The sequence below is a fragment of the Pituophis catenifer genome, unplaced genomic scaffold (genome assembly GCF_029215685.1).
Source record: "Pituophis catenifer annectens isolate HBS135680 unplaced genomic scaffold, rPitCat1.0.hap2 SCAF_11, whole genome shotgun sequence".
In the NCBI taxonomy this organism is placed as follows: domain Eukaryota; kingdom Metazoa; phylum Chordata; class Lepidosauria; order Squamata; family Colubridae; genus Pituophis; species Pituophis catenifer.
The window spans coordinates 5,330,344-5,618,701 of NW_027256891.1; the positions used below are offsets into that span (position 1 = coordinate 5,330,344).

Below are 288,358 nucleotides of genomic sequence, written 5' to 3' on the forward strand. Positions count from 1 at the left end.
CAAACACACATCCATCAGCCAGTGCAAATGCAGGTATTTCACAGTAAATAAATGCAACTTATGTCGCTCAGACAGTGAAATACATTTTAATGCAGGTAGTCCTTGACTTATGACCACGCACTGTGAGCCGCCCTGAGTCTCCGGAGAAGGGCGGCATATAAATCAAATTTAAAAAAAATTGACCCCAGAATTTATGTTGCTAAGTGAGAAACTTTTCTTGCCACATTCATTAAGTGAATCACTGCAATTGTTAAATTAGTAACACAGTTTGTTAAGTGAATCTGACTTCCCCGTGGACTTTGCTTGCCAGAAAGTCGCAAAAGGGAATCACGTGATCCCAGGACACTGTAACCATCATATATATGAACCAATTGTCAAGTGTCTGAATGTAAATCATGTGACCTTGTGGATGCTGCAACAGTATGAAAAATTGTCATAAGTCACTTTTTTCAGTGCCATTGTAACTTCGAACGGTCATTAAATAAACTGTTGTAAATCGAGGACTACCTGTAATGTGTTTCTTACGTGACTGGCTTTTTAATATGACCTTACCAGAAATTTCACATTTCTTCCAAAAAAAGAGTAAAAGAACTTAAGGGTTTTAAAAAAAATATGTGGGAGAAATTATATCTGGTATATCTCTGTGCATTAATTTCAGTGTATGTGTTTTGTATGAGTTATATTTGTGTGTATGTGTGTGCATGCATGGAGGAGTCACATGCAAGACAGTGATCAAGCTTTGATCATCGGTGTGTTGGGAAGGGCTTAAGAAGGATTTATTTACTTATTTAATACAATTTAAGGGCTGCCATAAAAACAAGAACAATTAAAGAAAGAAGCAGATCATAAACATCCCAAAGATAAATAAACAAAACGTTCTGCTGGAGCTCAACCATCATTCTGACTGGGTAGGTACAGGCGGGTTGTCCGAGGTGTGTCTTGAGACTGTTATCTGGGATGAGTTTGACCCTGTGACCCCCGAGGATGTGGACAGGATGCTGGGGAGGTTGAACGCAACCACAAGTTTATTGGACCCGTGTCCCTCCTGGTTGGTGCTGGCTACCCGGGAGGTTACACGAGGCTGGCTCCAGAGGATTATAAACGCTTCCTTGAGTGAGGGTTTCTTGCCTCCTGCCTTGAAAGAGGCAATGGTGAGGCCCCTCCTCAAGAAGCCCTCTCTGGACCCAGCTGTTTTGGCAAACTATCGTCCAGTTTCCAACCTTCGCTTCTTGGCGAAGGTTGTTGAGAGTGTGGTTGCACAACAGCTTCCGCAGTACCTGGATGAAGCTGTCTATCTAGATCCGTTCCAGTCCGGCTTCAGGCCCAGGTACAGCATGGAAACGGCATTGGTCGCGTTGGTTGATGATCTCTGGAGGGCTCGGGACAGAGGTTGCTTCTCTGTTCTGGTCCTATTAGACCTCTCAGCGGCTTTTGATACCATCAACCATGGTATCATGCTGCGCCGGTTGGAAGGGTTGGGAGTGGGAGGCACTGTCTTACGGTGGTTCTCCTCCTATCTCTCCGACTGGTCGCAGTCTGTGTTGGCTGGAGGGCAGAGGTCGACCTCAAGGCACTTGGTTTGTGGGGTGCACAAGGGTTGGTCCTCTCGCCTCTCCTGTTCAACATTTATGTGAAGCCGCTGGGCGAGATCATCCGTGGTTTTGGGGTGCAGTGTCATCTGTATGCTGATGACACCCAGCTGTACATCTCCACCCCGGACCACCCCAACGATGCCCTTGAAGTGATGTCCCAGTGCCTGGAGGCCGTGTGGGTCTGGATGGGGAGGAACAGGCTCCAACTCAACCCCTCCAAGACTGAGTGGCTGTGGCTGCTGGCGTCCCGATATAGTCAGCTGGTGCCATCGCTGACTACTGGGGGTGAGACATTGGCCCCCACGGAGAGGGCGCGTAACTTGGGTGTCCTCCTGGATGCACGGCTGTCTTTATGACGGCCGTGGCCAGGGAGGCTTTCTATCAGGTTCGCCTGATATGCCAGTTGCGCCCCTTTCTGGATCGGGACTTCTTATGCACGGTCACTCATGCCCTCGTTACTTCCCGCCTGGACTACTACAACGCTCTCTACATGGGGCTCCCCTTGAGGAGCACTCGGAGGCTCCAACTGGTGCAGAATGCGGCCGCACGGGTACTTATGGGGGTGACATGGCGCTCCCACGTGACACCTCTCCTGTGTGAGCTGCATTGGCTTCCAGTGGTCTTCCAAGTGCGCTTCAAGGTGTTGGTTCTCATCTTCAAAGCGCTCCATGGCTTAGGACCCGGTTACTTATGAGACCACCTTCTGCCTCCGATAACCTCCCACCGGCCAACACGCTCCCACAGAGAGGGCCTCCTCAGGGTGCCGTCTGTCAGGCAATGACGGCTAGCGACCCCCCCGGGGAAGAGCCTTCTCTGTGGGGGCACCCGCCCTCTGGAATGAGCTACCCCCAGGGATACGACTGATCCCGGACCTCCGGACCTTCCGCCGGGCTCTGAAGACTTTTTTATTTCAGCAAGCCGGGCTGGGTTAAAAATCTTTTAATTGCTGAATTTTATGGGCAAGGGGTTTTAAATTGGAGAAGCCAAAGATAATTTAATTTCGTTTTAATGTATTTTCATATTTGTATTGTGTGTTTTTAATTTTGGCTGTTCACCGCCCCGAGTCCTTCGGGAGAGGGGGCGGTATAAAAATTCAATAAATAAATAAATAAATAAATAAATAAATAAATAAATAAATAAATAAATAAATAAATAAATTCTGCTCCAAAACCTGGAAGAACAGTCATGTTTTCGTGACTTTTTGAAGATTATTCAAGAGGGCAGACAATCTAACAGCACATTCCTAAAATCTTGGAAGGTCCAACTCAGTGTTTCTTGACCTCAAGCACTTTAAGATGTTGCAGGATCCAATCTGGGTCGGTCACCAGGACCAGTTTAGTCTTCCAGATTTGTGCTGGAGCCCATCCTCAGGGAGCTACTTTCTCACCAGAATGGGCTTTGGGCTGTTCTGTGGGTGATATTTATGTGGTGCCTGGCAGTGGTAGGTTTCACATATTCTTACCACGGGTTCGCCGCACATGCACATGCTCGCTTCACATGTGCACCTCCGGCACATGCGGCTGGCCTGCGCATGTGCTTTGCTCATGCATGTGCCTTCCGCGCATGCACTTGGCCTCGAAAACATGGCTAAATTGGACGGCATTACGCCAGGGCATGGGGCAGGGGCAGGCCCACCTGCAGTGACAGCTACCGGTTCGCCTGAATCAGTACGAACCATCTCAATACCAGCTCTGGTGCCTGGTGGAGTGTAGCTTTTCAGTTGTTGGTTGGGGTGTTGATGGCTGGCCATTAAGTCATTGGCTGTTGTATCCCTGTGCTGCCATGTCCAAAGAAACAGAATAGCCCAAAGCACTCATTCTGCTAGAGCAAGGATGGAGAACCATGGCCCTTTTATGATTTGTGAACTTCAACTCCCAGAATTCCTAAGCCAGCTAACTCTGGCTCAGGAACTCTGGCAGTTGACATCCACAAGTCATAAAAGGGCCATGGTTCCCCACCTCTGTGCTAGAGGCTCCAGCATGAGTCTAAAAGCTCAGAAGACTAAACCTCTGGTCCTGGTGACCGGCCCAGATTGGATCCAGCAACATTATTATTTATTTATTTATTTATTTATTGGTTCGATTTATATGCCGCCCTTTTCCGGAGACTCAAGGCGGCTTACAATGCGTTAAACAATAGCCTTCATACTTTTGTTATCCTGGGACATCTATATTTGTCTTCACTTTAAGAAGTGTGGACTTCAATTCCCAGAATTCCCTAGGCAGCATGTTCACACATGTTTACACATCTTAAAAGAGCTGAGGTTGAGAAACACTGGTCTAGATAAATAATTTTTGCTCTGGGTGACAATGGACTTTTGTCTCTGCTGTGCTGTGCTTCCTAGCTTGGCAATGCTGTTGATAATCCATATGTTGCAAGCTTATGCTCTGTAGAAAATTTGTTATTTATAGTTTGGTGCCTTCAAATCTGAATAAGTCCTTGTCATTTTCTTGACAAGCTTTTGGAAGTGGTATGACATCCTTGGGCTGAGAGAGGGGGACTGGCTCAAGGTCGCCCAGCTGGCTCTCTTCCCTAAGGCAGGACTAGATCTCATGGTCTCCCATTTTCTAACCTGGTGCTCTAACCACTACACCAAACAGGCTCTCAGAAGCTTCTTTACTCCCAGGCAAATAATGTTTAGGACCAGACCCCTCAGATTCAAATTCAGAATAAAGCTGGAAGGGAAGTCTTTTAATCCAATTCCTGCTCAAGCAGGAGACCCTATACCCGTGATGGCGAACTATGGCACGTTTGCCAGAGGTGGCCCGCAGAGCCTTCTTTGTGGGCACGCGTGCCATTGCCAGCTGCTCTTCGGCTTTCTGGTGCTCTGGTACATGCGCATGTTCCAGTTTGGGCACTCGGTGCTGAAAAGGTTTGCCATCACTGCCCTAGACCATTTCAGACAAGTGGCTGTCCAGTCTCTTCTTAAAAACCTCCAGTGATAAAGCACCCACAACTTCTGAAGGCAACTTCTGTTCCACTGGTTAATTGTCCTCACTCTTAGGACGTTTGTCCTTAATTCCAGATTGCTTCTCTCCTTGATCAGTTTCCATCCGTTGTTTCTTGTCCTGCCCTCTGGTGCCTTGGAAAATAAGTTGACCCCTCTTCTTTGTGGCAATCCCTCAAATACTGGAATACTGCTATCATGTCACCCTATTACTTCTTTTCTCCAGACTAGCTATACTCAGTTCCTGCAACTGTTCGATGTCAACCTCCTTCCTTCTGCAATTGTTCAGGGTAGCTATCTCCAAACCCCACTAATCAAATGATCTATCCATGCTGACATGGGAAGAAAGGATCAGTTCATCTTGTGCTACTATATTTAATAGTTTTTTAAGCCCCTAAAGGGAATATGCTTAACCTTGCTGTATCCTACATAGGAAGACTGGGCAATTACTCATCCATACTTACTGTACTTCTCATCCATATGGAAGCTAAATTTTGTCATCATGAAAATGAGACAATAGCTGTTGCAAATCTGAACACTGTTGTTTTCTTTGTTAATTATGTTGTGATGTAAAATTGGAATAAAATGGGTTAATGAGATTGCAGGAATTGGGTATGTCTAGTCTAGTGAAAAGAAGGACTAGGGGTAATATGATAGCAGTGTTCCAATATTTGAGGGGCTGCCACAAAGATGAGGGGGTCAACCTACTCTCCAAAGCACCTGAAGGCAGGACAAGAAGCAATGGATGGAAACTAACCAAGGAAGCAACCTAGAACTAAGGAGAAACCTTCTAACAGTGAGAACAATTAACCAATGGAATGCCTTGGTTTCAGAAGTTGTGGGTACTTCATCACTGGAGGCTTTCAAAAAGAGACTGGACAGCCACATGCCTGAAATGTTATAGGTCTTTTGCTTGAGCAGGGGGTTGGACTAGAAGATCTAAGGTCTCTTCCAGCTCTATTCTATTCTTATTCTTCTTAGATTATCACAGGCACATCCAGCAGGACATCTACTGCACATCTCTGCTATAGCATCAGGGAAGGAACTGTTAGCTCTGCCTACATTGTAGATGCAAGAAGATGGTTTTCTGACCTATCAAAAAGTATCATTCTGCTGAACAGATAGACCTATACAGTATTATCTGGCATTTTATCTCTTTTACTGGACACCAAGACACTCGTAGGAAATCCACACAAGAAGTACCTGGGAATGAATAGCTCATTCTTATTAATACACTCACTTATCAGCAATGGCTTGCACATCTTTTAAATTTCTCTCTCTCTTCCTTGATTTTGTCTTAAGCTTTATAACAGAAAAAAAGAACAAAATGAATTGTTCAAGGGGCAGGCTATAATTGGTGAACGATCTCTGTTGCTTTGAGATCCAGTTGCAACTATGGCATCTAGTTAGCTCTTTCGGCCAGGTAATCTTTGTTGTGCATAAGAATCTCCAAGCCCAATTATGCTGAGGACTTCATTGTCTCTTGTCTCTTGTCCTTGTCAAGAGCAGCCAGGGCTCTTGGCTGTGGAGTGGAGATAAGGTGGAACTTGGCGAGGTGAATAGGAGGGAACCTTCCTTGGGAACAGGGAAGAAGCAGCACTGTGGAAGGGTTCACAGGAGGTCTCAATAGAATGGCAGTGAGTAGACGGAGATGTGACAGAAGGAAGTGGGTAGCAGTTTTCAGTGAAGAGGTTTGGACATTTGAGACTAACTCCCACTTCTTGTTCTTTGCTCTCAACTCAAAGACCAGGTTAAGTGACCAGATTCTTGGAACCTCTATCTTTCTGTGGTTCCCGAATGCCAGGTCTTCCAATCATAAATTTTGTGACATTCACAAGCTTACTGAGGATGAAACCTGGTTTGTTTTACTGAAACCTGGTTGAGGTAGAAGTCTTCCTTTCTCGGAAGTGTGACCTTCGTCTAGATTCTGGGTCTTACATCAGTGACAAGATAGTAGAGTGAGTCAGAGGGCCAGTTCTCATCCAGGAGACTCTTGGCATCAAGGGGCACTTCATTTGCAGATGTGAGGCTGTAGCAGTGGTGGGATTCTACCAGTTCTACCTGGTTTGGGTGAACTGGTAGTGGTGGTGGGAGGCTCCCCCCACCCACACGGACATCATACGGATGCTCTGTCCATGCGCAGAAGGCTCTGCACATGCACAGAGCTGGCACGCGCACTTACATTTCCGGACCAGTAGTGAAAGTAAGTGAATACCACTACTGGGCTGTAGGTGACAAAACAGGGCTTTGGGGATATGGGGACATGGTGAGAATGTTCTCATGTATCATCTTCCTTGAGACAGGACAGCTGGACTCACTGTGGGGCTGGCAGTGGTTTCCAATTGTTCTTAGAGACTTCAACTGCCTTCTCTAAGAGAAGGGCAGAAGCAACTGAGAAATTCTTGGCAATCATGACAAATCATAGGCATGCTGGAGACCACACATCAGACCCATTTTTTATCTTAGAGTAGCCGGATTGTATTCTAAGTCTAATGTTATGGACATTAGTATCCCTCCCTTGTTGTGGTTCTCATTCACTGAGGGCTGTCTGGTCATTTGTAGAGAGGAGGAACCCACCCTCTTGGTGGTGAACATCTCAAATGAGCTGGTGGGAGCTGGATGGCCCCATAAGGTGCCACTGCAGGGCTCAGTACTATCCCCACTGTTATTCCACACATATGAAACTGTGGAGCAAGATCAACCATCGGCATGGGATACCTACCGTATTTTTCGGTGTATAAGATGCACCTTTTTACCCCCAAAAAGGGGGTGAAAATCTGGGTGCGTCTTATACGCCGAATGTAGCCCCGCCCACCCGCCGGCCCCCACCCTTCGGCCATTTTTGGGCAGTTCCAGGCAGCAGGGATCTGGGTTGGGGCACAGCCTGAGGAACAACCCTCTTTGGGATGGTCTGGTGGGGGGAATCTGCCCGGCAGTTTTGGGGAACAAGGCGGGTGCCACGATTTGCGGCTGGTCACTCCTCTGGCCGCCCAGCAGGCAGCTTAGGGAAGGCAATGGCCGCAATGACTTCACTCCCCTGCAATGTAGGAGCTGCCGCCTAAGCCTTCTGTGCCCAGGAGCCGAGTGAGCCGCATGAGAGCTCCTAAAGAAAAACACCCCTCCTTTCCAGCCACCAACGCAATAATCAGAGCCACGTTTCAGGCGGCGGGCGGCCAGTTACCCTGCAATGTGCAGTGGGGAACTGGGAACCATTTTGGATTCAGGGAGGGAATTGCAGTGCTTCTTCCTGAAAGTGCTTTTCTTCCCGTTGAGAATGTCCAAATATGGTACTTGCCTATTTCAACCTATGGCTGCATAAGTGATGTTCTCAAATAACTGTCAAGGTTTCTGTAGGCTATTTGCATCTGGATGGGGAGAAATAGCTTGAAGCTCAACCCCAGCAAGACAGAAAGGCTCAAGATTGAAAGTCTGCCAATTGCAGTAAAACCCATCATTAACTCTGGATGAGTTGCACCCTATTGGGTAGAGTTGGGGTTGCTCATGGATTCACAGCTCCTGCTGAAGGGGCAGATGGCAACTGTGGCTTTTATACAGCTCCATCATGTGCATCAATTGCAACTTTTCTTGGAATGGCAGCAATTACTCACTGTCACTCACCCCTTACTAACTCTTGATTCAACCATCACATCATGTTTTATGTAGGGCTGCTCTGAATTTGGAAGCTACAGTTGGTCCAATGGTTCAGGGATTCCTCAGTGCATCCCAAGGCACCCACATAAGACCTCTGCTCCAAGAACTGTACTGATTGCCAGTTGATTTCCAGGTGTAATTTGAGGTGCTAATTGTCACCTTTAAGCCTTTCATGTTTTGGAACCTGAACACCTGCAGAACCACCTTCTCCCTATACCAATGGTCCCCAATCTTGCCTCTTGCCCAAAGGGAGCTTCATGTGTGAGAAACTGGGTATAAATTACAATACAATAGATTTCAGGTGGACATCAGGAAACATGTCATAATGAGAAGGGCTGTTTAGGCACCATAGAGATTGTCTTGGGAGGTACTAGATTCTCTTATGTTGGAGATACTTAACAGAGGCAGGATGTCCAACTCTGTCAGGACTTCTACTAATGGATTGCTGTACTGGGCCAAGGTTGGAATAGAAGTTCATCCAGCCCTTCTGTGATTCTCCATTAATTTTCTGCAGCTTCTTATGAGGGAGGAGATCTTTTGATGTGTTGGCGAAAGAGGAGTTGAGGAGGAGAACAATTTTCCTCTTGCTTTAGCATGAAATTGCCTTTGTGTCTGTGGACAAAGAAAACCAATTTGTATGTTCCAGTGCCATCTGGTGCCATTGGCTATAATTACACTATTTACTTAAGGACAGCAATTAACTAAGGGTGGGAGACACCTAGGAAATTCACCAACCCAATTCTAGTTCCTGACAGGGTTTCAAAGTTAGCCAAGGCCACTTCATTCTTTTCCCTAGCTACCTCATCAGATGTGGACTTTTTAAGATCTGAGGGTGGCCTCTAGAGCAGTTTTAATCATTATAATTCTTCATACGACATGCTGGAAAAAAATATAAAATTTATGATCACATTAACTGCAATAATTTAACTTAAATTCAGTTATCGGGGAAAAAATCCAACTTTATTTTTATACCGGCCTTCCAACTTTTAGGGAAAAAGTCCCAGTACATTTCTCAAGGTCCACATGTGTGTGTATGTATATGTGTGTATGTGTGTGTGTGTACAGACACACACACATATATAATAAACAAACAAACTGCAGATATGTATAAATGAAGAATGTGGCCAACCAGTGATTCTGTGGAAGGTGAAGGACAACAGAACTAGAAGACATCACATTGGAGAACTAGTCAAGTAGATAATGTCATCAACAGTTGCTTTCCAAGGACTTTGGCCAAAGCAAGACAATATTGTAGTAATTTGGCAAGAAAATGGCTGCCAGGAGGGGTTTACAAAATGGCTGCCTTAGAAATACTTTTATAAAGACAAACAGACGTGAATATTTATTGCCATCTCTATAATACCACCTCCAGATATTGACACAATCAGCTAAGTCCTTCCTTCCTTCCTTCCTTCCTTCCTTCCTTCCTTCCTTCCTTCCTTCCTTCCTTCCTTCCGTCCCTCCCTCCTAACTGAATGAGTCATCCTTTTTAGCTTCAAAGAGAGCTTACGTTCAGTCCAGAGGCAGCTTTGTAAATAAAGCTTATGTTAGATGCTGACGTTTGGCTTTGCTGCCTGCCAGCCTCAATTAATTCATCGTGAAAGGTGGGGCAGAGAATGTGGCAGGATCAAGAGGAAATGACTCTTAGCACTGTGGTAGCCAGTTTAGGTGAAAATCATTTTTATCTTTCCAGCTCAATGATGGCCTATTCTTTTAATTGGGCACGAGAAGTCCTTCTAGATATTGAGAACTAAATATAATTTATCACCAGATGGGATTGCCAAGAGTTATAGCTGAGCAACATCTGCAGTTTTTGGGCCAAGTCTTCCACCCTTGATTTAACTGAAGGTACCAGAGATTGAACCCATAACTTTCTATGTTTGGAGAAGGTGTCATGATGATAACCAAGCCACCCCCTCATGAAAAGAACATTTCACCCCAGTTTTCCAAGGAGGGTGGAATGGCAAATCATAAAAGTCATGATGCCCAAACCAGCCTGTATCACTTTTAGGAAGAGAGGGCTACTCTCATTAAGGGGTTCAGCAGGGTTGTTGTTTTCTCTCCCAGGAACTGGCTATCAGGCTACTTAACATGGTATTTAATTGGGTGAACTCAAAGAAACAGCATTTCATCTGGCGTGTACGCTTTTAAATAAAGTCAAGAAAAAAAATAAACCTCCAATTTTGTTTTCTAGAAGAAGCTTCTAGATTTGCCTTCTGTAGCCTAAGGCCTTCAGTGGTGTCATATTGTACTGTAAATCCCATCATCTCTCATCATCTGGATGGAAATCATAGTCCTACACCAGCAATGGCCCCTTATGTCTTGTGGACTTCAACTTCTAGGAGTTGAAGTCCACAAATCATAAAAGGACCATAGTTCCCCATACCTGTCCTACACCAATCAGATAAATCTCAATACCATGGACAGCACAGACATAGTACCACAGACTTAGGGCTGATCCCTCTTTTGACTCTGCCTCAGGTTCTGCTATCATTTCCCTCAATCAGCTTCTCCCATGAGGTACCCAATCAACTCCAACCACCACCTGAGCTCAAGTATTGCAAGACAACCCCACTTCTGAATGATTGCATTGAGGAAACCTCCCTAGGACTCAAAGTAAATTTCCCAAAGTCCTGGCAACATCTGGCTATTAAGTTTGTTAAGTGTATATTTGTATTCTCATGATGTTTTTATTATATTGTTGGGTTCCCCCCCTCCCCCCTAGTTTTCATTGGTTGTTGTAAACCACCAAAGCTCTCCAGCGTCGAGGCAGGGTATGTTAATATCTGTTAATTATAATTTTTCTCAGTTGTGTTATATATTTATTTTTAGACTATTATGTTTTTAATTGGTTTTAATTGATTTTATGATTACTCATTGCCCAGAGTCACTTATTTGAGATGGACAACTATATAAATTGAATAAAAATAATTAAAAAAAATAAAGGTTCTGGATTTTCAGATCCCTTGGTGATCCTTTCAGATACATTGCAAACTTCAAAGCTTGATTATAGACCTCTAAATAGTGGAGAGTAAAATAGCTACACGATCCACCCTTTATGTATTCAGATAGTTTTGGATTTTGGTTTGGTCTCCTAGGTTTTAGTTAAGGATCGTCTCTTTGCTTTCAAGGGTTCTCTGATTGAGCCTCCAAGTGCCTCTTTGAGGATCTGAGCAGCCTATTAGTTCTTCCACACAATTCAGCCTACATATTGGATAAGCATTTTCCATTCTTTGCAATCCAGTCTGTTAAAGAAATCATTTATGCACTGGTGCCACCAACAATGGGCTTTGATGTTGTTGCATGGGGCTGGACATATTCTCTGCAAAGGAGGCCAGATTCAACCCTATAAGAGTGGAGAGTGAAGAGGAATGGAATGGAATGGAATTCTTTATTGGCCAAGTTGATTGGATACACAAAGAATTTGTCTCTGGTGCATAAGAGTATACACACATACAACAACAAAGTGGAAAAAATACCAATATAAATTGAATGGTAAAATACCCATGTGGGTAGTACCCAGACATGCGATAGAAAATATAAGCATAGAACAAAGACAGGATGTAATTACTTATAAAGAATTTCTGTTCACAGAAAGAAATGTACTACAACAAAGTGATAGGTCATAGATCATAAATCATAGTTACAATCATTAATCATAAGATACAAACAAATGATAAATTATAAGATACCAATAGGAGAAGATAGTAGGAAAGATGAGAAGATGAGAAAAGTTGAGAAATGAGAAGATGAGAAAGATAATAGTAATACAGCCTACTACAAGGGTAAGTATCTTTAGGCCTAAAACAGTGCTGTGGGAGTTACGTGTTAGCAGAGTGATGGCCTGGAGGAAGAAACCATCTTTGTGTCTAGTTGTTTTGGCATTGCAATGCCCTATAGTGGCATCCTGAGGGGAGAAGTTGAAACAGTTTATGCCCAGGATGTGAGGGGCTTGTAGATACTTTCTCAGCCCTCTTATATTTTAAATATTAAATACAAGCAAGTCCTAATCTTGTATCCCAAGGATTTCACCGCAGGTGGAGTCTGACATCTCTTCTTTAGAGGAGATTTAAGGAGGGCAGGTTGCAAGGGCAGGGCTGTTTATGTTATGGCCCTTAGACTTTAGACTAGCCAGTGAAGAATTAATTATTTTTTTACTTAGACAAGGAAACCAGTTTTATTCCAAATCCACTTGCCCAGATTTTTTTAAATTAATTACTTGGCATTTATTTCCATGAGTTGTGCGGAATATCACAAATTAACTTGTCATATTGAGTGCAGCTGATTCCATTTTCTCAATATTGTCATATACAAATATTTTACTTAGTTCCTTATTTCTAAAGCCTCTGGTAGCTTCTAAGATTATATAATCAATAATAAACCCACCCATAAAGTGGTGGAAATTCATCATTAGATTTACGCAAAAAGAGATAATATAGGGGGAAAAATATATGTTTGCCACATTGAAACTTTGAATCATAGGGCGTCCTTCTCCTGTGTGGATGCAACAATAAGTCACCTCTCCTGAAACCAATAAGGAAAGGAGGACACTAGATATTTTTGGGTTGAAATGTCCACCTCTGAAGTTTAATCAAACTTCTCCCATGAATGGAATCTGGAGAGAATTAAGTGTAGTTGATCTGATTGGTCAGACGGATGATTATGGGAGAAGGTGATCCTACAAATAACCAACTCCTGATATATATATGACCAGACTCTGTACATCTAGGAGGACAGCCAAATTGGAGACCATCTTTATCCTAAACAATTTAAGTATATTCGGAGTTGCTCTTCTACCATATCATCTCCCTTGTTTTACAACAATCCTTCTTTTCCCTCTCCTCTTTTTCCTTTCCTTCCCTTCTTCCATCTACTCTTCTACTTTCTTCTTTCTTCCTCTCCTTCCCCTTCCTTTCCTCCACACCTCCCTTCTTCCTCCCTTCCAACCTTCTCATTGGAAAGATTCATTTTGAGGTTCTCTTCATCCAGACCCAACAACCACCAGGAACTGCATGAACACTGCTTTGTCTTACCTGTTTGATCCATGGCTGAGATGTATACCTGGGTGACCTCAGTAAACTGATGATACTTGGCCTCATGACTTCCCTAGTGGTTTTATATAAAGCAGTGGTCACCAACTGGTGATCCGTGGACCACTGGTTGTTCACGAGAAAATTTTGGTGGTCCGCCGAAAAATTATTTGCATTTTTTATATTGCACTAAATCAGGAGTCTTCAAACTACGGCTCCTGGGCTGGATATGTTCAATGAATGCTTGTGTTACTGCAGAGAGTCTCCCCCTTTGGGGTCTTTTTGTGTGGGTCAGAGGGGGGCAGAAATTCCAACTTGGGGTCTGCTTCGGCCTCCTGGTGCGGGGCTTTGGGCGAAGTCTGGAGGGGAGCGCCGCTGGTGGCGAAGAGTCGGAGGACCTTGTTCCAGTGGGACTGCCTCATGGCCTGGAACTGACTGATCATCTCAGCCCACTGAGCCTCCAGGTGCCGGTACCTGGCCTTGCACTCCCACAGGTCTTCCCTCTGCTTGGAAAGCCTATGCTCGTAGTCCTCAGTGAGGTGCTTCTGCTGAGCCTCCTTCTCGGCCAGATCCAATTTGAACTGAGCCAGCTGTTTTGCCAACTCTTTCTCATGGTGGCTGCTTAGCTCCAACAACTGCTTCCTGTTGGGGCCCTAGACGGGTAGGGCGAGTAGAGGCTGGTGAGGCGCCCCTCGATGTGAGTGACATCAAATTGGCCACATCCACCCAGTCACATGACCATCAAGCCACGCCCACCCAGCCGGTCATTAGGCAGATCATATTAGTGGTCCACGGGATTTAAAATTATGAATTTAGTGGTTCCTGAGGTGTGAAAGGTTGGTGACTCCTGATATAAAGGCTGAGAGCCCTGAGCCATGCTGTCAGCCTGGCCATCTTTGCTTTCCTTCAAGTTTGCTGCCAGCTGCCATGGAAACAGGGGAGGGGATATTTGGGAGGGGAAATATGCAGGAAGTGAAAGTGGAATTTCTGAGAAGCTATGGGGAGGCCTGGACTCTGAAGAGGCAGCTTCGGTTGTTTAACATCTTCAAGGCTAACTGTCCTGGGATCACGAAGGAGGAGCAATGCACCTGGACCAGAGACGTTCCCAAAACATCTTCCTGGCTGATGATTGAACTCTGGTTACCTGGCTACTGGGGGATGGACTCTTCACATACGTTTTGCTTCAAACCTTGCCTAACTTTTGTTGCAATCAGTTCTTTCCTAGTAAAAGTACCTTTTCTCTGAATCTATGGAGTCAAGAGTTTTCTTTCCTAGGGATTGATCAGAGGCAGGCCCTGACACATGCCACAAAGTAGAGATTATGTGGGAAGCTCTTCCCCCATTGATGACTGGAATCTGCCCCCTAGGAAGGAGAACAACTGTGGTCTTCACTGAAATTCCATGGAGCTGGACCAGAAAGATACCATAATGCAAAAAGCTGTGAGAGATCAAGGAAGACCAGGAGGATGGCATCAGGGGTGAAATCCAATTTTTTCCCCTACCGGTTCTGTGGGTGTGGCTTGGTGGGCATGGCAGGGGAAGGATACTGCAAAATCTCCATTCCCACCCCACTCTGGGGCCGGCCAGAGATGATATTTGCCGGTTCTCTGAACTACTCAAAATTTCCGCTACCGGTTCTCCAGAACCTGTTAGAACCTGCTGGATTTCACCCCTGGATGGCATTCTCCTGAACAAAGTCTCACCAAAGTGCAATCAAGGCAGCTTCATGCTGTAGATTTTCTTTATAAAAAACAGAAGAGAGATAAAATTTATCTGAGAGTAATGGTGGCAGCATCGAAACCTGACAAATGGAACATCATTGTCCAGGTTGGTAGTTCAGAGAAGCAAGACAGGAACAGATCTAATGATTTTCATAGATGGGAGACAAAGCTACCCTTTCTTCAAATAAATCTTGATCAGCCATCCCAACCCAGGAGCTTCCTTTTATTTGGACATAATTCCCGCCAAGTGATGTCGAAAGGAATTCAGATGAATTGCTTAACGCATCGTATTGCTTAACACATTGTAAACCGCCCTGAGTCTCCGGAGAAGGGCGGCATATAAATCAAATTTTTTAAAAAAACCAAAACACAGCAGAGTGGGAGAACTTCTGGTTGGGGAAAACTGGCATTTATGATTTAATCGATAGCCATGGTTGACATGACATTGTGTGTGTGCGTGTGTGTACAGATACCACTACGCAATTGAAGCTCTGTTCATGTACAAAGTTATTATACACACATTACATGCAAACCTCTTTTGTATATCTATTGCCATCATACGCATATACAAAGGGTTAATTTTTTTTCACTAACCCCCCTCTACCGATGCTCTTCTCTGCCCACTTTGTAGTCCCAAAGGTTTGAAAGACCTGTCAAATATTCTTGAGGAGCACCTGATATTTTCTGACAGCCTAGGGAAGTCTGGAAATTGAGAGAATATTAAAGTCACTCCATGGAGGGAGAAGGGTGGTTCCTAAATATGAAGAAAAATAAATAAAAAGAATTGGAGGTACCTGCATACAGGTACTTATCCTTGTAAACTTATGTAATAGTTTTTTTTTTCTTGTCTCTTCTAGCCTGTGTTTTCTTAAAATATTAACAGCAATGTTAAAGAAAAAATTATCTATTAATAATATGCATTATTAATAACAAGTCCTTTTATACTCAACCAAGCTGGTTTATAAATTATGTGACTGAGTCGCTGATGTTATTTTATTACAGGCAGTCCTGAACTTATGATCACAATCGGGACTGGAACGTCTGTTACTAAGTCATGCAGTCATTAACTGAGTCATGACTGATTTTATGAACTTTTGGCCATGGCCATTAAGTAAATCCAGCTCCTATCATTGAGTTTGCTTGTCAGACCCCCACTGGCAAGGTTGCAAATGTAACCCTGGGATGCTGCAACCATCGCACCTATATGCCAAGTGCTCAAATTTTGATCACATGACCAAAGGGATCCTGTGATGGTCGTAAGTGTGAAGACTATTCATAAACACAGGTAATCCTTGACTTACAAAAATAGAGTCCAAAATTTTTGCTAAGTGAGACATTTGAGTTTCCTGCCACAGTTGTTAAGTGAATTACTGTAGTTGTTAAGTTAGTGATACGGTTGTTAAGTGAATCTGGCTTCCCCATTGACTTTGCTTGTCAGAAAGTTGCAAAAGGAGATCCCGAGACCATCATAAATATGAGCCAGTTGTCAAGCGGCAGAATTTTAATCACGTGACCATCTAAGTGTGAAAAATGGTTATAACTCCTTTTTCAATGTTGTTGTAATTTTGGTCACTAAACAAACTGCTGTAAATTAAGGATTACTTGTATCTTTTTTCAGCTGTGTTAAATGTAGCAAGTTGAGAACTCCTATAATAGTCATGCTCACAGAACCCCCCCGAAAGTCTGATAACAGGAACAGGTGGGGATCAGTTCCATCCGGATAAATTCATGGAGAACCTTGGGATCATCATGAAAGAAGAGATAGATGTGGAAAAAGTGAAAGTGAGTAAGATCATCCACACAACAGCTCTTTCATGCTTCAGTCATGAAGAGGCTCAGACCATCTAGAACCGTGTTTCTCAACCCTGGCAACTTTTAAGATGCGTGGACTTCAATTCCCAGAATTCCCCAGCCAGCTTTGCTGGGAGTTGAAGTCCACACATCTTAAAAATTGCCAAGGTTGAGAAACACTGATTTAGAATGAATAATGTATAAAAAGGAGTTTGTGTCATGTTCTGTTGTTATTTCACAAATAAAAAGGTAAATGTTTCCCCTGCTCAGTTGTGCCCGACTCTAATGGTGGTGCTCATCTCTCTTTCCTAGCCGAGGAAGCCAGCGTTGTCTGAAGATGCGTCTGTAGTCATGTGGCCAGCATGACTATATGCTGAGGTGCACAGAACACTGTTACCTTCCAACCGAAGTGGTACCTATTTATCTACTCACATTTGCATGCTTTTGAACTGCTAGCTGGCTGGAGGTGGAGCAAGGAACAGGAGCTCATCCTGTTGCATGGCACTCGGGTCTCAAACTGTCAACCTTGTGGCTGACAAGCCCAGCCTCTTAACTGCTAGGCCACCATGCCACCTGCATTTCACAGATACCCTGCCTTTTTTGGAGAGCTCAAGGCAACAGTGGGATCTTTCCATTCAATGGATCGATCGATCGAACCCTAGTACAGAAGGTCACCTTCACCCTCAGCCTACAATGTTTATGCAGAGAAATGGAAGAAATTCATCTGGGCGATAAACTTCAAAGCAACTGGATTAGGATAACGAATTGAGGAACCCACCTTTGCTGATGTAGTATTTGACAAGCATATCCATCCTCTGCAAAAATACATCTGAAAAGCGTGCTGGCAATTTTTTTTTAAAAAAGAGGATACTGTTGAATTGTTTTAAAGAGTGTGAACCTGGGGACAGGAATTGTCTTGTTATTATTCCATGAGCTTCTCTGGCAGTTTTCAAGCTGATAAATGGGCTGTGAATGTTGTAGCTAAATCAATACATTCTAATCTTCACGCCAGCCTCCAATTTTGTATCCCTGCTGCAACCTAACAATACAGAAATGGACTTTGGTCAATATTTGTGATGATCTGTGTTTTGTGACACCTTTCACTTTTTGTTTTCTTTCGTCTGCTGCTTCTCTTTCCTTGACATCAAGGCCTTCTCATTTAATCTCCCCATTGTCTGGGACACCCCATTTTCTTCACATCAATGTGACAATGCCACAAATATCATCATGATGCCTTCAGAAATAACCCCCTAATGATGTGGGCCATTTTTGATCCCAGAGTGATGAAGAGGAACGATATGCAGAGTATAAAAGGTGAAAAGAGAAAAAGGAGAGAACATAGGCAGCAGATACAGCACCAAAGCCAGGCAAAGGTGACCCACTCAAAAGGGAGACACTCATAAAAGAAAAATCTCTGGAAATGTTCATAATAAACCAGAACTCTGCTTAGATCTCCCACCCAAGGAGAGCCATCAATGCAGGATTTCCCAGAATTCCTCAGCCAGCCCTGAATTGAAGTCCCCACATCTTAAAATTGCCAAAGTTGAGAAATCCTGCTATAATATATCATCTCAATGGGGGTCCAACCAGAGAGGGATGGATAGATGTAGCATCAATGCACTATATATGTAGTCCTTGATTTATGATCACAATTGAACCCAACGCTTCTATTGTTAAGTGGGACATTTGTTAAGTGAGTTTTACCCCATTTTATGACCTTTCTTGTCACAATTGTTAAGTGAATCACTGCAGCTGTTAAGTGAATCAGGCTTCCCCATTGACTTTGTTTGTCAGGAGGTTGCAAAAGGTGGTCACATGACCCCGGGACACTGCAACCGTCATAATACGAGTCAGTTGCCAAGGCTCTGAATTTTGATTACATGACCATGGGAATGCTGCAACAGTCATAACTGTGAAAAACAGTCATAAGTCACTTTTTTCAGTGCTGTTGTAACTTCAAACAGTCAGTAACTGAAAGGTTGTAAGTCAAGGACTACCTGTAGTACAGTTAGTCCTCGACATATGACAATTGAGCCAAAACATTTTATTGATAAGTGAGACATTTATTAAGTGAATTTTGCAGTGGCGCAGTGGTTAGAGTGCAGTACTGCAGGCTACTTCTGCTGACTGCCGGCTGCCAGCAGATCAGCAGATCAAATCTCACCGGCTCAAGTTGACTCAGCCTTCCATCCTTCCGAGGTGGGTAAAATGAGGACCCAGATTGTTGGGGTAAATATGCTGACTCTGTAAACTGCTGTAAAGACTGTGAAGCGGTATATAAGTCTAAGAGCTATTGCTATTGCTATTTTACGACCTTTGTTGCCACCGTTGCTAACTGAATCAATGCAGTTGTTAGTCACACGGTTGTTAAGTGAATCTGGCTTTCCCACTGACTTTGCTTGTTAGAAGGTCACAAAAGGGGATCACATGACCCTGGGACACTGCAACTGTCATAAATATGAGTCAGTTTCCAAGTATCTGAATTTTGATCACATGGCCATGGAGATGTTGTAAATGTGAAAAACGGTCATAAATCATGTTTTTCAGTGCTGTTGTTAACTTCCAAAGGTCACTAAATGAATCATTGTAAGTCGAGGACTACCTGTATTACATCAATGCAACATACATATAAATGCACAAATGTCATTTCATCCCCACCCTCTGAAATGACTCAACCTAGGAAATTCAGCCCCACCCTTTAGCCTCCATCCGATTCATAAAAACGCACACGTCTGGGCCGCTGTATTAATTTTAGGAAGAAACGCTCGAGATGTCTTTTCAGGTCTTTTTATTTAACTCCATAAATATTTTTTCATAAGGCTCAGTGTCTTTACAACACTTTTTTTTTTTAAAACACTGTTTTGATTTGTTTTTTTTGTTTTTTTTTTAATACACACAACTCCGACATTTGTTTGACAGGGTCAAACAATCCAATAAAAACAAAAGAATAGAACTGGCAACTGAGAATTAGCTGGGTTACCAAAATCCTTTGGACAGGTAGAGCCTCCCCTGTAGAAAACGTCCAGCCCCAAATGAAGCATTTCCTCCCCTCCCCCACTTGCATTCCCTGGCATATGTTCCTCCATTCCAAGTGCAACGACTGTTATGTCCCCAAAAGCTCATTCTTTATTCTTCTCCAGGAAAAAGAAAATAGCCTGGTGGTGCCATGCAAAACTTACAATAGCTACTAAATATACATGTTCCCTGAAATGTAGCCGCAATGAAAAAGTAAGCATCAAAAGAGAACAAAATCAGAATCCGAAAGGATCACAAATGTACTATCAATAACACTGAAAAGGACAGCTACTGTCCATCCAAAAACTGAAACAAATTTCAAATATATGCTTTTTCTCTTTGTTTTTTTCTCTCTCTCCTATATTTATTGTCTATTTACAACTGTTAGATGCACCTAGTTTTGGATTCTTGCTTTGTTTTTGTTTGCCTTAAATATTCAAGGAGAACGGGGGAAGCGGAGATCTTGAAAAGAAAATCTTGGTATCTGCAGTCAAGGGAAAACATTTCATCAGTCTACAGATGGAGGGTCACCTCCCTGTCTCTGTATCTAAAGTGTCAACATTCTTCCTTTCTGCTTAGACTCAGGCACGACCAACGTCCTTCTTCAACAGATGCCTCCAGCTTCCTTTGGGCTTGGCACAGAAGTCAATGTTCAAGCAACCTGCCCAGGTGTCTGTCTGTCTGTCTCTTTCTCTCCCCCCCCACTCCGGTGTTCCCTCCCCAAGTCCAATCAGATGTAGGCCTTCAAAGAAACAAGACGCTTCCGGTCCCAACAGGTCTCCTGGTCCAGAATGCTGGGTCGTGGGGGACTCCAACCCACCATTGTTTGTGGGAAGTTAAGCTTCGGTCCTCATAGCACCTTGTACAGGAAGGAGGTGTGTTTCTGCCGGATGAGTTAGGGGAGCGGAGTGCACAGACTCTCTTGCTCAGGAACAAATGCCAGCATCTCTCTTACCTTGCCCATGTCTCAGTCCAGCCCTTTCCCCTTCCTTGTCATTCACTTCCCCCCTCCCTGTATTTAGAAAGAAGCTGCCGGTCCAACAAGGGGGTTCTTATCAGACCATATTAGTCTTGATTTATGATGGAACTAAGAAGGTGATCAATGGTGGTTTCCTTGTTTTTCCTAAGTTTGAATTTTTTAGGAAGCATCTTCAGATAAAAATAATGGAGGTTTCACTTGCACTCTCTGAGGCATAAAACAGCAAATGAAAAGGCTTAACTAACACTCTTGGTACCTTCCCCCTCCCAATAAATAAGCAGGCAAGAGCCTTGGTAGTACAGTGGTTTAATGCACCCTGTAATTAACACAGCTGCCTGCAATTTCTGCAGGTTCGAATCTTACCAGGCTCAAGGTTGACTCAGCCTTCCATCCTTTCAAAGGTAGGTTAAATGAGGACCCAGTTTGTGGGGGCAATAAGATGACTTTGTATAAATATACAAAAGTATGAAGGCTATTGCTTAACGCATTGTAAGCCACCCTGAGTCTCCGGAGAAGGGCGGCATATAAATCAAATTAAAAAAAAAAAAAGGTGTCCATTGCAATGTTCCCAATTCCCTGGCATTTTCCCTCTTCTACTTCTTCTTTTCTCTCTTTCCCTCTCTTTTTTTTTCCATTTGTAGCATGGTGCAAGTGCCACTCTACAAAGCCTTGGCAAGACCATACTTGGAAAACTGCATCCAGTTCTGGTCACCCCAATACAAAAAATTAGTTGAGACTTTGGAAAGTGTGCAGAGAAGAATGGAAAAAATGATTAAGGGCCTGGAGGCTAAAACATATGATGAACGGTTACAGGATTGGGGTATGCCTAGTCTAGTGAAAAGAAGCACTAGGGGTGATGTGATAGCAGCCTTCCAATACTTGAAGGGCTGCTACAAGGAAGAGGGGGGCCCAACTTATTTTCCAAAGCACCTGAGGGCAGGACAAGAAACAAAGGATGGAAATTAACCAAGGAGGGAAGCAACTTACAACTAAGGAGAAAATTCCTGACGGTGAGAACAATTAACTGGGGGAACAAATTGCTTTCAGAAATTGTGGGTGCCCCAACACTGGAGGCTTTTAAGAAGAGACTGGACAGCCATCTATCAGAAATAGTATAGATCTCGTGCAAGAGCAGCGGCTTGGATTAGATAACCTCCAAAGTTCTTTTCCAATGCTGTTATTGTTACTATTTACAGTAATGGAGGCTATTCCATTCTTAAAGCGTCTACCCATCTCAACAGGTCAATGCATAAAGCAAAGGCAACTCATAAAATGGAGTTGTGGAAAACTCAAGTGTGGGTATTCTAAAAGCAGGACACAAAACGTTTGCCCCTTTATCATTTATCTGGGTAAGAAATCTGTCCAAAATGTTGCTCCTGTTGGCATAAACATGAAATCAGCAGGAACCAGGGAATTCCTCCTGTTTAAAGAGGCAGCCAGGTTTTCCTGCTGTGCCTGAATATCCACAAAAGGAACTGTAACCACTCAGGAATGAAAAGAAGTGTGGTTGCTTTGCTTTCATTTTTCAAAGGGTTTCTTTAACAAAGTCAATTCAAGCTAAGCAAGGGAGACAAGAGCTTTACTTAATGCAACCTCTGAGCATCTTCCTTCTCATTCTGTTTCCCCTGGTAACATTTGGAAGCTAAAATATATGATGGAATATTCTCTTAGCTGACAGCAAGCAAGGAACAAACTCCAGAATAATACGACTGGCATCTTGTCATCCATGTTGGTTTACAAAAGGGACATAAAAGGCAAATTCCATCTTAGCTCATTTAAAAATTTGGCAACTTGTTTTGATACATATCTAGGGAATTTAGGGGGGTGTTTTAATACACACAAACCATATTTTCAATGCCCAGGATGCAGAAGGCAGCAAGGGAGTGATGCAAAAGTGACATAAATTGTTCCTTTATGTATGGTGAGCCCCTTATTTCCCTAGAAAACCATGAGAAATCACACCACAAATTCTACTGGTGGGGTTCAAGGGGGTCTCAAAGCAGGGAGTGACCTGATGCTCCCTGTCTAATTAAATGTGTTTAATAGAGATTAAACACCAGAAAGCAAAACAAGAACCAATGGATGGAAACAACCTAGAACTAAAGAGGAATTTCCTGACAATTAGAAAAATTAACCAGTGGAATGGTTTGCCTTCAGAAGTTGCAGGTTCTCCATCACTGGAGATTTTTAAGATGAGACTGGACCGCCATTGGTCTGGAATAGTATAGGGTCTCCTGCTTGTGCAGGGGGTTGGACTAGAAGACCTCTCAGGTCCCTTCCAGCCCTATGATTCTATGCATAAATATATTTTCTAAAAAAAAATAAAGTACATTCCATAGGGCACAAAAATGGGACTGCTGGCAACTCCTTCCCCAATATATATTTTAGGATCCTGGAGTGGGTGGGGTTAAATATTTGGGTAATTTTATCCATTTGGGCCACAGCAGGTGAGTTAAGAGGCAAAACTCTCAAGACTGGGGATTTCTTGGCAGTGTTTCCTGTTTGCTGAGCAATGGCTACAACAACTCGTCATGACCGACTTGCCATGGGGCAAGAGTTACACTAACATGGAAGAAATAGTTGAACAAATCGTTAAAAAAAGGATGCCAAAGGAGGGACAAAATAAATGTGAATGACAAAATTTAAATGATAAAAATGACAAAAAAAATGACAAAAATTAAAATATTTTTGTAATTATTTTAAATAATTAAATTGAATTGTTGAGTTGGCCTGGTGAGTTGGCCGTGGCAAGTTGTCCCATTTTGAACTCCACCAAGTCTCTCTGACTACTAGTTCCTGACATTTTGTGATCCAAAGGATGTTTATGAAATGCATCCTTTGCAAATGAGTTGGCTTTTTTGGACATGCAGCATTAAACCTTATTCCGTAATACTGCATACCTTTCTGATAAGGACAAGGTTTGAGATTATGGAGCCAATGATCCCCAGACTAAGAGCTCATTATTACTGGCCTATGGTGTGCTTGGATGTTGACCATAATTTTAGGACCCGACTCCTTGGGCCAACTGACCAGAATTCTGAGAATCAGTTTAGCGCTTAAGCTGGGATATGTGGACTATCCATACATTTTTTGAAACTATGCAGGAAAGGTTTAGGCTTTTGCAATGAGCTCTACCAAAAATAAAATATAAAAACGAAATGGATCAAATCCCCAAAGAACGTGTAACTGAAATGGGGATAACTTAATTGGTTTTGCTGGGGAATGGAGGAGTCCCACAGAGGAAAGGGAAGTGATTGCAATTAAAATGACCACATCAGCAGCAGCCAAAGGCATACTTTCTTGCATAATAAAAATTCATATACTATCTCTTCCCACCCGCACTCGGATACAGTTGCCTGGGCGCTTCTGAGCTGCAATCCCTGTTTTCCAGATAATTTGCAGAGCTGAAGAACCACAGAGCTGGTGTGCCTCTACCAACTGCATTCAAAGCAACACAAGTATCATTTGCACAGTACAAAGGAGCATTGGATCAGAACCAAAGAATATGGGGCACAAATTGCAGCTCATTCCAAACAACCAAATTGAGCCGACCCTGAACATTCATTGCTGGCGAGGTAGTTGCTCCAGCCAAGCTCTTTCCAGAGGAACAAATGAGAATTCAATCCTTCTCTCCCTGGGTCTCTGACAGGCTCCATCCATGGCGCTCTGAGAGAAAGGGATATAGGAGAGGAGGGGGTTTAAACAGCTCTCCCTGCACCCAGATGCTTTTAGAAGACAGTTTTTGTAAATGAAATCTCAAAACAAATATGCACCTCGCTGGCCCTGGATGGAACCTGTCAAAGGCAGAGCACAAGGCAAATATGAATCATTCTGGAACACCATTTCTGTAGCAAAAAAACTTCAAGAACAAATTTTAACAACATTTCCAAAGATGTCAAAATAAAGAAAGTTACATGGTTCGAAATACTTGGTGCTTCCTAAAATAATGCAGCAGATACTATTTTTTCCCTAAAACAAGTATAACAAAAAATGTTTTTGGTCCTTCAAAATTTCATTCATATATATCTATATCTATATCTATATATATATATATGAAATTTCATTCATATATATATATAATGTTAAGTTTCAACAGTGCTTCTCCAAAAAAGGTCCATCTATAAATATATTTTTTATTCATTTTTAATTTTTTTTTAAACTTTATTTTAAAACTCTTCCCCTCACTCTATATATTATTTTTTGAATGGCGTTAATCTGCTGAAGTTTTGCCAGAACGGTGACTGGCTACGTTTCGGTTCGGTGAACTCATAGACCTGCGGTTGGACTATGCCGTCGGTTACCAAGTATTGTCCCTGATTTAGTGGCTCCTGGGGTGGTGGGTATGTCGGAGGAACGGATCGGGAGTAGCTGACGCCTGGATGGGAGGTGGAGAAGAAAAGAGAGGGAGGAGAAATGAGGAAGGAGAAGAAAAAGAAGTCCATCTTAATGCAAGGATTAAACGGAAACACAAATTTATCTTTCTCAATTTCCCAAAATTGGACATTAAGGTATGCAGTAGGACCTGGCACTGTTACTTTCTCTCTTCCTGGTGGCAGTTCCTTGAAGAAGCCATGACCTTTCCCTGAATCTGAATGTTGCTTTTTCAAAGAAATGCCAACCCAACAACCCTGCCAGATGCAAAGCCTGCTTTTGGACCCCAATATCCCACTAAAACTTAATGATGACCCACGGCCCCTCCAAAAGTTGCCAATCTAATGTGACCAAAGTGGGGAATTAGTCAAGCAAATATGAGATACAGGTAGTCCTCGACTTATGACCACAATCAAACCCATTTTTTTGTTTCTAAGCAAGACATTTCTTAAGTGAGTTTTGCCCCATTTTACGACCTTTCTTGCAACAGTGAATCACTGCAGCTGTTAAGTTAGTAACAAGGTTGTTAAGTGAATCTGGCTTCCCCATTGATTTTCCTTGTCAGGTCACAAAAGGTGACACATGACCTCGGGACACTGCAGCCATCGTAAATGTGAACCAGTTGCCAAACTTTTTGATCATGTGACCATGGGGATCCTGCAATGGTCATAAGTGTGAAAAATAGTCATAAGTCACTTTTTTCAGTGCCGTTGTAACTTTGAATGGTCCACTAAATGAACTGTTATAAGTCAAGAACTGTCTGTACTATCAAGGGAAATATTTGCAAATGCCAATTATTATAAGTTGAAATTAAATCAAGTCTTGTTTCTGTCCTGACCACACCGACCTCTTGGATTCTGGTCTCATACATCTCTGGGACTGTTGCCCCAAGCCCTCTGCTCAAGTGGTGCTTATACTTTGGTCCTAAGAGAGTATGACATTCTCCTCTTCTACGTTCAAGAAATCTGGGCACCATTACAGAGAATGCAAAAGCCAGAATGGTTCTGAGAGATTCCTGCTGAATTATAACCTACATTAGCTGCCTTATAGCAAAACAGATCATTAGACCAATAGCGATGATTGTCTCAGGAGCCCTGGGAAACCTTTTGAGGGCCTGAGACTGAACTAACATGGTTTCATGTCAACTCTGTGCTCCCTGAGCTGTTGTCCTGCCAGGACTAAATGAAGAAGCAGAAAGCGTGGAAGATAATAAAGGAGGTTGAACGAAATGAGAGAAAGCAGCCAAGTCACTCCGCTATGAAGGCAGACACACCAAGCGCAGTTATGGGTAAGAGATAAACCCCATAAAACCATTCACGCTATAGCTCCAAAGGGAGCCATGTTCCCATGAAATGTGTATAAACAGATGCATAAATAAGTTAATGGGCATAAACAGATTTACAGTACTGATAGAAGAAAACATTGCTAGCTCAGGGTTGAACTTTGGGGTCCTTGGTGCTTTTTAAATTATTATTATATTTTTGCAGATGTTTCATTACCCAAACAGGTGACATCATCAGTGCTAGAAGAGAGTGGGGTTTGCCCTGCCAGTGTTTGCTGGAATGTTCCTGGTGGTTTCTTGATTAGGCTATTGTTTAAGTATGCAAACAGAGTATAAACTTCACTTCCTTCTAGCCATGATGATGTTACCTGGTTGGGTAATGAAATGTCTGAAAAACAACCAAGTTTAGAGAGCTCCATGGACCCCACAGATTTACAGTATGAAAGTCTTTACATGTTAAAGATTATTAATTTCAAAGCTTTGGAATTTTATTGCATCAGAAATTATGGTTGTATCGAATATGGGAGGTGGCTAAAAGAATATAGAGGAATATTAGTGTATTCATTAATCAATGACTGACAGTTGATAAATATAAAATATAAGGTCTATCCCCCCAATCTTCTTCCTGCTCTTCTCTTTTAGGTAGTATTTTTAGTTTGTTGGGAGTCATCTTTTTTCTTTTTTAAAGTTTAAAGATTTTTGTCATTTGTGTAAATAAATAGAACATAGAATCATGGGGCTGGGACCTATATCCTGTTGAATCAGGCTAAAAATAAAACTCCACATGTTTTCATTATGTCCCCAGAGTGGTTTGCCAGACACATTTGGAAAACAAAAAGTCCGTTTCCCTGCGACTGCATTGATAGACTTTCTGCCTCCATTAGGAAGATCATACATGGTAGCCAGTTTGACAAATTGCCACTAATAACCTTAATCCCTGGGATTTTTTCTAATCCCCATGAAAGCCACCCAAGATGTTGGCCACTACATCCGGTGGTAGCAAATTCCATATATTATCTATGCACTGAACCCCAGTTGATCTGGTTAATAAATCATAGGGGAATCTATCCATCCTACCAGATCAGACAGGGTGGGCACCCTTCCCCTAAATATTGCCATCTGATGGGATCTAGGAAGTGTGGCTTTTCTGTGGCAGCCGCTGCCTTATGGGACCTTCTACAGCCTGAAGCTCAGCAGACCTCCACTCTCCTAGCCTTCTGTAAGGCTTTGGTTGAAAACCTGGTTTCCCTCCATGTGCTGGGTTTGGATAATTGTACATTAAAAGGTCGACTTGACACTAAATGTCCCAAAGTTCAGCTGTCAGCTGGACTGCCAGTCAGCTGGACTTTCTTGGTTTTTTCCTGAACTGGGGTGAACTGGTAGAAACCCAGCCCTGCTCCAAGGCCCCTTCCAACTCTGCTCTGCTATTCTATGAACTAGATCAAGACCCAGCGTTATTCTAAGCCAGAAGTCTTCAAACTTGGCAGCTTGAAGACTTGTGGACTTCAACTCCCAGAATTCTCCAGACAGCTATGAGTTGAAATCCACAAGTCTTCAAGCTGCCAAGTTTGAAGACTTCTGTTCTAAGCTTTGGCCATGAAACATAGAAAACTGACTGCAGAAAAAGACCCTGTGGTCCATCATAACTGCCCTTTGAGTTTTTTGGTTGGTTGTATTTTCTTTTTAATTTATTTATTTTAATTTATTTATCTTATTATTTTTATATTTGTGTTGTTTATGTAGAGGCGCAGGCTTCGAATATTGAGAAAGCCTGACCTAGAATGACAGCTCTTTCTCCTTTGAGAGAATGCAGAGGTGGGACTGGTAAAGTTAAGCTCTTGTGCAGCTGGTCTGGCTTACCAACCAGAGTTTACCACTCTGGTTGGTAAACAATTTCCTGACCATGAGAACAATTAATCAATGAGGAACAGCTTTGCCTCCCAGAATTGTGGGTGCTCAAGAAAAGATTGGGCAAGATTTGTCTGGGATGGTTTGAGGGCTCCTGCCTTGGGCAAAGGATTGGACTAAAAGACCTCAACAGTTCCCTCCAAGCCTATGATTCTATGAAACAGAGATTTACCCAAAATTCAGTTACAGAATCTGCCTGGCCATGCAACTCAAGAATAGGAAGCATTTCTTGTTTCATTGCAATTTTTATGGGGATCTGCTATGAAGATTGTACAGTATAAAAAGGTAGTCCTTGACTTATGACCACAAAGCCCAAAGTGTTGATTGCTAAGTGAGACATTTGTTAAGTGAGTTTTCTCCATTTTATGACATTTCTTGCCACAGTTGTTAAGTGAATCACTGCAGGTGTTAAGTTAGTAACACAGTTGCTAAGTGAATCTGGCTTCCTCATTGACTTCGCTTGTCAGGTCACAAAAGGGGATCACGTGATCCTAGGACACTGCAACCGTCATAAATAGGAGTCAGTTGCCAAGCGTCTGGATTGTGATCACATGACCATGGGGATGCTGAAATGGTTGTAACTGTGAAAAATGGTCATAAGTCACTCTTTTCAGTTATGCTGTAACTTTGAACCATCACTAAATGAACTGTTGTAAGTCGAGGACCACCTGTATTACCCCTGCTGTGAAGTCTCCCAAGGTGGAAAGAACAGCACAGACATCCTTAAGTTACTAATTTTTTTATGGCTGCAATGAAAACACATCAACAGTTAGTGCAAATATGATAAATTGGCCATTCTGGACTAATGTGATTAATTGATTATTTTTTTCTTTCTGGCTTTATTTTCTTTGATATGCTGATCTTTGCTCATCATCATATATTTGATTTGTCTTTAATCACTTCCATATTCATGACTTCAATTCCAAAAAAAGCTACTTGACTTTACACCATTGAATTCACCAAAATTGAAAAGACAAGAATGGCTTTTCTGAAAGGCAATTTCCAATTCTTCAAAAACAGCAAAGGCTGCACAAGGAAGGGATGGGAAGATGGTGGTGATAGAAATCAATTTATATTCAAAGAAGTCTAGTTCAATAAGACACCACCGTTTTCCAAAGGGTCCACAGAGATACTGATATAATCAGAGAGTAATTGCTAAGTTAAGCAGATAAATGCAATTAAGTACTCAATATTTCTCTGGATGAAGGTGTAAAACAGCCTTACTTATCTGATGCCCTTGAGAAGACAGGAACTCTACCTCCCATCAATCTCAGCTAGCCTATCATTTGCAAGACTTACAAAGATCAAGAGGATTGTTGTCCATTGTGTCTGGAGAACAGTGTATTGTAGAAAACTGGTTTGAAGTCAACTGGCAACCTGAATTGTGTTGGGCCATTTAAGTTATGTTAGGCAAAATCTGAACGTTTTTCTGAATGTGAACTGTCTTCTCATACACGAGATTCTTTTGTGCCTTCTTAATCCATTTCTTTAATCTTACACCACTGCAGAAATGTGTTCATTTGAAGGCCATGCAAGGTTTCTGTGGTACTTTGAAGACAGCAATCCAAAACTGGAAAGTTTCAAGGGGTTTAATACTGGGGATCTTAAGGTACCAATATTGCCCTTCAACCTCCACTCCCCAAATAAACCAAGGGCTAAACATGTTGGTGCCATTTGACTTGCTCCATTTATCCAGAGCGCCAACTGATTCTAAGCATCAGGAAACCATATCGTAGCCATATCACCAGGGGTGGGATTCAGCCAGTTCTGACCGGTTCAGGTGTATCGGTAGCTCTGGCGATCAGCTGAGAGCAAACTGGTTTGCTCTGGCCATCAGATGGGCCCGCCCGCCTGCCCCTGCGCTATAACCTACCTATATTTCTTTTGTTTTAAGCCCAGCTGATAGGTGTGGCAGAGTGGATTGCTGCGACTCAGCTGTTTTGCTCACTCTGGATTCAGTAGAAGGTAACTTTCTATTGTAATGTGCATGCATGGAATAACAAGTTTGGCAGCGAACCAGTTGTTACAACTGGTGAATCCCATCACTGCGTATCACAAGTAAGAGTAGCCAAGCTATGGCACAATTGGATCCATTGTTGACCAGACCAGAAAGAATTTAGTCCCAATTTGCTAGCCCAACTATCTAGAGTGACAAAGACAAAAAGACAATTAGATGGTATATGGCTGATGGAAACCTTGCCAGATCTTAGAACTGGAGGGTTATTTAATGGAGGCAGCTTTGTTTGCCTGTCAGAGATTGTAGATTCTTCCATTACAATGGATCAAGGGGCTGCCTGCTCTCTTGCTGGGAGCTCGGGGGAGACATAGCAATTGTCCAATTCTCACAAATGCTGGGCTTGGCGGTCCGTCATCTGCTCTGCTGTAAGGCAGCTTCTGGTAGCTTCACCTGCCCTACAGGAGGTGACCAACCCTTGTCTGGCAGCTCTTCTCCTGTGTTTCTCACGAAATAATCAATTGTCCAATAGACAGTTCAGTCTATTTATTTACTTCTGGATTTACTCCTGCCTTTGGGACTGGAAGGTGGGCACAGGACTCCCTCCTCCCATTTCCCCCCACAATATCTAGGTCTAGGAAGTAGGCTGGGCTGGGCTGAGAGAGGGTCTCCATGGCTGAGGGGAGCTTAGTTTGTCCCTCTCTTAGTCCAACACTTTCACCACTACACCAAGCTGGCTCTCGGGCTACATGAGGGGAACTGGCCCAAAGTCACTCCGGGGGTTTCCATGGTGTGGGGACCAGAACTTGGGTCTCCTTACTCCTAGTCCAACATCTTCACACAACATCATTGAGGATACATGTTTTCCTATGCAGGGGTCCTTGGTGCTCTCTGAGCTTGGTTGTTTTTTTGCAGATGGTTCATCACCCAAACTAGGCAACCTCATCAGTTCTAGAAGGGAGGGGGTTTGCTGAGAGGTGGGAGGAGGAAGAGGAAGAGAAGGGGTCCTTGGTGCTCTCTGAGCTTGGTTGTTTTCTTGCAGATGGTTCATTACCCAAACTAGGCAACCTCATCAGAACTAGGGTTGAGTAACTGACTAGTGCTGATGATGTTATCTAATTTAGGTAATGAAACATCTGCAAGACAAGCACCGAGCTCAGAGAGCACCAAGGACCTCTCATTTCAACCCTATGCTACAAATATTCTTCTTTATTGGCTTTCCTATGCATTTATGCATACTGTAATATGCAACCAGCAACAGCTCCCCATCGTCTGGTGCGTTCTCACAGGGAGGGCCTACTCAGGGTATCGTAGGCTAGACAATGTCGGCTGGCGACCCCCAGAGGTAGAGCTTCCTCTGTGGGTACACCCACCCTTTGGAATCAACTCCCCCGGGGGCTCTGGTTGGCCCCTGACCTTCGCACTTTCCGCCACGAACTAAAAACATGGCTGTTTAAATTGCCCAGCTGGACTGATGGGGTTTTGATTTTAATGTATTTTAATATGCGTTTAATATGTATTTTAACATATTTCATACTTGGATTGAGATTGTGTATCTTAATTGTTGTGAGCCGCCCTGAGTCCTATGGAGATAGGGCGGCATATAAATCTAAATCTAACAATGATCTGGGACAGCCTTCTCCAACCTGACCTTCTCCAGATGCAGCAGCTCTACAATTCCTAAAACATCCGCCCAACAACTTGGGAACTGAAGTCTCACCTACATATTGGGTTAAGCCAGGGGTGAAATCCAAATTTTTTCCCTACTGGTTCTGTGGGCCTGGCTTGGTGGGCGTGGCAGGAGAAGGATATTGCAAAATCTCCATTCCCACCCCACTCTGGGCCAGCCAGAGGTGGCATTTGCCAGTTCTCCAAACTACTCAAAATTTCCGCTACCGGTTCTCCAGAACCTGTTAGAACCTGCTGGATTTCACCCCCGGGTTAAGCCATGACTGAGGAACACACCCAGCCCCCACTGGCCCATCCCCCACAGTTTCCCCCCCACCCCACCCCAGCTGGCCTGCTTCTCTGGGACTTTGATCACATGAGGTCCACTCTTAATACCTCACACGGTCTCTTCGTTACCATAGTGACTGGGACTGCCATCCCTAAGCAATGAGGTTACAGGACTTCGTGTTTGACAACCATGTTACTTAGTGATGGAAATTCTGGGCTCAACTGCCATCATAACCTGTAGGCAGTAAAAGGTGCACAGAAGAAAGGACAGGACAGGAAAAGGGAGGCAGCACTGAGAGGGAGGAACAGAAGGGCAAAGAGGTGGCTGTTGGCCAGCTGCCATCCACTCACTGCGCACAACACACGGAGGGCATTACCTTTCTGCTTACTGACTTTTCTTACGGTCATGGCTGCTTGTCGTTTCTGGTTCTCAGAAATTTCAAAGCCTGGAGTGGGAAGAGGAGAGGGGGGAGAGTGAACACTCTTCTCACCTGGATTTCCTGAAGGCTTGAAGAGAAGGATTAATCAAACAGGCCTGATTATGCCCTCATTTTTTCTCTCCTTCCTTCCTTCCTTCCTTCTTTCCTTCCTTCCTTTTTCCTCTGCTGCCATTTTCTCCCTCCCTCTCTCCGTTCCTCTCTCCCTCCCTTCTTCCCTCCCCCTCCATTTTCATTCCTCATGCTAGTTCCCACCCCCACCGTGCATTTTGTACGCACATAGTTTTTTATGCACTCTTCCCCTGTACCAACATGCACATTTGTAGATAGCCACGTTGTTTGCAAGTCAACCTTTTTCGTAGAAAACTTTTTGTTCCACAGTTTTGGTGTGGTTTCTCTCCCCCCCACCTTTTCTGGGCACTGCTTTGTAGTACCTATATGCTTCCTAGGGCTGCTTTGGCTTTGTGTGCTGTCGTGCATAAATGAATTTTGCCATTAGTGCATAAGTGCAAGAATACCCCCTTCTGTTCCTAGAGTCATTTCACCAACTCGCTCTTCTCCATAATTTATAGAGCACATTCTCCTTCGTCAAATGACCTGAGATATCACAAGTTTATGTCCTGGTTTGGAAATTGCAAAGTGGATGCATTTTTATGCAAATGCAAACTAATGGAATTGTTCTTTCATCCAGTCAGTCAGTTTGATGTGTAAACCCTCCTTGAAGAGACAATCAGTTCCATTTTCTGAAATGCTTGCCAGCCACATGACTGCTGCGTCCAACCCCTGGCTCCTTTAGACAAGTTGGGGCTAAACTCTTAAGATTTCCCATCAGTGTAGCGGGATGGCTGGGAATTTGGGGAGCCCTGTCATACCTTGAAGATCTACATTGGGAAATTAAAGAAACAATACCTTCCTATCCTTTGAAGGGCATCAAGCAAAAGTTTGATACTCTCTTCAAAGCCTCTTTGCTCCACTCTGTCTTACAGTCAGCCATGTTGCTCCTTTGAAGGCAGCACAAGCATTTTCTTTGACTGAAGAAAGACAGATTTGGGAACAAAAGTAGGCTTTTCTATATGAGGAGCCATGGTGGTTAGAATGCAGTATTGCAGGCTCATTCTGCCCACTACCAGGAGTTCGATCCTGACCGGCTCAAGGTTGACTTAGCCTTCCATCTTTCCGAGGTCAGTAAAATGAGGACCCAGATTGCTGGGGGCAAAAGGCTGACTCTGCAAACCGCTTAGAGAGGGCTGTCAAGCACTGTGAAACAGTTTATAAGTGCTATTGCAGGTTAACTCTGCTCAGAGCCTGGAGTTTGATCCTGACAAGCTGAAGGTTGACTCAGCCTTTCACCCTTCTGAGGTCAGTAAAATGAGGACCTACTTTACTGAGATAATACACTGACATTGTAAAGCACTATGGGGTAGTATATACATCTATATGCTATTGCAATCATGCAAGGAAAAACACATGGTTGCAGTTCCACATTGCAAGAATGGATAATAAGGAAGGGCTAGTGCAACCTGTTGGTTCTTCTTTTTCCAGATGGATTTGAAAGCCAATGGACAAATGGGGCAACAGGAGGCCAACACTCAATATCTGACCAGGAAGGAAGAAGGATTCCTGGTCTCTATTTATTTACATATCATGCATGGACTGGCAATGCATGTTAACATTTCACTTAGTTTAGTAAAATACAATAAAATATAAATGTTAAAAAGATCTATTTTCAAATACCAATGTCTAGGCTATCTAACTACTGAAATGCAGCATCATTTATATTTTTAAAAACTCAGCTATTGGGTCCGATATATGCCCTCATCTTACAACCGGTCATGATCTGATCTACCATTTGACATGGGACCCCCAGTCACACCGAGGGGAGGATGCTAGGCCCTGTTTATACAGAGAGTCCTGGCAGATGTTGTGTGAGGTGCAAATCCTATTCCTGAGCTCTAAGCCCCACCTGCTTAGAACCTCATGTCTTACCTATCTTCTCATCTTCTTGCACCATCTTTCGCTCCTCGCGGAAAGCTCTGAGCCACCTCAATTTCTCTTCCAGCTTCTTGGCAAAAAACAAATGCATTTCCTCAGTCTCCTTATTATGCAGCTTGAAAGCATTCTTCATGCTCACATTGAAGTCATCGTCCCGTCCATCTTCAATATCCAAAACTTCATAGCGGTCCATATCAATCCGTCCTTTGTAGTACAAGATGTCTCTTCTTATCAGATCCTGCAGGAAAACAAACATTACCGAGACAGCCATTCAAACCTGTGTCATGTTTAAAACTCTGATTTCATCTTCTCAGGAGAAGTGAACACAATCACTGGAATGCAAAGGCTATTCATTAAGATGGCTAGAAAGAACCAACCCTGGATGGAACCAACAGAGGAGATGGCACCTGGGTTAGACGAAAGCTGGGAAGAATGGAAATTGTTGAATAGAGAGACACTCTGAACAAATGGGGATATCCAGTGGCTTCTGCCCTTTGTGATTGTGGTGACATGCAGACAACAACACATATGTATACCTGCCCTTTGTGTCCCAATCAGAGTACACTTGAGGGCCTCATGACAGTAAGACAGAATGTAATTAATGTTGTTCATTTCTGGGGAAGATCTGTTTAATTATACATACTCCAATCTTGTGTTTTATATTTTAAATTTTATCTTGTAAAGTATTTTAATTGTGATGCTTCTGACACAAATAAACCATTGTTGTGGCCCATATGTGGCCTCTGCAGCTAGTAGCTGATTCAGACAACGAGGAGGCTGGTGTGATGCTGCGCCAGCAGCCTGTGCAGCTGGCACTCGAGTCAGACAATGAGGAGGCTGGAGAAGATGTGGTGCCAGAGGTGGGGGATTCAGCCAGGGCCTTCAGAACCTCCAGAAGCTCCCATAAGTGAAGAGGATGAAGAGGAGGAGCCTCTTCTCGATGCACGGGCACACAGAGCTGCCAAAAGGCAGGAGCTCCTCAGGAGGAGGTCTCTTCGAGAGTAAGGCTTGGGACTAATTGGCCACTCCCTTAGCCTATTTAAGAAGGAACGCCTACTGAAGCAATTTGCAGGGAACAATTTCGTTCACATACCTTCGTGTCTTGTCTTGCTTATCTTATCAGCTTCCTGCAAATTGTTTCTGGCCATTCTGCCAACCACAGTAAACTTTCAGTATTATTCTTTGAATTCTTGGCGGCTGTTAATGCAGTTAATTAACAGCCGTTGTTGTAAAAAACTGGTTTATTTAGTAAACTAAGGTTTGAACGGACTTTGTGTGTGCTGCGTTCTCTGGGGTCCGTAGCTGGGGCAGAACAACCATTAAGATGGCTAGAATTTCAACTTTTCTTGAGCATCATTGAAACTTCTTGACTTTTATGCTGAAGTCTGTGGAATGAGATGGAACTCTAGCAGCACCTAAGATCTCTTGCGGATGAATACCGACTGGTAGACTTTCTCTGAAATCCAGCAAGAAGTTTAGAAATCCATTTGCCAGGGCTAAGTTCTCCCAAACAATTAGCAAACAGGTTACTACAGAGGCCCAGACAGCATTTCCATTGCAGTTTTAAGCAGGAGAAGAGGGTTTCAGTCTTTTTACCTCCCTACTCCATAGATCTACTAAAAATAGAAATATGTCAAATAAATAAGAGAAATATCTCAGGTCTTCTGTGTATGCTAGACGATGTGGGCAAAGAGAATGATGGAGACCACCAGTCAAGGAGAATGTCATGACTGCATCTGTCCTATCCAAGCTTCAGGAGCTGGCAGCCTGACATTAGCAATGGGGTGGGGTGGAGGGAGGGAGAGATTGGAAAGCAAGGAAGAAGTGGGGAGTGGCGGAAGCCAGTGCTGAAATCCGAATCGGTTTACTACCAGTTTGCTGGCCGCGCATGCGTGCCATGCACCAAATGCACACTGGGCGTGCACATGCACAGTGCACACCAAACGGGAGCTGCATGTGCATACCTGCAGTGTGCGCCAAAAGGAGGCTTGGGAAGATAAGTAGAACAGGGGGGAGGGTGATCAGCTGTGGCACGCATGGGAACCTTTTAAAAAACTTTTTAAAAGCATTTTTTACTACTTGCTCGGGCAAATAGGTAGTAAAAAATGCATTAAAAAAGTAAAAAAAAAAAGGTTCTGACGATCGCGCGGCACAGCTGTAATCGTTGGAGCCTTTTTTTTTTTTTACTTTTTAAAAGCATTTTTTTACTACCTATTCGCCAGAACCGGTAGTAAAAAAATGCTTTTAAAAGGCTAAAAAAAGAGGCTCCAACAATCACAGCTGTGCCGCGCGATCGTCGGAACCTATTTTTTACCTTTTAAAGGCATTTTTTACTACTGGCTCGGGCAAATGGGTAGTAAAAAATGCTTTTAAAAAGTTTTTTAAAAGGTTCCCATGCGTGCCACAGCTGATCACCCTCCCCTCTGTTCTACTTATCTTCCCAAGCCTCCTTTTGGCGCACACTGCAGGTGCGCACATGCAGCTCCCGTTTGGTGTGCACTGTGTATGTGCACGCCCAGTGTGCGTTTGGCGCATGGCACGCATGCGCGGCCAGCAAACTGGTAGTAAACCGATTCAGATTTCAGCATTGGCTTCCACGCACGGCACAACTGTGATTGTCAGAGCCTTTTTTTACTTTTTTAAAGCATTTTTTACTACCTATTCGCCAGAACCAGTAGTAAAAAAATGCCTAAAAAGTTAAAAAAAAAAAAAAAAGTTTCGACGATCTGCTGAGTAACACGTGATTGTCGGAACTTTTTTTTTTTTTTTTTTTTTTACTTTTTAAAGCATTTTTAACTACCGGTTCTGGAAAAGTTGTAGTAAAAATATGCTAAAAAACTAAAAAAAAAAAAAAGTTTCAACAATTGCGCGTTGCTCAGCTGATTGTCAGAACTTTTTTTTTTTTTTTTTACATCTTTTACTACTGTTTCGGGCGAACTAGCCGGAACTGGTAGCATTTCACCTCTGGTGGAAGCCCGACTACACCTTCAGCCAGCCAAGGTCAACTATTGATATGCAGAGCTGGGAACCATGAACCTGTTTCCTAAACAATATACAAGCACCTAGCTGGGCATTTACAGATAACTGAGGGATGGCTGGGCTGGGGGTGGAGAGGAAAATTTACTTTGTATTGTTTGCACGCAAAAACCTCAGATTCAGCTTACGCTAATTCTCTACCCACTTAAGCTTCAATAAAGTTATACTTTTGGCAAAAACCAGTGGCCAGGTGTCTTTCTTTGCTAGATGACAGAGTAGGACAGTCAACAGACAGACAGCTTGTCGATGGCATGAGCCGAGGTGGTGCAGTGGTTAGAGTGCAGTACTACAGCTACTTCAGCTGACTGCTAGTTCAGCAGATCAGCGGATCAAATCACCAGCTCAAGGTTGACTCGGCCTTCCATCCTTCTGAGGTGGGTAAAATGAGGACCCAGATTGTTGGGGTCAATATGCTATTCAGTATACTGTCTTTGGTGTAAGCCGCCCAGAGTCCTCGGAGAGTAGGTGGCATAGAAATATGACTAATAAAATAATAAATAAATAAAATAAAATTAGCAAGCAAAGCCTTTCAACTTTCCTTAGCCTTAGCTAACACACGTTTCTTCTACGTTCATTTTATTTTTTTCCTCTAAGAATTCTTCTTCTGCTTGCCACTCTTGAGGGCCTTCACTTCCTGCTCTTATATGTACCTGCACCACCAGGTTGCACAAACCTGTGAGCTGACTCTCTACGCCTTACTCAACCTAGCACTCTCCACATTTGTTGGACTACAATTCTTATCAAACCCAATGGCTAACGGTGAATCAGAAAAGGATGCACAGGAATTGCAACTGCCTCTGATTCAGTGAGTGCAGAGGGAGAATTCCACTTCAAACAAATGTTCCTGAGACTTTTGCTGAAATGTGCAAATCTAGTCCTCCTACAAGGGATGTTTTCTCCTCGTTCCACATTAGGGGTGTAGAAGGAAAGTAAGTCTCAAAGGTGCTTTTTCAAAAGGCAAAGTAATTTCTGAATAGCTTCAGTGGCACAACAAAAAGGTTGCATGCTATAAATCAGACACATGGCCCAGAAGACAGCTCATCGCTAGTATAAACCCTAGTACATCATTGTTCTTTGAAATTTAAATAGCCAATTTAATGAGAAATGAACCAAAGTAGTGTTTTACGAAAGAAGTCATAAAGTCATGAATAAATCTTTGGCTTCCTGGTGCTGAACTCAGAATTCCTCAAGCAGGACAGAGTTGAAGTTTCTGGTCATATTTTTTTGTCACATTTGAAAAAAAAGGACACTGTTAAGAGAAGTGTCAGATTGAAATATGAAATGTTTGCAGTAGAAATTAGAAATAAAAACTGAGCAAACATCACCACAATTTAATAGCCAGTTGCACAGTGGAGGCTTCAGCCAAGACTAATTTTAGATAAGTTTACTTAAACATTTGGAACAGCTGGTGCTAGACCTATTTTTAAAAGAATTTTAAAAGGTAAAGTTATTTGAACAGCTGACATAGGGGTACAGCAGATGGTCCCCTGATCTAGGTGAGTCCCAGTTGGCTGAACATGCAGTCAACTGACTTAATCATGTCTTTAAGAAATGAGTCAGGAGAGAAAAGGAACAGAGAGAAGAAGGGGAAAGAAAAAGAAGAAAAAGGAGGAGGAGGAGCAGAAGGAAGGAAGGAAGGAAGGAAGGAAGGAAGGAAGGAAGGAAGGAAGGAAGGAAGGAAGGAAGGAAGGAGAAGCAGTGGGAGAAGGAGGGGGAAGAGAGAGAGTTTTATGATCAAGGTGTAGGAAGTTAGCACCCACCCCTTTTCTAAAGAATGAAATATTTTGGGAAATATTAAAAAGGCAGAATATTATGTTTCCTTGTATGACAAATGGAGAAACATGTTTTAAAAGACAAGCAGCTTCCTGTCTTCCCTCCTCCCACACCTTTGTTAATGGGCCATAATCTGCAACCCAATAGGGCCCATCTAGGACAGAAACTCACCACATGGGACTTGGGAAGATTACATCAGCCAGCAAGGCTAGCTAAGACCCCCACCCCTTGAGAGTCTGACAACCAATCAGGATACTCTTTCGGGGCCCCAGGAAGTTCAAAGCCAGAGAGAGCATAAAACCTGGGGACTCACTGTATCTCGTCCCTTTTTCTGTTCAGGAACTCAAGCCATGTGATCCTGTCCACCATTAAACCATTTTTCCAAGCAGTCTCCATGTTTCCAGTGTCTTTTTCCCCACTTGGAACTGAACCCAGAAAGATATTTCTTCCAACAAAGGCAAGGAGAGCATGAACTGAAGCAAGATTCTGTGGCGTTTTTAATGCAATGATAGTGGAGACCAAAGGAGCCGGGTAGGGAGCTTCTAGACCAACTGCGGTTGCTGACTCTTGACCATGTCTGGTGGAGCTTCAGGGGAAATCCAATTGTTCTCACCATTAGGAAATTTCTCCTTAGTTCTAGGTTGCTTCTCTCCTTGATTAGTTTCCATCTATTGTTTCTTGTCTTGCCTTCTCATGCTTTGGAAAATAGGTAGACCCCCTTGTCTTTGCAGGAGCCCCTCAAATATTGGAAGACTGCCATGTCTCTCCTGGTCCTTCTTTTCACTAGACTAGGCATACTAAATTTCTGCCACCGTTCTTTGTATGCTTTAGCCACAAGGCCCCTAATCATCTTTGTTGCTCTTCTCTGCACCTCTTTACATGTTATTGTTTTACAAATATTTCCAATATTGCACACCTAAATGCTATTTAAATAATACCCACAGTAGAAGATTGAATTGTAAACTTGATGAAACACACAGAAATGGCAAAGCTCACCATTTTGTGGCAAAGTTGATTAAGCTCAGATAGATAAAGATATAAAAGTTATAGACATTTTTGAAAGACTAGAAAACTTACATAATTTTTTTGTTGAAAGAAGAAAAGACAGAACTAATTATTTATGGGCTGGAGAATTAGAAAGGGTTAAAGAGGGAGGGAAAGGTAGAAATCAAAATTCTATGTTTAAAATTACTATTTAAATACTATTTAAATAATACCTGTAACTTTATTTTTGATCAGTCAATAGGCCATAATCAAAATACAGAACGTAAAATACAAACATTAATAAAACCATATATAAAAATGGAACAAAATAGATTACATTAAAAAGAGAATGCAAATCATATTTATGTGTCATTTCTACAGTTTATCCCATTCAGACTGACATATGTGCTATTAAATAATACATTTCTGAATCAATTTAGAATTCAAAACTTTGGGGTGCACTTTTCTTTCCTGTTCTGATACTTTTAATGCCAAGGGCTGCACCAGACCTCTCAAAAACCAGCTGCAACTGATAATACCTCAGTTCCAACCCAAGTTTCATTTGAGATGAGCATATCTGCTAGCATCTTAATCAACAGTGGCAGGACCAATGACACATATCAGCACATTAGAGGATCTGGCTTAAAATGGAGTGGCAAGGAAGAAAGGGTGTAGCTGCTGCTTCAGCTTTATGAACTGCTTAGGGGATAGGCTGTGATTGCTGCTGAAAGCAATTTTTAGCAAGCCAGACTTATATTTTATATTTTAGCAAGTCACAATATAAAAAAGATGTAGAGACTCTGGAAAGAGTGTAGAGAAGAGTAACAAAGATGATTAGAGAGCTAGAGGCTAAAACAATGAACAACGTTTGCAGGAATTGGGTATGTTTGTAAGCTCTTTATTGTTTGTAAACTGCCTAGAGTTTCTGTGAGTGAGTAGGTGGTTGTATAAATTTTCTAAATAAAATTAAAATTAAAAATGTCTAGTCTAGTGTAAATAAGGATTCAGCGTGACATGATAGCAGTGTTCCAATATTTGAGGGGCTGCTACAAAGAAGAGGGGAGGGTCAAGCTATTTTCAAAAGCACCAGAAGGCTAAACAAGAAACAATAAATGGAAATGAATAAAGGAGAGAACAACATAGAACTAAGGAGAAATTTCCTAACGATGATAGCAATCAACCAATGGAACAGCTTGCCTTCAGAAATTGTAGATGCGCCATCACTGGAGAAGAGATTGAACAGCTGTTTGTCTGAAATGGTATAGGATTTCCTGCTTGAGCAGGGGGTTGGACTAGAAGATCTCTAAGGTCCCTTCCAACTCTGTTATTCTGTTATTTGTCTTGGATCAAGTGGTGGAACTCTCCAAGGTGCTGAAGCATGAAGGACCATCAAGAAATGCCTTAAATTGTATTCCTGTTGAGTATCTATCCTTCTGCATCTATCAACCCATAACTGATATTCTAACATTCTTCATTTCTTGTTTAAACTGTTCTGCAAAGTTACTGTCCCTACTTATTGGTGCCAGATTTTGCTGTTATTAAAAATGGAAACTGTTCTCCTACAAGGACAATTTCAGAAAGGAGATATTCTCTAAGAATATTATTATAGGCTGGCATCCCTGACCTTTTTTGTTCTGCTTTTTTCCCTTTCCCTTTATTTCAGGTCAAAGGTCCTGGAAATAATTTGGAGAAAGAGGACTGTTGGGATGATTAACCAGAAATCATATCCTGCTTTGCATTAAAAACTGAGTTACTTTAGAAAAATGACTCTGAGCTGCCATCTGCAGAGTGGGACCTCAGCCTTGATTGTTTAAATCGAGTTCTACTTCATTCCAATTTCTCTCCCTAATAATGAAAATTTAATCTGAAGCTTAATCAACTTTGCCACATGCTCTTGAAAGATATTACCTGATCAAAGCTTGCCTGCAGACTTTAAAAAAGGAAAAAAAGAAAAGTGAGTGTGTTTTGTGGTTATAGTCTGAAAATAGGATTAATCTTACACAACTGCATGTATCATATCTCAGCAAGAAAAAGTTAAAATATCCTAGAACTGAAAGGGGCCCTTCAGGACACACAATCCAACGCTTGCTCAGTGCAGAAATCGAAATAAAATTTTCCTGATCAATGGCTGTCCACGTTCTTGTGAACACATCCAACAACATAGGTGTCAACCACTTGGCAAGGAAATTGCTTTTGCCATGAAGCTATCGTTTGCATTCCATTTTGGGGTGACTGCATTTCGCTTAGAGCAGAGGAACCAAAGAATTAGAAGTAGACACAGCAATGATTTAAGAGCAGAACAAGCGGTATTACAAATTAAAAACAATTTTAACTCAACTAAGTGTACTCAAATATAGTGCGAGAGAAACCTGAACAAGAGTTCAGACAGTAAGGTGGAAGGGTGACAGCATTGGATCCACAGCTGGGGGAGACAACTTCTTCAGTTACAGAGGCTGACCTCTGTAATTTTGAGGCCAGCCAATATTTATTATTATCTCTTTTATTCATTAAACATGAAACTCAGTCAACTGGTCATTTTAAAATGTGTCATATTGACTGATATGGTTGCTAATGGTTGATACGGGTTGCTGCCAGTGTCTTAGGTATCAACCAAGTAACTTCTTAAAATATATGATGTTCCAAGTAGCACAGTTTTTTGCAGTGCCGCTGGTGTTATTGCAGGAAGCTGCAATTTCTTGATGTGTTTTGTAAAATTCTTGGACATGGTACCAAGTGCCCCAATGACAATGGGTATCACTGTTACATGTTTCATCATAGCCGTGTAGTTTCGATGGCCAGGTTGCAATATTTCGTGATTTTTTTCCAGTTCTTTTTCTTTGACTCTGGCATCTCCTGGTACAGCGATATTAATAAACTGTATGCTTCGGCCCTCAACAACCGTGATATCTGGCGTGTTATGTTCCAAATGACGATCCGTCTGTATTCAAAAGTCCCACAAGATCTTCACTGTCTCATTTTCGGTAACTTTTTCTACTTTGTGCTCCCATGACTTTTGGGATACAGGTAGGGCATATTTTTTACATAATGACCAGTGGACAAATTTAGCAACCCAATCATCTCTAGCTTTGCAATCAGTTTGCGTGATTTTGCTGCACTCACATATTAAGTGTGAAACAGCAAAATCGTGCAAACTGATTACAAAGTTAGACATGATCAAGTTGCTAAATTAGTCCACTGGTCATTATGTAAAAAATACGACATACCTGTATCCCAAAAGTCATGGGAGCACAAAATGGAAAAAGTTATCAAAAAGTTGTTGTTGTTGTTGTTGTTGTTGTTGTTGTTGTTGTTGTTATTATTATTATTATTATTATTATTATTATTATTATTATTATTATTATTATATTTTTATCCCACCTTTGTTACTTTTTAAGTAACTCAAGGTAGCGAACATACTAATACTTCATTCACCAAAAACCCTGTGAGGAGGATTGGGCTGAGAAAGTGTTAATGGCCCAAAATCACCCACCTGGCTTTCATGCCTAAAATGGGACTAGAACTCCATCTCCTGGCTTCTAGCCTAGACCAAAATGACTCTCTTAGTCCCATTTAGCTTACAGGGCTTGTGGTAAGGAAAAATAGGAAGAAAGAGCACTATGTCTACCATCTTGAACTTCTCAAGGAAGGACAGATATAAATCTAAATTTATAACAAAATAAACACTATAATTTACAAGGGAGAAAAAGCTTCCAGGGTGAAAGCAAGAGAGTGAGCTATGCCTGTCATGGTGTATCTATCTAGTCAAAATCCTTATCAACTTCCTGTTAGATTCCAAGCCTATCAATAACTCCAGTCTTTAAGCCTAGAAAGCAAAGTGGTTACTGAAATCTGGATTGTCTTCACTGAGCAACAGTTACTATACTGTAGAATACATCCTGCTGTGGTTGGATTTTGGCTTCACAGTTTGACCCACTTCATGGGATTCTTCTTTTAGCAGGATCTAAATCAGATCTGAAGCCTTACACCTAGCAGCATTTTCCACTCCATGTGAGATGCAAAAGGATCTGACATAGTTTTTCAAGGATCTTGGTGTTGGAATGAAGATTAAAAGAAACCAACAACAATGGGAAAATCCAGTTGCATCCTCTTATCAAAATCAGATGTTTGAGAGAGTGGAATTGCTATATTGCTATTTATTACTAGAAGGGAAAACATTAAAGGACTTAGGTTTCCTCTCAACAGATCTAATAAGGAGATAATAATGGGGTAAGTGGTCTACCAGCATTTATGCTCAGTTTGCTGTGAGCAAAGCGGTACAAAGGAAGCTGCTGTTATCTTCGGCAGTTTGAATAAAAACAAGCAATACATAAGGAAGGAGCACACTACCAGCAGAAGAAAATCTCTGTAGCTCAGGGATGAACTGTGAGATGCTTGGTGCAACTGATGATGTTACCTAGTTGGGTAATGAAATGCCTGCAAGAAAACAAGCTCAGAGAGCCCCAGGACACCACAATCTCCTCCTCTTCCACATGAACCACACAGGAACAGACTACTCGCATCTGAAGGCTGGCCAACTATGTTTGGGGCTGGTGAGTGCAACTAGCAGTCCCAAGGCTGCAGAAGCTCTGCAAACTTCCCCAAACTTGCATGAAATTTCTAACAAAACAGAAAAATAATTAAGAACATACCAATAAAGGAGAATATTTGTAGTTGAGGGTTGAAATGAGGGGTTTTTGGTGCTCTTTGAGTATTTTTTTTTAATTTGATTTATATGCCGCCCTTCTCCGGAGACTCAGGGCGGCTTACAATGCGTTAAGCAATAGCCTTCATACTTTTGTATATTTATACAAAGTCAGCTTATTGCCCCCACAAACTGGGTCCTCATTTAACCTACCTTAGAAAGGATGGAAGGCTGAGTCAACCTTGAGCCTGGTAAGATTCGAACCTGCAGAAATTGCAGGCAGCTGTGTTAATAACAGGGTGCATTAAACCACTGTACTACCAAGGCTCCAGAGTCTAGTATGAACTAGACTCTGTACGCATTGCATTTATATGCTTCCTGGTTGTGTGTAGCTCTTTTAGTTATTAGTTAGGGTGTTGATGGCTGGCTATTAAGCGATTGTTTCCTTCTGCTGTCACACCCTTGGCTCCTAAGTACCTGTTAGGCAGATGTTAAGTATCTGTTAAGTACCTAAGTACCTGTTAGGCAGATTAATCAGCACTCCTATTGACTGACAAAGAGTCTGTTTCCCAGGCTTCAATCATCTCTTTGGCTATTTTTGTCCCTGCTCCGCCAACAATCATAGTAGCTGTGAAATTGAATGCATATCCTTGTTCATTGCAATTTGAGGCTACCAATGAGTTCTGGATGAATTACAGTAGCTTTGTCCCAATGAGGACTAATTTGTGCATTATCTCCAACACCCCAGCTAGTGGGTTACAAAATGACATCAAGAAAGGTCAGAGGAGTTAGCATCTCTACTACAAGTTGGCTTCCTAACCTTAAACCTCCACAGAAGGGTCCTTCAAGTATCTTCCCCAATTTTTTCTGTAATACAGTAGCGTGACTAAATGTGCATTTATGTCAAAGTAGCACTGTAGCGTATTTCTAATACTGTTAGAAATATTAGAAATATAATACCTGTATGTAATATAACGGTGCAACATTTCTAATACTCAGCTCCACACCAAATTATATTGCACAATATGTACCTGCAAATATTTTTTTTATTTTATTGATATTATTATTTAATTTATGCCCAGCTTTTCTGTTCACACTCTGTAAAGGCTTCAAGGGGTGTTTTTTTAAAGATGTTTCTTCTCCTCCTTGCAGAATTCTGTGGAGGAATTCACTGGAGGGAAGACTCACAAAGGTGCCAATTTCTCCTTCTGAACAACGCAGACAAGAAAGCCCTTTAATTTCACATGAAGAAGTCTGCAGAAAAGGAGCTAAAGAGTAAGGAGAAAAGAGCAGCAAAGATTTTTTTCAGCTGCCCTTTCTCCTTTCCAAAAGCGATGAGAGACTCCATTGTGTTCTCCCTTTCTTATCCCAACTTCTAAAAATTGCAAACTCACCCAGAAAGCAGGCCCCTGAAGGCAACTGGGAAAGCTACATTTTCTTCTCTGAGTGATCACAGGTACTACTGAGAACCACGTTCACAGATTAACACAGTTTCCCTTCCTTTCTCAAGTAAGTCAGGAGCAGCTATGGAACAACTGGGGGCCTCTTTTAGTCCTGACACCCCCACTCAATCAGATGGGAGCCTTATGTTCCAAAACCATTTTCAGAGACAAAATCTGCTCTTGCAAAATCTGCTTTATTGTCTGCTCTCCAACTTCTTGGCATCAATGAAAGCCGTCAACCAGCTAGTCAAGCAATGTGATGCACTTAAGAGATTTGCTTAATACTCCTTCCTCCTCCTATTTTCCCCACAACAATCTTGTGAGGTGGGTTGGGCTGAGAGAGAGTGAATGGCCCAAAGCATGGAGCTGGCTTTCATGTTTAAGCCAGGACTAGAACTCACTGTCTCCTGGTGATTAGTCCAAAGTCACCCAGCCAGCTTTCATGTCTAAGGCGGGACTAGAACTCACCATTTTCTGGTAATTGACTCAAACTCCTGCTTAAGGTGGGATTAGAATTTAGTTTTCTGGTGAGTGGCCCAAAGTCTCTTAGCTGGCTTACATGCCTAAGGCTGTACTAGAATTTACCATCTCCTGGTGATTGGCCTAAAGTCACACAACCTACTTTCATGGCTAAGGCAGGACTAGAACTCATAGTCTCCTGGTTTCTGAGCCAGCACCTTAAACCACTAAACGAGACTGGCTCTTATATTCCAAGTAGAGTAATGCAGAAGGACCCTTTCCTCGGGGGCTTTTTCAAAATTGCTGATGGTGAATTCTGGAATTTCTCCTTCTTCTATTTTTCTAGCTGGAAATGAGTCTTTTGAAAGGCTTTTTGTGCCCTGTTTTAAAAGAATGCAGAAGATCTGAGAAGATTTTTCAAAGCTGTGAAAAGAATAAGTATGATGGTACTTTGAGATGCCAATGTGACTTCTTTATTAAAAAAGGAATAACTGGCCTCTGTCATCTGTTTTATTTCTAAGAATGATTTCAGTCCCTGGACAGATATTTTCCTTAGAGACCTCATGATGTACCACCAGCCTGGAGCCAACTGACTTTTGCCAGGCTCAGTTATGCAAGGAATGATTTAAAAAGCTCGAGCCACTCTGACTTCAATCGGGAGTTTGAATACAACAATAAGGAATCTTGGAAATTTGAATAGGAACCTCAGTTCTCTTCTATTAGTGAATTTACTGAGATAGGATTTCTTTCAACACCTCAAATGTCCTCTTCTTGACCTTTCTGCAGCTCAGGCTGAGCTTCAATTTATGAGATAAGCTAGTAATAAATTCCTTTCTTCTGTTGGTTATAGCCTTCCTTCCTTCCTTCCTTCCTTCCTTCCTTCCTTCCTTCCTTTCCTCGCTCCCCATCTCTTTTTATCTTTTCCTTCCTTCTTTCCATCTCTTTATCCTTCCTTCCTTCCTTCCTTCCTCCCTCCCTCCCTCCCTCCCTCCCTCTTCAAATCACTCATGGCTTCTGGTGACTGCCTGGATTAGTCCCTGCAATTTTCTCAGCAAATGGTCTCCCAGTTTTTAGCCCCGTGCCTTTAACCACTGTTTCAAATTGGCTCTTGGATTTCTTGTTTTCTCTCATAATCTCTCAAACCTACCACTGCTTTATGAGATCATTTGATTCTCTGATTAATGCTGATCTGTGATATTATTGTGTCAAGGTATCATAGTACAACACCTGACCAACGTAACAGCTGAGTTGAAAATTGAAATAGGGACAGATGCTTCTACATCACCCTTATCTTTACTTTAGCTATAAGTTCACTCTATCACACAACCCACTGTTGGTCTAAACAAGAGGACATCTTTAATGATTTCTAAAATTTCAAGTTGTGCAATTTGTCACAATCTGCATTTCCTCTGCATCTTTATTCCCCTTTAAGCTGCAATCATATTGATGTATAGACCCAGCTCTAGAGATTCATAGCAACACTACATAAAATAGATTTTACCAAGTCTGATTTTATTCTGTTTTATCGATGCTCCCTTGAAAGTTGAAATGGAGAGACGGCAAAAAATGTAAATACATTTCAGGAATGAAAAGCCCAAGTCTAACTGCATGATGCCATGTGAAGATTTAAATCCAAAACACTGGGGAAGTGGCCGAATTCAAAAGCACCCACTTTAGCATTTTGGAATGCTAAAAATCAAATACCTAGCCAAAAGGAATTTTTTTACTGATAAACCAGTAAAAATGCCACATCTATTAAAATCACACAAGCTGTTATTATAATGGCTTGCAACAAATAGCCCTCGACTTACGACCACAATTGAGCCAAATATTTATGTTGCTAAGTGAGACATTTTTTAATGAGCTTGGCCCCATTTTCCGACCTTGCTTGTCACTGTTAAGTGAATCATGGCAGCTCTTAAAAGTTAGTAACATGGTTATTAAGCAAATCTGGCTTCCTCATTGACTTTGCTTGTCAGAAGGTTGCAATCACTGAATCTTGTGACACTGCGGGCATCATAAATAGGAGTCAGTTGCCAAGCATCTGAATTTTGATCACGTGACCATGCAATGGTTGTAAGTGTGAAAAGCGGTCATAAGTCACTTCTTTCAGTGCTGTTGTCACTTCGAATGGTCACTGAATGAACTGTTGTAAGTCGAGGACTACCTGTATTCAGCTTTTCTCTTTGTGTCACACAGACAGCATGTACACCAGGGTGAATGAGTCATTTGAATACACAGATATGGTATCAGATATTAGTTAGATATGGGGACTAGAGGCAGAGTGAAACCCAAGGCAATTAACATCAGAGTTAATTGAATAATCAGAAAGGACCAACTTTGGCTTTGTAAACAGACTACCCAGCTCAGGCCAAGACACTTAGCTTCTGATATATGACACAGGTTCTTATTCACCACATTACAAAAAAGATTTTGAGACTTTGAAAAAAGTGCAGATGATTGAAGGCCTGGAGACTAAAACATACGAAGAATGGCTGCAGGAATTGGGTTTGGCTAGTCTAGAGAAAAAGAAGGATTAGGGCTGACATGATAGCAGTGTTTCAGTATTTGAGGGGCTGCCACAGAGACGAGGGGGGTCAACCTATTCTCCAAAGCACCTGAAAGCAGAACAAAAAGTAATGGATGGAAACTAATCAAGGAAAGAAGCAACCTAGAACCAAGCAGAAATTTCCTGACAGAAAGAACAATTAACCAGTGGAACAGTTGGCCTTCAGAAGCAGTGGTTACTCCATCACTGGAGGCTTTTAAGAAGAGACCAGAAAGCCATTTGTCTGAAATGGTACAGGGTCTCCTGCCTGAGCAGGGGGTTGGACTAGAAGATCTCAAGGTCCCTTCCAGCTTTATTCTGATTAATTAGCTTGAGCCTCAAAGATGGAATCACCAAAGAACAGGGTTTCAAGGCTGATCCACAAAAGGCATTATTTCTTTCGGCCTCATTTGGATTACCTGATGAGGTGAGGGATAGACTTAATGTATCCTCATATGACCTGCTGCCAATGAAATCACAGTTCCTTCCTCCACTGCTAAAGAACAAATCCAGAAATGAATCACCTAGATTTGATTTCATCTATACAAATTTGAAAGCCCTTCAAGAAAAAACAACTCAAGTGCAATGGAAAATTACTCATGGGGGAGACAGATTTCAAGACTAGCTCATCTAAACACCCCTTCTTCCTTTTAAGGAATCTTTTAAGTTACATATTTATAATAATTTACCTGGAAATAAATCTAACACTAGACAGAGTGACATAAATTGAGGCACTTTCAATGTCAAAATTGGAAAGATATTCTTGACCACCGAGGATTTGAGGGTTTTTCTTTTTAAAAAATAGTCTACATATTCTAGCTTTTGAGTACAATTTTTCTTGATGATAATTTTTGCTGTATATTTCCCAATACTACTATTGCAACTTTTTACTGTAAATTTCCGAATGCTCTCGTTATACCCAGGGGTGAGATTCAGCCGGTTCAGGCAAACTGGTAATTGTGACCTGCGGGTGGGCCGACCCCCACCCCCACCCCCACCCGCCCAGGTGCTATGCTGTCCTATTTAGCTGCGTTTTTTAAGCCGTGTACATGCATGCAAGTGCATGTGCAAGCAAAACGAATGCGCAGAAGGCCACGCGCATGCACGAAAGGTGTGTGCATGAGCAAAATGAGCATGTGCTACATTTTCGGTGCTGGGGCGAACCGGTTGTTAAATTATGTGAAGCCCACCTCTGATTATACCTTTACAGGACATATATTTCAGGACATGTTCTGTCACAATCATGCAATGACAGAGCAATGGAGAGAGAAGACGCTGTTATTTACCTGCTAAAATTTTCAGACAAGCAAGAGTCTAACCAAACGTTTCCTAATTGTTGAACATTTTAGCTTGTATTTGACACTCATGCATTCCATCTCTTCCTTCCTTTCTTTTTTTGCTGGAGAAAGTGACTTATGAGAGTAAATAAGCAGCCAGTGTGTAGTGGCCTACTTTCCTTTATAAATTACAATGAATGTGTGCTTCAAATGTATCTCAAAGAAAGACTGGACACGTTTGTCGATCGCTGCCTTGCTGTGGCGAAGGGGCATGCACAGCTCAAAGAAGCTATGAGCTAAGCTATGCAGAGCCACGCAAGATGGACAGGTCATAGTGGAGAGTTCTGACAAAATGTTTCCTTCCTAGAGAAGGAAATGGAAACCCACTCCAGCATCCTTGCCAAGAAAACCCCATGGCCAGTACTAAAAGGCTAAAAGACATGATGCTCGAAGATGAGCCCATCAAGTCAGAAGGTGTCCAGTAACTCTAGGAGACAGTGGAGGTCCGGGGGGAGCATGGCATGCAATGGTCCATGGGGTTGTGAAGAGTCAGAAATGACTTAGCAACTGAACAACAAGAAGGAAGGCTGGTCTTCGATCTAAGATGGATGAGCATCTTTTTGAAGAAGGAAACCACTTTATTAAAAAAAAATCCCAAAATCACAGAAGGTGGTATAAGGCCACCACAACATCACCCCACTAATTCAGATCATGTTTGGAGAAGGGGAATTAGCCTGCGAGGGATTGACTACTTTGGCAAGGACCATTTGTAATAGTATGTGAGAATGACAGTAGGAGACAAGGCCATGGCTCAGAGCTGCATAACAGGCAAAGAAAGCAACTCAGAAAAAAACCTCAGTAACTTCTCAGACTGTAAAAGAGACGGGGGAAGATTTATACTTTCAGACTTGCAAGATTCTCTTAATGTAGCCTTACAATAAATTAGAATCAGCTGGTCATGTTTCCTGTCTGCTCCACCTGGGGAGGCTGAACCATTTCAGTGGCTCAAGATGTTATATATTGCCACAATATAAGAAAATATCTTGAGACTTTGCAGAGAAGAGCAACGGAGATCACTGGAGCTTTTCAAGAAGAGACTGGACAGCCATTTGTCTAAAATAGTATAGGGTCTCCTGCTTGAGCAGGGAGCCAGACTAGAAGATCTCCAAGGTCCCTTCCAATTCTGATGTTCTGTTAAAGCAGCTGAAAATGGGTGTTGCAGGACCCAGTACAATTTAGGGATACAGGTTGACTTTCCCTGCCTTAAACCCAAATTCACTGTTCATCTGGAGGAGACTCAAAAATGCCCTTACCTTTTTGCAAAGGACCATCTGGTGATCAAAAAGGAAGAAGACCCGCTGCTGGCTTCGTCCGTAAGGCTGATAGATCCACGACATCTCTCCCGTGTAGATCAACTCAGAGCTGCGATCCAAAATGTCCTCTCCCTGAAATGAAAGGAGAACTAATCACCCCACAGCGGATATGACTGTCCCCATTCGATTTTGATTTTCTTTTTGTAGAAAGTAAGAAATCAGATTGGCTGAAAACCTAACACCAGAGCAAAGAGATTTGAAGGTTCCTACGTTTAGGTTAGCTTTATTCAGAACTGGCCTCTCTTTCTTAGCTACGTACACAACGTTTTCTATAATAGATTAGAAAGTTAAAGAGACTCAGCAATTAAGCTCAATTCTTGATGATGGCATCCATGCAATTGACTCATTTTATTTTGTTACCTGTATGATGCTCTAATCATAGCTGACTTTATGTAGCATTAAATACTATAAATTGAGGTTTATTCTTCATTCAATTTCTCACTACCTAACAGGCCTAGAATTCCCATGTGTTTCCCCCACCCAAAGCCTAACCAGGTTTGGCTTATGAGATCAGCCAAGGTTAGCAAGGTGCTGCTGCTTGCTAAGCATATTTTCACCTCTACAAAGGCTTTCTCGTTTGAGATTCTGAACTGAGCAATTGTTCTCCTCTGTAAAGATGTAACTGTATCTGTGAACATATCACTTCGTGGTTTTCTTTTACTCACCCCTACTTTTCTTCCTATCTTACATTTCCTTCCCCTAAAAGAAGCCATGTAAATACTAGCTGTCTTCTTTCTCAAGTTTTGCTATCCATAATCACAAATCTGCAAGTGTTGTAGCTTCTGGGTCTTTTTCCAGAGTTATTTTGCAATGCAGCAACATTCTGAGTGTATCCTGCAAATGAGCCTTTGCAGCCCCTATTTGTCCAATACAGGTAGTCCTCGAGTTACAACAGTTCATTTAGTGACTGTTTAAAGTTACAACAGCACTGGAAAAAGTGACTTATTTATTTTTATTTATTTTTTATTTTTATTTCTTTTTATATGCCGCCCTTCTCCGGAGACTCAGGGCAGCTTACAATGCGTTAAGCAATAGCCTTCATACTTTTGTATATTTTATACAAAGTCAGCTTATTGCCCCCAGAAACCGGGTCCTCATTTTACCCACCTTAAAAAGGATGGAAGGCTGAGTTGACCTTGAGCCTGGTGAGAATTGAACTTGCAGTAATTGCAGGCAGCTGGATGTTAAATGCTGCCTTAGTAGGAGGCATTAGCCTCCTATGCCACAAAGGCTCCTTATGACTTATGACCTTTTTCACACTTACAACTGTTGCAGTGTCCTCCTGGTCACATGATCAAAATTGAGATGCTTGGCAACTGGTTCATATTTATGATGGTTGTTGTGTACCGGGCCACGTAATCTCCTTTTGTGACTTTATGACAAGCAAAGTCAATTGGGAAGCCAGATTCACTTAACAACCGAGTTACTAATGGTAGTTAGTACCATTACTACTACTTCAGTGGTTCACTTAACAAATGTGATAAGAAAGGTCATAAAATGGAGCAAAATTCACTTAACAAATGTCTTGCTTATCAACAGAAATGTTGGGTTCAATTGGGGTCATAAATCAAGGACTACCTGTAATGCACATCAAAACTTCCTCATTTGCCCTGGTACCATTCAGAAGATACCTTGCATAGCATCTTGAGATCTTTGGAAAAAGATGCCGTCTGCATTTTCATATTGAAGTGAGAATGGGGGTGGATGTTAAAGATTGCAGCAGGCTCCGTTTCTATGGGAGATTCTTGATTCTGAACCTCTAAATAGTCTGTAATTTTTCTACAATCTTCCATCAATAAGCTACCTTTTCATTTTTCCATTTTCACTCTATGAAAAAGTTCCCTTGAAAAGTTCACAGCAGAATTTGGTTTAAGAATTTTAAGCTGTAATTTTTACAAAAAAACAAAAACAAAAAACTTCTAGTTTCAAAAGAGAGGCTCTTCCAGGGAGCAGGGGTCTAATGCATTCATGGGTCATTGAGGTTGTGTTGTTGTTGAAAATAAATGGAAAAAAGTGCTAAAAATAGAATATTGGCTGTGATGCTCTAGGAACAATAAGCAACAAAGAAAGCTTTAGGTTATAAAAATTCCCCTTAAATATGTCTACTGGATTAAGAGCAATCAGCATTTGGTAAAAGCCATTGTAGCATAATGCATGTCATGAGAAATTATGTCATATTGTATTATTTCTGCAATGACACAATGCACATGATGTCACCTGCCTCCCACAGATGCCCGTAATTAAAGACTTTATAAGAGGAATGTAACAACATATTCATACATACTGCACATGCATGCATGCTTACATATACAGGTAGTCCTCGACTTATGACCACAGCTGAACCCAACATTTCTGTTGTGAGACATTTGTTAAGTGTGTTTTGCCCCATATTATGACATTTCTTGCTACAGTTGTTAAGTGAATCATTGCAGTTGACAAATTAGTAATCCAGTTGTTAAGTGAATCGGGCTATCCCATTGACTTTGCTTGTCAAAAAGTGGCAAAAGGTGACATGACCTTAGGACACAGCAACGGTCATAAATATGTACCAGTTGCCAAGCATCTGAATTTTGATCACATGATCATGGAGATGCTAAAAAGGTCATAACTGTGAAAATGTGAATAAGTCACATTTTTCAGTGCCGTTGTAAGTTTAAACAGTCACTAAATGAACTGTTGAAAGATGAGGACTGTCTGTATACATACATACATACATACACTGTATATATATTATGTGTGTGTTCGTGTAGAGAGAGAGAAAAACAGAGACAGAGAGTACAGTGAACTATGTAACTTTTAAGGTATGCTGTCAAGCTTACACACACACAAACACTTCTAGTATTTGATTACAAATAAATACACTGCCAACTGATGTATAAAATCCCTTTTCACTACTATGGTGGTCCGTGTCTTTCTCCATGTCAAGATCTCTACCAGAAGTTTGTGGGTTCAGTGCAGGATCTTCGCTGTTCCTAGCACTGAACTCTTCTGGACAGAGAGTTCTGATGTTGTTCCTGGGATCTGTTGGAGCCCTTCTTCCAGCTTAGGAGCCACAGCCTCAAGTGCTCCACCTACTGCTTTGACCTTTACTTTCCATATCACCTCCAAGTTCTTCCTGCATGCCCTGGTACTTTTCCAGTTTCTCATACTTCTTCCTGATGTTGCTGCCACTTGGCACTGCTATCACCACTGCTGACTTCGGGTCTTTGTCTACTACCATGATGTTCTTTGTGATTGACAGTACCTGCCTGTCCATTTAGATCTGGAAATCCTACAAGATCATAGCCCTCTTATTCTTCACCACCTTCTGTGAAGTCTCCCATCCAGATCCAGAGAGAGTCTAGCCCATACATTGTGTAGATATTCCCATCCACAATACTAGCTACTAGATTGTGCTGTCCAATGTATGCCTGCATCTTACATCTGCCACTATGCGTTGGACTGTCTCTTTGCAAAGTACGCCCCTCAGGTCCCATCTAGTGCAGTAGATCCCTGGTTCAACACACAGTCACACACAGACACACATGCACATACACACACACACATACACTGTAAATAGGTACCATGTGTATGATACTCACAGAAACATTCCCCAAATGAAGCAGGTACAAGACACTGATGTCATTATCATGCAAATAATGACATCTGCATTCACTGTAATGAATTTTTACACCAGACATTTCCTTTACCCAAAACATGCAGAATGATTGGATTGATGCCATTTACTAAACTAGGTTAAAATCGGTTTGTGTTGCAGTGTTTGGGGCAGGGGGACTGTACTTATTGTTTTAAATTGTTTAAATCAAGCCACCATAATAAGCTATAATAATATTTATGTCTGGGGTATAACCTATTATATGAATATAGCAATTATGCATGCATAATCCCAATTTAGGATTTAGCAAGCCATAGGAACTCAGCCATCAATGAAACCAAACCTGTTTATAGCAATAGCACTTAGATTTATATACCGCTTCATAGTGTTTTAGTGTCTTCTCTAAGTTGTTTACAGAGACAGCATTTCCTAGGACCTCAGAAGGATGGAAGGCTAAGGTCAGAATTGAATTGCGGACAGTGGAATACAGAGTTAGCCTGCAATATAATATTCTAACACAGCACCACCATGACTCCTTTTATGGTCCAATTATGGTCATTGTCCAGATGTAACCTGACTACCACATTGTCTAACCTTGACCCTATTTATGACCCTGAGGACATTAGGGGGGAAAGTAACAGAGTTGCTATTAGTCAGACGGGCAGCATTTAAATTTAATAAAGAAAAATAAAATCACCTAGTGAACCGATGTCTAGTAAGGATCATTCAAGCCATGGACCTGACTCTTACATATTTATCAAATTTAGAAAGCATCTAAAGATCGTCTTCTACTTTATGAGTGGTCATAGACATAGTTAAATCTTCAGAGAGTGGAATAAGGGAACCTTCATAAGGCAAATTATGTTGCTGACACAACTGTATCAAAATGATCTGTCCAAGGTGCTGAAAAGCTCTGTCATAACTCTGTAGTCTCTTATAATTGGATCTCACTTTGTCTTTTAGTTCCATCATATCCTTTCAGCTGACTTAATATAGGAACCAAATTCACACCAGAGGTGATTTATTTGACTTTCAAGACAATTTTAATTCACAATTGTGTGAATTAAAGGCAGCTCTGCTGAGCCCCTAAAAGGAGACAATCCGGTCGTCACTGCTTGTTTTTCAGTATCTTTTAAATAAGGACTCTTATGCAGTGTTTCAGAAGCTAGAGATAACCAGAGTTCATTTAAGGACAAACAGAAGGCAGAAGAACCTGGATTGTCCATTTGTTTAAGAGACTTAGAGAACTGCTCATCTTATGTGCCATAACTCTGGGCAGCTCACAGCAGCAGTGATAAGAACATTAAAAAACAAAGCTAATACAAAACAACATTCCTAAATAAATAAAAACAAAAAACCAATTCTTAGGCTCTAAATTAACACTCCCCAATAGCTAAAAAAAATATTACAGTCACTGAGCTCCAGCCTTACCTAATTCCAATGCCTATGGGTTGGACTGGCAGCCAGTACAATTCAACAGCAGCAAGCTGCTGCATTCTGGACCAATTGTAATTTCTGGATGGTCTTCAAGGCCAGCCCCAGGCAGAGCATATTTCAGTAATGCAACCAGGAAGTCATCAAGGCATGAGTGACAATGAACAAGGCCTTCTTATCCAGAAATGGGCACAACTGGTGCACAATCTGTGATCTGTGTAAAGGTCCACCTAGCTAGGATAGCTACCTGTTTCTTCAGCAAGAGTAGTGAATCCATGGGGACTCTAAATTGCATACCAGGTTCAGGGGAGCACTCTCCCATTGAGAGTCAGAGATGAATCTCTCAGGATCAAGGGAGACCAAAGACCCCAAGTCAATCCATCAAGCTAGCATTGAGTTGGAGACAGTTCCTCCCATCTTGATTCCCACATCTTCTAGACCAGCAGTTCCCAACCTTTCCACCTTGGTGACCCAGCGCGGTGCAAGGGGGGGCATGTGAGTAGTAGGCGCATGTGTGTGCACACAGCTCCATTGGAATTATCAACGGGCACTTGTGGAGGTTGCCTGCGCTCATGTGCGAAGCTCCATTTGCTCGAATGGAGTTTTGCACGCACTTGCCTGCCACTTGTGCAATTGGAGCTTTGCACACATGCTTGCCCATGGCTCATGTGGCCAGTAGTAGGCCATGGCCTGGAGCTCCCTGCTCTAGATACTAATCAACATCTGAAGAGCAATGCCTGCCTGGCCAGGGGTGGAGATGTGCTAGTGTGCATCATGCAGATGATAATAGTGCTGCATCCCATCCTGCCAAATGATCTCACCCAAAACTTTCTGGTAGATGTTAAAGAAGAGCAATGAGAGACCCAAATACTCAGGTACCACACAGAAGAAGGTCTAAGGCTAGACCTCTCATCTTCTCTCACACTAACATTTACTGGAATTAGCCATGAAGGAAGGAGAAAAAAACACTGCAAAACAGAGTCCTCTCCTCTCTGTCAGCTTATTGCCCCCACAAACTGGGTCCTCATTTAACCTACCTTAGAAAGGATGGAAGGCTGAGTCAACCTTGAGCCTGGTAAGATTCGAACCTGCAGAAATTGCAGGCAGCTGTGTTAATAACAGGGTGCATTAAACCACTGTACTACCAAGGCTCCAGAGTCTAGTATGAACTAGACTCTGTACGCATTGCATTTATATGCTTCCTGGTTGTGTGTAGCTCTTTTAGTTATTAGTTAGGGTGTTGATGGCTGGCTATTAAGCGATTGTTTCCTTCTGCTGTCACACCCTTGGCTCCTAAGTACCTGTTAGGCAGATGTTAAGTATCTGTTAAGTACCTAAGTACCTGTTAGGCAGATTAATCAGCACTCCTATTGACTGACAAAGAGTCTGTTTCCCAGGCTTCAATCATCTCTTTGGCTATTTTTGTCCCTGCTCCGCCAACAATCATAGTAGCTGTGAAATTGAATGCATATCCTTGTTCATTGCAATTTGAGGCTACCAATGAGTTCTGGATGAATTACAGTAGCTTTGTCCCAATGAGGACTAATTTGTGCATTATCTCCAACACCCCAGCTAGTGGGTTACAAAATGACATCAAGAAAGGTCAGAGGAGTTAGCATCTCTACTACAAGTTGGCTTCCTAACCTTAAACCTCCACAGAAGGGTCCTTCAAGTATCTTCCCCAATTTTTTCTGTAATACAGTAGCGTGACTAAATGTGCATTTATGTCAAAGTAGCACTGTAGCGTATTTCTAATACTGTTAGAAATATTAGAAATATAATACCTGTATGTAATATAACGGTGCAACATTTCTAATACTCAGCTCCACACCAAATTATATTGCACAATATGTACCTGCAAATATTTTTTTTATTTTATTGATATTATTATTTAATTTATGCCCAGCTTTTCTGTTCACACTCTGTAAAGGCTTCAAGGGGTGTTTTTTTAAAGATGTTTCTTCTCCTCCTTGCAGAATTCTGTGGAGGAATTCACTGGAGGGAAGACTCACAAAGGTGCCAATTTCTCCTTCTGAACAACGCAGACAAGAAAGCCCTTTAATTTCACATGAAGAAGTCTGCAGAAAAGGAGCTAAAGAGTAAGGAGAAAAGAGCAGCAAAGATTTTTTTCAGCTGCCCTTTCTCCTTTCCAAAAGCGATGAGAGACTCCATTGTGTTCTCCCTTTCTTATCCCAACTTCTAAAAATTGCAAACTCACCCAGAAAGCAGGCCCCTGAAGGCAACTGGGAAAGCTACATTTTCTTCTCTGAGTGATCACAGGTACTACTGAGAACCACGTTCACAGATTAACACAGTTTCCCTTCCTTTCTCAAGTAAGTCAGGAGCAGCTATGGAACAACTGGGGGCCTCTTTTAGTCCTGACACCCCCACTCAATCAGATGGGAGCCTTATGTTCCAAAACCATTTTCAGAGACAAAATCTGCTCTTGCAAAATCTGCTTTATTGTCTGCTCTCCAACTTCTTGGCATCAATGAAAGCCGTCAACCAGCTAGTCAAGCAATGTGATGCACTTAAGAGATTTGCTTAATACTCCTTCCTCCTCCTATTTTCCCCACAACAATCTTGTGAGGTGGGTTGGGCTGAGAGAGAGTGAATGGCCCAAAGCATGGAGCTGGCTTTCATGTTTAAGCCAGGACTAGAACTCACTGTCTCCTGGTGATTAGTCCAAAGTCACCCAGCCAGCTTTCATGTCTAAGGCGGGACTAGAACTCACCATTTTCTGGTAATTGACTCAAACTCCTGCTTAAGGTGGGATTAGAATTTAGTTTTCTGGTGAGTGGCCCAAAGTCTCTTAGCTGGCTTACATGCCTAAGGCTGTACTAGAATTTACCATCTCCTGGTGATTGGCCTAAAGTCACACAACCTACTTTCATGGCTAAGGCAGGACTAGAACTCATAGTCTCCTGGTTTCTGAGCCAGCACCTTAAACCACTAAACGAGACTGGCTCTTATATTCCAAGTAGAGTAATGCAGAAGGACCCTTTCCTCGGGGGCTTTTTCAAAATTGCTGATGGTGAATTCTGGAATTTCTCCTTCTTCTATTTTTCTAGCTGGAAATGAGTCTTTTGAAAGGCTTTTTGTGCCCTGTTTTAAAAGAATGCAGAAGATCTGAGAAGATTTTTCAAAGCTGTGAAAAGAATAAGTATGATGGTACTTTGAGATGCCAATGTGACTTCTTTATTAAAAAAGGAATAACTGGCCTCTGTCATCTGTTTTATTTCTAAGAATGATTTCAGTCCCTGGACAGATATTTCAGAGACAGAGTCCTCTCCTCTCTGTCTCTGAAGTTGCTCCAGAAGAATCCATGGTCCTTGGAATCAAAAGCTGCCAAAAGATTCAGTCCATCCCCATCCAGAGTTCATCTCCAAGAACAACCAATTTAGAAGCAAGCTGCTAAAATACCCAGTACTTTCTCTCTTTGACCCAGATATCAGATGCTATGTGAAATCTCCTTATTTCCCTAGGGAAGCAGTCCTGGATTCTTTCAATGCCACCATAAAGGAATGCTACTGTGATGGTGACGCAGTTAAAGATTATTATTAGTGGTAGTGAATGGCAAAATCCCACTGACTCCACAGCAGTGATGAATATGCAAATGTATACATCTAAGAATAACTTTCCCCAATGCAGTGCCAAGTAGATGTGTGTGGCCCTCGGGGATAACTGCTAGAAAAAAACAAGAATACACAGAAGAAAATGATATAATATTGACTTTGGGCATTTCATTGTGACGGAGGAAGAAATTGGCATGTCTGCAATGGCTGGTAAACAACACTCCAATGCTGTGGGGTCCTTGGTGCCTTCTGAGCTTGGTTGTTTTCTTGCAGACATTTCATTACCAAACTAGGTAACATCATCAGTGTTAGAAGGGAGTGGTGTTAGCTCTCATTTTATACACTAGTGGTTAGCCTTGTTAAAATAACAAGTTATTTCAGGGGCAATGAATCACCACAGCCTTGATAGTACAGTGGTCTAAGCACCCTGTTATTAACACAGCTGCCTGCAATTTCTGCTGGTTCGAATCTCGCCAAGGCTCAAGGTTGACTCAGCCTTCCATCCTTTCTAAGGTAGGTAAAATGAGGACCCAGTTTGTGGGGGCAATAAGCTGACTTTGTATAAATATACAAAAGGATGAAGGCTATTGCTTAACGCATTGTAAGCCGCCCTGAGTCTCCGGAGAAGGGCGGCATATAAATCGAATTAAAAAAAAAACAAAAAAACAAACAAACCAGTAGCCCTTAAACAGATGCATCTAAATCTTGCACAGTTTCAGATGGATCATCTGTGTCTGAAGAGCAATGCTCATCCTCCTTGAAGCAATATCTTCCTTGGACATCAAAGGAGAGACTCAAAGGAGAAATCAAGTTCAAAGAGGCTCTGAAGATCAACAACTTTGCTGAGGGCAACTGTCCAGCTTCAAGCCTCCTAGTGATCACAAACCATCCACTCAAGACAGACACCATAGTGGTGTTAATCTAATTTAATTATGGTACCCTGCTGATAATAAATTCTTATTTGCGCCCAATGAGACAGAAAGCCCAGATCACTGAACTGAATGGGAAACATCTGCTACTGATGTAATGTTGATGAATCCAAATGCTTCTGTAGTCCTGGGAGGGGGCCTCAATGCTAGATTGAGCCCTAACAACTACATCCTCTACGCAAAGCCTAAAGGTCCCTCCCCCACAACCTGAAGATAATGGATGTCTTCCAGTGGTGAAATCCAAATTTTTTTACTACCGGTTCTGTGGGCGCGGCTTGGTGGATGTGGTGGGGCTTGGTGGGCATGGCTTGGTTAGTGTGGCAGGGGAAGGATACTGCAAAATCCCCATTCCCACTCCACTCCAGGAGAAGGATACTGCAAAATCCCCATTCCCTCCCCACTTCTGGGGGAAGGATATTGCAAAATCTCCATTCCCACCCCATTCTGGGGCCAGCCAGAGGTGGTATTTGCTGGTTCTCCAAACTACTCAAAATTTCCACTACCAGTTGTCCAGAACCTGTCAGAACCTGCTGAATTTCACCCCTGATGTCTTCTCACTTGTTGCTCAGAAGATCAAAATTAAACTTTGCAGGCTTCTGTCTGGCTCAGCCTTTAGGCTAAACCTCCACCTTCTAAATGGGCCTCTTGAAAGTGACTCTCCAACCAAACTCACCTAGCTTGCTCCAGAATGAGTGCAAATGACTATGTAATCATTGACAGCAACAATGATTACTCAATGGAACAACTTGATTCCTGCAATTGTGGATACTCCATCAGTGGTGGTTTTCAAGATTGTCCATGTCAGATGCAAAAGACCAGGTCCACATGTGAATTAAACTGGTTTATTGCTAAAAACCTATCCACAGGAATAATCTTCTCATCCTGTGGTCAGCACCTGCTTGGAGCTAGATAAGGGTGAGTGGAATTCAAGGGGTGGGGGTGGTCTAAGTCCACTTGTAACAATGTAGGGATTCTAGGATAATCCAATTTTAACTCTGCCCCAGGCTCTTCCACTACTTCCCTTATTGTCTGGGACAGTTTAAGGACTTCTGCCTTGGAGAGGAGATTGGAATAGAAGCCCTCCAAGGTCTTCTAATTATAATTATAATCTTATAATTCAATGACTATACAATCATCTCTAGGCGCCTTTCTATTGATCACGAGCCCCTAATTTTTCTTCCAGGATCTAAGCAATGGAAATAAGTCTTCCTCACCTCTACAGCCTCAGATAATGATCCAGATGAGGGGAAAAAGAACTCCACAAGAGTGAATTCTCCAAATCAGTGTCATGGATTACCAAGTTTCTTGTGCAAAAAACACCTGCAAAGCTGCTGTTCCCCCTCCTCAGAGGGACCAGGTTGCTTGGAACGAGGCAGCCTTGCTTTGGGTTGTATTATTCTGCAAAGGCAAATGTTTTCCATCACTGGAGCTCTTGTGAGCTAATGAATGGTTGATTACTTGATTAACGTTCCAGGTGACAGAAAGAGCAGAATGAAAAGAAGAGGGATGGAGCAACAACCCCTCTTTTTCATTCTGCTTCTGGCAGTAGGTTGGGGAGGGGTAGCAAGGCTGTTTTCCCCCTCCCCTCCTTTCCCCACCACTCCGGGGGTCCTATCTCATCACGCTGCTTGAGCGTTGAAAAACAGGATGTTGGCTGCGTGTATCACATTTTTATTCACTCTGACCTCTGGATTTAATGATGCGGCGTTGCTCTCCCGTATGTTACATAATTAACAGCACAGAGGTTTTCATTAGAGGCGTCACAAATAACTGAAAGAAGTGGGAGACAAAAGCAATTTAAAGGGACAGCACCAATTACATTTCTGTACAGTTAGTCATTTTCCTAGAATCTGATAATATCAGGATGTGCCAAAAAACCACTTATAGAATGAGAATATAGAAGTGAATTAGGATGTAATACAGAGAGGGCATGTCATACTAATTAGATGTGCTAATCAGAAGAAAGGAACAATGGCCAGTGGAAAAATATCTCAGTGGCTTTCTTACCAAGAAGACTCAACAATGAAAATGAGCATAAGAAGTGGCTAGGAAAATAAGCTTGTAATGTATCTTTGTGTTTCTTTCAGACAAGCCAATTCATCAAGGGAAGTGTCAACATTGGCAACTTTAAGATATGTGGAGCTGGACTTCTAGAATGCTGGGAGGGGAGCACATAGAAATTGCCAACAATGAGAAATGCTACTCTAGATGAGAAGACACACATCTGCATTAACAGAGGGATAGAATCAAGAGCAAGAATGAAATTTTAGAATCGCTTCATAATGCCTTGGTAAGACCACACTTATTTCTACTGCAGAAGTTGGCTAGGCTCAACTTCACTTCCACTCTGGCAATGGACCAACTTAGGGGGGAGCACCCCAAACCACTTGGGGCACACAGCACTGGGCATCATTGTTGCTTGCTGTTTTCCAGCCTTAGGACCAAGAGCCAAACATTCTGCTCTGCCCTATGGTGGAACTGACCCTCTGCACGCAGGTTATGTTTGTAGCTTTGGTATTATTTTAAATTTCTAGCTTGTGAGAACTGACACATTTTTGTGGATGGGAAGAACAAATAAATGAATGAATGAATGAATGAATAAATAAATACATACAGTCTGTACATACACACATACTTATTCTGTTCTTTTTTCGTAAGTCTATATGTGCATTATTGTTTCAGCCAGGGTTTTTCCTACGTAAATCAAGATGTTTATATAGCCATAGTTTAGTGAAATCCCAATTCACTATTTTCTAGGCTTTATCAGACATTAACCAGCATTTTGCTGTCTGTTGTAAGACTTAAGGGAGACTAAAATAGATCTATTTCTGACTTATTTGTCTTCATCAGTTAGCCACACCCTCATCTTATGACTCCTCCCTGTAACGGTCAAATACTTATTCTGTTCTTTTTTTGAATTGGGATTTCACTGAACTATGGCTATATAAACATCTTGATTTACGTAGGAAAAACCCTGGCAGAAACAATAATGCATACATACTTATGTATATACAGTACATACATGCATATATACATGGCACTGGTCTTGCTGATAACAGAATAACAGAGTACTGTTCTGTTATTCCACTGCCCTTGTTGGGAGAGTTCCAACCAAACCTACCAGCAACTTTTTTGTTTTGTTTTGTTATGAACCTGAAGGTCTTTCTTTTAGGCCTCTTCTCCCTTTTGCCACCTCGGTCACTGTTAAAAACTCAAAAAGGCTAAGGGAAGATAAGCTGGGTTCCCATTCCTGTTTTAGGAAATAGACCCTATCTGGATATCCCAGCAGAAAATTTAATTTTCAAATCCTCAGATTAATGGGACCGTCTTGAACTCCAAGGCCTCTCTTCATACTGGAGTTGACACAAAGAGGTTACATGTCTTGTTCTGACTTCAGATTTTGAACATATTCACAGCCAAAAAGATGTGAGTTTAGATGGGCATAATAGGATTATGGTAATCCCAGAATTTGTCCAGATGTGGAGCGTCAGCAACACAATGGTCTGGAATGGAAGTCAGAGATAAAAATAGGGAAAACTACCTTCTCAACAAGGGGGCAGGGGAGAGGGGAACGGCTTCAATTCCAGTTTTCTTTCAATTTGCTCTATGAAAAGTCTGCCTTTGCCCAGAAGGTTTAGGGTCATCCTGCTACCAAGCAAACAGGATACAGATGGACTATAAAAAGATAACTCTTAAGGAGATTATGGACATATATTTTATGTAGGAAGGTGTAATAGGACAGTAGATGCTTTCATATGGAAACTCAACACGATAGAATGTAGTATGGAAGTGGATCCCCACCAGGGAGGGCATTTATTCCAGAGGAGGAAGAGGCAACTCAGCCCAGAGATCACATGTGTGAGAGAAAGAGGGTGAAGACAGTCCCTCCCATTAGTTCCCAGAGTATTTCTGGCAAGATTTGGTCTACAGGTGTGAAAACAATAAATAACTCATCTTGGAAAGATGGTTCCTGGTTTGGGACGTGACAGATGGCGACTGTGGAATTCTGGGAGTTGAAGCCCACAGCTGGTGGCTGAGGGAGGTGAAGTCATAAGTGTTGTGATGGAATGTAGTGAGGAGGTGGATTCCCAGGAGGAAGGGGATTTATTCCAAAGGAATAAGAGGCAACTCAGTCCAGTGATCATATGTGAGAGAAAGAGGGTAAAGACAGTCCCTGCATAATAGCCCATACAGTATATTGCACTTGCAGATAGTGGACTCCACTGTTTGGCAAGATTTTGTCTGTGTCTGAAACAATAAAGAACTGAGCTTGGAAGAACTGCCATGTGCCATTCTTGGTTTGGGGCCCAACACACAATTCCCTAAAAAGGAGGCAACTTCCCTGACTGGGTTGCCCCAATCCATTTCCAAGGCAGCTGCTGTCAGTTGATTCATCCCAACCGAAAATTACTTATTTCTACTAGCAACTGAACATTTCTTGGAAGCTACAACTGTACAGCCAACTATGCCCTAAAATTCCAGAGCCAAAATTATATTGAACTATTCCTGTTTCAATGGAGAATTCTGGTTAATCTCATCTCCACTCATTTCCATAATGCAGCTGCTTCTTTTTCTCCCAGAGGTGGCTTCGATTGGTAGCTTTGAATTGTTAAATAAGGCAGGAGAAAGGAGGGTGGGGACACCTCTGCATAGTTGGATGGGTGCCATAGCTCTAAAAACCAACCTCTCACAGTATTAATGATGACGGGACTAAAATAGTTATTGATCCAGCTCAAAGGTCAACTTGCAACTTTCCATCTTCTCATGAATACTAAGTATCTCGGTGCTATTCTTTTCTTAACCTAAGATGATATACAATTGAGAGGTTTTTCTATTGTATTATAAAAAAAAAGACATTGAGACTCTGGAGAGAATGTAGAGAAGAGCAAGAAGGATGGTTAGGGGCCTGGAAGCTAAAACATATGAAGAACGGTTGCAGGAATTGGGTATGTCTAGTTTAGTGAAAAGAAGGACTAGGGGTGACATGATAGCAGTTTTCCAATATTTGAGGGGCTGCCACAAAGAAGAGGGGGACAACCTATTCTCCAAAGCACTCAGAAGGCAAGACAAGAAGCAATGGGTGGAAACTAATCAAGGAGAGAAGCAACCTAGAACTAAGGAGAAATTTCCTGACAGTGAGAACAATTAATCAGTGGAACAGCTTGTCTCCAGAAGTAGTGGGTGCTTCCCTCCATCACTTGGAGGCTTTTAAAAAGAGACTGGACAACCATTTATCTAAAACCATTTGTCTGTTCAGGGGGTTGGACTGGAGAGCCTGCAAGACCCCTTCCAACTATTATTCTCTGTTCTATTTTAGGTTAGCCTATTTTCCAAAGCACCAGAAGGCAAGATAATGGGCAATGGATGGAAAATAATCAAGGAGAGAAGCAACATAGAGCTAAGGAGAAATTTCCTAACAGTGAGAACAATTAACCAGTAGAACAGCTTGCCTCCAAGGTAAGATCTCCATGGTCCTTCCAACTCTGTTGATTTGTTCTGTTTTGTTCTTAAGTAGTATCTTACATTAGTTCCCTGCAAACAGCAGAAGGAAGCTAACGTATGCCTGACTAACTTGTCTCTAGTGCTGCTCCTTTAGTATTTAGTATAACTAGTCCTGTCCTTCTCCATTTGTTCTCAAGTTATATATCCATATATCATGCTCTGGTGAATATTAAAGAATTAACAAGGCTCAACAACCAAGACACTTAGCTAATCTCCATTAAGAAAAGAATTCCTTATTTGCATTAAAACATGCAAAGGAGTAAGGAAAGAACAGAAAGAAAAGATAATTAATCATGTGTGCCCCACCTAAACTCCCCCTCCCACCAATTTCAGTTCCTCCCACCAATCCCCATCAATCACATCTCTTAATTTAATTAGGTGGCCATGCACAACTAACAAATATCCAAATAAAATATTTATTTCACATTAGTTTTAATTCTGTGTAGAACTTGAACAACAAAGCCACTACGCTTTTGAAATAAGGAATATCTGAAAGAAAATATTAGGGAATAAGGTTTTACCTTAAAAAAAAAACTATTTCAAGAATGCATACATTGGAAAAGATGTTTAGCATAAGAATATTCTACAATTTGCGAGAGAAGTTGTATTATCTTAGGTTCCTGGCTGATTGAACCCTGATAAACATGTGATATTATTTACATATTAGAAGTGCAACAAGAAATAAAACAAGGGCCATTTCATCTCTCTGGAAATGAGACAGCTAATTTTGCCTGACTATAGCATAGCTCTGATATATTCATTAAACCATTTACTACACTAGACTTAAGTAAAAATGTGTTGGGGATTGGATTGTGAGAATAAGATGTGATTTAACTCAGCAATTCTTTAATAAGGGTTTTCCCTCTTTGATTTGTGGATTTGTGTTTAAATCACAAAAAGACAGACAGTCCAGTCTGGACTAAAATAAGATAAGATAGATAAGATAACGCTTATTGTAATTTTTTCTGTGTACACATAAACATATATTAAAAATGAAATTCTGATGCCTATTCTCAATACACACCTACACATATAAATATGCTGTGTATATTCATACACACACACACACACACACACACATATTAATCATAGTCCATTTTGAATACACAGCAGAAAAAAGAGACTTGAGAGTTAACAGGGTCGATACTCTATGGTACAAAGCTATTCCAGACTCTTGTAGTTGCTCTGCTTTGGATATCCTGAAGCCCCCTCCCAGAAGGTAACAAAGGAAACCAATCACGGCTTAGGACCGGGGTATCTACGAGACCGCCTTCTGCCACCAGTAGCCTCTCACCGACCAGTATGCTCCCATAGAGAGGGGTTCCTCAGGGTGCCGTCGGCCAAACAGTGTTGACTGGCGGCCCCCAGGGGGAGAGCCTTCTCTGTGGGGGCACCCGCCATCTGGAACGAGCTCCCCCCAGAGATACGGAGGATCCCGGACCTGCGCGCTTTCCGCCGTACCATCAAAACATTTCTTTTCCAGCAGGCCGGCCTGGCCTAACCTCTCTTTTAAACTGTTTTTTAAAATGTTAAAAATTTTAAATTTTAAATTTGTCTTATGAATTTGGGGTGTTTTAAATTTCGTTTTCCGGGCTAATTATTTAATTGTATTTTAATGGTTTTTTAACATTTGTATTATATGTATTTTATTTGGCTGTTCACCGCCCTGAGTCCTTCGGGAGTAGGGCGGTATACAAATTCAATAAATAATAATAATAATAATAATAATAATAATAATAATAATAATAATAATAATAATAATAATGATGTGTAGCATCCCAGACGGGGTCTATGACAATTTGCCAAGGCCAACCTGCCATGGACAAATCACCGCAGTCAACTTGCTGTGAACAACTCGCCATAATGGTTAACTCACTGCGGGACAAGAGTTACACTAATATCGAAGAAATAGTGGAATAGAATAATTAAAGAAAGGATGCTGAAGGAGGGACAAAATGAAAAGTGAATGACAAAAATTAAAACATATAAAATATATTGGGTTGTATTGCAGCAAGTTGGCCGTGGCGATTTGTCCCGTTCTGTCCCAGACAACCCTGCGGACTCTGGTCAAACGGGGTTATATGCCACGTCCTGGATAGAAGGAAGTGAACTTCCAATAATCTTTGGAATAAATACTTCGTGTACAGCTCACAAGAGACAAGTATATTTCAAAAACTAGAAACATGCCTGCAAATATTTCAGCTAATGACTTGGCTAAAACAGAATCACATTAGGAGATTTTTTTTTTTTAATATAGAGAAATTGCCCAAATTTGGTGTATCCAGAGGAGAGCGTGGAGATTACATCTCAGCATTTTATTTTAAATACTTTTTTTATTGAAAAAGTTTTTCAAATACAGATTTTTCCCTCTTTCCCCCCCTCCTCCCTAACCCCCCTCCCCCTCCCCTCCCCCTGTGGGTTCTCCAGAGTAAAACCCAAATTAATAACAGATTATATAATACTTTACCATCCTTTTTGCTCCACCCCCATATGCTGACCCTTTCTTTCTAACAATATTATTATATCCCCCTTATACTATACATTTCAAAGCAACATTCAACTGTAAAATTATATAATAAATCCTAATTTAGCAATTTCATCTATTCAGCTCATAATCTATCCATTTCCTCCTCTCCCATGCATATATCTCTTAATTTAAATCTTTTATATATATATTAATATAGCATAGCATCCTTTTTCCAAAACTAAACAATCAGTTCTCCACCCTTCTGACAATATTATTATATCCCCCTTATACTATACATTTCAAAGCAACATTCAGCTGTAAAATTATATAATAAATCCTAATTTAGCAATTTCAACTCATCCTCCCCCATACATATATCTCTTAATTCAAATCTTTTACATATATTGATATAACATAACATCCCTTTTCCTAAACTAAACAATCAATAAACTAACCTATCTCCACCCACTTTCCTACAGGTCTACCATACATAATATTTTCAATATCTTTATTCTTCTGCCCACACCACTAAAAAAAAAAAAATTACATATATATATAAAATCCTCAAATGACTTTAAATTTATAATCCATATAATATCTTCTGTAATGTCTCTCAACTGGACTGTTAATTCCATTACCCATGTTAGGGTAACATCACATCCTAATTCCAACAGTATGTTCGGTATCTTCAATTACCATCTGCCCCTATCAATAGTAAATGTTTTCATATATAAAAAACCACCCGAGTGACTTTATATTTATATTCCATATAGTGTCGTCTATAATATCTTCCATCTAGATTATTAATTCCAACCACCGTGTTGGGGTAACAGCCAGATCTTCTGCATGCCCCAATCCCATAGTTCTCTTGCCTTATAGCTCAACATAAATGTAATCCATTTGTCAAAGAGTCCAAAATAGAAAGTTCCAATCCACTCAGTTTAAGGCCATCTCACATCCCAAGAGTACAGCACTGCAGAGATCTGTCACTCTCCTCAGGATAATATAAACCAATACTTTGCCTCAACTATATTTTCATATATTCAATCGTCTCTTAAGTAACTGGCATTACACTGTTGTTTAGTCTAAAAAATTTTGTTTTTGTAGGACCTGCTTCTTCTTTTCTTAACTTTTTGTGGCTTAGATCTCCATCCTGGTTTCCTTTCTATGAGTTGTATATCAACTGTTTGATTTCCTTGCTTGATTAGTCATCACATTAGAATCCAAAGCCGCCTCTCCTGTATTTATAGGTAATCCAACTATAACCTCTGAAGAAGAATCCAGAAGCGGCTCGTCCAAAGGAACCTCTGTGACTTGTTGTTTTTCCATTGTCTCCATCTCCATCTGCTTGGCCTGAATTTCAGTCTCTTGTTCATTTTGCATTTCTTTATTCCCCTCCTGTGTTCCTAACGATGTCATACGTGGAGATGTTAAATCCATTTTAAGAACCTTGTAGTAAAATTCTTCCACTTTTTCAACAGTTTTTAATTGATATCTTTCTCCTTGATATCTCAATATTACACCCACTGGGACATCCCAGTGGGATGTTTTGTTTCTTTAGCTCAGTCACCAAAAATCCAAATTGCTTTCTATCTTTTAACATCTTAGGCGGCAACTCTTTATATATCCAAATCTTTCTTCTGTTCAGTTCTAAAGTAGAGTTGAAAGCTTTTTGCACAATATCATTTCTTATTCCTTTATCTCTAAAGTAAATCACCACATCTCTAGGCAACTGCCTTTGCTTTGCAATCCAAGAATTTACTCTGTAGGCCTTGTCAATCTTACAGAATACCTCTTCAGGATGAACCTTTAAAATCCCAGCTAGAACTTCAGCAGACATCTTTCTCAAATCATCTCTATAATTTTCCTGTAGTCCCCTCATTCTGACCGCAAATTCCATGGACCTATATTGCATTATTGTAACTTCTTTTTCAATCCTTTGTTTTATATTATCAGCATTGTAAGTCTCGTGATCAGCTTTCTTTTTAGACTTTACTTCTGAGCTATTGTCTTGAGTATTTATCAAATCATTTTCAATTCTTTGTATTTTATTGTCCAGATTATAAATCTTGTGATCAACTTCCTTCATTTTAGACTCTAGTTCTGAATTAGTATGTTTATCCATCTTTATAACTATTTCTGAAAAAGTTTTCAAAGCTGTTACAAACTGTTGTTTCAGATTGGCATATTTTTGTTGTATCAACTCTTTAATTTCCTGCCTGAATTTTTCAAGATTCTGGTTCACAATCTCATCATGTCTTGCCATCTCCTCCAAAACAAATTCTTTTAGGTTAAAACCAATCTTCTGAGTCTGCAAATTCAAAACTTGTTCATGTGGTTTGTAAATGGGGGAACCCCCCCCCCGCTGCTTGTTTGTCTGGCTTTGTTAGTTTTAACGCCATCCTGCCACACAGACAAACTCTTTTTTAAAGAAAAGGACTTCTCTCCAGACAATATCAATATCAAATCTCCAAGAGGAAAGAAACATAAAGTAGAAATTTTTCTTTTCAATTCTAGCCAGCACTATTATTTCTGTTACTTTGTAGCTTGTTAAACTATTCAGGCGGAAGGACTTTCACTTTCAGCTTTCTTCTTCTCAAGCCTCAGCTAGTCGCCATTTTAAACTTTTTTTCCTTTGCTTTTAAAATCACTTATAAAATTGTTAAAAATACTTGCGATTTAGGGTCCAGAGTCCAGATCTCATCCTCTTTGTTTAAACAATCTGTTAGTTCTCAGTAAATGGCTTGGTCCTGTCGCCTAGCTCTGCAAAAAGCAGAGTTCTCCCAAAGCCCAGAGCAGCGGCGAGGAAAAGAGGGAGCCTCATCCTGCTTCGTCCCCAAGAGTAAAACAAAAACTCTGGAGACTTCGCAGAGGGCTCTACCTGCCCTCGCCTGCTCTATCTCACATTTCCTTAAGGAAATGGAGTTTTTCGAGCCACCTTTCAAATGTAAAGGCGGCTCTTTACAAGCGATGGGGCTGGCGGTCTCAAAGGACCGTTTGATGGCGATGGAAGCCAAACCAGAAGCCTCTACATCTCAGCATTTTAGTAGATCATGATAAGATTTGTGTCCTAACTTATAAATGGCTAATTGTCTTTACTGCAACAAGAGAATAGTAATATAGAAATCAAGTTAATTAATCACTATGAAGATCAATACATCAGTGGTTCAAGTCACATGTCCACAAATGTAGCTTCCGTTAAGCACAGTTTAGGTTACATTAAATGCTATCAGCAGAGAGACACAAACCCCACGAAAGACGAATGGACAGAAAAAGGAGCAGAAAGAGCAAAATTAACTGCTTTAATTAGCGAAAAGAAACTATCCAGTTTTGTCTCTACTTGGAAGCCCTTTCTGGATTTTGTGCTTAAGATAAAAAAAAAAATGAAATATTGACTTTGGTTTTGCTGATTAAACTAGCTTGTTAAAAAAATAGCTAGTAGTTATTAAGTTAAGTAAAAAAATTATTTTTATTTTACTGCACTGAAACATATTGGAAGTCAATGCTTTTTTGTCTCCTCTCTTACCCATTTTTTCCTTTTTTCCTTTTTTTCCCCTCTTCTCTTTTTCCACTTTCTCACTATTTTTATTTTCATTTTACATTAATATTATTATTATTATTATTATTATTATTATTATTATTATTAATAATAATAATAATAATAATAGTCCCAATAGTCATAGATGCCGGGTGCAATCTCAAAATATCTGCAACATCATTTGAATACCATCGGTATTGACAAAATCGCCAGCCAACAATTGCAAAAGGCAGCTTGAGTCAGAACAGCTTACATCCTGTGATGATGAGACCTTTGACATCATGAAACAAGAACATCTGCCTATCCTAAGTCCTTGGGAAGGACTCGATAGGTAGACCAAAAATGCCAAATCCAGTCTAAACATCTGGCTGATTGTGCAGTGTACAGGTAGACCTCGACCTATGACCACAACTGGGCCCAAAATTTCTGTTGCTAAATGAGACTTTTGTTGTGAGTTTTGCCTCATTTTATGACCTTTCATGCCATGGTTGTTAAATGAATCATTGCAGTAACATGTTTGTTAAGTGTATCTGGCTTCCCCATTGACTTTGCTTGTCAGAAAGTCATGAAAGGGGATCACGTGACCCCAGGACACTGAAACCACATCATAAATGTGAGTCAATTGCCAAGCATCTGAATTTTGATCACGTGACTCTGGGGATGCTGCAACGGACGTAAGTGTGAAAAATGGTTATAAGTCCTTTTTTCAGTGATGTAACTTTGACCGGTCACTAAATGAACTGTTGTAATTCAAGAACTACCTATAATAATAATAAAAAACCATGGTACACAAGCCACAAAGACAGGCTTCTGAAAAGTTGCTCTCAACTAAAACCAAATAAAAATCAAATAAATCACTGAAGTCCAATTCTTAGCCTCTCCCCCTGAGAAAGAGTTATTAATAGTGTTATGACTAAGACAGCTGACCAGATACAGCTTCTCAGTTCATCTGTCTTCGTGGGAGTGTTGTAGGAATAAAACGAGGAGGAGATCTCTCCTGTACAGCATTTAATTCCCGGGAAAAGAGAGGCTCTAAATGCAACGACAATTTAGATAAATATGTGTGAAAGTTCAAGGAAGGAAATAGGAAAAGAACCCTAAGTGTTTTAACTGTAGTAGCTGTAACTAACCAAAGATGAGGCTCATCCAACATCAGCGCATTGCAGGAGTTTCACACGCATCTGCCCAAGTTAACTTAATCACAGTGGACTCAACGGGGAAGGGAGGCCTTGAGCTAAAGAAACCCCTGAGTTTCCTAATGAGCAATGGCCCTCCCTAAAAATGTCTACAATGCAGATATCAAAGCAACACGACTTGGAGAGGGTGGGAAAGCCATTCCCTAATGAAAATGCAGGGCATAAATTACCTATGCAAATAACTACATAAATCCCCAGAGGTCAGCTGTCAGGAAAGGAAAACCTGATCTGCTCTGAAGTCTTGCACTGAGCCACAGGCAGAAGCGAAATATTGGAAGGAGGGCCGCCTACCTCCCAATCGAGGACGGATGCCTGCCACTGAGCGATCTTGTCTATGTTCTCCAGTCTCCTCTTCCGCTCGTTGATCTGCTGGGTCACGTTTCTCATGACAGCAAGCGCAGCGGCCACGTACCGGTAATCACTGGGAAGAAAAAAGGGGTGGGGGAAGAGCTTGTAAAATCACAGAAGCAATGGAACAATGGAGATGTCACCTGGAAACATGACGAAATGCACATGGAAAATTGGAACAAACCATCTAAGTCTAAGGGAGCCATACTGGTAGGCAGTGGTTTTTTGGTGTCCCCCAAAGAAGTTTAGCTACCTAGCCCTTCAAGGCTTCAACTACAAAATTAAACCTGATACATCAAGAATGATTAGGGGACCGGAGGCTAAAATGTATGAAGAATGGTTACAGGAATTGGGTATGTCTAGTCTAATGAAAAGAAGAACTAGGGCTGACATGATAGCACTGTTGTAATATTTGAGGGGCTCCTACAAAGACAAGGGGATCAAACTATTTTCCAAAGCACTAAAAGGCAAGACAAGAAACAAGGATGAAAACTAACCAAGGAGGGAAGCAACCTAGAACTAAAGAGAAATATCCTAATGGTGGCAGCAATCAACCAATGGAACAGCTTGACTTCGGAAGATGTGGGTGCTCCATCACTAAAGGCTAAGGTAGCAATTTAGCCAGACAGATCCCAAACTCAATTCAGATGGGCTACAACAAGCTCTTTTATGGTTGGAGTATTATGTTATTCTCATTGAGAACTGAGGCAATGAGCACCAATAGCCAGAGAAATGATTGAGGTCCCTTGTCAGTCAATAGGAGTGCTGATTTATCACCAGGTTATCAGATACTTAGGAGCCACAAAGAAACAATAACTAAGGACTTAATAGCGGGCCATCAACACCCTAATTAACAACTAAAAGCCACCCACAACTAGGCCCATGTAAATACAAAGTGTAGAACAGCCCAGTGCACACATTCTGGAGAGAAAGAACTTCCCTGAGGATGGGTTCTAGCACGAGTCCAAAAGTTTAGAAGAATAATCTTTTGGTCCTGGTGACCAATTCAGATTGGATCCAACACAAAAAATCTCTTTCATAAGGGAAGACGTATTTTAAGAAAGTGCAAAGAAGTTAACATAACATATATTAACCTACTTTCTTTCGACTGGATCCCACAACAGATGTTTGTTCTCATAGCAGAATCTTATGCAGGTAATTAAATGCTATAACGTGTTTATGAATACTTATTCAATGGCCTGGGTGTCTTTGTGTGGGCACAAGTGTGAGTGCAAGTCCTGCCAGGAACAGCAAGGATCAATCTTTTGCAAAATAAAAATAAAAATTTTTTTGGAGTCAATGGTATTGATTTCTACCTTGTGCTATATTTTCCATTCCAAGACCATACCATTGATTTCACAGAGGGAGGGAGGGAGGGAGGGAGGGAGAGAGAGAGGGGGGGAGAGAAAGAAACTACCTAGTTGCCTCCTTGGTGTCATCCTAATTTATTATTAATAAATTAGGATGTAATATTGGCTTTTCACTAATGAGGAAAAAGAAAACAGTAGGTTGTTGAAACATGATTGATTTTTTTTTTAAATCAACATTGCAGTTGGTCTACCTACTCCATTTCAGGAAACTAGGTTGAAAGTCCTTGAGATGTACCCACAACTATATACTTTAATATGAGGGCCTTCAGATGTGCATTAATCTTCCCTCTTTAGCTACATTGACTAGAATAGAATCATAGAATCATGTGGATGGAACGGACCTTGGAGGTCTTCTAGTGCAACACATTGCCCAAGGTAAGGAGTCCAGGACAAATGGGTGTCCAATCATTTCTTGAAAGCCTCCAGTGATAGAGCACCTACAACTCTGGGAAGCAAGCTGTTCCACTGATTAATTGTTCTCACTGTCAGAAAATTCCTCCTCGTTTCTAGGTTGAATCTTCCTCTGAGAGCTTCCACCCATTGCTACTTGTCCTGTCCTCACATGCTTTGGAGAATAGGCCAACCCCTTCTTGTTTGTGATAGGCCCTCAAGTACTGGAAGCCTGCTATCAGGTCTCCTCTAATCCTTCTCTTTGGTAGGCTAAGCATGCCTACTTCCTTCACCGATCATTGTATGATTTAGTCTCAAGGTATGATGAGAGTTGAAACACACAAATCTGGAGACTAATAGGAAAGGCTGATCAGGTTTCTTTGGGAGAAGACCACAGTCTAGGAGCACTGATCTTTGGAGAACATCATGCATCCCCACACATATGAGTTCAATAGAGCAGCCTGGTTTAAATTACACCAGACTTCTTTACTGACCTCAGATAGCAGGTCTAGCTTTATGTTGTGAAATCCATGTGGCAATTAGTCATGGATCAACTTGTATACACATTTGGAATTTTCAAAATAGATTCCAGGGATCTACAAAACACAAGTATGACGCACAACCTTATTTTTTTTATATACATTGCTCATTATTATGTGAAACTGTCTTGGGTTTTCCAAGCTCTCAGAAATAATCAAGCTGGTGGAGACTTTTGAGACTTAAAGTCCATAAATGCAGACAATGACATTCTGGGGAAGGTCGGTCTAGCCAGAAACAAGAACCAAGATTCTCTGCCATCTTGATGGTTCAGAGCAGAGTTCCCCAACCTTTCTGGGTTGGTGGCCCATAGTGGGGGGAGGGGGGAAAAGAGGGGATGGTTTTGTGGGAGGGGAAGGCACATGCATGGGTGCGCCCATGCAAATACCCTTGCTCGCGTGAGTGGAGTTGCAAGTGCCGACAATGTTTGCACAAGTGGGGCAGCAAGTGCCCGCAACAACTCTTGTGTGAGTAGAGTTGCATGTGCGCACGCAAGTACACTGGCCAGCTACTCACATGGCGCAATGGCCAGTAAGCCATGGCCCAGTAATGGCCCATGGCCCACAGGTTGGGGACCACTGGTTCAGAGTATAGAATGGTCTTTTCAGGTTCAAAACCATGGACAGTTCCTTGGCATCCTCCTGTTCCTGGCCAAGAGTGTCCATAGAGAGGTCTCAATCTATCCCCCGCAAAGCAGAATGTGAATAACGATTTAGTGGAGATAGAAGCATAAACATCTGGCTCTCTAAATGTCAACCCAGTTGGCCTGCTAAAGAATTCTCTCTTCATTGCTGAATAGGCCCAGACATTTGATCCCAGGGAAAAATTTTCAGGGGTTTAAAGGAAGTGAAAAAGTCAGTAGAAAGCCACTACTGTATAGTAGTGTTTCTGTTGGCTGAAGAATTCTGGGAGTTGAAATCCACACATTTTAAAGTTGTCAATGTTTGGAAAACATTGCCCTACACCAACATTCTGCTGAATTCTGTTTTTCTCTCTTCTCTGCAATGGCCAGTTTTCTTCACCTTCCTCCCATGGCCCCCGAGAAGTGATTTCAAATACATTCTGGTGGTATTTTCGAGCTTCCATTACTGCACTCCTGGAGGTGAATTATTTTCTATGGCTCATTCTTCCTTCTCAACTGCCCATGTTTCTCAGTCTAAAAAAGGTTTATGAGATTATTTTCATCCTGACATTTTCCCTTGGGGTTCAAAAGGAAGCAAGGAAGCCAAGGTGAATGCAAACTGATGGACAATGATTGCACAACGGAGAAGTCATTCACATACTGTATGCATCAATGTAATCTGCCTGTCAAGAGACAAGATTTAACTACTCCACCCAAGAACCTATCGCCAGGGCTACTCTGAAAGCAAATTCATCAGACCCAAAATGAAAACTAACATAACATAGAATAACATGGAATAGCAGAGTTTTGAAGGGACCTTGGAGGTCATCTAGTCCAACCCCCTGCTCAGGCAGGAAATTCTATACCAATTCAGACAAATGGCTGTCCAGTATCCTCTTGATGGGGCACCCACAACTCCTGAAAGCAAGGCATTCCACTGGTTGATTGTTCTCACAGTTAGGAAATTCTCTTTAATAACTAGTAAATAACTTAGCAACTAGGAAGAGATGTGGGAGTTTCCAAGCAGTTTCCAAACACTGCCTCTCTGAGATGGGTAGGTTATTGAGCCATTACTCCTCTCACAACTTTGACAAACACCTCAGCATTTCCGACAGAATCCCAATGGGGGAACCTGGGCAGAGAGTGCCTGTTACATTTCCACATTCAAAGAGCTGCTCATTTTAGCATGAGGTTGGCTGTGGGCCTCCCACAAACACCTGGTGCGTTCCCACTCAGCATTATGTCAGAAAAATGCCACATTAGCTCCTGCCAAGAAACTCCTTTGTTATTTCTGGCTGCATTACAACCACCCAAAGTGCTGTTGCACACAGAAGAGTGTGCTCCCTGGGTAGAAGGAGCAAGGGAAGGAAAGGCGCAAGATTTATACAATCTGGACAGAAACCACTGTTCTTTCTTGTTCTTTTTCCCCCCCTCCACTTTGGTCTTTTCTTTCTGCTTTGTTTTCTTTCTTCTATATTAGTGGGTGTTAATTTTTAATGTTCTCTTTAAAACTTTAAATAAAATTTATATCCCAAAGGTTCTTTTCCGAAAACCAACTGGACTTTCTGGTTGTTGTTTTTTGTTGTTTTTTGAAAACATTTCACTTCTCATCCAAGTAGCTTCTTCGTTTCTTTAGAAGCGTTTTCAGAGAAAAAAACCAAGAAAGTCCAGCTGCCTTTGGAAAAAGCTCCTTTGGGACAACCATGACCTGGATCATTGAGAAACTCCATAGACAAATAAAATTTATGGTTTTTTAAAAATGGAACAAGGAAGGAAGAAGGATGATAGGGCAAATGCAGATTACCAAACACACAGAGACTGAAAGATAAGATGCAACAGAGATCATAACCAGTGGAAGTCGGTGTCTGGCTTCATACAGCTCAAGTGAGAACCAGGGTTAACAAATCACAGTTTCTATCATCATATAACATAGAAAGCCACCCTGCTCTCCCAAATCAAACCATCAAGCTGAGCCAAAATGATGGAATGGTTAAGGTTACGAACATGAGTGGGAGATCTGAGTCGAAATCCATTCTCAGCTATAGTGGGATTACTATTGCTGGATTACTTGGGGCCAGTCAAGTTATTTTTTGCGGAATAAAATGAATGCAGATCCTATAGAAGCTGACTAAGCTGAGCCTGAGCAAGGGGTCAAAGCATCATCAGTCATGAGTCCCTGTGTGCCCACAAGAGATCTAAGTCCAGCCCATCATGAATTCCTTTCTATTCTTCATTCCTGCTAATTTCCCTTGGAAGTTAGTAGTTCAGATTCTTGTACAGCAGAATTGTCTAACCTTTCCGGCTTTGTCAACGGGCTAGGGTTGGGGGGGGGGGGCGAGAGGGGATGGTTCTGCATGAGTGGCTGGCAAAAGCGCACATGCTTCCATTTCCACAAATGGCAGGCATGCACACAGGCAGCTCGTGCAAATGGAGCACGCGTGCATGTGCTTCCCTGTTGCTCACGCGAGTGGCGATGTGCACACTCATCTGACGCTTCCATGATCTGGTTGTGAACAGCTCACAGCCCAGTAGTGGGCCAGGGCCCGGAGGTTGGGGACCCCTGCTATAGAGCTTAAGCTTACAACAAACCATTATACCCATTTGAATTGCCTGGGTATTCTGATTTCCCTGGTGCAGACAGATCCCTACATAAGCTGTTTTGAGTTCTTGAGGAAAAGGTGGCTTGTAAACCTAATAAACCGATCCATAAGATGTCTTAACAGAAGGGCTGATATCATGAAGCATCATCGGGCAAATGGTTAGGCTACCCAACAGATCAGTCCATATACAGTTGGTCCTCAACATATGACCACAACCGGGATCAGAATTTCTGCTGCTGAACAAAGTGGTTGTTAGGGGCACTGCAGCCGGTGTTACCACATTTTTGCCACAATTGTTAAGCAAATCACTACAGTTAAGTCAATCACTCAGTAATTAAATGAATGCTGCTTCCTCCACTGACTTTTGCATCTCAGGAGCCATCTGGGACGGGTTACAAATAGTGATCCCATCATCCTGGGACACTGCAACCATTACAAAATGCTTTGCCAAGAGCCTGCATTTTGATCACGCAACTGTCCTCTTAAGTGCGAGGACCAGTTGTAAGTCATTTTTTTTTCAGAGCCACTGTAACTGAATGGTCTTTCAAGAAATGGCTGCAAGTCAAGGACTACCTGTAATTACTGAACGCCATCTTATGTCACTAAACAAATACCATGCACCCAACCCAAAGGTCAGTGCTCCCCCCACTGCCTTGCTTCCTGGAGGTGCTGGGAAATGTTGTTCAGGGCCTCTCCTCTAGAAACATGAAATATAAATAAATAAACTAATATCGGGAATGCCAGAGGCATGTATCTTGCTCTAGGTAAGATGGTTTCCCTAAACCTATAGGTCACCAGAGGAAGTCAGGTTATCCTCCAGAACTCAGAAGCCAGTGTGGACAAATTGGAACATAAAACATAACATAATAGAGTTGGAAGGGACCTTGGAGGTCTTCTAGTCCAACCTCTCGCTTGAGCAGGAGACTCTATTGAATTTCAGACAAGTGGCTGTCCAGGCTCTTCTTGAAAGCCTCCAGTGATGGAGCACCCACAACTTCAGAAGACAAGCTATTCCAGCTAGAATAGGACTGCTGACTGGGGCAAAGAACAGAGAACAATCTAATCAGCTGACCTTCAGCTCTAACACACACACACAAACACAGGCACACACACACACCGCCCAATAGCTGCCTTTAGGAAACCGAGTCATCTCTCCTCCTGTTAAGTCTGGACATGAAAAGAGAGGCAGGACGATCATAGTGAAGTAAAACAACCGTTTATTGCAGGCAACAGGGAACAACAACAAACTAACTACAAACTGAGAACTGTCCGAGGCTGCAGCTCCTTTTACTGGGAGCTGTCCAGCCTGTCAGCATATTGAATGAGTGAAGGCTGATGTAAGACTCACTCCTACTTGCATATTCTACACCTCCTACATTCTGGATGCCCAGATTTTAAACCAAGGCGATAACCTCTGCTTTCAACATCCCTCTTTTCAATGGCAGGTACATATGCTCCCTGTCCTAGCTGTGTTCCCTCACTTTTTAAAAAAAATTTTTAGAGGTGTCATTTATGAATGGAGCTGCATCCCCCTCCCTGCTTTCCCTTCCCCTGCCATCCACTCATTAACAAAACAAGGTTTTGCAGACAGAAGCCCGACAGCTCCAGCTGAACGAGCAAATGACAGATGAGAAATGGCCAGGGACGTTTGCTGGGGCCGATGGATTAATACTATGGAACGATTCCCTGGAGGGGAACTGTAGCTTTTCCTTAATGATTTCGCGGGAGGACGAGGCTCCTGGCCAAACAATGCCATGCTAACCCTGTGTTTCAAGGACCAGAAGTCTGGCTTTCCACCCAGATGGCATCTTGTAGAGTAAATTTAGATGGCCGGAAGATAAAAATGATTGCTAATGGACAGGAAAGAAAGAGAGTCACTTACTGATGTCAGGGGGAGATTTCTCTGCCCACAAACAGCTACCTACCCAAATGGAGGCTGAACTTTGAAATATAAATTAAATTGGAGGTGGTCCTTCTGCAAAGGAAGCACATCTTTACTTCCAAGAATGTCTCAAGGTACTAATGAGATCCCATCAGCATTTGTAGAAAATAATAATAGTAATTTAACAATTGGAAGTGTATACCAGAATTTCTGGTACTAAGCAATGCGGTCGTGAAGCACAACCACATAGTTTAGCGACCACAATTCCTGCAGTCCTGGTTACCACAGTTAGCTGAAACCCACAGTCTTTAGGCGAGGCAATTTCCTGCCAGTTTCCCACAACCAGTCAGTGGGGAAGCTAGCAGGAAGTTGCAGGTCCCTGGCTGGCAGGTGGAGAAGTAGCTGCTGCAGGGAGGCTGCATGAGAGGTGTTGTGCAGTGGAAGATATGCTAGGATGCATAAGAAGCACTGCACCAGTCAGGGAATGTGTGCAGGGTTGCATGAGAGATGCACATTGGGGAGGGGTGCAAGGGGATGCATGAATGGCACCACAGGGTTGGGGAAGAGGTGTGTGAGAGGTGCCATCTGGGTCAGGGAGGATGTGCGGGGATGTGCGAGAAGTGCTGTGAAGATTGTGGAGGTTGCAAGCGGCACCACATGGGTCAGGAAAGGGATGTGTCAGGAACGGTGCACAGGGTGCCTGAGTGGCTGGTGTGGCATGACCAGAGAGGGGCTGGGGGAGGGTGCACAGATGTACAGGTTTACCCCAGTAATTGGCGACCTTCCATGTGGTTTCCCCAGAAAGTCATTACAGACATGTGCAAATGGCAATTATACGATTGCAGGGCCCTTGGCAATGGGTGGTAAGTATGGAAGGGTTGCCAAGGACCCAGACCACGGGGGTGCTAGGAACCCTGAGTACCATCACCATTCGCTCAGCACCATCCTAACTTCGAACAGTTGTTAACCGAACCGACACAGGTCAAGAACTACTGATGCATTACACGCCTACAAACACTCTCTCTATTTTGGATGTTGTGGATGTTGACTATCATTTGTTCTTCCATTCCAAATTCTATTTTATGTTAGTAGCTCACGCTTAGCAATGAAAATCCCAGAGTCACGTTTTGGAAAGAAATGGCTTAAACTAAAAGGGTCCATCTCCAACAGTCCCAGAAGATTTCCCTGCTTTGCTACTCCTCCCAGCCCTGTATCCAACCCCACCTCCTACACACACCTACCTGTGATCCTGTGCAGTGTACTTGAGCAGTTCTGCAAGCTGCAGAGGATATTTGCAGATCTTCTGGACAGGGGTCAACAGGAAACCATCTATGGCGATGTCAATCATCTGCTGCAAGAGACGGCAAGCTTCGAAGAAGTGCTGGTATCTGCCGTCTTTCATTAGTTTGGAAAGCTCCATGCATGCATCCAAGTGGTTATTACAGTACTCGGAGTAGATCCAGAATCCATCTTGCTACAGAGAGAAAAACAGACAGGGAGCGTGAGATGTATCATAAAGAAGTAGCTACAGGGCAGATTTCAATCACAATGAACCGGTTGACAAAAATTGCAACTGGAAAAGGCCACTGGGACTATGATGTCCAACCCGATACCTAGTGCAAGAATCTAAATTAAAAGCATTCCTGACAGACAGCTCTCAAGCCTCTGCTTGAACATCTCCATGAATGAAAATCTGAAATCTTACTGGGTCTTTGGTCCCACTGTCAAGCTTTTTCTCTTGTTGGGGTGGTTTTCCTAATATTCAACCAGACACAGAATAAACACAGAGTTGGAAGGGTCCTTGGAGGTCTTTTAGTCCAACCCCTGCTCGAGCAGGAGACCCTCTATCATTCTGCACAAATGGCTATCCAATCTCTTCTTAAAAGCCTCCAGTGATGGAGCACCCACAACTTCAGAAGACAAGCTGTTTCACTGATTAACTGTTCTGTCAGGAAATTTCTCCTTAATTCTAGGCTGGATCTCTCTTTGATTAGTCCAATCCTCTGGAATATGAGAAGGTTATGCCATATCCTGCATTTAATGAGGGACAGAAGTTAGACATTCTTTGCCTGACCCTTTCAGTAACTCAAGAATGCTATCATAATATCCTTCCATTGACTTCTTCTCTAGACTAAACGTATGCTAGATCCCACCATCTTTCCTCAAAGGGCTGTGTTTCTAGTTCAGCTAGATTCAGTTCAGTCTGAATAGGAAAGTGTGGCACCCACAACTGAACACCATTAATCAACTGTCATCAAGAGATTCTCAATCATGCAGGTCATGGTTGTCCCGAGGTGCTGTTCCAAAAGGCAATTGGACTTTCTTGGCTTTCTTTTCTTTTTTTGTTTTTGAAAACATTTCACTTCTCACCCAGGAAGGTTCTTCAGTTCTAACTGATAATGGGGAATGGAAGAGTTTGAGTCTTCGGAGAGGGGCGGCATGTAAATTGAATTAATTAAATTAAATTAAATTATATTATATTCTTTGCAGACATCTGGTTGTTAGCACTCTGAGAGTTGGTCCTTAGGTTTCTGAAAGCTGTAGAGGCCGCTTTCAATCAGAATAACAGACTTGGAAGGGACCTTGGAGGTCTTCTAGTCCAAGCAGGAGACCCTATATACTTTCAGACAAGTGGCTGCCCAGTCTCTTCTTAAAAGCCTCCAGGGATGAAGCATCCACAACTTCTGGAGGCAAGTTATTACTCTGGTTTATTGTTCTAACTGTCAGGAAATTTCTCCATCCATTGCTTCTTGTCTTGCCTCTAGGTGCTCTGGAGAATAGGTGGATTCCCTCTTCTTTGTGGCAGCCCGTGTCCTTATCTGTATAAACTCTGAATTCAGGTGACTCTAAGGATACCAGGCCATCAGATTTTGTATGTATGGAGCAAATTGTATGCAAACTCTGTGAGATCCTCCTGGAATCTAATATAGAAGTATAAATTTTGCTCCAGGATTATTAACCTTCTCTTGTCTGAATGTCCAACTAGGGATAGAGGGCTGATGACAGGTGAATCTAAATATTCCTTCTTTTTTTAAAAAAAGAAAAGAAAGCCTATCAAAAAGCACTATGAATTGGTTAGCTCTGTTCAATATCAGGTGCTCAGATAAATCAGGGAACCAGAAAACATGATTGAAGAATAACTGGAGAGTCTCCTTGGCTGTTGGCCAGTCAGCAAAACAAAAGGAAAAAAAAACCCAGGAAAGATAAAGTTGCCATCTTGGAAAAGAAAAGTGTCCATAAATGACAAGTAAACTATCTGCCCTGCCTGATTTGGGCAAATCTGCACTGAAAGGCAGAGAGGCTGCTTCTTCCAAGGACAGAGATAACAAGAGGTCTCTGGGTTCTTTTGGCCGGAATGGGACTTTTCACCTCCTATCCTTGGCCGCTCCTGTTCTCTGCCAGGCTTCTGCCTTGGGGGATTCTCCTCTAGCTTTTCTCCTCGGCTGATACGCCCCCATCCATTCACCACAGCCAGTCGGCCACGGTCCCTCCATCCCACACGCTTCGGCATGGCCCATTCGACGCCACACTGTTAGTCCCGGGCTTTTCGCCTCCTGGGACAATTAGTCGCCAGCCAATCAACTAGTTGCCAATGCTGGCAGCCAGAAGCCAGCTTCATCCAAAGCAGTTTTTGGTTTGGGTGGGTATCCTATCCTTAGAAAGAGAGATGGAAAGAGGAAGGGAAGAGAGAGAGAGAGAGAGAGAGAAGAGAGACAAGAAGAAGAAAAAAAGAAAAGAGAAAGGAAGAAAGAAAGAAAGAAGGAAGGAAGGAAGGAAGGAAGGAAGGAAGGAAGGAAGGAGGGAAGGGAGGAAGAGAAAAAGGAAAGGAAGGAAGGACCACAAACCCTGGCACTAGATCCAGCTTCAGTGGATGCTTTGAAATAGCACAGCAATCCAGGGCTGGAAGGGACCTTGGAGGTCATCCAGTCCAACCCCCTGCTCCAACAGGAGACTATATATCATCTTGATATGATTAGATGTGCCTCTAACACAGAGGAGAAATTCCCAGAAAAGGGAAGGAGTTTACTAGGCAAAGCTGCCATGCAGAGGAAGGCAGAGATAGTCCTCGAGTTACGACAACAATTGAGCCCAAAATTTTGGTTGCTAAGCAAGAGCATTGTTAAAGTGAGTTTCGACGCATCTTACTCAATCCATCCTTGACTTACGACCATCATGGTCAGCTGTCATCGATGTCGTATGTCCATACCTAAGATTCTGCTCTCTCCACACCCCATACCTGATCCTGCAGTTGAGCTGCTGTTCCCCCCCACTGCCTGCCATCTTAGGTATGGACATACAACATTGGTGATAGCTGGCCATGATGGTCGTAAGTCAAGGATTGCCGTCAAATTGGAAAACAGTACAGGTAGTTCTCAACTTACGACCGTATCATATAATGACTGTTCAAAGTTGCAATGCCACTATTGTCCATTTTTCACACTCATGACCATTGCAGTATCCCAATGCGAGACCGCCTTCTGCCACCGATAGCCTCCCACCAACCAGTTCGCTCCCACAGAGAGGGTCTCCTCAGGGTGCCGTCGGCCAAATTATGTCAGCTGGCGACACCCAGGGGGAGGGCCTTCTCTGTGGGGGCACCTGCCCTTTGGAATGAGCTGCCCCTGGACATACGCAAGATTTCTGACCTCCGAGTTTTCCACTGTACTCTTAAGACCCTGCTCTTCCGACAGGCAGGGCTAGCTTCATAATTGAGTTTTAAATTCAGAATTCTTAAATTTTTGGGTTTTTTAGCTAATTGGCCTTGAATGTAATACTTTTAATGATTTTTAAATTTAAACTGTGATATTTGTATTGTGTTTTTACCTGGCTGTACACCGCCCCGAGTCCTTCTGGAGAGGTGCGGTATAGAAATAAAATTATCCTATCCTATCCTATCCTATCCTATCCTATCCTATCCTATCCTATCCTATCCTATCCTATCCTATCCTATCCAATGGTCATGTGATTTACACTGGATGTGTAGCAACTGACTCGCATTTATGCCGATCGCAGCATCCAGGGGTCACGTGACGTGATATCCCTTTTGCAACCCTGACAAGCAAAGTCACTGGGGGAGCCAGCTTTGTTTAACCATCGTCTGACTGACTTAAACAACGATCCACTTAACAACGGTGGCAAGATGGGTCATAAAGTGGGAGAAAGATCACTGAACAGCTGTCTCCCTTAGCAATGGAGATTTGAGACTCAATGGTGAACATACAGTAAGTCGAACGTTACCCTTACCCAAAGTTACCCTTCCCTTACCAGTAATCCGGGAGGCCTTTGCTTTAAAATTCTGAATCTGGCCCACGGTGATTGACACCCGCTGTTGGAGGATGGATTGAGTAAGATATGTCGAAACCCACTTTAACAATGCTCTTCCTTAGCAACCAAAATTTTAGGCTCAATTGTTGTTGTAACTCAAGGACTATCTCTGCCTTCCTCTGCATGGCAGCCTTGCCTAGAAAACTCCTTCCCTTTTCTGGGAATTTCTCTCTCTCTCTCTCTCTTTTTTTTTTTTAATAATCTTTATTTACATTTCATTTAAAAATAAAGGACAAACAACATAAAATGACAAACATAACAATACAACAATAAATATATGAACTTCCATATAGTACCCTAATAAGCAAGTCTTCGGTACTCTAACTCTATATTATATTCCGGAGAAGGCAGAACATCTTAAATCTCTTAGTGCATCACTTAGGTCTATCCGACCACACTTATCTTATATAATATACATTTCTCTTCCAATACCAGTCCTCATCTAATTGGGTTATAAATTCCTCTTTTCTAACCATTTATAGAATTTGTCCCAAACTAAACCTACTTGTGTTTGCTCTCTATCCTGTAATTTTTTAGTTAGCATATCCGCTTCCGCACATTCCAAATTTTTTTTTATAATAGCCTCCTTTCTTGGGATATTTTGGTTCTTCCAAAATTGAGCATATATCAGTCTCGCCGCTGTAATGATATGTAATGCCAAATACCATAAATCTTTTTTTACATTTTCCGGTTTGGAGCCGAGCAGGCATGTCTCTGGTCGCCAGTCAATCTTTAACACTAATATCTCATTAAGCCATTTCTTGATTTTCCCCCAAAATACCACTGCTTTTGGGCATGACCACCATTAGTGATAGTAAGTGCCATGTTCCCTTCCACATTTCCAACAGTCCGCTGATTGCCCTGAGAACATTTTAGCTAGTCTATTGGGTGGCACCTTTTCTGGGAATTTCTCCTCTGTGTTAGAGGCACATCTAATTATATTAAGATGATATAAGGTCTCCTACTGTTCACAAGGTTGATGCTATATGGAACAAAACTGTGACTGAATCTAGATGTTCTGCTTTGGATACCCCGAAGCCCCCTCCCAGAAGGCAAGAAGGAAAACAGGTTGTGAGAGGATATGCAGCGTCCCAGACAATCCTGCTCAGGCATCGCTTACATGCCGTGTGCTGGATAGACCTTATGACCAGACCCTGCAATTACAACCTTTGCAGTCATAAGATCAAAATTCAGGCACTTGGCAAGCAGCAAACAGTTCAAAGGTACGACAGCAGTGAAAAAAGTGACTTATGACCATTTTTCACACTTATGTCCATTCCAGCATCCCCATAATCATGTGATCAATGCAAATGCTTGGCAATAGACTCATATTTATGACGGTTGCAGTGTCCTGGAGTCACATGACCCCTTTCTGAGACCTTGTGACAAGCAAAGTCAATGGGGAAGCCCGATTCACTTAACAACAGTTTGACTACAGTGATTCACTTAACAACTGTAGCAAGTAAAGGTCCTAAAATGGGGTAAACTCACTTAACAACTGTTTCACTTAGCAAAAGAAATTTTGGGCTCAATTGTGGTCGTAAATTGAGGACTATCGGTATTTATAATGTGATTGCCATCTGTGACCTTCCAGGTTGATTTCTGATTAGCAAAGTCTAATGGGGAAGCTGGATCTACTTAACAACCATGTGATTCACTTAACAACTGCCATGATTTGCTAAATGACTGGCAAAAAAAAGATCACCTTGCTTAGCAATGGGAATTCTTGCAATTTATTGCATGTTATTTTAATTCTCGGCTGTTCACCGCCCTGAGTCCCTTCGGGGAGAAGGGCGGGATATAAATTTAATCAATCAATCAATCAATCAATCAATCAATCAATAATTCTGGTCTCAATTGTGATCGTAAGTTGAGTGTAGTTGGGTTCTTCTGGAACGCTGTCATTGGGGACACTTAGGATCTGGTGTTGCAGCCTGCATTACCAATTGTTCCAGCTAAATTTCCATTCTTCAAGCCAGCTAGTAACTGCTCCTCCTGAGGGCTGCAGCAAAGAGGAGGAGAGTCCTTTTCTGGCGGTTGGCAATCTCTCCCATGACAGCAATTACAAGTGCAGGAGGTCAGACTTAGATCAGAATCTTTTATGGAAGTCTAAATCTCACCACAGTGTGAGAGCTCTGGAAAACTCGAGAAAAAAAGAGAAGCATGCTTGAGAAAGAGAGGTTCCCTGCAGGGAAAGTCAAGATGCAGGGATCAGAGCTGAATGCAGAAGTCTCGTCTTTTTTCTGAGTCTCCTCTGCACATGCCCAAAGGCCTGCTGGTTTGCAAGATCAGCATCTGTCAGACCCTGCTTGTCAGGCTCCCAAAACTAAGGCAGACATGGAGAGTTACTTCTGAGCAGTTTTACTATTCCTCGCTTGTAGACCGAAATCTTGCCAAACTGAAGCTTGGTGCTCTCTGAGCGTGCTTGTTTTCTTGCAGATGTTTCATTATCCAAACTAAGTAACCTCAGTGCTAGTCATGATGTTACCTAGTTTGGGTAATGAAAGATCTGCAAGAAAATAGCCAAGCTCAGAGAGCACCAAGCAGGATCTAGGACCGTGATGGCGAACCTATGGCACAGACCCCTCTGAGGGCATGCCAGCCATTGCCGCAGCCCAGCTCCACCGCACATGCACCTCCCTCTGGACAGCTGGTCTTCAGGTCTCTCCGGGCATGCGCAGGGTGCATGCGAGGGATGCGCGCACATGCATGGGGGGGTAGGGCAGAGGTGGGTTTCAGCACGTTCTGACCAGTTCTGGAGAACCGGTAGCAGACATTTTGAGTAGTTTCGAGAACTGGTAGTAAAAATTCTGACTGGCCCCACCCCCATCTATTCTCTGCCTGCCAAGTCCCAGCTGATCGGGAGGAAATGGGGATTTTGCAGTATCCTTCCCCTGCCACGCCCACCAAGCCACACCCACAGAACCGGTAGTAAAAAATTTTGAAACCCACCACTGGGATAGGGGGCATGTGCAGAGAGTGCTCACATTGCATTTTGGGGCCTCGGGCGGCATCCCACACCCCAACACTTCCAGGTTGGTGCAAGAAGCTTTCCAGGCCCAAAATGGTGCAGGGGGGGGGAGGGGCGCCTGGCTTTCGGCACATGACAACAAAAAGGTCAGCCATCACCGATCTAGGACAACTTGCAGCAGCCAATTCACCATGGCTAACTTGCCACGGCCAGTTCACCGCTGTTAACTCACTGCAAAACAACTCGCCACAGCCAATTCCCTATGGGTCAAGAATTACACTCATATCAAAGGAATGGAATAGAATTGTTAAAGAAAGGATGAAAAGGAGGGATAAAATGAAATGTGAATGACAAAAAAATATTTTTTAAAAAATATTTTAAATAATTAAATTGAATTGTCCCGTAGCGAGTTGGCCACGCTGAGGTTGTCCCAAGAAGTGGTGAATTGGCTGCAGCGAGTTGGCCATGGTGAGTTGGGTACGGCAAACCAAGAACCCATTATTTCAACCCTTAGCTACAAATATGTTCCACGCTCCTTTATTAGTAAAACAACTACTTGCATCATATATAGGTAACCACAATTGAGCCCAAAATTTCTGTTGCTAAGCAAGATCGTTGTTAAGTAAATTTTTCCCATTTTACAACTTTTCTTGCTGCAGTTATTAAGTGAATCATTGCAGTTGTTCAGTTAGTAACATGGTTGTTAAGTAAATTTGGCTTCCCCACTGACCTGTTTGTCAGAAGGTTGCAAAAGGGGAATCAGTCAGTTGCCAAGCATCTGAACTTTGATCCTGTGACCATGGGGATGCTACAATAGTCACAAGTGTGAAAACTGGTTATAAGTCACTTTTTTCAGTGCCGTTGTAACTTTGAATGATCACTACACAAATTGTTGTAAATGGAGGACTACCTGTACTCTGAGAACTCCTTGGGAGGAGCCATCTTGATTCTCTTCCTCCCATCCAAACTATCTAAACTTCACTGTCTCTTGGTCTTCTGAAATGCAACCTCTCCCTCTTGGGGATCCAGATACATTCCACCCCACTGCTCCTGTTAATTCAGAATCTGGTTCCTTGGAGAGGCCCATAACATGGACCATTCCTTTAACAGTCTTGCTTCTCCTATCAAAAAACAATGCAACTCTCCCCAATCTCATTGACAAACGTGATTTCTTTATAGCAATAACACTTAGACTTATATACTGCTTCACAGTGCTTTACAGCCCTCTCTAAGCGGTTTTACAGAGTCAGCATATGGCTCTCAACCATCTGGGTCCTCATTTTACCGACCTTGGATGGATGGAAGGCGGAGTCAACCTTAAGCCTCACAGGATCGAACTGCTGAAATGCTGGCATCCGGCAGTACTGCATTCTAACCATTGCACGACCACTGCTCCTTTATTTCCTCTTTTGGAAACAGATAGCTGAAGTTAAACTAGGTGGCAAGAACCATCCCTGGGGCAAAACTGTGACAACCCCAGATGGATTGTGGCAATTATGGTTTATTTCCTTTCCCTTTTTTTCAGAGCCTTTTCATAACTCATTGTGCTAAGGAAAATTTATGAATGAAAGCGAGCGAAGAATGTGAATTGGTAATGTGGCAATGGCATTATGACACAAGATGCTGAGAAGGGTTTTACCAGCATCCTGTAGAGGAATGATCAGCAACTGCAATGCATTTTGCTAACATTCTCGGAAGCCTTCTTGGTATGAAAGGGAGCCTGGCTGAGTTGACACCAAAAGCATCTCGGTTATGCTTCAAAGGATCCAGCGCCCTGGATAAGTGGCGTTTTCTTACATAAGCACCAACTTAGAGCTGCTTCCTCCCCAAAGGAGAAGCTGCAAAAGCTACATTGCATGATTTTCTTGACATTTCTGGATATATCTACAATCCCATCAGCCCTGTAAAATGGTATTTATGTAACCGGCAAGAGCAAAGAGTCCACGAGAACCAATTCAGTCAGCAAAAACATCCTGTTCCTCACGCGTGGGTTATATTTTTGTTTTCTTTCATGCTTTTGAGTCCATCTTACCTCTAGGTCACTGCCTGAATCAATCCCTGCAGTTTTCAGAAGTGGCTTGGGTAGCGTTCTTGGGCTGTGGGAGAATAACTGGCTCAATGTCACCCTGTGTTGGTCCTTCAAGGTGATCCAAGCCAGGAAACCAAAAGCATCAATACAAATACAGTACTTCTTTTATTGTACAGTTACAGTGGTGTTTTTTCAACCACAGCCCCTTTAAGATGAGTGGACGTCAACTCACAGAATTCTTTAAGACAGAATTCTTTAAAGGGGTCATGGTTGAAAAAAACCTACATTACAGTAACAGAATTCTCTTCCCTCCCTGCCTTTATGTTTCAGAGAATGAGAAAAGAGATGCTTTCTCAAACTACACTTCTGGTTTGAACTCAGATTTTATTTGATGGTTGTCTAGGCTGCGGCTCTTCCTCCTGTCTCCCAAGGTTATTCTCACAGCCCTTTACACCTAGCTGGCTTTGTGTCTAAACCAAGATGAGAACCACACTTAGAAGACATGCATCCAGCTTTGGTCACCATATTATAAAAAAGATATAAAGAACTCTGGAAAGAGTGCAGAGAAGAGCAACAAAGATGATTAGGGGTCTGGGGGCTAAAATGTACAAAAAACAGTTTCAGGAATTTTGTATGTCATGTCTAATGAAAAGAAGGACTAGGGCTGAGTTGATAGCAGTGTTCTAATATTTGATGGGTTGCACAAAAAAAAGGGGGTCAACCTATTTTCCAAAGCACCAGAAGTCAGAACAAGAATTAATGGATGAAAATTAATCAAGGAGAGAAGCAACCGTCAGTGAGAACAATAAGCCAGTGGAACAGCTTGCCTCCAGAAGTTGTGGGTGCTCCATCACTGGAGGCTTTTAAGACTGGACAGCCACTTGTCCGGAATAGTACAGGGTCTCCTGTTTGAGCAGGAGGTTGAAGGGACCTCTAAGGTCCCTTCTAACTCTGTTTATTCTGTTATTTGGGTCCTCTAGTTTCTAGCCTGGTGCCTGGTGTTTCCCAACCTCGGCAACTTTTAAGATGTCTGGACTTCAGCTCCCAGAATTCCCCAGCCAAAGTGCCTGAGCTAAATGGAGGTTTGAAAAAAAGCAGAATGAGTCATTTATAGCAACACTGAAAAATGCTTATTGGGTGGAAGACAATTCAATTCATCCATATATACAACAAGTAAATTGATGTAAACACTTAAATAACAACAGTACCCAGATAGAATGTTAACCCCTATCTCTGCTGGTTAAAATATCTTTGGTTAGTTGCCCTAATTTACTGCAACACATTTTTAGGCAGGATCTCTACACTGTAATTTCCACTAGGTGGATCACCTTAAAACAGGAGGATGAAAAGAAGAAAAAAAAGGGGGGGGGCAGAAGAACTGCTGCTATCTTCTGTAAGTGGAGAATACTTTGGTGCACTGCAGAAGCAGCTTCCTAGCAAGTAATCAGAAAACAGAATCTTCAGATTTTAGGAATGGACAGATGATATTATTCTTCATTAGCTCACTTTCTGTGGTCAGCATTCATTATTAACATCCTGCATCCATCCTTTGCAAACAAAAGCTCACATCTTATGGAAATTATATTTGGTGTTTGACAATGCAGCCCCACATCACTGAAGCAAACTAAATCAGGGATGGGCCCAGCTGATTAAGCCACTGTGGAACTTCAGGGAAAGCTTATTGTGAACATTCAACCTACTGTGATTCATTCAGCAAATTACGGTTAAGGAAACCACAATGAGCATGATACAAGAATCTAGTTAACACTGTTTAGAAATTACCTCCTATGGAACATGCAAAACATGTCAAGCAACGCAATTCTGCAAAGATAATCAAGTTAAACTGAAGATGCCTCCCATTCAGTGTCTTCCTCTCTGAAAAACTTACATGTTCTAGAAAACACGGTCCTATTTCACTGAGATGAGGGTCCTCATTGTTGTACTGCTTCTCCAAGTCCCTTACAAAGCCCATCTGAAACCTGTAGATGTCTTCAATGTTGCCAAATATGATCTTCAGCTGCTCATCACTGAACATGTCTCTTCTCTTCCGACACTGCTTTAAATAACCCTGGAGGAAAATACAAAAAGAGACTAAGTTTACAAGTCAAGGATCCCATCACAAATAAGCTGTCCATTCCCTTAACCCTCTATGGCTGGACACTACAAAAATATTACCCCAAGATCAGTACTGAAGTAGAATTCAGTCCCCAGTGTAATCAATATTTTGACCCCTCCAAGATGTTTTGATAAAGAATCAGAGTCAATCCTTTGGTATAGTTGGGAGCCCCAAAGAACCACACTCTAGTTCACAGACTGTGTTTGCAAGTTGGTCAAAAATCCAGTGGTTCCAGCTGCAGAACAAGCCAAGCTTGGTTAGACTCAGAATGTTTTTCTTCTTTGCATTGGACTTTGTTGCACAAATCCAGCACAATTAGTTACTTTATGACCCAGGGTTCATTCGGAGAATGGGCTCCTCGGGGAGCCAACCTAACTAAGTAGGTTGTGCACCAAGGAGAAGGGTCAGATTGGAGTTCTGGTAGAAGAAAGGTCTGTAAGATCCTGGAGGGGGGCTGGTGGTGAGTGTGCACAAGATTTAGCAAAATGCCCCTTCGGTGCTCAATGGATGGATGGATGGATGGATGGATGGGAGGGAGGGAGGGGAAGGGAAGGATTCACACACACACACACACACACACACACACACACACACACACACACACACAATTTTAGCTGACCTGTGTGACTGCAACCTCTCTATCTCTTTCTGCTGTCCCTGGGTTTAAGTTCAGCTCAAGCCCAACTCCATCTATCCGTCTTTGCCACTGCAGGGCAGGTGGCTTTGGGTGCTCTACTCAGCTCTCTCTCAGTGGTGGGCTCCAGTGTGGAACCTTTTAAACCCATGGACTATTGATTCAATCTTCTTGACCCAACAGGCAGTCCAACCTTTTCTTTGACTTGTTGCAACACCTTACCCTCAGCAGTGCCAGAGAGAAGATTCAGTGGTAGTCACTTTATTGGTCTCCAGAATGAACCTGAGACTATCAGATATATTTTGCGGTTGCCCATTTAATGCCAATGTACATACAGGAATATTTTTACCATCTCTTAATCTCCTCAAGGGAGAGATCTTTTGTTTTTGCTGGAAGATCAGACTCTTCAGCTCTTCAGAAGAGTTGCTACTAAGTTTCTATCTGCAGTGATTGCCTTTAGCATAATGCATCCTAATCTTTGACAGATGACATTGAACAATTTTGTTTTTCCCTTTCTATTCACTTCATTAATATTTTATTTCATACTATTTTAACTATATACTATTTTATCATATGTATTCAATTTATCTTTTTATCTTGCTAGTCCTTGACCATAACTGAGTACCTGTAATTAAATAGGCCTTATGTGTTTTAACTTTTCAAAAGAAGGGAATGCGTACTGTATGTAATCCCCCAGTACTGCCTATTATTTGAAAAAAATCAGTCAATTCCTGGATTTCTCCCAATAGAAAAACTGCTCTCTCAGCACCTGCTGGGAGACAACCGAATGCTTAAGAAACTTGGCAGAGCCAGATACTTCAACTCTACACCTACTAGTTGCTGACCCTTCCTTTGAAGAGCCTTGATCTTCTCTGAAGCTTGAGATGCACATGCCTGGAAAACGGTAGACTATGAAACAGTTATTTGCTGCTGGATTCACAAAACTTACTTAAATGGATCAGTTAAAAAAGTAGTGGTGCGTTTGCACAAGCAGCTAAATTTGGTACAATGACACTTTTGACACTTTCAGACAGTTCCTGACTTTGGAGGTCTTCTAGTCCAACCCCCTACTCAATCTGGAGACCTGTTCTGTCCCCGTACCACGCACACACCCAACCAGCCAGCTGAGGGTTAAATAAACTCTTCAAACACTCAACGTCAGTGATAAGGAACTTGGCAGCAACTCCGTGGCTGCCTGCCAAGAACTTTTACTCCGATAACACAGACAAAAATACACACAGTTTGAATAATCCAGTTTGTAATTAAATCCACAGCAAATAGGCGTTGTGTCCAAAGGTGCAAAGTGACTTGCCAGAGATTAGCTTTGTCCGTCACAGAGTCCGAATGGCCATCACACTCCCTTTTATAGCCTGTGGGGTGTGGTTCAGTGACTCAGCTTAATCTCTGGCACATCTCCTTTTCTGCTGCGCACGCTTGTCTCTCCGACGCTGGCGTGGGTCCAACCACAATGTTTCTTCGTCACTATCCGACGGCTCGAAAACACCTGGCTCCTGGCCAATCTCTTCTGCTTCAGGAGACACCTGAGGCATTGCCAGAGAGGAGGGTCCTGGAGAGGGAGGCCTGGCCATCTCCTCTCCTTCATGTTCGGAGCCTTCTTCCTCCGATAAGATAGGCTCGGAGGACGGAGCCACAACAAGACCCTTTATAATTCCAGACAAATGGCTGTCCAATCTCTTGTTCAAAACCTCCAGTGATGAAGCACCCACAACTTCTGAAGGCATGTTGTTCCACTGGTTAATTGTTCTAACTGTCAGGATATTCCTCCTTAATTCCTAGGTTGCTTCTCTCCTTGATAAGGTTACATCTATTACTTCTCATCCTGCCTTCATGTGCTTTGGACCCCCTTTTCCTTGTGGCAACCCCTTAGATATTGGACAACTGCTATCATGTTACATCTAGTCCTTCTCTTTGTTAGACTAGACATACCCAGTTTTTGAAAGAGGTTCCAATGCAGTGCCGAACACTCAGTAAATTATTGTCTTAGTCTAACTTAGATAATTGCATCACCTTTGCATCATGATGCACCTTGCTGAAATGACATAAGCCATCATATGAAGCGTACTCTGAATCGAGTCCATTTGGTTCCTTCATAGTTCATGCACTGTGCAATCCCAGAAGATGGGTTAACTCAAGCAGGTTGTATCTGAGCTACAAATTTAATCTGGAACATCACAAGAAAAGATGAGGACTTTTGAAGTGAGGCCACACACCTCTCATTGAAGGACTCACTGAGTTTATTTACTAATTTATTAAATTTGTTTCCTGCCCATCTTGCTTTGAGGGGACTCTGGGCAGCTTATAACTATTAAAAGCCAATAAAACCATGAATAAATATTGCTAGTAGCAGTAATAATTTAAAAGATGGGGAGGAAGGAAGCAGGATATGCACAGGGAAAGCTGTTCTAAATGAACAGCTCATTATAGTATAACTTTTATATTGGGGAAAAGTCATCTATCCACTGCTTGCTTTGTTAACAAAACAAAACAAAAAACAAACAAACAAACAAAAAAACGATGGATCTCTCATACCGGAGAGAACTTTGTTAAGTGATAGACTTTCCTTTTAAAGTACTTTTTCATGTAGTCCCTCTGGACTAGGTATGGGGCAATTCTTTTTCCAGGAAGTTAAGTGCCTTAGATAAGGCTTTAGAGCTTTAGATACACAAATTTTGGGATTGTGATGCAGTACCTATCACTGTTTGTCAACCATTCCTATTTGGGGGATTTGGTAAGGGAAGTAATGGGCAGACCACATATAATTGTTGTTATGGAAAAGAGGTCTCTTGGAGCAGGGGTCTCCAACCTTGGCAACTTTAAGCCTGGCTGATGTCAACTCCCAGAATCCTCAGCCAGCAAAGCTGGCTGGGGAATTCTAGGAGTTGACATCCTCCAGGCTTAAAGTTGCCAAGGTTGGAGACCTCTGTCTTGGAGAATCCAAAGGTTTTGTTACAAGAGCTGAACAGAAATAATTTTCCATCCTATCTGTGGGCTGAAGAGTAAAGGAAGGTTTTCCACTTTCCCACTTTCCACTCCATGTTTCTACTTCTCCAGAACATCAGAGACTTCTCCAGGATGAGGCCCACCATTGGCATTCTTTTTCAGTGTGGTCCTCTTCTCTCTAGTTGATGTTAGTGGCAGTGCCAAGAAATATAGATTTCATTTTTGTATATCCCCCAATGCTTTCAACTAGCATCCTACTGCTGTATTTAGAAGAGGTCAACTTCCTTCCTTCAAATTGTGGAGCATATTTGGAGAAATGGGGCCAAAGATGACATCTATAAGTCAGAGTAAACATTCATAATCTTGATAACATTCTCAAATTTAATTTTTGTTTGAAATAATACTCTTCTGGGGGAGAATTTCATAATGCGGGTATAAAAGAAGCAGCGGCACAGAAGCAAAGGTATTTTTCATTACTGTTACCGGTATTGCCTTTTGATTCCTGATGTACAAGTCATCCTGATTCCAGCATTATTTAGGAAAAAACCCTGAAATGGCCATTCCTTTCTATTTTAAATGGTTTTTCAATTTGGAACTTTGGAATTTTGTGGATATCTAGGACCAATCCAAATGACTGAACTGATTTCTTCTGACTATGTGATTAATTAGAAGGTGCAATTGAATTCCCTTCAAACTAAACTCTGAATCAAATATCCACACAGTATTCCTTTTGAAAGACCTGAACCCATAGGCTCTTTTTTTCCCCAAGGAGAAAAAGGAAATCTTTGAGAAGCTGTGAATGATGGCTCCATGCTAGCTCCATTTCTGAAACTAATCCTTGGCTGCTGTCCCACACTGAGAAGCAACTGGATCCATGGATCACATTAATTTCCTACAATGCTGCCAAGCCAATGTCTGAGCATAGTGGAAAATTCAAGGGATGGCCTAGACACTTAATTTAAAGCATTGTCATCCCATCCAGATAATTCAACCAGAAATCTCAAAGAGGCGAGAATAGGATTCAAGAACTCTTTGTCAACTTGTACCTGCAATTGACCCAGTCCTTTAGAATACAATGATTTTCAGAATAATGTCTCTCTACCCAGACAGCCCCATAATAGATTCATTTCTCTGAATTCAGACAAGGTCTGAATAGGGAATTATGAATTCTAATTATAAAGCATTTCTAGTCAAGACTCTGTTTCCTGCAAATGACAATGTCATCTGATCCAGCTCTATTTATATTCTGTAATTCTTCACATCTCATTTTTTTTCTTTTGCTGTGCTACTGTGTTCCTGAACTGAGTTTGTACTTTGTGGCCTGCCTTGTGGTTTGGACTCCTTTGATCCCATTTGTAGTAACCTTTGGACCCAGTTTTACTGGCTCTGTTCATGAGGATTCTTGGATTTGATCCTGGACACATTACAGACTACAGAGTATTGATTTTGTCCACTGGCTTTACTAACTGCTTAACACATTGTAAGCCGCCCTGAGTCTCCGGAGAAGGGCGGCATATAAATCAATCAATCAATCAATCAATCAATCAATCAATCAATAAAATAAAACTGCAGTTGAGTTGGTTATTTAGTTATCCAGGAACGAAGAGGATGTAAAACAGTGATTCTTAACCTGGGGTCTGCAGACCCCTGGAGGCCCACAATGTCATCACAGGGGGTCCATGAAGGCTTGAAAAATGTTATGATTTAAGAATAGAATTCTTTATTGGTCAAGTGTTATTGGACACACAAGGAATGTGTTTCCAGTGCAGAAGCTCTCACTGTACATACCAAACAGCAACGTGGTAGGTCATAGATCATAAATCATAGTTACAATCATTAATCATATGATAAAAATGACAAGTAATAAATCATAAGATACCAATAGGAGAAGATAGTAGGAAAGATGAGAAGAAGAGAAGGGTAACAGCAATTCAGGTAGTCCTCGACTTACAACAGTTTATTTAGTGGCTGTTCAAAGTTACAACTGCACTGAAAAAAGTGATTTATGACAATTTTTCACACCTATGACCATTGTAGCAATGGGCAGGAATAGGATGTTACGGCTCCCCTCTTTTATGGAGGTCCATCTAATGGGACCAAGCACATCTTCTCTGTGGTGGCTCCCTCCCTGTGGAACATCATCGATATGGTGATAAGATTTGCCACTATCTTGACAAAAGACCCGAAAGACATGGTTTGACCAGTGAATCTAGGGACCCCAGGGCGAATTGGAGCCCATCAAGTGAGTAGCTTGATTGTTATTGCAGGGGGGTTATTGGGGTTTGTATAGGGTAGGATAGGACAGGACAGGACATAATATAGGGAAAATGGAATGGAACGGAACGGAACGGAACGGAACGGAACGGAACAGAACAGAACAGAACAGAACAGAACAGAACAGAACAGAATAGGAACAGGAACAGGAACATGCGACTATTCCAACACCCTCAGATTTCACTGAACTCCAGACAAGCATCAATGCATTTGGCTGACATCTAAAGGGTTTCCATTGTCTTTTCCAGCATTCTCCAATGCCGCCCCAAACACTCTGGTTTTGTCCACTTAATTTGGGCAAAATGAGCTTTCCTGAAGCTGCGCCTGAGATGTCATTTTGAAAATGGGAATGTTCATTGCAATCTGTTCTGTTTAAGAAGACACTAGAAAGGTTCTTGTTTCTCCACCTTTGGGGAAGATTGTTCATTCAGTTCCATTTGGGGTAATAAAGAGCAGCAGACGAGGTTAGGCAATAGCCACCTGCCTTCATAAAGTGAGTTGAGTCACCATAAACTGGAGCAATTCCAGCAAAAAACCCATCAGCCTCCCAGCAAATTTGACCCAGGAGATGCTTAACAGTAGGCAGCGTCCTCGGTTCCAGCTTTCCCTCTTTATACCAGCATTAAAATTATGAGAAGGAGAAATGAGGACATTTATAAAATGTGCTATTTCTTCTGTAAGGCAAATAGATGGATCTCTCCAATTCAAACGATGTAATCACAATTAAATTTATTCTGTTTCTTCATAGAAACAATCCAATTAACACACACACACACGCATACACCAGGGACATTCAATTTCACCGTGTGGTTTATTTTTTTCTGTCTAGTAGAAAAGAGCCAATTTGGAAGAATGTTCCATCTGAGTTAGGGAGAACAGCATACATGCTAACGGTTCTCAGAAGCTGGAAACAGGGTTGTTAATATTAAAGCTAGCTGGAGGCACACAGTAGTTGCAACCTTTCATTTGGATGGTTTTCTAAAGGCTGCAGTTTGTTGAGGTTGACCAGAAAGGAGGGGAGTGTGGAAAACTTAACAAAGAAAAAGAACATTGTTTTCCTTCTGCAGATTGCAACGTCACTCAAGAAGCAGGGACACAATTTCTTAAGAGGCTGTCAGTGCCATTTATACATGGAAATTCCTGGAGAACACTGAATGGATGCCACACAACCTTAAACCAACCGTAGGTTCAAATATGGAATTTAAGGGATTCACCTGCCCTTTAGGACCTGGGGTGACTAAATGGATAGATACAATACGTGGGCTCCTTGGTGCTCTCTCAGCTGGATGGTTTTCTTGCAGACATTTCATTCCCCCAATTAAGTAATATCATCAGTGCTAGCCCTAAAATGTCTTCAAAAAATTCAACAAACTCAGAGAGCACCAAGGACCCCTCATATCAACCCTGAGCTACAAATATTCTCCTTTATCGATGCAATATGTTTTCCAATCAACAATGGCAGAAAGATAGCCCTGTAGTGGGAAGATTGCAAAGGGCAACCACATGACTTTGAGATGCTGAAAACATTGTAAAATACAAGCCAGTTGCCAAGCGCTGAATTTTGATCACCTGACTGTGGGGATGCTGCAACAATCATGGCATGATTTATGATCGGTCCTCACACTTACGATATGACTGTTGCAGTATATTTGTAGGTCAGGGTTGAAATGAGGGGTCCTTGGTGCTCTCTGAGCTGGGTGGGGTTTTTTGCAGATGTTTCATGACCCAACTAGGTTACAACATCAATGCAAGTGGTGCTGATGTTACTTAGTTTGGAGAACGAAACCACCCAGCTCAGAGAGCACTAACGACCCCATATATTGCACCACTTCCATTCATTTAGTCATCTGAGGTCCTAAAGGGCAGGTGAATCCCTTAACTTCCATATTTGAGCCTATGGTTAGTTTAACAACTGTTTGAAGTCACTAAACGAATGGTTGCAAGTTGAGGACTACCCATAGGCCAGGCTTGGAATCATTCACTGACTTGAGCAACTTATGGAAAACGGTGGAATTGAGCTGGAATTGACTCAGATGCCATTTATTTTATGAGCAAATAATCAGATCTCCCTTGATTCTGCCCTCAATGTGTGCAGTAGAGCAGAGAAATGGGCTTGTTTCACTGCCAGAGTGTTGCTCATTTTTGAGCACTGTTTAAGAAAACCTATTTACTGCTCATCAAAAAGGCCGTTATCATCATCATCATCATTATCCCACTTTTCTACTGAGAGCACAGAAGATTCCAAGATTCCAATATTTGAGGGGATAGCGCAAAGAAAAAGGGGTCAGCCTATTTTCCAGAAAGCAAGACAAGAAACAATGGCTGGAAACTGAGCAAAGAGAGAACCAATCTAGAAGAAATTTCCCGACAGTGAGAAGAATTAACCAGTGGAAGGGCTTGACTTCAGAAGTTGTGGGTGCTTCATCACTGGAGGCTTTTAAGAAGAGACTGGGCAGCCACTTGTCTGAAAGGGTATAGGGCAGTGATGGCTAACCTTTTCTGGACCGAATGCCCAAAGCCCCAAAATGCAATGTGCCCCACCCCCGCGCATGCATGTACTACACCCCCCACATGTGCCCCGCACATGCGACATCCCTGCATGCGCCCCACCCCCATGCATGTGTGTGCGCCCTGTGTGCACCCCACCCCCTACGCAACCCTGCACATGCACCCCACCGCCTGTGCATACACGTGCGACACACCCCCTATGCACCCCGCCCCTGCACATGTGCGGCAGAGGCCCAAAGAGCAGCTGGCCAGCGGGAGTCATGCACACATGCACGGCAGAACTCAGCTGGGGCGACGGCTCGCATGTTCACAGAGAAGGAGCTGCAGGCCACCTCTGGCACGCGTGCCATAGGTTCGCCATCACGGGTATAGGGTCTCCTACTTGATGGGGTTGGGCTAGAAGACCTCCAAGGTCCCTTCCAACTCTGTTATTCTGTTAAGATGGCTTATTCCACCTCATACCCTCACTTCTGTAAATAAGGGCAAACCAATAAATACACATTATGCCAAAAAGTTATCTGTGGTTGGGATGGCCTTCTGAAATAAGGTAGGTCAGAAAATAGATACCACAAAGATTCCATAAATGTTATTTTTAATATATATATAAAATAACATAATTGTGAAACCTGCTAGAATTTTTTTCTCCCTCCTTCTTATACCAAGTAGAATCAAGGTGGGAGTTTTAAGTTTCTTTCTCAACTTTCCACTTTACTAAGGCTAAATTGGTTTTCCTCCCTTAATGGCTCATGTGTTCCTTCATCAAAATTATCTCCACATTTCTCTACATGTTGCTTATTTGGAAATGCTTATTTACCAAACCAAATGCACTCCAGCTTGACAGGTGGCAGTGATGAATACCCACCATAAATCCATACAACTATATCAGAATTGATTAGTTTTATGTGAAGTGCTACATCAATTTTAAAAAGCAAGCAGGCAGGCAGGGCCAAATTGCCATGTTTTTCATAAGGCCAAAGCAAAAAAGACTTCCTCAAATATTATGAAATTAATTTTTTCCATTATAATTCTACTGAAACAAACACTTTTTGTGTTTTCAAACCTTCATTCATCCTTGAACCTCTAGGCACAGAATGGGATCGATATTTTTGTTTTTAAAAATATCATGGCTGTATATTTGCACGCACAAACACACAGAGACACACTATTCTCCACACTTAGTTGTTTGAAAAGACTTAATTGTTTTAAATAACAGCAATAAACTTCCTGAGATTGGATAGCAATCTAGCTGTCATATAAATTAACCCCTTAGAACCTCTGATGTCATCACAAGAGCCTTTGATGCAGCCACTTCTGCATCAAACTATCAATGGTTGCTCATCGGTGGGTAAAAGCCTTAAATATTGGCTATTGCATAGTTGCTGAAAAGTAAATTCTCAAAAGTGGATGCCTGAAACACCTTCAGAGATATTCTGAGGAAATAATTTTAATACTCAAAGACTGTGTTCATAGGTATGCTAAGGTTTATATCTGGATTAACAAAATCGAATTCCTGTGTTCACACAGCATGCAACAATGGACATACCAACCCTTTGATGATTTTATGAGATGGTGTGGTTCATGCAATATGCTCAGTCAATAGCTGGGCTCCTCACAACGCACTCAACCACAAAGTGTACGATCCCATTTTACGCTAGTGTACCCTACTGTGTGAATTACACTGTCTGAACATATGAAGAATGGCTGCAGGAACTGGGTATGTTCACTCTAAAAATGAGAAGGACTAGAGGTGACATGATAGCAGCCTTCCAATATCTGAAGGGCTGCCACAAAGAAGAGGGAGTCAATTTATTCTCCAAAGCACCTGAGGACAGGACAAGAAGTCACGGGTGGAAGATCGTTAAAGAGAGATCCAACCTAGAACTAAGGAGAAATTTCCTGTCAGTAAAATCACTTAGGCAATGGAATGGCTTGCCTCCAGAAGCTGTGGGTGCTTCAACACTGGAGGTTTCAAGAAAACATTGCACAGCCATTTGTCCAGAATGGTATATGGTCTTGTGCCTGAGGAGGGGGTTGGACTAGAACATAGTTCCCCAACCTTTCCAGGTTGGCAGCCCGGAGGGCGGGGAGGGGGGAAAGAGGGGATGGTTTGTGGGAGGGGCAGGTGCACATGCATGTGATCGAGCACCTGTTGCTTACACAATTGGGGCTATGAGTGCCCGTGACAATGCTCAACGCAACTGGGGCTGCGGGCACCGGCAACGCTCACAGCGATGCTCACACAAGTGGGGCTGTTCACATGCGCACATACACACGTAGCAGCTAGCTACTCATGTTGCCCACTAGTGGGCAACAGCCCACAGATTGGGGACCCCTGAACTAGAAGGTCTCAAAAGTCCCTTCAACTCTGTTATCTGTTCTTTTAAAAATTAAGCTATAGAGTGAGATTTCACGGAAACTGGATTTTCTCACATGATTGGCAAGATTCTTTTCTCACTTTCTTTTTTCCCTATCTGAAGATTAAAAATGCAGAAGTATACAGTGATGACAAACATTATCAAGGGAATAAGGGGGCAGGGCTATGGTTAGATTACCTCCAAATTAAACAGTTATCACGTCAACAAAAGTGCACCTGAACACTAGTTATCCTCATATTCCAGTGCCTACAATACACAAATGTTGCTTCATTTGATTCTCACAATTAAATTGGAAAAATGGACTGTGAAAGAATGACTTATGTTGGTCCAAAGAACTTCAAGGTTAGACAGAGAGATGAAATTAATCCACCTGATCCCCTAATCCATCTGCACCCGAGGCTTGAATCTTAAACAAAATATTCAGGAAGAGGCTGGCTTACCTCACAAATGTCCTTCAGATGTTTGATATAGTGGCGCTCCGTGCTCATGATTTCATTAATGACATTGGCTCTCATCTGGTCTCGGTTCTGGAGGGTTCTCCCGAGACAGAGGCAGTCAGTGGCATTTGGATCCAAATGTCCATTCTGTACTTCGCTCGTGCCTTCTTCAACTCCATCTTCTTGGTTGACCCAGAGCTGTAACCAAAGACAATATCAGCCCATTAGGTTGGTTTTCTAGTGATGTTGAGAGCAACCATCCCAGATGAGACAAGGGCTTAAGCGGGGAATTAGCTTGGACTTGCTACGTAAACACCAGAGGACAAAGACGGACACCCTCTGAATGACTTTGAACCGTATCTAGTCCTTCCCAGGTGAAAGCTGTAAACTCAGGAGATTCCTGTGGCATAGGCATAAAACAATAAAATAACTAGTTTGAATTCTACACATATGGCACATGACAAGCCATGCCAACATTTTTCTCTTATATTCTAATTATTGAATTTAATTTAATTCAATTATTGAATTTGATGCCCAGCAAGTTTAAGGGACTGAAGCCAATTATGTGCCCTAATTTGATCTCAAAGCTAAAGAAATGCAGAGTTTTGTAGATACTGGATACATTCTCTACTCTGTTGGGCTAGCCTGCACGGTTTACACTGGCCAGTCAACTGGCCAGTAAAACCACAGAAGGACTGTGATTTTAGTGAATTAATTCATATATTCAAATAAGAAGGAAACAACATTCAATATAACCTATCTCTTAATGTATTAAGATTAAGCTACTCAGTTCTGTGGGAACTATTTCTAGGAAAATACAGATAGTCCTCTACTTATGACCATAACTGAATCCATAATTTATGTTACTAACTGAGAAATTTATTAAGTGAGTTTTGCCCCATTTTATGACTTTTCTTGCCACACTTGTTAAGTGAATCATTACGGTTGTTAAATGAGTAATACACTTGTTAAGTGAATCTGGTTGCCCCATTGACTTTTCTTGTCATAACATTGCAGATGATCACACGACTCCAGGACACTGTAACCGTCATAAATATGAGCCAGTTATCATGCATCTGAATGTAAATCATGTGTCCATAGGGATGCTGCAAAAGTCATAAGTGTGAAAAATGTTCATAAGCCATGTTATCGGTGCCATTGTAACTTTGAACAGTCAATAAATGAACTGTTGTAAATCGAGGACTAGCTGTAACATGAATTGGATTGAGCTCCAGTTCTTTTAGACTTTTTCAATCCCAAGATTTGATTCCCCCCCCCCCCCCAAGTCTTATCAACTCCTGTTGACAAAGCTGGGGGAACTTCCTTCAAAATTCTTAAAAAATGAACCAGAAGGATTGTTCCGAAAATATCCAAGAATTTTAAGTTGAAACACCAGGAGGGTCTAAGAAAACATAAAAACACTCTCCTGTATTCAGCTCTAAATATATAGCATAGAATGACTGTTCTTTAAACTACTGAAAATAATGCAGGCAATATTATTTTCCTTCATTTGCGTTCAGTGTTCAAGTCACAAGAAACAATACTCTGCATTGAAAGGGATATTCTGGGGGATAGCCGCCCAGAGTCCCTAGGGAGTTGGGCGGCATAGAAATGCGACTAATAAATAAATATTAACAGTGTTCCATTTTCACAGCTTAATTTATATTGTTAAATATATAGCTACTGATGCATTGTTTCTAACATGCACCTTAGCAATTGTGGTGGTCCCTTTAATTTGAAAAAATCTCCATCCATCTCCTTTTTCATGTTCTCTGCTTTTCCAACTGCTGATTATGTTTTGCTAAACAACATTCCTTTTATTATTGCACTAGAGCTTTAAAGGTCAAGAATTGGGAGATTGCAGAGACAACCCACCAATTGTTCTAACAATTGATTTAAAGATGCAGTGAACACGAGGAAACTGATTTGCGAACTGAGGTGGAAAAATGACAAGATGGCCCTTTTAAGACCAAACATCATTTTTTAAAAAATTGGATAGGCATGGAAAAGGATGAAATCAGAAATGATCAGTGCGTTCATGTAATACACATATTTACCACAGTTACACTGATAATTTTAATGTTTTTTACAATACACTTAAAATTATTCAGGCTAAAAATGTAATATGCAAAGTGATAATTTCAGGGAATTTGGGAGATGCATTAACTAGTTTTTAATCCTCCTTTCCCAGCCTGACATTCCAAAAATAAACGAAAAATGTGTTGCTTTTCCAAAAATCTCCACAGCTCCTCCTGGCTTATTGTAACCCTGAAAATCTAGCAATTCAGTACCATAGAATAAATAAAATATGAACACAGAAATGGGACAGAGATGTGGCAGAATACACATTCTAAATTTAGTACATGCGAATTTATAGAAGAGTATTTTGTTGAACAAGGCACAATCAGCAGAGATTATAAAAAAGGAATCCCTGTGGATTTTACTCCACTAATCATTGCTGGCTCTAGGGGATGCTGCTCATCTCCATTTCAAGGCCATTGAGCCAGCACTGTCTGAAGATATTTCCACGGTTATGTGGCCAGCATGACATCACAGAGCACTGTTACCTTCCCACGAAAGTGGTATCTATTTATCTACTTGCACTTGTGTGCTTTCGAACTGCTAGGTTGGCAGGAGCTGGAGCAAGAATGGGAGGTCACCCTGTCGTGTGGTGCTCGGGTCTCGAACCTGGGCTACTGACTTTCCAGACAACAAACCCAGTGTCTTAACTGCTGAACCACTGCACCGCCCTAGCAGAGATCATGCATCATGTCAAACTGTAAACATGAGCCTGAGTGGCCTAGGAGGCTAATGCCTCCTACTAAGGCAGCATTTAACATCCAGCTGCCTGCAATTACTGCAAGTTCAATTCTCACCAGGCTCAAGGTCGACTCAACCTTCCATCCTTTCTAAGGTGGGTAAAATGAGGACCCGGTTTGTGGGGGCAATAAGTTGACTTTGTATAAAATATACAAAAGTATGAAGGCTATTGCTTAACGCATTGTAAGCCGCCCTGAGTCTCCGGAGAAGGGCGGCATATAAAAATAAATAAAAATTTTAAAAAAAGTAAACTATAGTGTAGAAACCTCCATGGTTGTATTCAGAGAATCCCTTAAACCAGTGTTTCTCAGCCTGGGCTTCTTCTAGATGTGTAGACCTCAATTTCCAAATCCTCAGGTCAGCATGGGCACCACTAGGCCTCAGCATACAACCATTTATTGAAGAACAAACATCTGGAAATTAGCTGGCCTAGAAAACATAAATCTAAACCTTAGCTATTGTAAGGACCAGCCTTTCCCCCCTTCCAAAAAAGTAAAAACTCTTGAAAACTTTCTATTTCAAAAGGAACCTTTTATTGAAAAGGAACGAAAGCAAGTCAACATTCAAAGCAGGCTCTGAGGTCACTCAGGGCATGCAATCCAGAATAAAGGAAATTAGGAACTCCTCCCCACCGTCCAATGTGGATTCCCATCAATCCGCCGGTGTGAAGATGATATCTTACCGGCCTCTCTGAGAAGCAGATAAGAAGAACTTCTCAGGGCCATCTTGCAATCCACACATCTCCCCCTCCCCTCTCATTTCCCAAGAGGTGAGAATTCTTCAGGCATTTCTGGCACCAGGCAACAGTTAAAAATCAGGTTAAAGTTTATACAAAGAGGACCAGGCAAGAAATAGGATACTTAGGATACATAGGAAAGAAAACTAAAGGTGACAAATCCAAATTCCCCCCTTCTTCCACGAAGAAAGGCACGGATCTGACGGCTATTTTAAGATAAGTGAACTTCAACTCCCAGAATGCTAATTGGGTAATTCTGGGAGTTGAGGTCCATACATCTTAAAATGGCTAAGGTTAGGAAACAGTGCTCTAAACTAACCAATTCCTAATATGGCAAAATCTGTAGCTTTTATTCCAAGTTTGATATCTCAGTTTAAGCAACTTGACTCAATCCTCAGAAGGGCACATTGATCTACTAGATTAGGGGTCTCCAAATTTGGTAACTTTAAAACCTGTGGACTTCAACTTGCAGAATTCCTCAGCCATGCGGGCTGGGGAATTCTGAGAGTTGAAGTCCATATATCTTAAAGTGGCTGAGGTTGGGAAAGACTACCATGGAGCATAACTAATGAAGAGATGCAGCAAGCAAATTCATCTCGGAAGACATAATTTGATTTAACTTCTGGAGTAACTAAACAATTCAAATGCAATGCAAAAATATGGCAGAATAGCTGGTCTTCTGATATGGCTCATCTACAGGAAGGAAAACCAACGTGCTTGATCATACAAAGGTTCTTCATGCAACATCTTCTCTGGCCCATTCACAACTTGTTTAACTGGCCCAACAAAGGGTTAAGGTGTTATGGGAACTCCCGCGACAAATAGAACTGGCCAAGTAATCCCAGGAGGCTTGATTAAGCCACAAATAAATCCAGTTATGTACAGGTTAAACTAATTCCACAGAATTATTTTGCAGGGCTGAAATCTAATCAACTGAGAAGTCATTCCTCCTAATGCTGGAGAAAAAAAGATTTAAGCAGACAAATATGACTTGCATGAACAAGACGTACGCTTGCTACGTGTTGAGAATACCTTAAATTATGCACCTTTTCCAAGGATCATGCGGAAACTACAAAAGACAGTTTTGTGAGCCCAGGAAACAACCGCTTTAAGTGGTTTTTGACAGGTGCTATAAGCGTGCGCTTGTACGTGCTCTGAATCACCTTTCTCCCTTCAAATCTGAAACTCAGCACAGCCCTAGAAAGAAGGGCTGAAAAAGACACCTCTCTACTCTAAAACTCACCACTGTGGCAGAGCAGCAGAGGGCACACCTCCCAAACACTGATTGGCTGTAGTGGCTGTCTGTCTCACTAAGGGAGAAAGGACCAGTGATAATTTTTTAAAAAAAAATTTGATTTATATGCCGCCCTTCTCCGGAGACTCAGGGCGGCTTACAATGCGTTAAGCAATAGCCTTCATACTTTTTGTATATTTATACAAAGTCAACTTATTGCCCCCACAAACTGGGTCCTCATTTAATCTACCTTAGAAAGGATGGAAGGCTGAGTCAACCTTGAGCCTGGTGAGATTCGAACTTACAGTAATTGCAGACAGCTGGTGTTAATCACAATGCTATTAGTCTGCTGAGCCACCAGGCCCAGTGATACAGATAGCCCTCCACTTACAACCACAATTGAGCCCAAAATCTCCATTGCTAAAGTGAGACCGTTATTAAGTGAGTTTTGCTCCATTTTATGCCAGTTGTTAAGTGAATCGCTGCAGTTGTTTAAGTTAGTAGCACAATTGTTAAGTCAATCTGGCTTCCCCATTGATTTTGTCAGAAGATCGCAAAAGGTGAACACATGATCCAGGGACACTGCAACCGTCATAAATATGAGCCAGTTGCCAAGCATCTGAATTTTGACCATGGAGATGCTGCAAAGGTCTTAACTTTGGAAAATGGTCATAAGTCACTTTTTTTCAATGCCATTGTAACTTTGAACGGTCACTAAATGAAGGACTACCTGTACTAGGTTTGTAAATTATATTATCCCTTGTCTATTAGCTCACACTATGTTTGTATAAGTATCTTAGTGTTTAGAATCAACTCCCTCATTTGTTTAAGTGTTCTCTGTCTCTCCCTCCCTCCTCTTTCTCTCTCTCTGCCTCATGGGTTCCTGCCTGCTTCTTGGAGATGGTAAATGGGGATCTTGGATCCTCAAGGGATCGTTCTTTACCCCAGAAGAATCTGCCAGAAGAATCAATGAAGAGATTTAACTAGGTTTGAAATGGAGGAGGTAAGCAGGTTATGGCAGAAGGGTCAGAGTACATGCTCTGGAGAATAATTGCTCCTGGCAGAGATGAAGTTTGAGCGTTATTGCCATCTATGGGAATCTGGACCTTGGTGGATTTGGTTGGAATGGATTTCCTGGTTTCAGGAAGGCTGTGCCAGATTTGAAATAAAGCAAGCGGGAAGATAGGTAAAACAAAGAGCTCGTCCTAAATAAAAATTCCCTGGAATGACGTCCTTGCTACTGTATCTCTCAGCCACTCAGTTATATAACAACTTTTGATTACAAGGCTTTGCACTTTTCCTGGGATAATACAGCTAAGTGTCAGTTTGAATGTCTTGCATGATGAAGCAGAAATGAAAGGGAGAGAACAGAACCGTCAACGTCTATTTTTGTGTCCTCTTGCATCAAAGACCAAGCGGAGAGGGGGGTACAAACATTCCCTCCACAGTGCCAAGCTGACCATTTCAAAGTCTGGGGTCAAAAGTCCATAATCCAAAGCCAGCGGGTCCTGTGCAGACCCTTTCATCAATCACCTCTTACCTACCCAAAAACAGACTGAGGATTCAAGAACCTTATATTTAACGGAATATTTACAGTATATTTTTCTGGATGTATACGTTTTAAAACTCTTCGTGCAAGTTGCATCAAGCTGCTTATTCTTCACCGCCTGCTCTAGCCACCAGCTTTTCAGCCCTGGTGTGCAGGATTTGGTTGTGGGAACTGATACTAAAGGTGGGTGGTGCAAATGTGGTATCATTATAGCATGACTAAACTCACATGCATACATAGCAACAAGGATTATCTTTTTTTCCATTCTCCACTTTCTCAGAAATCAGCTTTTTAAAATCACAATGCAGCTATTTCTATAGGTAAAGCAACAACTACATCCATGATATACCAATTCAGACATTGCAGCGAGGACTGACAAAGCTATAATTTACCAAACTAGATTCAGGTTAATTAACCAATGACCAAACCAATGGTAGCTCCTCAGACGAAGATCTCCTAACAGGGAGAACAATTAACCAGTGTAACTATTTGCCTTCAGAAATTGTGATTACTCCCATCACTGGAGGCTTTTAAGAAGAGGCTGTCCATTTGTCTGGAATGCTACAGGGTCTTCTGCTTGAGAATTGGGTTGGACTCGAAGACCTCCAAGGTCCCTTCTAACTTTGTTATTCTTCTGGAAGGTGGGAAGGGTGTGTGTGTGTGTGTGTGTGTGTGTGTGTGTGTGTAGAGAGAGAGAGAGAGAGAGATAGATAGACAGATAGATAGAGATACTCTATTTGTGAGAGACGGAATACTTACCATATGCAGATGGGGATTAATTGATTTTATTCACAAGGTCTCTTCTTTTACACTTTATTTTAATAAGTAATTATTAATTCCAAAGTATTTTTGTTTTTTGTTTGCCTATTTTAAGAACAAGTGTGAAGAAGTGCGGAATCTTGGCATTACCCAGGACTTGTGTCTGTGTTTTTTTTTTTTCTTTTTTCTATTTACAATGCATATTGAGCAGGATTTCTTAAACTTGTTTTCATTTGGGGTAAATATTCTGGGTTAAGTTAAAGAGAAGGAACTAGCTATGGCTGAATTACAATGCTCAACAGCCTGAGGATTATTCTCTAAAGCCACAAGTTTTGTATGCCCGTTTTACCATTGTTTGTTTTAATCAGAATTTGCTGGATGCACCAAATTTGGCTTGTTTCACAAACGGCAGAAAGCTATAAACCAAACAGACTGCCTTGTGCACAGGGCAATAGTACGCAATCTGCAGAGTGCTTTTCTCCCACTGCTAATGCCCTTAATCAATTTATCAGCCATGTAAATTTATCTGCCTTGGGAAGGTACATTATTCAGAGACCCTTGAACTGAATCACATCTCAATATGTGTCTGTTGGCTTAAAAAATGACATGATTTAGGACTGAACTAACTGGTGGTGATGGAGTTATTATAAAGGAATTTAAAGTTAACCTTGAGGAAGGTATATAAGAGCTGTTAAGGGAGGAAGGAAGGAAGGAAGGAAGGAGTTGTTAAGTAGAGGGACTAAAATAAGAGGTTACACAGTCCAGGAATAGAAGGAAGTATGAGAAAGAAATTCAAAATAACCATGCTTTGATTTTCTTTAGTAGAAGGTCAGAGAGAAAATTGAACAGGATTTCAAGATTCTGGTATTCCATCCTGCAACAATACAAGTAGTCCTCAACTTACGTCCACAATTGAGTCCAAAATTTCTGTTGTTAAATGTTAAATGAGTTTTGCCCCATTTTACAACCTTTCTTGCCACAATTGTTAAGTGAATCACGACAGTTGTTAAGTTAGATACATGTTTGTTAAGTGTATCTGGCTTCCCCATTGATTTTGCTTGTCAAAAGGTTGCAAAAGGGGATCACATGACTCTGCGACACTGCAACCATCATAAATGAGAGTCAGCTATCAAGCGTCCAAATTTTGATCACATGATTGTGGGGATGCTACAAAGCTCGTAATGTGAAAAATGGTCACAAGGTTTGTTAATGCTTTTGTAACTTTGAACGCTCACTAGATGAACTGTCGTAAGTCAAGGACTACCTGTATAACAACATTCCCCAAATCCTTGAAGGTTGACAATTATGCAGGATCCAATCTGGGTCAGTCACCAGGATCAGAAGACCACAAAAGCAAAAGAGGTTCTGGAGTGCTTATGCCTTTTTCTGAAACTTATTAAGAGCTGCACTTCTTGGAATGCCTATGGAACATCTGATTCTGCTACCAAGCCTTAAAGCTTTAAGAGACAAGATCTAAATAAATCAGTCATTCCTAAGAACCTATAAATGTTAAAGGTTCTATAAATGACATATTTATTGGTACTCTAATTAAATTTAATGTGTCTAGGTGTGAGTACGAGAACACAAGATTGATTTCCCAGTGCAATACAGTCTGGGACAGTGGTTCTCAAAATGTTTGACCCAATTAATTCTTTTCCTGGTCGTGAATAATGTTATTAACAATCAGTCCTCCCCCCCAAAAGTCCACTAGATTCTCTGTGGTTTCACACAAGCATCCATCCTGGATCTTCAACTTACAAACAAGCTATTACAAATTGCTCCATTACTCCCAGGAGATGTCCAAATTATTCCCTTGGGTAATTATCCCCAGTTAAGAATTGCTGGTCTGGGGCATAAAAAAATGGGCAATAGTTTTTAATCTGTATTTCTCTGGGGTTTTTTAAAGCAGTTTTGTTTTGACAAAATAGTGAAGTTGTCTAGTTAAGTTGAACTATGATTCGTAAGCTGCCCAGAATCACCTTGTAGGGGAGGCAGGTGGCATAAAATTTTAACAAATGAATATAAATAAATAAACCATACCTGAGCCAGATATGGCAAAGTAAAGTATGTTTAACAATTGTAATGAATGTTCCTTCCTTGCAAAACCAGTGGAAGAACGGGAGAAAGAAAGAGGGAGCTTCCAAATCTAAGTTTGCTTACAGTGTTCAACCATGGCTAATAACGAGGGTCTACAAATGCTGCACTTGGAATGGTTCATATGTCTCCCCAAATTAATTCAAATAAAATCATAAAAGATTGGACTGGACAACCATTTGTCCGGGATGGGAAGGTCTCCTGCCTTGAACAGGGAGTGACTAGAAGACCTCCAAGGTGCCTCCTAGCCCTATGATTTTAAATACATTAAAAAAAAATTTTTTAATTAGAAATCCTGAGATCTCATGAAATATAAGCACGTCATCCTGAAATATGGCCTACTCAAGAACACCACAATCTTGCAAAAAAATCAACACTCTTATGAAAGAGAGAAACCATCCAAATCCAATCAGGTTTGCTGAGCGCATTTGAGTTTGGAAGGCGTGGGCTTAGGAAAGATAGATAATTCTTGGCTTAGCCTTATCTCTGAATGCAGCCATCTTTTGAAACGTTCGGGGAGAAAGGGTCACCTCTTGCAAGGCCTGTTATCATTTTGATAGGATTCCACCAAAGCAAAGCAAAATGTCATGGATAGCAAACTTTTTTTTTCTGCAAATCAATTCAGTTAAGACACGAATGTCCGAGCCATCACCTGACAGAGGGAGTATCAGCTTTCCCAGGTAAATCAGATTGCATGAGCTAATTCTATTTTATCGTAAGGCTACATGAACACAATCTCGCAAGTCTAAAAGTACAGGTAGTCCTCAATTTATGACCACAATTGAGCCCCAAATTTCTGTTCCTAAGCGAGACAGTTAGGTGAGTTTTGCCCCATTTTATGATCTTCCTTGCCATTGTTGTGAATCACTGCAGTTGTTAAGTTAGCAACATGGTTGTTAAGTGAATCTGGCTTCCCCATTGACTTTGCTCATCAGAAGGTCGCAAAGGGGATCGCATGATCCCGGGACACCATCATAAATATGAACAAGTTGTCAAGCATCTGAATTTTGATTATAGGGATTATAGTGACCATAGGGATGTGCAACAGTCAATAAGGGTGAAAAATGGTCTTAAGTCACTTTTTTCAGTGCTGTTGTAACTTTGAATGGTCAAATGGTTACAAATGGTTGTAAGTCAAGGACTACCTGTACAAATTTCCTGTCATTAACCTTTACAGTCCAAGAAATTAAAGAGGGTCCCTTATGAGATTATTTTCACACCCATTATACAGCTGTGGGCAATGGCCTCCCTTAAAGCCAGCACAGTGTTAGACTGCATTAACAGAGAATCAAGATCGCATGAAGTGTTGATACCACTTTATAATGCCTTGGTAAGACCACTCCTGGAATGCTGCATCCAGTTTTGGTTGCCACAACATAAAAAAAGAGGTTGAGAAAGAGTGCAGAGAAGAGCAACAAAGATGATCAGGGGACTGGAGGCTAAAATATATGATGAACGGTTGTGGGAACTGGGTATGTCTAGTCTAGTCTAAGGAACAGAAGGACTGGAGTGACATGATAGCAGTCTTCCAATATTTGAAGGACTGTCACAGAGAGGAGGAGGTCAACCTATTCTCCAAAACACCTGAAGGCAAGACAAGAAGCAATAGATGGAAAGTAAGCAAGGAGAAAACCAAAATAGCATTAAGAGAAATTTCTTGACAGTGAGAACAATTAATCAGTGGAACAACTTCCCTCCAGAAATTGTGGATGCTCCATCATGGGAAGTTTTTAAGAAGAGACTAGACAACCATTTGTCTGAAATGGTATAGGGTTTTCTGCCTGAGGAGGGGGTTGGACTAGTAGAAGATCTCCAAGGACCCTTCCAACTCTATGGCATTATTCTGTTAGCCTTTGTTCATCCCATCGCCCAAGGTCATTCCCGCACCATTACCATTACAGAAAGCATCCCCTACACAATTTAGATGAGGATATTAGTGAGTCACACACAGAAAATCTCTAAGAAAAAGCATTGATCCTAAGCCAATTAAACTAAAAGGATTCTGTGAAGAAAATGCTAAGGTGAACCTGACAGAAAGCAATTTAGATTCCTAAATCTGGCCCCATGTCAAGTGAAATTCACAGCCAATGAATAACTCTCTGTATCTCCCATTCAAATGCAAGTAGTCCTCAATTTACAACAGTTCATTTTCAACGGCACTGGAAGAAGTGACTTATGACTGTTTTTCACACTTAACGCCCGTTGCAGCATCCCCATGGTCACGTGATCATAATTCAGACATTTGGCAACTGACTCATCTTTATGACAGTCACAATGTCCTGGGGTCATGTGATCACCTTTTGAGACCTTCTGACAAGCAAAGTTACTAAATTAATAACCGCAATTATTCACTTTAACAACTGGGCCATGAATGGTTGTAAAATGGGGCAAAACTCACTTAACAAATGTCTCACTTAGTAACAGAAATTTGGGGCTCAATTGTGATCGTAAATCAAGGACTACCTGTACATTCAAGTTGTGCTTCTTAAACTTGGCAACTTTAAGATGGGTGGGTCAACCTCCAGAATACCCCAGCTGGCACATATAAGTCCACCCATCTTAAAACATAGCTGGGGAATTCTGGGAGTTGGAGTCCATGCATCTTAAAACTATGGCTGGAGAATTCTGACAGAGGAAATCCATGGATCTCAAATTACTAGCTGGGGATTTCTGGGACCCACACATTAGTTGGGGAATTCTGGGAGAGGAAGTCAATGGATCTTAAATTTCAGGCTGGGGAATTCTGGACTTCATGCATCTTAAAATTGCTAAGGTTAAGAAACATTGACTGCAAGCAGAATGTGTCTCAAGGAGGTTTTATGCCCATTTTCCTTGGATTAATTTAACCTCACAGAATCCTTCTGGCAATCCCATGCCAAAAATTATACCCCAGTCCTCAATTGGGTAGCTTCAAAACTTGAATTTCACCTGAGCCTTAATGGCTGTGCACCCGTCCCATTGAAAGGAAAGAAGGTTCAAAATACTGCATAAAATCCCTAACCTTTACGTTACCCCCTCCAGAATAAATTAATTCTTTGTGGATCAAACACCTACACCCACATTTTCTGAAATTAGAGGACGGAGAGTAATGGAGGGGAGGGCCACTTCCAGACACAGCTGGTCATATCCACAAGAATGCTTTGGTTCTTCCAAATTTATTCCAAATCCAAATCACAGCTAATGCATTCCTTCTCCCCCAATCCCTCCATCTCCACATCATCTAGCAATCAAGAGATTGTTTTCCCTTTCCAGAGCTTCACTACAAGTGGCAATAAATATCTCTGCTAGGAAAGAAAAAATAGAAGGAAACTCAAGTTTGCATCAATCTTGTAACTCTCACTTTTGCATCTGGCATATCAACCTTCCAGAAGTGATTTGTTCTGTGGAAGTGCCATCAAGAATAGCAGAATAAGAGAGTTAGAAGGGACATTGGAGGTCATCTAGTCCAACTCCTTGCTAAAGTAGGAGACCCTATATGATTCTGAACAAATGGTCATCCAGTCTCTTCTTGAAAACCTCCAATGATGGAACACCCACAACTTCTGAAGGCAAGCCATTCCACTGGTTAATTGTTCTCACTGTCAGAAAATTTCTCCTTAGTTCTAGGTTCTCTCCTTAGTTAGTCACCATCCATTGCTTCTTGTCCTACTTTCAGGTGCTTTGGAAAATAGGTTGACCCCCTCTTCTTTGTGGTGGTCCCTCACATATTGGACCACTCCTGTCATGTTGCCCCTAGTCCTTCTTTTTACTAGATTAGACATATCCAATTCCTGCAACTGTTCTTCGTACGTTTTAGCCTTTAGCTCCCTAATCATCTTTGTTGCTCTTCTCTGCACTCTTTCCAGGATCTCAACATCTTTTTTATACTGTGGTGACCAAAATTGGATGCAGTATATAAAAGAGTTCTTTTGCAATTTGGGGAGACTCTTTAGATAACAGAAGAAGGGTTATGATTCCAGGATTGTTTGTTTGTTTGTTTGTTTGTTTGTTGAGTGAGTGAGTGAGTGAGTGCGTTTTGCTCAAGAAATCTTGGATAAGCATGCCCTCATTCTGTTTTCTCCACAAAAACAATCTTGTGAGGTATGTTGAGCTTGGAGAAAAAACTTCCCTGGCTAAGTGGGGACTGGAATCTGGTTAGTCCATCAATATCAACACTGTGCTTGTTTGTCTTTTTGCTAAAATGATTTGATTGCAATCATCAAATGATTATGTGTCAACTCTTAGCACTCACATAGATCTTCTCAGGATAATCCGTCTCTAACTTGGTCTTTCGGCTCTTCCAGTGGTACAGTCCATTGTAGTTGAGTCCTTAATCCTTGCTTTCTCCTATTTAATTAACTGATCATAAATTTAAAAATTCAGAGATGGGAGAGATCATCTAAATGAAGAAAATTCTGGGTCAAAAATTGGTTCTTTTTATATACATGGCTCTCTGGAATATAAGAAGAAAAGTGGTCAGCGCTGTGCAGGAAGCGAGAATGTTAATTTTACCTATGTAAATTTATCTCAGGACAACCTATGTTGCTCAAGATGTTTGACACACAATATTTTACAACTCAGAGAGGAGATGATGTGATCTCAGGTTACCTGCTCGTAAACAGCCCTCCAACCTAAGAGATGAATGATTAATTAAATATTAGATTTGTAGGAGTATAAAATGCAAACTCAGGAGAAAGTACTTCAGCTTTTGACAGTACTTCAAGAGAGACCTGCTAAGTGATTCATAAGCCATGAGGTGTAAATGTTCTTGACTTGGATAAAGGCGGAACTAATTTGGATAGAGATGGAACTAATTTTATGATCTTTTGATAAGATTATTGCCTACGTTAACCTGAAGTAGAATTGTGATTTAATAAAAATACATTTTTTGCCCTATGTGAACCATTCAAAGATAAATGGCATAGAGAGACCTAGGTCCTGAAGGAATTTTGACAGTACAGGTAGTCCTTGATTCACTACCATTCATTTAGTGACCGTTCAAAGTTGCGACGGCGCTGAAAAAAGTGACTTATGACCATTTTTCACACTTGCAATCGTTCCAGTATCCCTGTGGTCACCAGATCAAAATTCGAATGCTTGGCAACTGACTCATATTTATGATGGTTGTAGTGCCCAGTGTGATCACCTTTTGAGACCTTTTGACAAACAACATCAATAGGGAAGCCAGATTCACTTAACAACCGAGTTACTAACTTATCAACTGCATTGATTCACTTAACAACTGTGGCAAGGAATGTTGCAAAATGGGTCAGAACAACACTAAACAACTCTCTTGCTTAGCAAAGGAAATTATGAGTTTAATTATGAACGTAAGTTGAGGGCTTCCTGTACACTTCAGGAACACTTAAATGTGTCCATGTGTTCCTGTAGGTCTAAAAAAGGTTAGGATACAGGCCCTGAAAACCAAACGAAAGATATGAAATGGCAAACTATGGAAATCAGGAGAATTTTTTTATCAGTCTACATCAGAACAAAGGCGGAAGATAGTATACTGCTGGCACTTAATTCCAATAAGAATAGTGTATACCTCTCACAACTACTCAACAAAAAGTTGGAGGAGTTGTCAATACAGGTAGTCCTCACTTACAAGAGGTCATTTAGTGACATTCAAAGTTACAACAGCACTGAAAAAAGTGACTTATGACCGTTTTTCAGTTTGTTTGTTTTTTTTAAATTTGTTTTATATGCCGCCCTTCTCCGGAGACTCAGGGCGGCTTACAATGCGCTAAGCAATAGCCTTCATCCTTTTGTATATTTATACAAAGTCAGCTTATTGCCCCCACAATCTGGGTCCTCAATTTACCTACCTTAGAAAGGATGGAAGGCTGAGTCAACCTTGAGCCTGGCGAGATTCGAACTTGCAGTAATTGCAGGCATCTGGTCTTAATAACCAGCTTAATAACAGGGTGCCTTAGACCACTGTACTACAAAGGTTGTAACCAAAGTTACAACCTTTGCAGCATTTCCATGATCATGCGATCCAAATTCAGACGCTTGACAACTGACTCACATTTATGATGGTTGCACTCTCCTGGGGGTCATGTGATCATCTACAAACAAGCAAAGTGAATGCCAGATTCACTTAACAACTCTGTTACTAACTAACAACTGCAGGGATTCACTTAACAGCTGTGGCAAGAAAGGTCATAAAATGGGGTAACACTCACTTAACAAATGTCTCACTTAACAACAGAAATTCCAGGCTCAATTTTGGTCATAAGTCGAGGACTACCTGTACGGGGTGGATGTTTGAAGAAGTGTGCTGCTCTGCAGGTAGCTACAAAAGTAAAACTCCTTTCTAATCAAAGAGCAGAATGCACCCCTCTACTACCCATCTTCAAGGGAGTAATTGCTAAATTACATAATAAGGAACTTTTTATATTTTTACTTCTAGCGGCTAATTAATAATTGCTCAACAGTGGAAGTTCCTTGATGATTTAATGGCTGTGAAATGGCATACTAAATATAGTCAATTCTTGTTCTTAAAAAAAGTTACTGATAGAATATTAAGTACACAGAAGAATCAACTACATTTTTATTGGATCTGTACATCTATATATATTGTAGATGTTATTAAAACAATGATTTTGATTTTGTGTGAATCCTGCAATTTATGGAAACCATGAATTAATTCTGATTTATACTTTTACAAAATGTACATTTTTTTCTAAATAGAAACAAATTCAGAAGCCATCTCGGATAGGCTGATAACTGAATAGCTTAATTAAAGGTACAGAAAATTATTTTTTTAATACACATGCTCTCCTTAGCCCATCCCACTGAGGAAGGCTTACAAGTTTTGGATATACACAAAAACCACAGGAAACCCAGAAACTAATTAAGTGGTTCACTTAGAAGCAGCCACTTTTGAGGATTTCAAAGATTTATGTCTGAATACTTTTAATCAGGTTATGTTATGGAAATTTTAGAATCTGATGGCTTTTACTCTGTTAGATGTTATTCTTGCTAGTGTGACTTTAAGAAGTAAATCACCTTTTCATTTTCCCTTGTTTTGGTCATGGCCATCTTGGACTTAGAAAAGGACAGTTGGTTCTTTATTCTTATTCTTCCTGCCTGTAAATTCTCCTCTCTGCTCTTTCATTTCCTTCCAAGGCATCTTCAGCATTGCTAAGTCTTTCCTCCATCAGTGAAAAGGTAAAAGCTTCTCGGATGAAGCTCAATGAGGATTAACTTCACCTGACTTCAGGTGTACATTGTTTGATCTGCGCACCTTCCGCCGCGCCTTAAAGACCTTACTATTTCACCAGGCCGGCCTGGCCTAATTTTCCCCCTCTTTTATAAAACATTTTTAAAATTTTAAATATCTTTTAGTATTTTATATATTCAATTTTAAATTGGTTTTAAAAGTTTGGGGTTTTAAATTTGTCGGGGCCAAAATTATTTAATTTGATTTTATTTTATTTTTTAAATTTTGTATTGTATGTGTTTTTATTGTTTGGCTGTGCACCGCCCTGAGTCCTTCGGGAGTAGGGCGGTATAGAAATCTAATAAAATGAAATGAAACTCTCCATGTTTATCCTCCGCTTTTCTTAAGCATCTATCTAAATAAGTCCTCTTAACTGCTCTTACAGATCCACCTCGTAGCCAGTGCATCGTGTACCGTTATTGTATAATTTCTTCTTGTTTGTTTGCACTGTCCTATTGTCCTGAAGAAGTCCTGCGGATTTTACTCCACTAGCCATGGCCAACTATACAGGGCGGTGCTCATGTCCATTTTAAGGCCATTGAACCAGTGGTGTCCAAAGACATTTCTACAGCATGACATCACGGAGCGCTGTTACCTTCCCACCAAAGTGATATCTATTTATCAACTCACATTTGCATGCTTTCAAGCTGCTAGGTTGGCAGGACTGGAGCAAGGATGGGAATTTCACCCCATTGTACGGAGCTCAGACCTCAAGCCTTTCCAGCCGACAAGCCCAGTGTCTTAACTATTGAGCCACGGGACCATGCCCATTGTCTTGAAAGCTTACTTATATACAAGAAATGTATTTAAAGGTCCTGGAATGGAAGGGTGGCAAGATAGAGAGAAGCTATCTTTTGTCCTCCCTGGAAGGCTGTTAATTTTCTTATAGCTGCTTGGCCCACCTAGAAGAAGAGGGGACCAGCAGCAAAGGAGATGGTCAGAGGCGATGGGATATGATGACTCAGTGATTAAAGATGCTGAGTTTGTCAGCTGGAAAGCTGACAGCCTGGGTTTGAGACCCAAGTGCCATATGACAGGTTGAGCTCCAGTTCCTTGCTCCAGCTCCTGCCACCTAGCAGTTTGAAAGCATGCAAATGCAAGTAGATAAATAGGTACCACTTTGGTGGGACGGCAACAGCATTCTGTGTGCCTCAGCATATAATTACACTGGCCACATGGCCATGGAAGTGTCTTCGGACAATGCTGGCTAAGAAATGAAGATGAGCACCATCCCCTAGAGTTGAAATCAACTGGACGAGGGATCAATAATCAGTCTGAATGAATTCACACAAATGAAATCCCTAGAGAGGCAAGGCAGCTTCTCATATTATGGCTTAGTGTTCCTGTCTCACCTCATGTCTCCAGGTTCTCAGTTAAGGAAATATTTTCCAAGTTGATTCTTGAGAAATATTTTTTTCTACTCCAGAAGGCTCAGGGATCAAAATTCCAGATTTGGTGAGTTCACACTGAGCTATAAGGATTTCAGCTAGCTACCCACAATCGGCCACAATATTTATTAAAGCGCTGCCTCTAAACCAGGAGAAAATAACTGGCTAAGTAAATAAGAGCATTCGAATAATCAGTGCGAGACTATTTCAAAAAATCAGCAAGTCTCCTGGTTTTGTTTCCCTTCCTAACTATTAACTTGGAAGAATAGCTGTTTAGAAAAATCTGTTGGCTTATAAAGAGAACTTCTTAAATTCACAAAACAAGTCACATTTTGCATCTTATTCCCAACTGAGTTTTATTCCTAGCTTTGTTTAAATACCAGTGGACTGTATGTGCCTATTATTTCCTTTTCCTGTAATTTTCTTTATCCCTCTGAGAAACAGAATCCAGAATGAATACTTGTAGATCAAAAGTGCTAGGCACAGAGGAGACCCATTTGTACCCCTAGAATATGTGTGGTTTTAAGCCTGTTTTCCTAGAAACCATTGAAGCACATTTTAAAAAAAAAATGTAACAAAGCAGTAAAAAGTCATTTGAACAATAAATATTAGAATTTGTTGCAAATATTATTTTGCAGCCAATGGAAAATAGAACACTGATTGGATAAAAAAAACAGCAAAAAAAAAAAAAAGCCAAAACGAAAACAGATTTCTGCAACATTTCCAAGAAGAAAAGATTCCACAATTAAAAGATCTACTCAGAACATTTTAAATCGTATATTCCCTAATGGTAGAATTTGTCTCATGTCTTCTGTTTTCCATTATTACAGAAACTTAAAGCTGGCCATCCAAAATTTTGAAGTTCAAAATTTATAGTGAAATCGTAGAGAATGAGTTTTAATTTTTTGTAAAAGAAAATTAATATAAAATGCAAAAGTTGCATGTTTGGGGAAAACATCTCTCATTTATTTGATTTAATACAGAAATGTGGCAGAGCATGCTTTTAAATAAATGGATGCAAAACGGAAAATAGCCCAGTTTCTCCATTACATAAGAACATAAGAAAAATATAACGGAGGCGACCAAACATCCATTCATTTCATAACCTGATTTCTCACAGCGTCAGCCAGAAGGCAGTTCAGATCCTGAGTTTAGTAAATCATGATGCTTTTTTTCAAAGGCAGCTGATGCAAAGATAGACTGCATCTACACATAGAGGTTCATGTTTAGCTTTTGCACTTTCATCTCATTTGGGGATCTTGCCTTTCCCTTGAATTTATCTGATTTTTTTCAAAAGCTGCTGGGTCATCCCCCGTTTTCTCTGATGTGATAACACCTCTACCACAACATTTATGATTTTGCTAAGTGTGAATCCAATCCAGGAAAAAACTTCAGATGCCCTCAGCAGCTGGTGCACTGCACCCCTAGACCCTAGACATTAGTATTTGAACATAGATTCTTTTTAACATTCATATTTTATTGCATTTTTTTTAATCTAGGGGAATTAGTAATATATATTGCAAGTCCATGTATGATATGCCATACACTCATTCACTCACTCACTCACTCACTCAATCCAAAGGGGTGACCAAAATGATCCATTTGGCCTGGCCCCACCAACTCCGGGCCCAGACGCACCTGCTTATGATGAAGTCAGCTAGATGGAGCAAGGAGGGGAAAATGAGAAAAACGGATGCTACTCACCCTTACAAAGCTGGCTGGGAACCAGCCCTCTTCATCATCGATCTGTCCCCACCACCAGTCCTTGTTGGAGGCATCGAGCACCTTGATAACGTCTCCCGCTTTAAACGCCAACTCCCGGTTGGCCATGGTGACGTGATCCCATACTGCCTCGGCACTGACAATCGAACCGCCACTGATCAGCTTGAAAGACAAACACAAGGCACATCAGCCACATTCTCTTCTCCCAGGGAGAAAGCCACCTCCTCCCGCCACCCCTGTTCAGAGAGGATGAGGAAGCCATGCGCCTTGCACCTGGTGGGAAGGCCAGTCCCTTCCTTTGGAAAAAACATGGGAGTTTGGAGCACCTGGCCAGGGAAGTTCTGTACCCAAATGATGCCATGCAAGTCATTTCAGGGAAGATCTTCTTTTTATAGGATTTTCTCTGCCGGACTAAGGCAGGCCTCAATTAACAACCATTCATTTAGAGACGTTCAAAATTACAATGCTTTGAAAAAAAGGGATTTACAACCAATCCTCAGACTTATAACCACTGCAATATCCCAGGATCAAAATTATGACGCCTGATAACCGGCATGCATTTACAATGGTTGCAACGTCCTGGAGGTCTTGTGATCAGCATCTGCAACCTTCCCTGCGAGCTTCTAACAAGCAAAGTCAATGGGGGAAGCCAGATTTGCTTAACAACTGCAGTGGTTTGCTTAACAACGATGGCAAAAAAGATTGTAAAGTTGGGTGTGTAACAACTGCCCTGCTTGGAAAATGAGAAATCTGGCCCCAGTTGTGGTCATAAGTCAAGGACTGCCATTATAGGCTGAAAATGAAGACACATGCAAAAAGTCACATGTTCAGCATCTATCCTTACGTGGAAAAGTTCCCATTACTTATTTACAAGCTCTGTTCCCTTGTTCTCTGTCAGGCCTCTCAAGTGGAATTCCACAAGTACCATCCTCAGCAAGTTCTATCAGCCGTGACCCTAGAAGCTGCTGATGCTTTTATTGCTTTAAAAAAAAGGAGAAGAACCAAAGGCTAAAAAGAGGAGTTTAGGCAGGAGGACCTTAAAATGCAGAATTATTGCTGAAGCTTGCTAATGGAGGTTGTGTGTGGAGCAGTTCCTCTAAATAAAGCTGAGAAATCTGTGGTCAGATAGAAGCATTAATTTTCATTCCAGGATTATTTTGACTCTTTTCAATTGCACACCTTCGTTAGTTAAAGACCATTGAGGTGGATGGACCAGGTAGAAGAAAGAGTTTTCTGTAAGATATACTGTTACAGGTCCTCCTTTCATACACTCACACCATCATGGATCTAGAGACACTGAAGGCACCATCAGGCCATCCAGTTCATGGACGGCTGTCTTGAGCTCTGTCTTTGACCAGAACCTCCTTACCACACCCAATCACCTCCGTTAAAATCTGGTGGCAAGGGGCAGAAAAACCCAGAAATTAACATCTTGGCTGTCCTAAAATGGAGGGAAATTTCAGAAAATGCAAAGGAAAAAACTAGACCTCTCTCCAGAAATCTAGGAAAACATGGCTTAACCATATGTGGGTGAAGCCTTCACCTACTTTGCCTCGTCTTATTCACTAGGTTTCCATCCTCCTGTAAGTATAACATCACTCATAAAGCAGAATTGGATCACTTTTCATCCAGCAACTCATTGCAATGTCCTTTTAAAGTGAAGATGCCATGTTAAACATGGGACTCCCACTAAGCTATGGTTCCACCAGTTGACATGACACCCAAGAGATCTGGATGCAGCTCCAGAGGTTCCTGGAGGAAATTGATGACCTTCACTCAGTCAGCTTTGAGAACAGGATTCAGTACAATGATAACAACCTTCACAAAGGCTTTATAAAGATCTAGCTCTTCTAGTAGGCACCAAGCCAGGAGAATCTTCTAAAATGTTTTTACACGGTGTGATTGTTTTACTGCAGTTGTTTGACTGCTGTGATTTAAATGGTTGTTCTGTTTTGATCTTTTAACCCTCTGGTAAGCCACCCAAAAATCACTCAGGGAGTGAGAAGCCTTAAAACTGAATAAATAATAAGTGATAGGTGGGGAAGGATGCTGAACAGTAGAATGGAATGAGACTTGAATTGAAGCTAAATGAAAGGAGCTTTGGGACAGTTCTTCAGGGTGAACCAGATTACAGTTTCCTTTAAGCTTTCCTTGTCAGTGTGGGAAATCATGGTGTGTGTGTGGGTGTCCCTGCATGCACAAGATATGGCTAATATCTAGAAACAAACCCCCTAAGAGTGCAGAGAAGAGCAGTAAAGATGATTAGGGGACTGGAGGCTAAAACATATGAAGAATGCTTGCAGGAACTAGGTATGTCTACTCTAGTGAAAAGAAGGACTTTTCATCAGACTAGACATGATAGCAATGTTCCAATATTTGAGAGGCTGCCACAAAGAAGAGGGATCAACCTATTCTCCAAAACACCTGAAGGCAGGACAAGAAGCAACATAAGGAAACTAATCAAGGAGAGAAGCAATCTAGAACTGAGGAGACATTTCTTGACAGAGAGAACAATTTATTAGTGGAACAGTTTGCCTGCAGAAGTCGTGTCTGCTCCATCATTGGAGGTTTTCAAAAAAGAGACTGGACAACCATTTATCTGCAATGTTAAAGGTGTCCTGTCTGAGCAGGGAGTTGGACTAGAAGACCTCCAAGATCCCTCCCAACTCTTTTATTCTGTTACTCTCTGACACCAGCCATGCTGGGTGAGACTTCTTGTTGCTCTCAAGCTCAGGCAACTCAAGGGCATCCAACCAGTCAAGACAAAAAACCCTTCCATTTGACAAAAAAAATCCACTAATTTCCCCTGTTCCCTTCTGCCCCACTGTCCTTGGCAGTCCCACCTCGCTTTCTGCTTATCTCCCCCATTGCTATTCTGAGACCGCTCTATGGAGAAATTCAATTGCTTTGGCCTTTCAGAACATATGGGTTATTTTTAATTATTATTTGAAATGATTACAGATTGACCTTCCCTTTTCATTTCCCCCCCCCCCTTCCCTCTGTGGCTTGGCAAGAGGCAGTGGTGAGAATAGGACAGAAAAGCAATAATTTAGCAGATATTTTGCCCTGGCGCTCGCTTGCTCTTTTTGCTTTGCAACTCTACCCTATCTTGCCTCCAGCTGCTAAGGGGAAAGCTTGAGTTGAGGAAGACATTTGTGCTTAATTACTCAACAGCTTTTTACATCTTAGGGGACAATGCAAAACAGTTATGTGGGCATCAAAGACAAGGCTCCTTCTACCCCAGTAGGGAAGAGATAATAGAATCTGGTTGAGAGGGATCCATTGGGACAATGCCCAGTGCAGAAATCCAAATTAAAAGCATCCCTGAAAGCAGATGACTGTCTAACCCAGTGTTGTTCAACCTTGGCAAGTTTTTGCAATAGCATTATTTCATACTCAGCAGTAACTGAATCCCTGCACAATTCCTTCTCCTTCTTGGCTTTCAAAGTACCTGAGATATAGGGGCAGCCAACCTCATGTCCACTTTTATTCCATCCCAATCAAGATACTTGAAACTTCTTCCTCAGCAGGCACAAGCTTGTTCTACATCCATGTTTCTCAACCTGGGCCCCTTGAAGATGTGTGGACTTCAATTCCCCAGCCTGCAATTATACCTGGGGAATTCTGGGAGTTAAAGTCCACCAATCCAAGTTGCCAAGATTGAAAAACACTGGACTAGCCTTAGCTTGAACACATCCAGGAAGGAAGGCCTGCAGTTTTGCTGAGTCATTACTTCCAATGTTGCTGTTCCTCAACATTTTTCCTAACATTAAACTCGACATTATTCCCCTGAAACATCAGGCCATTATACTATGTTATGCACTCCACAATGATAGATTGCTACCGAAGATCCTGATCTTCTCTGTGTCTGTAGTCTCCCTTTCTCCCCATTCTATTTAAAAATGCAGGAATCGAATACAAAGGTCTTGAGGGCAGAATGTATTTTTGTTAAATGAAAATGAATTTAATACTTTCCCCACATGTACTTGAAGCTGTTTTATACTGGCTGGATTAATGCATCTCAGCAAGTCGTTCTATTCCAAGGGCATGTTAGCTTTTCAGAATCATCCAAGTTGCTATTCAACAAGCCACAGTTTAGAAAGACAATCCCAGTCAAGCTTAACTCAATAAACAGTCCTGATGCTAAATGCTTTTCTCCCACAGATTTTATTATGGTTGATTGATCACACAGTCAGACAGATGTTTAGACTAGATTTGGCATATTTATCAACCTATCTAGTCCTTCCGAAGAACCTGGGATAGGCAGTTGTTGATTGTTGCAGGATGTTTTCAATCTCTGTATATTTGTGATGGGTAAGCAGTTCTACAGCTGCTGGCCTTGGTTGCTTAGCCAGCACTCCTGAGTCTTGTAGCCCATTTGTCACCATCCAGAAACTCCAACACCTAGTGTGGTCCTTGTTAACCAGGGTGACAACCGAGCCAATATGGGTTTCTGCAATTTACATCTTCCCGTGTTGTCTATGGTCACAAAGTGGTGACACAGTAGTTAGAATGCAGTAGTGCAGGCTAACTCACTGCTCACTCCAAGAGTTTGATTCTGATGGGCTCAAGGTTGACTCAGCCTTCCATCCTTCTGAGGTCAATAAAATGAGGACCCAGATTGTTGGGGGCAAAATGCTGACTCTGTAAACTGCTTAGAGAGGGCTGTAAAAGCACTATGAAGTGGTATATACATCCAAGTGCTATTGCTATTGCTATGGGACTCTTGGTCTGGCTCCTCTGGTAAGACCTGTCCAATATAGTTGAACCTCTGGCATCATCTTCCTTAGAGCACACAAATCTCACAACCACATCAAGATGGTGCCTCACCACCTTTATTATTTATTAAATGTCTATGCTGCCCATCTCATGGTTTGAGGCAACTCTGAGTGGTTTACAATCTAATAAAGAATATGGATATAAAAACAATTATAAATATAAAAAATATTAAAATTTAGATATTGAATCTTGGACCTTTGGAATGCAAAGGTAGTTTGGAATGCCAACCTTTTGTGTAAAAGCAATGGGATTAAGAACATCTGAAGACACCAAAAATTATTTTATTCTATGATTCTGTGTCCCACAACAGCCAACATGATATATCCTGGAAGCTCAAGACAAAGGGTTACAGAATAGAATAGAGAATAACAGAGTTGGAAGGGACCTTGGAGATCTTCTAATCCAAACCACTGCTCAAGCAAGAGACTCTGCCCTGGACAGGTGGCTGTCCAGTCTACTCTTGAAAACCTCCATTGATGGAGTACCCATAACTTTTGGAAGTCATTGTTCTTACTGATTAATTATTTTCACTCATAGTAAATGTCTCCTTTGTTCCAGGTTGGCTCTGTTTTTGATAAGCTTTCATCTGCTACTTCTTGCCCTGCCATCAGGAGCTTTGGAGAATAGGTGGAACCCCTCTTCTTTGTGGCAGCCTCTCAAATATTGGAATAACAGAAGATGGAAGATGTTATCATGTCACCACTAGTCCTTCTCTTCATTAGATGATCATCCAATGCCCAGAACCAGGCAGTTATGCCTTATTTCCTATGACTCAAAACCAACTATCAAGGGTAGTTGCCATTAATTTCCCAATTTTCAATTAATTTGTCTAGTCCCCCTTTAATGCCAGTTAACCTGATGACCACTGCCTTCACCTCTAGACTATTTTAGAGGGTTTTCATTGGTGATTGTGCATGAAATCAGAAGCAGAACAAAGTAAACAGCTAACTGAATCCACTCGTAATCCTAAAAATCTAATTGCTATTGACCAGCTCCATGATGGCAAAGTGATCTCACCTCTGCTATTACCTCTTGATATAACTTTCAAGATAAGAGATGATTAGGTGATTAGACAGAATATGGAAAAATCTTCAATTAATTGCCACCACCACCACAACCGCCACCCAGACTGAAGAAAGCAAGTCTGATATTGATGTTAAAAGCAGGTGAGTCTCTGTTCACACCGGTCCTGCCTTCATTCCCTCCTATTCCTAAATAATTGAATGATCTATGGCAGGGGTCCCCAACCCCTCCCCCCCATCCTTGGACCGGCACTGGGCTGTGCAAACAAATCCACGGGGGGCAGGCAGAATGCAAAACCATGGCCCCTTTCTCCACGGAACCGGTCCCTGGTGCCCCAAAGGTTGGGGGGTGCTTGGTCTACAGAGAGTCCATCAAAATAGAAAGTTTGGGGGGAAAGCTGAATTGTGGCGCTATCCTTTCATTATTTTGAACGCAGGAGGATTGAGGGAAGGTGGTTGAATTCCTTGAAAATAGCAAAATCGATGTACGAAGAGCAAAAGGAAAACTTTACAAAGAAATCCTGAGCACAACAGTCATTCTGATGAGCTACACACAATCCAAAAGAGCTATATGACCTTGAGGTTCAGCTTGTAGTTCTTAGACGAGCATCTCGAGATTCTACCACCAACCCTCCCTTGCAAATCAAATTATTTTCAGTAGCATCATATTCTTTTTGCTCCCACCCCCACCCCCAACTATATTGCAATGACATGAAGGACATGAAGCTTCTGCAAGGCTTGAGGCACATCTATTTGGCACTTACTTTATTTATTAATTTTATATTATCGAATTTAGAAACCGCCCATTTCCCTCACTGAGAGTCATGGGCAGTATACAAATAGAATGTTAAAAACATATAAAACATTTTTAAAAAAATAAAAAACCCTGAGTATAAAAGTTTAAAATAAGGCAAGAAAACTTAAAATATGACATTAGAAGCTAGGGTTGTAGGCCAGAGGTGGGTTTCAGCAGGTTCTGACCAGTTCTGGAGAACCGGTAGCGGAAATTTTAAGTAGTTCGGAGAACCGGTAGTAAAAGTTCTGACTGGCCCCGCCCCCATCTATTCTCTGCCTCCCAAGTCCCATCTGATCGGGAGGAAATGGGGATTTTGCAGTAACCTTCCCCTGAAGTGGGGTGGGAATGGAGATTTTACAGTATCCTTCCCTTGCCACACCCACCAAGCCATGCCCACCAAGCCATGCCATGCCCACAGAACCGGTAGTAAAAAAATTTGAAACCCACCTGTTATGTATTGATACTTTTCAGCGGGAATTTCAAACCTGCCTAAGTTTCTGATTGGCTGACAGTCCCTCCTGAATTGTATATAAGGAGGGCTGCAGCCTCTGAGTTTTTGTTGAAGTCTCACTGTATAGTAAAGAGCTGTTGTCACTTGCTTGCTTGTGCCTCTCGTTATTCCCGAACCACTTCATTGGCGACGAAGGTGGGATTGAGGTCACAAGAAGCGAACCAGTGAGACCACGAGCTTCAGCTAGGCGACGAGGCGAACTACAGGAGGCATACCGAACATGTCTGCCTACGTTCCGCCCAAGCCTTTTGATCCGACCCGTGAAAAATGGGTCTCATACCTAACAAGGTTTGAATGCTCGCTCGAAGCCAGCGACATGCAAGGGCTCTCCGCTAATTGGAAGAGAGCCCTCTTCCTAAGCCACTGCGGACCGGACGTGTTCGAGATGGCAGAGTCACTGTGTGAGCCAACGCCGGTCCAGACTGTCTCCTGGGACACCCTGATGGCCACGCTCCGGGCTCACTACGCTCCCGTGCCCTCCAAGTTCGTGCAACGATACCAACTCAGACAGTGCATTCAACGAGAGGGAGAACCGGTCAGCGCGTACATGGCCAGCCTGAGAAAAGCCGCAACTCATTGCGACTATAGGGACTTGGACGATGCGTTGCTTGAGCAACTAATCTGTGGCGTTCGGGACATTAGGCTACAACGGCGCCTGCTCACCAAGCCTGATTTAACACTTGCTGGAGCCCTAGACGAGGCCAGGGCTCATGAAGCCTCCACAAAAGCCGCAGAAACGCTGCAGCGTCCGCTGGCCAGCAAAGACAGTCCCAAGTCTGCCCCGGTGCACAGGGAAGACGCTGGATCCAGCTCGGAGTCCGAGTCAGATGAGGACATCTTCCGAACGGAGCACCAGAGAAAAGACACAGGCAGCCCCCGGCGAAGCTGTCCCCAGCGGGCACCATGATAGACTGTCCTGCAAATACAAAGAGGCTATTTGCAGGCGTTGCGAGAAAAAAGGGCACTTGGTGCGAGTCTGTAGAGCCATTCTGCCCAAAAAACACCAACCACGTGAACGCCGCAGCCAACCAGAATCGACGCGCCAGAAGCATCCAATGAGAGATGGCGGCGCGAAAAAACGGTGCGAATTTGAACCGCGAGATGGCCACAGCATACACATAGACCAGGCCAGCACGGCGATTGAGGACAAAGTCAGCACGGTGGTCGAAATCAACGGCAAGCCATGCTCGATGGAGATCGACACCGGATCAGCTCTCTCTATAATGTCATGGGTGACCCTAAAGACCCTCCTGCCGTCGTTCCGGAAGGACCAGCTGTCCAAACAACGACTGCGCATCCTAGACTACCAGGGGAACCGGGTGCCCCTCGAAGGCGTGCGCGCGTTCCGAGTCACCTACGGAGACTACGAAAAAGACCTGCCGCTGACCATCGTCACGAAGCAGCTGCCTAGCCTTCTAGGCATGGGGTGGTTCCGAGCCCTCGGTATGGGTTTCACCGGCGTCCACCAGATGTCCAAGCCATCACTAAAGGACAGTCTTCTGACCGAGTTCCAGGACGTTTTCGGGGACACGTTGGGCAAGTATGTGGGGACCCCTATCTCCCTTAATTTAGACCCCAATGTAGCCCAAATAAGACTCAAGGCCAGACGGGTGCCTTTCGCATTGAAACCAAAGATCGATGCGGAACTGGACAAATTAATTAAACAAGGGGTGTTGGTTCCCGTTGACCATGCAAAGTGGGAAACCCCTATTGTGACCCCAGTAAAGTCTGACGGCTCAATTAGGATTTGCGCCGACTACACGTGCACGATCAACAAGGCTTTGCAGCCGAGCGCCTATCCGGTGCTGATCGTGCATCATCTACTACACTCCCTGGGGCCCGGAAATTTTTTTGCCAAATTAGACCTGGCTCAAGCCTATCAACAATTACCAGTTGACGACGCCACGGCAGAAGCGCAAACAATTGTAACTCATAGGGGTGCATTCAAATGCACCAGGCTCCAGTTTGGGGTGAGCGTCGCACCCGGCCTATTTCAAAGCACCATGGAGCGCCTTCTGCAAGGGCTCCCCGGGGTGGTGCCCTATTTTGACGATGTTCTAGTCAGCGCTCAGGACGAACGTCAGCTAGGGGACAGAGTAAGGAACGTCCTTTCTAGATTTAGAGAAGCGGGACTCAAATTGAAGAAAAATAAGTGCATGATTGCTGTCCCCTCCGTTGAATTTCTGGGGTACAGGGTGGACGGCACAGGCATCCACCCTACCGAAAGCAAGGTGAGAGCTATTAAGAGCGCACCTGCCCCCAAGACCAAAGCGGAGCTCCAAGCCTTCCTTGGACTGCTCAATTTTTACTCAATGTTCCTGAAAGACAAGGCCACCGTCGCAGATCCCCTACACAAACTATTGGGGAAGAATGTACCATGGGTCTGGGGGAAACCACAAGCAGCCGCTTTTGAGGCAGTAAAGAGACTTCTATCTGAAGACAGTTTCTTAATCCAATACAACGCAGCGCTACCGCTTGTATTGGTTTGTGACGCCTCCCCCGTAGGAGTTGGTGCCGTCCTAGGCCATAGACTGCCGAATGGCCTAGAGGCGCCAATTGCGTTTTACTCTCGCACCCTGTCAAGCGCAGAGCGAAACTATAGTCAGTTGGACAGAGAGGCTCTGGCTGCAATTGCGGGGGTTAAAAAGTTCCACGAATACCTCTATGGCCGACAATTCGAACTTGTGACTGACCACCAGCCCTTGCTGGGACTTTTGGCAGGCCACCCCCGCTGCTCTTTCCCCATGTTTGACCAGATGGGCCATTTTTCTGTCGGCCTACTCGTATCAGCTTGTCCATCGACCCGGACGGACTTTGGGCCACGCGGATGCCCTCAGCCGCTGCTCCCTACCTGATCTACTTGCCAACCCCACGCCAGAAGCCCCCGTTCTTCTACTGGACACTTTGACTTTGGGATCTATCTCCTCTTGCGAGTTGGCGAAAACCTCGGCTAGAGACCCAGTCATTCGCACTGTAATGGGTTGGGTCCTTAAGGGGTGGCCGGTTAAAGTGGACGGGGGGGAATACCAAGCTTATGTTAACAAACGTAACAAACTTTTTATGCAAGGGGGTTGTTTGTTGTGGGGTGACAGGGTGGTAGTACCAACAAAACTAAGAACTAGAGTCTTAGAATTATTGAACGAAGGGCATCCGGGCATTGTCAGAATGAAAAGCTTAGCCCGCAGTTATGTTTGGTGGCCCAACATGGACCAAGTTATCTCCGAGTGGGTGGGGAAGTGCAGACCCTGCCAGGAGTCACGTCCCGATCCCCCGGTAGCGCCCATCCGAGAGTGGGAAAAACCAAAAGGGCCATGGGGGAGGATCCACATTGATTTTGCCGGCCCCTTTCACGGGCAAACATTTTTAATCGTAGTCGATGCCTATTCAAAATGGCTCGAAATAATCTTAATGCCCTCAACCAAAGCCGAAGCAGTCATCAAGGTCCTGAGGAAGCTGTTTGCCACCCACGGCCTGCCGGATACTCTGGTATCCGATAACGGCCCTCAATTCATGGCAACCCTGTTTGAGGGCTACTTGGCCGGACTGGGCATTCGCCATGCCCTATCGGCCCCGTTCCATCCGGCTTCTAACGGATTGGCCGAACGTTTCGTAAGAACGGCCAAAGAAGCATTGTCCAGGCTAGATAACGGGGACTGGCAGGCCAGAATAGACCAATTCTTAGCTGTCCAGCATGCCACACCATGCATGGCCACGGGAAGAAGCCCAGCCGAGCTCCTCATGGGCAGGAAGCTTCGGTGCGTGTTAGACAGGCTTCACCCAAATTATTCGCACGAAAATTTCAAGGGAGAGACCACTGGACTTAGACAGTTCCAGGTCGGGTCCCTAGTGTTCGCCCGAAATTACGCCAGCGGACCGCTATGGGTTGCAGGGACCATTGTGGGCATAACAGGCCCAAAATCCTATACGGTAGACGTACGAGTAGACAGACTCTGGAAGCGCCACATAGACCAACTCAAAAAAAGAATAGTCGGCGAAGCAAACATCAATTTAGATATCTCCGAGCCTAACTACAACTTTCCCAAAACAGCTAACTCAAGCCCGGGTTCGCGAGAATACTTAGCTGACAAGCCCTGGTTCCAGCGCTGCCCCAGCGAGTCGCCACTCCCAGCCGGGGATAACCACGCCCCGGACAAAATCCAGGAGGTTCCATTGGCGGAGCCAGGAGAGACAGAAAGTCCCTCCGACCAGCTCGACGCCCCACCAAACACTGAACTGCGCAGGTCAACTAGGACGAGAACTCGGCCTGGGCACCTGCGAGATTTTGTGTGTACTTATGTAAATATTTGAATGTTAGTGCCTTCTGGGAGGGGAAGGGTGTTATGTATTGATACTTTTCAGCGGGAATTTCAAACCTGCCTAAGTTTCTGATTGGCTGACAGTCCCTCCTGAATTGTATATAAGGAGGGCTGCAGCCTCTGAGTTTTTGCTGAAGTCTCACTGTATATTAAAGAGCTGTTGTCACTTGCTTGCTTGTGCCTCTCGTTATTCCCGAACCACTTCACCACCACTGTTATAGGCCCTTCCTTCAAACAGGTCAGATCAGGATCCAAGACAAAGGCAGGAGAATGAAACATTTTGACTTAATGGAATATAAACTCAACTCAAACTGTTTATATGCAACTAAGGCTCCTTTTACTGGATTTCAGAATTCTTAGCAGTTTTTGAAGGGGTTCTGCTGGTCTCACCCAAGGCCGTTCAAAATGGTGGCTTTGACTTTCAAAAGATCCCCAGATCTTACTGGTCCTGCAATTCTGAGATCCTGCTCTGGATTGCTGCTTTGTTCTGCTGGAGTTTACATCCTTCCCTAGAAAATCCAGTGGAATCCTGCTAATTTCTGCTAAAGCTTGGGGACAGGTGCAATTTTACATTGGCATTGTAATGCTGTCTTCCTGAGTCCCATTTGAATCTTGTGGTTTTTTTTGGCTGACTGCTTTTTCTGAAAACCACATGAAGAACTTCAGCTAAAGAGGGTTCCAAAAATAAATTTAAAAATCAATAAGCAAACAGGTCTAGGGGAATAAATGAAGTGACTTGTGGGGAAAAGAAAAGGCCTACAGTGAGCCTCATACTGGGGAGGTGAAGGAGACCAGCTGAGAGAAAAGCAAGTGGAAAGACTCTGAAGAAAGGAAATGTATAAATAAAGGAGAATATTTGTAGTGTAGGGTGGAAATGAAGGTCCTTGGTGCCCTCTGAGCTTGGTGGTTTTCTTGCAGACATTTCATTACCCAAACTAGCTAACAACATCAGTGCTATCACATCTAGCACTGTTGATGTTATCTAGTTTGGATAATAAAACATCTGCAAGAAAACCACCAAGCTCAGAGAGCACCAAGGGCCCCACCGTTCTTCTCCTTCTTCTGCACCTCCTCTTAACTATCTCCTCCATTCCAAGAAGGAAGATGTGCAGCTAAGGAGCCCCAGAACTGGGGAGTTTGTACCAAAGGTAGAAAAATCTCAGAAAGTGAGGTTTGAATTGACAGACAAATAGCCCTGACCACAAAGGAACAGTTACAGGTTGAACCAGAGACCAATTTCAGACAGTGGAGGCCAAAAAAATGTCAGAGCAATACAAAATAAATGACAAGAACAAGTCATCACCCAGACAAAGAGAAAAGTCGCCAACAAATCAATTGAAACAGAGATGCAGGCATTTCCAAACGGGCCCTGTGGATAGTTTGGGCTACAGCCCTCATAATACCTCGCCACTGGGGATGATGGGAAATGAAATCCAAGTGGTTGCAGAACACCAGACTGATTTTCTTCTCTAGAGAAGTAAGGAAAATGAGGAGAAAATAGAGTGAGCCTTATGCTGGAAATTAATGTCAACCAATGTGCTTATTGATCAGAAATGACTTTAAGATTGGATGGCAAAAGAGAGGGAGTTGGCAGAGATGGTGAAACTGTTTTAATTAAAGAGAAGAATTTATCTAGTTTTCTATCTAGAAACCACTTCTTGGACATTTTGCTCAAAATTGGAAAATATGAAAAATTGATTTTAGCCCCTGCTTTGGATTATGTGGGTTTATTTTGTTTGTTCCTGAATGGGTATTTTTTGTCACCCTTCTCATCTTGATCTTTATTTTTGTCTATTGTTTTATTCTTTCTTGATTTAAATGTTTTTAATCTGTAGCCATGCAGACTCATCGGGAGTTAGGCAGCACACACATTATAATAATAATTGCAATAATAATTAGGTATGTTCCGTGAATGTAGATGGAAGACCTCCAGAGAATTCAAGGTCAGAGAACTGGACACGATCATGAAATCATCAGTAGTTGAGGGAGATTTTAGAATTATCTAATTTTCCCTTTGCCTATGGATTTTAGGTTTGCCTATGGTGGCTAGCTAACCTTGGCAGATATCAAAAAAACTAAACAGATGGAGGTTTGGTTAGTACTCAGATGGGGACAATCAGTCTTGAAATTACACTGGGCAGCCAAAGTGCACCCCAGAAAAAAACTTTGACAAAGTGTTTTCCCAGTATTTGAGGTCCCAGGAAGCCCAGCCTGGTTTGAAAGACATGTGAACTGAGGCTTATCTCAACACATTTATCCCTCCAAAAATGGGAGGGGAAGCATGGTAGGAGAGGCTGGACAGTTCTCTTAGTGACCGTTCAAATTTACAACAGCACTGAAAAAGTGACTTATGACCATTTTTCACACTTATGACCATTGTAGCATCCCTGCGATCATGTGATCAAAATTAAAATGCTTGACAACTGACTCATATTTATGATGGTTGCAGTGTCCTGGGGTCACGTGTTCCTCTTTGGCAACACTTTGACCAGCAAAGTCAACAGGGAAACCAGATTCCCTTAACAACCATGTTACTAACTTAACAACTGCAGTGATTTGCTTAACAAATATGGCAAGAAAAGTTGTAACATGGGGCAAAACTCACCTAACAAATTTTTCACTTAGCAACATAAATGTTGGGTTCAATTGTGGTCGTACGTTGGGGACTCCCTGTATAGCATTTCTGCTTTTGCCAAATTTCCCAGTCCTCAGTTCATGCCATCATATTTTAATCATCTTACTGTAGTGCTGGAAACTCACAACTGCCACTCACCCAAACAATTTTGATTTACTTTCAGTGGGGAAACCCAGCCTGCTGTCTGTCCGCTACAAATGGGCACAGACCCCTAGAGAGCTGTTTTCTAGCATGAAAGCAACTGCATCATTTGCAAAGACCTCTTCCCAGGGAAGCAAGGTGACAATTGCATTTGGCAGTTTTAATCCATAGTATTGCTTTTCTATGAATCAAAAGTTGGAATTAAGATTGCCGGGAGAAATATCAACCACCTCAGATATGCAGATGATACCACTCTAATGGCAGAAAGCGAAGAGGAACCAAAGAGCCTCTTAATGCAGGTGAAGAAGGAGAGTGCAAAAGTTGGCTTGAAACTCAACATTAAGAAAATTAAGATCATGGCATCCGGCCCTCTCAATTCATGGCAAATAGATGGGGAAGAAATGGTGGTAGTGACCAATTTTATTTTCTTGGGCTCCAAGATCTCCGCATATTGGGACTGCAGTCAAGAAATTAAAAGACGCTTGCTCCTGGGGAGGAAAGCTATGGTAAATCTAGACAGCATACTAAAAAGCAGAGACCTCACCCTGCCAACAAAAGTATGTATAGTCAAGGCTATGGTTTTCCCAGTTGCAATGTATGGCTGTGAAAGTTGGACCATAAGAAAGCTGAGCGCCAAAGAATTGAGGCCTTTGAACTATGGTGCTGGAGAAGACTCCTGCGAGTCCCTTGGACTACAAGGCGATCAAACCAATCAGTCCTAGAGGAGATGAACCTTGACTGCTCTTTAGAAGGCCAGATCCTGAAGATGAAACTCAAATACTTTGGCCATCTAATGAGAAGGAAGGACTCACTGGAGAAGAGCCTAATGCTGGGAAAGATTGAGGGCAACAGAAGAAGGGGACGGCAGAGAACGAGGTGGCTGGATGGAGTCACTGAAGCAGTAGGCGTGCGCTTAAATGGTCCCCGGGGGATGTTAGAGGACAGGAAGGCCTGGAGGAACGTTGTCCATGGAGTTGCGATGGGTCGGACACGACTTTGCAACTAACAACAACAACAATTGCTTTTCTGCCTACAAGGAAACTCTGGACAGTTACCGGTAGATCATAGAATAATAGGGTTGGAAGGCACCTTGGAGGTCTTCTAGTTCAATGCCCTGTTTAAGAAGGAGAGCCTATACCATTTCAGCAAATGGTTGTCCAGTCTCTTCTTGAAAATCTCCAGTGATGGAGCACCCATAACTTCTGGAGGCAAGCTATTCCACTGATTCATTGTTCTCACTGTCAGGAAATTTCCCCTTAATTGCTTTTCTGCCTGCAAGAAGATGGGGTGGAAACTCAGAACTGGAATTTGCAACCTGCAGTCTCTGATTCCACTCAGTCAGCATTTTACTCCTGACTTTCATCTCATTTTCCCATAAAATTTTTCATTTTCCAAGTTCAACTTAGCATCTGACAAGGAGCTTCCTAACCTGTTTAGGACTCTGTGAACTAGCAGGTTCTCGTCTCAATTTGGAAGCAGAAGTCACTAAAGCTGGATTTCTATGAGGCATTCACCACCGGAACAGGCTACCACATGAAGTGCTGAGATCCCTTTTGCTGAAGATATTCAAAGAGGTTCAGGGGGGCTTTAGTGAATCCGATGCATCAGACTAGATGACTTCTAAGGTACCTTTCAATTTTATTATTTTATGACCAAGTGGATCCCAGTACTTTAGAAATGTGTGTGAAAAGGGGAAATGTTTTATTTGCTGCTTTTTTGTGGATAATTAATATGCAAAGAACTCATTCTTCCCGATGCAAAAAAAGCAGATATTAGCAATCACCTTGGGTGGGCGATTAATACAATCTATTTTGTGATTCACAAGAAGGGGGAAAATGAAGAGGAAAAGAGTAAAGAACAGAAGAGCAGGGATTCAGAGTGATTACCTACTAAATGTGTGCAGGCTTGACTAGCTTTCACAAATAAACAAAGGCAGGAATTTTAAGAAGTCTACTCTGGTCATTTTCAGTCATTGCTCCACATATTTTTTCAAATCCAACTCCTGATCAAAACTGGTAGTAAACTACCCTTACCTCAACTCAAATGCCTATGATGGAGATGATCATAATTTATATAACAGTTCATAGTATCAGATAGATAGATAGATAGATAGATAGATAGATAGATAGATAGATAGATAGATAGATAGATAGATAATCTACATGATAGATAGTTGATAGACAAACAGAAGATAGTTATAGACACATGACACACACACATATACATATATATGTATGATATAGTAATCAAATAGTATGTAGAGATAGAGGGAAAAGAGATGTAAAAATTTGGAATAACCTAGCCTCCAGCTGCAAGGTATTCACCTGAGATTCTACAAGGACACCATATTGGAAAAAGTAATTGCTTTCTTAAAAAGAGTTAAACTCTGTCAAGAATGTAATTCTTCATGAGGGTTTAATACTTAAGGACAATACTCCCTTAAATTTTCATCCTTTCCAATGGACTTTCATGGCAATCCTCCATTTTTGCTTATTTTCATAAAGATAAATGAGTCCATGTTACATTCTAGGCCACCTAACTGTCTTATGGTCATTTTCCTGACCCTAGTGAAGAAGATAAGCAATGAATGCTACCTCTGATGCAGGCAGAAGTAAATGTTTTCAACTTGGGAACCCCACTAGTTTTGGGGGTTCTTTTAATCATTGCAGTTTGGGTTTTGAGAGGACAGAGAGAGCACATCCAGGGGTTTGGTGCTGTCACTAGAGAAGAACCTGAAGACATGGGACAGTATCACAGGAGATGGAAACTGCAAATATGGGGAATTGCAGAGTCCTGAACATTTATTCATATCCCATAATCTTGATGGACCATGTAAAATGGATAATTTTTTTCCTGCCCAATGATAAAACTATTTAGACTGCTAATTTCTGGGCCTCAAATGTTATATAATGTCTCATAAATGTTTTAAATTCCCTCTGGGTTAAATTGTTTCCATTTGTAATAGTTATAGAAAGTTTTCTTTGTTTAGATGGTTATATTGGTTTTAAATATACATTCTCTTTTTAATGTAAGATGTTCTGGACCCGGTAAATAAATAAATGAAGCACCAAAAAGCAAGACAAGAAACAATGGATGGAAATTAATCAAGGAGAGATTCCACCTGGAACTAAAGAGAAATTTCCTACAAACAATTAATCAGTGGAACGGCTTGCCTCCAGAAGTTATGGGTGCTCCATCACTGGAGGCTTTTAAGAAGAGACTGGACAGCTGTTTGTCTGGAATGTAGACCAGGGATGTCAAACTCATGTTGTCACGGCGGTGTCACGTGACCTATCGGGACTTTTTTCCCCTTCAGTAAACCGGGCGTGGGGGTGGTCAGCATGTGACGCATGTGGCCCGCGGGCTGGGAGTTTTACAGCCCTGGTATAGACTCTCCTACTCAAGCAGGAAGTTGGACTAGAAGACCTCCAAGGTCCCTTCCAACTCTGTTATTCTGGTAACTAGAGAAGCCATGGCTGAAAGTTTCCAGAATTTTTCTTTTTAATTTGTCTTAAGAGAAGTTTAAGAAATGTTAACAGGTGTATTAAGAAACCTTGTGGAGCTTCTACTGGGCATCCTTTCAAGTGGAGAGTAAAGAAGCAGCAAGTGGTGTCCTCCAAGCTTAGAACTTTTGCTACTGAATTCCAGTGATCTGATGTAAACACCCTCTTCAGAGCCATAAAATGGAAACTCTAAGGGCCCTTGGAGGCTAAGATTTGCTCCAAGCTCTTTGCAATCAAATTCTATATGCATCGTATGGTGTGAATATATCAAATGCATATAAATTATAAGAAGACTTTTTTCAGGGGAGAAAATAACGCTATTTTGTTATCTGCACTACTCCTGAATTAATATGTTTTGCTTTCTTTGATCTCTGGCTGATTGGCATGTTTGAAAAATAAAAGTGGCCCATTAAAACTCGTATATTCAATGTGCAACACAATACAGAGGATCAGCTATTAACTTTCACCCAAATTCTATTGCTAAGTAATTTCTTTACTCCTCTTAAAATGCTGTCTGAGGCCAGGAAGTTCATCCTTTATTCAATTAAATGTACAGAGGAACAACTGAGCCTCATCCTTCTTCCCTTCCCCGTTCCATTTGCACTTGGTGATTTTTCAAAGTAGCAAAGGCTGAAGTGTCAGGCTGTTGGGTTGCACACCTCAGCTTGACCAGGGAGAGCAAATTAGGAATCACAAATCAAAATCTTTCTAACTGAGCTTTCAATTTCTCTCAATTTTCATGTGTTCAGACTGATGTTTTTCTCAACCTTAGCAACTTTAAGAGAGGTGGACTTCAACTCCCAGATTTCCCCATTGCTGGCTGGGGAATTCTAAGAATTGCAGTCCACACATCCTAAGTTGCAAAGTTTAGAAACACCAGTCTGCACACCTGAAAATTGAGTTAAATTTAAAAGCTGAGAAAATTAGATTTTAATGTTCAAAAGTCTTAGCAAATGTGCTGGCTTGAGAATTCTGGGAAATGAAGTCCCTTCAGCTGGCCTTCAAAGAAGACTGGGCTAGTGGCCATTCTCAATGTTAGTCTGTATGCCTGCATGGTTATGGTTTCCAAACAGAGTTTTAATAAATCAGACCTTTTGACTGCCTGCATCATCATTAATGATGGGCAAGTTGAATTCTCTTTTCCCTGTTTTCAGCTTCAATTGTACCAAGAAGACGTGAGAATTTAAAAACTTTCCCGATGCAATAGCTTTGCCTTTTTCATTTTTAAAACATTTACACACTCAAATGCCTGAAATTGAAGTTGTCAGCTTATCCCAAAGGTGCTTTTCAAAAGGCAACTGGACATTTTGCTTCTCAACCAAAAAGCTTCTTTGGTTCTTCAGAAGTTCAGAACTGAAGAAGCTTCTTGGATGAGAAGTGAAATGTTTTTGAAAAAGCACCTTTGGTACAACCATGACCTTGATGCCTGAGAATCTCCATAGACTGTCAGCTTATAAGGAAAGGATTTTTTCTTCCAAATATTTCTGTTTGTTGGGTTTAACACAACAGTCCTGATTCTGAAGAGCTGACCTCCTTTTTTATGGGCAAGCATATACAAAACTTAGCAATTACCCTATGACTGTGGATCAAACATCATTTGGTGATCACATTAGAAATTTTAAGATGTTCCAAGATGGAGGAAATTGGCAAAGCTCAGAAAAGCTTAGAGAGCAGCTAATTAATACTGGAAATGACAGCTTTGAAAAGGGGTACTTGAAAACAAAGGCTTTACCATTCATAAATGAACCTCAGTATGAAGTGGTAGATGGATGATGGATGGATAGATGGGTTGGACGGATGATGGATGGATGGATGGATGGATGGCATCAGTGGTGAAATGCTACTGGTTCGCACCGGTTCAGGCGAACCGATAGTAAAAAAAAAGCTACTGGTTCCTCTGAACCGGTATTTCCAATGATCAGCTGTGCCGCGTGATTTAAAATCGCTAGAAAGCAGGAAATCCTGCTTTCTAGTGAATCTAAATCGCGTGGCACAGCTGTTCCCCCCCCCTTGCTGTTCTATTTAGCTTCCCAAGCTTTTTTCCGCACAAAGCACGTTTAGCATGAAGCATGTGCACACAGCACGCATTTAGCATGCACCGTGCATGTGCATGCACATAGTGCATGTTTGGTGTGCACTGCACACTGCACATGTGCAGCCAGCGAACCGGTGGCAAACTGGTTCAGGTTTCACCACTGGAAGGCATGGATGGATGGATGGATGGATGGATGGATGGATGGATGGATGGGTGGGTGGATGAAATGGAATGGATATTCTGCAAGTAAATTTGGACATTCTATTTCAACCAGCCTGAAGTTGAATTCTTGTGTTACACATCTACAGTACTAGATTCTGTCCTTTTTTCAATTTAAAAAAAGAAAGAATTGTTCCTATGAGTTGTATATAAAAAGCAGTAGTTACAGTATATTTTTAAAAAAATTATTTAGGGAAAAGCTCCATTTTAACAGCTTGTAGCATAGAAAAGGACCTGTTAAAAATGAAAGCTGGGTGATTTGCATGAGAAAAAATTGCAGGACAATTTATGAACAATTATACAAAACAGAAGTTGCCATAAAATCACTGGCTGTTATAAGCTCTTTCCAAAATGAATGGTTACATGGTTTTAAAAAAGATCTTTCTTTTAAAAAATGACTGGGGAAAAAATCCTCCCTGATGGAATGGAACTCTTTTCACTCTCCTCTCTGGAGTGGCGGGGTGGGGGTGGGGGCATCTTGCAGCCTGGTTTCTTCCTCAGCCCTTACAGATCTGGTCTTCTATTTAGGGAACACACTGGGATGTCATGCTACTATTTCAACACCATCCCTGAAGCCCCAGGGAATGTGGAGGCACTGCCTGTTGGGTATTTAGAAGCAGGCTTGGAGATGGCCTAGATTTAACCACATTTCACCCAAGGCACTGGGCTTGTTAAGCTAGTTTGAGATTGTCTTCTACCACATAGCTCCCAGCGACCGGTAAGATCCCACAGAGTTGGTCTCCTCCGGGTCCCGTCAGCTAAACAATGCCGGCTGGCGGGCCCGCGGGGGAGGGCCTTCTCTGTGGTTGCCCCGGCTCTCTGGAACCAATTACCTCCTGAAGTCCAGACCTTCCCCACCCTATTGGCCTTCCGGAAAGTGGTGAACACCTGGCTGTTCCGGCAGACCTGGGGCCGTTGATCTCACTGTTGCAATCTTGCGAGATCCAGCCATGAATGGTGTGCATGGGTTTTTAATATTTTTAAAATATTTTTATAATGTTTTTAAATAATTTTCCTGTTCATTGTTCGCATTATTTTTGCTGTAAGCTGTCCAGAGTCCCTTGGGAGTTGGGCAGCATAGAAATGCAATAAATTAAATTAAATTAATTAAATTAGTTGTTGTGAGCTCTGAAAAAGGAAGGAAGGAAGGAAGGAAGGAAGGAAGGAAGGAAGGAAGGAAGGAAGGAAGGAAGGAGAGAGAGAGGAAGGAAGGAAGGAAGGAAGGAGGGAGGGAGGGAGGGAGGGAGGGAAAGAGGGAGAAGGAAGGAAAGAGGGAGGGAAAGGGAGAGAGAGGAAAGACGGAAGGAAGGAAGGAAGGAAGGAAGGAAGGAAGGAAGGAAGGAAGGAAGGAAGGAAGGAAGGAAACAGGAGAAAGAATGTCCAATTCAAACATCATGTTTTGTTCATCATGGTTTAGTCAATGAACCAGAATTCATTGGGTTGCATAATACTTAGACCACAAAGCATTTGTACAAAGCACAGCATGGGAGGCTCAGGCCAAATGAACACAAACATGACCATAGTGGCTTATTGGTTGTATGAATCTAACTTCTGCATCCCTATCTCTCCTAATTTCTATAATGGAGAAAGCCTTGCTATAGCCTATTTTTGTAAATTCAAACACAGGAAATTGCAATCTACCTACCTCACCTACTGGCTTCTAGCAGCTAGTTAGTCAGTCAGTCAGTCAGTCAGTCAGTCAGTCAGTCATTAGATTTAAGTGCCAGCCATCTCAATTAGAGGCAACCAACTATACTGTGAGTTACTTTCACTGGTGCTTGCCAGAAAATGATTCCCACTTTTTACTAAATACCAGTATCAGATCAATCTGATTTTATCTCCTTGACCATAGCCAAGTATTGCTCTATAGTTCATAGAGTACATCATAGTATTAACTCTACTCCTTTTTAGATATTTTAGAACAATTACACTTTTCCATTTAATCTTAATTAACTGTGACTTTGTGCTTTATCTGCTGGTCTGTGACTGAATAAAAATTCATTTGAGTTGAGTTACGTGGACCCTGACAACTGCAGCTGTTTGAAGAAACCATGGTTACATAAACCTCAACCAAGTGAGACGTGAGCCGAAGTCTACTTGGCTAGATATGATTTCTCCCTTAATAACAGAAGGGAGAAAGAAGGCACACATTTTGTCCTTATTCCCATTCGCCCAGCCCATCCTGTTTCATCAATGCCTAATCGTGCAGAAAGCAATTTTAGCCCAGACCTCCTTATTAGCATGTAAAACAAAAATAGCAGCGCATTTTGCATTGCGTTCTCGCAGCTGATCACTCGGCAGCAAGGCGGCAGGAGAATGAAGCATTTGTGGATAAGAAGGAAATGCAAAGCAGGGCCATTTTCGAAAGGCCTGGTGCAAAAGGAAACCCATCTCAAAATCCAGGGAATTGTGCAAATTGAAGCATACCCAGGCTCTAACCGGATTATAGATCAAGCTTGTTTACTGAAAAATGCAGATTGAAATCAATCTTCAACTATCCCCAGTGAGCATACGTCTTAGGTAAGGAAGAACTTACCATTTTTTTGCCCTCTTAATCTAAATTTTTGGAGCCATCCGCTCAACAGACCAATGATTTTTCTTTCCATACGACCAGCTACATTTAATTCTAAAAGCCATTTCAATCTACTGTATCCACTTCTCAGGATGTGGGAGAGTGAAGCATGACAAAATGAACACCCTCTTTTGCATGACAATGAAAAGATAAACTAAAAAGGTCTCCTTTGAACTGACTAATGGCTCCTGATTTTTGGTTAGCTTTTCTCCCTCTCCAGGAGAGGAACTGTCTGTCTGAAAATGGAAAGCAAACCACATCTTCCTATGTAGAACTCTCTGTCATCTCAAATCCATCTTTCAACTCCGGACAAGATACATCCTTTTCTTCCATAAAAGCTGTGTTCTGGATCTACTGTCCCTCTGGAAGGAGATAATCAGCCAACTGCAGGTCATCAATTAGTTCATCCTGTAGCCTGCACCCACCAAAGATTGACCCTTGATGGGCAGTGAGTTTATTGGTGTCTACCATGCTGAGTCACATTTGACAGGTTATTTTTGATTTCCTTTTTCTGGTAGAATCGCAGCAGCCTCCGCTCTCCAGCTTCTGCACCTTGGATGTTTCACCATGAGGGACTTTGTCTTCTCTACTCTAATTGATGTCTTGCTATTGAGTATGTGCATGTAGGATTGTATTATAATCTGGAACACGGACTTCCAACCCACATTTTCACAGTGGGGCTTATAACAACACACTAAAATCACCATATACAAAAATAAAACCCAGGACCATAATTGAAATAAAATGCAGATGTTGTGACAAAGACAAAGCATTCCAAATCTGAGCACAAGAACAAATGACATATTACACTCCAATAGTGGTTAAAATTATAGCAGCTTCTCGCTCAAAATGCAAAATGGTGAAAGCTGCAAAATATTTTTTAATGCTAGATGGCCAGAGCATCAGCTTGTCAATCATCTCAAAGGTTCTGTTTTTTTCAGCTCACTCAAAGCCTGGGATACAATCCAGGAGATAAGCTAAAAAGTAGCTGCCAATTATCCAAGTGACTAAGACCAAGGAAACTAAGTTCTCCTGTGAATTGACTACCCTTATAACAGACAGCCACAATGGAGATTCCCAATGCCCCAGAGCTGTTATTGAAAATTGCAAAAATCTTCTTTCAGCAAAAGAAATGGATGCAGATCTAGGTTTATAGGGAGATGCAGAAGTGCAGGGAAGAGAAACAAAGATGATTAGGGGGGCTGGAGTCTAAAACATGAAGAATGCTTGCAGGAATTGGGTATGGCTATAGTGAAAAGAAGGACTAGGGACATATTAGCAGTGTTCCAATATCTAAGGGCCTACCAGAATAAAGACGGAGTCAACCTATTCTCCAAAGCACCTGAAGGCAGGTCAAGAAACAATGGATGGAAATTAATCTAGGAGAGAAGTACCCTAGAACCAAGAAGAAATTTCCTGACAGTGACAATTAACCAGTGGAACTGCTTGCCTCTAGAAGTGGTGGGTGCTCCTACACTGGAACAGAACAATCATTTGTCTGAAAAGGTATAGTCTCCTACTTGAGCAGGGGGTTGGACTAGAAGATCTCCAAGTTCCCTTCCAACTCTGCTATTCAGTTAAATATAACTTATTCAAAAGATCAAAGGATAGAAGAACTGAATTCTATAATGTTGGCCCTCCCAAACTTGGTGACCTCCAAATGTGTTGGATAATGACTTCTAGAATTCCTTGTCAGCATGACCAACAAGAAGAATCCCAGGAGAACACTAGATTGGGAAAATGCTTAGACAAGATCTGGCCTTTTTATCCACTTACCGAGTCCTTTCCAAGGACCTGGGATAGGCAGATGTTCTTGTTTGATGGTGTTATTGCAGGATGTAAGCTGGTTCCAGGTAAAGCTGCCTTTTGCAATTGACTGATAGTGATTTTGTCAATGCCCACAGTGTTCAAATGGTTTTGGGGTTAGCATATTATTATTATTATTATTATTATTATTATTATTATTATTATTATTATTATTATTAATCTCTTTTATTCATTAATCATGAAACTCAGTCAACTGATCATATAAAAATGTGTCACAAATACCATTGACTGGTGCTAATGGTTGATATGAGTTGCTGCCAGCATCCTAGGTATCAACCAAGTATCTTCTTAAAATATATAATGTTCCAAGTAGCGCAGTTTTTTGCAGTTCCGCTGGTGTCATTGCAGGAAGCTGCAATTTCTTGATGTGTTTTGTAAAATTCTTGGACATGGTACCAAGTGCCCCAATGACAATGGGTATCATTGTTACATGTTTCATCATAGCTGTGTAGTTTCGATGGCCAGGTTGCAATATTTCATGATTTTTCCAGTACTTTTTCTTCGACTCTGGCACCTCCTGGTATAGCAATATCAATAAACTGTATGCTTTGACCCTCAACAACCGTGATATCTGGCTGTTATGTTCCAAATGACGATCCGTCTGTATTCAAAAGTCCCACAAGATCTTTACTGTCTCATATTTGATAACTTTTTCCACTTTGTGCTCCCATGACATTTCGGATACAGGTATGTCATATTTTTTACGTAATGACCGGTGGATTAATTTAGCAACTCGGTCATGCCTAGCTTTGTAATCAGTTTGCGTGATTTTGCTGCACTCACATATTAAGTGTGAAACAGTTTCAACTTTGTCGTTGCAAAGTCGGCAGTTTGGATTGTCAGTGGATTTTTGTATCTTTGCTTTCATGGCATTAGTTTGTAGTGCTTGTTTTTGAGCAGCGAGTATTAAACCTTCCGTTTCTTTCTTGATGGTTCCTCTCTTAAGCTATGCCTATTATTATTATTTATTGGTTAATCTTTAGTGAGATTCACAGCCTTTGAGGCTGGTTAATAGCTCAGCAGCTCGAGTCCTAACCAAGGACCTAGGAATTGTTAAGGTATCGTCGGAGGATGTAAGCTGTTCCGAGTAAGGTGGTTTTTTGTAGAGTCAAAATGTTCAAGTCCGGCAAATTTAGAATTTCTAAATAGCGGGGTAGCCCTTTGGGTATTGCTCCGAGGGCTCCAATTACAATCGGGACAACACACAATTTCTTTTTCCACAGTCGCTCAACTTCAATTTGTAAGTCCCGGTACTTTGTGATTTTTTCTTGCTGCTTATCTTTAATTCGTGCATCACCAGGTATTGCAATGTCAATGAACCATACTTTTTTCTTTTCAACTATTGTTATGTCAGGTGTGTTGTGGATCAAGTGCCTGTCAGTCTGAATCCTAAAGTCCCACAAGATCTTGAGTTTCTCATTCTCTAAAACTTTCTCAACCTGATGTTCCCAGTGGTTTTTGCTGTACTCAAATCCAAACTTCTGGCACAATTTCCAGTGAATGATTTTAGCAACACGGTCATGGCGTTGTAGGTAGTCAGTTTGTGAAATTTTGCTGCACCCACTAATCAGGTGGTCAACTGTCTCTTCTTTTTCATTGCAGAGGCGGCATTTGCTGTTGGTGGTAACATGTTGAATTTTTGCCTTCATACAGTTTGTGGCTAGGGCTTGTTCTTGAGCTGCCAAAATAAAGCTTTCTGTTTCTTTTTTCAGTACTCCTGATCTTAACCAGTTCCAAGTTAGTTTCTGGTCAGCTTTGCCTTCAATACTTTTCAAGTATTGGCCATGCAGAGCTTTGTGTTTCCAATTTTCAGCTCGCTGCTCAATTACTTCTTTCTTATATTCTGCTTTTGTTTTAGTTGTCTTTAAAAGGCCTCCTTTATTTACTTCCTTAATCATTGGTTCTTCACTTTTCTGGATGTAACCATTCAAGCTGCGTTTTTCTTCTTCCACAGTCTGCTTTACTTGTAGGAGTCCTCAACCACCCTCTGCTCTTGGTAAATATAATCGGTCAACATCACTTTTAGGATGCAAGGCATGATTCATTGTCATAAGCTTCCTTGTTTTTCTGTCCAAATTGTCTAACTCCATCTGGGTCCAGTCAATTATTCCTGCAGAGTATCTAATCACAGGTATAGCCCAGGTATTTATGGCTTTTATGATGTTTCCTCCACTCAATTTGGACATTAATATCTTACGAATTCGTCGAATGTACTTGGCTGAAGTTAATTCCTTGACTTTATTATGCATTAAGTCAGAGGCTTCTAAAATCCCCAAGTACTTGTAGCCTTCTTCTGATTTTACTGCCTTTATCATTTCTTCATTCTCTAGTTCTATTCCATCCTCTTCTATGATCTTGCCTGCTTTGGTTGCTATTGTTGCACATTTGTCAATTCCAAACTGCATACCAATGTCTTGGCTGAATTCTTTTGTGTTTTCAATTAATAAATTCAGTTCAGCTTTTGTTTTACCAAACAGCTTCAAATCATCCATGTACGTCAAGTGCGAGATTTTCAGTCCTTTCTTTGCAAGTTCGTATCCACAGTTCATCTTCTTCAAAATGATTGTCAGTGGTAGCATTGAGAGTATAAAAAGTAGGGGTGAAAGGGAATCGCCCTGGAAAATGCCTCGTTTAATTTCAACTTCACCCAGTTCTTCTTCATTAGCCATAAGTTTTGTTTTCCAGAGGTTCATTGAAGATTCCATGAATTTTTGTATGTTGCTGCTGATGCCTAATATTTCCAGGCATTTCTTGATCCAGCTATGGGGAACTGAATCAAATGCTTTCTTATAGTCTATCCAAGCCATGAACAGGTTGGTTCGTCTTTTCTTTGAGTTCTTTAGGATTAGCTTGTCGATCAGCAATTGATCTTTTGTTCCTCTTGAGTTTTTGCAGCATCCTTTCTGTTCCACAGGAAGCAAGTTATTTCTTTCCAGGTATCCATAGATTTGGTTTGCAATGATATTATTATTATTATTATTATTATTATTATTATTATTATTATTATTATTATTATTATTATTACTATTATTATTACTATTATTATTACTATTATTATTATTTACTTTATTCATTAAACATGAAACTCAGTCAACTGAACATTCAAAAATGCATCACAAATACCATTGACTGGTGCTAATGGTTGATATGAGTTGCTGCCAGCGTCCTAGGTATCAACCAAGTATCTTCTTAAAATATATAATGTTCCAAGTAGCGCAGTTTTTTGTAGTTCTGCTGGTGTTATTGCAGGAAGCTGCAATTTGTTGATGTATCTTATAAAATTCTTGGACATGGTACCAAGTGCCCCGATGACAATGGGTATCACTGTCACATATTTCATCCATAGCCGTGTAGTTTCGATGACCAGGTCACGATATTTCATTATTTTTTCCAGTTCTTTTTCTTCGACTCTGGAATCTCCTGGTACCACGATGTCAATAAATTGTATGTTTTGGTTTTTGACAACTGTGATATTTGGCGTATTGTGTTCCAATACGTGACCATCCATCTGTATTCGAAAGTCCCACAAGATCTTCACCTTCTCATTTTCTATAACTTTTTCCACTTTATGTTCCCATGACTTTTTGGATACAGGTAAGTCATATTTTTTACATAATGACCAGTGGATTAATTTAGCAACTCAGTCGTGTCTAGCTTTGTAATCAGTTTGTGCGATTTTGCTGCATTTACATATTAAATGTGAAACAGTTTTGACTTTGTTGTTGCAAAGTTGGCAGTTTGGATTGTTGGTGGATTTTTGTATCTTTGCTTTCATGACATTATAATAATAATAATAATAATAATAATAATAATAATAATAATAATAATAATAATAATAATAATAATAATAATAATAATAATAATATCTCCTGCACACAACCAGCATACAGAGCAAATACTCCTCCACATCTTTCAACTATCATCTGATGGGATATCTATCGATCGATTGATCTACTAGTATCTATCCATCTATCTATCAATCATCAAGTTTGTTTGACAGCACAATGTTGCATGCGCTTCGGCATACAGTCATGTTGACCACATGACCACGGAAATGTCTTTGGACAATGCTGGCTCCCTAGCTAAAAAAGGGAGATGAGCACTCTGCCCTAGAGTCAGACATGACTGGACAGAGGAAAACCTCAACCTTTACTTTACCTAAATTTGTTTGCTGCCCATCTCACCACATGGAAAGCAGATAGAGCAGTGCCTGCACCAAAATCACCCAATAAGGTTCATGGTTAAGGGTGGACTTCAACCCAGACCTAGTCCTATGCTGAACCACAAAACCACCCTAGCATTTCATTGGTCCCTTTGTTTTTGAGATTCCTCCCTTCTCTTTAGCGAACATTTTTAAAAAAACATTTATTAGGTCCCAGACAAGATAGTGATTGTCTTTCCACTCCCTCCTTCCTGTTTCTCTCAATCAATCAGAATAGAGCTGGAAGGGACCTTGGAGCTGGAGGTCTTCTAGTCCAGCCCGCTGCTCAAGCAGGTGAGCCTAGACCATTTCAGACAAATGATTGTCCAGTCTCTTCTTAAAAACCTCTAGTGATGAAGCACTCACAACTTCTGGAGGCCAGCTGTTCCACTGGATAACTGTCCTCACTGTTAGGAAGTTTCTCCTTAATTCCAGGTTGCTTCTCTCCTTGATTAATTTCCATCCACTGTTTCTTCTCTTGCCTTCAGGTGCTTTGGAAAATAAACTGACACTCTCTTCTTTGTGGTAGTCTCTCAAATACTGGAATAGTGCTATCATGTCACCCTAGTCCTTCTTTCCTCTATACTAGCCATACCCAATTCCTGCAATCGTTCTCCAGGCCTTTAATCATCTTAGTTGTTCTTCTCTGCACTTTTTCCAATAATTTTCTCTTCCCCTTTTTTTAAAAAAACATATGTATTTTTAAACAAATTCTTCTACACTGTACCCATCTGGTTTGGAATTTTATTAGACTGGAGAATTACACTATGGGTTAATCCCACAGTTTTGCTATCTTCTTATATATCATTTGCCAGTTGCTAATATTTGCTAGTTACAAGAACTGAAAGGGAGGGGAGGTCATGGGGAGAGGACTAAGAATGACACTTGAGCATTCAGATAATGAAGCATCTTTTCCTTCATATTTAATACAAAGCAGACACTCTCACAGCAACACTAACCATCTTCCAGGTCCATTCAGCAAACTTTAAGGAAAAGGATCATGTGCAACTCATGGCTTGAAAACAGGAGAATTCTTGCTTCTATGCTACATATCAGAGGTTTTCAAACTTTTTTTATAACATAAAACCCATTCCTTGAAAAAAAATCCTATGGAGCCCCTGATCAACAGGCAAAGCTCTAGCAATAGAAATTTTATCCAAGTGAATTCTATTTAGTGGTGTTGGTGTTAATACCCCTGATCTGCTAATCCAATTAATTTTCTGGGTTCTCCCAATACAATACAAACTCCCAATAAACTATCCAAATGACCTGGTTAATGCAACACACTAAGCTGGGAAGAAAAAAATCAGCAGTGAAATTAGGTTTACTAAGTTATACATATGCAGCTTCTGCATGATTAACTGATGGGGTGATGATGAGAGTGATTGCTAGAGTTTGCACCATTGTGCTCTATAAAAGAAAAACCTTCCAACCATTTGTGCAGAATGGTACAAGGTCTCTTGCTCAAGCAGGGGTTTGCATTAGAAGACCTCTGAGATCCCTTCCAACCCTATTATTCTATGTTCTATACTTGTTACACTGAAGTTACCCTGGAATGTCCACGACCATAAGCTTTAGCCAAATGCCACTGGGGAATAGACGATATCTATTCCTAGATTATCTACTCTACCGTATGCTGCACAAGATGTAGGAGTGTCATGACTGATTGGACTCCTGGTGGCAAAGACAAATGATGTTGAGGATATTTAGATCTCTCAAGGGGGAGCACATGGGGCTGAACAGGTGACCACAGAACAACTCTAATAGAAAAAGAGGTGGAAGTCAGGAGAACCTTTCTTTCAAGCAAACCCAAAGCAAACATGTTGGCAGATTTCAAAGAGTTGTAAAATCTTTTTTGCAACAGCATTATTTCATACTCAGCGGTACCTGAATCCCCGCACAATTTCTTCTTGGCTTTCAAAGTACCTGAAATGCAGGGGCAGCCAACCGCATGTCCACTTTTATTCCATCCCAATCAAGATATTTGAAACTTCTTCCTCAGCAGGCACAATCCTTGTTCTACATCTGTGTTTCTCAACCTGGGCCCTTTGAAGATGGGTGGACTTCAATTCCCAGAATTCCCCAGCCCACAATGCTGGCTGAGGAATTCTGGGAGTTGGTCCATCCATCTTCAAGGGACCAAGATTGAGAAACCCTGTTCTACATAATCCATCAAGCAGCTGTTCAGGTTAACCCCATAAAACCAAAAGAATGCATGAGAGGCACATTCAACAGAGCCCACATCGACACCTTCTTGGAACTGACAGAGCTTGAGAAAAACCATCTTCCCTCTTGTAAAAGATTGGACCTCATAGCATGAAACTCTGTGGACCCGCTTCGGCAAATTGCCGTGCTAATTAATACAAGGTTCAGAAGCATTCCTAATTTACCATTAATATCTACAGCAATCACAGCCTTGTACCCAGTGGGAACTTGGAGGGAGGGACAGCAGAGTCTAAAATCAGTCTGCCGAAAAAGGATGGATGGAGGCTTTAAAAGCCGCTGTTGATTACCAGCTCTTCTTACGTAGGCGGGTGTGTGGGTGAGTGCGTGGGGGAAGCTGGAAGAAAGGACACTGAATATATTTCTAGAAATGCACAGCAATTTTGGAAGAGGGAGAAGGAAGGGGGTGTCTCTCACCTCCTTGCTGCTCCCACAGCCCCAAAATGGTTATTTTTAACGGAAGAAAGGCAGAAGATTGTACAGGGATTGGGAGGGGATGCAAATCAGGAGGCCTCCCCCAGAGACCTCCCACCAATCTCTGCATCTTAACCAAGGGACAGAGGGGCACAAGTCTGCCCGACGCTAATCTCATTATTTATTCCTTTGATTTATATAACTACCCATCTCACTACAACATGACTCTAGCTAGCTGTATGTAATACAGACGCCTGCACATCCTGCCAATATAGACTATTCTAGCAGTTTTCTCCAGGCTGCAAAATTCTCCTCTGAAAATGCAATTCAATTTCCTAACACCCCCAGACTGCACATTTGAGGGAATGTATCACCCTGGTAGGAGGCACCATGATGTGAGTTGCACTCCAATAGCGTCAAGGAGACATGTTGTGGCTCTGGTGATGGACAAGTTTCTCATTTGGATATCATTAGGATATTCCAGGATGAAATTATCTTATTTTGGACACATGAAGGGAAGCCCCAACTCTCTGGAGAAGGTTCTAATGCTGGGAAAGAAAGAGAAGAGGACAACCAGAAGAAGGGTGGAGGGAGTCGATTACAGCAGTGATGGGTCCACTGTTGGAAAACCTGAAGGATCAGGTTAGGGACAGATCATCACAAAGAACATATATCTGGTTTCTAAGGGTCAACAGTGACTTGATGGTGGTATGTAATCATCAGTCCAGAAAAACTATGGCGAAAAGGACATTGTTGGAGGGGATGTTGACTCACACTTTACAAACCCCCACAGTAGCTTCAAAGACCAGGAGGCCAAAAGGTGAGTCTTCTACTCTTTCATCATGCAGTATACAGCATCCCTGGTTTCTCCCAATGGTTCACATCACATCACTTCTTCAGGAAGGTGCACAAAGGGACTCTTGTTCTTGAGAAGTAGTTGGAAAACTTCTCCTTCCCCTGGAGAATTTTTTTCTGCCAGGAAAAGCAAGGGAGAACTTCAAAGGACTATTGTTTTTCTACCTCATTCTCATTCTAAAAATTCTTCAGAATTTTTTCTTGCAGAAATACATGAGCTTCCTTTCTTGTGGGAGTTTATTCCATCCTGCTGAAGCCTCCCTGGATGCTCCTTCTTCCCGGTCTTAAAAAAATACAAGAGGGAGACCCACTCCCTATGTTCCCTTGGATTTTAATGGAATTGTGGGAAGCCAGGGAGGCCGCAGTAATTTCAAATGCAAAAGTCTTGCATCACAGCAAAACAAAAATAAAATAAAGGAAAATAAAGGAAAAGAGGAAAAAAATTACAAAATAATATTTTGTTCCACCTCTAATGTTGGCCCACATACTTTCCCTACAATAAAGATTCCCTTTTCACAACCCTGTAATCCCTTAATTCAGGTAGAATTGGGGCAACTGAATGAAGATGAGATTTTACAGGCCAGACAACCTTCCTGACGCCACATGGAGTTCATAGATTTTTTTTCTTTTTGTGCATCCGAGGAGAGAAACATCTGCCACTCCCTAGGATTGAACTCTCAGTCTTTTGAGTGACAGGTGAACATCTTCACCAGTAGCCACCACGCTGCTCTATATGGGCAATACAATACTGGAGATAAAATATAAAATTAAGATAAATCCGTAATAAAAGCACCAGCTTCCAACAAGCCAATGGGGGAAGGCAGATTCACTTAATGACCACATGACTCACTTAACAGCTGCAGTAATTCACTTAGCAGCTGTGGCAGGAAAGTTTGTAAAATCAGGTGAAATTCGCTTAACAACCACCTTGCTTAATAATTGAAATTATGGCCCTAATTGTGGTCGTAAATTGAGGACTGTCTGCATCAATGGATACTGCCACTGCAGGAGAAGAAAGATGACCTCCAGGGCAGTTCATGTGCTAATGAATATACCACTGAGAGTCGCTTTCTGTAAGATGAGCAGTCACACAAATTTGATTAATAACTTCCTTTTTGCGACCCTGAAATCCCTAAATTCGGGGTAGAGTTGGGACTACTGAATGGAGCTGAGAATTTACTGATCAAATGCCCTTCCTGACGCCTATGCGGAGTTCACAGCAGATATTTTCTCTTTGTACCCTATTAGAGAAACTTCTGTCGCTGCCTAGAATTGAATTCTCAACCTTTCGAGTGGAGGCAAGCACCTCACCACTAGACCACCCCACCGCTTATACTTTCCATATGACGGGCTAAGAAAATCAAACTGACATTTCGAACAATTCAGAACAAAGAAGCTGGGCCCTTTTGAGCATCACACCACTACTCCCCAGGTCAAGGAAAAACTACGTCAAGTTACCTACAAGTTGCAGTGGTTGCTGTAATCAATTGGATCTTAGTGAATACTTTGGGAAAATATAGCTCAAATCAGCTGCCAGAAAAATTCCTGCTTAATGCGAAACCTATTCTGAGATACATTTATATGCAAATTGTAACTTAAAACTATTTTTTTGGAAATGCAGTTGCTTCTCTCCTCTCTGGGGTAGATCTGCCCATTTCAATTCCTTTATTTCTTCTCCTCCCCCCCTCCTTTATTTATTTTATTGATTTCATTACAATGTGTGTTTTGAGAATTTTTTTTTTTAAAAAAAAAACTACACATATTTTTACAGTCCTTTTTTTAAAATACAAAAGTTTGCCAAGCTGCCTAACAAATGTATATTTTTAATTCTCCACCAAAAAGCATCTTAGCAATTACTTTTTACTAATAGAGCCATTTTATGTATTTCTTTTAACAGCCTTGATTTATTTAACCGGTTTTGATTAGTGAACCTCACTGCAAAATTTGGAGTACATATTCAGAAAAATTATTTGCGCTTCATGAATTGATGCAAAAGGGTAACCTTAGATATATCCGCATCAAAAACTGAAAAAATAAATTCCACCTCTCTCTACCCAAATAAAGGAAAAATAGTCATCTGTTTTTTCCATAAAAGAGATGATTCAGACCACTCTGGCTGGTTCGAGCATTGCTGCAAATCCAGAACAAGAAGCATTTCAAGCTTCAAACCTAAACTGCACTGAATAATTTGCTGTTGTTATCAGTCATTAAGTTGGGTCCCAACTCTTCGCACCCCCATGGACCACAGCAAGCCAGGTCCCCATGGCCTCCACTGTTTCCCAAAGGTTGCCCAAATTCATGTTCATTGTATCAATGACACTATCTAACCATCTCATCTCCTTCCAATTCCATCTTCAGCAACATCAGGGTCTCTCTTCTCATTAGGTGGCCAAAGTATTTGAGCTTCAGCTTCAGTACCTGTCCTTCCAAGGAATAGTCAGTGTTGATTTCCTTGTAGGAGTACTGAATAATATAGGTCCAGAAATATGTGAACATACATTAAACAATTGGGCAGCCTTCTCTGGGACAGAAATGGAACATTCTGGAAGAAAATAGAATGTCAGAACATTCCAGAGCTTTTCAAACTTGATTCAACAACCTGTTTCCAAGGGAAACTATCTACCATTACTAACCTCACCAAGGGGGAACTACATGCTGCCAAAGAATTTAGCGAAGCCTAGAACATAGCTTGACAATCAGCATGATGCAATATTTTTTTTATTGACAATTAATTCTATTTTGATGTAGATATATTTTTGGTACAGCTGCGTTGAGCTCTTGCCCATAAACATGTATTAATGGAAAGAAATTGCCAGTGGAGTTTGATAGCACCTTCAAAACCCAAGAAAAGGCACAGAGAAATTAATTTTTCTTGCATTGAATGTAATGGCACTAATGTGCTATATTGGGGAGTCTCCAAATTTGGCAACTTCAAGATTTGTGGACTTCAACTCCCCCAATTCCCGTTAGCCCCATGCTGGCTGGGGAATTGTGGGAGTTGAAGTCCACAAATCTTAAAGTTAAATCTTAAAGAGCCTTGATAGTACAGGGGTTTAGTGCACCCTGTTATTAACACAGCTGCCTGCAATTTCTGTTGGTTCGAATCTCTCCAAGGCTCAAGGTTGACTCAGCCTTCCATCCTTTCTAAGGTAGGTGAAATGAGGACCCAGTTTGTGGGGGCAATAAGCTGACTTTGTATAAAATATACAAAAGAATGAAGGCTATTGCTTAACACATTGTAAGCCGCCCTGAGTCTCCGGAGAAGGGCGGCATATAAATCAAATTAAAAAAAAAAAAAGTTGTCATGTTTGTGCTATATCACTACATTTGACAATTGGACATGACTGACAGGAAAACTGACTCATTTTGGAAGCAAAAGATCACTAGTTCTCTATATTGTACGAATCCATAACTTTCAGCATAGGCAATGTAACAGGCTGTGGCTTTTAATGAGCTACAATTGTTAATAGCCATAACCCGCAGGAGAAAAGATCACAGATTCTGGGACTTATCATTTAAAACTACACCGAAGTGCAACGCTTTAAACTGTACATACCATTACTGTGAAAGAAAGAAACCCTCAGAATGCAATATAAATACTCCTTTAACCGAGCATCTTCCTCAAAGTTAGGGCAAGCCTCTTCTCATCTGTTAAATCTAATTTGCTTTCTACACCTTCTGCCAAGAAAGACTATTAGATGGTTACACGGCAGTTACTAGAATGGTTTTCCTCCCATTTTTTTTTTTAATTTCAATTTCAATTTGTATACCGCCCTTCTCCTAGTGGACTCAGGGCGGTGAACAGCCAGAGCTAAAACACATGCAGATACTAAATTTAAAATTGTTAAGAGAATTATATAACTGGCCCAATTTAAAACAATTCAATTTAAAACCCCATGACAATTTAAAACTAAAAAACTAAAAAGACTAAAAAAGGGGGAGGGGGTTCACGCCAGAGGGTTTTATCTTGTTTTTTATTTTATTTTAAATTGATTGTTTTAATGATTTTACATGTTTTTGACAGTTACCATGTATGCTGCCCAGTCACTATGTCAGATGGGTAGCAATACAAATGCAAGAAAGAAGAAAGAAGAAAAAAGAAAGAAGAAAAGAGGGAAGGAGGGAGGGAGGGAGGAAGAGGGAGGAAGGAAGGAAGTTTATACCAGGCTAAATTTAACATAAAGCTAAACATTACCATTTTGTGCTCTTCCTTCAATATGTTGACAATAGACCCTATTTTTACACTGAAAGCTCTAGACAGAGATGGCGTTTGCTTCCTAGCAGAGTGAAGACTGCTAGAACAAACTTCTGCAAAATATAATCACTACTTTGCTATTGATCTTCCTAAGTCTGGAATCCAATTATAAGTGTGTATAACAAAACTGGGCCAGCATGATACCAGGTAATACATGTGGCAGAGTCACACCATGGAAACATACTATTATCCTACTGGTTGGAGAGTTCTCTGCACTCTATTTCTGAATTCAATTAGCTGGAAAGTGCAAACTTCCACTCATTATTATTTTATTTGCTGTTATCTGTCAATATATACAGGTCACTCCTATCCAAGCAACTAGCAGGCTACACAACCAGTACAAATCAGAGTTAAAAACAATAGCAGGTTTTGTTTTTTGTTTTTTAAAAAAAGCAGATGATCAAGTCCAGCTCCGAAGAGAATAAAGAGCTGACCTTCAGGGAAAGAGGAAAGATCCGTTACCAAAGCAACAGAAAGGGAACGCTTGAGTCCAGAAGATGGAGGAGCATTACAAAAATATCTCAGACACCCCCATAGTTCAGAGGAACATAAAAGAGGGAGGAGAACAGCCACAATCAGACTGGTAAGATTATGTTATTATATGTTTAAATAAAAGCACAGGTAGTCCTCGCTTAATTAATTAATTTATTTATTTATTGGTTCGATTTATATGCCGCCCTTCTCTGGAGACTCAGGGCGGCTTACAATGCGTTAAGCAATAGCCTTCATACTTTTGTATATACCTGCTTAGGTAGGGCTTTTGCCCCCCCCCCCAGCGGTGTTCTTTTTTATACAAAGTCAGCTTATTGCCCCCACAATCCGGGTCCTCATTTTACCTACCTCAGAAGGATGGAAGGCTGAGTCAACCTTAATGACCACAACTGGGACTGATAACTCTGTTGCTAAGGGCCATGATTGCGAAGTGGTAAATCACATGATCACAATGGCCTTATGACCTTAGTTTCCATTCAGTTATTAAGGGAGTCACTGTGGATAAGCAAAAAATCATTTTACATGATTGTATTTCTGCGTTCTCTATTAACTCTTCTTGTTGGAAGCCTCCTATGAAACACTCAGGTGGCGATCATGTGACTGTGGGATGCTGTGATGGTCATTAAGTTTAAGGACTGGTTTTCTAAAGCTAAACCACTATAACTTTGAATGATGGTTAAAAAAAGCAGTCGGCCAGCAAGGACCACCTGTAGTTTTTAGTCTTCCATGGAATCTATTTCCAAAAATATCACTCGAAGCCAAGATTGGCAAAGGCTATCACATTTTGCCATGACAGGCAAACTGACATTCAAAAAGTCAATATGCTGGGAGTCATCAATAGAAAAAAGAGAAGGGGACACCCTAGTACCTATTGGCTGGACAATATAAAGGATGATATGGGAAGGCCATGGTGGAGCTGGAGGAGGCTAAAGAAGCTTCTTGAATAAGAAGAGACACATCTTCAATGAAAAACAAAAAAGTCCAGTTGCTGCTTGAAAAAGCACCTTTGGGGAGGTGCGTGAGGCAGAAGGGCATGGAGAGTGGTCAAAGGTTGAACATGACTCAATGGCCGACAACTATGACAGAGACTATTTCTTAGTCTGGTCTTCTTGTAAGGCTTACACCCCAACGTATCTGGAGAGTAACATGGTCTTCCATCTCAAGCATTAACCACCCCTAGAAGAAACGTGTTTTAACAGTTCACTGAAAGCTTCACAAAAAAAGAGAAATCCAAATATCTGAGGCTGGGCTGGGCCAGAGAAGAAGGGGACATTCTCAAGAAGGTTTGACAACTGAGTAGAGGGATCGTCAGATCTTCCCATTTTGCTTCCATTCAGCCCAGAAATAACAAATCTCAACTATACATCCAGCCTATAAACCACAAATTGATACCAAGACTGTGTGACAAAAGCTAAAATTTTCTGAGGATAATATTCTCTATACTATATACCTGGTACATGAAATTTGACAACTGGACAACATAAATAGATTCTCCATGCTTTTACTATGGCTAAAAAAACTGATATTGCAACATTGGAAAGATAAATGTATGGTCTCTTTAACTCAAGGACTGAAGACCTGATTAGGCTGTCTTGGGTTACTTACAAAAGTAAAAAAGGCAGGATAAAATCCTAATAAATGAATAAATAAATCATTCATATACTTCCCACCTATGAGTAGATTGCCTATAGACAAGGACTTTGAGCTAAATAAGTGTAGCTCATTTATAAAAAAAATACAGTAAGTTTTAAAAAAAAGTTATAGAAAGGTTTCTTAACCAAGGGAGCCAGCCTTGTCCGAAGACATTTTCCTGTGGTCATGTGGCTGGTATGACTATACACCGAGGCCGATGGAAACCTGTTACCTTCCCACCAAAATGGTACCTATTGATCTGCTTGCATCTGCATGCTTTCAAACTGCTGGGGGAGCAGGAGCTGGGGCAAGAATGGGAGCTCGCCCCCTTGCAAGAAGCTCAGGTCTCGAACCTGGACTGTCAGCTTTCCAGCTGACAAGCTCAGCATCTTTAACAGCTGAGCCATTAGGAAAGTATATTTAGAACTGTAACTGTTAATTGATATAATGATATAGTTCATTTCTTTTTTCTGTTTTTTAAAGCACTTATATGCCTCATTTTTGTACGTATGTGCATTATAGCTATATTATAACTATATATGAGCTTTGTTTATTTTTCTGATCTTTTTTAAAGCAATTTTAAAAAAAGTCTGAGTGCGCTTTTCCCCATCCAGTCCCTAACTCCTCCTCCCCCAAAGTGGAGACACAACTGGATCCATGGTGGGTTTCTACTGGTTTGCCCCAGTTCAGGCGAACTGGTAGTGGCAGCAGTGGGAGGCTCTGCCCACCCGCCCGGATGTCATCACGGACGCTCTGTGCATGCACAGAAGAGCCGTGTGCAAGCAAAGCAAGCGCGTGCACACGCACACTCACAGTTCTGAACCGGTAGTGAAGGTAAGTGGAACCCACTACTGGATATCATTCATGTACTGGAGATACCTCACTCCATGCCATGGAATGATCTCTCCAGTAGCTTCATGCAGATGTTGCCCAGGAAAAGGATCAAACTCTGAAGACAAAGAGCTTAGCCTTTCTATCCCCACACCTGGAACTGGCCATTCAGCAAGGAGAACCACCATAACATACCTCTTCCTCCTTCTACCTCTTGCAACCACCACAGGAGACTGCCATGGTGAATGGTACTGAAAGTAGCCAAGAGATCTAGCAAGTGTGGGGATCCTGATGATATTTCCTATTTTAGTAAAGACATCTGGCAGAGACATCTGCCAGAAAACCACCAAAGTCAGAGAGCTCCAAGGACCCCACAGTTCAACCCTGAGCTACAAATATTCTTTAGATTTAGAGAGACCTAGTAAGATCAGTCACTACTCTCTCCCAGACCAGAAGAACCAGTCTTCCACTACCCTAGGCCCATCAGAGGTGATCTACAAGAGCAAGAAATGCAATTTCCATTGATGCTAAACAGGTGACTGTCAAACAGTTGAACCTCACACATTTATTCAAAATTCAGCTCATCTCTTAATTTGTTGAAATGGCCTAATTTGGAGGAGTGACTGTCTCCTATTCACAAATGTCCTTTAAATTAAAAAAAGCACATTATTCAGTCCTTATGCCATTTTGCAATGTCTTTACTTAAATATCATCACTGATATAAAGGATGAAATTTGTGCTCATTTGCCTTGGGAGTAAAACATAAATAATAATGAAAATTTGACCCATGAAGATGAGGTTTCACTGTATCGCAAAAACCTGAAGAGAGGGAATTTCAGGCTTTGCGTCCATGAACTTTCCAGCCATTCTTCATCAAAGGGGCTTCTAAACATTTCAACACAAAAAGCTGAGCTGCAATCCATCCAGTTACACCATATCTTCTGACTTGGACATTAACACTTTTAATTGTAAAATTAACCCACTGTATTCTTCTACACAATTCATCAAACCATACAATGGCCAAACAGCCTGGATGTCCACAACATGTAAAGCCAAAATTCAGTCCAACTAACCTTAGCATGCTGAATAAGTGTATCTCCTTCAACCTAGTCTGGTTTAGCATATTGTATGAACACCTTACCTAAATTGTTCGGTTCACCCATACCCACATAAGAGACTTCTTATAAGCCACATTCCAGTAAGGAGAACCAAAGGATTCTTCCTATGGTGGAAGAGGCAAGTAGAAAACATAACATGGTCAGTTCATTAAACATGTTTCTATGCCTTGCAACCCATGGGCAGAGTCTTTCACTCCAGGAGTGCCCTCATATGAACCCTTAAGAAATCCTGAAGAAAGTCCTCCAGGATAAACCTTCCTCAATTGTATGAGAGGAGAAGGTATCTGAGACACCCAGCAGCTAGAGATTATGGGACCTGCTATCGTGTTTATAAAAATTATCCTCTGAACTTCCTGAACATCCATATAAATCAGCTTCAATGAAGGAATTACCAAGGAACCACCAACAGCACTCCCACCAACACTGACAGAGCAAGTTACTTGTATATAAACAGAGAGCAAATCCCATTCCCTTCTAGCACTGATAATGTGACCTAGTTGGGTAATAAAATGTCTGCAAGAAAACAAGCAAGCTCAGAGAGCACCAAGAATTCCACAGTGTTCCCCCCTCTCCCAGTCCCTTCTAGCGTTGATATTAATTAGTTGGGTAATGAAATGATTACAAGAAAACCATCAGACTCAGAATACCAAAGACCCCACAAATCACCCTGATTCAGATTTTGGGGGGAGGACTTGGTCAAGACGAATCACTAATAATATCTGTGGAGATCACCATTTTTCACCCTATCTTCAAGGAAAGGAATTAACTTGAAGATAGGCAAGACTTATGGTGATAGTTCAGCATCAGTCCTGGATAATTATATAATCTCATTTATATATCAAACATTCTTCACCCTTTAAATAAAAAAAAGTACTTGGCTTTGGAAACAACTTGCCACCTGGAACACTTTGGTCTAAATGGTTTCAAAAAAAAAAATGTACTTTCTAAATCTAATTTTGCTGCATACTGGAACAGGGAAGTAACCATCAAAAGCTTAATAACAGCTGGATGATACTCAGTTCTGTGCAGCCATTACCAGATGAGTGAATAATTATTGCTAAAAATTAAAGGGAGCAATCTGCTCAAACCTCTGCACAATCATGGTTCAGATCAGGGCCTTGCTTGATTTCATGGAGGTAGCCCTAGTTGAGGCCTTCAATTGAAGAAACCAAATGCAATCTTTATTCTGGTCATAGACCAGCATAGCGTAAAGACATTAAAAGTTGGATGTGACATCTTATTAAACATGTAATTTGTATATTTTTGTAGGCTAAAACATATGAAGAACATAACAGAAATTGAGTACAACCCTAATAAAAAGAAGGACTAAGGGTGACATGATAACAGTCTTCCAATATTTGAGGGGCTCGTACAGGTCCAGCTATTTTCCAAAGAACCAAAAGACAAGACAAGAAACAATGGTTGGAAACTAACCAAAGAGAGAAGCAATCTAGAACTAAGGAGAAATTTCCTAATGGTGAGAGCAATCAACCAGTGAAACAGCTTGCCTCCAGAAGTTGTGGGTGCTCTATCACTGGAGGTTTTCAGAAAGAGACTGGGCAACCATTTGTCTAAGATTGTAAAGGGTCACTTGCTCAAGCAGGTGGTTGGACTAGAAGACCTCTGAGGTCCCTTCCAACTCTATTATTCTATGTTCTAGAAATTAAAATGCCATCTTGGTACCTTTTGTCCAAGTTATCTTTCTAAATTTGAGGTGGTGCATATGGATTCTAGCCACTGACCTATAGTTCATTCTCAAGGCAGGTTTTCTTTGGCAACTAGTTTGCTAGTTGCCAAACTAAAGCCGAAAGTCGGGAGGATGAATGGATCAACTTTGTATCTTGAGCATTTGCCATGTGCATTTCAGGCTTAAACCAAACATTTCTAGCTTTCTATATTCTCATTAAGCTTGATACAAAGACTGAAGAAAATATCTGAGAACTTCAGAGGAATAACGAAAGATTTACTAGACGATGCCAAATTTCCAGTTCTGCATCCCACTCCTTTGAAGTGAACAAATCTAAACTGATCAGTGAAAAGATTAAGACAAGGATTACTTCTAGATTTTGGATGTTTCCACTTGGGTTCTGATCAACTTTACGAGAAAAAAAATACCAGTGACATGGAGTGCAAACAGAAAAAAATGGACTTTTGCAAAAAATCCCAGCCATGACACTCACTTGCTTTGTACAAAATGTAAAAGTAGAATGCCCAAATGAATACAGGTAGTCCTCAACTTACAACCATTCATTGAGTGACCATTTGAAGTTACAACAGCACTGAAAAAAGTGACACGATCAGTTTTGACACTTATGATTATTGCAGCATCCCTATGGTCATGTGATCAGAATTTTGGACAGAGATGACTGCTGGTTTAAAAAAGGGGTCGAAGAGGCCATCTAGGTCAAAACTGAACGACCCTCTCTCAAAAGAGGGGGAGGGATACAACATCATCTATCTCCTGTGTCTACAACATAGTCCTTTCCACTGTTCCAAGAAGGCTCCCCACCCATTTGCACTATTCAGGTGACCCTGAGGACACAGATAAACCTCCAGGTGGCCTCAAGTACTCTCTAAAACAATGCAAATGACCAGCAGTCTGGAAAAAGTATAAATCCTTCCATTCCCCACCACTCAGATAGAGCTGAAGAAGCTTCTTGGATGAGAAATGAAATGTCTTCAAAGAAAAACAAAAAAGTCCAATCGTCTCAAAAAAAAAAAAGCACTTAGCGACTGTCTTGCTTAGCAACAGAAATTTTTGGTTCAGTTGTGGTCATAAACTGAGGTCTATTTATATATTCCTACTGAACATATTCCAGAATGTGCCAGAAACGATGCTCAAAAATGAAAACTGTTGTGATCAACATTACGTTAGTGATAACAGGGGTAAAAGCATGGCCTTCAAAACCCATCTGACTAGACAAACCTACAAAATTGGAAAACTGGAACAGAATTAGGTTATAAACCCAGCAATATTAATGTAATGGTGGTGGTAGGAAATGTTTCTAGAAAGTACCAAAACAAATTCTCACCGAAAAAGACTATCTTGCCCTCATGTGGAGGCATTTAAGATGTCGAAACCATGAATATTCTCTCCCCAAGAAGGAAAGCAGGGCTTTACTTTTTTTTAAAAAAAAAAAAAAACAGTCTCTGAGAAGAAATAATTTTGGTTTGGTGGTTTTGTTTTGTTTTTCAAGCATGCACCCCACATTTCCTGCCCCTTGGCAATATGCTTTGGTCTTCTTTGCCAGGGTGCTGCTGTTATTGTTGTTTCATCCATGCTGGAAGCAAAGGCAACTTTGCAATTTGTAGAGCATGTGTGCAAATAAAATGATGGCTTTGAGTAAATTGCACATTGCCCTCTCAACTATTTTCCTTCCCCTTCTCCCTCACAGCATGGTTTTCCCTTCCTCAAAATTGGCTAATATGGTTGCAAAGAGAAAAACCCGGACTAATCACTGTGGGTGTTCATGCAAGCCCAAAGCCCTGAATCTTTTCCAGGATTTCGGAGACAAGAGAGCTTGAAAACCTTATTAAAAATAAAACAGGCATTAACCTATCGTGGTTAACCTTTAATGCAAAGGCAGGGCTATGCCACAGATGGAAGATAAGGGCAGAAGGGGAGATTTCCAGCAGAGGAAGTGAAAAAGAGGGAAAGGACATGTGTTCTCCAACTGGCAGATCTATACATGTGGTCAGACAACTATCCTTGAAAGCTGAATCACTCTGGAGTTGCACAAGCTGCACAATCCAGTTGTGACTTGAAGCCGATCATGGCTCATCCATCAGAGTGAAAAACATCCCATTCTGGAAGTTATACAAGTTGTCCTTGGCTTATGACCATTCGCTTAGCAACTGTTCCAAGTTACAATGGTGTTGGAAAAATGACTCATGACCAGTCCTCGCACTTACAACTGTCACAGGTTCCTATAATCACACAATAGTGATTTGGGCACTTGGCAATTGGTATGTATCTATGACATATGCAGCACCTTGGATCACATGTGGTCTCAGCATTTTGCAGGCAATCCCAGCCGTGACACCCACCTGCTTTGTCCAATATGAAATTGTTGACTTCTGACAAGCAAAGTCAATGGGGGAAGCCAAATTTACTTAACTACGGTGGCAAAAAAGGTGTAACTTCAGACACAATCCCATGATGACTCATTTAATGACCACATGGTTTAGCGACAGAGGTACTAATCCCAGTTGTGGTACTAAATCGAGGATTACCTGTATATTCAGCAAAATCTGCTACCCTTAGGTAAACAGAGAAGCAAAAGACCAGGGATGTAAATACAAGTTTTTAAAACAAAATTGAGGGTCAAAACATGTATAGACCTTAGCCTTGCGAGGGCAATTTTATTTACAGAATAATTTCTTTTATTTATTTAATAATTTCTTTTATTTAGAAGCATTCTAGGTTCCTCAGATCAGAGCCAGGTTCATAACAATGTCTGAGGAGGAGAGAAGTGCTCTAAAAATGGAAGAACAGGATGTTTCTGACCATATGTTGAATCTTCTGCTCTTGGCTCCAGCAGTATAAGCCTGGCCATGCTGCTCTAATTACAAAAGAAGAAGTCAGAAATGGTCCTCCCTCAACCCAGAATTTCTCTTTGTCCATTTCCCACCTCTCCTGCGGATGGTCAAGCCAGACCTTGCATTTTAAGGAAGGTCCTCTTGGGAGGTCTACTTTATAAATGCCAAGCTGGCCGGCCAGCCAATAAATAAATAAATAAAAGAAAACCCAGCAAGCTTGTCCCAAAGAAAACTAAAACCGTGCCTTATTTGCACAAAGAATTTTCTTTCCAAAATCAAATATGTCACGGATTAAAAACCCTGCATTCGCTACTACAGGGAAGAAGGTGGGCAGTTAATTCAAGATTAAATGGCCATTATGTCCCATGTGCAACCCGGGAGTAGAATGTCCATGTTTCTCACCAAATGGAAGAATCAGGGGCACAGTTCCTCTGTAAATCGGTGTCCCCCTCCTCACTGATTTGTCATAGTTCCTTCAAAGAAACGCACAAGCATTGGCAGATAATTTCCAGTGCAAGAGTTTCTCCTCCTGGTTTATGACTCTCTTTGCAAACTGGCACAATCTGGAGCTCAGCTTTGGGGGGGAAAACCCAGCTCCCCTTCTTCCTGAGTCTTCCTTCATGCCAATTCAGCCACACGAAGCCTACTTCCTAAATTTGCAATCCTGCAGAGTGTTTTCTTCCAAAGACTGCACAGCCTTAAAGGGAGCTTCTGAGCATATTGATGCACACAGCTCAGGGAAAACCACAGCTAGTCTTGTCCCCTTTTAAGTCTCAAAAGGAGAAAATATCTGAGAAAGGCATTTTCTCATTTTGGGCAAGGCGCTGAAACTCAGCCTGCTGTAGGTAAGCACAGGGTGAATCAGACACGTAAACGTTTTTCCAGGATACGAATGGCCTGTTCCAAAACTCCAATCCAAACCAGCTGAGGTAATTTTAAAACTGCCAGTTCTCCTTGAAAGAAAGAAGCTACCCCTCATACATTATTTGGCAATGAATCTCTGGAGTTATTTCCATTCCTGGTTCCCAAATGCCTGAGTTCAAAACAGGGCAAAACAAAAAAATCCCTTCAAGTGATTAAAAAAAACGAGAAAGGGACCAATCAGACTCTCTTAATTCCCCAGCGGTTTTCAGAATTCCAGGCAAACTCGGTTTGGATCCTACAGCTTGAAGCTCTGCAACATTTCTCCAAAGTCAACTGTAAAGGCTTCAATAGGATTAATCCCTTAAGTGATGCTGCATTCATTGGTGGAGGGAAAAAGTTATAAATTTTGTTGCCAGGTTATTCCATTCCAACCAGGTTTTACTCCAAAGCAGGGATGCAAATTCCTTGGGAGTCTAATCACACTTGGCCAAATAAAGGTTTCAATTAATTCAATTCAAATATCAAACACAACACAAATGAAACCATGATTTGGGGAAATGAAGCAGTTAGAAACCTGCATTCCTGCCTTTTTCTCTTCTTTCCTTGCCTTTCTTCTTTAGTGATATTCACACTGTCTTTTCCCAAACAAGGAACTCAGGCTACTACTATATTTGATGTGAAGGGATAATGGGGCTGCCTTCCTCCACTTCCCCCTCCCTCTTCTCTGCCCAGAAGGGAGTTTTCCTTTCTTCTAGATATATGCAGGAATTGGCAGTTAGTAATTATCACGATAATAATTTATGACATTCCCTTCCAAGATCCACCATGATGGTTGAAAGCAGAACCAGCTGCTCTTTGCAAAAAAAAAAAAACCCTCAATATGTTTTTTTCCCCCAGAAAGCACCCATGGACCCCATGGGGTTTACCCGATGGAAGAAGACCAGAGCTGCAAAGAAACACCAGCACTTCCTCGCACTCACTTCATTAAGGTGCACATCAAAACTCTGCTCGTGATCTCATTTCCATCACAATACTCGCTCAACAGCCTCTCTCATTTTCTTATGATTATTTTTTTAAAAAGAACATGCCAAAATGCAAGATTCCTTCCTCCAAAACTATGTATATACAGTAAGTGGGATTTCAGCTTAATTTAACAATTTGGAAATAATTGAGCTAATGCTCTTCTTTCATTCCACCTTGTAAAGGATTTTCAAAGCTTAAATAAACAAGACTGACTCGGAATGAAACTATATATAGGAAATGCAACTGCTAGCTCAACAATACACTCTCTTGAAAAGCCATTATTTAGAGGAAGTGGCTTAGTACAGATCCAGTCTTAAAAACACCTAATATGAATTCAAATTCTTTATGACGAATGCTCTGTAAATCACCTCACACCTCTTGAATTCAATAATGCAGTTTGGGACTACAATTCAGCACACATTAATCAAGAAGTAACCACTGGATATCATGGTGTTTCTTTTGAGCAAATGTGCAAAGGATTATATAACTGAAAAATAGTATAATCACTAGAAGGAGAAAGTCTCTGTTCAACACAAACAAGGAAAGCAAGATATCCATTACAGCAGAAGCTCATGTTCCCCAAAAGAAAAGAAAAGAAAGCAGAGGAGAAGGGGAAAAAACCCACAACATGGGTGCCAAGATAAAGTCTGAAAGCCAAGGTTTGAGAGAGACCCATAAAGAATAAAAAACATTTGCCGGTGATTAGTTATCTAAGAGATAAAATTGTTCCTCTTCCCCAAGGAGAAGTTAGGTACCAGGGAAGATTCACCCAAAGAACAAGTCTTCTTCCAATGTTTCTAAGACCATCTATATTTAGGCAACAGCAAATAAATTACTACAGCTCCAGAAACAGGGCAGCATTTCCCTGGAAAGGAGCGCTTGACAAAAAGCCAAATGGATCCATTCTGGCTGAGGCTGGCCACCGAACGTGATACCATCTCACTAGGGTTCAATAGTGGACATTGTCCAAAGGCAGGACGCCCATCAGATAGTCCTGATGCTTCACTGCCCACTCCAACCCCAGTGAAAAAGTGAAGGAAATCTCCCCCCCTTCCTCTCACAATGGAGAAAATTGCTTTAGGCCACCAACCCCTAAAGCTGTTACAAGGTAGCCCCTCAAAAAAAAAAAAAAAAAAAAAAGGCCAGCAACAACCCCCAACAAGTAAGCAATTATTGAGTTATTCTACTTAAGGGATCCTTACATTGGCTGATCAGGAGAACTCACCCTTCTATTCCATTCCCCTTGCACAATCAAGATTTGTGAATGGAATACACTGAATTCCACTCCTGTCCACCCCACTATTTTCAAACCCAAAGCATCATGAGCAAGCCAACCCCTCCTACCACCACTTTTCCCTCCCCTATCACCCCCGAGATCTGCCTCCCTCCCAGGGAGCTGCACCCACAAGGCAAGCAGAATCAGACCTGAGAAGCACCTCCAAGCAAGCAAGCATGCTGTGTTCACCCACCGCATGGAAAGAACAGAAATATCTCCTCCTCCCTTGAATCCAGCACCCCTTACATTGGGCAAATAATGAAAAGGCAAAGGAGGAGGTTGGGTGGGGAGACAGGAACAGACAAAAGCCATCCACGGTGGCTGCTACCCCTTAAAATAAATGTCACTGGATAAAGAAGACTTACATTGATTTGGGGCAATTTTCCTGCTGTCATTATACACAGCAGTTGGGCTGTATACTGAAGACCAGATCCAAAGAGAAATCAAAGGACATCCTGAACAGAGAGAGAAGAACGTAGGGACAGCCAGAATGCGGCTTTTAAGACCCTTAAGAGGAAAGCGTCTCTCTTAGCTTCCAATGGACCGACTCTCCTCCCCCCCAACACGCATGCACACAACCACACACACACACACACACACACACACACACACACACACAGCCCTTGCAGGCAGAAAGAGTAGGACATTGTGAAGCCAGCTCTCTACTCACTGCCTGAAACGGGGGATCAGCAGCAAATCCTCGCCGGTTCTGCTTCTCCTCCTTGGCAGCAGAGTGTTTTCATTATCTAGCCTTTAATTCCAGGACAGTAAACACCAGACCAAAATATTGTGGAGATTTCCCATCACTACCACCCCTCGGCATGTGAAATTCAAAACCTAGCTGGTGAGATGGAGGAGGAGGAAGAGGAGGAGGAGAAGAAGGAGGGGGAGGATGCCTAAGAAAAGACCGGTCAGGACAGGAATGAGTGATCCAGGATAGCAATAAGAATAAAAAATAGAATTAAAAGAGCAAGGAGTGTCATCTACCCCATCTTTTGAAAAGAGGCAGCTTCAAGCACACCATCTGCGGATTTTGCATCTGGGTTTTGCACCAATGATGCAGAAATGGGGAAATGTGACAGGTTACTTTCCTTTCCCTGAAGAACCCGGAGAACTGGGGAGGAAGCAAAATGTGGTTCTGTGATCTATAAAGGGACCAAGAGTTTAAAAACACTGGACTGCAGCTAAGGAGAAATGAATTCCTCCTTTCCCCCTCCCCCTCTCCTTTCCCCCCATAAGCCACACAGTGATACAGGAGTTGCTATGATACACTCAACAGCCTCCTGCTTGGAAATGGCAGCCAATAATTTTAAGGCTGCTTTAAGGAGGCACTCAGGCATTGACGGGTTCCAGCTGCAACACGCAGGCAGCCTTAGTTATTAGCCCAGCTCTTCATCTCTTGCATTACTGTTATCGGAAGGAAATCTCTGCCAATTCATCATCAGGTTCTGCGTAGGGACTCAGCCCACTCTTCCCTTCCACAGCCCCTCCACCTCTGACCTAACTCAGGCAACATGTACAACCTGGGAGAACAGCTGGGGAGGGGAGAGAATACTGGGGTTCTGGATTTATCCAAACTGTGCCAAAGAGCAAATGTCCTATTTTGGAGCCCTTTCCAGGGCCAGAAAGCAAAAACTGAAGTCTGCAGGAGAATTCAGGGAAGATTTGAGATCCAACCACCTTAAGGGTTAATTTTCAGGGTTGTGTTTCCCTGCTGCAAAGAGAAGGCAACCAAATCTAGCTCCTTTGGCTTGTAGCTTACATTTGGACCACCAAAGATTTACTTTTCCAATTCCAAATGACTAGGTTCAGTCTTCAGGAGCTCCTCTATCTTTACAGATGGCTTTTAACCACCTGTGATTTGACATACGCCAGCACCTCCTTTAAGGAAGCCTCATTAACTTCAGGGATTCTTTCTTTAGGCCAAGGTGAGGATTTGGAATCTGTTGAGACAGGATGCTGTGCAAAGCTCTCCATAAAGTTTCATCCACCTTCAGAGTATTCTGCTGTTATTATTAGCCCTAATAGTTAGAAGATGAATACAGAGCTACATCTGTCATTGTGAAAGCCAAACTCTAGTACATCACCTGTTTTTTTGACCATTGTGGCTTTGGGGCTCCTCTAAAACTCAGGTTAAAATTTACAACAGGAGGTGGCAGTTTGCAACAATGCAGAAGCTTTAGAATTTCAATTCCCATGTTCCTTTGCCGCTGGTCCTGCTGACTGAGGGTGATGGAGGTCAGGAGCCAAAGCGCAGGAAGGCTGCAAGCTGTTTTCCTCACATCAACATTCCTTGACCCAATTAAGACTCTAGCTTTCTTCATTTCTGCTTCGTCTCATGTTAACACCCTGGCTTTCCATTTGCATGCAATTTAACAACATGTGTAAACCCTGACATTTTGGATATTTGAGCTGCATAAAGGGTAGGACAAGGAGGGGGAGAGAGAGAGCGCGTGAGAGAGAGCTTTATAGAAGTGTCCCTCCTGAAGCGAGGAAATTCTGGAAATTGATACAAAAATGGATCCAAGAAATAATAGAGGAGGATATTGCCTTTATACCAGAAATCTATCTCCTGGGAGTTCTGAAACGAGCATATGGGAAGAAGAAGAAATATCTAATTGTCCACATCGTCACAGCTGCGAGAATCTGTTATGCACAATATTGGAAGGAGAAAAGTTGTCCAACTGAGGAGCACATAGTTAACAAAATATTGGAATGCGCAGAAATGTGTAGATTAACACATGTACTAAATGAGAAGGAAGATTCTGAGTTTTATACGGTATGGGATTTGTGGTATAGGTGGTTGGGAAATAAATGCAAAAGTTAACTACTAAGGGGGACAATGCTTAACTATTAACTTAACTTATGTACTATTATATTATAATTTGTAACATATTAATTTCATAAATATTTTATGTCTTAATTGTAAATCATCTATATAACTGATTAGTTACCATATTTATAAGCATATAGTATGACTACACGTTGCCAAACCGAAAAGGTTGAATTGTAATATTTTTGTCTATTCAATAAAATTAAAAAAAAAGAAGAAGAAGAACTGTCCCTCACACAATCCTCAAATTACAACTGTAATTGAGCCCAATATTTCTGTTGCTCAGTGAGTTTTGCCCCAGTTTACGATCTTTCTGGCACAGTTGTTAAAAAAATCATTGCAGTTGTTAAGTTAGTAACATGCTTGTTAAGTGAATCTGGCTTCCCCATTGACTTTGCTTGTCAGAAGGTCGCAAAATGGGATTGCACGACCCTGGGATATTGCCATTGTCATAGGTATGAACCAGTTCCCAAGCATCCGAATCTTGGACATATGGCCATGAGGATGCTACAATAGTCATAACTGTGAAAAATGATCATAAGTCACTTTTTTAAGTGACATAACTTTGAACGGTCGCTAAATGAACTGTTGTAAGTCAAGGACTACCTGTATCATAGAACATATCTTACTCTCAAGCAAGAGAAGCAGCATGCCTGCCTGTAACCATCAGCTAATCTGCATCTCTAATTTAACATACCTAAAATTGTCCGATTTTGCTAAAATGCATCGCACACAATCCTCCTTCCAAAGGGCTCCCTGAGATGTAAAAAAAATGACAGAATGCTACACACACACTCACATACACACAGAAACACACTTACTTACATGATGAATTGCCCACCAACATGATGCTGATGGTAGCACTGATTCATCACCAAGCACAACCCTAAAACAATATTTTTGGGCAAACACGTTCAGCACTAATATTATGGACAGCAGTAACATTCTGAGATGTCTTTCCTTCTTCCAACTCCTTCACAGTTCTGACCAAATCTCCATTGATCCAAGATCAAAAGAAGAAACATAACCAACTTTTTTCCTAAAAAGAGAAGTCTGAATCTAAAGATCTCCTTCTCATCTCCTAAGGTCAGGCTAATTTGTCTAATTTGCCATTTGTCTGAAATGGTATATGGTCCCCTGTTTGTGCAGGGGGTTGAACTAGAAGATCTCCAAGGTCCCTTCCAACTCTGTCATTCTATGTTAAATTCTATGTCTATATTAATAAATATGGGGGCAAGAAGTGGGAGATAGTATGTAGATTTTTTTTAAGGTCTACAAGAACCCCAAGTCCTTGGCAATTCAAACTGTACCTTCTATTACAATATAATAGTTGTCAAGTCCTCAAGCAATCATTGTTATTATCAACAGCATCCAGCCATAGACAGATTGGTGATTCACATCTCTTTAGGCACACAGCTTCTAACTTCCTTCTGGCTCTAACAGCTTAAGACATTTATCAGTTTTTTATCTATTTCCAAACATCCCTTATTTGAAATTGCAGAAAATTCCGGTGTTCACCATCACCTTCCCAACACAAAAGAAAGAAGAAAAGTTGGAAATTGAAGTAACCACTTCAAAATTTATGAAAAATTTATGGAAATGAAAATTTAAAACATTTATTTAAAACCTCCTCTTCCATTTGCGCCCACTACTAAACACAGTTTAATAATTTGTACTTTAAACTTTGGCAATTGTTACTAGCTTGTATTTAAACCCTTTAAAACTCATCTTCCAGATGCTAAAATCTACCCTGCTCTGTGTTATATTGTCTACAGGGAAGCCATTCCTGGTTGTATCTTGTTAGACTTATATTTATGGCAGCCCTCATAATTTATGGCAGCAAAAGCATAATTTGGAAATGATTGCTCTGCAGCAACACCAGGGAGATATTTTTAAAATATTTCAAAAGGAAAAGACAACAGTACCCCAAATTAGAGGAGAGGCACACCACCCAAAGTAATGCCTTCACTGCAACCCTCGTGGTTTTCCTGTGCACCCCTGCTACTCTAAACTCTTTGACATGAGGAATATATTTCTCCTTTTTGGACCACTTTTAACAGAAAAATTAGTGGGCATCTTTTATCTGGTGACATGCAATTCATCTTTTGCCTATCTGGTAAGATGCAATTCGAGACTTCTGTTCTGAATGAAATCAGTGTCAATTAAAGTCAGCCCTTTACTTTTAGGTTACTTTTGCAACTGGTCAAGATTTTCATCTTACTCCCTCCCCCCCTTTTTTTATTTTAAAAATGATGTTTTTTTCTACTTATCTGTGAAGGTGGAAACTTGCAACAGCAGGTGGTTGCATTTTCAGCCTGTTGAGGCTGAGTAGCATGGAAGGATGTTGGTAGATTGAGGATTCAAGTCACGCTGTCAAGGCAACAGAATCAACAACATACACACACTTACACAAACACACACACCACTTTGCTAATGCCCAGTCCCTCAGTTGTGGCTCAAGCTGTTCACCATTTTCCCTTTCCTTTAGCATCTCTCAGGCCAACAGATACCCAGTGCAAGCTCTTGTAGCCTGAAGACACTTTTTTGGAAATACTATAAGGAACAGCTCCTCTTAAGCCCCAAAAGATCAGCAAACTGGATATTCAATATACACACATATATAGTTACTTATCTACATAAGTACTGTGCTTTTACATCATTTAGATGATAGATAGATGGATGGATAGACAGATGATAGAGACAGACAGACAGACAGACAATCTATGAAAATGATTTTATGTAAAAGAATAGTACTTAAACTCTCCCTTATGTATGCCATATATGTGTATACACAACATCCATACACACACACACAATCTAAAACTGATCCTGCCTAAAAGAGAATATAAAGGAAGCCAGCCGCTTTCCTACAAGCCACTTAACTCGACTACTGAATCCCCTCGTTTTTTAGACTCCGCCTCCTAAACCCGACCGAAAGATAACTAGAGGGGTTGTTTTCACCCAACGGGATAACCGCAACCCTCCCTTAGCCAAGGCAACCCAAGCTTAGCAATGAGCGCAAAGGCAGTTCCCGGCAGCTCAGCCGGTCTGCATGCAGCACGTGCGCACGTCCCTCCGGAGCTGTGTGTGCATGCACGCTCCCGTGTACTATGCAGACATGCATGCACGCCCGGCGGAGTTTGCAACGGGGGAAGGAGGCTCCAGATCCCCGAAGGCGAGGCGGAGGACGGCGGAGCCCTCCAGCCCCCGACCCCTCGCGACCCCCACCCGTCCGGCCCGAGGGGGGACCCGGCGGAGGCGAGGCGAGCGAGGCAGAAGTTACCAACGTCATAAGCTCACAGCGAGGCCATGTTGAATCGCGCGGCTGCTCCGAGCCCCCTCCGCGAAGCGAGGCCCCGCCGCGGCGGGCCCAGGAGGCTCCCCCTCGCCGGCGGGCGGCGGGCTGGCTCTCGGGGCGGCCGGAGTCAGGGGACGGTGGCGGCTGATGCCGGGGGGGCTGCCGCCTCCAGCCCGCGGAGGAGCGGGGGGCCCCTGGCTGGCTGGCTGGCTGGCTTCAGCGAGTGCCCAGGAAGAACATGAGGATCACGTTGACCAGCAGCAGCAGCACGATGACGGAGAAGACCACCACCGTCTGGACGTCCAGGGTCATGGTGCAGTGCAAGACGCTGTAGTGCTCCAGGTGCGGCGGGGCGGGCAGGCCGGGCGCTGTCAACCGCTGCTCGGCCAGACTGTCCATACAGCCACCATGCTCGACGGCAGCCGGCTGCGAAGAAATGGCCCGCGGCTCTCGCCTCCGCCGCCGCCGCCGCCGCCGTGGGGGGAGGCAGGCAAGGGGGGGCTGCCGCCGCCGCCGAGGGAGGCAGGGAGGGGGCGACCGGCGCGCGCCCGGGGCTCGGGAGGGAGCCGCGGGGGCCGGCGGGCGGACGCGCGCGCGCGCTCCCTGCCTCGCGTGGATTCGAAGTCGCCGCCGCCGCCGCCGGGCCAAGTCCAGCCAAGGCGGGGAGCGCGCGGGAGGAGCGCGCGCCGGGCAGGGAAGCGGCCGCCAGTCCCGCGCTCCCCGGGTGGGTCTTCGCCTTCGCGGACGCTGCTGCCTCCGCGCTCTTGGTCGGGACGGATCCCTTTGGCGAGCCCTCGGGAGGAAACGGTCCGCTCAAAGGCGACCGTACGAGGGGGGGGGGAGGAAAAGAGAAGCGGCTCCCCTCCTTGTTTCTTTCCTAGCTTTTCATTTCCAAATCAACCAAGCCATAAACATCTGGCCTGCACCATTTAGACTGCACCTGTCGTCTTATGAGACTACTCTGCTGACCATTCAGTATGTCCATCCCGCCATCTAAAATCTGTCCTCTATCTATCTATCTATCTATCTATCTATCTATCTATCTATCTATCTATCTACTTACCTAGCTACCTATCTATCTATCTCACTTGTCTATCATTTATCATATATATCTACCTATCCATCTATATATATCTAGCTATCATCTGTCTTTCTATATCTGTCATCTATCTATCTATTTAATCTAATCTAATCTAATCTATCATCTCCCCTAGAAAAAACTAGGCTCAGAACCAGAAGATGCTATTTTTCTATCCACAGGATATTTCTACCAGGGAAAAACTTTCAGTCATATGACCCTCATGTGAAGTGACAAAACTGCTTCAACTGAGAAGAGACCCATATGGATAGCTGTGAAAGAGCTGGAAGTCACTCATTAGCTTACTCTCTAGCACAGATGATGTTACCTCGTTGGGTAATGAAACGTCTGAAAGAAAACAATCAAGCTCAGAGAGCAACCAGGAGCTCTCATTTCAACCGTGAGCTACAAATATTCGCTTCTATTAGTCACTCATTTGTATGTTGGAATAGTGTGACATCTGTGATGTGCCACAGTTGAAACAAAGGCTGCCATCATTAGTAGCCATGTCCATGTCAACCTCAGGATTCTCATGTCACCGGACATTGCCTTTAGAAAGAAAAGTGCCTTAAATAACCATAGTTAAAACACACAGAGGCGTCTTGTCACCTAATATATATCTCTGGACTACCAAAATAAGAGGCCCCCATAGACATTTCAAGCTACTTCTAGGACAGGGATGTCAAATTGAAGGTCCAGGGGCCAGTCCGGCCCAGGGGTGCTTAGATCTGGCCTGCAGAGCCGCTCTGGAAACAGCAAAGGACGGGCCCATGGTACCTCTGCCAGCAAAAACGGAGCTCGGGAAGGCTGCCCTCCAGAGCTCCATTTTCACTGGCAGAGGGTTGCAGGAGGCCGTCCTGCCCGAAAACTGAGCTTGAGAGCCCATTTTCACTGGCAGAGTGCTCAGCCCACCACAGGTGCCCCCAACATGAATGACGTCGAGCTGGCCACGCCCCCTGACTATGCCCCCCCTCACAAAGTCAAACACAACCCTGATGCGTCCCTCAATGAAATTCAGTTTGACACCACTGTTCTAGGAAAACAAAAAGATCTACAGTGCCACATGATTCAGAAAAATGAATCTTCACAACTTTCAAACCATCTTGTTTGTCCAATGTTTCTTTTTGTGTGTTCTAAAATTGAGTCCACCGTGCTGTTTGCCCTCATGCCAACAACAACTAACTTCCCTTCACAACTTGTATTAAGCCATTAATTACAGTCTACAGTGCATAATGTTGGGTTTGCACAAGACATGAAGCAAGAAACCACTAAACCCAAATACACTGCTTTGGAATATAAATCTCATTATGGAATCATAGGGTTGGAATGGAGCTAGGACTTCTGGCTGTCCACCACCCTGTCCACGACAGGAGTCCTCAGAACATCCCAGATAAGTGGCTACTTTTGCTAAAAACTGCGCACAATGATGGAAGCCCCTGTGATTCCAGTAGGCAGAAATGTCCACAGGTAGGACATTTCTGGTTATTCCATGCTTGGATCTGTAATTTCCACCCATGGTCCTCTATTTAGAAATTATGGAGGATAAATTTATGGCAGAACCTTCTTTGTGGCAGACCTTCTTTGTGGCAGACTTTCAGATCTTGGAATATTGGTATCAAATCTCCTATCACATCTTCCAATATTGGAGGTTCTTAAGAAGAGATTGGACAACCACGGCTAAACCCATGGGGGGGAGTCTGATCGGGCGGGGGGGCACGGTTTAGAGGGTGCGGGATTGGAGGTCGAAGAGGGGGCTAGAGTTTGTACCAATGAGGATTTTTCCATCAGTACTGTGGGTGGGAGGGGCAGATATGGCGGGAGCAGGGGGCCGTATCCTGTTGTGGGGGCACGCCCCCGCTGTTTGCGAGTGGTTGCATGCCCCGGCCCCCAATGCTCTTCTCATTCCCCGGGTTGTGCAGGCCCTCAAGCCCCGGGCCTTCGGTTGATGTTGTGCAACGCCAGGTCCGTGGTAAATTAAACCCCCCTCATTTGTGATCTGGTTCAGGAGGGGTGTGTGGACCTGGTGGGTAATATGGAGACCTGGTTGGGCCAGGAGAGGGGGTTCCCGTCGTTGAGATGTGCCCACCGGGTTTCTACGCATTCCATCAGCCGAGGTCCTGGGGGGGCGGGGGGGGCAGTTCTTGTAAAGGAAGGACTTGTTCCAAGGGAGGCCACTATACCTTAGATAGCCGGTTGTGAGTCCCTCCTTGTGAAGTGGGGACATGGGAGGCAGGTGGACTTGCTGATTATGTACCTGGCTCCCTGCCATGTGTTGGCTGCCCTGCCCGAGCTGCTCAACGTGATTGCCGAGGTGGCAGTGGAGACCCCCAGGCTTATGGTCATGGGAGACTTCAACTTGCCATCTGTTGGCGAAGCGTCTGAGGCGGCCTGGGAATTCATGGCTTCCATGACAGCCAAGGACCTGACCCAATTAATTCATGGCCCTACTCACACAGGAGGACACACTCTGGACTTGATTTTTGTCTCTGGTCAGTGGATGAATGATCTTGAGACAGGGGATATAGCGATTGAGCCCTTGTCATGGTCAGATCATTCCCTTCTTAGGCTTGACTTTCTTACTGCCACACCCCACCGCAGGGAGGCGGAACAGACTAGGCGGTTCCGCCCCAGGCGCCTGTTGGATCCTGATAGGTTCCAGACGGAGCTTGGACCATTTCCTGAGGCTCTGACTCACGGCTCGGTTGAAGAGCTGGTGGCCACCTGAGACAGGGCGACTGCTGGCGCTTTGGACCGAGTCGTGCCTTTGCGGCCTCTGACCCATCGCCGAGTTTACTTGGCTCCTTGGTTTTCTGAGGAGCCGAGGGAGATGAAGCGCCGGAAAAGACGCCTAGAGAGCGGTTGGAGGACCAGCCGTTCCGAATCTGACCGAACACTGGTGAGGTCTCACATTAAGACCTACCTAGTGGCAATAAAAGCGGCAAAATGTAATTATTTTTCTGCTCTTATCGCATCTGCAGATAATCGCCCAGCCGCCCTGTTTAGGGTAACCCGCTCCCTTCTCCATCTGGGAGCGCGGGAGGATCCCTTGCAGGGTCGGGCTGAAGATTTGGTGCAGTATCTGCACGATAAAATCACTCAGATTTGGGAAGGCTTGGTCTCTGACTGGGTAGGTTCAGGCGGGATGATGGAGGCAGGTCTTGAGAATGTTATCTGGGAGGAGTTTGACCTTGTGGCTCCCGAGGACGTGGACAGGATTCTGGGACGGCTGAACGTGACCACAGGTTTATTGGACCCGTGTCCCTCCTGGTTGATGCTGGCCTCCCGGGAGGTTACACGAGGCTGGCTCCAGGGGATTATTAATGCTTCTTTGAGTGAGGATGTCTTGCCTTCCGCCTTGAAAGAGGCGGTGGTGAGGCCCCTCCTCAAGAAGCCCTCTCTGGATCCAGCTGTTTTGGCTAACTACCATCCAGTCTCCAACCTTCACTTTGTGGCGAAGGTTGTTGAAGTGTGGTGGCGCAACAGCTTCCGCAGTACCTGGATGAAGCTGTCTATCTAGATCCGCTCCAGTCCAGCTTCAGGCCTGGGCACAGCACGGAAACGGCATTGGTCGCTGATGATACTCAGCTGTACATCTCCACTCCAGGCCATCCCAATGATGCCCTTGAAGTGATGTTCTGGTGCCTAGAGGCCGTGTGGGTCTGGATGGGGAGAAACAGGCTCCGACTCAACCCTTCCAAGACCGAGTAGCTGTGGCTGCCGGCGTCCCGATATAGCCAGCTGGTGCTATCGCTGGCTATTGGGGGCAAGTTACTGGCCCCCATGGAGAGGGCTCGCAACTTGGGCATCCTTCTGGATGCATGGCTGTCTTTAGAAGAGCATATGACGGCCATGGCCAGGGGGGCTTTTTATCAGGTTCACCTGATTCGCCAGTTGCGTCCCTTTCTGGATCGGGACTCCTTACGCACGGTCACTCAGGCACTCGTCACCTCCCACCTGGACTACTGTAATGCTCTCTACATGGGGCTCCCCTTAAGGAGCACCCGGAGGCTCCAACTGGTGCAGAATGCGGCCACACAGGGGATTATGGGAGCGACAGGGCGCTCCCATGTGACACCCCTCCTGCGCGACCTGCACTGGCTCCCAGTGGTCTTCCAGGTGTGCTTCAAGATGTTGGTTACCACCTTTAAAGTGCTCCATGGCTTAGGGCCTGGGTACTTACGGGACCACCTTCTGCCACTGATAGCCTCCCACCGGCCAGTACGCTCCCACAAAGAGGGACTCCTCAGGGTGCCGTCGGCCAGACAATGTCGGCTGGCGACCCCCAGGGGGAGGGCCTTCTCTGTGGGAGCCCCTACCCTCTGGAACGAGCTGCCCCCGGAGATACGTAGGATCCCAGATCTCCGTGCTTTTCGCCGTGCCCATAAAACCTTCTTATTTCATCAAGCCGGGCTGGCTTAACCCCCCCACCCCTTAGATATTTTTAATTGTTAATTGATTTTAGTTGGGGTGTTTTAAATTTATTGGGCCAAAATTTGTTTAATTCTTTTTTTAAAAAAAATAAATAAATTTTGTATGCGATGTTTTTATTCTTGGCTGTTCACCACCCTGAGTCCAGTGGGAGAAGGGCGGTATAAAAATCTAATAATTAATTAATTAATTAATTAATTAATAAATAAATAAATAAATAAATAAATAAATAACCATCTGTCTGAAATAGTATAGAGAATGTCCTGCTTGAGCAGGGGGTTGGCCTCCAAGATGCCTTCCAACTCTGTTACTTGAAGGGCTGCCACAGGGAAGGGCATCGGTTTATTATCTATAGCACCCAAGGGTGGAAGCTTCTCATGGGGAGATCCAATCTAGAAATATGAGGAATTTCCTGACAGTGAAAACAATGGAACACCTTGACTCCCAGTCTTTTGGATGCTCCATTGCTGGAGGTTTTCAAGAAGAGACTGGACAACCATTTGTCTGAAATGATACAAGTACTCCTGGCTGAGGTAGGTGGATGATGATTCTATGAAATCTTGAGGTTCCAAATCCTGCTTCACTAAACATGGTTCAGGTTAGACTGCTGCTCATACATTCATGCAGACTATTTCAATTCTCCCCCACCCACAAATGCCATGGCTGTTCCCTCTGCAGATCTGACCATAATAGCAAGTCTATTTGGTATGATATTGTTTCACTAACTAAGATAGAAGGCTTTCAAGGCACTCAACATCTCTCTCTGGCTATTAATTGTGACCCGTTTCCAACTGGAAGTGAATGACTGGAAGCTACTCAGAATGATACATTTAAATGAATGAGTGCTTGATGCATTTTTCTGAAAGCGTGCATGACTTTAAATATATTCCAGCTTTTGGGAATTGATAAACTAATTCAAATGCCTAATCTCATCTCTACTTCACCACTTAAACATAATTAATTCTATTCTACTTGCCATACATGAAATAGGCCAGAGCAAGTGCATTCCCTGCACTGCCCAGGTACAATTCCCAGCCTATCTTAATAGATGGCTTCAAACTAGACATTCAGATCCTCCCTTTGCCCATCCTAACATTAATTAAGTGCAAAAACGCCACATATGAGCAGATCACAGAAACATATTTTTCCTTTAAAATAAAAGTTGAAAAAAATCTTTTTATCAACCAGGATGTGAAATTTTAGAAAAAAACAGCCAGATGATTTTTATGCCCGACATTGTTTTAAGCCAACCTGGACCAGACAGATCTTCAAACAAAAGAGACCTCTGAATGGATGACTCTGAATTCTGTGAGAAGACAACTTTGCTCTAGACACATTTTCCATTATAATACATGACTGCATATACCTTTCTCCAACCTTGCAGTCTTTGCTCATAGAAAAACTGTTATAAGTCTCCTAATTATGTCCATTGCTCTTTTTTGCACGTTTTCCCGGGTATGAGATACCCTTTGGACCTGTAGTGACCAAAATGCAGCATTTCAACTGTAGTCTTACCATAATTTCATACAGTGGCATTATTGATTCCATTCAGTTGAATCACAACCTTTGTTTCACAACGGAGATGAGTTAATCAGCCGAGACTGTCAATAAAAGGGCAACGTGGCATTCTGAGGTTAGAGATACACAACCTCCCACTAGGTAACCTTTATCCATTGTGCATTAACCATCAGACACTGTAACGTGTGCGTCTATGAAACATCCACAAAAGCAACACAATTTGTAACTCTTGGTAAGTTCATCCTAATCAGATAAAATATACAGGCAATCCTTGATTTATGAACACAATTGAGCCCAAAATTTATGTTGCTAAGTGAGACATTTGTTAAGTGAATGATGCCCCCATGTTACAACTTTCTTGCCCCAAGTTGTTAAGTAAATCACTGCAGTTGTTAAGTTAGTAACACTGTTGTTAAGTGAATCTGGCTTCCCCCTTGACTTTGCTTGTCAGAAGGTCATAAAAGAAGATCACATGATCTTGGGACACTGCAAAGTCATAAATACAAGTCAGTTGCCAAGTGTCTGAATTTCGATCATGTGACCATGGGAATGCTGCAACAGCCATAAGTGTGAAAAACTGTCATAAATCACTTTTTTCAGTGCCATTGTAACTTTGAACTGGCACTAAATGAATTGCTGTAAGTTGAGGGCTACCTGTACATGAGCCTGCTTTGAGTGCTGTTTAGTTCAGACAATATTTCAAGATCCTAGAACAAGTTCACAGAAAAACAAATCTAACTTAATGCAATAGAAATAATCTGGAGGGATTTAATGTTCAGTGTGAGGTGAGCCACTTCGGCTAGGATTTCCTCCTATTGTTGTTGGACAGCAACCATCCCAGTAGGAAGGAGGGATCAAACGGAATTAGCATGGACTCATTAGGTAAACACAAGAGAGTAAAGTTGGACTGTCCTTGAATGCCATTGAGCCTCATCTAGTCTTTCCCAGGTGAATCTGCCAGTCTGGGAAGATTCCTGTGAAATAGGTATAGAGCAATAAAGTACCTACTGGTATTTTGAATTCTACACACCTGGGGTTTGTTTGTACCTGTCAGCAGTGGTTTGATTAAGTCTGTCAAGAGGATTTGAAGATACCGTTTGTCTAAAACAGTCGTTTCCAATATGGTATCTGCCAAATTCCCACTATTATATTTTAGTGCAAAAAAATTTATCTGAATATCTGCAACTATTCCTTGTGCCCTACCTCTGTAATTTTTCAGCATGCATTCAAACCAACTGGGTGACTTTGGGCCAGCCCTTCTGTCCTGTCCCAGCCCACCTTACAGGGTTGTTGTTGTATGCAAAATGGGAGGAGGAAGGTGGGTTTGATATGTTTGCCACCTTGAGTTATTTGTAAAAAAATAATAAAGGCAAGATATAAATAAATAATAAGTAAGTAATATGTGGTTTGCCCACTGGGATTTCTATGTGAAATGCAAACTGATTTCCAATATTATGCAAACAAGAACAGAAAATGGTTGAGTTTTGTAGCACAAGTACGACAAGAAAGAAACAAAAATAGAGCCAGGTACATTATTCAATGGAGGGTTTTTTTTAAGGCATTCTGCCATTTGGGAATGAAAGTGTAATTGTTATGGGACTCCTTAGATTCTAAGGAATTAACTCTCCTTATTCAATACTTCAGATAATTGGGCTACAACAACCATAATCTCCAAGCTGGAAGATCAATAATAGGATTTGTGTTCCTGCTCACAGGTAGGTTAGAAATAACTGAATAATTCTAGAAATAGACGAATAGTTGAGGAAGATTTGAAAGTATCAGGTATCTGATCTGGGAGCAATTTCCATATATCAATACCAGCCATTTACTCTACTGCAGATCTTTATCTTTCCAGTCATTACTGGCCATTCCATTATGTTATGATCTTGAAGCAGAGTCTAGAAATCCAGTGCAAATAGTAGATGCAAAAATACCCCTGGGAGAAACTAGTATGAATAACCAAAGATTATACTCCACTGAAAAGAGGTGGAATTCAGGGTCTTTCAAGAATTGCATAGAGGCAAGAAAGGTGCATCAGATTTTAACAGAACATCATTCACCCCATAGCCTTTAGAGTTTAGACATTATTTTCTGGTCTTTGCAATTCTTTTCTCCTGAATTTCTAATAGTAGCAGGAGAATCTTGGCTCATTGTCCAAGGAAACCTGAGCCAAAATCAATTACTCTTCCAAATGTCACCAAATTCTTGAGTGGTTTGGGAAAATACATTTCATTCCAATCCTAATTTTTATTTGGAACCTTTTTAGACCATCAACACACACTTGACATGAGTAAGAACCCTGTTAGAAAAGACAGGGTAATGCCAGCCGCCTTATAAAAGATTGCATTCAAATTTCGACAGCTAGGATTTACATTGTTGATGGGAGTTCCTACACAATGGACAATCATGGTATAAAAAGAATATATAATCATATAGAAATTAGTGATTTAATCTTTGATTTTTGTTTGTATGGTTGCTAATCACCTGTCTCTAGATTCTGAAGGTAGATACTTCACAGGTGATCCTCGACTTAATAAACCACTTGTTTAGTGACCATTCAAAGTTACAATGGCACTGAAAAAAAGTGACTTATGACCACTTTTCATGCTTATTACCGGTGCACCATCCCCATGGTCATGGGATCCAAATTTTGATGCTTGGCCACTGGCTCATATTTATGACAGTTGCAGTGTTTATCTTTTGTGACCTTCTGACAAGCAAAATCAATGGGGAAGCCAGATTCACTTAACAACTGTGTTACCAACGTAACAACTGCAAAGATTCACTTAACAACTTTGGCAAGAAAGATCATAAAATGGGGCAAAACTCATTTAACAACTGACTTGCTTAGTGACAGAAAAATTTGGGCTCAATTGTGGCCATAAGTCAAGAATCACTGTACATGTGAAGAATAACTAAATCAGCAGGTGCCATCACTTCCTTGACCCCCAAATAGGTTAAGTTTATAATCTTCATTGTAACTATTTGGGGATCAGGGAAGTGATGGTTCTGGGTCAGAAAGGGAGCCCTGCTAGGTAGAGAATTAAAAGAATCAATAGAAAACCTTGTGTTTTCAGTTATAGGAAGTCCTTGTCTTCCAACCACAACTGGGGCCAAAATTTCCATTGCTAAGCAAGACAGTTGTTAAGTGAGCCACATCTGATTTTATTACCTTGTTTGCTATGGTTGTTAAGCAAACCGCTGCATTTATTAAATGAGTCACTTGGTCATTAAGCAAATCCAGATTTCCCCCATTGACTTTGTTTGTTGGAAGCTGGCTGAGAAGTTCACAAATGCAGATCACATGATCCTGGAATATAGCAACCATTGCAAATACACTTGGCCACTTGCCAAGCTCCCAAATTCTGATCATGTGACTGTGGGATCCTACAACGGTCATAGTCACTAAATGAATGGTTTAAATCAAGGACTACCTGCATCCAGGACTCCACATTCAGGTACAAACCTAAATCAGGACAATTCAGAAGCATTCCTAGTTTAAAAATATACTTAATTGCCAGTGAAATATTAGCTTATATGTTCAGCACCACTAACATGTAACCCACACTGTTGACAATGAAGCTGAACTTTTAAAATAAAAAAAAATGAATAGATTTGAAAAGGGGAAAAACATGAGAAAAGCAGTGGAACAAAGTGTCTATTGCCAATTAGCCAATTAGTCAATGCAATCCTAGGCTGCAGTAATGGAGAGATAGAATCAAGATTACATGAAGTTCTAGTACCGCTTTACAAAGCCATAGTAAGATCACACTTGGAATACTGCACCCAATTTTGGTCACCACAATATAAAAAAGATGTTGAGACTCTGGAAAAAGTGCAGAGAAAAGCAACAAGAATGATTAGGGGGCTGGAAGTTAAAACATACGAAGAACGGTTAAGGAATTGAGTATGTCTAGTACAGTGATGCCTAACTTTTTTGCCATCGCGTGCCAGGAAGAGGGGGTGGATGGGAGAGGTTCATGCGTGAACATGCCCATACCCATAATTCTATGCGCCCCACCCCATGCATGCACGTGCGACCCCCCTCCCCCCCGCTCCTGGCACCCGATGTCCCGGTAGGCCCGTTTTTCTGTCTCACCTGGCTCCAGATCCTCTCTATGCATCTGGGGAGGGCGAAAACAGACTTCCCCACCCCACCCCCAGGCCCTCCGGAGGCAGGAAACAGCCTGTTTCCCTACTTCTGGTGGGCCCAGAAGGCCCAAAAATTAGCTGGCTGGCACGTGCATGCGTGCCCTAGCTGAGCTGGCGTGCCAGGCGACATGGCTACGTGTGCCACTTGTGGCACGCGTGCCATAGGTTCGCCATCACGGATCTAGTCTAATAAAAAGAAAGCCTAGGGGTAACATAATAGCAGGGTTCCAATATTTGAGGAGCTGCAACAAAGAAGAGGGAGTCAAACTATTTTCCAAAGCACCAAAAGGCAAGACAAGAACTAATGGATGAAAACTAACTGAAAAGAGAAGCAACCTAGAATTAAGGATAAATTTCCTAATGGTGAAAGCAATCAACCAATGGAATAACTTGCCTTCATAAGTTGGTGTGCTCCATCATTGAAGGCTTTCAAAAAGAGAGTGGACAACCATTTGTCTGAAATAGTAAAGGGTCACTTGCTCAAGCAGGTGCTTGAACAGGGGGTTGGAGTAGAAGACCTTCAAGTTCCCTTCCAACTCCAATTATTCTATGTTCTATGCCATTGCTTTCTAGCTTATTTAAAAAACCTCCATCTCTGCAAACAGCATACGTTTCATCTATTCGTCTGATTCCCAGCAGCAATGCATTTTGCATCAAAATGATCTTTTGTCTATTTTAAGTATATTTTCTTACTGTCTTTACAAAAGTGCTTGCATCTCCTTCCAGGCATTACACAGGACTCTTTGGCTATTTCTACCTTTTAATCTGCACAACAGTTCACCACAAAATGACCTATCATCAATCTCTCAATAGCCATCCCTAGCCATTCCTTTGAAAGCTACTTTCTGGCATATGTGACACCATGCAATCCTCTGTTTGCTTATCCCAGTTGGGTGATAATTAAGAGATGATCTGATAGCCATTTTCCACCATTCAAAAGATTATTGCACAGATGACTGTATAAATTTATTTTCTGTTGCTCCAGAAGGTAAAATGCTTAGGTTTCTCAATGTGTTGCATCTGCCTTTGAATGTGCCTGCAGATATTCCTTCCAGCATAAGCTCTATATGTGCTCCAATTTTATTAGAATTTTTTAAAATGTGGAATACAAAAATACCTTCTTGCAAAGCACTGGCCACAAACACTTTGATCTTCAGGAATGTTTCTGGGCCCTCCAATATCCCTTTGGAATTCCTTAAAAATAAAGAGAGTGAGGTTGCTGCTTATGGCAGCTACTTTGAGTGAACGTCTACAGCATACAGATACTGTATACACTTGAAATTCCAATAGTGTTCACCAGTCCTAATGCAAATCAATGGTCTTGGCACGTCAACTAAATATAAAAAGGACTTCTGGACAGTGCAGTTTGTCTGGCAGAGAACTGAACTGGAACTCTCTTCTTGGCTTAGAGGCGTCTTCAGCAGAGGCTGAAGAGCACCCCAAAGAACGGTCTTAGCTGAGGAGGTCTTCTTCAGAAGTAGTAAATGATCTTTGAGGTCCAGTCCAAGTCTTTGATTTGAAAGATCCCATCTATTCTCAGAAATAGCCTATTAGGATCTGCAGGAACGATTCCCATGGATATGTAATCCTGCAACCCTTCGGATGGATGGATGGATGGATGGATGGATGGATGGATGGATGGCAGGCAGGAAGGAAGGAAGGAAGGAAGGAAGGAAGGAAGGAAGGAAGGAAGGAAAAGGAAAGGAAGGGGAAAGAAAAGGAAAACAAAGAGCCTTGGTAGTACAGTGGTCTAAGGCACCCTGTTATTAAGCTGGTTATTAAGACCAGCTGCCTGCAATTACTGCAGGGTTCGAATCTCGCCAAGGCTCAAGGTTGACTCAGCCTTCCATCCTTTCTAGGTTAAATGAGGACCCAGTTTGTGGGGGCAATAAGCTGACTTTGTATAAATATACAAAAGGATGAAGGCTATTGCTGAGCACATTGTAAGCCACCCTGAGTCTCCGAAGAAGGGCGGCATATAAATCAAATTTAAAAAAGGGGGGAGGGGAGGGGAGAAGGGAGGGAGGGAGGGAGAAGGGAGGGAGGGAGGGAGGGGGTTGGTTAAAGCATAGGTGGCATTACTTGCATGTGATAACGACCAAACAACTTTGGTTGAGAATCAGGTGTCCCTCTTCATTTCTTTCACACTGATGAATAAATGAATAAGTAATTAATGCTATTTCATGGTCTTCAGAGACTAAAAGGGCCAGCTTGTGAAACTGCAATGCTCCTTTAAAGAACAGCAATACTGGAGGAAAAGCATCTCCAGAAAGTCAAAAGTGAATCTTGTTATCTTCTATTACCACGGCCCTCCCCAACCCCCCAGGGAAGGCCATAGAGCTTTCTTTGGGAAAAGTTTTAATTTTTTTTAATGATCCAATCCTCTCCTGAAAATGTTACCAGCAAAACACAGCTTGTGTTGCTCCAGCACTATGTGGGGACCGGGAAGGATGTGGTTTGAATATTACATTCAGGTTTTGGGGGAGGGGGGCTGGGTGGTGGATGGATCATGTAGGAGGGGGGAGTGGGCGAAGGGGATGAAAACAGTGATGGATGAGCACTCGGTGTGCACGCAAATAACACACATAGCTTGCCACTGAAGGATCATGATTCAGATCACAGAATTAGCTAACGGATTTGATATTTATGGGGGGGGGGGGGGGAATGCCAAACAAAGTTACTAGCAAAATAGCCTCCACATGATTTGCACAAAAAGGTCTCAGCTATCAACAGCAGTAAGCAAACTACCAGTAATTTCTCCCTGTTTATGAATCATAGATTTACAAGTAATCCCCAAAGTCATCCAATCCAGCCCAGCAGCTCAGGACAGAGAACTCTATTTAAGGGAAGGTGAGGCATATTTGTATCAAAAGTGGTTTTGAAGAGGAGGGGGGGAGGAGGAAGAAGAGAAGGAGAAGAATTTTCATCTCTTATCCTGAAAGCTTCATCAGTTGTATTAGATGGTATGAGAGATGGAAGGATAGCTATTGACAGTTGAGATTAGTTGGTGGGGGAGGGGAATGATAGTTTCTGACAAGGTGAGGGGAATGGAAAGATTGTGTTTTTTTTCTTTGTAGTCAATTGGTCTTAACATTCTCTGAGAGCTGTTGGGATTACTTTTTTTTTAAAAAAAAATTGATTTATATGCCGCCCTTCTCCGGAGACTCAGGGCGGCTTACAGTGCGTTAAGCAATAGCCTTCATCCTTTTGTATATTTATACAAAGTCAGCTTATTGCCCCCACAAACTGGGTCCTCAATTTACCTACCTTAGAAAGGATGGAAGGCTGAGTCAACCTTGAGCCTTGGCGAGATTCGAATTTACTTTAATTGCAGACAGCTGGTGTTAAATTACAGTGCCTTGTCTGCAGAGCTATCCAGGCTTGGGGATAAAACTTGGAGTTTTATCTGTGACCTCAGGGTCGTCTGAATCAGAGGTATGGAATCTTCTTGGAAAAGCTAACATTAGGGATAAGTGGTGTCTAATTCCTCCCCCTCCCCCATTTTTCTTCTTCCCCACACACAAAAAAATCAATCCAGTTGCCTTTTCAAAAATAAAAACCAGTTTTAATACAACTATGAGCTGGATAACTGAGGATCTTCATAGATGTGAGGCATACTCTAATTTCAGCTACAAAAATCTAACACATCACTCCTAATCATTTCCAAACACACACACACACACACACACACACACACACACACACACACACACACAGAGGTTTGGCTGATTCTGGTCCTCATCCATTCATGTTGTTCTTCCCTGAAGTTCAGGTGACCTGTCATAGGGCCAAGTGGATAAGGTAGGGTCCTCACAGAGCTCTATGTTTATTCAGCTTAATGAATTCAATCCTTCCTGTCACTCCAGGGAGTTTATATTAATATCCTGGTTTGAAAGGGGGTCTACAAATTCAGCCCATTGATTCCCAGAATTACCATGTCTGCTTCTCAAAATGTATTTATTAGTTTCTTTGTTGATAACATTTATGTAGCCACTTGTCTTTCGACCAACTCTGGGCAGCTTTATAAATGTTTTAAATAAATTTTATTCACAGGTATCGCACTGGAGGCCACTTATACTGTATATCTGAGACTAGATTTCCACCAGGAATGGGACAATTCACCACAGCCAACTCATTACGGCCAACTCACCACAGGAAAACTCACCACCGGACAATTTACCAATTCTATTTAATTATTTAAAATAAATAAAAACTATTTTAATTTTTGCCATTCCAATTTCATTCTGTCCCTCCTTTTGCATCCTTTCTTTAATGATTCTATTCCACCAATTCTTTGATATTAGTGTCACTTTTGTCCCGCAACAAGTTGTCCTGTGGCGAGTTGGCTGTGGTGAGTCACCATAGACTTCCTGTATTCGAAAAGTGAAAATGAGTAAAGGGAAAGATAGGAGTGTTGGAGGCGTGGAAGGATGGGAGAATTGGATGGATGGAAGGTTGGATGGAGCCATGGATGGATGGCAGGATGGTTGGATGGAGAAAGGTTGGGTGGGTGGGTGGAGGGTTGGACTGAAGAATGGAGGGATGAAGGGATTGATGAATGGATGGGGAAGGGAGAGAGGGAGAGGGAAGGATGAACAGTTGGAGGGAGGGGGAGGGAGGGAAGGATTGAGTGGATGGATAGAGAAATGGATGGATGGATGGATGGATGGATGGATGGATGGATGGATGGTTGGATGGATGGAGAAAGGTTGGGTGGGTGGGTGGGTGGGTGGAGGGTTGAAAGGAGGAATGGAGGGATGAAGGGATGGATGAAGGGATGGATGGATGGATGGATAAGGGAGGGACGGAGGGATTGAGGGAGGGATGAACAGTCAAATGAATAGATGAATGGATGGAAAAAAAGAAGCGGGGGGACTGCAGGAGAGATGGCTGGTTGAGTGGATGGATGGATGTATAGATGCAGGAATGGAAGATGGAAGGAGGGAGGGAGGGTTGGAGAGTTGGTTGAATGATGAATACAGAAAACTGCTCTGCCCTCTGCTCTTTGATTGAAATGAAGGGGCAGATATAACCACTGCAAAGGAAGTTGATAAAAAGCTGGAGGCTTGGCAACAAGCTACTATTTATGACAGTTGCCATGTCCTGGGGTCATGTGATCACCTCTTGTGACCTATGGAGCAAAGTCAATGACAGAGTCACTTAACAACCGTGTTACTAACTTAACAACTGCAGTGACTCACTTAACAACTGTGGCAAGAAAGGTTGTAAAATAGGGCAAAACTCACTTAACAAATGTCTCACTTAGCAACAGAAATTTGGGGCTCAGCTGTAGTCATAAGTCAAGGACTACCTGTCCTTTATATGCAGAATTGATAGACTGCGATGGAAACTAAGCTGACATCAGAAAGAAGACACCCACATCCTGCCGTCATCAGGCAAATAAGATCATTACATCATGGACTTGTGTGATGATGTTATGGTCTGTGGGTCATTTCTCTTCCGAGTCACAGACACCAACAATGATAGGGAGCAGAACTAATTTTGCTGTAATGAAATTAAAATATCCTTCAAGCCCTTTTCCCCTCCAGTCCCCTCCAAAGACGCTGAGAACACTTATCATCTCAAATTCTCTTCTTTGAGAGAATCTCAAAAGCAAGCTCACATTCATCAAACCAAATGAATAACAGAATAACAAGAGTTGAAAGAGGTCTTCTAGTCCAACCCCTGCTCAAATGGGAGACTCTAGTCTATACCGTTTCAGGTGACTGTCCAGTCTCTTCTTAAAAAGCTCTAGTGATGGAGCACCCATAACTTCTGAAGGCAAACCATTCCACTGGTTGATTGTTCTCATGGTCAGGAAATTTCTCCTTAGTTCTGGGTTGCTTCTCTCCATGGTTAGTTTCCATGCATTGTTTCTTGTCCTGCCTTCTGGTGCTTTGAAAAATAGGTGAGAACCAGTGTGGGGAAAAACACACACACAAAAGACATTTTCTGCTTTGCAATAACTTCAGATCTTCCTGACCTTGTCTTCAAGCATGGTCTTGTTTTCCCAGGTTATTAGATTTGATCAGCTGCCTGCACTGACAAGCCACTTGGCCAGGCCTGGGGGAGCACCCAGCAAGCCCAGGTCCTGAGGACGAGGTTTCTTTTTTGCATTTTCACTCTTTGATGAGACGGCAACAGAGAAAGCTAGCCACCGAAAAGGCTGAGGAGTTAGGAGAGTTCTTTGACTGCATTTTTCAACATCAGACGAGTCTTGTACTGAAGGGGGGGGGACTTCTGCACAACTGCACCTCCCTGCTAATTCTCCTCAGCCTAATTTGATTTGCTAATATTCTTTGAACAATCCTCGGCATGTGTGCACACATGCACAAACGCATTACGAGCTTGCCAAGTTTGACATGTTGTTCAGTCCTGTTACCAGGACATACAATCGGTTGCCCAAACCTTCTTATTCTGGAAGTGAGAATTAATAACCATCAGGCAATATGATCAATATTGGAGCGCTTAGCAACCGGCATGTCTTTACGATGGTAGCAGCATCCCAGGGTCATGTGATCACCATTTGTCACCTTCCTAGTCAGCTTCTGGCCAGCAAAATTGATGGGAAAGCCAGATTCACTTAACAACCTCACAATTCACTTAATTTCAGTGATTTGTTTAACAACCATGGCCAAAAAGATAATAAAGTCAGGCACAAGTCACCTTGCTTAGCAACAGAAATTCTGATCCAATTGTGGCCGTAAACCAAAGATTAGCTGTAATTAGTTCCTAAAACAGTATAAACATGCAGGCCTTTTTGTAGCCGCCTCCTTGAGATCTGACACCATTTCAATGGAAGTGAAAATTGTTCACAATAAAGATTAGCATTCACACGACCACTTGAGTCTTCCTCTATGCACCCTTCCTCTCCCTCTATGCACCCTCCGTCTGCAGAAAATTCGCATTTCTACCGATGAAACAAAGCCATCTGTCAATCTTTTCAAATTAATTTCTCATGGGAAAAATCCATTTTGGCATTTCCCCCCTCATAATCAAATGGCATACATGATGTTAAAATAATTATTTGGGCAAAAAGGAGAGGAGATAATGAACAACTATACCAAGTAGCTTTTCCCCAAACTGGTCCAGTTCAGGACTCATTGGCAGTGGGGCTTAAAAGTTTGTGAACTCTTTTGACTTTTCAGTATCTCTACATAAATACTGTACACATAGTCCTTGACTTACCACCACAATTGGGATCAAAATTTCCACTGCTAAACAAGGGGGTTATTAAGTGAACCATGCTCAGTCTGATGACCTCTTTTTGGCCCTGTTAGCTAAGCGAATCACTGCAGTTGTTCAATGAATCATGCAGTCATTAAGAGAATTGGGTTTCCTCATTGACTTGGCCTATTGGAAGGTCACAAATGGTGACCCACCTGCTCCTGGGAGGGTGCAGCCATCATAAATACGCAGTTAATGCCAAGCACCTGAATCGCAATTATGTGATCACAAGGACGCTGTGACTGTCCTAAGTGCAAGGACCATCCTGTTGCTTCTTTAGGTGCCATTGTAACCGCAGACAGTCACTATGTTTGTAATGTTTGTATGCTGAGGACTACCTGTACTTAAAGAGTACAATTGTTCAGTACAATTTCCAAGGATCTTTGTCTTAGTTGGGGAAAGAAAGACCCAGTGCCCTTACAATGTTGAAAATAATTTTTTTTAATTTGTTTTAAGTTACATTTGGAGCCAATGCTGATCTATCTATCTAATCAGCAAATAGTCATGAAAGATAAAAAATAAGGATGTCAAGTCTTCATTTCTATGAGATAGCAACAGCACTTAGACTTATAGACCACTTCATGGGACTTTACAGCCCTCTCTAAGCGGTTTACAAATGTCAACATATTGCCCCCAACAATCTGGGTCCTCAATTTACCAACCTCAGAAGGATGGAAGGCTGAGACAACCTTGAGCCAGTCAGGATCAAACTCCTGGCTGTGGGCAGAGTCAGTCTACAATTCAGGTCGTCCTCGATTTCAAAGTTACACTGAAAAAAGTGACTTATGACCATTTTTCACAGTTACAACCTTTGTAGCATTCCCATGATCACGTGATCAAAATTCAGATGTTTGGCAACTGGTTCATCCTGATGACCATTGCAGTGCCTCAGGGTCATGTGATCCCCTTTTGAGACCTTTTGACAAGCAAAGTCAGTGGGGAAGCCAGATTCACTTAACAACCAGGTTACTAACTTATCAACTGCAGTGATTCATTTAATGACTGTGGCAATAACAAGACTGTGGTCTTGTTATTGGGGATATACACATGGAACCCTTGTCATGGACAGACCACTCACTCCTTCGCCTAGATCTTCGAACCGCTGCCCCCCGCCGCAGGGAGGCGGATCCAATTAGATGGATCTGCCCCAGGCGCCTGATGGATCCTGAGAGGTTCCAGATGGAGCTTGGGCCATTTCCTGAGGTTCTAGCACATGACTCGGCCGAGGACCTGGTAGCCGCCTGGGATTGGGCAGCTGGTGGGGCCTTGGACCGAGTCGTGCCTTTGTGGCCTCTGACCCAGTGCCGATCCCGTGCGGCTCCTTGGTTCACCGAGGAGCTGAGGGAAATGAAGTGCCGGAAAAGACGCCTGGAGAGCGGTTGGAGGGCCAGTCTCGCTGAATCTGATCGAACACTGGTAAGGTCGCATATTAAGACCTACCTAGTGGCGATAAAGACGGCAAAGTTTAATTACTTTTCCGCCTCTATTGCGTCATCAGGGAATCGTCCGGCTGCCCTGTTTAGGGTGACCCGCTCCCTGCTCCATCCGGGAGTGCGGGAGGATCCCTTGGAAGGCAGGGTGGAGGATTTTGGACAATACCTGTATGACAAAATTGCTCAGATCCGGGGGGATTTGGACTCTGACTGGGTAGATCAGGGCAGGGTGACGAGGAATAGTCTTGAGAATGTTATCTGGGAGGAGTTTGATGCTGTGACTCCTGATGATGTGGACAGGATTTTGGGGAGACTTACTGCGGCCACATGTTTACTGGACCCGTGTCCCTCCTGGTTGGTACTGGCTTCCCGGGAGGTTACACGAGGCTGGCTCCAGGGTGTTATCAACGCTTCGCTGAGTGAGGGCCACTTCCCCACTGCCTTGAAGGAGGCGGTGGTGAGGCCTCTCCTCAAGAAGCCATCCCTGGATCCGGCAATATTGGCCAACTACCGTCCTGTCTCCAACCTTCGCTTCATGGCGAAGGTTGTGGAGAGTGTGGTCGCGCGACAGTTCCCAAAATTCCTGGAGGAAACATCTTATCTAGATCCGTTCCAGTCAGGTTTCAGGTCTGGGCACAGCACGGAAACGGCATTGGTCACATTGGTTGATGATCTCTGGAGGGCTCGGGACAGGGGTTGTTCCTCTGTTCTGGTCCTGTTAGATCTCTCAGCGGCTTTTGATACCATCGACCATGGTATCATGCTGCACCGGCTGGAAGAGTTGGGGGTGAGAGGCACCGTGTTGCGGTGGTTCTCCTCCTTTCTCTCTGACCGGTCGCAGTTTGTGTTGGCAGGGGGGCAGAGGTCGACCTCGAGGCCTCTCATCTGTGGAGTGCCACAGGGATCGGTCCTCTCGCCCCTTCTGTTCAACATTTATGTAAAGCCGCTGGGCGAGATCATCCGTGGCTTTGGGGTGAGATACCACCAGTACGCTGATGACACCCAGCTGTACATCTCCACCCCAGGCCACCCCAATGATGCCCTTGAAGTGATGTCCCAGTGCCTGGAGGCTGTGCTGATCTGGATGGGGAGGAACAGGCTCAAGCTCAACCCTTCCAAGACTGAGTGGCTGTGGCTCCCGGCATCCCGATATAGTCAGTTGACTCCATCACTGACTATTGGGGGCGAGTCTTTGGCCCCCACAGAAAGGGCTCGCAATCTGGGAGTCATCCTGGATATGCAGCTGTCCTTGGAGGAACATCTGACAGCTGTAACCAGGGGGACCTTTTGTCAGGTTCACCTGATCCGCCAGTTGCGGCCCTTTCTCGATCGGGATTCCTTGTGCACATCACTCACGCCCTCGTCACCTCTCGCCTTGACTACTGCAACGCTCTCTACATGGGGCTCCCCTTGAAGAGCACCCGGAGGCTCCAGCTGGTCCAGAATGCAGCAGCGTGGGTAGTGACGGGAGCAGCATGGCGCTCCCATGTAACACCGCTCCTGCGCGAGCTGCACTGGCTCCCAGTGGTCTTCCGGGTGCGCTTCAAGGTGCTGGTTATCACCTTTAAAGTGCTCCATGGCATAGGGCCCAGCTATCTGCGAGACCGCCTGCTGCTACCGACGACCTCCCATCGACCCGTGCGCTCCCACAGAGAGGGCCTCCTCAGGGTGCCATCAGCCAATCAATGTAGGCTGGTGACCCCCAGGGGGAGGGCCTTCTCTGTGGGGGCACCTACCCTCTGGAATCAGTTGCCCCCAGAGATAAGGAGAATCCAAGACCTTAGTGCCTTCCGCTGTGCCCTTAAAACCCACTTTTTCCAGCAAGCCGGGCTGGAAGAAATTTTAAGAAATTAAGAAGAATTAAGAATTTCTTAAGAAAAAATTTTAAATGTTTTAATTGGTTTGTATTTTTAATTTTGGGCCAAATATATATATTTTTTAATTGTTTTTTAATATTTGTATTTTATGTTTTTTAATTCTGGCTGTACACCGCCCTGAGTCCTCAGGGAGAAGGGCGGTATATAAATTTAAAATAAATTTATATTTATTTATTAAAATAAATAAATTCTTCCAGCTGTATAGCGATTCTAGCAACATCCCACTTGGCTGACGCACTGAATGTATGTTTCTGTATTTCTGATGGGATGCATTTGTATTTTTATTTTTTTATTACTTTTTTCACATTGTTAGCTATTGAGAATCAACATATGATTGTGGCAGGATATAAATGTGTAAATAAACAAACTGTTAAAAAATAACAGGAATGCTGACATCTCAATTTCGGCATCTTGTTTTCTTCCAAGCTGGGTTGAAGTCAAGACAAATGAGAAGTATACATTAAAAATCCTTCTAGGACATTTTTTATATTTCAGGGCACAAAAAAGCACTCAGTGTGTATGTGTGGGAAGGAGGGATTTTTCTGTTTAGAAGAACAGTTTTTATGATATTCCTGTTTCACTGTGGACTGGATGTGATGAATGTTTATGAGTTGATCCATACTGACTTATAAAGATATATATTTTTAAACATGCAAGCCACATTAATTATATTCATGAGTGAGCCACTCCACTGTGCAAAGTGCTACATAAAATACTCAAAATCCAAATTGATAAAGCTCAGGGGTCAGGAGGATGTCCTCTGGTCCCCTCCCCCAAAGGTAGGAAAAAAGATGTTGAGACTCTAAAAAGTGTGCAGAGAAGAGCAAAAAACATGATTAGGAGTCTGGAGGCTAAAACATATGATGAATGGTTGCAGGAACTGGGTATGTCTAGTTTAATGAAGAGAAGGACCAGGGATGACATGATAGCAATCTTCAAATATTTGAGGGACTGCCACAGAGAATGATCAAGGAGAGAAGCAACCTAGAACTAAGGAGAAATTTCCTAACAGTGAGAACAATTAACCAATGGAAAAGCTTACCTCCAGAAGTTGTGGGTACTCCGTCACTGGAGGTCTTTAAGGAAAGACTGAACAGCCACTTGTCTGGAATGATATAGGATCTCCTGCTTGAGCAGAAGGCTGGACTGGAAGACTTCCAAGATCAATTCCAACTCTGTTATTCTGTATTCTATACATCTAAAGATTAGGGGTTCCAACTTGCATCGGCCTAAACTAACCTGATCAATAGCAAAGGATCATAAGAGCTGCCATCCCAAACATTGGAAAGTTACCAGTTTAGAATAGAATAGAGCTGAAAGGGACCTTGGAGGTCTTCTAGTCCAAACCCCTGCTCAAGCAGGAGACCTATACCATTTCAGACAAGTGGCTGTCCAGTCTCTTCTTAAAAACCTCCAGTGATGGAGCCTCCACGATTTCTGATTAATTAACCTCACTGTTAGGAAGTTTCTCCTCAATTCCAGGTTGCGTCTCTCTTTGATTAGTTTCCAACCATTGTCCTTGCCCTGCGCTCTGGTGCTTTGGAGAATAATTTGACCCCCTCTTCTTTGTGGCAGCCCCTCAAATACTGCTATTATGTCACCCCTAGTTCTTCTTTTCTTTAGATTAGCCAGACCCAAATCCTGTAGCTGTTCTTCATATGTTTTAGTCTCCAGGCCTTTGATCATCTTAGTTGCTCTTCTCTGAACTTTTTCCAAACATTTTGCCTATTTTCATACCATTCTAGATAAATGGTTCTCCAATCTTATCTCCAGTGATGAAGAAACCTCCCCTCAAATATTGTAAAACTGCTTTCATGTCACCACTAGGCCTTCTGTTCATTAAATTAGCCTTCACTTGCTTGAAAGAAAAGGAATTGGAAGCTCACAGCAAGGAGTTCTTTAGGACTCTGGCTTGATTAAGGCAGATACTAAGCAAAGAAGTATCTTTGCTCATTACATTTTTATACAGCTATATTCTGAAAAAGCTCATTTTTAAAATGAATCAAAATCAGTGCATCACACATCTGCTGATCCAGGGATGAGTGCAATTGGCACAGAAGACAAAGCTGTGCAAAGGTTCTCCTAGCCACCTGCTCTTCAAGTAAGAGTTGTGAGTCTCAGAGGACCCCCCTCCCACCGAGTGCACACTGTATCTGTCCAGGGTAGTGCAATGCCAATCAGCACCAAAAGTGGCGAAGTCCTGGAACCAGTGGGCCTCAAAATCCACAGCTCCTCAGTCTTGCTGAAGGTGTGGCTTAGGGCACCTTGTGAACTCAGCCAGAATGTACCAGGGTACTCTAATCACAGCAGGAGCAGAAAAACAAGGTAGCTGAAATTGCCAACACATGAGACAACACGGCATCTCTTTCCTTCCTCTTTCCAAAACAGCCTAATCTCAAATTTAAATTTGTGGAGGGAGGGGGGGGAAGGCTCTTCTAAAAGAGAATGCCATAGTGATAGAAAGCAATCAGGATCCGTTTGTTTCTGAGACTCAAGAGCAGAGGACAGCTTGGCCGTTTCATCTCCAACCGAGAGAAAGTTCAACCCTCTCTTCCTAAAATAAACCTGAGCCTAACATAATGCATGAAGCAGGGTCATCTTGACCTCGTTCACACAAAACAGACAAACACACACGGGCTTTTGTTGTGGAAAGCTGATGGGAGAGCATCGTTCCTGGATTACCTCTTTGGAGGGAAGGAGAGCACTGTGATTTTACCTGCCTCTTTTCCTCCTCCCCTGCATCAAAGAGGCCTCCACATCTGCAAATACAGCTGCCAACAGACCCGTTGCTGGCTCCAGGCCAAAGTCTCTAGGTGAGTATAATTACCATTTGGCTGATCCCCAGCCAGGAAAGAGCAGAGCAAGAATTCAGCAAGAATTATCAACCGGAGCTATAAAAACAGGAGATATGCAGAGAAGCGGCTCAGCCAATCGGGCCTTGACACTGGCTGAAGAAACGAAGTGGAGGTGATGGCATTGCTTTAAATATTTAATGGCAAATTAAAACACAAAACCATTTCTATTTTTAATTATTCAATCATTTTTGAAAGATCGCTGAAGCCCGCGCTCCCTAATATTTGAAATTAAGCTGTGTCCCAATTAAATAGTACATCCTCCCACAGTGCAATAAAACACTAGGGCTGTGCACGCTTTGGAAACAATTTGGCAACAGTGTGCTGGACTTCACACCACGACAGTACTCTCTGCTTTATATTCCGACCCCTCACCTCACCCCTGACCTTGTCTTTTCTTTTCTTTTCTTTTCTTTTTTTTTTTTTTGTGCTTCTGCACAAGATTGGGAAAAAGGGTATGGCTGCTTCAAGAGTCACGTTAACGGCCCCAAGTTCTTGAAAGCAGCTGCATCTTCTTTCTGGCTCACGGTGAAGATTGAAAAAAATGGACTGCTTCAATGAGAAGCAAAGATGTGTGGTGCATCCACAATCTTCAAAGCAGCACCTAATTTAGAAGTATGCACTCCCTCCATCTTGAAATGGGCAAAAATTGGGAATAGAATAGAATAGAATAGAATAGAATAGAATAGAATAGAATAGAATAGAATAGAATAGAATAGAATAGAATTCTTTATTAGCCACACAAGGAATTTGTCTTGGTGCATACACTCTCAGTGTACATAAAAGAAAAGATACATTTGTCAAGAATCATAAGGTACAACACATAATGATAGTCATAGGGAACAAATAAGCAATCAAATCATATTAGGAAACAGTCGATATAAATCGTAAGGGTGCCAGCAACAAGGTTACAGTCATACAGTCATAAGTGGGAGGAGATGGGTGATAGGAATGATGAGAAGATTAATAGTAGTGCAGACTTAGTAAATAGTTTGAAAGTGTTGAGGGAATTATTTATTTAGCAGAGTGATGGCGTTCGGGAAAAAACTGTTTTTGTGTCTAGTTATTCAGGTGTGCAGTGCTCTATAGCTTCGTTTTGAGGGTAGAAGTTGAAACAGTTTATGTCCAGGATGTGACGAGTCTGTAAATATTTTCACAGCCCACTTTTTGACTCGTGCAATATACAGGTCCTCAATGGAAGGCAGGTTGATAGCAATTGTTTTCTGCAGTTCTAATTATCCTCTGAAGTCTGAAGCCTGTCTTGTTGGGTTGTAGAACCAAACCAGACAGTTATAGAGGTACAGATGACAGACTCAATAGTTCCTCTGTAGAACTGTATCAGCAGCTCTTTTGTTTGAGCTTTCTGAGTTGGCGCAGAAAGAACATTCTTTGTTGTGCTTTTTTGATGACGTTTTTGATGTTGGGTGTCCATTTTAGGTCTTGAGATATGGTAGAACCTAGAAATCTGAAGGACTCTACTCTACTCTACTGTTGATTCTGTGTTGTCTAGTATTGTAAGAGGTGGTAGTATGGGAGGGTTTCTCCTAAAGAAATCACCTGAAGCCAGAATACAGGTAGTCCTTGACTTACGAACACAATTGAGCCCAGAATTTATGTTGCTAAATGAGAAATTTGTCAATGGGAGTCTTGCCCCATTTTATGAATTTTTTGCCATATTTGTTAAGTGAATCATTGCAGTTGTTAAATTAGTAGCAAGGTTGTTAAGTGAATTTGGTTTCCCCACTGATTTGGCTTGTCAAAATATCACAAAAGTTGATCATATGACCCGGCAACCATCATAAATATTAATCAGTTGTCAAGCATCCGAAAGTAAATCGCATGGCCATGGGAATGCTGCAACGGTCATAAGTGTGAATAATGGTCCTAAGTCACTTTTTCCAGTGCTGTTGTAACTTTGAACGGTCACTAAGTGAGCTGTTGTAAGTCGAGGACTACCTGTATAGCATCAGGTTCCATGAGCCAGCTAACTGGAGCTGTCAGCGGTCAACTCTGGTGAAGCAAACCACAGCTTATCCTAGTGTGGGAAGCCAGCCACAGCTAGGGATGAGGACAAAGCGGGCGAGATTATGGAAGAACTGTTAGAAGATAAGAGAGGCGCTAAACTACAGCTCTGCCCTGGGAAAGAAGGGACCACTAAGCCTTCTTTAGTTCAAGGCACTGGAGAAAGCTGGATTCATTTAAGAACCACATGATTCATTTAACAACCATGGCAAAAAAAAGATCATAAAATTAGGCACAACTCGCTTAACACCTTGCTTAGGAATGCAATTCTAGTCCCAACTACGGTCATAAGTTGAAGAATAGAAAACAGCATAGATTCATTGGGAATGAGGTGGGATAAATCATCATCATCATGTTTGTAAAGCTTTCAGAATTCTTTTTTTATAATTCTTTTCTCTATCCTAGAACAATAAAGTCAGGTTGTGTTGTGGCTCCGTTACCTGAGCTTGTGTCATCGGCAGGAGAGGACTCCGAGAGTGAAGGAGAGGAGTTGGCAAGGCCTCCCTCTCCAGGACCCTCCTCTCTGGCAATGCCTTCGGTGTCCGCCGAAGGGCAAGAGATAGGGCCGGGGCCAAGCACGTCCACACAGCCACAGGTGGACAGTGATGAGAGTAATGAGTCTTGGCTGGATCCTCGACAGCGTCGCAGAGATAAGCGCGCGCAACAGAAGAAAAGGCATGCCCGAGATTAGGCTGAGTCACTGGACCACACCCCACAGGGTATAAAAGGGAGCGTGGTAGCCAGTCAAGCCTTGTGACGAACAAAGCTGAAAACTTCCACGCCATTCTGCATTGCTGGACTTTTGCTATAGGCTTTGCTGGATTATATTTGGACTTGATTTACTCTGTAATTATTGAACATTTTACTTTGATGTACCAGAAGCAGGGAGAAGTTATCTCTTCTCTTTGTGAGTAATAAACTCTTGGCAGGCAGCCACTAGGTTGCTGCCAAGTTCCGTTATCATAAGGAAAAGGATTTTGTCGGCTGGTTTGGTTTTTAACTCTTGGACATCTGTTGGTGTGTGAGTGTATGGGACGGGGACAGAACAGGTTGCATATGGGATAAAGAGGGAGAGAGGGAGGCAATTCCGTTGTTATACCCTTTTACAAGAAAGCAGAATTCCAGCATTTCTTGTAGAATCTGGAACATACAAAATAGAATAATAGGATTCTAAGACACCTTCAAGGTCTTCTAGTCCAACCCTCTGCTTAAGAAGGAGACCTTAAATACCATTTCGGCCAAATAGCTGTCCAATCTCTTCTTGAAAACCTCCAGTGATGGAACGGCCAGACTCCAGAAGGCAAAGCTATTCCATTGGTTAATTGTTCCCACTGATAGGAAATTTCTCCTTAATTCTAGGTTGGATTTCTCTTTAATAATCTTCCATCCGTTACTTCTTGTCCTGCCTTCAGGAGCTTTGGAGAATAGGTCAACACTCTTTTCTCTGTGAACAGCTTCTTAAGTACTGGAAGACTGCTATTATGTCATCCCAGTCCTTCTCTTCATCATATCTAGTTCCCTCAATCGTTCATGATATGGTTGAGAGCCTCCAGACCCCTTACCATCTTTGTTGCCTTTCTCTGCACTCTTTCTAGGGTCTCAACATCTTTTTTGTACCACGGTGACCAGAATTGGGAGCTATATTCCTCACCAGGAAATCGCTCCTGATCTTTTCACACAACCACAATCAGCAGGGGAAGATTTTGACAATCTTGCGGTAAACAGGAGCCCACATAAACAGGCACAGCAAGAATAAGAGCAGCTGTCCATGTTTCTAGGAAAGATTACCCGTGCCTTAAGCACAAGGAGCTCACTGGCAAGACATTCAGTCGAAATGCTGTCCTCACAGCGGAGTTGGCCGTTCTCCGGAGAACAGCAATTATCGCCCTGGGTCATTTCCATCAAGATCATAACTGGACTCTGACAAACAAGAAAAGATGAGGAGTGAAACAGATGCCTCTCTAATTCCCCACGGTTGTCAAGCAGACTGCCGCACAATTTTTCAGGGACCAATGCGTTGATAAGATACGTGTCACTGTGACAAGGCAAGTATTTACAGACTGGCAAAGGCTTACATATATATTACATGCAGCCCAAAAGAATAAGACCCAAATTACATATAATGGGATCCTTGCTATTGCAAATTAAGGTACAGATAGTCCTCTGTTTACAATTTACAACCATAATGGAGCCTAAAATTTCCATTGCAATATGGCTGTTAAGTGAATTTTGCCCCATTTTATGACCTCTCTTGCCACAGTTGTTAAGTGAATCTTAGTCACGTTTGTTCTTTGCTAACTGTGATCAGCATTTGTCACTCATCCCATCTACATGGATTGCATACTGAAGCGGAATGGGACCTTTCAGCTCTCACCCTTGGCCGCACCTCCTTCGCTTCCAGCCCATTTACAGCCAGATTTCCTCCTCCGCTGGCCCTCCCCCGGCCATTCTCCCCGGCCCTCTGCCCCATGCCCTTCGGCCTGGCCCATTCACCGAGACACCCTTTGGTCACAAACATGGATCACATGCAGCATTGCAATCGTCATAAATACGAGCCAGTTGCCAAGCATCCGGATATTGATCATGTGATTATGGGAATGCAGCAACGGTTGTGTGAAAACCGGTCATAAGTCACTTTTTTTCAGTGCCATTGTAACTTTGAATGGTCACTAAGCAAATTGTTGTAAGTCAAGGACTACCTATACTTACAGCCTTTTTTTTGGGGGGGGGGGAGATTCAGGATTGGCACCATGAATCATGAGGCCGGCGCTAAGTTGATTTGTGTTTCCACTCCCATTTTGGCAGCTGAAGTAAGAAAGCTCATGTACCAGGAATACCTCTGCATCTATAAATAGGTTTCACAGGATGAATGCAAACATTGGCTGTCAAAGTATTTTAAGAAGAGGTGGCGGCACTGGTGTTTGTTTCTTATGAGTTTATTGGGGGGGGAGGCATTTTGGTGTCAAATGTTACGTATCCCTCAGTTCAGGGGTGTCCAGTCTTGGCAACTTTAAGACCTGTGGATTTCAACTCCCAGAATTCCCCAACCAGCCATGGTGACTAGGGCATTCTGGGAGTTGAAACCCACAAGTCTTAAAGTTGCCAAGGCTGGATACTGCTGACCCATGTTACTGTTTCCTTTGATAAACACATCTGAATAAATCCTTTGTGTGATGTGTAAGGATTTGGCTAGAGAACAGAGTCTTTGGCCTCTGCCAGTCCTCTAAATCTCTCACACCTGGTGGCACCTACTGTATAAAGAGAAGTGAGCCTTGAGATTTAAGGTCTTGAAGTAGAAAATTGAAATGGTGTGTGCATGAATGCACAGAGATGGAAAGAGACAGAGAGATAGAAAGGGGGAAATTCATACGAAAAAGGGCGGAACCAGTCAGTATTCATCACAGAGTCTTCTCCTATTTTAATTACAGGTAGTCCTCGACTTATGACCAATCATTTAGTGACCATTTAAACTTATAACTGGTCCTTGCACTTAACAACTGTTGCAGCATCTCCACATCAGGTGATCAAAATTTGGAGGCTTGGCAACCAGCATGTCTTTTCAGCGGTTGCAGCGTCTGAGGGTCATGTGGTCACCATTCACCACCTTCCCAACTGGCTTCCAACAAGCAGTCAATGGGGGAATATGGCTTCACTTAACAACTGCATGATTCACTTAATGTCCATGGCATAAAAGGTCGTAAAATCACACATTTCACTATCATTTTGCTTAATGATGGAAATTCTGGTCCCAATTATGGTTGTAAGTCGAGGTCTACCTCTACTAGAAAAAAAACCCCTAAACTTAGAAGCAAAAGGCCATGGATGCTGTTTCCTTGTGGTATTCTAAGTCAAGGACAGCAACTTTAAGACATGTGGACTTCAATTCCCAGAATTCCCCAGCCGGCATGTTAGAAAGAGAAACAACGCTCTGAATACTGCTTGAAACTCGAAAGTGAATGACGTGTTAGCCATAAATACAGTGTATCACAAGCTTTTGCCTTCAATCCTATTTGTCAAATTTTAAAAGGTCCTAGACTTTCAATCAAAGGATGACAGCTGCTGAATCTGGGTTCTAAAAAGCTGTCCCATCATACGATGTCAGGAAATAGCTAAGAGTTTCAAGTACAGGAGGTCCTTGACTTACAACCATTTAGTGACTATTCAAAGTTACAATGGCACTGAAAAAACTGACATTCACACTTACGACCATTGGACGTCCCCATGGTCACATGATCAAAATCCAGATGCTTGGCAACTGGTTCATATTTATGACGGTTGCAGTGTCCCGGGATCATGTGATCCCCTTTTGCGACCTTCTGACAAGCAAAGTCAATGGGGAAGCCAGATTCACTTAACAACCATGTTACTAACTTTACATTATGACATTAACAGAGTTGGAAGTGACCTTGTAGCAGTCACCCACTGGTCATCCATAGACCACTGGTGGTCTGCGAGAAAATTTTGGTGGTCCGCAGAAAAATCTGGACATTATTTGTATTTTTTATGTTTTATTACCATGTTTCCCCGGGACTTATTTTCTTTTAGGCTTGAAAATAGACACTTGGGCTTATTTTCGGGGAGGTCTTATGTTTTTTGAGGTGCAGGAGGTGGCAAGCGTGATCCCCCTTCACTAGGCCCATTATTTTACAAATGTATTTATCTTTTTAAAAAATTCATATTAGTGGTCCGCGGGATTTAAAATGATAAATTTAGTGGTCCCTGAGCTCTGAAAAGTTGGCGACCACTGATCTAGTCCTATCCCCCCCACCCAATCAGGAGACCCTACACCATTTCTGACAAATGACAAACTTTACAAGTGTGACAGGACAGATCTTGGCCAATAAAGAATTTTGTTCTGTTCTGTTCCATCCTACTCTACCCTACCTTATCCCATCCCATCCCTTCCCTGAGATTAAAGATTTGTAAGAGAACAAAAAATGCGAGAAGGCTTTTAATATTTGCCCAGCAGATCTCTCTGCCCTCAGCCCATCTTATCCATATATACCTTTGATCGTATTTCATGAAGAAAGTGCATGCAGTAAATCCTTTTATTTTCACAACAGGCTTTTATGGTAAGTCGAAAAACCAATCTAGTGTGGTTCAATAGAGGTTTGAACCTAGTTTGCTGGAGGTCATAATATAACCTTATAACATGGGACCCCTCAAAAAGTCGCAATACCATAACCCCAAAAAATGATGAATTATTTTGTGCAACCAACCACAGGAGCAAAACTAAATGATGAATAACTAATAACCAAGTAACTAAATGATCAAGGCAATTGCTCTGTCTGGCAGAAGGTTCTGGCAGATGGCTCGACCCACCTGGCATTTGGCCATCTCTCAAAACTGGTAAGCTGCAACACTCCTGTGTGCAAACTGGGACACCAAGTCATTTTTGGGTTTTGCTACAGATTGGCTCAGGCCGAGTAAGAGTGAGTTTTAACAATGCTTGGGGTTTATATGTGCAAACCTTAGCAGCAAGCTCACAATTCTAGGCTCTTGCTTGCTACTATAACTAGATGAGCACACTAGGGGGTGGAGTGTGGTTTTGATGGGTTTTTTTAAAATTATATGGTGGATTTTTTAAAACGTAAGCCACCCTGAGTCACCTATATATGAATTAGGTGGCTATATAAATCTGTTTACTATAACTAAATAAAAATAAACTAGGAACAAGCTTTGACCTCTCTCCAATTTCTGTTGCTTGAGTGCAAACAAGAACATTGTCAAAACTCACTTTAGCTTTTCAAAACAATGTTGACACCGCCACCTCTTTCTGAGTGGCTCACCCGTGCGCACACACATACATATACATGGGTTTTGCAATTGACACTTTGAAAATTGTTGCTGTAACATTATACTAGGCTGGTAATTGCTCATGGCACCGTGTGTCTTCACATCCTTACCAACGTAGCCTAGAAGGCATTTGCTGGATGGGAAAGGAACCAGTGAAGAACACTCTGAGAGATCGTCTTCTTCTCCTCTTTATGTTCTCCTTGGCAAAATGCGAACTTGGAAACCAGCTTTCATCAAGGTAACATGTCACCCTAGTCTGAAGCATAATCTGCACTGACAATGGAAGGTTGTTTAGAAAGGTAGGGAGAGAGAGAGAGAGAGAGAGAGAGAGAAAGAGAAAGAGAGAAAGGGGGGGGCTCTCTACTGCCAGCCCTGCAATTTTCACAGTGCATATTCTGCTATCACAGCCTCTGGAAACTGAAGCCTCCCACATCTTCTGTCAAGACAGAGGAGTTAAACTGCTCTCAAAGCCGCTAAGCCTTCTGAATCACTATTTTTCTTCTCAGCAACTTGGCTCCCTTTTCTCTGCTCCTCCACAAGAGCTCAAAATATAATCAATGGCAGCTACTTAGCATGTGGCCCTGATCATAAGCAAGTTCCAAAACTGCAGGATGGATGGCAGGCTGGTGAAATGGTATCAAGTTGGGTCATGAAACGTCTGCAAGAAAACAACCAAACTCAGAAAGCAGCAGGGTTCAACTCTGAATTACAACTATTCTCTTCTACTGAGACTAGTGAAAGTGTGGATATCTTAGAAAAGTGCCAATGCTTGGAAACCATTCCTGTTTTGTATTTGAGACACCAGAAAATTATTTTCCACAAATGGTTGCAAGACTATCAGAGGATACACTCCAAGTTGCTGCACATACGCTATGACAAGAAGTTCCTAGACATATGGTCTCCAGCTTTTTTCATGAGGACATGCACAGAATCATTTAACAACATTTTGGTCAAACAATGAGCGCTTGATACTCCGAGATTCACCAAGAGAGGAGAATATTTGTAGCTTGGGGTTGAAATGAGGGGTCCTTGATGCCCTCTAAGCTTGGTTGTTTTCTTGCAGATGTTTTATTACTCAACTATCATCAGTGCTAGAAGGAGGAGAGCTTTGCAGGGAGGAGAAGGAGGAGGAGAAGGAGAAGGAGAAGGAGAAGGAGAAGGAGAAGGAGAAGGAGAAGGAGAAGGAGAAGGAGAAGGAGAAGGAGAAGGAGAAGGAGAAGGAGAAGGAGAAGGAGAAGGAGAAGGGTGGGGTTCTTGGTGCTCTCTGAGCTTGCAGATGTTTCATTCTTGCAAATATTTCATTAACCAAGTTAGGTAGGTAATGCTGATGATGTTACCTAGTTTGGGTAATGAAACATCTGCAAGAAAACAACCAAACTCAGAGAACACCAAGGACCCCTCACCCTAGGCACAAGCCCCCAGGCACCTCCAGACCCTCCGTAGGAAGTGGGTAGATCAGTATGCTATTGTTTTTTATTTTATGTTGATTGTAACTTTCACCTGAAGTGTAGCCCGTGCAGATGCTGTTGGCTGATTTCAGAAACTTAAGCAGGATCGCAGCAGGTTAGATTAGGGATAGGAGACGATTATCCAACCCAAGGCCTGCAGACTAGACTGGGAAATGGAAAAAGGCAGAACTGTCGAATCTCTTTCAGATTTCCAGAACAAACTGCATCAAGTCCCAAAGAGTCCTGGGGAGTCTGGCTCAGCCCAAGGGAGATTTTGCATCATCGGCATCACATCAAACAGTGGCACTGAGAGTGATACCAAAGCAGCAAAGCAAAAATTTAAGAAGAGGAAAATAACATTTTTCTCCCCAGCTTGGGGTTTCCTAGCTTTTTCCTAATTATAGAAAGAGGGAAAAAGAAACAGAGATCAAGAGCCAGAAGGAAAGGAAGGATGTCAGAGGAAAAACTGGTCTCTTCTCCTTGCAAGCCTGGGAGCAAACGGCAAGATGGTGCCGCCGTTAGGTTTTGAAGTACCTACACACACAAATCAAAAGGATACAATCTTTCACCCACCTCCATCTAATGAGGCCACTGCTAAAAGTGGAAGAGGTATCCATGGAGACCACTTGTTCAAAGCCAGGCTTGCAAAAATCTCGCTTCTGAGCACAAGTTACACACCGTTCCAAAGGGGCCAGTGAAGAAAGATGTCTAATATGTTTTTAGGTCTGATATTTATAATTTATTTACAAGACTTCCATGGCCACCCTTCTTAAGAAACACAACTCTGGACGTCTCGCAACTGTTGCAAAAAAACAAACATCATCATCAACTCCAAAATAAATAAAAGCAACATGTCAGCCTCGCAACCAATCTCCTTTGATACAACCAGTGCTACAACTGGCAAGCTCCAAGGTCTCTCTACCCCTGCCCTGGAGGGGTCTGTTCCAATTGAAGTAAGGAGATGGTGGGAATCAGGCTGCAAGGGAGGCCAGCAGGGGGCACTGCAAGGCTTGGCCAAAAAAGTTAAGCCCCCTGCTGCCTTGATGCAGGCGAAGCTACACCTGCTTTTATTTTTAAATGCGCATTGTGTGTCCTTTGATTGCATCATCACAATTGCCATCTTGACTTTTTTTTAAACCAGCAGGATTCTTGAAGCAGAGGTCTGCAAACATTGGCTCTTCCCTTGCTTATCCATCCATCCATCCATCCATCCATCCATCCATCCATCCATCCATCCATCGGTTAAAAGCAGTACCTATATAGGAACTATATAGTTCCCTACTGCTTCTTATAGAGGTAGTCCTCAACTTACGACCACAATTAAGCCCAAAATTTCTGTTGCTGAGACAGTTGTTAAGTGAATTTTCCCCCATTTTACGTCTTTTCTTGCCACAGTTGTTAAGTGAATCACTGCAATGGTTAAGCACCAAGGATCCCGCTTATTTCAATGCTTGCAATGTGGTGGCATCTGCAATATGGCTTCTTAACCCGATTCTGGCAAGAACAAATTGAACAATTGAAAGACAGAAAGTACACCCACTTTATGGCCTTTTTAAATCAAAGAGCCTGAGAAATATTTGTTAAAGGATCTGTGGCTCCATCAAGAGAAGCGATTCCCCTGACTAGGGATCTTTCCTAGCCCAGTCAGTTCCTAAGGCCCTTGGCTTTCTGCAAACGGGTGTAACTCCAATTGTGGCTGCCATCTTGGCATTCGTTCTCACTCTTAGTAGACACCCCTGGCAGTCTGGAGGCTTACGTGGCTCTTTCCTGTAGGTGAATGTTTGCATAGCTAAATGTTCTTCTAGGCAAAAAGGCTACTTTGCACAAACAGTTGTTCTTATTACAGTTTTTGTAGCATTTCTTTATCTTATTTCTGAGCGAAGTGCTTACAATCTGTTTTGCCTGAAACCTGTGTCTGCCTTTTCTCCGTTCTCACTTGTCTCATCCCAAATTAAATCATTTCTCAGAGAAGCATTGCTCCATTGAAGTCAGCCATGGTTCAGGAAAGCTTCTGCCTTTTAATAAAAAGTTATTAGTCTGTAAAGCTGCTACTAGACTCCTAGTTTTCTGGCTACCGTTATACCATGGCCCTCTTCCAGGTTGAGCAGGATGGAGTGGTACTTCAAGAAACTGGCACAGATAGAAACAGACATCTTTTTAACCAAATGCAGACAACAAGCCATCAACCCTAAAAGACTGAAAGTCCTCAACGATCCACAGGCTACAGCCAAAGATTATGGCACATGCTCTCCAACTCCTAACCCATCTAACCAGCATCCTGTGGGACATAAACAGGCCGAGTCCGAGGGCGGAGCCAACACATCATCAATTTGGAATCTCTACCCCCCAAAAGAGATCTCAGTGCAGCCTCCCCCCCCCCAAAGTCCATTGATTCTTATCTGGCCAATTTGCTTTGACTGTTAGTAGATCAGATTTTGTATACAGGTAGTCCTCGACTTACAACTGCAATTGAGCCCAACATTTCTGTTCCTAAGTGAAATGTTTGTTAAGTGAGTTTTGCCCTATTTTACAACCTTTCCTGTCGCAGTTATTAAGTGAATCATTGCAGTTGTTAAGTAAGTAACATGCTTGTATAATGAACCTAGCTTTCCCATTGAGTTTGCATGTCAGAAGGTCTCAAAAAGGGATCACGTGACCCCCAGAACACTGCAACCGTCATAAATATGAACCAGTTGCAAAGCATCTGAATTCTAATCATGTGACCATGGAGGTGCTGCAACGGTTGTAACTATGAAAAACGGTCACAAGTCACTTTTTTCACTGGCGCTGTAACTTTAAATGGTCACTAAATGAACTGTTGTAAGTCGAGGACTACCTGTATGGGTAGCATGGAATAAACTCATATTACTTTTCAATTCTATTTTGGCTCCTGGTTTCTTGCACCTGACAGATCCTTCATAGACAAGCACAAGTTAAATCGCCCTCCGGAATTTTGACTACATCAGGACTTGACCAGGACAAAGTCAATGAACCCAGACTGCAGAACTTAACTTTCTTGAAGAATAAAAAAGGTTCTGCCAGCATCCACTCACCACAGTGGAAGGGTTTCACAAATACACACACACAACCAATATTGAAAACTGCCAGATCACATGATGCTTAGCCAAGCCACCAAACCCAAGAAAATAGGCAATTCTATGGAGATATCAAAACATGTTTCTGCAGATTGAGATTTAAGGAATACTTTTAAGGTAAGAAGCAGGATATACAGTTACTGTCAACCCAAAACTTCTTGGGACAGATCACACCAACTCCAAATGCATTAACAAATGAATACGAGCATCCTAGCTGGGCATCATACTCAGTCGGATTTCTACACTGGATGCTTTAGCTGACAAGCTTAAGCTGCAACCTTCAATTAAAAAATTCCCCTAACAACAATCTCGGCTGGGTAAAAGGAGAGGTCATCCAAGAACAACACCCATATCAAATAAACTGACAAATGGGAAGCAGTTACCACCATGAATAAGGTGGAATAAGACACTTCTGCATGGAGGCATGGAGGGATCCCAGGATCTCAGGAGCTCTATATAAGGCCTTGGTGAGACCACACTTGGAATATTGCATGCAATTTTGGTCACCACAATATAAAAAAGATGTTGAGACTCTGGAAAGAGTGAAGAGAAGAGCAACAAGGATGATTAGTGGGTTGAAGGCTAAAGCATATGAAGAACAGTTGCAGCAGGGTTGAAATGCTCCCGGTTCGGACCGGATCGCCCAATCCGGTAGCGATGGAGGTGGGTGGTTCGGAGAACCAGTAGCAAAAATCCCTGCCCCCCCCAATGCCCAGCTGAGCCGCACAATCATCAGAGGCTGTTTCTTTTAATTTTTAAAAAGCATTTTTTCTACAACCTCTTTGGCTGAAAAAATGCTTTTAAAAATAAAAAAATAAGCCTCTGATGATCGCGTGTCTCAGCTGGGATCGTCAAAGGGATCATCAGCTGATGATCCCAGCTGAGTTGCCTGATCAGCAGAGGCTTTTGAAAGCATTTTTTAAAAAAATGGTTTTAAAAGGGGGAAAAAATTGGCCATGCCCACCCAGTCACATTACCCCCCCCACACCAAGCCACGCCCACAGAACCGGTAGTAACAAATTTTAGATTTCACCACTGAGTTGCAGGAATTGGGTATGTCTAGTCTAGTGGAAATCAGAATAGAGCTGGAAGGGACCATGGGGGTCTTCTAGTCCAGCCCCCTGCTCAAGCAGGTGACCTTATACCATTTCAGACAAGTGACTGTCCAGTCTCTTCTTAAAAACCTCCAGGGATGGAGCACCCACAACATCTGAAGGCAACCTGTTCCACTGGTTAATTGTTCTCACTGTTAGGAAATTTCTCCTTAATTCCAGCTTGTTTCTCTCCTTGATTAGTTTCCATCCATTGTTTCTTGTCCTGCCCTCGGGTGCTTTGGAAAATAAATTGACCTCCTCTTCTTTGTAGCAGCTTCTCAAATACTGGACTACTGCTATCAAGAAGGATAGGAAGGATAAGAAGGACTGGGGTGACGTGATAGCAGTCTTCCAATATTTGAGGGGCTGCCACAAAGAAGAGTGGGTCAACCAATTTTCCAAAGCACAAGAAAGCAAGACAAGAAGGACTACACAATTGTTTCAAGCACTGGAACCATCACAACTGGTATATATCAGGTTTCACAGATTCCGTATTAGACCTTACGCTACCAGCATTTCCTGCTATGTAAGAGGCGTCACAGACTTTCCTTGAAGACTGAACTCCATAGGCAATCTCTGTAACAATGTCAGTTTAGCTACTGTGGATGTTGAGACATGGTACATCAACACGCCCCACAACAAATGGGCTTCAAGCCATCAGGAACATCATCCCTGATGTCAATAAAGATGTCTTGCCACAAGACTGACATTATACTCTTCCATAACTATTTCAACTTTGCCCTGCAAATCATGGGCACATGCATGGCTCCACCATAAGCCAGCATCTTGGTGACAGATCTACAATAACACTTTGTCAAACCCTTGATTTACATGAGAATCATGGGGAACCCTGGAAATGAATCTCTCATCAAATTCCATCATGACCTCCATACCTTCCACCTCAACATCAAGCTCAACTTCAATTCATCTAAAAAGGATCCACTTCTTTGCTGTTAAAGTAAAACAATACTATAGACACACAAAACATGTAAGAAATCTAAAAATCACCCTGCATATTGACCTGCTTCTGACCTCCACCCAGAAAACACCACCAAACTATATCATCTCTAGCCAGGCTCTACACTATAATCACATTTGTTTTGACTCACTTGACAGAGGTCTCAACTGGTGGAATTAAACCAAGCATTCTGGAGAATAAACTATTCAACCAATGAAATCTATAGACAAATCAAAATAAAGACACCAATTCAAATCTCCTTTCTTTGACAAATGTAAGCTGCTTCTGAACTCAAAGGAGGAGAATAACAGAATAGCAGACTTGCAAGGGGAAGTCTTCTAATCCAACCCCCTGCTCAGGCAGGAGACCCTATACTATTCCAGACAAGTGGCTGTCCAATCTCTTCTTAAAAGCTTTCGGTGATGGAGCACCCACAACTTCTGAAGGCCACCAGTTAATTGTTCTCACTGTTAGGAAATTTCTCCTTAGTTCCAGGTTGCTTCTCTCCTTGATTAGTTTCAATCCACTGTTTCTTGTCTTGCCTTCTGGTGTTTTGGAAAATAAATTGACCTCTTCTTCTTTGTGGCAGCCCCTCAAATACTGGAATAGTGCTATTATGTTCCCCCCCCTTCCTCTTCACTAGAGTACACATACCTAATTCCTGCAACTGTTCATGTGTTTTCATCTCCAGGCCTTTAATCATCTTAGTTGCTCTTTTCTGCACTCTTTCCAAAGTCTCAACATCTTTTTTATAATAATGGTGACCAAAACTGGATGCAGTATTCTAAGTGTGAAGTCAAGTGTATAAGAAGTCAAGAGGATATGAAAAAGGACCAAAAGCAGAAACAGGCAGAAATGATTGTGGGGATACTGCAACTGTTGTAAGTACAAGGACCAGTTGTAATTCACTTTGGATGCTTACCGAGCAAATGGTTGTAAGTTAAGAACTATCTTATAATTCCAAACAATGAATTCTTCTCCATCCTCTCGAAGTTCTTTCTTCCATTATAATCTGGTCGTTTCTGCTTTCCTCAGCAATTATTGTAATAAACCTATCGGCCTGGCAGGAGTTCAAAATGTATCTCCAAATTGGTATTGAAAGTGAGTAATTCAATAGCTGTGTTATCTAGGGAGGGGAAGCTGGGGGGTGGGGGGAGAGAAGCTTCATTAAAGGCTCTACCAGAGGCTGGTCTTTGCTGTCATTGCTGTTATTTTTCCCATTGCCAGGCAGAGAGAACCCTGGAGACCTTATTCCAATTGGCAGGTCAATAAATCAGTGCATGCTATTTTTTTCTTCTTATAGGTCATTATGCAGCTGATTCTCAGCTAGGGTTAGCTTCTTGGCTGGGGACATTGTGGGAAGGGGCACTGCTGTGTTTAGCTTGGCAAAGATCAGGGCTACCCAGGAGTGGGAAGTCTTATTTGGCCATCTTGAGAAGATTTAGTGAACCCCTGTCCAAGTGTCAATGAAAACTCAATCATCCAGGACAAAAGTATCTAAAAAGGGCTAAGATCATGGCAAACTTTGGTGCAGTTGCCGTACTGGTCCAAGTCCATGAAGCTCTAGCTCGGGTGGCCAAAGTGCAGTCCAGACCACCTTGGTTTAAATCAGGGGTGTCTAATCTTGGCAACTTTAAGACCTGTGAATATGGCTGTCTGGGGAATTCTGGGAGTTGAAGTCCCCAGGTCTTAAAGTTGCCAAGGTTGGATACCCCTAGCTTAAATAATCAAGACTGCTAAACAGTAGCAGACACATCTGCAGTAGAGCACACAAGCCAGCGTAAAGAGACTTCTTGTTGGTCATGCAAACAAGATTTCTACATATCTATATCAGCCTGAAATTAGATTTAAGTCAAATAGATGGGAACTTGAAAGGCAGTCCCAAAAAAGCAGACAGGGAAATTAAAAAAAATACCACATCCCCATGAGAACTAGACTCCTTAAGTCTAGTTCTCATGTAGTGTTATAATTGTAACTATAATCTTAATTGTTCCTATATTTATATTTTTACTAATAAAGAATATTTGTAGCTCAGGGCTGAAATGAAGGGTTCTTGATACTCTCTGAGCTTAGTTGTTTTCTTGCAGATGTTTCATTACCCATCATCAATGCTAGCGTGATGATATTAGCACCGATAATGCTACCCATTTTATTTATTTATTTATTTATCAATCAATCAATCAATCAATCAATCAATCAATCAATCAATCAAATTTCTATACTGCCCTACTCCCGGAGGACTCAGGGCGGTGAACAGCCAAGATAAAATACAGATAATATAAACATTAAAAGTCCATTAAAATTATTAAATATTTTGGCCGAAACACAGATTAAAACACTCAATTTATAAAATCAAACGAATTAAAACATTTAAAAAAGGAGAGTTAGTCTAGGCCAGCCTGCTGAAATAAAAAAGTTTTGAGAGCACGACGAAACGTGTGCAGATCCGGGATCCTCCGTATCTCTGGGGGGAGCTCGTTCCAGATGGTAAGTGCCCCCACAGAGAAGGCTCTCCCCCTGGGGGCCGCCAGTCCACACTGTTTGGCCAACGGCACCCTGAGGAGCCCCTCTCTATGGGAGTGTACTGGTCGGTGAGAGGCTATTGGTAGCAGAAGGCAGTCTCGTAAATACCCCAGTCCGATGCCATGGAGCGCTCTAAAGGTGGTAACCAAAACCTTGAAGCGCACCTGGAAGACCACCGGGAGCCAGTGCAGCTCGCTCAGGAGGAGGGTCACATGGGAGCGCCACGCCGCTCCCATAACCACCCGCGCGGCCCGTTCTGGACCAGCTGGAGCCTCCGGGTGCTCCTCAAGGGGAGCCCCATGTAGAGAGCATTGCAGTAGTCCAGGCAGGAAGTAATGAGAGCATGAGTGACCATATTTAACGAGTCCCAATCCAGAAAGGGACGCAACTGGTGAATCAGACAGACCTGATAAAAAGTCCCCCTGGCCACGGCCGTCACGTGCTCTTCCAAAGACAGCCATGAGTCCAGGAGGACACCCAAGTTGCGAACCCTCTCCGTGGGGGCCAATGACTCGCCCCCAATAGTCAGTGATGGCACCAACTGACTATATCGGGATGTCGGAAACCACAGCCACTCGGTCTTGGATGGGTTGAGCCTGAGTCTGTTTCTCCCCATCCAGATCTGCACAGCCTCCAGGCACCGGGACATCACTTCAAGGGCATCGTTGGGGTGGTCCGGGGTGGAGATGTACAGCTGAGTATCGTCAGCGTACTGATGGTACTTCACCCCGAAACCACAGATGATCTCACCCAGTGGCTTCACATAAATGTTGAACAGAAGGGGCGAGAGGACCGACCCTTGTGGCACCCCACATACAAGGGGCCTCGGGGTCGACCTCTGCCCCCCTGTCAACACAGATTGAGACTGGTCAGAGAGAAAGGAGGAGAACCACCGTAGGATGGTGCCCCCCACCCCTAACTCCTCTAGCAGGTGCAGCATGATACCATGGTCGATGGTATCAAAAGCCGCTAAGAGGTCTAATAGGACTAGGACAGAGGAACAACCCCTGTCCCGAACCCTCCAGAGATCATCGACCAACGTGAACAATGCCGTTTCTGTGCTGTACCCAGGCCTGAAGCCCAACTGGAACGGATCCAGATATGACAATTCATCCAGGTACTGAGGGAGCTGTCGTGCTACCACACTCTCAACAACCTTCGCAACGAAGCGAAGGTTGGAGACTGGATGATAATTTGCCAACATTGCCGGGTCCAGGGAAGGCTTCTTGAGGAGAGGCCTCACCACCGCCTCTTTCAAGGTGGCGGGGAAGACACCCTCACTCAGAGAAGCATTTATAATCCCCTGGAGCCAGCCTCATGTAACCTCCCGAGAGGCCAGCACCAGCCAGGAGGGACATGGATCCAGTAAACATGTGGCTGCGCTCAGTCTGCCCAGTATCCTGTCCACGTCTTCGGGTGTCACAGAATAAAACTCTTCCCAGATAATACTCACAAGACCTGCCTCTGTCCTCCCCCCTGAATCTACCCAGTCAGAGTCCAGGTATTCCTGAATCTGAGTGATTTTGTCATACAGATACTGTACAAAATCCTCGGCTCTACCCTCCAAGGGGTCCTCCCGTGCTTCCTGGTGGAGCAGGAAGAGGGTCACCCTAAACAGGGCGGCCGGGCGATTATCTGATGATGCAATAAGAGCGGCAAAATAGTTATACTTCGCCGCTTTTATTGCCACCAGGTAGATCTTAATATGAGACCTTACCAGTGTTCGGTCAGATTCAGAATGGCTGGTCCTCCAACCGCTCTCCAGGCGTCTTTTCCGGCGCTTCATCTCCCTCAGCTCCTCGGTGAACCAAGGAGCCAGGCAAGATTGGCGCCGGGTCAGAGGCTGCAAAGGCACGACCCGATCCAAAGCTCCAGCGGCCGCCCTATCCCAGGCGGCCACCAGCTCCTCAGTTGAGCCGTGTGCCAGAGCCTCAAGAAATGGCCCAAGCTCCGTCTGGAACCTATCTGGATCCATCAGGCACCTGGGGCGGTACCACCTCAATGGTTCCGCCTCCCTGCAGCGGGGTGCGGCGGTTCGAAGGTCAAAGCGAAGGAGGGAGTGATCTAACCATGACAAGGGCTCGATCACTATATCCCCTATCTCAAGATCACTCAACCACTGACCAGAGACAAAAAACAGGTCTAGCGTGTTTCCCTCCGTGTGAGTAGGGCCATGAACTAATTGGGTCAGATCCATGGCCGTCATGGAAGCCATGAACTCCCGAGCCACCTCAGACGCCTCACCAGCGGATGGCAGGTTAAAATCCCCCATGACCATAAGCCTGGGGGTGTCAACCGCCTTGGTACTACAGTGGTTTAAAGCACCCTGTTATTAACACAGCTGCCTGCAATTTACTGCTGGTTCGAATCTCTCCAAGGCTCAAGGTTGACTCAGCCTTCCATCCTTTCTAAGGTAGGTTAAATGAGGACCCAGTTTGTGGGGGCAATAAGCTGACTTTGTATAAATATACAAAAGTATGAAGGCTATTGCTTAACGCACTGTAAGCCGCCCTGAGTCTCCGGAGAAGGGCGGCATATAAATCAAATTAAAAAAAAAAAAAAAAACCGCCACCGCGGCTATAACGCTGAGCAGCTCGGGCAGGGCTGCTGCCACATGGCAGGGAGCCAGGTACATAACCAGCACGCCCATCTGCACCCCATGACCCCATTTCACAAGGAGGGACTCACATCCAGCCGTCTGAGGAACAGTGGCCTCCCTCGGACCAAGACCTTCTCTAATGACAACCGCCACCCCCCCCCCGTCCCTCCCGTGTCCTCGGCTGATGGAATGCGTGGAAACCGGGTGGGCACATCTCAACGAGAGGGACCCCCTCCTCCTGGCCCAACCAGGTCTCCCTAATACCCGCCAGGTCCGCTCCCCCCTCCTGAACAAGATCACAAATGAGGGGGGCTTTATTTACCACGGATCGGGCGTTGCACAGCATCAGCCGAAGGCCCAGGGCCTGAGGGTCTATGCAACCTGGGGAACGAGAGGAGCATTGGAGGCCGGAGTGTGCCACCGCTTGGAGCCAAGGGCGCGCGCTCCCACAACCTGATGTGGCCCCCTGCTCCCGCCATATCTGCCCCTCCCACCCACAGTACTGATGTAATGTCCATCCACAACACAAGCTCTAACCCTCTCCTTGATCCCGGTTCCCGCACCTCTTGTGCCGCGCTCTTCAGCCGGCTCTGGCCTCCTCCCTGACAGGTTCTCCCCCAAACCCACAGAGCCCACCCCCCTCCCAGAAACCTTTAAAACTTTATCTAAAAATTTCCCCAAAAAACCCCAAAACTCCCTCCTCGCCGCATGCCACCTCTCGGGATTCCAAAATCCGTCATCAAGGTAGGCCCTCGATAGTGAGGAGGGCCAAACCTGCGAGACGGGGGAGTCTCGCAGCGCAAGCAGGTCAGCAGCCGTAAACATCACACAAAATAGAGATGGAGAGTCAACTGGTCAGGGCTTCACCAGATCGTCCAATAATACTGGGTCAAAGTAGATCTTCATATCAGGTGCTGGTTCACTGCTCTAATGAATATTTTGCCTAATGAAATGTCTGCAAGAAAACAACCAAGCTTGGAGAGCACCAAGGACCCCTCATATCTTTTTACTGTTTGAAGGCTGCCCAGAGTCACCTGATTTGTGAGAGGGACAGCATATAAATTTAAGAAATAAATGAAAACACTCCTTTCTTTGCTCCAAACAACCTTACACAAAGTAACATCCCAGAACTGCGACTACACCATGAAATTACAAAAACAAATACAAAACCATAATGGGCATCCTTCATTTTCATAGGTCCATTTTCCCACAGGGAAAACAGCCTTTCCATATCCCAGCCAGCTTCATCACAAATTCCCACCTCTTTTTCTTTAAAACATATAGACCGGTTATCTTACACTTACAAAATTGCTCTGACAATTTTATAGTGAAGAAATGATATCAGTACAAAGTGTAGGGGCCATTGTTTTTCCACCTTGGCATGATAACTAAAGAACCACGCAGCATCTCACATTATCTTGTCATATCTGGAGGACCAGAATGATGGACTACTGTGGGAGTCTAGTGGGGATAGAACATCCTATAAGTCTCCCTGTTCTCCTAAGTCCTCGTGCATTCTATCTAGATGACCTACTTCATACAGAAGTGATAAATTTCTCCCCAGGAAACTGAAGCAGCAAATTGGTTTTCTTCCAAAGGTCCATTCAAACCTTGAGCAGAAGCTGCAAGAACTGGAAGAGGCTTCAGTGTACAGAGAAAGAAGCCTCTTTTGAAGGAAGCTTCTAAATTTAGGAAGGAAAACATTGGGCAGTTTGCTCTATGAATCAATCAGAATAGAGCTGCAAGGGACCTCAGAGATCTTCTAGTCCAACCCACTGCTCATGCAGGAGACTATATCAGTGACGGCAAACCTTTTTGGCAAACGGGAACGTGCGTGCGCACCAGAGCCCAGAAACCCGAAGACAGCTGGTCTTCTGGTTTTCAGTCTGCACATGCACGCCGGCCAGTGGTCTTTACGCACACCAGAGCGCTGGAAACAAGAAGAGCAGCTGGCAACGGCCCGTGTGCCATAGGTTCGCCATCATGGCTGTATACCATTCCAGACAAGTGACTGTCCATTCTCTTCTTAAAAACCTCCAGTGATGAAGCACTCACAACTTCTGGAGGCAAGTTGTTCCACTGGTTAATTGTTCTCACTGTCAGTAAGTTTCTCCTTAATTCCAGGTTGTTTCTCTCCTTGATTAGTTTCCATCCATTGTTTCTTGTCCTGCCTTCTGGTCCTTTGGAAAATAAGTTGACCCCCTCTTCTTTGGGGCAACCTCTCAAATACTGGAACACTGCTATCATTTTTTCTTTTCTCTAGACTAGACATACCCAATTCCTGCAACTGTTCTTCATATGTTTTAGTCTCCAGGCCTTTAATCATCTTAGTTGTTCTTCTTTGCACTTTTTCCAAAGTCTCAACATCTTTTTTGTAATGTGGTATCTAAAACTGGGTGCAGTAATCCAGGTGTGACTTTACTAAGGCTTTATAAAGCGGTACTAATACTTCACGTGATTTTGATTCTATGCCTCTGTTTATACAACCAAGGTTTGTATTAGCTTTTTTGGCTGCTGCCGCACACGCTTGGCTCATGTTTAAGTGATCACTAGGACTATAAGGACTCTCTCACATACTGTTTTTGAGCCAGGTTTTGCCTAATCTGTTTCCAGAAGGTGATTTACTTGCATCCAATCCATGCTATTGAACCCTTACCCTCTTCCACAATAGCCCATGCAATTTGGAGACCACTGAGACCCCTTAAAAATGGCAGCATTGCCTTGGAACAGCTTTCAGAGGTCATTGCTACGAAGCTTTAGATTGCCCCTGGTACTCTGAGTCAAATCTCCCTACTTCAGTCCAACTCTTCCTTGGATCCAAACCCAAATTCACCAGTCTAAGTAGAGAAAGCAGCCAGATATCTCCACACTATCTGATCCACCAGGACTGATTTCCAGCTTGAGAACATGCTTCGCAGATAGTCTCAGAGAAAACCCTTTTAGAAGACTTCCACAGCTGTTTCTTTCTGTTGCCCACCACTGAAATTATCCTATGTGTCAGAATTGCTCGGGTGAGAGGTACTCCCTTTTGGCAAAACCAAAGAAAAAGGGGGTTTTAAATTTTGCATGCAATTACTTTTCCTTTGTTTCTGATGAATTACATTTGTACAATACAGGCTTCAAGGGTACAAGATGGTCTGACTGTGTAGTTTTAACACTAGAGATGGCTTTTCAGAATGTAATTCAGGGAGCCAAACCAAGGAAGAAATCAACATTAAAGAAGCAGGTAAGAGCAGAGGCCAACCTGTCACGTAGAGTTGAGAGGTGACTGTTACAACTTTTCATAGATAAGGTATGGGGTGTCCATATGGTGTGATCCCAGGTAAAGCTTTCAATTGTACCACCTGACATTTTGGTTGTATGCTACAATAAGATCCTTCTTAGGAATATTTGTAGAAGGGCAGACATGGGCAAAGAAGATCAGTGGCTAGAGCATCCCGGTTTGATAAGGGAAGGAATTCTACATAGAATTCTTGGAGACGGGAAAAATAGAGCAATCTGTGGTACCACAGTTTTTCAGAGATTCCTGAAAGCCAGCTCAAACCAAATCAATCTTTATTCAGTCACAGACCAGTAGATAAAACATAGAAGTCACAATTAATTAAGATAAAAAGGATAAGTATAATTGTTCTAAAATATCTGAAAAGGATTATGTTAACACTATGGCACACTGTACCAACTATAGAAGAGTATTTGGCTGTGATCAAGGAAATAAAATCAGATTGCTCTTATAATAACATCTTGAGATAAAAGAAATCTGGACAACCAGGTTATTTAGTAAAAAGTAGAAATCATAATTGCATAGAACTACAATTACTAGAATTACCTAGAATCATAGGGCTGTAAGGGACCTTGGAGATCTTCTAGTCCAATCCCCTGACCTTATTTCTGGTGAGTACAGTGGTGAAATCCAAATTTTTTCACTACCGGTTCTGTGGATGTGGCTTGGTGGGTGTGGTGTGACTTGTTGGGCGTGGTTTGGTGGGCATGGCAGGGGAAAGATACTGCAAAATCCCCATTCCTTCCCCACTCCTGGGGGAAGGATATTGCAAAATCTCCATTTCCACCCCACTCTGGGGCCAGCCAGAGGTGGTATTTGCCGGTTCTCCGAACTGCTCAAAATTTCCGCTACCAGTTCTCCAGAACCTGTCAGAACCTGCTGGATTTCATCCCTGGGTGAATACCTAGATAGAGAAGGCAATAGGGAACAACATGTTCCATCAATTCACTTGCATTGACCATTCACTGCATGGTCACAGTCTCTGTTTGAAGGGGATTGGGAGGTATCTTACTTCACTAATGGCTGTTAGGAGGACATTGAATCTGGCTAAGGATGAGGCCCTTCTGAATTTTGGGATTGTTATGCGACTGAGGATATCTAGTTGGTTGAGGAAGATGGGCTTGAGGGGTAGGCAATTATGGCAACTAGCATGGCTGACTCAGCAATTCTGGGAGTTGAAGTCCCAAAGGTCATAAAGTTGCCATAGTTGCTCACCCTGCTCAAGGTGGTGTTTTTGGGTAGATCTGGAAAGTCTGTTTGCATCTCTAAATCAATGGCCCACTTTTTTGAGCTCAGCTAGTGAACGTTCTTAGTCAGTCAAGGTAAGATCTAATATAGGAATTAAGTTTGTCTAGTCTAGTGGAAAGAAGAAATGATAGCAGTTTATGATAGCATCTCCAAAATTTGAAGGGCTGCCACAAAGAAGGGGGGGGGGTTCACCTATTCTCTAAAGTACCTGAAGGCAGGACAAGAAGCAATGGATGGAAACTAATCAATGAGAGAAGCAACTTAGGAGAAATTTACTGACAGTAAGAACAATTAACCAGTGAAATGGCTTGCCTTCAGAAGTTGTGGAGGCTCCATCACTGGAGTTTTAAGAGACTGGACAGCCACTTGTCTGGAATGATAGAGGGTCTCCTGCTTGAGCAGGGGTTTGGACTAGAAGACCTCCAAGATCTCTTTCAATTCTGTTATTCTGTAATGGCTGGCCATGAAATCCATAAAGCTTCCATATTGGGAAGCTTGCTCCTGAAAATTCATTTTCAGGTCACAAAGGGCAAGAAAAAATTCCAATGAGCTTTAGAAGTAGCTTCTTGTGACCAGACCTGACAATGATGCACAGACTTGTTGTTAGCTTTGGTCAGTTTGTAAAAGCTACAGGGAAACAAGACAAGAAAGAATTCCTTGGATCCCTACTGCACTAGAGTGACATTTGGTTATTTATTCTTTCTATCCAGGAAACAACCTCCTTTGCTAGCTACGCCAAACACAAGATGCAAATGTACTTGCTGACTCTTCAGTTTTATCTCCAACACATCATCTGTTATTACGTCCTTCAAAAAAGGCTGCCAGACCATAGAATCCCTCTGACTCCTCAACTCTTTGACCATTGGACTCTTAAAGCACTTCGACACCTTGACCCAGCCATCCTATCACCATTGCAAAATGTCACAACTGCCTAATAATTTGCCCATCTTTCTTCCCAGTATTTAGCTAGACAGGTATGAGTTGAAGAGAAGCCAACATTTTGCCCTTGAGCAAAAATAGAAAGAACATTGGACTTACCTGAACGTTCTTTCTATGTGCACTGCAGGAGAGTCCAAGCATGGGTTAAATTCATCTGATTGGCCAAAGACTGAGTTGCAAAATCTTTGGCCATGCGTCTTCCTCCCGGCCGAGCCTCAGTTTTTTCAATGAAGACAAGGATCTGGAGAGGACCCCTGGACCCTGGACTGTACCAGAACCAAGGTGGGGTTGGACTCTCCTGCAGCGCACACAGAAAGAACGTTCAGTAAGTCCAATGTTCCTTTTCCTGTGTGCTGCTTTGAGCTAAATCATTGAAGGGTGGGAAACAGAATGGTCCAGGGTCCCCTCGGCTGGCAGAACCCGCTGTAGCACCCTTCTTCCGAACACCACCTCGGCCGAGGCAAACATGTCCAATTTGTAATTTCTAACAAATGGAGAGGGAAAAGCCCAGATGGTCGCCTTGCAAATTTCCAAAGTCAAGGCCTGCGTAGCCCAGGCCACTGTAGCAGCTGCATTTCTGGTTGAGTGTGATGTGGGCCTGGCCTGATGTTCGTAGGCCAGTGCGATACACGCCTTTAGCCAGCATCCAATGGTGGATGGGGAAATTTTCTTGTCCATCAACCTGGGCTGAAAAGAGATGAACAGAGATTCCATCTGTCAGAATGTAGCTCTACATTTTATGTATCTGCGAATGGCTCTGCGGACATCCAAGGTATGCCAGAGTCTTTCGTGTGGATGTCTGGGGTTCAGGCAAAAATCCGGTAAAATTACCTCCTGCGCCCTGTGAAACCAGGTGTTAATTTTTGGGGCAAATGTTGGATCGAGGCGGAGAACGACCCTATTTGAGTGAAAGATGCACAAGCCCGGTCGCACAGAAAGTGCTGCCAGCTCCGAAATCCTGCATGCTGACGTGATTGCGACCAGAAAGGCCATCTTGAAGGTAAGCAGTCTGAGGCTGGTTGATGTTAAGGGCTCAAACGGAGGAGACATGAGCACCTGTAAAACCACTGACAGATCCCAAGTTGAGTATCTATGGACAGTTGGGGGTAACAGGTTGGAGACCCCTTTTAAAAAACTATGCACCTTAGGGTGCTGGGAAAGAGGGGTCGTTCCTTCCCCTGGCAAGACTGTGACCTGCCTGCGGAGAGTGTTCGTGGATAACCCTTTTTCAAGACCTACTTGCAGAAAGTCTAAGACCTGTGGAACAGTTGCAGAAGTCGGAGTCAATTTGTCCTTAGGGCACCAGCGACAGAATGAAGCCCATGTGGCTTTGTATATCCTGTTTGTTGAGTCCTTCTGTGCAGCTAAAATGGTTGAAACCACTTTATTTGAAAATTGTCCTGTCCTGAGGATCTCCCTTTCAAGTGCCAAGTGGCCAACTGGAGCCACTGTGGGTCTAGGTGTTGCAAAACCCCTTGGCTGAGGGGGATCCTGTGGGGCGGTATCTTCCATGGCTGCATGATGGATAGCGCCACCAGGTCCATGAACCATAGATGCTGGGGCCAGTGGGGCGCTACCAAGATCACCTCTGCTTACTCCTCCAAGATCTTCCTGATTACCCTCGGTATTAGAGGGGTCAGGGGGAAGGCATATAAGAGTTCGGCAGACCACCGGCAATGGAGAGCATTGGCGCCCTCTGCCAATTGTGTCCAAAATCTGGAGAAAAATCTCCAGGTTTTTCTGGAAGTTGAGTGTTTTGTGGGCTGGCAAATAAATCCAGGGTCGGGAATCCAAATCTGACTGTTATTTGGTGAAAGAGGTCTGGGTGGAGTCGCCATTCAGACTGGTCGATGGTTGTTCTGCTCAACCAGTCCACTTGAGTATTGTCCGCACAGGAAATGTGTTCTGCTCGTAATGACAGCCGATGTTTCTTTGCCCAAAGACCTAAGGCCTGTGCCTTGCGCATCAGATCCTTGGAATGAGTGCTGCCCTGTGTGTTGACATGCGCTTTGGCCATCACATTGTTAGTTAGGAGCAGCACGTGTTGACCTGTCAATGCTGTCTGAAAGTGTCGTAGTGCCAGATGAGCCGCCCTCAGCTCGAACCAATTGATGTCGTGAAGGAGCTCCTGTTGCAACCACCGACCTTGGGTCACCCTGGAATTCAAATGGGTGCCCCAGCCGAAGATGCTGGCATCCGAGGTGAGAACCATTCGGGAAGGTTCCCGGAACAGACTGCCTTTTTTCATGACTCCTGACATCCACCAGTCCAAGGACCGGACTATCTGCCTGGGGACCCTGATCGTGTGAATTGCTGCACCCTGATCTCTGGATGGGAAGTAGTAGTCATTGCAAGGGCCTTGCATGCAAATGAGCCCACGGAACTATTGTTAAGCATGATATCATTTTTCCTAATAGTTGGGAAAGCAAGATCAAAGGTATTCTATTTAAGGCCTTTACCTGCCTCACCATGTCCCTTATACTAATTAGGCATTTCTGAGACAGGAATACCTGTGATGCTTGTGTGTCAATCACTGCCCCCAGATGGGTGATGATGGTGGAAGGTATAATGTGGCTTTTCTCCCAGTTCACAGAAAATCAGTGATCCTGGAGAGTCTGGACCATGATTTGAAGGTCCTATTCCACTAGTCTTAAGGACAACGATTAAGACATCATCTAGATAGCCTTGAAGCCTTATGGACCTCGCCCGCAGATGAGCTGCAATGACGTCTAACAACTTCGTGAATGTTCATGGAGCTGAGGAAAGGGAAGGGCAGTGCTCTGTACTGCCAATGGTTGCCTGCAAATGAGAACCTGAGGAATCTCCTGTGGGACAGTCTGATCGGTACATGGAGATATGACTCTTTGAGATCTATTGGAATCAAAAGATCTCCCTGTCTGATGCAACCCAGGATGGTATGCAAGGATTGCACCCTTCTGTACTTTATGTGTACATTGAGGTCCTTCAATTTTAAAATGGCTCTCTGTCCTCCCGAATTTTTGGGAACCAGAAACAGAACTGAATAAAAACCGAGGCCCCTTTGTTCTACTAGCACCGGTTCGATGGCCCTGATGTCCAGCAAGTGCTAGATCTCGGCCTCTATTAGGGCCCTCTTGGTGAGATCTCTGGGCATGGGGCACTGAATGAAAAGTCGTGGTGCGTTGGAACAAAATTCTAGAGTGAGCCCGAGCCTCACTGTTTGTAGTGCTCAAGCATCTGTAATGGTGTCCTGCCACTGGCTGGCAAACAGTTTCAACCGGCCGCCAATGGGGACGTGGGACTGAGAGTCACTTCGAGCGGTGGTAAGGTCAGGTACTGGCTCCCCAAAAAGGCCCTTTAGATTGGGGTTGTCAAGCCCTATCCCAGAGCGATGGTCTGTCTTGTGTCTGGTCTATATCCTGTGAGTATGGTCTCTGATAGTGTGGGGCAGAGAATCCTGCCTCAGATCTGTGACAGGGCTGCCTCCAATAATCGAGGGTAGTCCTCTTTTCCGCTCTTTTGTAAAGATGCAGAAGGGCCTTCCTCTTACCTTTCCCTTCCACTAAGATAGGGTCCAACATTTCCCCAAAAAGTTGACCTCCTTTAAATGGAGCCGATGCTAATCTCCTTTTTGATTTTGTGTCAGCCTACCACTGGCAAAGTCATAATAAGCACCTGGAGGTAACATCAGATGCCAGGGCCTTTGAGGCAAACTTGGCCGCATTGAGGGTCGCGTCAGCCGAGTACTCGGCTGCCGTGATCAATTTACTAATGTCCTGCTGCAGTCTTAAATCCTAGTCTTAAAGGCCCTAGCATGCATTTGATGCAGCCATAATAGCGAAGTTCTAGAAAAGAAGGAAGCTGCTGTGGCTGATATAATAGCCCAGGCGGCAGCCTGGTGAGTTTTATGGGCCGACAGCTCTGCTTTCCTGTCCTCTGCCTTTAACCCTTCTGCAGTGTCTGAGGGCAGAATGGCCATTGAAGTTAAGGTGGCCAGTGGGACATCCACAGCTGGGATCTGCAGGAACTCCTGTAGCTCTTGCTGTGTTGTATACATTTTCTTGCCCATTCTACTATGTGCAGGAATGGAAGCAGGCTGGTCCCACTGCCTTTGTATGACATCCACAAAGAATTTGGGTGAGGGGATAACTTCCTGAGTTGTGACCTACCCCGCAAAGAGGCTGGCGCAGGGATCCTAAGATCCCATGGGGTTGTCAATAAGACTGTCAGTCTTCCCTATATTGACCGTCGTTTTGGCCTTAAAGAATAAGGTCTTAAACAGATTATGGTGGAATAGCCCAGAATACATTGGCTTGTCTGGGGAGGCGCCTTCATCCTCTGAGAATTCAAAGTCTCCCAATGCTTCTTCCCCTTCTAGCGAGGCCTCGCTTTGCATTGAAGGGGGTGGGAAATATGGTTCTCTCAGATAACCCATATCTGGTTGGAAGTGATTATGCTTAGCCCTTGACCGAGAAGATGGTGGAGGTAATGATCCCATTAACCCCCTTTAGTGGAGAGCTGCATCAATGCCTTGTGCAATAGTCTGAACAATGGCATTGTGCAATTCTATAGACAAACCCTGGTCTAAATTCTCCTGGGGGTGGAGTCCTGCCGCAGTTGGAGTAAATGTGGCAGATGGAGCTGAAGCCCGGCTGCCAGACATAGCCTGCAATCCTGATGCAGAGAAGCCAGAGCCAGGATCACCTGCTTCTTCATAGGAGGTTGGCCGAGGAAGAGGCGTGGCCAAAGATTTTGCAACTCAGTCTCTGGCCAATCAGACAAATTTAACCCATGCTTGGACTCTTCAAGCAGTGCACATGAGAATATAGCCGTAAATACAGAACCGTGTAGTGGGAGGTTGGAATGTGTCCTGAATAAAATAGAGATTATCAAAACCAGATATCTGACTTGGTGTAATTTAAGGCTAGGTTTAGAGGAGTGTAAATCACAGGGCGCAGAAATCTACACCAACTGTATTAATGGGGTGGTGTTCCAGTCTAGCGGTTTGTTTACCTTTTTTTTAATTCATAAAAAAAAAAACACTTGTTAATGCCTCTCCTGGCATATGGAGCCTCTTTTGATATAATTTGTAAAAGAAATGGTCCAAGAACTCCAAACTTAATGCATTTGTACTTCATAAAGCTATCTTTGATTTACATTTCTGTTTTAAAGGAAGAAGGAAAAACAGCATCACAGTTGATACACAATTTCCAGCAATTTGCCTTCTTTTGAGACCCTGTTATACATGATTTTTTTTAAAAAAAATAAGAAAGGAGAATGGGAACCAGTCTTGTTTTGATGCGAGCAGTTATATTGCAGTGAAATGCAATGAAAGCGAAACTTATTTCTATCACTGGACCAGAGGGCTGTTAAACTAGATGGAAGGTTTTGACAGACTTTATACAGATAGTCCTTGATTTAAGACCACAATTAGAACCAGAATTTCCATTATTAAGCAAGGTGGTGGTTAAGTGAATCATATCCAATTTTAGGACCTTTTTGCTGCTGTTAAGTGAATCATCACAGTTATTAAGTGAATCAGATGATTGTTAAGTGAATCCGGCTCCCCCCTTGACTTTGCTTGTCAGAAACCCTGGGATGCTGCATTGGTCATAAATACATTCTAGTTGCCAAGCACCCAAAATTTATTCATGTAACTGTGGGGGTGATGCAACCATCACAAGTCACATTTTTCAGTGCCATTGCAACTCCAAGCAGTTGTAAGTGGAGGACCACCTGTACTGCAACACTGCACTCTGTTGCTTCATTCTCCTTCCTTGGGCTAAAGCAATGATTTTCAAAGCGAGCAACTTAGAGACATGTGGACTTCATGGCTGGCTGAGAAACTCTGGGAGCTGAAGTCCGCACATCTCCAAAGTGCTGAGTTCAGCTGAAGTGCCTTTGGCAATCATCTGCCTAATTACCGAACAATTACCACACTGAACCCCCTACTTCCAAGCTGTACCTGCGGCAGCCTGCTTGCAATTCAGTTCACTTTTTCCATTTTCGTGCCACCCAAAACCTTCAGCTCTTCTTTTGTTTTTTGCACATTTATGTCAGTGGGATCAAATCCATTTGCAGCATGCCAAAAGCCATAAGGGACAGCTCCAAAGCTTTAGCCTGGACTACGCAGGAGTAGAGTCCGCAAAACACTCCCTGAGACCAGCTGCACGCTGAAAATGGATGCTCAGTCACTATGAAGGAGCAGGCTAATGTTAGCACGATCTGTGCAAGCAAAGCACCTGCACCTTATGCAAGCATCAAACTACATGGAATACTGTTTGTTTTTATACATCTGGTGTTATGATTAAACTGGGCCTTTAAAAAAAGCCCATCATCTGATGGCAAGATCTTCATCAAGTTGACTCCACTGGTTTAAATGGAGCCTCTATCTATCCATCCATCATCTCTATCTCTCTATCTCTCCCCATCCATCCATGTACCTACCTACCTACATTACTCTCTCTCTATCATCTATCTTAATCCATCCATCTACCTACCTCTCTCTGTCTGTCTGTCTGTCTATCTTAATCCATCCATCCATCCATCCATCCATCCATCCACCTACCCCCGCCCCCCCGCCCCCCCTGGCTGGCTGTGGAATTCTTGGAGTCGAAGTCCACACATCTTCAAGCTGCCAAGCTTGAGAAACCTTGATTTACTATCTTCCTGGCCCCCACACAGAGGAGAAAATTACAGGGCCATTTTAAAAACAGCAAGCAAGAAACAGAAATTAAGACAGAGAAAGATTCACCCTCTGAAGAAAATGCTCAGTCGGCACCCCCAAGAGGAGTGCAAAATAAATGGCCTCCAAAGTTGGGGCAGAATGCCCTCCCATCCTTGACCTTCCACTTCTCTAAAATTGGGAAATATAGGGGTCAAAGGATCCTGCTAGTGCTTCCCTGTAGAAAAGAGCATCTGCAAGCTTTCCTTTATGGACATTTGCTTCATCAGCTCTTCCCCCAGAAAGGCAGAGGACTAATGGCCTTGCTCCCGGGGGATCCTTCCCCCTTCAGCCATCAGAAATAGGCCGGGAGGCTTAGCGAGATCTGTGCACCCTTGGTGAATGTTAAATAACTTTGCTCTGCGACAAACCTGCCTTTTTTGATTACTATTAGCACAGAGGGCTTTTTAGAAAGCCGGCCTTTTGAAGATCCAGAATATGTGTGTGTGTGTGTGTGTGTGTGTGTGTGTGTGTGTGTGTGTGTGTGTGTGTGTCAAATGCACACACAGAGAAAGACACACAGGATTTTGGTTGTCATACAGCAATGGGCGTATTCCTGGCTCTCTGTGCAATCTTTAGGATTTGGAAGGGGGGCGTGAGTGGTGGAAGGAAATGATTCTGAAGAGGCAAATAACAAAATGCTCACGAGGCAAGCAGGGAAACAGATCAATCTCAGCCTGAAGAGGAGGTGTCCCACAGGGCCACCATGCTTGTCCCAGACCTCTTTAATGACACTGCCCTGAAAAAATAAAAATAAAAGAAATGTCCTGGATTCCTCCTCCCTCTGCCCCTCCTGCAAAAGAGGAAAAACAATTTGCTTTCAGAATTTCTTTCAAAGAAGTAAAGAAAAGCTCTCCCTCGGAATTTTGGCACTTAGTTGTGTAATTACTGGATGCACGTATGAATCCTTTTTCCAGCCATCTGACTTGGGAATATAATAAATTATCCCTGTTTCAGAGGTATTTATGGGATGAAAAGTTAAGATGCATGCAATTTAGTGACCACTAGCATGTAATTTATCCAACAATTAGTGGATCAGGGAAATGCTATGGACATAGTACTTCAGTAAGGCATGTGTCTCCAACCCCCAGGCTGCGGCCTCGTATTGGGCTGTGGCCCATTTGGAACTGGGCCATGCAAGTAGCGGGTGAGTACATAAGCACACACTGCTCCACTTGTGCGAGCAGCAGGCATGCATGCTTGTGTGCTTACCTGCTGCACACATGGAACCATCCTCCCTCCCCACCACCACTGGTCCACAAAACCAGAAAGGTTGGGGACCGCTGCAGTTAAGGCATTTGACAAAGAAGACCACAATCTACTTTTGGTAAGATAGAACAATATGGGATAGACACCATCACCATCAGATGGATTCGCACTTGGCTGACCAACTGCACTCAGCGTGTAGCCTTCAGTGGAACTACAGCCACATGGGTGGGGGGGAAGCACACAATGGAGTGCCTCAAAGTTCTGACTTGACCCAGTGCTCTTCAGCATCTTCATAAATGATCTAGATGAGGGGAGAGATGTGATTCAGTGGTGAGAAAAATACAGTCCTTCACTTGGACAGGAAAAAACCAACAGGTATAGAAGAGGTGGTACCTGGCTCAACAGTAGCATCAGTAGCAGAGGGATCTAGGTATCCTAGTGGAAAACCACTTACGTATGAGCCAGCAGTGTGGTGCAGCTGCCAACCTCGAAGTGAGGAGTAATTTTCTAAAAGTGAGAACTATTTACCAATGGAACAGTTTGCCTCCTGGAGTTGTGTGTGCTCCAACACTGGAGATTTTCAAGACCAGACTGTACAAACATTTGACCAGGATGGTAAAAGGTCTCCTGCTTTCATCAGGACTAGAAGGCCTCTGAGCTCCCTTCCCGCCCATGGATTGTGCGCTCTATGTTCTAATTGAAGCCCAGCCTATGCTTTTCTTTGCACATGTGACATATAGGCAGGCACAGCTCCCATCCCAGCCTTGTGGAGAACATCTTGGCATTTTTGACCATACCCTGCAGACAATCTTGACCTCCAGCAGGGTTAGAGAGGGAGGGGCAGCAGAAGAGGGAGGGGGAGGGAGAAGAATTGAAATAAATTCTCAAATTTCTGTGGAATAAGAAAAAAACCCAGAAGCTTCCTTTTCAAAGGAAGAAGAATTACCAACTCAGAGGTGGCAATTGGCAGCAACTGGCTTCATCTCTCCGACGAATGTAAACCTCTTGCAGAAAAGGATATTTACTTATAAATATATATATATATATATATATATATATATATATATATATATATATATATATGTTTTCTCAGGTTTTCGCGGGTGTTTGTATGTAGGTCTTTGGTTATTCGGGTCTTCTCCCACGTAAAATTGGAAGTGTCTTGGCGACGTTTCGACGAAGTCTCATTCGTCATCTTCAGGCTGGTGTTCTCGGCTAAATGTATTTATTGCTCCTGGAAGCACGAAGCCGAGAACACCAGCCTGAAGATGACGAATGAGACTTCGTCGAAACGTCGCCAAGACACTTCCAATTTTACGTGGGAGAAGACCCGAATAACCAAAGACCTACATATATATATATATATATATATATATATATATATATATATATATATATATATATATATATATATATATACACACACTGCCGGATAGCAGCTCCTGTTATAGTACAAAATTAAAACAGTGCAATGCAGTTCTCCTCAGACTAAGTAAGACAGGCACGGTGTATATTTAGGAACGCTTGTTGGAGACAAAGTGCCACTTTAAATACTTTCAAGCAGGGACACTTTTGTGAAGATTCTTCTGATGAAAAGGAATATTCTTCTTTCAACTCTGCTAGCAATGTTAAAAGACAAAGGCCTCTTCGGCAGGGAAGGAAACCTTTTTAGAAACGGAGGGGCAGATTTGGGCACAGCGGTAGCTTCATTTTTATTTCTTCCAAATAACTCAACACAGAGCAGGTACAAATTCACCCACCTCAATTTGAACTCCTAATTATCCATTTCTCTCCCCTCTTCCATTTTTAGGACTTGTTTTCATTGTGTTCATGCATGTCTTTTTTTAGAAAAGGTCAAATGTGGGATGTTTAAACAATCCAAACTCTGTGAATGATACACAGTCATCAGATCCTGAATTCCAATAAAACTCAGAACTTAATTATCCTGCTCAAACCTCCCAGCGCCATTCTTGGCTGAAATAGATCTCTGCTCAGATACACCTAATGCTACAAGTAGTCCTCAACTTGCGACCACAACTGAGCCCAATACTTTTGTTGCTAAGTGAAACATTCGTTGAATGAATTTTGCCCCACTTTACAACTTTCTTGCCACAGTTGTTAAGTGAATCACTGCAGTTGTTAAGTCAGTGACACGGTTAAGTGAACCTGGCTTCCCCATTGACTTTGCTTGTCAAAAGGTCACAAAAGGGAATCACATGATCCTGGGACAACTGCAACCATCATAAATATGAACCAGTTGCCAAGCATCTGAATTTGGATCATGTGACCAAGGGGAGGCTGCAACAGTTGTGTGAAAAACTTAGCTCAGACCAGGAAACCAAATTTATGAATACAAAAACTACTTTTATTATAAGGACACAATAACAGAATCTTGCTCAATGTCCCTCCCTGCTCCTGCCTTTATCCTAAAGAGAAGATCAAATCTGAGACACTTTCTGTAATTACAATTCTGCTTTGGACTCAGATTTCTCTTATCTGAACATTTCTCGTTTGCTCCTGTCCCTCAAAGGGACAGAATTTTTTTTTAAAAAAAATGCCCAGCCCATTATGGTACGCAAGGTTTACAGAATCCTACATCTACAAAAATTAATTCCTAATGACATTTATCTGAAGGTAATTTCTTCTGTTTTTAAAACAGACTGAAACTATGATCTTGAATAGCTATGATTTAGATTACCACCCCCACCTCGCATCCATTCCCCCAAAAATATATTTCAGCCATCAAGCTAGACTGATTGTAGGCTGTACTTCATAGATTCATGCACCAACTCACTTAGCAAAACTCTCCATGGCCAACTCACCACAGCCAACTCGTCGTGGGACAACATGCCCTGGTCAACTCACGGCAGGACAATTTAACAATTCAATTTAATTATTTAAAATTAATGTCATTCACATTTCATTCTGTCCCTCTTTTTGCATCCTTTCTTTAATGATTCTTTTCCACCATTTCTTTGATATTAGTGTAACTCTTGTTCTGCAGTGAGTTATCCCATGGCAAATCGGCTGCGGCTAATTGGACGTGGTGAATTGTCATAGACCTTTCATATATTCATGCAAAACCTTTTGCATCTTTAACATGGAAGGGGTGACCTCAAAACCCTACAAAACCTGGGAATGAAGGTTCTGCCCAACACAATCTCCACAGTGATGGGTTTCAAAATTTTTTACTACCGGTTCTGTGGGTGTGGCTTGGTGGGCGTGGCTTGGTGTGGGTGGCAGGGGAAGAATACTGTAAAATCTCCATTCCCACCCTACTCCAGGAGAAAGATACTGCAAAATCCCCATTTCCTCCCAATCAGCTGGGACTTGGGAGGCAGAGAATAGATGGGGGTGGGCCCAGTCAGAATTTTTACTACTGGTTCTCCGAACTACTCAAAATTTCCACTACCGTTCTCCAGAACTGGTCAGAACCTGCTGAAACCCACCTCTGCTCCAGCAGCAAAAAAAGGAGGACTGATTGATTTTTATACCCCACCTTTAATATTTTTACAAAAAAACTCCAGGCAGCAAACATATCCAACATGCCTATTATTTTCCACCCAACAACAATCCTGTGAGGTGGGTTGGGCTGAGAGAGAGGGTCTCGCCCCAGGTCACTAGCTGCCTAGCATGCCTAAGGCACGACTAGAACTCACTGTCTCCTGGTGATTGGCCCAAAGTCATCCAGCCAACTTTTATGGCTAAGGCAGGGGTAGAACTCAGAGTCTCCAGCTTTCTAGCCTGGTGCCTTAACCACTAGGTAGTACCAAGTTCAGGAGTTTTAAATCAATGGCTGAAAACAGAGCTAATGTTAGATGGTCTTGTAGAAATAGATGTGACAAATGACACATTGGTCCAGAGTTAACCAGCTGCCCTTACATTTAGAGAGGCAGAGCACTCTTTATGCACCCAACTAAAATCTTGAACACCTCTTGCTAAGCTGTGAATTCTTTTCCCCTGGCTGGTTATATACATTAAAATTAACTGGGTTTGCACAAAGTAGAATACAGGTAGTCCTCAATGTACAACTTAGTGACTGTTCAAAGTTACAACAGTACTGAAAAAGTGACTCACGACCATTTTTCATACTTATGAGCATTGGAGCATCCCCGTGGTCGCGTGATCAAAACTCACACGCTTGGCAACTGACTTGCATTTATGACAGCTGCAGTGTCCTGGGATCACATGATCTCTTTTCGCAAGCTTTTGACAGGCACAATCATTGGGGAAGTCAGATTCACTTAACAATCATGTTACCAACTTAACTGCTTAACAACTGGCGCAAGAAAGGTCATAAGATGGGGCAAAACTCACTTAACAAATGGCTCACTTAGAAATTTTGGGCTCAATTGTGGTCGTAAATCGAGGATTAACTATATACAAACTCCATCATACTGCGAGTCATATCAGATTTACATAGCATGTCTTTAGGTCACGACTAACACGTGGGTTAATACAATACAATGCCTACATTGAAATTCAGGTAGTCTTCATCTTACGACCATTCTTTTGTCAACCATTCAAAGTTACGACAATGATGAAAAAAATGACTTGCAACCTGTCCATTTGTTTGGGACTCCTGCCTTGGGCAGGGGGTTGGGCTAGAAGACCCCCAAGGTGCATTCCAGCCCTATGAGTCTATGCTTCAGATGAGTGATCCAGCCGCAAACGTCTCAGTGTTATTCCTATTTTTCATTCACCCTTTTTGCGAATCTTTATTTGCATCTGTTTTAGTGTCTGTTCTGCTCCTCTTAACCATCTTCAATGTACTGATGTCCAGCCAGAGCAGGTGGTAGTATCTGACCTGCTGACCCCAGGAACTAGAAAGCCACACTAGGCCTGATTATTACTTGAATGAGAGACCACGGGAAGATGCAGAGCGGGAGGCTCCACTGCGGAGCTGAGAAAACCATTTGTGAGATGATAGTGGCAAACCACTTTGGGAGCATATATAAAATAGAAAAGACATTTTATGGGGTTTCTTTTTTGTGTTTTTAAACCTGCTAAATTTTTTCCTATTTTAATCCCCTCTGAACGGGGCATCACCGTTTTGAAAGGGGAAAGCTAGAAACCTTCATATAAATCCTTTGTCAACCACACCCCAAACCACAAAGGATTGCTCAGCCTTGGACTGTTTTCACCCAAAAAATCCACTCAAGTTAATTGCAGTTTTCTCTTCTGTTTTCATTCTGCAAAATCTCAATAAAAAACCCTCCATTTCATCCATCCCAATGCGGTCGGAAAGACCGCGAGAGTAATGATCCCCAAGAGAAGGCACTCCTGCTCCAAAAGTATGCTTCATCTGGCCACAAGGCCAACAAGCCATAGAGTAAATTGGTTAATTTATAGCAGGTTGGCTGTACGTGACTGGAGAGCGAAAGGTTTTGATTTATTAAATTTGGCTGATCAGAGGCAGACTGCATTGCTCCAAATGTTACTCAAATAGTAACATTATCTTACGATATAATGAAGTTGACAGCATCCCCAGATAATGACTTATATACCCTACAAGAAGATAAGCTGTTTAACATCATTTCTTCTCTGGGGGAACAAAACTGCTATTTTTCTTGTTTAGATTTTTGCTATTCCCTGCATACACAACTGTTTCCCTAACTGGGTGCATCTCTAATGCCAGCTGCAAGGTAGCAGGTAAAGGAAGAGCAGAAAAAGTCAATCGGGTTGAATGACAATGACGAGCACCTTACAGGCAGTCCTTGACTTGCAACCACAATGCAGCTTGGAATTTCGGTCATTAAGTTGCTGTGGTCATAAGTCGAGATGCCTCATGACCAGATTTGATTTTACGGCCATTTTTATGATAGTCATAAAGCAGGTCACTATGCTTGTAAAGCAAACCATGTGATTCTTAAAGGAATCAGCTTCCCTAATGCTGGAAAGCAGCAAAATATGCAAGAATTTGGCCAAAAAACCCCACAAATTCCAGTCATAATATTGTGGGACACTACAACTGATCATGAATGCAAGCCAGCTGCCAAGCACCTGAGATATGACCACATGATGTATGCGTGTGAGAGAGCATACATGCACGTGCAACAGTACAGATAGTCCTTGACTTATAACCACAATTGAGCTCAAAATGTCTGTTGTCAAGTTAGACATTCGTTAAGTGAGTTTTGCCCCATTTTACAATCTGTCTTGTCACAGTTGTTGAATGAATCACTGTAGTTGTTAAGTTAGTAACATGGTTGTTAAGTGAACCTGGCTTCCCCAATGGCTTTGCTTGTCAGGTCACAAAAGGGGATCACATGGCCTTGGGACACTACAACTGTTACAAATATGAACCAGTTGCCAAGCATCCAAATTCTGATCACATAATCATGGGGATGTTGCAAAGGTTGTAATTGTGAAAATGGTCATAAGTCAAATTTGTCAGTGTCATGGTAACTTTGAATGGCTACTAAATGAACTCTTGTAAGTTGAGGACTACTTATAGTAACTTTGAGGATGGGTCGTAGTCCATCATAACTTCAAATGGTTGTTAAACAATCAGTCATAAGTCTATAGAAGATCATCTGAAGCCAACCAGGACTGTGCATCCAAATCAAGCAAAGTTTTACGCGCCCAGGACACTGTGGGGAGGAAAAGGACTCCAGAATTTGAAATGAACCCCTTGCTGGCCTGATACAGGAGCTCAAGGAAGCAGCCAGGATTTAGAGCTCAGAAGAAAACTGGTCATTTAATCAACACTGTGCCACTTCTTGTTTGTTGACACCAGAACACAAAAATCTTTGTTTCCCTGCTAAGCTGAGCCATTCGTTCTCCCTGCTGGAATTTTATCGCACTGGTAAAAGCCACAGGATGTTCCAAAGATGCCTTGGTACTTTCTTGGTTCTTTCTTTGAAAACAATTAGTCTCTCATCCAAGAAGCTTTTTCAGAATTGATGAGAAGCAAAATATTTTCAAAGAACCAAGAAAGTCCAAGTTGCCTTTTGGGAAAAAAATTACCTTTGGGACAACCATGACCTGGAGGATTGAGACTCTCCATAGACAAAACCCCAGGATATTCATGAAGAAAGCTGCATGTTTCTTCCCAGGCACTTCCCTGCATATCTCTAGTACTCCTAACAATCTGAGTATTCCTCAATCTGCGATACAATCTTTATGCCTATATTTTGATCCATCCATCCAAGTCAAGAAGGCCTGCCTAAATAAACTGTTATAGACCATTGTTTGTCTTGGCTTCCATTTGTCAGATCTTCTCCTTAACTTGGTGGCCTCCAGATGCTTTGAATTCCAATCAGTCCTTGGGGACACAGATGTGGAAAATGGAAAAGACCTCTGCAGCACAGATTTGAAACACAAATCTGGAACACAGAGAAGTCTTCAGACTCAGTTCTAGAACATTGGGAAGATCTCTCAAGCAAAGAAAACAGCCCAGGAGGATCAGTTTGGAGCACAGAGAAGATCTCTAGAAGGAATCATGTGGAGAAAGCTGGCCTAGATAAAACAAAATATAGATATGGTCCAACTTGGCCAAATCCAAACAATGGATCATAGTTTCAATCCTACAAGATTAACCAGATCAAGAAACCAAGGCCATATATATCTGAAACTATTTTTATTGGACAAAATATAGTGACAGAATTGTGGAAGACTGAATGTGCCTCCTCCTCCCTCACTTTATCTTTGTGAGAACTAGGAATAGCATGTCTGAGACTTTTATTCACACTACCTTTTTGCCCTGGGCTCAGTACTCTTTTATCTACCAAGACTGTTGCCTTGGTAATGGATTTTCCTCTTGCACTTCAAGGCCATTGTGTTTTGCACCGCTCCACTCACACACACACACACACACACACACACACACACACACACACACAGAGTTCTACAACTGTTTATTCAAACCCCCACCCTCCCCCCAAACAGGTCCTCGGAACCTTATTGTGCAGGTTCAGATTCCAAGCTTAGCACTGCAAGAATCACTGGATAAACCAAGTCCAACGGGTACACACAAAGTCCAGGAAAACAAACCACAAGTCAAACGGGTCAGGATACCGGCCACAAACACACAAGGCACAGAACTGGGCACATTGCTCCAGCAACGCTCAGGTTCTCGGGCGGGATCAAGTACTGGTAGGTGGCCCTTCACGATGGATGAGGTTGCCTCCTCACAAGTAGTCTAGCCAACCAGCTTTGTGCCTGTCTCCTCTCTGCCCTACGTCTCCTTGGATCGGGAGGAGGTGTATTTATTTATTTATTTATTTATTTATTTATTTATTTATTTATTTATTTAATTGAATTTCTATACCGCCCTACTCCCAAAGGACTCAGGGCGGTGAACAGCCACGAAATAAAACACATACATATAAAAATTTAAAATCGAATAAAATGAATTAAATAAATTTGGCTGAATTAATACCCATAATTTAAAATACCCATATTTTAAAACACATTAAAATTTGCACTTAAAAGGGAGAAGATTTAGGCGAGGCCAGCTTGATGAAATAAAAGAGTCTTCAGCTCGCAGCGGAAGGTGCGCAGATCCGGAATCCTCCGTATCTCTGGGGGGAGCTCGTTCCAGATCGTCGGTGCCCCCACAGAGAAGGCTCTCCCCCTAGGGGCCGACAGCCGACATTGTTTGGCCGACGGCACCTGGAGGAGCCCCTCTCTGTGGGAGCGTACTCCAATACCTCCTCCTCCTCACTAACAGGTGGCAGCTACTCCCGTTAGGCCAACTCGCTGCAGCTGCAACTCACCTTGCTCCGCCTCAGCCTGTCGCTCGCCTGGTTGACCCAGCTGAAGCTGCTCAGTCAGACTAGCACTCTCTAAGCCCCGATCCGGGGCCATCGTTCAGCCCTGCGCTTTTCTCTGCTGACTAAAACTCCTCCTCCTCCTCCGAGCTCACGTCCCGAGACGGGTCTGGGGGTGGATCCATGACACATTGCCTAAGCCCTCTACATCTAGCTTGTCCTTAGCATACACGTGTGTCTTTGTATGTGTGTATGTGTCTAATATAAATATGTTTTTATTTTATTATTTCCTTATATTTTTATATTATATATTATTATACATTTAGTTGAACACTCTTGGCAAATGATCTTGTTTTTCCTAACTTGGGTCTATGACTGCAGGAAAGCTATCATAAGTTTCTGTATATCGTCGTGAATTCCAAATTCACCTGAGAGGGAAACAATTATGCTGCAAATTGGAAGCCACTTTGTGAAAAATAAATGGCACCAGCACGTTGCTCAGGTTATTTCAGTAGCATCTCTGCAAAGACCAAGAAAAAAAGGAGATCAAAGCTGCAGACAACTGGAAAATTGCCCCAATGTTTTTTTTTCTCTCCAATATCCCTACAGAAGGAAAGGTGATTACAAGCCCCTGATCAATCTCTAGCCCAAGTGGCATTTTTTACTTTGCCGTGACATATCGTAATCTAATGGCTAAAATTGTAATACAAAATCTGACAAACCTGCAATAGAGATAGATCTTACACACCTTTTATGTCAGAGCAGAGGCAGTTAGAGAAACGAAGGAAGGATGTCTTACTTTATTGAGTAGCAGTTGCTTTGCTCCAGGCTGGAGAGGTCTCCATCTACTTTGGCCGTTCTTAGTGTCTCGGCGCACCTCCAATGTTTTTGACCCCAGTTCATGTTCAGCTGCCAGGATGAGATTCAATGAAGTCATTGTCACAACCGGTTTTCAAAATGTCCCTCGGTGCCCAGGGAGAAAGGGACCAAACTAGTTTAGGAGTTGGGGTTATTGCTAAAACTAGGCTGAATTCACACAATGTACTAAATATCAATGTCAGGTTCAGAAAGCACAATTGCTGTGTTTGTAGGAAATATATTCTACCCAATTAAAACATGGCATATTTTATTTATTTATATATTAAATTTGTTTGCCACCCATCTTGCCTCGGCGTGATTGGGCATTTTACAACATTAATCTGGCTGCTTAGCTGACAGAATTCACTCAAACCTGTAGGGCTGGGCTCCTACTATTTGGAATTATAAACCTCTCAATCCCCTTTTAGCCTAATCCAGCATGTTGCACAATCTTAGCCTTTCTCTCTCCTTACAGTCATAAAATGATAATTCAGAAAGCTGCTGATGCTCAAATTTAAGTCACGTTAACACCCTCCAATGAAACCCAATTATTTAATTTTAATTTCAGTTAAATGTCTCCTGGATGGAAACTTGATTGAGTATTTCCTGGTCCCTCTCTGGCTGAAAACTCTAAAGTTCTGAAGGAGAATACAGGTAGTCCTCAATTTACAATAGTTCATTTAGTCCAAAGTTACAACAGCACTGAAAAAAGTGACTTATGACCATTATTCATTATTACAACTTTTGTAGCATTTCCATGATCATTTGATCAAAATTCAGATGCTTGGCAACTGGTTCATACTTATGACCACTGCTGTGCCTCAGGATCATGTGATCCCCTTTTGCAACCTTTTCACAAGCAAAGTCAATGGGAAATCCAGATCCACTTAACAACCAGGTTACTAACTTATCAACTGCAGGGGATTCACTTAATAACCATGTCAAGAAAAATCATAACATGAGGCAAAAATCACTAAGCAAATGTCTCACTTAACAACATAAATTTTTGGGCTCAATTGTAGTTGTAAGTCGAGGACTACCTTTCGTGAAGCCCACCAGGAAGGATAATAGAGCAACAAAGATATTATGTTCATTGGTGAATCCCAGAGTCCAGCATGATCTTGTCCAACAGGACCGACTCTGGTCATCCACCTGGAGGACAAGCAGCTGGTTCCAAACTGCAGGACTTCTGTTCCCAGGCTCACACTGATCACCGAAGACAGGAGTCATGCTTTTATTTACTAACTTATGGTAATTAATAGGTCAAATGGCAGCTAATTGGCAGCAAATTCAGTGGAATACATAAAACAGATTAATATGTTCAGCTGGAGAGAACCGATGGCCTTGTTTCTTCAAGCAGAAGTCAGGTGGATGGAAGAGAAATGGATTCCCACCCAGGTTTTGCTTCTTTTTGTGCCCAGAAACCAGAGAAAGACAATTGTACTAGCAGGACTGTTATTATTAGGCTTGGTTGCACTGTCAGCCAGATGTTTAGACTAGATTTGGCATGTCTGTGTAACCCACTGAATCCTTCCCAAGGATCTGGGATAGGCAGATGTTGTTGTTTAATAATATTGAAGATATTGTCAAAATTATTGCAAGTATCTTATTATTACTTAACCAACCTTGTTTATATCTATCTCTCCCTCTTCCCCACATCTATCTATCCATTCATCCATTTCTCTCTTTCTCTCTCCTTTTTTCTCTCTCCCTCTCTCCAAGCCCCCTCCTGCTCTCTAAGCCAGCAGTGAACCAAGCTGGATTTCTACTAACTGGAGTCTAAATTTTGATCACCCTTAAGAAACTGTCCCCATTTCATATTATTTTAAATTTCCATTCCAGAATAAGGTGACTCCAACGAGGATGAATAATTGAGTAAGCTGATATTTTTTTAAAAAAATTGGAAAAATATATTCTGCATATTATGGGGAACAGATTCTCCAAAGAATGTCCTGCTGAGATTTTATGAATCATTTCAGACAACCAATGCTCTGACTCAGTGCAAATTCACCACAAATTTGGGCAGCAAACTTTCTCCCTGGCAGTCAAAGCAGGACTGCAAACATGAAAGAAAAGGTAGTCATTGAGTTACAACCACAATTGAGCCCACAGTTTATGTTGCAAAGTGAAACATTTGTTAAGAGAAATTTGTCCCATTTTACAGCCATTATGCCATAGTTGTTAAGTGAATCACTGCAATTGTTATATTAGTAACACAGTGAATCTGGCTTCCCCGTTGACTTCGCTTATCAGAAGGTCACAAAAGGGGATCACATGACCCTAGGACACTGCAACCGTCACAAATACGAACCAGGTGAATTAGAAGAACAGAACCACACAAAAGTTAACCCCAAAATGCCCCGAACAATCGAAGGGGACCAAGTTCATCCAATGAAGACTCGGCTCTTGAGTAACTCCAGAACACGCAACATCCAATGAAAAAGGAGAAAGGGGAGGGGGGCTGCTCTGCCTGAGCCCCCATTCTAGAGGAGAACACATTTGACTGACAAAAACAAGGATACACTACAGGTAGTCCTCGATTTACGAACACAATTGGGACCAGAATTTCCACTGCAAAGCAAGGAAGCTGTTAAGAAAGCCAGACCCAACTATACAACCCTTTTTGCCAGGGTTGTTAAGTGAATCATGCAGTTGTTAAGCAAATCTGGTTTCTTCTCTGACTGCTTGTCAGAAGGCACTGGGAAAGTTGCAAATGGCAATCATGTGACTACCCTGCAACCATTATAAATACAGGTAATCCTTGATTTGCAACAGTTTGCTTAGTGACCATTCAAAGTTACAACGCACCAAAAAATGACCATTTTTCACACTTATGACTGTTGCATCCCCATGGTCACATGCTTTACATGCTGACTCATATTTATGACAGTTGCAGTGTCCTGGGGTCATGTGATCCCCTTTTGCAACCTTCTGACAAACAAAGTCAATGGAGAAGTCAGATTCACTTAACAACCGGGTTACTAATTTAACAACTGCAGTGATTCGCTTAACAAATGTGGCAAGATAAGTCGTAAAATGGGGCAAAACTCACTTAACAAATTTCTCACTTAACAACATACATTTTAGACTCAGTTATGGTCATAAGTCAAGGACTATCTGTTCATACCAGTTGCCAAGTGCCTGAATTTTGATCACATGACCATGGGGAATGCTGCAACAGTTATAAGCATGAGAACCAGTTGTAAGTCACTTTTTTCAATGTCATCATAACAATGGTTGTAGGTTGAAACTACCTGTACAAGATTTGCAATTTACTTTACAGGCCCTATTTATTGCTTTGAAAGAGTGGTGTGGCGGCCTAGCCTCCCTTTTGGAAAGTTGAGAGTTCAATCCTAGGTAGCAAATGTTTCTCTCCTAGGGTGGAAAAAAAATAATATCTGCTGTGAACTCCACGTGGTATCAGGAAAGGCATCCGGCTAGTAAACGCTCAGCTCCAGGCAGTCGTCACGACTCTAACCCAGGATTACAGGGTCATAAAAGTAAGGTTTTATTATTGCTTTGAAGAAAAAGTAGCGCGGAATCCTGAGACGCAGCTTCAGAAAGTGTCATCAGCATTCTCCCAAGATGGCTACCATAAAGCCTGTATGAGCATATCTGCCACTAAAATCCAACCCCATCTTCTAGAGTTAGCCCCCTTTCTTAACATGCATTCATACATGAAATCTAAAGTCAAGTTTTTGCACATCAGGCACAACTCTTAGGAAACTTCACATACCAAACAATCTTCTACCCACCACTTCCTCTTATTTACTTATTTATTTATTTATTGGTTCGATTTATATGCCACTCTTTTCTGGAGACTCAGGGCGGCTTACAATGCATTAAGCAATAGCCTTCATACTTTTGTATATACCTGCTTAGTAGGGCTTTCGCACCCCCCCCCCCAGCGGTGTTCTTTTTTATACAAAGTCAGCTTATTGCCCCCACAAACCGGGTCCTCATTTTACCTACCTCAAAAGGATGGAAGGCTGAGTCAACCTTGAGCCTGGTGAGATTTGAACTTGCAATAATTGCAGGCAGCTGGTGTTACTTAACAGTGCTTTAGTCTGCTGTGCCACCAAGGCTCTAAGGCAACATCTAGCTTAGGAGGGTCCATTAATATGGGACTTACCAGCAGAGCTGATCAAGAGCTTCTGTTTCCATTCTAGCTGATCCAATCCCATTGGGGTGCTCTTGGAGAGTGGGAGGGAGTGACATCGGTCCAAAAAAAGTTTGAACGGAGGAGGAGATGCTGGAGATGGGCAGAGAGGGTGAGATCGTGGCTGCGGAAGGGAGAGACAGGAATTGATGTAAAGACAAAATGACTGCAAAGTTTTTTTTTAACAAAATGTAAAAAAAACCACCCCAAATGTCAAGATATCTTCATTTCACTCATGTACAAGAAGAAAGAGCAGCACAGTGTTGAAATGCAATGTGTAACATCTTCATCAACTAAGGTGGAATTTGCTCACATTCAAAGATATCATGATCTCTTGTGCAGTTAATGTGCTTTTACTTAAGAAAGAAATAGGCCAAACAAGAAAGTAATGACAATGAGCAGGAACAAATATACACTCATCTTTCTTCCTTCCTTCCTTCCTTTCTTTCTTTCTCTTTCTTTCTTTCTTTTCTTTTTCTTTCCTTCTTTTTCTGTCTTTTTCTTTCGTCTTCCTTTCCTCTCCTTCCTCTCCTTCCTTCTTCCCTCTTTCCTTTTCTTTCCTCCCTCCCTCCCTCCCTCTATTTTACATTATTAGGTTCCAGTCTTTAAGTCATCAGTCCTTTCAGACATTGTAGAAGGAGAGTCTTTGGCAGCCTCAAATCAGAAGATGTCTGATAGCAGCTTTTTAAACCAATGCATTTTTTTAAAAAGATATGATTTTGTTACCAAACTTCCGCAAACGCATCAAATCCTACCCCAAATTGGCCCATCTATGCAACTGATGAAGTAAACTATAGCTCACAAAAGCTAATGCCTTTTAATAATGTTAGTCTGGAAAGATGCTGCCAGCCCCCTCTTAATTTTTGACAATCTTTTCAGGTAATCTTAGCATCTCTACATGGGGCTCTCCTTGAAAAACACCCGGAGGCTCCAACTGGTCCAGAATGTAGCCGCGCGGGTGATTATGGGCGCAGCTCGTTGCGCCCATGTAATACCTCTCCTACACGATCTGCACTGGCTCCCGGTGGTCTTCCGGGTGCGATTCAAGGTGTTAGTTATCACCTTTAAAGCGCTCCATGGCTTAGGACCTGGGTACCTACGAGACCGTCTTTTGCCACCAATAGCCTCCCACCAACCAGTTCGTTCTCACAGGGAGGGACTACTCAGGGTACCGTCAAATTATGCCGACTGGCGACTCCCAGGGGGAGGGCTTTCTCTGTGAGGGCTCCAACCCTTTGGAATGAACTGCCCCCTGAGATACGAAATATCCCTGATCTCCGTGCTTCCCGCCGTGCCCTCAAGACCCTGATGTTCCAACAAGCGGGGCTAAACATATGAACATGTGAATGTTTTTAAAATGTTATCTAATTTTAGGTTCTATTTAATTGGGCCAAACTATGTTATAATAATAATTTTAATTAGCAATTTTATGATGTTTGTGTATCTATATTTTTCTTGACGGTACACCGCCTTGAGTCCTACGGGAGAAAGGCGGTATAGAAATATAATAAATAAGTAAATAAATAAATGATGGCACAAGAAACAACACATATATAGAAAATTTCCTTGAACCACTGGATATTGCAAAAAGTCCGATACTCCATGATAGTTCACCATTCTCAGCTCAGAATTTCATAGGATATGAGTGAGAGAACTAAGATCTTCTTAAGCTTTTAACCTTTCCTCTTTTCCACCAATTACTGAATTTGGGGATTCTTTTTTTTTTTTATTATTTTTATTAAACATTTTCAACATTAAAAAACAAAACACAAATTTTCACTCATTTCATTATTTCCATATCGGTATCAATATCATCTATAACATTCATATTTACATAGGTTCTATTTCTATGGTTCACTATCCTATATTATACAATCATTTGAATTATAATATTTACACACAAATACAATATAATCATATTTTCATCAATATTATATAATTCTTATACAATAATTTAACTCCTATTCTCTAGCCATGTATACCATCTATTCCAAACTTGATAGTACTCAGATTCTTCTCTCTCTTTCAATTACATAGTCAACCTATCCATCTCTACACACTCAAGTACCTTTCTTATTATTGAATATTAGTCTGTTTCCAATTATGAGCAAAAACGATTCTGGTTGCAGTTAATATATGTAATATTATATGTTAGATTTTTTTACCCATTTTCTCATCTAAAATGCCCAATAAAAATAGTTCTGACTTCAGTTTGATCTTCAGTAATTTCTTCCAACCATTCCCTTATTTTATGCCAATACTTTCTGGCTTTGGGGCAGGTCCACCACATATGGTAGAAAGTTCCCTGTTTATAACTACATCTCCAGCATTCAGGTGAACGATTTGGAAACATTTTGGCCAATCTCTCTGGGGGTAAATGCCAACAATAAAACATTTTGTAAAGGTTTTCCTTATAGGCTGCTGACATCGTTAGTTTATATTTTTTTCTCCCATAATTCATCTCAATAGTCTAGTTCAATACTATATCCGAAATTTCTAGCCCAGCTTATCATCGTCTCCTTCACAGTTTCTTTTTCCATTTTAAATCTTAGGAAGAGGTTATATGCTTTGGTAATCATGTTTTTCTCTGTCCCTAGTTATATTTTATCCAATTCCAGTTGTTTTCCATAGATGCCATACTGTTCTAAATCTTTTTTATATCTTGTCCTGATTTGGAGATAAGGCCACCAATCAATCTTTATTCCTTGATTCTTTAGTTCCCCTGATCAGATTTTAATTCTCCTTGTTCATCCAATAGTTCTGTATATCTCACCACCTTATTTAAATGTAATACCATTTGGGTAAAACATCACCTCCATCAGGGGTGGGTTCTAAATTTTTTTACTACTGGTTCTGTGGGCATGGCTTATTTTGTGGGCGTGGCTTGAAGGTTATGTGACAGTTGGCATGGCTTGAAGGTCATGTGACTGGGTAGGCGTGGCCAACTCAATGTCACTCACATCAAGCGGTGTCTCACCTGGCCCCTGCCCTCCCAGCCATTCCTTGTCACACCCAGCCTCAACTCTATAGTTCTGTAAAAATGTTGTTCATCTTTTTTCAACTTTATTATCTACATACTATAGATGCACTTTCATGGACCACTGAAAGAAGGAAATGGCTCACATGCTTTGCCCAAGAGTGTGATAGGCAACAGGCTTTTAAGGGGCTGCCAGAAAGAAGGGGGGGCAATGTATTTTCCAAAGCACCAGAAGGCAAAGCAAGAAGCAATGGATGGAAACTGAACAAAGAGAGAAGCAACCTAAAACTAAGGAGAAACTTCCTGACAGTGTGAACCAATATAGGTGCAGAAATATTTCAGTCATGATTTCACATATAAAATAGCCATTCGTGTAATACAACCTACCTATTGTTCAAAACAGACATTAGTATTATGGCTGATGTTTGACAGCAAGCCTAAAAGTCAAAGATTACAAGAGTGCTTCTTTCTCTGTATGTATACAAAACTCCCCCCTCTTCATTTCCCCGAATAAAATATTACTCATAAGAAAAGCAAGGAAAAATCAAGCTGCTAAGAAGGAACCTGCCTGATACTCATTCCACATTCCTGTCAGCTGCATAAAGGAAACTTTGTAAGAAGGAAACAGCTACTGATGCTTAGAGATAATAGAAAGTGGAAGCTGGAAGTTCGGCTCCATTTACAAGCAGGCAGAAAACTTATTCAAGACAGGGTATTTCACAATGGAAATCGCCCAAACCTTTTTAGAAACACAAAGCCCATGTTGCACAAACCTCAAAACTTCAAAAACATAGAACCATATAAGAATCCCTCCTCTTATCCAGTTTGTTGTTCAGCTGACCCAGAAACGAACTGCTGAATGTCACTTTGCTTCTGAAAGCAAAAACTTCCTTCCAGCAGCTGCGTCTTGGCTTGTCAATTTAAAGCGACGGCTCTTTTTTTTTTCCCCTTCTTCTTTGCCAAGTGATCTCCTGGCTGAGAAGCGATCAGTTGGGAGGCTTCTCAATTTAAAGTGACAGTGTCTTTTTTTTTTCCCCCTCTTCTTTTTCAGGTGAGCCCTGATTTTTTCCTTCTAGCCGATCAGTTGGGAGTCGGAGGCAGCAAATAGATTGGGGGCGGGGCCAGGCAGAGGTGGTATTTACCGTTCTCCGAACTATTCAAAATTTTCACTACCGGTTCTTGTGAACCGGGGAGAACCAGTAGCAACCCACCACTGACCTCCATTGTCGATAACCAAATTGGAACTTTCATATAATGATTTTTCTTAATTTTTTTCCCAGATGCTTATCAAGGCATCTCTCACTAAGTGTCTCTGGAAATATGTGTGGGTTTTCTTTTTCCCCTCTCAGAGGAATGCGTGCAAACCGAGTTGGAGGTCCTGGCCCACTAATGTTAATACCCTTTTATTGTTCAATTGAATCCAGTCTTTAAGCCACATCAGGGCTGCCCCGTGGTAATAAAGTTCCCAGTCAGGGAAGCCAAAAAATCCCTTCTTTCTAGAATCTTGCAAAAGTTTGAGTTTTATTTGGGCTTTTTTCCCCAACCAAATAAATTTTGTTATTATTTTATTTAATTGTTTGAAAAAAAATTGCCCTAGCTTTATTGGCACCATTTGGAAGAGATATAAAAATTTAGGTAATATATTCATTTTTATTGTAGCAATTCTGCCAATTAGTGATATTTGTAATTTCGCCCAGTTATCCAAATCTTTTTGTACTTGTTGTAATAATTTATTGTAATTGTCCTCTTTTATCAAAGAACATTTCGCCATTAACCAAATTCCCAAGTATTTCACTTTCTTGGCAGTTTGGATCCTCAATTTCTCTTCCAGTTCCTCATTTTGCCTGTTAGTAAGATTCTTAGTTAGTATTTTAGTTTTTTCTTTATTTATTTTAAGCCCTGCTATTTTGTTGAATTCTTCTATTTCCTGTAATAATATGGTTCCCATCTCTAGGGGATCTTCTATGATGAAGGCCAAATCGTCTGCAAAGGCCTGTACTTTGTATTCTTCCTTTTTAATTCTCAATCCTTTTATTTCCTGCTTTTGCCTAATTTGTACCAATAATGTTTCCAACAAGAAAATAAATAGAAGGTGGGATAGATTCCTGTCTCACCCCTTTGGTTATACTAAAATCCTCTGTTGTTTCGAATTTGGGGATTCTATCGATGCAACATTGTTGAGAACTTCTTCAAGGAAACCAATGAATATGGAGATGATTTTGCTTTGTTAAATCTTCTCTCCCCATAATTTCCAAGACATAAACATGTCTTTAAAACATCTCCATCTCTCAAAAACACAACAGGAAATACTGCAAGCTTGATGGTTTTCTTGCAGATGTTTCATTACCCAACTAGGTAACATCATCAGGGCTATTGTGCTAATAACCAGTGCTAGCAAAGCCTCACATCTCCAGGACCAAAAAAGAAAAAGGCAACACAATTTCTACCAAACTTCAGTGAGGAGCTGCTTCACTAATCCCTCATTTTGTTTTCAATGGCTTTATTTTCTAATTCTGCTGAGATATTGAGACCAAGAAGAAGAGAGCTTTCAGGACGAGATTTTGCAGATGGCTTCAGTTGCAACTATACCCTCTTAAGCTACCACCTCCAGAGTGGACTGCTTTGAACTCTGCATGCAAGCTTCCTTCTGCTTCACTCATCAACCTCTTGCCTCTAGGCACCAAAAGTCACATGGCAACTGGACAGTTGCTCCCCTTCAACAACATTTCTCCAAAAGGAAAATTGTCAGATTTATCTGCAACCGATGGGTTGCCCATCGGCAGTGGCAGCAGAAGCAATGTGATCAGAATACTAAGGAGCAACCTTAGGTTATCTCCATCTTCAAGGTCATGGCGCTAGTGGTTGACCTTCACTGGGATTACAAAACCCAGCTCTTAATGACTCACTTTGAGAAACACTGAACCGGAATGAGTGGAGAGCAATACTTTATTTAATTTCCATCTCCTTTGCTGTATCATGTCACAATCCTTAACCTCAAGCAGATGCAGCATTTTTGGATGGGTGAGGAACGGCATACAGAACGTAAAAGAAATGCTATTGCCTGTGGCAACAAAATTGGAAAGTCTTTATTTAGCCATTTCTTTCATGGGAGATGATTTTTTATTTTACAGGAAATGTGAGGTTGCTCTGGTCATGTGTAGGAAATCGTAAAGCCAAGGGGATTGAGCTGGAGGTTGGCATGTTCCTTGATTCAGAAGAGACTGGGGTAAGGGTCCAACAAGTCAAAATGGAAACCATAAGCCCATGGTCAAAGTCTGACCCTTTTGTACATTTCTGCCATTTCGAAAAAGGAAACACTCAAAACCTATCATTTCACCCTAAAACAAGGGTGGGCAACTATGGCCCTTTTATGACTTGTGGACTTCAACTCCCAGAATTCCTGAGCCAGCCATGTTAGCTCAGGAATTCTGGGAAATGAAGTATAAAAGTCATAAAAGGGCCACAGTTGCCCACCTCTGCCCTAAAGGGAACTCTTTTTTTTTTTTCAGAGAATGATAAAGGTCCCACAACAAAATGAACTTGCTAGAGGAAATAAAGAGATAACAGCAATCAAGTTTTGTGAAGAAACTGAATTAAGAGATTTGTCCCTCCACACTACTTCCAAACACAGGGAAAATCAATCAATCAATGAGCTACTTTCAATTAATGTCAAGAAAGACACAATTCACTATTAGATTAGAAAGGAAGCAACTCACAATGGAAGAAAGAAAGACAGCAAACATCTTATTTTGAGTTTAGTGCAAAAAAAATACACAAGATTTAGTCATCTGTTTTTCTTTCTCTCATGGAGAGGAATGATGGTCAGATAGAAATTCATAAAGAGTGACCCAACAACTGTTCTATGGACCACAACTGGATGGAACCAACGGAGGAGCTGGCACCTGGCCTGATGAGATCTGGGAAGTATGGAAATCATTGAATAGACTGTGCACAGGTACATCAAGATCCAGAGACACTCTGAACAAATGGGGCTATCCGGTGACATGCAGACAACAACACATATGTATACCTGCCCTTTGTGTCTTGATCAGTGCAGACTTGAGGATCTCATGACACCATGACAGAATGTGCTTGAGGTTGGAAAAAAAACGCTGTTGATTTTGGATTTTGCTGATTAGAAAGGTTTGTTGTTATAGAAATGGCTGGTATATCTAAGCATGTAAAAGTAAAAAGTTGAGGCTGTAGTGTTATTATCTTATTCCACTGTGCTAAAAAGAGTAAGAAGTCAATGCTTTTCTTTTTTTCCCCCTTTTTCCCTATTCGTTGGGAGCAATACATTGACTTGTAAACCGCTTAGAGAGTGCTGTAAAGCACTATGAAGAGGTATAAAAGTCTAAGTGTTATCACCGTTGTTATTTTCCCACTATTTTCATTTTTCTTTGTACCGTGGTACCTTGGTACTCAACTACTCGAGGAGCACCTGTAATGACGATGATCAAGACACCACTATATTTTATATTTTGATAAAGTAATTTAAAAAAATAGGAAAAAAGAGTGAACTAACAACTGTAGCCTGTAAGTACACCACTTCTGGTCATTACAACTCAGAGTGTGATGTGATCTTCATCTCCTAAACTCAATGGAGGCAGTCCTGCGTTGCTGGTCATGACTTTGTGGAGAAGCAACAATTCAAGTACTCCTAATCTCCAGTCACTTAACCATTCCAGGTTATGACTGACCTGAAAAAGAAGGCTTGCAACCCAAATTTGAAATTCCTGTGGTCAGGTACCCTCTGCAATCACCTGACTGAATTTCAGATGCTCAGCACACAGGGCCACATTTGCAACAGTTTGTAGCATCCCAGAATCACGTGACAACATTTTACCAAAAATTTGCATTTCCAGTTTTCAGCAAAACTGCATCCATAGCAAACCATTGGTCCACTTAATGACTGCAGCATTTGCTTTAAGCAGTCACTTAATGACCTTCACCAAAAAATGATGCAAAATCGGGTTAGTATGATGACCAACCCATTTCACAACCATCACAACATGCAACCATAATGGGAAGGCCCCATTATGGTCATATATCGAGGTCCACCTGTATGTTGGACCAATATGGTTATTCAGGAGCTTGTTCATGGAACTGGCTCCAAGGGAAAACATGCCTCAGATTCAATTTTGAATTGAACTGGCAATTGGCAGCATTGACTAGGAATTGAATAGGATGGACACAGCTTAATGTTGCGTGGAGGGTTTCTAAGAAGTGGGCTTCCAGCCTGTCATCCAGACATCCCAAAATAGCAATACTACTTAGAAGAGGTGATTTCAGCCCCAAAGTTGGCTGAACTGTGGCCATTTTCTTTTTGTGTAGTTGCTAGAGAGGTTTCTTTTCTCACGGCTTCAAGGCTGACGCAGCCTGGCGTGAAGGGGCTAGGGAGGGGGTTGGTAGAGATTAGCTGGAGTGTTGTAGTCTAAATAAAATTCTTTCCCCTGGGAATCAAGGAAGTTCATGCAGGTGTCTGCAGGGCAGAGGCTGAGGTAATCCTGCAACTGGACTGTATGCTGATTGGATCATGTGACTGAGACTCTGAGAGGGAAAATGATGAAGTTTTTCTTTTAATTAAGGGGGGAAACCAGCACCAAATTAGAGCCAATTTTCCACCAGGAAGTTGCCAGTTTGATAAAATGTTCTTTGAGGAAATCGCCTGCCTCAGAGTTCCTATTGAATGGGACTTATCACTTGGAACCCTGACAGGTGATATGCTAGAGGTAGACCCAATCACAGAATTTCCTTTCAACCTGACATTGGATTGGAAAGAACTGTGAGAGGGATCTTGGCGTCCTAGTGGACAATCACTTAAATATGAGCCAACAATGTGCAGCGGCAGCCAAAAAAGCCAATGCAATCCTAGGCTGCATTAATTGAAGGATAGAATCAAGATCACATGAAGTTCTAGTACTAATTTACAAAGCCTTAGTAAGACTACTCTTGGAATATTGCATCCAGTTCTGGTCACCACAACATAAAAAAGATGTTGAGACTCTGGGAAGAATGTAGAGAAGAGCAACAGCAATTATTATGGGGCTGGAGGCTAAAACATATGAAGAACGTTTACAAGTATTGGGTATGTCTAGTCAAATAAAAAGAAGGACTAGGGGAGACATGACAACAGTATTCCAATATTTGAGGGGCCTCCTATACAGTCAAGGGGGGGGTCAATCTATTTTCCAAAGCACCAAAAGGAAAGATAATGGATGGAAATTAACCAAGGAGAGAAGCAACCTAGAACTAAGGAGAACAGTGAAAACAATTAACCTGTGTAATGGTTTGCCTTCAGAGGTTGTGGGTGGCTCCATCACTAGAGGCTTTCAAAATGAGACAGGACAGGCATTTATCTGAAATGGTCTAGGGTCTCCTGCTCGAGCAGGGTGTTGGACTAGAATGAAAAACAAGGGGAGAAGTCTCCTTTAATCCTAGAAGTTGAAAATATTCCTTTTTTCTCCCCAAAGCCCAGTGCATCACTCAGAGGAATCATTCAGGTTGTATTTATCTAGTAAATAGGCCATACAGCCTATTTACTAGATATTACAGCAGCGTTGAGAACGTGTTAACTTTTCACCAATGAAAGAGTGTGCATAAAACACACAAACCAGGCAAACTATTTTCTCTCTGTCGGAAATCCTAGATTCAATGTAAGACTTTTGATTTTTTGTGTGGCAAGCCCCATTCTTCTCTTTGTAGAAATATTTTCTACTAGAGAGAATTGAATAATGCAATCAACTGTTTGGCTGACTAATGGAAGGCAGCACTACATAAAATTGCTTTGTATCCAGCTCTCTTACATAATTGTACAGATGTAGGCCAGACATGGCCTCAAGCTATTAACAGGGCTGACTGAAGTGTAGTGATTGGGTGAATTCAATCCCTGAGATAAATCATGGTTTAACAAAAATAACCCAAATGTGGGATTCATCAACCATGGCTAAAACAATCATAATAGACCTAACCATGGAAAAACATGTTTCTTTTGTCATGTTCCCATAGCATTGCCTTCATCTCATCTCCAGACCATCAACGAGACTTCGTTCTCCTTAATCATTCTAGTATTAAAGATATTTTTTGCCTCATATTTGATGTTGTCCAAAGACAATTTCAAAGTGGAGAAATGTTGTTAGGTTTGGCGGCCGGGGGAACTCAGTGACTGCAAGAACCAAGGAAGGGCGATGACCAACAACAATATTTCATGTACTTTGGCTTCCTTCTAATTCAGTGTTTCCCAACCTTGGCAACTTTAAAATGGGTGGATGGGAAATTCTGGGAGTTGAAGTCCACACATCTTCCAGTTGGGCAACTCAGTTCTAACTTAAGGATGAGTGAAGACTACTTGGCCAAGGGGTGGGTGCAAGGATGACAAGTTGCAAAAATAAATACAATACATTATGGACCAGGACTTTATTGATGAACCAGGAGTCAGGACCAAGTTCAAATATCAGCGTCTATGGAGTTTCTCAATCATCCAGGTCATGGTTTTCTCAAAGGTGATTTTCCAAAAGGCAACTATACTGTTTTGGTTTTTTTCCTTGAAAATATTATGAAAAAGCTTCTTGGATTTGAAGTGAAACATTTTCAAGGAAAAAGGTAAGAAAGTCCAGTTGCCTTTTGAAAAAGCACGTTTGAGATAACTATGTCTCAATCAGACATGGTTGATTGAAAATCACCACAGACAGTTGTTAAGCAAAGTCATTAAGTCGAATTCTATGGAGACTCTCAGTCATCCAGGCCATGGTTGTCCCAAATGTTCTTTTCCAGAAGGCAACTGGACTTTCTTGATTTTTTTCTTTGAAAACATTTTGCTTCTCTCAGTTAGGTCAGCAGGGGTTAAATTACTTTGGGCTGAAAACTAGGGGCAGTTTTAATACACCAAAATGACAGGGAGAAAATCTGCTTCTCTAATTCCTAAAAAATCCACATTTAACAGTCAACCTGCAGAGGGCACTTCAAGACCACGGTGAAAAAAAAGAAGTTCTGTAACCGGTGGACCACTTGTAGCTATTATGGGATGCAGGAAAAAGCACAGCCAGAAAATATCCGCATTGCTGAACATAAACAACAGCGAATAGGTTTTCATTTTTTTAAAGTCCATATTAACAATGGAAGGACTATGATACCGTCTGCTAGTGCAGACAAGAATTTTAGCACTTCACTTATTGTGGCTGGTGGCTGTGCTTGAAGATGGTTTCTTGAGTTAGTTTTTCCAAGCTTTCTTGGGGAGGGATTTTTACCAGTGTCAGAAAAAAGCACATTATAAAGTCAAATTAACTTCAGGTAGTTCTTGATTTACAACAATTCAATTAATGACAATTCAAAGTTACAATAGCACTGAAAAGAGACTTATGACTGTTTTTCACACTTACAACCATTGCAGCATTCCCTTGGGTCATGTGATTTAAAATTCTGATACTTGGCAACTGACTCATATTTATGGCGCTTGCAGTGTCCTGCACTCATTAGATTCCCTTTTGCAATCCTCTGACAAACAAAGTCAACAGGAAGTCAGATTCACTTAACTACCATGACAAGGAAGGTCATAAAATGGGGCAAAATTTATCTAACAGTCTCACTTAGCATCAGAAATTTTGGGCTCAATTGTGGTCATACATTGAGGTCTACCTGTATTAGACAATCTATGGAGTGCAGAAATAAACCTGCCATAAATACTAGAACCAGGACATTAAGAAAAAATCATTAAAAAACAAAAATCTGTGAGTTTGAAGAAACCAGTTCAAGAAATACCCCAGGGTGAAATCCCTCTTCATATATCACTGCTTTCTATCAAACCCACTCTAGCAATTGTTTCTCAATCTTAGCAACTTCATTTTGTTGGCTGGGGAATTCTGGGAGTTGAGGTCCAGCCAAGGTTGTGAAACACTGCACTACAGTTAGTCCTTGATTTACGATCACAATTGGGACCAGAATTTCCATTGCTAAGCAAAGCGGTTGGGTTTATAACTTTTTTTGCAATGGTTGTTAAGTGAATCATTCAATGACGTGAATCAGGTGGCTGTTATGCAAATCTGGCTTCCTCCATTGCCTTTGCTTGTCAGAAGGTGGTTGGGAAGATCGCCAATGGGATCACAATTGTAACCACTGCAACCATTGTAAATACATTGCCAGTTGCTGAGCGCCTGAATTTTGGTCATGTGACTATTGGGATACTGCAATGGTTATAAGTCCCTTTTCCAGTGTTGTCGTAACATCAGTCACTAAATGAATGGTTGTAAATCAAGGACTGCCTGCACAGCTTCATTTAACAGTTAAGAGAAAGGAGTTAGAACTGATCATCAGACCAAACAGGATCTTACCTTTCCATTGTTTAATTCATTGAGGGAGACAATTGTACATAAGCTCATCTGGATAGGGTAATAAACATTCCCGCACTTAAAATGTTCGGATTCTCGGGATTTCCATGGCTGTCGTAGCAGAAAAGTGCTGCCATTTGCTCTGATAGAAGAACGTTCTTGATCTAGAACCTGCTGGCTGTTGCATGAGCAGGCTAGTGGTGTGCAGGGATTGCGAACGTCCTCCAAAATACTTCCCAAACTCCGAGTTTCTGCGGAGGAACCTACTGAAACACCAACATTTGGCAGAGTCCTTGCATACCCCGGGTTATCTCCTCGCACATTGGCATGGTGATGGTCTTCTCCTAGAGCCCTCTTGGACATCTGGTTATCTATTAATCCCTCCTCCAAATCTGGAGTATCTGCTATACTTCTGAGGGCATTAAAATCCTCGGCAGAAGTACACACCACTTTGATATCCATTTCACTATCATACCATTCCTCACAATTCAAAGAAGAATCTTTTTCCAGGCCTGCAATGTCCATCTCGACCTTTGTCAGATCTTGAGACTTTAACTCTTCTGTATCCAAGCTCTGGGAATCTGCTGAAACCTCAAGAGAGGACCGGGTATTCTCCGGGTCCCAAGGAGGCAAAATCCAGGCATCTCCTGGAGCAGAACCTGGGTCCTCATCACTTAATTTGTTAGGAAGAATCTTCTGCTTCTGTAGCAGTTCCATATGTAAGCCATGTCCATTGAGAACCAGACAATCACTTGGACATTCTGAGTGGGGAAAAGATGGCATACTTTTCCTAAGAGATGAACAAGGTCTTTCATTGCTGTGGTCCTTCAAGGCTTCATGAGACATCTCAGCATTGGTATCTCCTTGGAGCGGACCAGCTGAGATTTTGGAACTGGGGTGATCCCACATCTCAGAATCGGGTGACAGTCTAGTTAATGAGAAACTGTTAGCATTATCATTTGCAATGATCAAAGGCTGCCTTCGATGAGATCGCTCCAGCCTTTGCCGTGCACAGTTGGAGATTTGTTGTGGTTCATCCTGAGAAAATGTCTTGGAAGATCCCCGCCATTTCCTAGCTGCTCCAGCCACGCTATTAAAAAACCTAAGGACACCACCAAAATGACTTCCCTTCCCTCCATGGCCAGGTTTTTTAGTCTGGCCCATGTTGTCTTTGCATCCTGCAGCAAAAGCAAGATAAGGAGGAGGATTCTCCATTGCGTTTTTCAAACTCTGAAGACCCGGTTCTGCAGTGGAGTTCTCCAACTTGGAACAGTCCTTGCCTGTCAATGAAACCCCCTTTAGATATCCCCAGACCTCAGAACTTCTTCCTTTCTTATTTTCAGGAGCTACCGAAGCAACTCTTGCTTGAGAATGTCCTTCAGCATCCCGAGACTCTGGAGTTTTTTCAAACTCAGGGGCCACATTTTTCTGAGCCAACATGTTGTAACAATAATTATCAGCATTGCTACTACTGACTCCCAGCTCTAGACCCCTGTGCCATTTGCTTTCGCTGGATTCAATATCCAACACACAGCTATTTAGTTCAATATCTTCAAATGAAGAATCCAAGTCCTCAATGAAGCCAGCATAGGAGTGACGGTAAGGCCGCTGGCCGTCACTGAGCTTTCTAATTCTATGGAGCGCTTTTTGTTCAAGATCTTCTTGAGTTTCCACTGAGATTATGATAGCCTTTGCTTTGGATGTATTTCTGGATAGACCAGAAGACCGTAGCTTCTTATAGGATCTCACTCTTTCCATGAAAGACATCTTACGATTCTGCTCCATGATCTCCACATGATCTCCAAGGAATATCATGGATTGGGGCCGTTTGGGATTCATGGAGGATCCTTTCTTGCGGCCAACAAAATTCCAAATCCAACTGCCCCTGGCCTTCTTCTTATTCTTGCTCACATCCTCTTTGCCAGGGTCACCGATGGCACCTAGATTAGAATACGTCTGTTCGGTGCATCTTTCTTTTGCGTTGGCTTGAAAATTCTTGGTTCCATATCCATTTGGAACTGGGGTAGAGCAACCATGTTGGCAATGGTCAATAAGTTCCATACTTCTGATGGTAACACCAAGGTCCAAATGTCAGGCCTCCATTGTCACTGAAAGTGTCTCCTTTGCAGAACCTGAGGAGGAAATAGAAAATAATCCAGTTAAGCTTTCTGCTTCGAAACATAAGATATATAAAAAAGGAAAGTTCCATGTCCAAAAATAGTCTAACAGCTGAATCCTTACTTCACCAATATCAAAGGTTCATTTGGCTCATTAGATTCATGAACCAGAATTCATGAGATCCTGAGCAAACACACCACCATCACTTCCTTCCTGAATTATTATTTCACAGATACTTGCTTAAGGAATCAGGACATACTTCCATCCATCTAAACAAGCAGAATTTGATGGAAAGAAAGAGGAACCAGCATTGACCAGTGATACATATTCTATCAGGCAGCGAAAGTCATGGTTTTTGCTATCACTACATTACACTAAAGGGTACACTTTTCCTTAGCAAATAGCAACTGCTGAATCTAAAACTCAGAGTTCTCACTTCCGTCACAAATGATTTGGCTCAAATTATCATAATTTTTGATATATTATGCAAAGACTAAGCTCTCTGGAAAAGGCTCTAATGCTAGGAAAGTTGGAACGAAAGAAGGACAACCAACAGCAAGGTGGGAGGACTCATTACAGCAGCACTAGAAGCACCCTTGGACGACCTGAAGAACCAGATTAGGACAGGTTGCTATGAAGAAAATCCATCTACATGGTTACTAAGAATTGATACTGATTTGATGGTACCTATAATCAATCATACAGAGGAACAAGAAATACTTTGTTATTTCCATGCTTTGAAATAATTGGCTGATTAACAGCTCTATTTTCTTCACTTTCTCTGAAAAGAAGGACTAGAGAAGACATGCCAGCATTGTTCCAATATTTGAGGGACTCCTACAAAGACAAGAAGTTATTTTGGCTATTTTCCAAAGCATCAGAAAGCAAGACAAGAAACAATGGATGGAAACAAACCAAAGAGAGAAGCAACCTAGAAGAACTAAGGAGAAATTTCCAACACAGTGAGAGCAATAAACCCATGGAATAGTTTGCCTTCAGAAGTTGTGGTGCTCCATCACTGGAGGCTTTCAAAATGAGACTAGACAATCATTTATCTAAAATGGTATAGGGTCTTCTGCTCGAGCACAAGCTTAGACCAGAAGACCTCCAAGGTCCCTTTTAATTCTATTATTCTATGTTCTCTCCACTGTCTTGTTCCTCCAACTTCTCTCAATGTGTTCCAGAGTAGCTGGTCTGGTTGGTCTTGGAAGTTTTATTCCCTAATCTGTCAGAAGTTACTGTGCTCCTATCTATTACTTTAAATCAGGACATCTACTGGGCAAAAACTGAAAATAGTGAACTTTTATTTTAAGGTTAATCATTGATCCAAATCAAAAATTAATAGAATAAAATAAAATAAAGATAAAAATGGCATGGAGATGCATAATGAATTTTAAAAAATCATAATAAGGAATGCGATATTTGTTTTCACACAGCAATACAGGATTTAGCCACAGTTCTAATAATACTAGAGTTCAAATTGGAGAGTAGAATCTTTGTATAATTGGGAGTCTGTTTGTCTTGTAGTAAGAGACATAAATTTCTGGAATGTACAGTAAGCCCCCAGAGTCATTGATTGAGATGGGCGGCTATAGAAATTGGATGGATGGATGGATTTTGCATGTCTGTACAGATTTTGCAATAGATCAGATAGGTAATGGTTTGTGTTTAATGGTAGTGGTACCACACTAGTGAGGCCCCAATATTGTGTATAGTTTTTTAAAAATGCTGAGACTCTAAAGTGTGCAGAGAAGAGCAATGAAGATGATAAAGGGACTGGAGGTCAAAACTTATGATAGAAAATTAAGGGAACAAGATATGTCTACTCTAATGAAGAGAAGGACTACGGGTGATATGATAGCAGTCTTCAGTGCTTGAGGGGTGATCAAACAGAAGAAGGAATCAACTTATTCTCCAAAAGCTCCTGAGGGGAGGACAAAAAGTAATGGGTAGAAGCTTGTTAAAGAGAAATCCAACCTAGAAGTAAGGACTAATTTTCTTGCCTAAAGTATGACTAGATTTCACCGTCTCCTGGTGATTGCCCCAAAGTCACTCAGCCAGCTTTCATGCCTAAAATGGGACTAAACTCACAGTTTCTTGGGTTTTAGGCTGGTGCCTTAATGACTAAACTGGCTCTTTTGAACAAACTGGGGGGGGGGGGAATCCCAGAAAATATGTGCCTTCAGCCATTGCAAAGATGCTTGAAGCATCAACCCATAGGAAGCATTGAGAAGCCAACCCTTGTCAATTGCAGCTTCCCATATCATCTGCCATAGCACTGAGGATCTTGCCCATAATTAGCCCCAGAATTAGCTGACCGCACTGCATGATACACTCATTGTCTTACAGGACTCAGAGAACATTAAATGGAATTATGATTCCTGAAACAACTGCTCCCATCTGTCCCTTCTGTTGCGGAGCAGGAAAAGGACAGGCTGGCCATCTGGACCATTGTTTTGCCGAGGGAGTAAAAGCTCAAGACCAAAGCAGGGAGAAGCGTGTTTTCCCAAAGGCCTCCAAGTCAGTCAAGGAAATTCTGCCTGAGTTTCAATGCCTTCATATCCGTTCCCCCTCCAGGAAGGCGAGAGGGAGGGGAGGAAGGAGGAACAAACAACTGGCAACTTTTGAGAGAAACCCAGACATTTTTTAAACAGAGAGCCTCAAACTTCCCCTTGAGAGAAAAGAAAAGAAAGCATTCCCCCCCCACCTCCCCAAGCTGCATTTCCACTGCTCTACATTGTCACCAAAAAGTAGAAAAATAAAAAAGGAGGAAGCAGATGTTTGGGCCATACGGCTTCAGGAAGATCTTTTTCACAGTAGAGCTTTATCAGCTCAAGGGGGCCAGATAAATAATGAAGCTTCACTCGTTGCTACTCCAAAGATAAGATTGGTCCAATGTGGTTTGTAGTGGGGAAGCTGCCGATTAACAGTGGGGAGACCCAAATTCTAGTCCTTCTTCAACTACAAAAGTTCTTCTGAAGGCCACTTTCTTTCTTAACAAAGAATCAGTATGATATAATGGAGATAGTGGTTAAGGCACCAGGCTAGAAAACAAGAGATGGTGAATTCTAGGCATGAAAGCCAGCTGGGTGACTTTGGGCCAATCACCAGGAACAATGAAGTCTAGGTGTGAAATTCAGCTGGGTAACCTTGAGCCAATCACCAGGAGACAGTGAGTTCAAGTCCCACCTTACATACGAAAACCAGCTGGACAACTTTGGGCCAATGACCAGATGACATTCAAGAGCCTTTTAGGATTCTCCAGAATTAGTGCCAGAATCATCTAAAACTCATGATTTACACAATCTCATGACGGACAAAATCAACTCAGCATCAAGCATCTCAGCTATTGAGGTAGCTTGAAATAATTATTGCAGGCAACAGCAGAGGCTGGGACGTAGCCATTCTATGCAATGCATCCAATCTCTTCACAAGCCCACCAAATGAAAGAATGACAGCCAGATGTCTCACCTGAAGAAGGGAAGGCAACTCAACTCAATTAGTAATGACTCTAATGCAACCTTCCTCGTTTATGGGCATCTCTAAATTTCTAAATATTTAAACTCTCAGATTTCTCCCATCAGTGGAGCCATCACTGACAATTCTGGGAGCTGAGACCATCACTTCTCCCAACCCTAAGGTGGGAGAAATGACAAAAAGCTGGAGGTTCTTCAGGACATACTAGCAGGATGAAGAAAAAGTTAGCAAGATACTAACTTCACTACCTGATGGTGCAACAGAAAGAAAAGAACTGGAAACTCCTAACTTGGACGGAAGTTATTTATATTCTTTATTCAACATGGCAACCCACAGGTATAAGCAAAATAAATATAATGATTAGCTCAGAACAAAAGAGCTCTGAAAACTACCACATCAGACTGACTGGAATTTGGGGACAGGTTAAATATACAGCAGGCTTAACATCTGCTAAAGATATTCTCTAGGATCTCAGCAGGCTCAATTAGATGTTCCAACACCAAATCCAGGAAGGAAACAAACCACTGCATTAGGAAAAGGCTCAGGAACTGATGCCAAATGTTTTACATTGAGGTTGAAAAAAATATTCAGGAGGGCATGTTACTTCATCAGCAAATTAAGACGAGGTGGGCGAGGAGATCAAACAGCTGGATACAAGCACCACTTAGCTCAAAGGTGGTCAGACATTGAAATCTTAATAATATCTTGGTGGGATCCAGAAGTGGCTATTTTAATAGTCATTGAATCACCAGACAGTGATTTTGAGAACAATAAGAAAGTTCTCACAAAGCAGAAGATTGGGCTTGGTGGCCTTCGGATTGCAGAAGAGCATATTAATAATACCTATCTTTAAAATTAAGAGATGATAATATTGCAGCAGTGTCATTGAACATTGAACAGCTGTGGTGGCGCAGTGGTTAGAATGCAGTATTGCAGGCTAATTCAGGTTAATTCACTGCCAGGAGTTTGATCCTGACCAGCTCAAGATTGACTCAGCCTTCCATTCCTTCTGAAGTCGATAAAATGAGGACCCAGACTATTAGGGTAATATGCTGACTCTGTACATCATTTAGAAAGGGCTATAAAGCACAGTGAAGCAGTATATAAGTCTAAGTGCTATTGTAAGACAAAAATCTACGATTTACATATTGCACTTGCTGGATTAAAACAATATACAAAGATGTGACTTGGTGTGATTGGGCAACTTCAACTCAATTTGGGAAAGTTACTGGTGGCACAGTGGTCAGAATGCAGTATTGCAAACTAACTTTGCCCATAGCCAGGAGTTCGATCCTGACTGGCTCAAAGATTGACTCAGCCTTCCATCCTTCCAAGGTTGGTAAAATGAGGACCCAGATAGTTGGGGGGCAAGAGGCTGACTCTGTAAACTGCTTAGAGAGGCATAAAGCACTGTGAAGTAGTATATAAGACTAAGTGCTATTGCTATTCACACTTTCCAAAGCTTTGGAAGGTGTCTTCTCTTTTTAAAACAAGGGTGGTACAAAATACTTGAACAACCTGATCCAAGACAAAAGGTGAATGACTAATGAATCCTTTCATATGTAAACTTTGATATGATTCATGCCTGATTTTTCTTTGTTGCATTTACACCCTGCCATTTTTTAAAAAAAAAAAATTATTTGATTTATATGCCGCCCTTCTCCAGAGACTCAGGGTGGCTTACAAGGCGTTAAGCAATAGCCTTCATACTTTTGTATATTTTATACAAAGTCAGCTTATTGCCCCCACAATCTGGGTCCTCATTTCACCTACCTTGGAAGGATGGAAGGCTGAGTCAACCTTGATTTTTATTTATTTATTTATTTATTGAGAAATCAAGGCAGCCCAAAGGGAGGACTTTCTTTAATTTTTTCCCAATAATCATCTTGTGACATAGGCTAAGCAAAGGATGGGCTGGTGCAAAATCACTCCATGAGTCCCTTGAATCTAGATCTGCCTAAAAAAAAGTCCAGCACAATTCCAAAGTTTTATTTTTCCACACAGTATCCAAACTGGAAGAAATGTTCAGAAATAAATGTTGGCTTTGTTTGGGGTTTAAACATTAAATTTCTGAGAAATTTACAAGATTTTGCTTGACATCAATTTTCATAGCAGGTTTGTCCATGTCAATGAAAGAATTTAAGAAAGTAATTTCCAGTGGAGAAATTTAATTTAAGTGAGGAAAAGATAGGGGTGCATTTTGATGTTGGAGGCTAAGCTCACAATCAACTCAATTTTAAACTAATTAACTTTCTTCAGTCTTTTGATGAGTTCTGATGTTTGGCTTGTTTGACAAAAACCTCAAACCCGTTTTTGCTTTGATTGCACAGTGATGTAACTGTATGATTTCAGTTAGAAGAGTTTGCACAATCTTAATAAGTACAGTAGTGAAAATCAGATATCTACACCACTATACAAGCCACAAATGTCACAAATTCTTTTAAGATTGTTCTGTTACTGGTCCCAAATGCGTCTACGGTCAGAATTGGTCTGGAGGATGCTGACAATAAGAAAAAGGCATTTTCACTCAACTCTTCTACCCTCCCCACCCCAGCCCAAACCCCAAGGCTCCCACAGACAGGATTACCAGCTCTAAGATTAACCCAGTTTCTGTCTCCAGGCTTAGAAAAATGATAGGGATGGAGAAAAAAGAAAGCAATGTGAAGCAGTAGTACAAGATATGAATATATTTTTATACTTCAGAGGGAGCAAATCACTTTTTAAAGGCACCGTATAGATATTTACATGCATAAAGGAGAAACAGGAAAGTTATCTATAGAAGATCCTCTGCCTTTCTCATTCACCTGGTTTAATTACATCCACAGCCAGTCAATGCAAATCAATAGGCTGCTGAAACTCATTAGACCTAATGCATCTTCTAGTTAATTTCACTCCAGGTATTTCATTAAACCCGACAGTACAACAAGGAAGGCACATGAATCCACAGCCTTAGCAGAAACAGAAGACTTTGGAGGTCCCCTGATCAAACAGGAGACCTTATACCATTCCAGACAAATGGCTGTTCAATCTATTCTTTAAAATCTCCAGTGATGGAGCACCCACAACTTCTGAAGGCCAGCTGTTCCACTGGTTTATTATTCTAACTGTCAAAAGAACAAGAGGTCTTTCACAGAAGAGGTTGGCAACCTTGCCATAAGGAGAGCTTCTTCCTTATAAGGAGCAGTGCCCCTTAGAAAAAAGCAATCATCACCCCCAAAAAAGTTCACAGCTCCTCATTGGGGGCCAAACCAGGTTCAGAATTGGGAACAGAAGGTATAGCTTGTGGAGAAGGTCTTGTATGTGTGTATCCAGAACCCTTTCCACATGCAAAGACTTAACACATGTCTTCCCCTAAGAGCCACAGGGGTCCCACACAGTGCCTGGAGAAACCTTACAGACTTACAGAATAGCAGAGTTGGAAGGGATCTTGGAGGTCAACCCGTGCTCAACAGGAGACTCTATACCAGTGATGGCTAACCTTTTTGCTGTCACATGCCAAAAGCGGGGGGAGCGCGGGGGGGTCACATGTGCATGTGCCCACACCAATAATTCAATGCATCCCGCCCCCATGCATACGTGCACAATAATAATAATAATAATAATAATAATAATAATAATAATAATTTTATTTCTATACCGCCCTTCTCCCGAAGGACTCAGGGCGGTGTACAGCCTATTTAAAAACACAAACAAAACAATGATATAAAATTTAAAATAATTAAATAAATGGCTCAAATTTAAAACCCCAATAAATTTAAATACCCCAATTTAAAACTATTGTATTGATAGTCCGGCCTGGCGGAACAACAGGGTCTTCAATGCGCAGCGAAACACCCGGAGGTCAGATATCTTACGAATTTCCGGGGGCAGTTCATTCCACAGGGCTGGGGCTCCCACAGAGAAGGCCCTCCCCCTGGGCGTCGCCAGCCGACATAACTTGGCTGACGGCACCCTGAGGAGACCCTCTCTGTGGGAACGAACTGGTCGGTGGGAGGCTATTGGTGGCAGAAGACGGTCTCGGAGGTATCCGGGTCCTATGCCATGGAGCGCTTTAAAGGTGGTAACCAACACCTTGAATCGCACCCGGAAGACCACCGGGAGCCAGTGCAGCTCGCGCAGGAGGGGTGTCACATGGGCATAACGGGTTGCGCCCATAACCACCCGCGCGGCCGCATTCTGGACCAGTGGGTCAGAGGCCGCAAAGGCACGACGCGATCCAAAGCTCCGGCGGCCGCCCTTTCCCATGCTCCCCCCGCTTTTGGCATGCAATGGCACAGTGGGCCTGGTAGTCCCATTTTCCCCCTCCCCAGGCTCCAGAAGCTTTTTTGGAGCCTGGGGAGGGCGAAAATGGCCTTCCCCACCCCTCCGGAGGCCAGAAACAGCCCGTTTCCCAACTTCTGGTGGGCCCAGAAGGCCTGAAAATCTGCTGGCCGACGTGCGCATGCACCCTGGAGCTAAGGCACCGCTTGCATGCCCACAGATATGGCTCCGCGTGCCACCTGTGGCATGCGTGCCATAGGTTTGCCATCACAGCCCTATACCAGGGCTGTCAAACTCGCGGCCCGTGGGCCAAATACATCACATGCTGGCCACGCCCAATTTAGCGAAGGGGAGGAAGTCACGATACGTCATGTGATGCTGCTGTGACAATGCGAGTTTGACACCCCTGCCCTATGCTATATCTGACAAGTAGCTGTCCAGACTCATCTTAAAGCCTCCAGTGATGAAGCACCCACAACTTCTGAAGGCCAGCTATTCCACTGGTTGATTATTCTCACTGTCAGAAATTCTCTTATTCTAGGTGGATTCTCTCCTTAATCAGTTTCAACCATTGTTCCTTGTCTGGCCTTCTGGGTCTTTGGAAAATAGGTTGACCCCCTCCTCTCTGTGACAGCCCCTCAAATATTGGAACACTGCTATCACCCTTGGTCCTTCTCTTCACTAGACTATGCCCAGGTCTTGCTCCAGAGGAAAGGCTGGGGAACCTGAGAGTCCTTGAGGGTAGCGACTGGGGAAAGTCCAGAGATGGTATGGTCATTCCAGGGAGCCTCCCTCAATTTCTCATGGTTTCTCCTCTGCTTCTCGGGGCTCTCCGCCCAAGAAGGCAGCCACTGGGTCCCTGTGGAAACGACAGGAACAGGATGTCCCAACCTGATCTCACATCTTTAAGATGTGTCTATGTGGTGCTCAAGCTCCATATTGCTTAAACAGGGAAGAAGCACATACTGAAATAGAGGTGTTGACAGGTTATGGTCCAAAAAGTTGACATGGTGGCTGAGATGCTGAGATGAAAGTCTCACCTGTTTTTTACCTGTGATTCTTCTATCACATCATCATAGATACCATTTTGACATGGACCATACCATCAAACCTCGGTGTAAGGGTTTCAATCTTAATAACAAGCTGGGTTCTGACATAGCACAAACATAATTTTCAACCTAGAAGTAAGGAGAAGTTTCCTGACAATGAGAACAATTAATCAATGGAGCAGCTTGCTTCCCAGAGTTGTGGGAGCTCCATCGCTGGAGGTTTTCAAGAAGAAACTGGACAGGCATTTGACCAGAATGGTACAAGATTTCCTGCCTTGAGCAGGGGGTTGGACTAAAAGACTAAAATATTGAATCATAAGGCTGGAAGGGATGTCCAAGGTCCCTTCCAGCCTGGAATGTCCCAATGTTCTAATTGGGACCAGGAATTCCACTGCTAAACAAAGTGGTTGTAAAGGGAGTTGCATTTAGTGACCTTTTGGCACACCTGTTAAGTAAATCACTACACTTCTTAAGTGACTCTGTCTTTTCCCATTGACTTTGCTTGTTGGAAGCGGATGTAAGAGATGACCAGGCTGAGCCTGAGAGCAGGGTCAAATGTATCATCAGTCTGGAGTCGCTGTGCCCTCAAAAGAGACCTAAGCCCAGCCCCCCCAAAATCTGTTGACTCTTATCAGGTGCCAATTTGCCTTAACAGTTAGCAGATCAGTTTCTTATGTATGTGTTCCAATATCTAAGGGGCTACCATGAAGAAGAGGGAGTCCACCTATTCTCCAGAACACCTGAAGGCAGAACATGAAACAATGGATAGAAACTAATCAAGGAGAGAAACACCCTAGAACTAAGAAGATATTTAGATATTTCCTAACTGAAAACAATGAACCAATGGAATTCCTTGCCTCCAGAAGTTGTGGGTGCTCCAACACTGGAAGTTTTTAAGAAGAAATTGGACAGCCATTTATCTGAAATGGTAGAGGGTTTCCTGCCTGAGCAGGGGGTTGGACTAGAAGACCTTCAAAGTCCCTTCCAATTCTGTTATTCTGAATAAGTTTGCAGTGCTTTTGGACTCTATCCTGCCTCCTGTTTCTTGTGTCTGACAGCCAGATGAGAAGGTCGTAAATGGCAATCAAGCAACCCAGGACCCTACAACCATCTTAAATGCCTACCTATTTTCAAGTGCCCAAACTTTGATCATGTAACTATGGGGATGCTGCAATGGTCATAATTTTGAGTACCAGCCTGAGTCACTTTTTTCAGTCTTTTAATAACTTTGAACAGTCACTAAATGAATGGTTGTAAGCTGAGGATCAGCTGTAGTCCCTTTAAAAACACCATTATTGCAGTTTACAAAAGATGTGCTTTTTAAATACTGGTACATCTAAAGAGATAGCTAAAATTAATTCAGTCTCAAGCCTGTCTCACTCACAGGCCGGAGATGAGAATTAGGCAATATTGTGGTCCATGATAAAAACTGGGTGATGTCTTGCCGGAAGTAGCCTTTGGTTGCAAAAACTGGATTGATGTCTGCCAAATGCTGGAGTCTTGAGCAACCAACCCGGCTCATTTGTGAAATCTGATGAGATGGTCCAAACATTTTCCATTAAGAAACCCATTAAGGAGCAAACATCTATTAAAGAGAGAAAATAGCTATTGATGGGTAGGGCTAAAAATCAGCGGGGAAAATAAGTGCTGGTTGGGTTCACATACTTTATGCATGATCATAAAGTAATTTGTGAGACTTAGCAAGATAATATATTTATTTATTTATTTATTTATTAAATTTATATCCCGCCCTTCTCCCCGAAGGGACTCAGGGCGGTGAACAGCCGAGAATTAAAATAACATGCAATATAAAAGTTAAAATAATTAAGAATAAATTAAATTAAACGGCCACCCCAATTTAAAACCCCTAGCAATACAATTAAAAACCCTTAAAACCTATTCAGGCCAGGCCGGCTTGCTGAAATAAAAATGTCTTCAGGGCCTTACGGAAAGTGCGGAGATCCGGAATCAGCCGTATTCCGGGAGGTAGCTCGTTCCAGAGGGCAGGTGCTCCCACAGAGAAGGCCCTCCCCCTGGGGGCCGCCAGCCGACATTGCTTGACCGACGGCACCCTGAGGAGGCCCTCTCTGTGAGAGTGTATTGGCCGGTGGGAGGTTATCGGTAGCAGCAAGCAGTCTCGTAAATACCCTGGCCCTAAGCCATGGAGCACTTTAAAGGTGAGAACCAACACCTTGAAGCGCACCCGGAAGACCACCGGGAGCTAATGCAGCTCACGCAGGAGAGGTGTTATATGGGAGCGCCATGTCGCTCCCGTAATCACCCGCGCGGCCGCATTCTGGACCAGTTGGAGCCTCCGGGTGCTCCTCAAGGGGAGCCCCATGTAGAGAGTGTTAGCGTAGTCCAGGCGAGAAGTGACGAGAGCATGAGTGTCTGTGCATAAGGAATCCCGACTCAGAAAGGGGTGTAACTGGCGTATCAGGCAAACCTGATAAAAAGCCCCCCTGGCCACGGCCATCATATGCTCTTCTAAAGACAGCCGTGTGTCCAGGAGGACACCCAAGTTGCGAGCCCCTTCTGTGGGGGTCAATGACTCACCCCCAATAGCCAGTGAGGGCACCAGCTGGCTATATCGGGATGCCGGCATCCATAGCCACTCGATCTTGGAAGGGTTGAGTCGAAGCCTGTTCCTCCCCATCCAGACCTGCACGGCCTCCAGACACTGGGACATCACTTCAAGGGCATTGTTGGGGTGGTTTGGGGTGGAGATGTACAGCTGAGTGTCATCAGCGTACAGATGGCATCGCACCCCAAATCCATGGATGATCTCACCCAGCGGCTTCACATAAATGTTGAACAGGAGTGGCGAGAGGACCGACCCTTGTGGTACCCCACAAACAAGGCGCCTCGAGGTCGACCTCTGCCCCCCTGCCAACACAGACTGCGACCGGTCGGAGAGATAGGAGGAGAACCACCGCAACACGGTGCCTCCCACCCCCAACCCCTCCAGCCGGTGCAGCATGATACCATGGTCGATGGTATCAAAAGCCGCTGAGAGATCTAATAGGACCAGAACAGAGGAGCAACCCCTGTCCCGAGCCCTCCAGAGATCATCAACCAACGCGACCAATGCCGTTTCCGTGCTGTACCCGGTCCTGAAGCCGGACTGGCACAGGTCTAGATAGACGGTTTCATCCAGGTACTGCGGGAGCTGTTGCGCAACCACACTCTCAACAACCTTCGCAATAAAGCGAAGGTTGGAGACAGGACGGTAGTTAGCCATAACAGCTGGATCCAGAGAAGGCTTCTTAAGGAGGGGCCTCACCACCGCCTCTTTCAAAGCAGGCGGCAGGAAACCCTCCCCCAAAGAATCATTTATAATCCTCTGGAGCCAGCCTCGCGTAACCTCCCGGGTAGCCAGTACCAGCCAGGAGGGACACGGGTCCAGTAAACATGTGGTTGCATTTAACCTCCCCAGAATCCTGTCCACGTCCTCAGGAGTCACAGGATCGAACTCGTCCCAGATAACATTCTCAAGACCCGCCTCAGCCACCCTGCCGGAATCTACCCAGTCAGAGTCCAAGCCTTCCCGAATCTGAGTGATTTTATCATGCAGATACTGTGCAAAATCCTCAGCCTGCCCTTGCAAGGGGTCCTCCCGTGCTCCCTGATGGAGGAGGGAGCGGGTCACTCTAAACAAGGCGGCTGGGCGGTTATCTGCCGATGCAATAAGAGCAGAAAAGTAATCACACTTTGCCGCTTTTATCGCCACTGAATAGGTCTTAATATGAGACCTAATTATTGTTCGGTCGGATTCGGAGCGACTGGCCCTCCAACCACTCTCTAGGCGTCTTTTCTGGCGTTTTATCCCCCTCAGCTCCTCGGTGAACCAGGGAGCTGGGCAGGTGCGATGCTGGACCAGAGGCCGCAAAGGTACGACATGATCCAAAGCCCCGGCGGCCGTCCTATCCCAGGCGGCCACCAGATCTTCAGTCGAGTCGTGAGCCAAAGCCTCAGGAAATGGCCCAAGCTCCCTCTGGAATCTCTCCGGATCCATCAGGCACCTGGGGCGGAACCACCTAATCGGTTCCACCTCCCTGCGGTGGGATGCAGCGGTTAGAAAGTCCAGCCTCAGGAGAGAATGGTCCGACCATGACAGAGGCTCAATAGCTATATCCCCTATAACCTGGCCATTCAACCACTGACCAGAGACAAAAACTAAGTCCAGAGTGTGTCCTCCCGTGTGAGTAGGGCCATGAATTAGTTGTGTCAGGTCCAAGGCCATCATGGAAGCCATGAACTCCCGGGCCACCTCAGACGCCTCACCGGCCGATGGCAAGTTGAAATCCCCCATGACCACCAGTCTGGGAGTATCAACCACCACTCCGGCAATAACGTTGAGAAGTTCGGGCAATGCCGCTGTCACATGGCAGGGAGCCAGGTACGTGATCAGCAGGCCCATCTGCATCCCATGGCCCCACTTCACCAGGAGAGACTCACATCCGGCTGTCTGTGGTACAGTGGTCTCCCTCGGATCAAGACTTCCCTTAATGACAACCGCCACCCCCCCCACCCCTGCCCTGGGCCCTCGGCTGATGAAATGCTCGGAAACCTGGTGGGTACATTTCTACGAGGGGGAACCCCCCCCTTGGCCCAGCCAGGTCTCTGTAATACCCGCCAGGTCCGCTCCCCCCTCCTGAATTAACTCGCAAATGAGGGGGGCCTTATTAACCACGGACCTGGCATTGCACAGCATCAGCCTAAGGCCTGGACTCAGGCCTTAGGCTGAACATGCTCACTCTGGCTTATTCAACAGTGACCAGACCTTGAGTGCCTTTCCACCGCAAATTAAACCATTCACAGGAACACAACAATTGGATTTGTAAACCACAGTGTATGGTCTCATAACTGACTGCTATGGCTTGTTCAGCAATCTGTGACCAAAACAAACCAATATTTAAGACAGTATATAAACTCAACTAATGGTTGAGTTCACAGCTCATATTTTGCCCTAGTTCAATATGTGTGAACTCTTTTATTATCAGCACCGCTGCAGGGACAGTTCAAGGCCAGATTTGCCAGGAAAGCTGGTTCCACCTAGCCAATTATGGATTAGATAGACTGAGATAGCAGTCAAACACTACAGGAAAAGTTCAAGTGCTAAGTCTGTCTTTTGCTTCTTTCTTGACAATTACTTACTCTTACAAAGAAAGCTTGAGCACTCTAGAAAAAGTGCAGAGAAGAGCAACAAAGGTGATAAGAGGTCTAGAGGCCAAAACATATGATTCAGTGATTGGATATGTCTAGTCTAGTGAAAAGAAAGACTAGGGCTGACATAATAGCAGTATTCCAATATTTGAGGGGCTGCCCAAAGAAGAGGGGGTCAACCTATTCTCCAAAGCACTTAAAGGCAGAACAAGAAGCAACAGATGGAAACTAATCAAGGACAGAAGCAGCCAAGAACTAAGGAGAAATTTCCTAATGGTGAGAACAATTAAGTAGTGGAACAGCTTGCCTTCAGACGCTGGGGTGCTCCATCACTGGAGGCTTTTAAGAAGAGACTGAACAATCACTTCTCTAGACTAGGGCCTTCTGCTTGAGCAAGGGTTGGACTACAAGACCTCCAAGCTTCCTTCCAACTCTGTTATTCTGCCCTCTAATAAAATTCTCCACCAAATTTTAAAAACGATACCAATCCCAACTGTACATTATTGCTTAAGAACCTGGATTCTAATAGGGCACCCTTGTTCCCACAAATGCTACCATGTTTTCTTTGCAAGCTACTAATTGGGCTTGGATACTGAAGCTGCCATCTGAGCATGCCAGAGAAATCACCACAACCCCCACAGATAGCTATTCTGCCTGAGGTAGATGGAAGCTGTAGTCCAATGCACCACCAATTTCCACAATGATACCTTCACTTATTTTTTCCCCATAAGGGCCAACTGCTTCCCGCCCCTAAAACAATTGTGTACATCATTTACAAACTTATTGTGGATGGTCGCACAGCCAGCCAGAGGTTTAGAGTAGATTTGGCATTTTTATCTACCTATGGAGTCCTTCCCAAGGACCTGGGATAAGCAGATGCTGTTGCTTATATTAAAGGTACAGTCACAAGATGGAAGCTGCCTTTTGCAACTGACTGATGGTGATTTTGTTAATTCCAATGATGTTCAAGTGGTGTTCCAAATGTTTTGGGATTGCACTCAAGGCAACTATCACTATTAGAACAAACTTTACTTTCTTCTGCCACCTGAATTCTATTCTATTATTACTAGTAATACAGGTAGTCTTCAACTTACATCACTTCATTTAGTGACATTCAAAGTTACAATGGCACTGAAATACTGATTTATGACCATTTTTCACACTTAACACCATGGCAGCATCCCTGCGATGACGTGATCAAAATTCAGATGCTTAGCTTTTGCCTCATATTTATGATGGTTGCAGTGTCCCAGGGTCATGTGATCACCTTTTGCAACCTTCTGACAAGCAAAATCAATGGGGAAGCCAGATTCATTTAACGGCCATGTTATTAACTTTTATTAATCTGCAGTGATTCACTTAACAAGTATGGCAAGAAAGATTGCAAAATAGGGTAAAACTCACTTAACAACCATCTCCCTTAGCAACATAAATTTTGGGCTCAATTGTGGTCATAAGTCAAAGACTTATTTTCCAAAGCAGTAAAAGGCAAGACAAGAAACAATAGTTGAAAACTAACCAAGGAGGGAAGCAACCTAGAACTAAGGAGAAATTTCTTGACAGTGAGAGCAATCAGATAAAGGAACAGCTTGGCTTCAGAAGTTGTAGGTGTTCCATCACTGAAGACTTTCAAAAAGAGACTGGATAACCATTTGTCTGAAATGGTATAGGGTCCCCTACTCCAACAGGGGGTTGGCATAGAAGACCTCCGAGGTCCCTTCCAACTCTATTATTCTATGTTCTATGACTACCTGTAATAATGCTGCATCTACTCCTCTTCCCTCCCTCTTTGCATCACTCAAGGTTAAGACACCTTAAAAATCTCTCCCCTCTTCTCTCCTGCACACCCTTAACAAAAAGATCCCTATTATTTGGGCAGAAACTTTAAGCCTGCAGAAGGAGCTGGATGCTAAGCTGATATATTAACCTGCCCTCTGGTTTTCCTTCTGCCTCTCTCCCCCCTGTCCCCAATTCCTCCTCTTAAAGAATGTTTTAATATTTTCCAGTCCCGAAGGCTGTTTGCCGAGGCATCTTCCTCCTCCTGATCCCAGCAAAGAGGTCAGCCAGTATTTCCTCCAAGCGGCGCCTGCAGAGAAGGGCCTTTGGTTTTGGCCCAGCTCTGCCCTGAAGATGGACGCTTTGTTGCGCTTCACCAGCCAAGGCACGGAACACAGGACGGTGTGTAGACCCATAAAAAGAGAGCCACGTGTCACCCTTGACCCACTTTGCAGGGTCAGTGCATAAGCTATTCTCAATGACAAGTGACACGTCGCTGAAATGCTGCCATTCCTGGAGAACTTTCACACACTGGTCTTGCAAAGAGTAAACAGAAAAAAGAAATGCAACTCAAAACTGAGCCACACACTTCAATCTCTCTGAGCAATGCTGACTTGCCGGATAAGCTGTTTTCTTCAGTGCCTTCTAAGGTTTGCTTTGAAGAAAAGCACTGAAACTCAATCCTAATTTAAAACCAACATAAAATCAACCATTCACCTCTAGTTGTTCCTACCCCCCAAAAGTACTGGATCCAAAAAAAAAAAAAAACCCACTTGGGAAAATCAGGCGAGAGTAGGATTTTCAATTAAAAAATTATCAAAACAAATGTTAAGACTTTGGAAAAAGTGCAGAGAAGATCAACTATGATGATTAAAAGCCTGGGGACTAAATCATATGAAGAACGACTGCAGGATTTGGCTTTGGCTAGTCTAGAGAAAAGAAGGACTGGGGGGGGGGGGTGACATGATAGCAGTCTTCCAGTATTTGAGGGGCTGCCACGAAGAAGAGGGGGTCAACCTATTCTCCAAAGCACCAGAAGACAAGACAAGAAGCAATGGATGGAAACTAATCAAGGAGAGAAGCAACGTTGAACTAAGGAGAAACTTCTTAACAGTGGAGACAATTAACCAATGGAACAGCTTCCCTTCAGAAGTTGTGGGTGCTCCATCACTGGAGGCTTTTAAGAAGAGACTGGACAGCCACTGGTCTGAAATGGTATAGGGCAGTGATGACTAACCTTTTTGGCATGTCAAAAGCATGCGCATGCATGCGTGAAATAATGCAATGCATGTGTGCACCCCCTGCGCCCTGTGAATGTGAGTGCGCCCCCGCCCCGTGCATGCACACGTGATCCCATGTGCCCCACCCCCCATGCATGCGTGTCACCCCCCCACGTGCACCCCATCCTCCCCCACGCATGCACGTGCATCTCCCACACGCACCCTGCACCCCGTGCATGCCTGGCAGAGACCCAAAAACCAGCTAGCTGGCGGGAAGTGCACACGCTGTGCGGCAGAGGTGAGCTGGGGTGATGGCTCGTGTGCCTGTAGAGAGGGCTCTGCGTGCCACCTGTGGCAAGTGTGCCATAGGTTCGCTATCACGGGCATAGGGTCTCCTGCTTGAGCAGGGAGTTGGACTAGAAGACCGCTAAGGTCCCTTCCAGCTCTATTCTGAATTGAATTGATCGATCAGGAGTCTATAGTTCCTGTGGCTCCAAAATCAACACTGGGGCTGCTGCTTAGTCAAGTTAGTTCTTTGCTAATTGTGATCAGCATTTGTCACGTATCCCATCAACATGGATTACAATCCTAAAGGACTGTTTTCTCTCCTCCTCCCACCCAGGGATAAAATCCAAATGGAGAAAACAATCCCACGCACAACAGTCCACACTATAAACTCTACGGATAAGACCTACAACCTCAACTAAGCCCAACATTTCCATTGCTAAGCAAGAAAGTTTTTGAGTGAGGTTTGCCCAACTTGCTTGCCACCGTTGTTTAGTGGATCACTGCCATTGTTACATTAGCAAGGGTGTCAAACTCACGGCATCGCATTGGCGTCACATGACATATTGTGACTTTTCCCCTTCGCTAAACTGTGGCCAGCGCATCTGGCCTGAGGGCCTCGAGTTTGACACCCCTGCATTAGTAACATAGCCATTAGGTGCATCTGGCTTCCCCATCAGTTTTGCTTGTCAGAAAGTCGCAAAAGGGAATCACACGGCCCCGGGACAACTGCAACCGTCATAAATACGTGTCAAGCATCTGAATTTTGATCATGTGACCATGGGGATGTTGCCATGGTCGTAAAGTATGTAAAAGTCATAAGCCACTTTTTTCAGTGCTTTTGTAACTTCGAACTGTCACTAAACAAATGGCTGTAAGTTGAGGACTACCTGATGAGCATGCCTTTGTCCTCAAGGTAGTTCTGATTCCTTTTTCAAAATTTACTCCCGAGCAAGGCTGCCTAATAGAGGACTGTCAGGCCCACAAGAGTGCCAATCCTTAACTCAGTTCCTACGGAGATTCTCAAAGATGTTTTTCCAAAAGGGAACTGGACTTTCTTGGGGTTTTTTCCTTGAAAATGCTCCACTTCTCTGAATTGAATTGAACCGAACTGAAGTGCGGAAGAAGCTTCTTGGATGAGAAACAAAACGTTTTCAAGGAAAAAAACCCAAGAAAGTCCAGTTGCCTTTTGGAAAAACATCTTTGGGACTTAACTCAGTTCAGGCTCCTTGTCCCCAATGTTATTTTTTCAACAAGCTGGACACTCATTCACCAAGTGCAAAATAACTCCTATTGTTTCAAGCCAGGCTGCCGATAGCAAATTTGTCTCCTCCCTCCAGACCAAATTCTCCCCAGGGGCACACAGCCTATTGTTCCCGCTAAGTCATTTGAAAGGGTTATTTTTTCCTTATTTCTTTTGTGTGTGCAGACACAAGGGGGAGAGAGTTAAGTATTCTTCCCGTGCATGAAATTAGTACGGAACGGAAGTAGAGTTAAAATAAAACCGTTTGCTCATTTCAGGGATTCAGCAGGCCACGCCCAGCATGGAAACAAAGGGGGAAAATGATTTTAGTCTGTCCTGGAATCCAAAGGAACTCTAAAATATTGAAGTACAGTGGGAATTCAAGACTGTGGCTAAGAGTCATGTCCTCGGTGACTTTGGACAAATCGGGCATGCAGGACTGTTGTAGTGAAAAAAAATTGGATCCTTCAAACGAGATGAAACAGAAATCCAACACAGAAAATAAATGAACATGCAACGCAACAGTTCAGCAGGGACTTCAACATTAAAACAATTAATTAAATACCGCCCAGAACCGCCCAGCCGCCCTGTTTAGGGTGACCCACTCCCTTCTTCGGGGGGGAGTGCGGGAAGATCCCTTGCAGGGTCATGCTGAGGATTTTGTGCAATTCCTACACGATAAAGTCGCTCGGATTCGGGATGGCTTGGACTCCGATTGGATGAGTCCATGGGAGGAGACGAGGGCAGGTCTTGAGAATGTTATCTGGGAGGAGTTTGATCCTGTGGCTCCCGAGGATGTGGACAGGGTTCTGGGTAAGATTAGTGCCGCCACGTGTTTATTGGACCCGTGTCCCTCCTGGTTGGTACTGGCCTCCCGGGAGGTTACAGGGGATTATAACTGCTTCTTTGAGCGAGGGTGCCTTTCCTGCCGCCTTGAAAGAGGCGGTAGTGAGGCCTCTCCTCAAGAAGCCTTCCCTGGACCCGGCTGAATTAGCCAACTATCGTCCGGTCTCCAACCTTCGTTTTGTGGCGAAGGTTGTTGAGAGCGTGGTGGCACGACAGCTTCCCCGACACCTGGATGAAGCTATCTATCTGGACCCGTGCCAGTCGGGCTTCAGGCAGGGGCACAGCACAGAAACGGCATTGGTCGCGTTGGTGGATGATCTCTGGAGGGCTCGGGACAGGGGTTGCTCCTCTGTCCTGGTCCTATTAGATCTCTCAGCGGCTTTTGATACCATCGACCATGGTATCATGCTGCAGCGGTTGAGGGGGTTAGGAATAGGGGCACCGTTTTGCGGTGGTTCTCCTCCTTCCTCTCCGACCGCTCGCAGTTCGTGTTGGCAGGGGGGCAGAGGTCGACCTCGAGGCATCTCGCATGGGGAGTGCCGCAAGGGTCGGTCCTCTCGCCCCTCCTGTTCAACATTTATGTGAAGCCGCTGGGTGAGATCATCCGTGGTTTTGGGGTGAAGTGTCACCTGTACGCTGATGACACTCAGCTGTACATCTCCACCCCAGACCACCCCAACGATGCCCTTGATGTGATGTCTCGCTGCCTGGAGGCCGTGCGGGTCTGGATGGGGAGGAACAGGCTCAGACTCAACCCTTCCAAGACCGAGTGGTTGTGGCTTCCGGCGTCCCGATATAGTCAGCAGGTGCCATCGCTGACTATTGGGGGTGAATCTTTGCCCCCCACAGAGAGGGCTCGCAATCTGGGTGTCCTCCTGGACGCACGGCTGTCTTTAGAAGAACATATGACGGCCGTGGCCAGGGGGGCCTTTTATCAGGTCTGCCTGATTCGCCAGTTGCAGCCCTTTCTGGATCGGGACGCCCTGCGCACGGTCACTCACGCCCTTGTTACCTCCCGGTTGGACTACTGCAATGCTCTCTACATGGGGCTCCCCTTGAAGAGCACTCGGAGGCTCCAACTGGTCCAGAATGCGGCCGCGCGGGTGGTTATGGGTGCAACCCGTTGCGCCCACGTGACACCCCTCCTGCGCGAGCTGCACTGGCTCCCAGTGGTCTTCCGGGTGCGATTCAAGGTGTTGGTTACCACCTTTAAAGCGCTCCATGCCATTGGACCCGGGTACCTTCGAGACCGTCTTCTGCCACCAATAGCCTCCCACCGACCAGTCCGCTCCCACAGAGAGGGTCTCCTCAGGGTGCCATTGGCCAAGTCATGTCGGCTGGCGACACCCAGGGGGAGGGCCTTCTCTGTGGGAGCCCCAGCCCTGTGGAATGAACTGCCCCCGGAAATTCGTAAGATTTCTGACCTCCGGGTATTTCGCTGCGCACTCAAGACCCTATTGTTCCGCCAGGCTGGGTTAGCAACATAATTTTAAATTGGATGTTTTAAATTTTTGGGATTTTAAATTAAGCCAAACTTATTTAATATTTTTAAATTATTTTAAATTGATGTTTATTCTGTTTTTAATTAGGCTGTACACCGCCCTGAGTCCTTCGGGAGAAGGGCGGTGTAGAAATAAAATTATTATTATTATTATTATTATATTATTATTATTATTAATTAAATTGAATAATTAATTAAAATTAACAATTAAGACAACCATTTATCTGAAATGGTATAGAGCCATGATGGCGAACCTATGGCACACATGCCACAGGTGGCATGTGGAGCCATATCTGTGGGCACATGAGCGTTGCCCTCGCTCAGCTCCAGTGCGCATGCGCACGCTGGCCAGCTGATTTTCGGGCCCACTGGAAATCAGGAAACGGGTTGTTTCCGGCCTCCGGAGGGCCTCCGGGGCGGTGGGAAAGGCTGTTTTAACCCTCCCCAGGCTCCAAGAAAGCCTCTGGACCCTGGGGAGGGCGAGAAACGGGCCTAGAGGGCCCACGGTGCCATCGCATGCCAAAAGCAGGGGGAGTGCAGGAGGTCACACGCGAATGCGCAGGGCAGGCCGCATTGAATTATGGGTGTGGGCACGTGCACACGTAACCCCCCCCCCCAGCTCCCCTTGCTTTTGGCACGTGACAGCAAAAAGGTCAGCCATCACTGGTATAGAGTCTCTTGCTCAAGCAGGGGGTTGGACTAGAAGACCTCCAAGGTCCCTTCCAACTCTGTTACTCTATGTTCTATGTTAAATAAATTATACCGAAGAACAAACCAATCCTTTACTTAGATTTTCTATCTCTCTCTAGTGTCTTCTTTTCCTGGTAAATCTTTGGATCAAAATGTTTTTATTCTTTTTTTTTTTTCAGTATAATTAACTCATCAGTAAAAACTACAGAATATTTGCCTGGACCACAGGGGCCTTACCTCGGCAACTTTAAGACTTGTGGACTTCAACTCAATGCTGGCTGGGGAATTCTGGGAGTTGAAGTCCATAGGTCTTAAAGATTTTAAAATTGCCAAAGTTGGATAACCCTAGTCTAGAAGGTGATCCAATCCTGGCCAGTTTAGGGAGTCAGTTTCCTACAAAGTGGCCCAAAATAGATGTTTATCATAGACCTTCAAAGGAAAAATGCACAATCCAGAGAAATCACTGGCAGGAAGCTGGAAGTTTCATCTGTATTTTCACGTGCCCCCTTTGAAAATCAAAGTCAGCATTTAAAGAAGTTCCTTTTTAATGTATCTCATTTATCCATGTGCCATTCCATTTTCTTCTATCAAAATCTGTGGAATCCATAACAGATGGGTAATTTCTGACCAATCCTTACATAAAAGGGAAAGAGAGATCCATGCTACAATTAAGGAGAAATTTCCTGACATTGAGAACGATCAGTGGAATGGCTTGCCTTCAGAAATTGCGAGGGCTCCGTCACTGAAGGTTTTCAAAAATTGATAGGACAACCACTTATCTTAAATTGTTATAGGGTCTCCTGCTTCAGCAGGGGGTTGGATTAGAAGACCTTCATCTCTGTTATTCAGTATTATGTAAGTACTTTGTCAAAATTATACATTGCACAAGGAAAGGACATGGGGCCTAGTTTTTTCACAATTAAGCTAAGCCAATGTGCCTTGTCAGTTTGCGCTAAGAATGCTGGGTTGGTGCTAATTTAAATTATCACTTGTAATTTACACATGAAGAATCCTACTGTGTCAGCATGTGATGTAACATTGTATAACATGAGAGCTCTGAAAATAGGTGAGTCACAGTTCAACAAAAATTAACATATACACAAGCAAAGCATCAGACTTTGGTGTTTCCGTCTGGAGGGCTCAGCTGGACAAGCATCGCTTCCAGTTTTGCTCTACAATGGAGAATTTCCAATTTCTCCAAATGTTGGGGTGAAAAATTTCTTGGAGGAAATTAAAACCAAAAAGTCATTTTCAGAAACAAAATTGTCCCCATGTTGGTAAGACATAGCATTAATTTAATTAATTAATATAGAATTCCTTTGAAATATAATATTTTTGAGATTTGTTTTCCCAAGAGTGAGAACAATTAACCAGTGGAACGACTTGCCTCCAGAAGCTGAAGGTGCTCCATCACTGGAGGCTTTTAAGGAGACTGGGCAGCCACTTGTCTAAAGTGGTGTAGGGCAGTGATGGCTAATCTTTTTGCCAAAAGTGGGTGGAGCGCAGCGGGGGTCACACATGCGCGTGCCCACATCCATAATTATATGCGCCCCGCCCCCCACGCATGTGCGGGTAACACCCGCATGTTACCCCCACTTTTGGCACATAATGATACAGTAGGCCTGGTAGACCCATTTTTCACTCTTCCCCAGGCTCCAGAGCCTTTCTAGGAACCTGGGGAGGGCGAAAACGGCCTTCCCCACCCTCCCGGAGGCACTCCAGA

General features: G+C 42.7%; 2 protein-coding genes across 2 annotated transcripts; both read right to left on the reverse strand.

The window, feature by feature from the left end:
- Nucleotides 1-24,822: 24,822 nt before the first annotated feature.
- ARHGEF9 (Cdc42 guanine nucleotide exchange factor 9) lies at nucleotides 24,823-179,502 on the reverse strand. Its single transcript, XM_070951729.1, has 10 exons — nucleotides 179,497-179,502; nucleotides 125,267-125,446; nucleotides 105,779-105,973; nucleotides 94,359-94,538; nucleotides 83,387-83,619; nucleotides 74,688-74,817; nucleotides 52,101-52,232; nucleotides 34,621-34,864; nucleotides 32,575-32,643; nucleotides 24,823-25,101 (listed from the first exon to the last, which is right to left on the reverse strand). Exons 2-10 carry the CDS (start codon nucleotides 125,390-125,392, stop codon nucleotides 24,920-24,922), a joined length of 1,491 nt encoding a protein of 496 aa, XP_070807830.1. The 5' UTR covers nucleotides 125,393-125,446; nucleotides 179,497-179,502; the 3' UTR covers nucleotides 24,823-24,919.
- Nucleotides 179,503-179,710: 208 nt separating this feature from the next.
- Nucleotides 179,711-179,893, reverse strand: LOC139322608 (uncharacterized). The gene has a single exon (XM_070951757.1). It carries the CDS (start codon nucleotides 179,891-179,893, stop codon nucleotides 179,711-179,713), a length of 183 nt encoding a protein of 60 aa, XP_070807858.1.
- Between the last annotated feature and the right edge of the window lie 108,465 nt (nucleotides 179,894-288,358).

Bases quoted from the DNA above. Each gene is read 5' to 3' on its own strand.
- LOC139322608 (XM_070951757.1), bottom strand. From the start codon at position 179,893: ATGGACAGTCTGGCCGAGCAGCGGTTGACAGCGCCCGGCCTGCCCGCC.
- ARHGEF9 (XM_070951729.1), bottom strand. From the start codon at position 125,392: ATGGCCAACCGGGAGTTGGCGTTTAAAGCGGGAGACGTTATCAAGGTG. The intron at 83,620-94,358 runs GTAAGTTTTTCA...TTCTCTCTGTAG, and splicing joins GACCGTGTTTTCTAGAACAT to CAAGATGGATTCTGGATCTA. The intron at 32,644-34,620 runs GTAAGACATGAG...TTCCCACTCCAG, and splicing joins GCAAGAAGATGAGAAGATAG to GCTTTGAAATTTCTGAGAAC.